The 288,358-nt window shown below is 41.8% G+C and overlaps 8 protein-coding genes and 1 long non-coding RNA gene across 17 annotated transcripts in view; 7 read left to right on the top strand and 2 right to left on the bottom strand.

Moving 5' to 3' along the window:
* The window catches only part of rbbp8nl (RBBP8 N-terminal like), a 24,395-nt gene extending 4,763 nt beyond the window's left edge, over window positions 1-19,632 (top strand). For 2 of the 4 annotated variants that reach the window (XM_088607650.1, XM_088607649.1), the window contains 14 exons: window positions 2,611-2,735; window positions 3,096-3,138; window positions 4,066-4,161; window positions 4,597-4,727; window positions 5,487-5,562; window positions 6,104-6,273; window positions 6,785-6,837; window positions 7,256-7,353; window positions 7,605-8,322; window positions 8,927-9,032; window positions 9,558-9,616; window positions 10,541-10,658; window positions 15,491-15,587; window positions 18,049-19,632. In XM_088607650.1, coding sequence (XP_088463776.1) covers window positions 2,669-2,735; window positions 3,096-3,138; window positions 4,066-4,161; window positions 4,597-4,727; window positions 5,487-5,562; window positions 6,104-6,273; window positions 6,785-6,837; window positions 7,256-7,353; window positions 7,605-8,322; window positions 8,927-9,032; window positions 9,558-9,616; window positions 10,541-10,658; window positions 15,491-15,576 — 1,821 coding nt within the window. In that variant the 5' untranslated portion in view covers window positions 2,611-2,668 and the 3' untranslated portion in view covers window positions 15,577-15,587; window positions 18,049-19,632. Of the gene's footprint in view, window positions 1-2,610; window positions 2,736-3,094; window positions 3,139-4,065; window positions 4,162-4,596; window positions 4,728-5,486; window positions 5,563-6,103; window positions 6,274-6,784; window positions 6,838-7,255; window positions 7,354-7,604; window positions 8,323-8,926; window positions 9,033-9,557; window positions 9,617-10,540; window positions 10,659-15,490; window positions 15,588-18,048 lie in introns of those variants that run through there. The other 2 variants (XM_088607652.1, XM_088607653.1) reach the window with 2 other exon arrangements.
* Window positions 19,633-23,806: 4,174 nt separating this feature from the next.
* On the top strand, window positions 23,807-52,552 carry hck (HCK proto-oncogene, Src family tyrosine kinase). 3 transcript variants are annotated; one of them, XM_088607577.1, is made up of 13 exons: window positions 23,807-23,973; window positions 31,887-31,960; window positions 33,379-33,427; window positions 36,184-36,280; window positions 37,594-37,692; window positions 38,702-38,805; window positions 39,110-39,259; window positions 40,547-40,699; window positions 40,926-41,108; window positions 42,379-42,455; window positions 48,112-48,265; window positions 48,629-48,760; window positions 49,891-52,552. In XM_088607577.1, exons 2-13 carry the CDS (start codon window positions 31,895-31,897, stop codon window positions 50,091-50,093), a joined length of 1,467 nt encoding a protein of 488 aa, XP_088463703.1. In that variant the 5' UTR covers window positions 23,807-23,973; window positions 31,887-31,894; the 3' UTR covers window positions 50,094-52,552. The 3 variants fall into 3 exon arrangements, with proteins under 3 accessions (XP_088463703.1, XP_088463701.1, XP_088463702.1); XM_088607575.1 differs by having other exon boundaries at window positions 31,887-32,017; XM_088607576.1 differs by having other exon boundaries at window positions 31,887-32,017; window positions 38,702-38,809; window positions 39,114-39,259.
* A 1,788-nt stretch (window positions 52,553-54,340) lies between these two features.
* Window positions 54,341-71,278, top strand: tm9sf4 (transmembrane 9 superfamily protein member 4). The gene is made up of 18 exons (XM_088608440.1): window positions 54,341-54,457; window positions 58,876-58,983; window positions 59,175-59,274; window positions 59,884-60,052; window positions 60,411-60,549; window positions 60,972-61,095; window positions 61,781-61,905; window positions 62,498-62,609; window positions 63,475-63,545; window positions 63,744-63,876; window positions 64,118-64,199; window positions 64,355-64,430; window positions 64,659-64,742; window positions 65,280-65,455; window positions 65,719-65,782; window positions 66,316-66,435; window positions 67,044-67,133; window positions 67,785-71,278. Exons 1-18 carry the CDS (start codon window positions 54,425-54,427, stop codon window positions 67,932-67,934), a joined length of 1,956 nt encoding a protein of 651 aa, XP_088464566.1. The 5' UTR covers window positions 54,341-54,424; the 3' UTR covers window positions 67,935-71,278.
* Window positions 71,279-71,541: 263 nt separating this feature from the next.
* On the bottom strand, window positions 71,542-106,537 carry plagl2 (pleiomorphic adenoma gene-like 2). 2 transcript variants are annotated; one of them, XM_088608441.1, is made up of 4 exons: window positions 106,228-106,537; window positions 80,181-80,289; window positions 79,228-79,689; window positions 71,542-78,689 (listed from the first exon to the last, which is right to left on the bottom strand). In XM_088608441.1, exons 3-4 carry the CDS (start codon window positions 79,515-79,517, stop codon window positions 77,414-77,416), a joined length of 1,566 nt encoding a protein of 521 aa, XP_088464567.1. In that variant the 5' UTR covers window positions 79,518-79,689; window positions 80,181-80,289; window positions 106,228-106,537; the 3' UTR covers window positions 71,542-77,413. The 2 variants fall into 2 exon arrangements, with proteins under 2 accessions (XP_088464567.1, XP_088464568.1); XM_088608442.1 differs by lacking the exons at window positions 80,181-80,289; window positions 106,228-106,537 and having other exon boundaries at window positions 79,298-79,380.
* A 12,181-nt stretch (window positions 106,538-118,718) lies between these two features.
* pofut1 (protein O-fucosyltransferase 1) lies at window positions 118,719-125,043 on the top strand. 2 transcript variants are annotated; one of them, XM_088608338.1, is made up of 7 exons: window positions 118,719-118,887; window positions 119,292-119,413; window positions 119,841-120,023; window positions 121,356-121,468; window positions 121,878-122,070; window positions 122,617-122,859; window positions 123,424-125,043. In XM_088608338.1, exons 1-7 carry the CDS (start codon window positions 118,749-118,751, stop codon window positions 123,610-123,612), a joined length of 1,182 nt encoding a protein of 393 aa, XP_088464464.1. In that variant the 5' UTR covers window positions 118,719-118,748; the 3' UTR covers window positions 123,613-125,043. The 2 variants fall into 2 exon arrangements, with proteins under 2 accessions (XP_088464464.1, XP_088464465.1); XM_088608339.1 differs by having other exon boundaries at window positions 118,749-118,887; window positions 119,296-119,413.
* Window positions 125,044-125,350: 307 nt separating this feature from the next.
* Window positions 125,351-137,556, top strand: kif3b (kinesin family member 3B). Its single transcript, XM_088608334.1, has 9 exons — window positions 125,351-125,565; window positions 128,180-129,647; window positions 131,182-131,283; window positions 131,977-132,099; window positions 132,408-132,526; window positions 132,671-132,787; window positions 133,178-133,283; window positions 133,938-134,116; window positions 135,289-137,556. Exons 2-9 carry the CDS (start codon window positions 128,232-128,234, stop codon window positions 135,389-135,391), a joined length of 2,265 nt encoding a protein of 754 aa, XP_088464460.1. The 5' UTR covers window positions 125,351-125,565; window positions 128,180-128,231; the 3' UTR covers window positions 135,392-137,556.
* Window positions 137,557-140,310: 2,754 nt separating this feature from the next.
* On the top strand, window positions 140,311-167,364 carry asxl1 (ASXL transcriptional regulator 1). Its single transcript, XM_088608340.1, has 13 exons — window positions 140,311-140,516; window positions 151,828-151,910; window positions 152,232-152,234; window positions 153,341-153,449; window positions 154,817-154,940; window positions 156,759-156,841; window positions 157,577-157,661; window positions 159,327-159,473; window positions 159,919-160,082; window positions 161,167-161,263; window positions 162,532-162,637; window positions 162,975-163,641; window positions 164,177-167,364. The coding sequence occupies exons 1-13, from the start codon at window positions 140,460-140,462 to the stop codon at window positions 166,880-166,882; spliced, it is 4,431 nt and encodes a 1,476-aa protein (XP_088464466.1). The 5' UTR covers window positions 140,311-140,459; the 3' UTR covers window positions 166,883-167,364.
* Window positions 167,365-172,421: 5,057 nt separating this feature from the next.
* nol4lb (nucleolar protein 4-like b) lies at window positions 172,422-287,932 on the bottom strand. 2 transcript variants are annotated; one of them, XM_088608335.1, is made up of 11 exons: window positions 286,754-287,932; window positions 264,734-264,889; window positions 260,737-260,848; window positions 255,000-255,109; window positions 224,925-225,066; window positions 184,610-184,917; window positions 182,103-182,288; window positions 181,380-181,568; window positions 180,324-180,443; window positions 179,802-180,006; window positions 172,422-179,596 (listed from the first exon to the last, which is right to left on the bottom strand). In XM_088608335.1, the coding sequence occupies exons 1-11, from the start codon at window positions 287,075-287,077 to the stop codon at window positions 179,397-179,399; spliced, it is 2,052 nt and encodes a 683-aa protein (XP_088464461.1). In that variant the 5' UTR covers window positions 287,078-287,932; the 3' UTR covers window positions 172,422-179,396. The 2 variants fall into 2 exon arrangements, with proteins under 2 accessions (XP_088464461.1, XP_088464463.1); XM_088608337.1 differs by lacking the exons at window positions 255,000-255,109; window positions 260,737-260,848; window positions 264,734-264,889; window positions 286,754-287,932 and adding an exon at window positions 248,757-248,960.
* LOC148648290 (uncharacterized) lies at window positions 202,333-206,491 on the top strand. Its single transcript, XR_015926813.1, has 2 exons — window positions 202,333-203,067; window positions 205,258-206,491. It is a non-coding gene; the product is annotated as an uncharacterized LOC148648290 (long non-coding RNA).
* Window positions 287,933-288,358: the final 426 nt, after the last annotated feature.

Below are 288,358 nucleotides of genomic sequence, written 5' to 3'. Positions count from 1 at the left end.
TAAGATTAGGCACTGAATGCCCAGTCACTGCAATGAGGATTCAAATGCTAGTCTCTCGTTACAAGGCTTCAGCTACCAATTTGTAGGAGGGGTTTAACGCCTATAGCTCAGCACTCGGCAGACTACTAATCTAGTAAGAACATGCAGTTTCTTGTTTGGAGCGTTTGATACAGACATTTAACATATCCTAACTTGTTAAAAGCGGCTGACGTTTAAATACAAATCAAGAGGCTCACACCCTCAGAAAGTCTGCTTTATCACATTTGGAAATTTAAAAATGTTAGTGATGTTACAGTGCCCTATGCATCATACACATGGAGTCAGAGGCAAAGACATGCATACTATAGGCAGAAAACATGCTTTTGTATTGGCTGTAGCACCACTATTTTCTGAACAATGCCTGTTTCTTTAGGGGAAACACAGAACACAACTCTCCCCACTTGTAAACTTGTTAACAGTGTCAGGTATCTTATATGACTCAGAAAGTATGATGACAGGAGAAGGAAAGAAACCTCTTTTTGGGATTTCTCAACCAAACTTTTTTTTTCTGATGTTCATCCCAATTTTAACCTTAATAACCTATATTTTATACAGCACTTTTCAGAGTGCATGATCATTGTATGTAATGCTTCCCCTTTTCTTTTCATCCCATCTTTGCTAACAAAGCACTAAGCTTTGAACCAGTTTGGCTAAGGCTCATTTCCTCTAACCAGTGCAAATATAGTGAGGAAGGCAGACTTTCCTCCAGTGTAAGTGTGTATCACGCAAGTAGCCACCCACCGTTTTACATACAAAGAGCTCCAAAAGGATTTATTGAAGAGTTGGTAACAGCTCTAGGTGAACACAGCGTGAGTGCGGCACTGTCATCTGGACAGCTAACTCAGGAACAGCCAGTCCAAGCAGCTTCCTGTCTACATCTTTGACACCCCTTGAGTGAAGGTTTTCACTAAAAGAATAAGCATTGCAGAAATTCATTAAAAACTCAGAAGGACACCATTTAAGGCATAGTATGCTCCAGCCACGCCTGTTGGTAAACCAACACTTTTATACTGTGGTAGGGACACAGTTCAAAGACCTGAAGCACCAAAATAAGGGTAAAGCATGGAGGACTGTGACAAACCGACTGGGAAACCTCTGCAAAGGACATTTCTGCAGTTTAAACATTGCTGTGAAAAACTGCAGAAACCACTGAATAAAAAAACTGCCTTTATTGCTTTGCTTTGTGGTTTCCATCGCCTTCACCACTGTATATAAAAGCTCAAACCGAAGCTGTAGCATGACAGTTCAGCAATTAGGATGTCGCCCATTAAGGTTACCTAGTGATTGACCAAGTCTGTTTTAATTTTTTTTAAATTTTGATGTCTGCATGTAAATTTAATACTAATGAAATGATCCTAAATGTATATTTAAAGCTGTGTATCATCTCTCTGCAGAAAGAAAGACATTTTCTGGGCTGACTCACTTTGGTATACATGATAAAACAACTTACTATTAATGTATAAGAAATACTGTTAACTTGCAAATAATATTGCCGTAAGTGTTTTTTGTTCAAAAACTACAGCAACATGTTTCAGGCAGCTTCCCCTACATAGATAGATCACATACATTCTTCAGAGACACCTCCATATCTCCTCTTTCTACATGTGCTTCTTCAACAGTGCCAGCTGAAAAGAGTCTGGGGATTTTAGTTTTAGATTTTAGATTTACAGTTTGCTTCAAAGTTGATTTTCTTTTTAAATGATCACCTTTCTTTTTACACCTTTAGAAATCAACCATTTGTGTCATGCAGCCTGACTTTCTTCTTGTACTTGAAAAAGGTCCATTTTCCACTTCCGAAAGTAGCTGTGAAAATAAAAACCACTCCTTTCTGCTCCAAAAAAAGTCAGCCTTAGGCACTTTCCCAGAAACTAGAAAGGCTGGTTCAGTTAATTCCAGCCTGATATGGGTTCAGCTTTCTTTGGAGCGGTTATACACTTGCAGGTACAAGTTTTGGACGACAAAACTGCTCTTTAAAAAGACAGGGATGTGCATTCATATTCTAGGGCTAATGAAGAAGGCAGGAGTGGAAACCCATATTAGAATTATTTTCTGGGTGGACAGAGGCTTGGCAATATAAGTGCAAGCTCTAGTTTTATTGCAGGACTTTCCAGGGCTTGAAAACTTAATTCCCTGAATAAATGTAGTAAGAAACAAGTAGTGTTGCACAATTGGCAGAGCAAAATGTCTTCAGGGGCAGTACAGGACTTAGTCAGTCTTGGCAAAACAGCAACTGTTGTGACTTCCCAGGTGCCTGTGGGCTTGCAGTGATGTCAGGGAGAGACATCATCAGGCACTGACTCTCCTATAAGGAGCTGAGGGGCTCATATCAAGCTCAAATGATGAAACCTCTGTGGGTGTGCAGGTTCAAGGAGCGGCTGGCAGGATGAGGAATCATTTGTGTGAGCTGAGATGGAAAGAACATGTTAAAGCAGAAATCAAACCAGTTGTGCAAAAGAAAAGCAAAGTTTTACTAGAAACAACAATAATCTACTGTTTCTCGTAGAGCGAAGCTTCCTTGGATTGTAAACCTTTTCGAATATTGTAAATCGTTTTATTTTTTGTGCGATTTAGGAACCAGCAGGCATCTGCAGAATAAACACTGCTGAGACCCTATAAGTGGTTTTTAGACATGGCAGCAGAGAACTTCGATGATGTGCTGAACAAGCTTCGAGACTTACATGACAAAGAGATAAGAGGTACCCCCTTTGACTCTTTCCTGGTTTCATATCTTTTATAAAGGACCATAGCAATGAAAATATTTTACACATAAAAATCTCCAAGCTTTATTAGAACACTTATGCTAGTGGCTGGCTCGGGTAGTTTGAGACATGGAATTTATAATGTTAAGGACCAGTGTTTGATGTACTTCTGGTACCAATGAGGAGATAGGCATCCCATTTTGCCATTGTCAGTTTCTCAAGAGTGACTCTGGTGACTATCTGCCTTGTATTACTTCTGGGTTTGATGTGATGCTGTTCATGAACCACCTTCTTCTAACTGGTATCTGAAGTGCCATCACTGCATGTCTATACTAACTGTTTTTTATCGTTCACTAGCCTGGCAAGAAAAAGTGACAGAGCTCAATAAGGAAAAATGCTGGTAAGTCCTGAGACCTCTGTGTAATGAAATGAGTTATTCCATATTGTGTGCAAGGATAATGTAAGAGCTGCCTCAATTTACCCTTCATTAAGGTGAGGTGTGCTGGAGGAGTCAGTATACCACACCTTCACCTTAATGCACTCTCTTAAGGGAGCAGCCAAGTTCTTTCAGTTCAGTGTAGGGAGGTACAGCTCCACAGTACCTTGACACTGCATCTAAATACCTCAGCTATGGTTCCAAATCAGCTGGCACAGCTGCATTAGTCCTCCAAGGCAAGAGGGCAGTGTGCAGGGCATGCATCTTCTGAATGGGTAAAATCCATTTCAGTAAAAGAGGCATGGGGTTTTAGAATCAGGTTTGCATAGAGAGGATGGCTGGTACATGGGTTGGACTATTTAAGTCATTTTTTTCTAGACGTTTTTCAAATCAAATACAATCTTGCCTTTAAACAGTTTGTGATTATAGTAACAGTAGAATTTTTCTGTAGTCCTAGAATCTTCACAAAAGCGACAACCTCCCTACAAAATGAAAGTGGTGAACTTTATGTATTTCGGAAGGGCAACACATTCACATTATGGAAACTACCATGTGGTGCATGCCTGGTTGTGCCTTTTTCTTCATCTTTTTGCTTGAGCCCTTGCCCTAATGTTGGCTTAGTTCATTCTGTTAGGTTACACCATATGGTTTCACCTACAGTAATGAATAAAGGGAATTAGGCCTGTTCATCCCATTTGCACAGATCTGGGTTACAAAAACTGTGCCTGTCAAGATACTGGCTTGGGAGCTAAAAGTTATACTATTTATTACAATTCTGAGGAAATTCTTTGCTTCCTTACTTGAAAATACTTTGATTATCAGATGCTGTTTCAGTAGTCATAAACATATCAATAATTTAATAATCTAATAATCTATTTATTGGGTAAGCAGTGATGCACAAAGAATGGATGAATTGTTCACCAAGAACCAGCAGTTACGAGAGCAGCAGAAGATACTCAATGAAAACGTGAAGCTCTTGGAAAATAGGTGAGTCTTCTTATTTCAGTTCTCAATTATTCACACGGTCATAGTTTAAATTGCATTTTTAAGTTCTGTCTTTACCTTTGCCCAAGTTGGTGTTTTGGTATGAATCCTCCACTCTCTTGCAAAATATATCTTGTTAGATGACAAAAGTGTATGGGTATATACTGTGTTCTTGTCAATGAAGGGGACTGGGCTGAGAGAATGTCCTAAGCATATTCTTAACATAAAAGTGCCAAAAATAATTGTTTAAGGTCTATTTTCACCTCTGTCTGGAATTTCATTTGGGTGGAGTGTGATTATAAATAAATGTAGAATGAGAATTGATAGAAGTCCTCACAAAGACACCCATGCAAATGGGTGTGTTTGCCTGCACTTGTGCATTCCACTTCTTTGCTAAAAATGTTCGAGACTGACTCATCTGCCTTGCAACTCTTCCAGGTTACGAGCAGGTCTGTGCGACAGATGTACAGTCACTCAGGATGTTGCCAAAAAGAAGCAGCATGAATATGAAACATCTCAAATGCAGAGTCTGCAGCACATCTCCATTTTAGGTACAGTTGTCATTTCAGGTAGATTCCTGTTCTTTCATGTAGTCCCTAAAGTAACAAGCTGGTAAGGTGGCAGTTTGATGCATTTCAAAGCCATGATTACACATTAGTCTTACAGTATTATTTACAGCACCTAAACTAAACGAACAGAACGTTCTGCTCAGGGATCAGCCAGTAAAGGCACCTGTTCTGAGCACAGGTTGAGCTCTATGATCCAGATGTTGTGAGTTCAAGCTGTGGTCAGTAGCCTACTGTAGCATCTCGAGGCCCAGTTAGATCAGAGCTGGAAGTAGCTGGCCAGGGCTCTCATGGATATGGAAAAGATTGGACAAAGCTGTGACCCCTGTAGTTTCCTGTTCTTGTGCAGGCTTGCCATCAGTGAAGGATGTGTGACTCCACCAGTTGGTACAGGACCACTGAACCTTTAGATTAGTGTGAAACTCCAGATAAATAATTGGCAACTACATATAAAAATAATAACAAGAAAATTATTCCTTTTTCTCTCTCTGTAAGGTAGTTTGTAGTCAAAGAATCCCAGCTTGAAGTATTGGCAAGGCAATAGAATTGCTCTACTAAAAGTGCACTGTTAAAACTTACAAAACACGATAATACAACCATTGCAATCCAACAGCCAGGGGAATGAGATGAACCGTGCTTGGTGACAAACATTCCTTTCCTGGCGCTGTGCCCCGTGCCTGAGTGAAAGGTGTTGCTGTGAGAGAGAAACCCTGTGAAAAGTTGCCTGGCTCACTTTCCAGCACCTGTTGTCCTTGTCCACAGTGAATGAGATGACCATGCTGAAGAAGGAAAACAAGAGGCTCCTGGAAGAGGTCAAGAACCTGCAAAGTATGCTGAAGTAAGTCCCCCCCCTCCCCAACTAAGTGTGCTAGAAAAGGTCTTGCCCCTCCCCCAACAAAGTGTGCTGCAGTAAGTCCCTGCTGGATTTTTACATGACTGTGTCACAGTCACACAGATGGCACACATGCACTTATACATCAGGTGACCCACTTCATCTACCCGCCCGAATAATGTGCAGCAGCAACTCTGCACCAGCAGCCTGACTATTTCAGGTAGAGAAGTGAGAAAAAAAACTGCTTCACCAGCTGAAACAAGATGGAACTTCAGGGAGACCACATCGTCCAAGCCCTGAGTGAAATAAGTCCAGGATAGGTTAAAGGAATTCTTACAGTCCGTGCTACAGGATCTTTGATGGCCAGGTTGCCTGGACCTGAATCTGTATTGTCTGTATGTCTCACAGTGCGCCCAGTCACCATACTGGGACACAGATTGGGAAATTCTGGTCCAGGGGTCCAACCAGGAACACCTGCAGGCCCGGGGCTGCCTGTTAGGTTGTCTGATTTTTTTAGGTCTAGTCGTTATTATCTGTGTCTCAACAGCGAACAGAACGGCAAATGTTCCACCGCGTCCACCCCAGACGCCAACCTGTCACCAGAATCTGCGGCCGTGCTGCCTCCGCTCACCTCTGTGAAGCAGACAACAGAGGGCGCTCTTCCGGGACAGCCCATCTCCAGGAACCCCGAGCAAAGTCGACAATCGGCTGGTGACGGTATGTGTGATCTTTCCATTTTTTTCCGGGCAGGATACCCTAAGGCTTTCGAAAAACAGAAATCTAGATGATCCTTGAGCACTTCCTTCAAGGAACATCCCTTAAAGTGTCTTTAAGGGATGTTCCTTGAAGGAAGTGCTCAAGGATCACCTAGATTGTGTGCTTACACATGAGTTAGCAACGGCATGATTCATTTTTTTAACCACATTAAAACAAGGAAGGAACAAATATTTATCAGGAACTGTTCCGGTATATGACAGAGCTTAATACACAACATGTCAGATCTAAGAAATGATCCCTCTTTTAAATATTTAGAATTATCCACAGGTTTGTAAATTACATAATATTATCACATAACAAGTATTACAAAACAATAAAAGAACATACATTGCTAGCACTGATACAATATTGTTTGTACAGATAATTTAAACAAATCTACAAAGCCCTCTGTTAACATACTCTTTGGACTACGGTTTTCTAAAATCCGTCCATTTTTGTTTCAATTTTGTAGATGGTGCCCATCCTCTCAGAAAGCTGCTTAACTGGAATGGACAAGACACTCATGTAAGTATTTCATGGTTTTCATAGTATTGTTTGTCTTGTTCAGATGTTGTAAAAATGCATCACACATTAGCTGTTATTCTAAGCAGAAAATCAGGTTCATATAAATTCTTCAGAAAAAGATTAGTTATTAAGAATTAGATGGCTGTACTTTCTTTTGTATCCTTTATACAACACTAAATTAAATAAATTCCTTGAAACATATATCTCTGATGGTGTAATCTTTTTTTTCTATTAGATGCATTCAGTTCCAATGTTCAGTTCAGTTAAATGCATTCAGTAGGAACACAAGTGAGGTTTCAGACAAGAAAAGGCCTGTGGGCTCCTTTAGGAACAGTAGGCAAAGCTGCACACAACTCCGTCCTTAACAACCATCTCAGCCTGACTGTCCCTGTTTGTCCTGTCACTGCACCACGCCCAGAGGATGTCCAATACACTGCACAGCACCATAGCTGTGGTGTCTCCGGGTTCGAGAGAGGAGAGGAGTAGTTCCCAGGGCAGTCCAGGGATCGAGAAGAGGTGAGAGAATTGGGAGGGTGCCTTGGCTGTCCATCCGCTGTGTTGATATCGTACAGTGCTCCTGAAAGAGCTACTTTAGCTGGTGGATCTAGACAGGAGGATTCTTGTGCATCTAGATTTCTGTATATAGATAGGATGTGTGTTATTATTTGGTAGGCTGTGACGAAGCAAGGATTTTCAGCGCTTTGAGTCCAATCGAGAATGCTCTGAATGCGACTAAGGAGACGGCATGTGTTTATCGCCCCCTGCAGGGCGAAGAGAGTGGAAGTGCGGGGGAAGTCGCGCTCGCCCCCGGCGGCGACCAGGAGGGCCGCTCCGGGCGCGAAGCCGCTCCACCAGGTTCACGCGCCCGTGCCGTTCCGGCCACACGTCGTGGACAAGGGCCAGCACCTGGCTTACAGCTGGCCCGCGGGGGGCCCGCCGGACTGGTTCCGCGCTCGGGAGGCGCTGGACAGCGGCGTACCGGTGATCGACCTCTTCGGCAACCTGGTGTACATGAAGGACAACCACCTGGACCCCAGCCCCCGGAGCCTGCTGGGGAAGAAGCCCGAGCCGGAGTTCTGCTGGTACGACGGGAAGGCGGCTCTGTACCGGGCCTCGGCCAGCTCTCTGAACAAACTCCCGCCGGCGGAGAGCAGCCCGAGGGAGGGGGGGAAAGCCAGGGCCAGCCTCGATCAGAAACTGGGAAAGCTGGTCAGCCCTTGCCAAAAAACCCTGGACAAGCCTCTGGACCTGTCGGAGCGCGGGAAGTTCCGGCAGCTCAGCAAGACGGCCGAGGAGCCGCCGGAGGAGGTCGACTCCCAGGCGGAGAGCGACGGCCCCTCTGGCGGGAGCCCGAAGGACGCACAGCCCTCTGCGGCAGATCCTCCGCTGCCCACCCACGGCTCCTCCAGCTCAGATCAAGCTCAGTCCCCTGTGGCAGACCACTGCCCCCCACAGGAAGAGCAGGGAAAAACAGCTGAGCAATCAGTGAGTAACCCTGTGAACTCTTAATATAATAATACTGAATCTCACACTTCTATAGCGCTGTTCTGGACACTCCACTCGAAGTGCTTTACAGGTAATGGGGATCCCCTCCACTACCAATGTGCAGAACCACCTGGGTGATGCGACGGCAGCCACAGTGCACACAGTACGCTCCCAACACACCAGCTCTCAGTGGGGAGGAGAACACAGTAATTAAGCCAGGTCATAGATGGGGATTATTAGGAGGCTATGATTGGTAAAGACCAGGGGGGGCATTTGGCCAGGATACGGGGGGAACACCCCTACTCTTTTTGAGAAATGCACAGAGAGGCAGGGCTTTGAATTTATGTCTCATCCAAAGCACGGCGCCCTTTTACAGTATAGTGTCCCTGTCCCTATACTGGGGCATTAGGACCCACACATACTGCAGGGTGAGCTCCTCATTCATGCTCTCTTCTCTTTTCTTCTTCATTTTACGAGTGCAACCACATTACAAAGTGAAGATGTCAAACAGCCCTGGATTCCTTAGGTTTGATCGACACATGATCATGGCAGTGATGGTGTACCTTGTTTTAATTCAGAAATTGATCTGGTAATTTGCTTCCAGGATGAAGCTGAAGAAAAAGAAAAAGAAAAGGAGGAGACAAGTCCCATAATATCCATTAAATTTTCACCAAATGAACAGAAAAGCTTAGGACTTTCACTTTGTCCAGGTACACAATTCTGCATATTGTGCAAATGTTAATGTATCTTTTGCAGTGTTTAAAGCCATAACATGTTGGCCTTCCAAAGATCTTTTTTTAATACGATATTTCTTGCACGCATTCTGTAATCTGTATTTTAAGTTTGCTGTATCTTTGAAACTGGCAGTTCTTTTTTTATTTCAGTTTTTCATATTTGTGGTATTTTGGCACAAATTGCATTTAATTTTTTTTTGTTCTGGCACAGAATACATTTCATTTTATTATTTTTTTACTTCCGTAAGCATTACCTTATGCCTTTGATATTTAGTAAAATTTGTCTTTCATGGTTTCATAATGTTTCAAGTTCTTATAATACAGTTATTAATCCAGGGTCTAAGCAATATGCTACACATCTTGAGAGCTGTCAGTCCACTTGTTCAGTTTTTATTTGATCTCACAGAACATTAAGGTTGCGGCAAGATCAGCTCTATATGCCAATAAGAAAAAACTCCAGTTTACTGATACCTGGTGGTAGTCATGAATCTGTCTTTGCAGTGGTTGTCCTGGAGGCCCTGAAAACAGAATCAGAGGACCACGATTCTTCAGACAGTGAGGTTAGCATCGCAGTAATCTCACTCCAGCCTCGATCACTTAATCATTCCGCAGGCCCGGAGAGATTGTGCGAATGTTAAACATATTCAGAATGACAGTCATGTTTTGAATTTTACATGAGAGCGGCTTGAATTACTGTGGGAAAATCGTAATTACAAGTAACGTCGACTCTGATGACAAGATATCTTTTTTTATAGAGCTGCGTAGGATTTTCAAGCCAGGGTACGTCAGTGGCCAGTGTGTGTAGCCGCTAGTGTGAAGTTGAGATCAGTCTGCCAAGGCTCTCTTGGTTTTCCAGCTTGCAGCCTTGCGGTCTTGTCAGAGAGATGTGCCACTCCCACAGCCAGCTGGCACTCGCTTTGCTGTAGTGCTCTGTGGATCTGCCACCATGGGAAATGACATACAGTATGGCTCTAGAAGTGGGCGTGGCAGATGTATGCATCCACACGTCTCATTCTCTCCAGACCAGGACAGCAGTAAACCTCAGAGAGCAGAGAGTCTTAAAACATTTTTTTTTAAGTATCCATTTTATGTGTGCATATGTGCTGGGGGTGTAACACAACATAGCTTGTAAGCGACCTTTATGACTCATCTTGAGTTAGTTTTGAAATGCTGAAGGGTGGTTGAGAACACGTCTGCTTGAAACAATGTCAGCTTCTCCTAGAATTCTAGTAACTGGAGTATTTTCTAGGAATGGGTCTTTGTAAAGATTTCACAGAACTCCCCTGCACTGTAAGCTGGGCTTGTGAGTCTGCAAACACAACCCTCAAATAATGTTACAAATCATGAACTCAATCACCACTGCCCTTTGCATTCATTCTAATTTCTCAGTGATTGACATAAAAAAGCACGTGGTACCTGCAGCTTCTGCAGATGGAAATGCTGTTCTAAGTGCCTTATCAGCTATATGTGTTGCGTTCATGTAGATGACGATCACGTACGATTCTGAAAGCAACCAGGAAATGCTCTCTGAAGACACTAGCTCTCCAAAGAGAAAAGAGAACATGAGGAAGAGGAAAAGAGGCCCAGCTGAGCTTAAGGAAGGTAAGGGACACACTTTTGCCAATTATCTCCTAGCAAAGGTAGTGGAGTCAGATCTGCGAGAGATGGACCTGCTATGAGGAGTGAAGCATTGGCATCTGGTTTTGGGTCACCAACAGCCACTGTTGGGGGCTCCCATTCATTGTGCACTTCATTCTGATCGTTGTATTCCACATTTCCACATCTTTCCCCTTCTCTTTTAAACTGTGGAATCAGTGATTGTTAATCACAATTCATCAGCCATTGTATATCAAGATTAATCGGTGATCAAGATTAATCATTTTCCTTCCATGCTCTTGAGAATCAGTGCTAGTTAATCGGGATTAATCGGTAATTATTGATCACGATTAATTGTTTATTTTTTATGCTCTCGAGAATTGGTGATTGTTAGTCAGCGTAAATCAGTGATTATTAATCAGGATTAACTGGTTGTTGCTTAACTCCACAAATCCCCTCGGATCACATCAGAGCCACCGCTTCTCAGACTGTAAATCCAGCAGTACACAGAGGGGAGATTTAGCACTGGGGGGAGGTCAGTGCTGCTCTCACTGACACCACTGCATGCTCACAACTGGCCCACCAGACCCAGGGACCAAGTCAAGCCTTTCCTGACCCAGTGCCACTCGGGCAGTCATGTGTGTCACCTACAGGAGTCCTGGGAACAGTCAGCTGGCAGCATAGCTCTGGGCTGTGTCTGGTTTAGAGGCTCAACAAGCAGCCTGAAGAGTGCCTCAACTGGTTAAGCCACTCAGGAGCCCTTTTCCCATTTTTTAATCTGTTTAAACAGTACGAGGGAAACTCTTTTCCCCCGATGGCACAGATTCACTCCACTCCGCAAACGTTAAAGAGGAGCCACGCCTCCCGCCAGCACAAACAGGCAGAAGGGTTGTCCGCCATCACGCGGACTCGCACACGCCTGTCGCCTCGCTTGATTAATGAGAACGCCGAAATATGAGGAAAGATTGCAGGCTCCGCGAAAACAATTTCTGGGGCTCTGTCAAACACCTGGGCTATTTGCTCTCGCTAAGTGGTGTACACACTGCCCAAGTGTTTGCCCAAGGTGATATAACTGCATCATGAGAACTATTGATAAGGCAAGTTAGCTGATCCGAAGAAGACTGAATGCAAGAAGGGGGCAATAACTTGTTCTGTGGTTTGCAAGGGTCGGCTCTGTGCCAGTGAAAGCATTTTCAGACTTATGTTTGCACAAATATGCCTCCACTCCGAGTTCCTGCATGGGTTATCATAATTAGTCTTGATTGACAACTCCCGCCCCGTTCTATACAGCAGATCCCTAGATACGGGGATGTGTTTCATACAGACCTTGTTTAATTTTAAGAGTCTTTCTGTAGACGCGGCTGTTTGTGCAGTCCAAATTGCTGAAGAGGGATTTCCTATAGGTTACCAAATACTGGAAATCGACCCCGATAAGAAGGCTGTTGGAAGTACTTAGTCCACATTTTCTCATGCAGAGATAATATTTGTTCTGTTAAAGGTAAGCTGCTGAAGGACACAGTCTTTTTTTATTCCTTCCAAGGACAATCACATGGTGAATTAACCCTTGTGCTGCCATATCTACAGGTGTCCTAAATAACTCCCAGACAAGCCCTCCACACAGCAGCAGACTTTGCTCTAGTTCAAAATATTGTCATGGAAACCTCGGTGCTTTCCACACCCACAGGTGACTGGAGCTTGTCCTGTTGTGCACAGACCAGTGTCCTTATGTCTGTATAAGCACATGTGCACGGGACCAGAATTTTAAAAATCCCTCCACAGAATAACTTAAATAGCTGGACCACTATGAGAACCATGCCCTTCTTGAACAGGGCGTGACATGTATCCTGCTAGGCCCTGAATTCTTTATTCTTATTTAAATTGTTCTTGCAGCATAGCCTTTGGCTGAGGTGGTGATCAGAGCAATGGTTTGTGGGCTTGAACTACACGTTCCACTGCTTCCACCAGTATTTAGTTTTGAGGTCTGTAGGTTATTCTGTCCCAGGAAGGTTATGTGTCTTAAATTGACATATACATGTTGATATGTCCCTCCTTCCTTCCCTGTTCTGTTTTAATACACAGACGCTTACATGTTCAATAAAACAGGCAGCATGCAAACATACACTCACAATAGCACATTAATAAAAGACACTCTGAACTGTATAAATAATTCAGCATCTATTTACAAAAATAGTAGTTAAAAAATGTAATTTATGCGATACAATTGTTATAGTGGTCTGAATGGATCTAATCCCAGATCCTACGTCAAGTTATAATGAACACTGAACACAGTTATGCTGATGAAACAGTGGAATAGATTAATATTCTTCATTCTGTGGAATTAATGTCTGAGATTTGGTTTCAAGCACAAATCAAATCTGTTTAGGTCGGTCTGAGCCCCCAGAGAAAGCCTCATTTGACATACAGGGGTTTCCAATATTTGGCTAATGTTTACAGGATCGTTCACTTATCCTGACCAGTTTAAAATTTTTTAAAGAAATTCAGCACTTGATGAAGTAAAGTGACCTGCTGTAGAAAACCTGCTGGCCCTCAGTGAATCTGGTCTGTGTATGTATATGTATTGTATTTTTGATATGATATAATTCAAAGATTCCAACAGTGTTTGATTCCTGTAAAAATGTATGCATGATAATTGTTTTCTTAAGTAGAGTATACTTCACTTTTCATAAGCTCTAGGAGTCTTGCGTTCTCAGAAAACCTGGGAGAAATTCCTCTGTATGGCAGCAAATGCAGGAACAGGTTCTCTGTTACTTTGTTATTGTGGTTTCCAAAGCAAGAATGAAGAAGCTCATCTGGCTCTCTGAGTGACAGAGGCCCAGACACACTTGAGGTGAATTCAGTCAGTTGTGCTGCTAGTCACGGCCGTATCTAAGAGCAGCATTTCATCTTAACAGGAAAGGGAAATACTGTATCAGTTAACAGCAGTCACATTATCAGACACTGAGTTCATGATCAAAAAGCTTCACACTAATGGCTATCTAATTGTTTGTTAACCATAACAGCTAATAATGTGGTATCAATTGACTTATGGGGGCCCTCTACATGCTTGACATCTTTCAACACTGACAGTCATTTTAGTGCTGCCTGTATTGTCTCTCTCTTGCTATCAATTCCTCATTTTCAGGGTATGTGCACTGCAGCTGTTTAAATATTCATCAGGCTCTTTTGGTGTAGGCTGACTGTGAAAGGCGAAACTAGGCGGAACTGGTTTTTTCTTTTTATTTCCAATTACCAAACCAAATGTATTCACAGGGGGCGACTTTATACTTCACTGACGGCACAAATTCTCAGTGCTGTTTTGCACATGATTGGTGTGTCGGCTCATAATCCTTCCGGTGATTTGCTTTTTTATTACTATTTTTAAAATAATTCAGCATTTGATCTCACCCGATTTGGCATGCCAATTGTGTGGATCTTAAGGTGCCACAATCCATGCAACTGCACACATTGAGATTGAGGGAGAATGAGGAAATGTGGGCGGGCTCCTCCGACCCACCCACCTGCGAGACAGTCATGATTTAACACGTCACAAGCAATGCAGTCCTGCACTGCCGATTACAGGAGAGGCATGTCCCTCTTCTGGCAGTACTCCATGCCTACAAGTGCCAGGGGTCTCTGTGTTTGCTGAGAGACAAGAGAACGCTGGTCAGTTAATCCAACCCTATCCTCTGTGGTGCACAGTGTGCTCCACTGCTTGGGAATTTCTGTCTCGAACCCGTGATCACAGAGCTCAAACTGTGCAAGAAAACCCTGACCATCTATCAGGTGTCTCGCATCCTCAAGCACCAACAGCTTTTTTCTTCAGCTTTTAGCTCCTCCCCTAACCCTTGTCTCCTCCACCGACAATATTCAGCTCCTCCCCAACAAAGCTCAGTTCCTTCTCCAATACACAGCTCCTACTCCTACCTACAGCTCCACCCCCACCACACAGCTCCTCCCCCAATACTCAGCTTCTCTCCCACTGCTCAGCTCCTCCATCTGGATACATAGCCCCTCCTCCAACCTACAGGTCCTCTCCCTCCACACAGCTCCTCCCCCAACACTCAGCTTCTCTTCCATTGCTCAGCTCCTCCATCTGGATACATAGCCCCTCCTCCAACCCACAGCTCCTCCCCCACCACACAGCTCCTTCCCCAATACTCAGCCTCTCTCCCATTGCTCAGCTCCTCCCTCTGGATACATAGCCCCTCCCCCACCACACAGCTCCTTCCCCAATACTCAGCTACTCCTCCAACACAGAGCTCCTCCCCCATCTCACAGATCCTCCTCCAACAGCAGTGAATTCCACTATACCAAAAGACTGGTGTCCTTCCATGGGAGAATTCAGTTACAGGGGTCCCATGAGGTGCCGAGACTATAACAGTCTGTTTCTATGAAAACTCAACATACACACACAAACAGAATTTGCAGAATTTATGGACAAAATTAACTGTGCATGAACACTGTCACCAGTGTCACATAGGATGAGTGAGTTGTTATAACATATCCAATTGCAGTTTTTATAAAGTATTTTTGGCAAGACCTTAAATTTATGGACAAGCCAACTAACGAATGTGTGTTGCGGTTTATTTGTTATACAAGCAAAGGATTGCAAGGCATTAATTCATAATAACACTCTTGTATCCTCAGGGAAAGGCAACTCTTCTGTTCCATGCCATTACAGGATTTTAAACAGTTCAATAAACTAATTGCTGAACTAATCCTTAATTGATTAATTTACCCAGGTGCTGAGGATCACTATTATAAGGATTAGCTGGAGCAAAGACTGCTCTACACATTGAACATTATTTTGACTGCATGTTGTGATTTTGAATCTACAGTTTCGCACAGCAGGTTTCCAAGAAAGGTGAAAATGAATGCCTCCCTGACGCAGAGCAGATCTCCCAGTGATAATGAACAAGGCTAAACACCGGAGAGGTGAGTGAGAGAGAGCACGGCTGCGCACTCAGATAAGAGAGCTCACTTCTGTTCCACAGCCAGTAGAGGGCGCATTGACTACATCCCAGAAACCGACAGTAAATGCTGCACCACACATGAACGCTGTGGTTTGGCTTTTCTCGTTCAGCTTCAATGACAATATGAATGAGATTTCTTTCTCTTAAGAAAAAACGAAAGAAGAAGTGGGTGTTCAACTGCTTTAGTAATTGAGCAAGGTCCTGCACCTCATTTTCAGTGGCAGCAGTCTATCCATTTCTCCAGGGTCATAGTGCCCTGGAGCCCAGCAGGAAAGCACAGGACACAAGGTTGGACTGCAGCCCACGAGTGGACTCACAGACAGATACAGTTCAGAGACCCCAGTTAATCCAGCTGGCATGTCTCTGGGAGCTGGGAAGACACTGGAGCTCTGGGCAAAAATGACAAGACCATGCAATATCATTTTTATGGATTGTTTTGCTTGTGGGCCCTTTTTAGGGTATGGAAACAGCTGATTCCAATGTTCAGAAGAAAAGAAGTAAATAAATAAAAGAAAGCCACCCAATGACTTTCTATTTAGCATAGGACAGCACAGGACAGTTATCAATGATTTAAACTTACCACAACTTAAAAATTCCATAGTGCGTTTTGTAGCCTATAAAGAGCTTATTTGGAGAAGGTTTGACCCTCTTGTCGTCAAAAATAAGCAATAAGCAAGCATTCTTGTTATATTTGCTATGTTTATCCGTTTAGTCCTGAATATTATTTCAAACCACAGAGATCTTAACATGCCTAGTTTTTTATTTCTAATCACAACCATGCAGTATATGTATCGGGAACAGACTAAGGATGTCTGTAAACCTTTTTACTGACCACAATGTTGAGGGACTGAGAAAAGTCTTGCAAGATGAGTAAAAACGTCTTTAGGTAAATTAAAATTCCCGAACTTTTCGGATTTGAAATTTTTATATAAATGCGGGTTCAGTATGCCGAAAATAGAAAATCATATTCTCCAGTCGAGTTGTCTAGGTGTGCATGTAACATTCAGTATTTGACAAATCATTCTCATTGTCTCTCCGGTATTGCAATGTCAGGCAGGCTAAGAATAGCGCTGAAATATAAACCCTTTTATTGCCATTGGCTGTACCCATTGTTAAGGCCTTCTGTGCTCTGAGCTGGTAATTCTAGTTTTACCTGTTCCAATGTGCTGCACCTACAGTTATAAAATAATGTGCATTTAAGCTTTAATAAGGGCAAGTGTACTATTATGGCAACAAATACAGCCAAGCACTGTTTTCTGTACAAATACAGGTGCTATGTATCTAATGTAACATAACTGATTATGTTTTGTTTTGCAAATAGTGTTTCCCTTGAATTCCAAACCAACCGAAGAATTTCTGATTTTGAAGAATCGAACATGCGTTACCTGGTATAATTTTAGACCCAGGGGGAGCACACTGTTATGTTCTCTTGTTTGCATGTTTCTTTGTAACTTTGTAACTCTGTTGTATTTTGTGCCATGAAATGTAATTTAATTGATAGATATAGGGTAGTTCAGCTATTCCACAGTATCACCGCAGTACCAGGATTTCTGATAAGCTTTCAGCCCCTGAGTGAACATGAGCTGGACTGCAAACTCTACACCTGCACACAGTTCTTTTGCAAATATAAGTCTGCCCTCTAGTGGATCGGAGTCTGGGCCTTTGCCTTTGTTTCAGGTCTAGTTCCCTTTCTTTTTACAGTAGGTAACAACGATGAAGACAACAAAATGATTTATGAGATAGGAAGCATTATGGAAAACTTACTTCTAGCACATCCAGCACTGTAGTTCCTGATACATTACCCATCAGCACTCATCTGCAGGTTGCAAGAGACTCAGCTGCAAGAGCATTCTGCCATACAGCAGCTGGATGTGACACCTTTCCAGTGTGACATTCAACTATTTAGAAATGTCTTTTTAGGGAACACACTGATTGTATCACAAATCATGGACGCAGGCACAAAACACACATTTTCATGGTGCAAACCAAGCCTTCTGGGTGGTTTCTGATGAGAAATCTGAGCACAGATTGAATAGTTTTAAATTTACTTCCAATTGCCTTCAACAGGAGTGACCTTGAAAGAGGCAGAAACTTAATTTATATAAAATATGATCTTATATGAATATAAGATCTATTAAATATATCAATGACTAATTCATAATAATCACATTGTTATAAGATAATATGAGTATATGATATCATAATACATATCTAATAATTAATATGATAATCATATATGTATATTTACATAGAAAAAATGAAATTTAAGCATGAAACTTAGACAGCTGCCTGTCATATTTGGCTCACGAGAGAATCTCAGCACGTCTCGTATATGCAACTGCGTGTGGGGGTGTGTATTGTGTTTGCAACTACATAGCTACCTGCATTGCTCTAAGACAACCTTCAATTGTTTTGTTTTGCAGCCGCAGTCCCAAAAAGTAAACATCTTCTGTGCTTCAGTTTTGAAACAACACAATATTTTGAAGATTACCCTGGGATTTATTTTCTTTAATAAGTCATGATGCCAGAGATCTCATCTGGGACATTTCCTTCTCCGTCTTCTTTGAACTCTGTATCAGGAGTTGCTAAGGTTCGAACAGTGAAGGTGCATGCAGTTCAGAGTTTGAGACGGAATTAACAATTGAATGCTGGATATAGTACTATTTTGCTGTTATATTCTAGTTACTTAAGTTGTACGATACTACTGTATATTTGAAAACTTTGCAAGAAGCACTTTAGGACTTTCTCCATTCAAGAAATGTGCTACTATTTGCATCTGCATGACAATCATCTCGCCAGAATAATGTGCTCTGAAGCAGCAAGAGACAACAGGAGCTGTAAAGATCGTTGCTTTCAGCAGAGCATCCTTGGATGTAGTGCCAGGGTGAAGTTTGGATGTAAACTGTACAATAATTGGTTCACATCTTTTTGGATTTGTAACACAAAGGCATTGAGCTATCATTACTTTCCTCTGGCTCTGCTGAAAAAGGTTACATCCTTGCTTCGCACAGACTAGGGAATAGCTAAAGACGCCAGACTGAGCCCAGCTTGAAACTGAAGTCAGAAGTGAAAACATTTGGTATTTTCCAGTTTCTTTCATTTTTGCTGAAATCAGATTGGTGCAGGGAGATGGGGAATCACCCCAGAACCAGACCTGTGTCCATCACACTGTAAAATCTACATTTTATTTGTCATCAGAAGGCAGGCTGGGTATTTTAAAAACTTAATTTATGTTTTGTTCAAATGTAGGTGTGTTGAATATGTTTGTAATGTCATGACCGTCTGCAAGTCCAATGATAAGCATGTCCTGTTGATGCATTCATGGAGCCTTGGTACCTCGCAATTAGTCTATATTTGCTTAACTCCAAATACTTTACACTGTACAGTTCAGGCACTCTGAATCATGCACCCTAACATGCTTATGGATGTGGTGTTGACATCTAGGTATTAAACTTACATGTTCGAGTAGGGAACTGCATCACTGTGCATTCACTGCAGGGACATTAAGGAACACATTAAGGTTAATTCCACATTGAACACAGAAGAAGCACACGTCACCTTCTCACCTTCTCACCTGATAAAAGCTCTACAGTCAAAATTGGCATTTCTTCTTCCTGTTTTTCAGCAGGAAATTAACCTTTTTGTGTTCCTCAAAACTTACAGAATAACCACAAAGGACCTTTGAGGGCTTGAATAACATTGTAGTGTTAGGATATCTGCCTTTTCAAGTGTTATCAAGTAGTACAGTATGGCCTAAAAGTACGACGAGTACAAATTCATTTTAAAACCGAGTGGTCCAGACAGCTACAACCAGACTTCCTAAAATCACTGACAGAAAGGGATCAGACTCCATGATACAGGTAATGTCTCTTCTTCTGGCACTAAAAGTTGATTTGCTTTGCTACATGGGCACAAGCATTCTTGTGTGTCCAGAAATAATGTCTGTGTTTTTTCTTAATGTGTGCACACTGCAGTATATTAATATATGTTTTTTTTTTCTACCCTAATTTGGCCCTTTGTCTTTCTTTTGGTGAAAGGAGTACATTGATTAGCATGCACTAATTATTTTGCTTCAATGTTAATCTGCAAACATCTGTTAAAACATTGTTACCCACTTACCAAGATCTACTGTTCCACTTAGCAAGATCTACTGTACCAATGTCAATATCACTTTCACAGACCAAAAACTTATATTCTTAAATCTTAAAAGACTATATTCAGTCAGAAACACTCCCACTCTCCAACTCAACATTTACATGTTCCTCCTCATCCCACACTCACTTGTCTTACATGAATACACCAAATTATACAGCATTTGAATTTCCATCTATACATTAGCCTCCTCATATTTTCCTCCGACTTCTTAAAACACTATATAAATTGTACTTCAATCACATACTTTCTTTGCAGGAGTCTAAAGCTCATTACTCTGGTTTCCCCAAACCCTTGGTGCTACCTGTGTCAGTGGCATACGTTGTAATATCCCTTTTATGTATTGTGAAAGTCTGCTTGTGAAAGATGTGCACAACGATCCTTTTAATCAGAAAATATTAGTTTCCCTTTTCCTAGTGCCATTTAATAAGAGTCTGGGTACTGTTCAAAAGTTTGAAAATACCCTGTACATTGACTCAGTATTGGTCTGTCTCCTGTACGGCAATCCATATATTCACTACTGTCTTTGCACAGTGCTGCCTCACTGTGTGGGGTTTGTTAGTTCTCCCTGTGTTTGTGTGGGTTTTCCTCCCACATGCCAAAAACATACTGGTAGGTTAATTGGCCTCTGGGGAAAGTGACCCTAGTGTGAGTGTGTGTGGTTTTTGTCTGTGTTTCTGCACGGCAAAGGACTGGCGTCCCATCTAGGGTGTACCCTTCCTTGTGCCTGTTGCCTGTTAGGATAGACGACCCTGTATTGAGTAAAGTGATTAGGATGTTAGGATGCACAGATCTTTGCATCCTCGAACAGTTCAGTGTCTTGTCCCCTTTTAGAATATGTACCAGTCATTGATGATGAAGTTCTATGAGTACAAACCCCGGATATGTCCTCTTTTTACTAGCAAAGCTGTCCAACAGAGGAGTGTTATCTTCTCATGTATCAGCTTGGAGTACAGGCTTGTTGCTAATTAATGTAAAGATGTGTGAGTGCAGCCTTTACCAAAATCAGAATAAGCACCTCTTCAAATAGGTAACCCAACACGATTTAGCGGACAATATTAATACCCTCCTTAATTGTAAAGGGTGGACACATGAACAAGATAACTTCCTCACAGATGGCTGGACTCTGTCTGCTCAGGGACATTGCTCAGGCAAAAATGATAGTAAACCTCAGGATTGCATTTATCTCTAAGCCTTCCTGTATGTGGTGATTTCATCATTTTAAGAGGGTATACTGTATAGTGCCGGATGTACTGTACATATTGACACCCTGTATCTGTGAGTAGATATTTGCTTGTTTGATGAGCGCTGGGTTGCACAATGGCACAGTGATCAGCATCGCTGCTTTGCAGCTCTGGGGTCCTGTGTTCAGATCCTGAGGTGCCGTCTGTGTGGGGTTTGTCAGGGTTTTCACTGGGTTCCCTGGTTTCAGTGTCAATTATGGTTAGGATTTCCTCTGCACACATAAGATGTCCACGTAATGACAACTGACGCAAAGGTCATTGCACTGACGATGCAAACATTGTGACTTTTCAAACCACACAGCAGGGTGAGTAGTGGTTAGGGCCCCTGGACTCGTGACAGGAAGGTTGTGGCTTCAGATGTTTTGGTGGGACACTGCTATGTGCTCCGAGTTACCTTCTGGGGAAAGATGTGCCTCTTGTTCTTGGTTTGTAATAAACTTCCATGTGGTTTCTATTTTTGCCCTCTGGTTCTTGTTTCCCTGTTCGTTCTGAAATTTGGGGGGGAGGACTTTGTCAGTGTCAGTGAAGATCTGTAATACTTGCTTGTTTCCATTGGGCAAAATCTAGGAACCTGCACTCTTGCAGCCAGCTGCCACCAAACGTCCTGTCTGTACGAGGTGATTGGATGGGGAGGCAGAGCTGGGTGTGAACTGAGTCCGCTTCGGATTTTCCCATTCTGTCACTGGACTAAAGATTGGAGCTGTTTTTATTCCAATTTTAAAACAATAAAATGAGAAATGAAGAAATGATAACCCACAGCACCTGGTACACACACATCATGAAACCTTGGAGTGGTGCTTCCCAGTCCTGGCCCTGAAGCCCCACACACACACCTGCTGCTTTCCAGCAGGGGAGAATTGAAGCCTTACTGGACCTGAATAGTTGTTTCAATTGAATATTGAATATTTCGTTTCTAGTAACGACTTTGGGATTTTATTTCACTTACGAAATACAATGGTTAAAGGTCCAACATGTTTAGAAGAAGAAACGGCTCAAATTCAGCTTATAAGGTTAAGGTTTGATAATAAGGTTATTGTCAAAATAATCACATGGTTATGATGGAGGATTTGATTGTGTAACTCGGGGCTCGGCTGCAATCAGGATCGGGATTGAGAACCACTGCCTCAGGCCACGGAGATAAGCGTACAGCTGACATTGCTGGGATGTGTTGGTCTTTCCCTTTTAAAAGCATCGCTGAGCATAAAAGAACGACGCATTACACGGGGGCATCCAAATACACGTTATCATTTTCACTCGCTGGGCCAGCTCAATTACAAAGAGACACTGGCACGGCAGATCAGTGAAAAAGTGTCTCCAGCTTGCTATCGAAAAAAAACAGCACCGAAGTGGGAAGACTAAAAAAAAATGCACTCTTCCTCTTTTGACTAAAAGAAACACACATTTTGCAAGACAGAAGTTTCCGTGAACCAGCTGTTGCAAAGGGCAGCAAGAAATCTACCAAGACTAGCAGAACTGTGAAAGGAGGTGGATTTTAACGCTGGTCGGCATTGGAGTACTGTACCTCCTGGCTGAGAAATAGCGGCAAATGACATGGGAGAACTTCAACCCCGTGGTCAAGAGAGTGTTGACAACCTACGTTATCTAAAGAAAATCAGGAACGGCTGGGTCTTTCAGAAAGTTAAAAATGAAGGTATAACCTCTTATGACAACCAGGAAACACTTAAGCTAAACATCAGTCGTCAAGCCAAGCAATGCCCCCAATATACATCTGCACTGCAGGCGCTCTGCACACACACGCATGTTAGCAGCTTTTCCGATGTGCATTCACTTTATTTACGGCTTGTGATAGACGCTCTGTATTAAGTTCGCCACAAGAGCTCTGCTCGTTGATAACCAATGTCTTGTGGTATCTTGAATTCTTTCACTCCGCATGCTGATATTATTGACGATAATTTCCTCATCTCCTGTTTGCATATCGTAGGCTTGCCGCCAGGAGATAAAAGTGGAAGAAGAGACTGGTTTGTGCTGCCCTGATACCAGACACTCACACAACACCTTTGCTGTCTAATCCGCGTTACAGTGATTCCATATTTTAATCGGTATTCCCTTTAAAGCAACTCATCTGCAGTACGCAGGGCTTTACTGAAACCCTGGTATGTTTCGTTTTTTGCATTGGATATGATGCTGTTTTTATTTAATCCACAGATTTATTATAGTAGAGACTGGCACGATATTCCGACTTAAAACAATCTACGATCATTAATTGATCCTTCCGCTTTCTTGGTTGGTAAGGTGTATTTCATAACTGGTGGGCCAGGTGTTGAAGTACTGTACACATAAATAGAACCCACAGGAAGTCAAGAAAATAACTTCAGTTAAGTTCTTCATTAATAACTTCCACGATACGTAATGCAAGGGGGAGTCTCAACAGTCCGAAACTGGGGCTCTAATCAAGACCTGGTATTTTTCCTAGCAAGTGAAGCCAGTTTACGGGATTGTTTACACCGGTACTTCTAATTTCGTGCCAAAAACACTGGACACCTAGAGGCGCAAAGACACACCCCCATTGAAGATATTTAGAACTTCCCATACTTGTCAATTCTAAACTTGGCTTAATCTCCACAAAACTCAACTAAAGCCCAAACCTGCCCTCTGGCAAATAAAATCAAGCAACGCGCGTTTGCATTCAGCGTTCAAGAGCTAGTTCTAGCAAGGCATCAAGTGATCTTCCTGCACGGCTCTCACGACTATCTCCATCAGCAGAAATAGAGAAATAGCGTGTGTAGGGCGGGACTTCCCCGTGATACTGCCCAGCCCATTCTGATCTGCGTTAGCAGTGCCGGTCACTTCCTCGTGTGTCTGACATCCCCGCTGAGCTGCGTTTTACACATCAGCGACATGGGAACAGTGATCTTTCACGAATAAAACGCCGTATAACAAATCCGTCTCGGAATTTCGAAATCTTCTGAAGTTTCAGTGCTGTTTAAAAAAGTAAGTGACAGTCTTTGTCTTTTTTTCTATACCGCATTGTTCCTGCACTTTTCTACTGTCCTGTATATTTGGAGCAGTAAGTTGTGTTATACACTTTTTTTTTAATAGAATGGCACCATAAAATAAAAGACGACGGTAGGCGTTGCTAAAAGGCTTTGCGGATAACCCAGGGTTTGTGTTGATAGCCTGGGGTCTAAACTTCTGACCCTTGCTTCTCTTTTCTGACGCCTTCTTCTAAAACCGCTCTTGACGGACTTGAGTGAAACATCACCTTGAAAAACAAATTATTGCTGCTGTGGTGGTTTATCAGAGAATAGGTGTACATTATTTTTTTTTTGCTGCAACAATGTCGTCGAGTCTGAATTGTAGGTCGTGCCTGCCTGTTTTGGAGTACATAGCTCCCCACTAGCTTGTATTGAGAAAGTCAAACCCGACCCAACCACAAGTTTCCTTTTCCAAATCGACCATGCTTCCAAGTTGGAACCATGGATGAACCTAACTAATAACTGCAGAACCACTGCGCACACGTAAGAGAGAACAGTCGCAAAACACCGGAGAACATACAGTATTCAATCCTAACGCGTTATCAATTTGCCATTAATCTTGATTTGGGCTGTTACTCTTGAAGAAACTTGTCGCAGTTCAAGATGACGGCTTGAAGCGGAATGGTAAAACCGGGCCATAGATTGTCGAACAGCAAGAGACCTTTTAAATCGTTGGCTTTGACATTGCTAGCTGAACTTGACTTCGGACTTGGCGTTTTCACCGAGCACTACACCCGTGTTGCAAAGGGAAGTGACGGCTGTTTTACCCCCTTCAGCCTCTGATGCAAAGCAGAATAGCACCTCTTTTAACATAGCATGTTACAAGTAGCGCGTTCAAAAGCGGCGCAGATAGTCTGATGCGGTTTTTTTTAATGGTGCCATATTTGATTACAATGAAGTGAAAGTTATTTTCTTCGTCGTTCCAGCTTTGAGGAAGTTGTCAGTCAACAAGGGACTTTTGCGACTTCCGAGCTCCCTGAGGTGTATTTAATACTTGATAGGGGCGGGGTGTTAATACTTTTAAACCGGAGCTTCGCGGAAGGACATCACGTGTTTAGAAACACTTCTGCCAAAAGCGTTGAAACAGGCTGGAAACGAAGTTCATAACCGAGATACTATTCTGAAAGATGTTTGAGGCAATTTTATTACGGCTACTAAATGTCTTTTGTATAAATAAAATATATCGTGGAGGTAATTCCACTATTTGTTTTGCTAGCCTCATCAATAAAAACGGTCAAGACCAGACATTAATCAGTTACACAGCAAGTGTTTCCAATTTGAGATCGCTTTTACAGAGAACAGGCGTGAATGACAGGGGGCTCGTCGGTTTAGTGCAACTGGCGTCTAGGCTCTGCACCCGTTTATATATTGTTTTTTTATATGTCTTCGCATCCGACCAATAAACTCAAATACTGCAATTAGACATGAAGCTAGGTAAAGCTGTATTAACGGCACACAGCCGTTCATCGTTCCAGGTGCCATGATTAAACAGACATTATCTATCTCATTATTCTTCCGTATGGTCCCGTGCCTTGGCAATCAATACTTCCAGCTAGATAATTTCTTTTTAAATTCATGATTTTTTATACAATCTGTGCTTTTAACAAGTAATCTTCAAACGTGCAGCTGGTCTCACTGTTGCTTCTCAGCTCTGGGGTCCTGGGTTCAAATCTGGCTCTGCCTGTGCGGAATTTGCGTGTTCTCCTCTTTAATTGACTTCTCTAAATGACCACTGGTGTGTGTGTGTGTGCCGTTCATGGACTCTGTGCCTTTCGGGTAAGGCTGTGGCCCACATGACTGTCTAAGGATATTGTAGTTAGTGAGCATCGTGGATGAAGTTATGGGTGTACCCATGTCAACATGAAATGTGGTACAGGTATATCATCTTGAGCAAAACCTAGTGAAATGCAGTGAAGTCAAAGTAAAATATTCTGAATCTATAACGCAATGCTGCAAACCATCTCAAAACAAACGCACAACGTAAATAAAAACTACCAAAACATGTAGAACCACTGCACATATTTAAGAGAAATCAATCACGGAATACCCGTGAAAGTATTCAACCCAAATGTATGATCTATTTGCTGTCAATCCTAGTTAAAGAAGAGTCACGAAACAATAAAATTCACAGATGATAATGGAGTTTAGAATGGGGAATATAACTTTAAGTGCCTTGCTTCACTTCCTTTGTCAATTTAGATCAGCAATCGGAACTTTAAAAGGAAAAATAGCTTGTAAAATCACTATCTAAGCATCCAATGACGTACCAAAACCCAGTCTTGTTATCTTGAAGTTTGAAGTTGGTCTAACAAAATGACTAGCTGAACAGCATTTAGATGAAAGCCAGATTTTTACAGGTTGGACTGGGAAACTTGTTTGCCGGACATTTTGCTTGGTCTTTCATGAGTCGGGCTCTGTCTTGAAAAATCCTGGATAACTTAGCTTGCGGCATTTGCATGTGACTGAAATTTGAATCCCCTTCCATGTCTGAAAAAAAAGACCTGTTGTACTGTGGTGGTCGGCGTTTCCTTTCTGCCTCGGGCAACCAGCAGTATGATTTTGCTTTGCAAGCCTCTGGGGAACGGTTAAAATTATACAATTTTAAAATAGCATGCAAGGAACAGCGGAGGACTTCTTATCTTGAAAGTCGATTTATCTAGATCATTTACATGTTCACCCAGTTCTAGTGTTGGAAAACACTTTTCTTTTCAGTCCACAAATTTTGTGTGCGACGGCAATCTTAAACCAGCATCTTCTGTTTCACGATGATATCGGGGAAGACTCAGCACTTTGCATCATGTAGCTCTGAAGTGCTGGGTGGAAACTGTCCACATTTTCCAACATCTCTTTAACATTAAACTAACATGAGAAGAGGTGGAACAAAGACTCAACAGTCGAGTATTTCAGCTGCACGTATAACCTCGGGCAGCTATGCATGCATGAATGAAGACGCCTCAAAAAATAACTCGGTCTTTCCTTCCATTTAAAATGAGGGTGAGTTATATTAAAGATTAGAAATGCTATTTACATATGTTACCAAAATGACTAAAGATTTAACTGTTTTTCTGTTGCCATAATCATCAGCCTGAAACTGAAGATTCAGGAGAACTGTTAAAGTGAAGTCAATTTCTCTAGTCCAAATCTTTTTCTGCTGGCACATTAGATTAACTGAAAAGCAGATATTCTATTCTACAACTGTTGTGCACAACGTGATGGATAATCTGATTGCAGGTATTTGAGCACAATGGCCTACTAGACTGTATATGGAGAGCAAAGAAATGGGAACGTGTATAATTTCTGGCCATTTTGGTGGTGCTTTACACTGTACAGAGGACAGTGTCCTCTGTAGTCCGTCAGTTAATATGGTTTCAAGGATCAGAGCCATCTTATTCAAAATTTATAAGGCTGCGAACCTTAAAAAATAATTGATATTGGGTTTCTTCTCTCCCTTTCCAGTATATCCCCAAATAGGAAGGAATTTCACAGACTTTCTATCATTGCCTAATAAATAATTGTCAGAATGAAGAAGAAGGTGAAGTCCCGCTATGATTATTTTTATTGCCTATTAACATTCACATGCAGTGGTGCTAGATGCCACTAATGGAGGGTGACTGGTTTATCATTCCTTGGAATCATAGAACAAACTCCCTTGTTAAAGCAGTGCTAAATTATGGAACAGATCAGATTGTTTATCAAAAGGAAATAGTAGCTGAATGATTTCAGAGGCTGGAGTAATGTCTATCAATGTAAATGGACTGAGATCGGAAGGTGAGAAGGTCATTGCTGTAATAATATTCTGCTTTTATTTTTTATATTTTGTATCATCTGTTGTTTTCCTCTAGATTGGATGCTGATTTCCATAGATCTAAAACAGAGAAAATAAATGCATAAAAAGTTATCTAAGTTACAGACATATTAAACTTTTATTTTGTCATTGATGCAGTCCAAATATTACAATATTTTACAGTTTACAGTTCACTGTTGGACAAAAATATATTTTCTTTTATCTTGCTGCCATTTAACCCGGTTAAATTGGACCTGATAGACAACTGTCTTGTAAAAAAATTTTTTAGAAACCTTTCAAAACCTTTGCTCATCATTTAGTCTCTGGTAAGATGAAAATCTTTGATTTCAGAGGCGTAGCCGAGCCTCTGTTACATTTACAGCACTGCTTTCTGGTTGTTCTAATGTAGCTTGTAGCCTCCTGCCCCTGTGGACTGTGGAGGGTGCAGGTCAGAGGGACGATTGCAGCAGTGCTACAGAAGGAAAGCCATGGTCCCAAGACCTCTGCAATCAGAGCTCATCCTCGGCTTTTTAAATTGATCTTTTGGCTCTGGGAAAGTAATTCATTCAGTGTGGCTGCAAGTGGACTTTAACTTCAGGTTTGAACTGGGGCATTGTGAAAAGGTTTGACCATTGCCTTTCCCGAAGGTGTGCTGTGGTGGTAAACCCAGCACACCATCTCTTCTTAAGTGTTGACTCCCTGCTTAAACAGGGTGAACCAATGACTTGGGCTTTTCCTAAGTCCTCCCGGCCCTCCTCTGTGATGGCAGTCCAGGCAAAAGATGAATTGAGCATTTTCGGCGTGGATTCGAGCTCTGCAGCCACTGCACAGCCACCCTCTCGTAACCAGGTGCCACACATTGTCATCATAACTTACACCGCATGGCTGCTCTCACCGTAGGCAGTGTCGTGCAAGTACAAATCTGTGTGGCAGCACACGTAAGAGACTAGATAAGGGAAAGTGGGTTTGCCTCAGCTCTGATTCAACCAGGCTGAGTTTCAGATGAGTTGCTGATAGAGGGTCATGAGTGCCACGCAGCTTGTCCAACATTTGGCGATTGTTGTCAAATTTTTGTTGGGATACAACCAGTTGCATCATGCCAGCATTCAGTTCCAGTTCAGTTTAAGCTGTACTATACCCTGGGGGGAATTTGTTTTATAGCAAAGCACAAGAGTCCAACACAACAAATGAAAACAAGCATCACCAACAAAGAATACAGTAGAGGAGTGTTTCAGGAGATCAGAGTTACTTCTCATTATTTGAAAGTGAGATTGCAGATGGGATTAAATATTTCCGGAGTCTATTATCATTACTCATGGGGACACAAATGCATTTTCCAGAAGGAAGGAGTGTAAATTCACAGGGAAGGGGCTGTGCCAGATACTCCATAATGCTCCTAGCCTTCTGTACTGCCCCCTGTAAGTGGAGGAAGAACGCTACTGACAGATACCTGTGTTATTTGTACACTTGGCTTCAGCAGTTTCCATTGGTTTCAGCTGTCATTTTGTTGCTCATGTGGTGAAAGATATCAAAGATTAATCTTTGTCCCTCTTGTCTCTCTAACGTGCTGTTTACCCTCCCTATGACTGACTGCGCAGCAAAACAGAACAAATACTATAATAATACCGTAAGGGCGATGCAACTGTAGGTGTATCCCCTACCATAATCTTCTTATTTATAAACAAATAATTATTAATTGGTAATTGGTGATTTCATGAAGGTAGTTGGGAATGCTCAATGACTACATTCAGAATTTCTGCTGATGTCCAAATTTTACATGACTCACTTGGTTTACTTTACATCTGTGGATTAAATTCATGACTGATTTTTTTTTGGGGGGGCAATCTTCTGCATGTTAATTGACTGAAATATTACAGGGGTGCTTGGTTTCTTGTTTTCAGTGTCAGTGAGGAAACTTGAACTAGAATCTGATTCATTTCAAGGCGTTTGCTGAAGGTTTCTGTTTAATGTTCATTTACATAAAGAACACCGCAGTCTCTCTTACAAGTCACTTTATTCCGAAAATTGCTTTTTCAGTCTCTGTTGTCACCATTGCTAATTACTACGCCTGCATTTTGGTATATGGAACGACATGGGTCACAGACCTGGAGGCAATCATGTATACAGACTTACCGGTTTTATTTCACTCTTCAGTGGGTTAAAGGAAGTAGGAGGAAGTGTCATAATCACATGTGTGAAGGGTGTAAATCCGGTCTGTGTTGGCTCGCTGAATGAATACAATCAATCCATGAGGCTCAATCAATCCATGGGTAATTGTATCTAGGTAGCCTGTATGGATACTGCATGTGATACTAACCACCAAACATGTTAAATGTGCTGATAGAACTCTTCCCGTTTGTAATTGTAATTGTTATACTTTTACAATTGTCTCCTCCTTAGTGGCTCAACCAGTACAGGGACTCACTCTGAGCTCTGGTTAATTTTTTGTAATCCAGACATCAGTGGTCAACAAATTAGAACTAGGATTCCCCAGGTGTCATTGTGGTTTGAGTGGTCTGGTGTCAGACAGGGTATCCACGTCCTGCCACTAATTTTGACTGGCACCTGCGGGCTTATGACAACATCAGCGAGAGCTGCTTCGCTCCTCCAGTTGGTGCCGATGCTGTTGTGAGCAACATGGGAGCACGTGTTGAAGAAATCGTGCTGTAGTTGTGCTGCTTGTGTTTCTAAAACTGTGTAGGGGGATGTAAAAGGAAGCTGTACTTTAGTTTATGTGGTGCTTTCCTGCATGTTTACTATATGCTGTAGTTTTACAGTGTGTTACCACACTTTACTATGCTCTTACCACAGTAGAGCACAGTAAACATGGGCAGGTCAAATTATCCTGCTACCACTTCCTGAGGACTCGGCTACAAAAGTTAAGGTCTGAATTGATTGTTCTCTTCTAAAACGTGTGTATGGAATTAATGTAACTAGCTAGTAAAAGTGGTTTTACGCCCTACAGTACAAACTTGTTGTAGGGTTGATCAAAAGATGCTGAGCCTTTGTATAAGTATTTTTGGCTGACAGATTACCAACAATATAGGCATTTACTGTAGCATTTTGATTCAAAGCTGTTTCCAACAATGAGGTCCTTAGAAACTAAAAAAACAACAGGTTCTTGGAAAATGCTGATTACATCTCAGTGAGAATATCTGAATAACTTCCCGCAAAAGACAATGGCCATTCACTGCAGGTAGTTCCTCATATTTTACAGAGACCACTGCGAACAGGTAGTCCCATGAACATGACCGTAACTGGCACAGTCCATGAGCAATAGGAATTATACATTAAGAAGCAGAGCAAACATTGAAGCTAAACCATGCCACGCGTAAGGGACACAAGTTCAGCACACAGAGCAGGGAGAGTAATTGAAAGGGATGTTATCAATATTGAGAAAAAAATCCCATGGTAATAACTGATTTTATGTTTGTTTTTGTGTGACGGGGAAGTTTAGCTGCTGTCACAGCCTGGCATTCATCTTGACTCGTCTTAACGTTACAGATATGGCCGTGACTCAACACTGTCAAAGCAGTGGTTCTCAAGTAAAGCCTTTTAAAAATAGCCAGGCCAGTTTTTCTACTGCATTTGTCACTGTCACTTGCCACCCGCCGCATGTTGAAAGTGTTACATTTCGCACAATTTTTTGCACTTTGCGCAGTGCACTACACTCGGTCCTTTCTTGGGTGAGAATTACCATAAGTCTATGTTCAGTTCTCTTTCGAAAGGGCAATGAAAGTCCTGGGCGAGTTGCATGTGTCTCTTTCCCTTTTTGGCCAGCTGGTTGAAGCCCTGCCCTTGAGTCAGTGCCTTATTTAAATTGTTTCAGCTTGAAGGAGTTTTGCCCTGCAATGCCTTCCCCTTTCACAACATCCTGCTGCATCATCTTTTCTCCATGGGCAGGAAGTGGGCAGACTTTGCTGCTCAATCATTCAGGACTCCTGGTCAGCCTGTTAAACACGCATCGATCGCGTGAAACTGTGAATCAGTGAGCAAAAAGCAAAGCAATGTCCCGCTCCTCAATCGCCATCTCTGTGGGATTCTCGCTCATCTTTCCCGCCCTGTGTTTTTTGTTTGGATTTCAGGCAGGACAATGGGGTGTATAAAGTCGAAGGAGGAGCAGCAGGCCAGCAATGACAAGATCGTGAATAATGACTCAGTACGTAAAATCCAACAAGCTCATTATGTGAAAGATCCCACATCTGGTAGTAAGACAGTAAGTAGGAGTCTGTGTACAGATACTACTGGTGGAGGGTGGGCTGGGGAAATGATTGTGATGATGGCGAGGGGTGGGGGGTCAGTGGGTAATGAAGGGAGTGGGTGGGGAATGTGGGGGCTTTATGCTCTCGTTTTTTCTGTTTCAGTCTGTCTTTGGCACTTACCATATGGTAAATAAGTTTCTCTAATTACCAAACAGAAAGAGCTGAAAAATGTAAGATGCACTCAGCACTGTTCCTTGTGGGCACACAATTCTGCATCTGAACTTTCTGCAAAGTTTAAAAAATTAATGTTAGTGTTAACAGCGTTGACAATGTAAAAACAGAGCAGTCTGAACCATGGGCAGCTGTTCCAACTTTAGCCATAAAAATGCCCCTATATATTGGGAAAAGCAAAGCACCCTTTAATGCATTAAGGTATTTAATCACAACACAATTTATACACAATTTTATACAAAATAGAAAGCCAAATCAATCCAACAAAAAGAGCTTTTTTTCTCTGCGTCAGGGCCTGTCATGCCGTTTGGTGATTTTGTACAGATAACAGATGACTGCTGACGGGATGTGTCTTTAAAAGACGGCTAAATAGGAAGTAAAAGACAATGGAAAGATTGTTCTGCCGATTGGTAAACGGCACAATGAATTTCCCAGAATCCTTTAGCTTGAGCTTCACATGTTGAATGGGTTAAAATTAGTTCCCTCTTGTTTATTATGCCATAAGTAGGATTGCCCTTGCTGTGGCGCAACAGCTGATCCTGCAGACATTTCTTAGTTTTATTTCCGAGAAGGTCTTGCAATCGGAGAGAACAAGGAAGTGAGAGAGTCTTAAAGCACTTACATTTTCGGTGAGATGCCACCCTTAATCATGCAGTGCACTGAAATTCGTGCCTAAACGCGTTACTAAAATACACAAATGTTGCTGTCTTTTTACCACACACAGCTGAAATACAAATTCCATGGTACAAATTGGAGCAGTCTTAATGTGGGTTTAGAATTTTCATGATTTCACTTCCTGTACCCTCTGCCTGGGTGAAATCTGAACCAGCCAGTATTGCCAATGGGGCCACATGTGTCTGTAGATGTTTTCCTCCCGTCGGTCTGCTGTCTCACAGCAGATTTTAAAATCTGTAAAGGGCTGAACGTGTTGAGTGAATTGGGGCTCTTGTCCGTTTTAGAAGGCACTCCAGTTGAATCTGCGCTAAAGGCAAATTACCGATGCTTTCTCTTTCTGTGAACCAAAAGAAAAACGAGGAGGAAATGGCCACTTGCGGAAGATCAGATGTAAGGAATGTGGAAGCTGCTGGAAAGAAATGTGCAGATTCTTAAAAACTGCTTGTCCTTTGTCCTTCTTTTCTCATAGACCCAAAACAGCTCTTCAGCTTTGCCACCATCGCCAGGACACACAGATGGTAAGAGATACTGAACTGCAGACCAGCAGAACACTTTTCAAAATGGGAATTGCTATGTTTTTTTAACCTCAGTTAACGACTGATTGTGTTTTATTAATATTAGCCTTGATTGAATGGGTTCAACAGTGTAAACGCTGTGTACGGAGACATCTTGCATTTCCTACCAATCCTTAATGCCTCAATGTGCATCTTACTGTATGTAACACTGTTAAACCTTTTACATTTTACATGATTTACCAATAATTTTAGTAAAAGTATTTGCATGTTAACTAGTGCCAAGAACAGACACGCTGCATGCGGAAAGGAAGGAGATGCCGATACAATCCATTTAAATACCGTAAATGATCAATATGAGTAATGACTTCACTATGCAACGGCCACCTTGAAAATTTTAGTTTGGTGCTCAATTGAGAAATCAATTAAATGGCCATATACCGTTAAAAAAAGGAATAATTCAGCCTTTAGGAGATTGACCTTATGGATTTTTAATTTATTTCAATACCCACATACAGTAGCTAGAGAGCTACTTTTTTACCTCCTGTTCCTATGCACAAATAAATGCACAAGCTGATCATGAACTCTATAGGACTGATAACAATTGAACCTGAAATTCTGTACCTGTTTGCAGGAACTTGCCGAACAGGTTGCCCAGCTAATATAAAAGATTCATTTACCAAGGAATGAACCGTAAAAGAGGAAGCACCCCCTTACAGCAGAAGCTTACAGCTTGTAATGCAATGGGCTTTCCTCTATCGATCCTTTGTTTGTGCAGTACTGGATTTGGTTTTGTGCCCATCCAAGTCCATCATCTAAAATAAATAACTCAGGTCCTGAAAATTGTGCATGTCCAGGTGATCATCGGAAGTTGTTTTCCCTATTGGGATAGGAATGAAATTAGCACATGTTTACAGTGTTTTGGTTTCAATTTTACAGGAGAAAGATATTCTGAGACTTAATTCTCTTAAAAACTGATGCCCTTGGCCTACCTGTAGGTCGGCAATCAGCTACTGAATATTTGCACACGGGATTCAGAGTGATAAACTCCAGACGGGAAGGAACCATTGTACACTACTGATACTGAACAGCCGAGATACAGCACAGCTGTAGTACAAACAAAGATCTCAGCAGCAGACAGGTAAACCACATCAAGTGGGGTTAAATTCAGACTGCACCGTAAAAAGAAAGGAAAAACTCAGTGTTGTGGGTGCTGAGCCCAGCACAGGTTGGGTTTAAAAATACTCACGTCAACCCATGCCAAACGGGCACCCTGGTGATTCACAGCGCTGTTTCACGTAGTAAACTCTCAGAGGTGCTTGTGTAGGGTATGAACGACGAGCAAGCTCAGAATCCGCTTTCTGTCCTTCGATGGATGAGGGCAGGTATACTGGCGATAAACCCATCAAAACACAAGTCCTGATAGTGTTCTGGGGGCTAGTGTGGCTTGGGAAACAGTGAAGCCAAGGAGACCCTACGTCTGCATTATATCCATCCTCTTACTTTAGAACAAATGACAATTTCCAACTACACATACTGTATAAGCAATGTCTTTGTGGTATTATACAGCAGTGGGTGTTTCTTTTGAATCACTTAAGCAAGTACTATGATCAATTAAGTAAATTAAGACTGGAACTGAAAAGAGCAACACCACACACTAAAGCCGATCACTCCTCTTAAATGAAGAAAAGTCTTGTTTGGTTAAGGTCAGGTTCTAGAATCTGCCAGTCGTGGTTCTGCAGGGGCTTGGCTGTCCTATCTTCTGTACCGTTTATTTATGTATTGATTTGCTGAGGATTTACTGAGACTTTTCTTTATTCAGTTTTTTTTTTTACATTTTCCTTGTCTTCTATGCGAGCCCACTAGATGGAAGACTACATGATTGAGATATAAGAGGGCCAGGCCACACCCTGTGAGAGTTTCTAACAACCTTTCAGTCCAAAAATATGGAAGATTATATTCTCAGTTTAACACTTTTTTTGTAAAAGCTACCCCAGCCAGAGTTGTTCATTTGGCTAATGCTTGGTGTTGCAAGCTGCTCTAGAGCAGCTGACCACAGTTTTGGCAGGGCAGGCCTTTGACTAATAACAAATTAATGATACTCGCCAAGCTGCTGTTTGCGAAGTGTCTTTGAATCAGCATGGTGAGGGAGACGGCTTTAGTTTAAATATTGGATTAAAGGAAGATTGGAGAGAAGCGTTGGGGTGAAGTAATGTCTGTCATCAGTGTTTTCACAAATGTTTTTAAAAGTGAAAAGCTGGAAACCTCCTGAGAGTGGTTTACATGTCTGCTGCTGGGTTATTTGTTTGTACTATAGCTGTGCTGTATCTCGGCTGTTCAGTGTCAATAGTGTACAATGGTTCCTTCGCATATGGAGTTTATCACTCTGAATCCCATGTGCAAATATTCAGTAGCTGGTTGCTGACCTACAGGATGGCCAAGGTCATCAGTTTCTAAGAGGTTTTGGTGTCAAACTACTTTTCTCCTGTAAAACTGAAACCAGAACACAGTGTCTGTATATTTTCTTCTCTCTTTTTAACACTGAAGCAACAAGTAACTAGTTTCATTTCCAGTCTGCTAAAAGGTTGTCACTGAAACCTAACGGGGTTGTGGAACTTGCTATACGATGATCAGAGTACCGTGTCATGGTGCTTTCTTGTCTAGAGCCTTACCTGACTGCCCGTTTATTTCAGTTGGAATCCAACTGTCGATTCGAATATGTCCATTCGAACAAATCGATCTGAATATGTCCTGTGCTTCAGGTGCAGAATCGATCGTCATTACGCTGTACGACTATGAAGCAATCCACGATGGCGATCTTGGATTCAAGAAGGGAGAGAAGCTAAAGGTGTTACAAGAGTGAGTGTGTCCAAACACCAGTCTGTCTCTTTTTATATTCCTGGGTACCCTGGAGTGGATACATCTTTTGATTTTTATTTTCAACCCTTTCACTTCTAATATTATCATTACTGGATATATTAATAGGATTATTGTTGGTAGAATTTATTTAGCTGCTAGTCTGGTCTGAGGCAACTCATTCAAGGGTACTGCATTATGGAAAAACAATTCAAATTCATGGAAGCTGTGCAAAGCGCAGTCATTCACATAATGCAAATTAACAGCGCGGAAAATGCAATCAATGGGGCATCCGTCACATTAATTGCAATCAATGTGCAGTGAGACCTGATCACAGCACAGAGCAGGAGCAGCACCACCACTTGTAGGAATGAAGCAGGGCAAGATTGGTCTCCAAACAGGTAGGTTTCGAGCAGGAGCTAGGTGGAAGTCACGGAAGATCGAGTCTAGATTTAGGGAGTGAGTAGATGATCTAGTAGCAAAGCTCTGTGAAAAAATAGGACATTTATGGGTTTTCTAACACTCAACTTTTTGGTGTGGTTTTGTGTGGATATTTGATTGGTAAAATCTTTGCCTTCAGCTTTTAGAGAATCCTTTTACCTAATATGTTTCAAGTTTTCCTTTATTTATTTTGGAGAATTTTAATTCCTCTTTAGAATGTGAATTGTACCACCCTCTTACTGTATCAAAGTAAAGGGTTAACGGAGCTCAGATCAAAACTCAGTGCGTCTGAAACTGTACCAAACATGGCTCCTGGAGAGTAATAATTAGGTGCTGACTTCCTCTTTTCACCCACACTGCTGTTTTTTTCTGACAATTGCGTAAGGGTGATGTGAAGGCGCTTGGCGCTCTTTGATGCTCTGTTGTAAAGCAAGGTCATGGAGCTCCCAGCCACCAGGGGTGTGGATGTAGAAAGGGGAAAATGTGACAAAATACAGCAGGATCAGGATTGATAATCATATAACAATGACCTCTCAATGTCATTTTTATTTTCTGTATGCTGCGTTGTAACATCATTTGATTATTTTAAGTTGAATCAAGGGTGGACATCTTAACAATCTGTCCTAAAAGAACTTCCAGACATGAACAATGAAAAGGGTAAAGTGCCCGCTCTTTTAAGTCTTTAGTCTTTGGAGAGTTTTAAGTCTTTTTAAACAGTCTGGCCATTGCAAGAACCAGGAATGTAACCCAAGACACCATTCAATATTCCAGGGATTAAGGTGAGCAAACTGTGGGCTTTCTCTGTTGGAAGACTGGCTGAGTGGTAGTTGCTTATCCCCTGTCCCACTAGCCTGCCTGTCTGTGATGTATTCCAGGTCAGGTGAGTGGTGGTGTGCCAGGTCGGTCAGCACAGGAAAGGAAGGCTTCATTCCCAGTAATTATGTCGCCAAAGTCAACTCGTTGGAGACGGAGGAGTAAGTACTGTGTCGCCATGCTGGTACCTGTCAGGGACAGCCCCGAGCACAAGACATTTCTGTGATACGCAAGAGTTAGCAGGGGAAGCTGATTTAGAGAACATTACTGCAATCAATACATTTTCAGATTTAGTTCTTAGATGCAATGTGTTTTTTTTCCTTGTTGCCCGAGTGGTCTTATGCCATCAACGTGAATCAAACATCTGAACCAAAAACAACACTTCTGAACAGCCCTGAATAACTTGTAGGTTTTTAAGTGCCTAACAAAGCCATTACTGCTATTTCTAATTCTGTCAGGAGTGATGGCTTTGAAAGATTCTTGTGAGAAAGAAAACGAAAACTGCTTATCTGGGATATTTTTGCGATACTATGTTGATTGTTTTTGTTGGTGCTTTGTTCTGTTACCTAAAAAAAAATTGATGGAGCTGGATACTAAATTTAGATGCTGGCAAGATTCTCACCTTAGGAATTCTTATTGAGTGCGTGGATCCTACTAAGAATGGTACTGTCAAGGAGTGTGAACTTTAATCCATTTTATGTTTTTAGTGACGCGCCGGGAATTAACACACATCCAAATTGTCTGCAGATGGACTTGCTGGAAGATTCTGTGGTTTTATGCATTGTCCATGAGAGAGGTTCCTCACCCTGGTCCTGTGGGACACCCACATGTGCTGGGTTTCAGTTCAGCCAAACTCCTTATGTTCTTTAGTGGAACAAACAAATTGCTCGATTGGAACCTTTGGAAATCTAAGTGGACCAAAAAAAAAGTTGAAGAGCATAAATTACTTTTAAGACAACCTCCAATGATTAGGAACTGTAAACAACTGAAGAGTCTTAATTTTAATCCAACCATCGGGTCAGTTAAGTCTTCAATTGTGTAACGGAGAGCTCAGCTTGAGTGAAAAACAGTAATGGACCAAGGGTTCAGTACCAGGGGTGTTGTATGTATTTAAATAATAAGGTACGTTGTGTAGTGTTGTAAACCACAAGGGTTATTCTTGTTCCTTAGATGGTTCTTCAAAGGCGTCAGCCGCAAAGATGCAGAAAGAACTCTTCTTGCGTCAGGGAATCGAACTGGTTCCTTTATGATACGAGACAGCGAAACAACAAAAGGCAAGTCCTATTGTCATGCCACCAGCATGCCTGTGAACTAACTGTGTTTACAATGGAAATAAGATCTGGGGACTGTTACATGGTGAGATTTGCATCTGCTAGTCTATCTCTGGGAGGAACATGGATTCAAAGAAGGTTAATGGTTGTCATGCTGAATATACAACACTGCCGTTTTACTACGATTCATTATTAACTATCCATTTTTTTTTCTTAGAAAATACTTTTGAAGTACCAAGCAATTTTCAGAAATGTCTTCTTTTATGGGTCTGGTCCTTTCTTACATGCTGTGTTGCTTTACCTACAGGTAGCTATTCTCTGTCGGTCAGAGACTACGATTCGCAGTCCGGGGACACCGTGAAACATTATAAGATCCGGACACTAGATAATGGAGGATTTTACATCTCCCCAAGAATCACTTTCAGCACCTTACAAGACCTCGTCAACCACTACAAGAGTGAGTACTGTCTGACTTCGAACATCTGCTGTGATAACATCGGTGTCTCTGTCCAAGTTCTTATCTTAACAGAAGTGAAGGTTATCTATATTCAGCGGATGGTCTGTTACAAATGTTCCACATTTAGACTGTTTTTAAAAATCAGCCACTTTATCAACAGCTGAAAATTATGAAGTGTAGGATGAGGGTGGAGCCAGAGAGGAAGTTAACTTGATCTTTAAAAAGATTATTTAAGCGTCTTAAAAGTTTAACGGTTTCTGATTGAAACTGACATGTCTCTAGAGCGAAACTAAACCTTCCCACAGTGGATTTTAGTAAGTGCAATGGAAATTCTGATCATCCAGACCCTTCAGAAAAGCATTTAAAAAAGGGTAAATAACATTAGTCAAAAACGTTTTAGAGAACTGTCTTGTCTCCCACCTCTGTCTGTTTAACTGAACCAATCATGAAATCTACTGTGACTTGTGTAACTATAACCTGGACTGTATTGTCCACCCTGGTTGCATATTAACCACAAAGATCAGTCCAGGATCACAGCTTTAAGACCATAGTCCTTCCTTCACGTGTACTTCTGCATTTTAAAGAAACTCCTGTCACTGGTCCATTAATTGTCAGAGTAAATTAACTTTCAAAGCACGTTGACATTACAGAAGCAAACAGTAAGCTGCCATATGCACAGAAATTAAAAAGAAAGTGTTGGTGATTTTGTAGTAAAAGAATGTGTGTTGTAAATTAGAATGTTTGAGTTCTGCACTCCGATTAATCAGCATTTCTTGCTATGTGAACATCCAACAGCAGCACACAATTATCCTTTTGCATACTAGCTCTGAACCGTTTGGAAGAGGGCAGCTTCACCCTGGTAAATTTATGTCTCTAAAAAAAGTTAAAAAAGTGGCATTTATTCCCTTGTGGCATTTCCAAGTTGGTTTGCAGTAAAGAGACTACCTCAAACATAAAATGGAGAACTGCAAACCCAAATCGATGTATTCTGTTTCTTGTAGATCATTGCCCAAGTTCTGTACAGGCTGCAGGAGAAGTAAGCTAATAATATCCAGGAGCAAAAGTCCCTTTCTTGCTAGTATTGAAATGTTTGACACCTGTTATATTACAGTCCCAAAATGGCGCTCATGGGTTTGTACAGGATAGTGTCACATCTGCCTTAGTTTCGTATACTGTACGTCCCCTCATGCTCCAGGAAATCATCACCATCACCGCTACTTAAAGCAAGCAGATCTTTATCATGTCTGTGGGTCTTTAGGTTTTGGCTGATATGAAGTGTCTTGACAGAGCAAGGAGACGGTCTGTGTCAGTCCCTGACGGAGCCCTGCATCAACCCCAAACCACAGAAACCTTGGGAGAAGGATGCCTGGGAGATCCCCCGGGAGTCTCTGAAGCTGGATAAGAAGCTGGGAGCTGGTCAGTTTGGGGAGGTGTGGATGGGTAAGTCGCACATCTCTTTCACGTAGGTGATGCCAATGCCTGGCAGAGAGGAAACCACTGGGCCTCAGACCCCCAGCAGTTTGCTTTTTCCCTGGCAAAGTTTCTGTGTTCCTCTCTTCTGTACCCAATAGTTTACTGCGCCTGCACGTAAAACACCTATTGTGTGTATTCCTCTGGAGCTCTCTGTGAAGATTGTGAAGGCCTTACTGACTCTCTGTGCTTCCAGCCACCTACAACAAGCACACCAAGGTGGCTGTAAAGACCATGAAGCCTGGCAGCATGTCTGTGGAAGCCTTCCTGGCTGAAGCCAACCTCATGAAGACACTGCAACATGACAAACTGGTGAGGCTGAACGCTGTGGTCACCAAGGAGGAGCCCATCTACATCATTACAGAGTTCATGGAGAAAGGTAGGCAACTGTTCTGCTCAACACCAGACACCCCATATGGCAGCTGGCCAGATCATAGGAAATCTTGCTCACTGTGCAGCAATCACAGATTTGCTATTGAGCACTGGAAAGTGTTTTTCGTATTATAGTGCCTTGTGACGGCTATTTTTAGTTTCTTTTGAGATGATTATAAAATACTGTACTGATCCCCGGTGTTGTTTGGTAGTGGTGCCACCATACGTGGCTGGTATCTTTTATTTATTCATTATCTATGGCTTGCAGTATGTAAATAAAATGCCCTGAGGAGGGTGTGTTTTGTTGCACACTTGAAGTGAATTCAGCTATTAAAAAAAAAAACACCAGAAGTTTACTGCAGCATATTCACTCAGCTTTAGTTTACCTGCTTGTAAGATACATCCAGTATTGTGTATTCAATAGCATTTTATTTTCTAAAGAATCTGTTGATCCGTAGTCTTCCTTAACTGTTCTCCCATTCAACCCTATTCTTACTTGCAGAACCTGTGTGCACGATGGGGGCATTTTGTAATGTGGGAAGTGTGGTAGAGGCTCTCTATCACAGTGCAAAGATAGCAGCTCTGAAGCCTAATCAAGGCCTGACAAATCACTACATTTTGCAATGATAACTGCATTGTAGCGGTGCCATTCAGGCTACTGACTTGATCAGTTTGTGGTTTGCAATTACAAAAAATGTCACTCATAAGAGAAATAAGAGATGTACATGGTCAAACTTCTGCTCCTACTTCTGCTCCTTGATCTAAACTTCTAACTACCTTTGAGCAAAAGCTACATTAATAAATTGCATAACAGTTGTGGATAGAGTACCCTATGTAGCATAATTACCTTCTCCATAAAAGACTGTTTTCTGCAAGAAAGATGATTTTTCAACCCCTAAAAATACTTCAGCTCAAATCTGACAAGTGTCTTAATGGGTCTGCAGCTATTTTGTGAGGCCTGTAAATATGTTGTGGACAGTCTCAGATGCCTAATGACCACAGTCTTCCTGGCCTTGTCAGCAGTCTGATGTTTATGAGGGGTTTTTTTTGTGCGTTTGTGGTTGCAGCTTAGAAAATGAAGAGAGGCAGTGAAGCACCATGACAACAAACCAGCAAATTACAGATAAGAATGCGTGAAAGCAGAGATATCACCATGATGGCATTCTTGGCATTCTCCACATTAGTGGTTGTCCTGGAGTTTTTGAATTCCTTTCTTTCTGATGGCTTTCAAAGGCTGTTCTCGGCCTGCTGACTGTGTGTGTTTCCTGACTCTGTAGGCAGCCTACTAGACTTCCTGAAAAGTGACGAAGGCAACAGGTTGCAGCTTCCGAAGCTCATTGACTTCACGGCACAGGTGAGTGCTTCCTCTTCTTCAGTGTGTTCCTGGAAGGGAGCATGGTGGACCAGAATCAAAGCCTTTGACCCTAGTGCCAAAGCTAGGCCCTTTTTTCCTTTCATGCATTTATTTTAGGTGCACTTTTTTTTTTTTGCTAAAGATCTGAATTGTTCACAAGTGTATTGAATTCTCTGCTCTTCTGGAGAGTATGAGCTAAATACTGGTTTAGAGCTCTACACTTTGATCAAGCCAAACATGAATGGTACACCATGCTAGACAATGTCAACAGTATTATTTGTAAAGAATAAGCAAGTGTTTCCTCTATGTGCGCTTACATTTTAATATTCAAATCTCCTTACTTTTATAACAGCCCAGTTGTATTGCATCTGAATAGCCATGCCCCATGCTGCTTCTTCATTCACCCCCCGGCCCCCTGAATGAACCCAGGGTGAATTCTGGTGCACGTGCTTGTTTTGCAATGGTAACTGGCCGATGTAGCATGAAAGTCTGACCGGGGGGCAGAAAGTATTTTTCTTTTTTTTCTAATGAGACGCAATGAGTTAAATCTAGGCTACGAATGGGTTAACATTCTGTTTATCCACACCTTTGAATTAATAACAACATCCTACAGTTTTGGCATTTGTTTTATAATCACCCACAGATCCATCTACAGCATTTGACTATACTGGTGCGTGTGTTTTGCATTGCAATCTGAGGTATGTTTATTTTGTCCGCTGTGATGTACAACTCTGCATTTTTTTCAAATACTCATTTGTATATGAGTTTTACAAACACCAGATCCCATGCATAGGCTTTGTTACAAAAGGGTGCACTCACCTCTTTGGACAGCTTTGTTGGATGATTTGTCAAATTTAGTGGTGTGCCCTGTCTCACCATTTCCTCTTACACAAAGATCCCAAAATCCTTGGACACTGAGAAGCTGCGGTTTGTGGGCTTTGTCTGTGAATACTGGGAACTGGCATCTGAGATGGGTCAAATGTCGTTGAAAAAGGAGAACAAGGATGGAAGCACGTGCTTCTCGCCACAGATTACACGATGCAGACAGGGGTAATAATGCAAAAGGCAAGCCAGGAAGGCAGAAATAAAGTCGGGGGGCGGCTCTAAAAATACTCCGAATTGATCTCTTGCATGATGTTGATCTGTGCTGAGAAAGGAGAAGAGGAAGCTCAAAAAAGGGGAACTTTCATCATTTGCGATCCCTGAGCTGTCTGCAGAGTGACACTGGGAATCGCTAAACCCCAGCAGCTGTGCTCAGCCATTTTCCAGCGAGTGGGATTTCCCGTTTCTAATTTAAGGGCATCTCTTGGCACTTCCTGTTCTTGTGAAAGTGGTTTTGCTGGTTGCTTGAAAAAGTACGCGTTTCATTTTTTTTGGCTCCGGAATAGTTTAGTAGTTGTATTATATCCTAGTGAATGCGAAAGAGGGATGAGTTTACTAGAGGTTGTTGGCAGTAACTCGCTTGGCTGAAAGAAGTGCATCTTGACAGTAAGAATGAGGCTGAGTGAACCTCCCTCTCTCAGTTTCAGAAGGAATGAGCCAGGGAGCTGCTCCAGGGGTGAAGTAGGGGTTGTGGGTGGGGTGCCAGAGAAATGTGCAGAGGGATGTCCAGTAGGCCAGATAGCATATACTGTACGTAGAAGAGTGGGAGTAAGAGGGATTAGGTTCATCCCAAGCATCTGTTATATTCTTCTATTTTCTTTTAAAACTTCACATAGTTTTAAAACTGGTTTACTCTGCTTTGAAGCCCAATGGCCAAATCTGGGTAGTCTATTTCAATATGAAAAATGTGAATTGTGCTCTAGTAGCAGATTTGTGTGCTGGTGCAAGATTTGATGTAAAGTAAGGACGTTGTTCTCCGCAATACAAAACGGCAAAATAACAAAACACCAGAAACAACAAGAGCTAAACAGCAAATAAAAGATGAGAGACTAGACCCATGTGTTTTCAAGATTCACCATCTATATGGTGAAAGCTCTGTTTCTGCTAGTTTGATAGAAAAACCAGTTGGTGACAGAAGATCAGGTACTCAAAGCATTACAGAACTGGATGCATGTTAAATTTCAAATATGTAAATTTGAAGGTTGTTTGTGTGTTTCCAAGTATGGGACAGCAGTAAAACAGAAATACAGAGAACAATTACTGGGTCTGTCTGTGGTCTGGAGTCGCATACCAGCTCATAATTACTTAATTGAAGTAATTATTAGCACTTTTTAAAGGCCTCCAGCTTTTATTGTTTTAACAAGAAGTAAAAAAAACAGTACTGAGGAGTGGAGCTGTGCACCTGTAAAGAAAGTTTTGTGTTTATTTTATATTATATGTTGGATCAATTGTTTGGCGGAGCGGTGGCTCTGTGGCTCAGGAGCTGGGCCTGTGGCTGGAAGGTTGCTGGTTAGTATCCTGCAGCTGGCAGAGGAATCCTACTCCGTTGGACCCCTAAACAAGACCCTTAACCTCAACTGCTCCAGGGGCGCCGTATAAATGGCTGACCCTGTGCTCTGACCCCAAGCTTCTGTCCCTGTCTATGGGTCTCATTGAGAGCAAGTTGGGGTATGCGAAAAGACAAATTCCTAATACAAGAAATTGTATATGGCTAATAAAGTGATCATCTTCTTGTTTCACAATTGTAAGTACAATAGCACTAGATAATAGTGAGAGTCATAATAAATTAAAAAACCATGTTACTTTTTTGAATGATTTATCATTTTAGGAAGGGGAAGTAATGTGTAACTAATGACAAAAATGTGCTTCATGCTTGCTTGTAATACATTTACATTTAATTACAATTGTAAAACCGCTGTAGGCTGAATACAGTGTTGTACTGTATGTTACAGATAACTGCAAATGTTAAAAAGTAATCAACCTACAAGATGCTTATCTGTGCTGATTCCTTTTGCACCAGGTTATTTCCCCACAGAAATGATACCTTAGAGTAGAAATGACTCCGTAGTCCGTTTGTATGGTTAATGCTGAAGGTATTGTTTTGTGCCCAGAAATGAAGATATACACTATGGCTGGAGAATCATGGGTTCAGACCTAGGCTTTGCAACGTGTGATAGCTGATGGCAGAGGAAGAACAAGAGAAGGAGAATGGGTGGGGTTTGGCTCTACTCTCAGCTGGGACACATGTGGCTGGTGTCCCACTGCACAAGGGGTGGAGCTGTACTGTACTGGTAACGTTCTGGATTCACTGTACAAAAAGAAGCAGTTGGTAGGTCCATTGAGTTTGCACTAGATTACAGTGGCGAGATGAGTGGAAGAGCAAGGCAAAGCCCAGCTGGAATGTGCTGTCAAAGGTGTGCACTTCTGACACTGAGAATCACGCTAAAAAGGTGAATTATTTTTGATTGAGAAGTCAAATCGAGTGTGCATACACTCAGTGTAAAAATACATTCAGTGTAAAAATACGTTCAAAGATGGCAAGAGATAGGTGGTTTCAGATACGTGTATTTGCGTAGACGCATTACTTTTTTGGTTGCTTTCGGCTAGAGAAACCACCGTCTAAGAAACTTTAATTTTAAATGCAGGCTCGTGACAGCAGACTGCCTGCGACGATTTTAAGCAATGCCAAAGTCGCATTTTTTTTGCAACCCCCGAATGAGGAAATCGAAGCGGGCCAGCTGGGGATGCTGAGAAACCCAGAGGCCGGGCCTGTCAGCTCTGAGTCGTGCTGACGAGTGAAATATGCCGCGTGGTGTCTGACAGCATTAGTTCGGATGCAAATCATTTGCAACCCAGAGCAGGAGTTTCCACACCCTCTGAATGTGCATGCCTTTTTAAAACCTGTCTAAAATCACATCATCCATCATGACGGCTTTTAGAGGAAAATTACGGGTGTTTTTAAACGTACTTTTCCAAGGTTATGTGATAATCAGTATTATCCTGTGCCATAGGTACTCATTTTATAATAATATGTACGTATTATTTAAAAGAACTACTGTTCTTTTAAATTTTCTCCATTCATTGGAAGTTTCATTTCACACCTCTCTGCACCCATTCTGACTTCACACCTCTTGATTGGCCTCTCTTTCTGTCCCCTGCTCCCGCCTCTCACTCCTCCTCCCTCCCAACCTTTGTTCTCCCACTACTTTACCTTTGCCTACTGCCCTGTCTCTCTCACACCTGAAGAAGGCTCCACGGCCGAAACGTTGTGTTCTCTTTCTTCTTTTTTTCAGCATGGAATAAACCTATTACTTGTTCCTTTGCAGCCCACGCATGCTGACGCAGCTACCCACCTGAACTAATATGTACGTATAGGTTAGAGTGGACATCTGCATCAGCTTGTGAGCTATAAAAGTGTGGAACTTGTTCTTATACGGTATACAGTATGTATTCTGTCTGTTATAAAGGTAACTTTCTAAGTCATGTTCATAACCAGGGGTCTGGAACTGCTAGGGGATCCTCATTAACTGGCTTGGGAGGTCCCCAGAAATGAATCCATCGGTTGGTATAATTGACTCTTTCCCACAGATCTTTCTGCTCTGAGCAGTTAAGGGAACGTCTGTTGATGTACATTTCTACTTGAATATTTTAGAAGAGATGGCGCCATGGTTTATAAGTAGTGTGGATTGGGTGGTTCCATCTGGAGTCTGTATTTAGGGGGATTTCTTTTAAAGGAGAGCACAGGAGGCCAGTCCAGAACATGGTGTCTTCGTAAAGCACACCATGGGCAAATGTACAGCTTGCATCAGATTCTGTACTGATTACTTAAGCCTTCAGACTGGGACTGCAGGTTCGGTTTCATGGCAGAGTATGCTTTGTACTGAGCCCCACCCCACCCCTGCCGTTATCTGTGCTTAATAATTGCTGGGTAATGAGAAACCAGAAATGTCTGGTGAAGTTACTGCAGCACTGGAGCAGAGAGCATAAGGGGGAAGTTGTCTCACTGATAACAGTGTAAACGCTGAAAGATGGCAGCTGGTTTTTTTTTTTGTACTTTCCACTTCTGTACTTGTACTTTTTAACCTCCCTTCCTCACGAAACGTGGTCTTGATGGGGAAGGAAAAATATGTGGCTTTTGACTCTGCCAGATCTAAAACGAAATTTCTTTCAGATTAATTATATCTGATGTGAGAACTCAATTAAGCAGATTGTGAGTTGAAAAAAGCAATGAGGAAGCTGACAAATAAAAGGAACAAGAATTTTAATTAAAAATAAACAGTACCCAGAACAAACGGTGCATATCGATGTATATCATGATCTATCATTATAATGCACTACTTTTTTCCCCACAACCAGCATATATTTTAATTAACCTGATTAAATTAATTGTTCATTGGTTGCCGGTGTTAATGACAGGAATGAGCTACAACAGAAGTTACAATTGGACCAATTCATTTCTGTGGAAGTGTTTTTGACATAGGATTTACTATTTGCTGAGCAGTACCTGGATTGTGAAGACATTCCTCTGTTTTTTATTAGCTTTTTTATTTCTGTGTGCATTCTTTTTATGTGTTTTTTTTGTGGTGTGTTGGTCTGATTTGGATTTTTTTTTGGGGTTGGTCAAAGGTACAGTCAAATCATTGTAAACATGTGGTGAGGGTATGCATATCTCAGGAAAGGAAAGGAAATACATGCTAGAAGCAAGGTGCTTCATGTGCAAAGGACGAAAATACACCACAAATGGGTGACTCATGCTCTTGGTGCTGTTTTCCAGATTGCAGAGGGTATGGCGTACATAGAGCAGAGGAATTACATCCACAGAGATCTCAGAGCAGCCAACATTTTGGTGAATAAAAACCTGGTCTGCAAGATAGCTGACTTTGGTCTGGCTCGCATCATTGAAGACAACGAGTACACCGCAAGAGAGGGTGAGCTAGACTGGCAACTGCTGTAGCATTCATATTCCCTGTAAAATCTGTCATTGGGTCCTTTGTATTATAGTTTTATCTTAAACTTTTTACGGGATTTGCTGTCCCGGTTCATTAAATTTATTGTAGATTTCATGTATTCCTTGCTTGCTCGTGGATAGTAATAACAGTAACAGTAATATTGCAGCAGGCCCAAGAAACAAAAGTGGTCAAAGCTGCCTCTGTAAGTGACAAGCATGATGTGGTTTTCAATTTTTGTGTCCGGGTGCTAAGCCTACTGTGCCACTTGAGAGAAAAGCTGAAGGGTGCAGCTCAACAGGCATTGAAAACATATGAACTGGACTCTTATTTATCTATGCTTAGGTGCAAAGTTTCCAATAAAATGGACAGCTCCTGAAGCCATCAACTATGGTTCCTTCACAATCAAATCAGACGTCTGGTCCTTTGGGATCCTCTTGACAGAAATCATTAGCTACGGAAGGACTCCCTACCCAGGTGGGTGTGGTGCTTGGTTGTATGAGTGTGTGATGTGAGTATTCAGTGCAACTGACGTTCTGAACTGTCCGGAGGGACAGTTCTAAGGAGGGACCTAAGGATCTGCGCCTGTGGCTGGAAGGTTGCCGGTTCAAATCCCGCAGCCGGCAGAGAAATCCTACTCCATTGGGCGCCTGAGCAAGCCCCTTAACCCCAACTGCTCCAGGGGTGCTGTACAATGGCTGACCCTGCGCTCTGACCCCAGGCTCTCTCCCTGTCTGTGTGTCTCATTGAGAGCAAACTGTGGTATGCGAAAAGACTAATTCCTAATGCAAGAAATTGTATAGGGCTAATAAAGTGATGTTATGTTATTTTGTAGCATAGAACACGCAATGTTACTGATGTCAGCTTTCACACCAAATGTACTTTAATTCAGCAGTGGCCAGAGCTCTGGACTTGTAACTGGAAAGTTGTAGGTTCAAATCCCAGGTGGTGCACTGCTGTTGTACCCTTGAGTCAAGTGTTTCACTCATGTTGTCAGTAATTACCCAGCTGTGGTCTGGATAAAAGCAACTGCCAAACAATCACATTCACTTTAATAATAACCTCTATTCTTAGAGGAACTTACAAGCATTCCTCAAGCCAGAGACGCAGAATGCTGCTGAATGCATTCAGCACACTTAAGAGAATGCACTGTAACTGATAGAACAGTTAACTTAAAGAAAATGGCTGGGGCATAAAGATCAGACGGGTCAGAAAGCAGGGTACTGTATTTCTGTTTCTGTTGAGGTCAGCTGTTGGTTTTGATGTGGCAATAAAGGCAAATGTTGCCAGGCAACTAACAGGAAGCAAAAAGAAAAACAGAAACTTTTTTCCTCTTATTTGTTTTTCTTTAAGGACTGCAGAAGCCATTGAAAGGTGACACTTTAAGTGTCCGCGTGTTAATGAAAAGTACATACGATGTAAAACGTTCGGATTTCCTGTGAAATGCACTTGACTCAACAATTTACTCCTGGGCTACTCAGATAGGTTGAGATTTTCTCTTGTCTGAGAGGCGTGTATGCTGCTGTTTTTGTGTTTCCGTCTAGCTGTCAGTATTCGCGAGCCCAAACGCAGTGTCTCCTTTGTCTCCCCTCTACCCCGTCTCGCAGGGATGTCGAACCCCGAGGTGATACGATCCCTGGAGAGGGGGTACCGCATGCCTCGCACGGAGAGCTGTCCCGAGGAGCTCTATGACATCATGATCAAGTGCTGGAAGAACAAACCAGAGGAGAGGCCCACCTTCGAGTACCTGCAGAGTGTCCTGGAGGACTTCTACACAGCCACAGAGAGCCAGTACCAGCGGCAGCCTTGAGGACACAGAACGTGGAGCAGCACTGCGTGAAGAACCACATCTCTGCTCGCTCTTGATTGGGTCCCACAGCGCACTATGAATTTGCCAGCTCCAGGCAAAAACAAAAATGTGATTCAGACTAGTCTTCTATATTTGCTCTCCTGTCCATTGTTTCTGTTTTTATCTTTCTTACCAATCATTCACAACATCTGGAGGAGCCTTCACAGAGAAGAATGCCGCTGAATGGATTTCTGTCCCAAGCCCCTGCAGACTCATCTTGGTCCTGAGACAGCAGTTTTAACATGTGGGATAGTGAACGTGCCTTAATATATCTGTCGTTCTCTCAAAGCGCTCACAGTACTGTTTACTTCCAGATAAGGAATTAAAATTAAGGTAATTTAATGTGCATTACTATATTTAGCTTTAGATACTAAAGGAAACTTTGGTATGTTTGTGTTCATTAACTTTCTCTTTTTTTCCATAAACATATTTAGTTGTAGAACTCATGGTACTTTAAAAAAAGTCCTTATTTTCAAGTGCTTCTAATAGGATTTCAGGTGTACATTTTTTTATGTAGTGTGTGTGAAAAAGACATTGTTAAAATATACATTCCTACTGCATGTGAAAATTTTTAAAAAGCATTTCATGTAAAATGTGGCACTCCCTGTTTACGGAACGTAACCCTCATTTTCATTTTGCAAATCTTTCAGTTGTCTTATTTCACTTGCGTAGTTACATTGTTTGCAGGACCCACTGAAGAGTTGCAGAGAAGAGCACTTCAGAATCATGACTGGATTTCACAATGCATCTGAGACTGCATGACCCTTTTTCACAGTCCAGCTCTGTTCCATGTAGAAATATCAGCCGTGCAAGTTGTCTCACTCATGAGTGCCACAAATTCAGGTCACCGGTATTAAAACATGTATGTTTACTAGACAGTCCAATCAGGTGTAGCTTTGAGGAAATGCTGAGATCTGAGGTTTTATACAGTATATAGCCTATATTAGGCTTTTTATAGGACACAACCCTTCTGTTAAGTTTAGTAACCACACATGCGTCACACTTGGGTTAACAAATCGATACTGTACTGGGTCTCAGTAAAGAGGTAGGCCTTTGAGTTCATTTCCCATTACCAAAAAATTGTGAGTAGTTGTTTTATGAAATAGGAAACCACAAGTTACCAGCAGAGGGCGAACTTCACATCACTCTGCCCCCTGAGACCACTCTACGCTGTAACTTATTCATGTGGCATCCACTGATTTACCAATCGCTCCCTTCGATTCAGGGTTGGGGGGAGCTGGCACCTATCACGTGCCATTTCTTTTGTGATTGTGTTTGTGTGGTCATCATTGTTCTAAAGTTAAAGCACAGACAATATCTTTGAAAGGTTTTTAGCCTTTTAACACTGAACCAAAGCAAAAAGCCTTTTGATTTCAGAATTGTTTTCAAGACGTCTAATTCTCCTATTGCTGGAAGACAATAATAATTTGTATTACCTTGAAGCATCCTGAGTTTATTTCAAACTTTTCCATATTGACAACATTGCCACACAAAATATTTCTGAATTTATGATTCATTAAATGACTCCCTTAAAAAGTGATTGCATGTTTTGCATTTCTTTTAAGCTAGTATTTGTTTCAAATTCAGTCATTTTTCTGTATCCGTCATGAGTAAGCTGGGAGGTGTAAAATATGCAATATATTTGTGTATACCCAAAGTTTTGCATTTTAATTTATTTTGCACGGGTTTTGTTTTCATTTTTTGCTTTCCTGCTGTATGAGAAATGTGTACCGTCGAAGAGAGTGGGGCTTAACAAATAGCCCTAAGGAGGTGTCGTTTGTTATTATAAATACAATTTTAAAATGATGTATTTAAATTTAGTTGTTTGAATTCTTTAAACATAAATCTTGTAATTGCTTCGTTATCATGTAAATGGCTATTTAACGCGTTCTGCTTTTGATAATGTTCACTGTTACTGTTCACACTTAATTTTGCAGATGTCAAATTAAAAAAAACAACGGAAAAACAGTTGTGTTGCTGTGATGTACCATGATGATACAAGTGATTTTGAACTAATCTGGCTTTTACAAGAAAAACACGGGGGTCCGTTTTTCTCTTCACTCTTGACTTCGTTTCAAGCTTCAGAATCAATTGTTTCAACTCAATCAGGTTCCTTCTGAAAAACCAGCCTGGTAGAGTGTTGGCAACATGCTTTGATCAGGAGCAGTAGTGCTCTTTCTGTGCTACTCTTAACTTGGCCAGTTTGGCAGTTCTTGCTAAGCCTCTGAATCAAAAGTAGTCAAAAATCAAATGTTCAGCTAAACTTGAAGACTATTTGTAATCCTAACTCGTACATGGCACAAATCAAGCTTAATTTATATTCCATTTCAGCAGCAGGTTACATAAAGTAAAAATCTGAAAATTTAAAGCAGATTTACAGCAGACACATTTAAAATACTGAATAAAGCTGATAATTTCAATGTTTGTGACTACTGTGGAGTTATTTTGGTACTTTTTGAACACGGTGTTTTAAGGCAAGGTTTTTGATACATGTTCTAAAAGTGCCACCACTCCGCCCCATATATCAGTTTAGCAAATTTAGCTTGTGCCGTAAGATTTTTCATCCATTCGGGTGCGGTGCAGAGGGCAATGTGCATTGTACACTGCTTCCTACTTTCACGTTCTTCTGCATTGTTCTGGTGCTCTCTTTCGTCTGTCTTGTGGTTCCTGTTCCTCTACTGGATGGCACCACTGGCAACGCCTTCTTGGGGCACATGGGCACAGCGCCACGCAGAATCTGGTTCATAAAGACCAAAAAGGCATTTGAAAAGAAAAACATTCAATACTCTGGAAGATTAGTAAAGCACACTGTTGTACCCTCTCAAGCGGATGTTATTGTATTCTATATCGGATTTGGATTGCTCTTCACTTCAATGCAATGTCTTCTTTGGGAAAACTCTTTCCACTAAATTATGGTCCACATTAAAATTTAGAAAATGACAGACTGTACCACCGTTCGACTGTACCACTGCATTATGTATGTTTCAACAAGTAGAAAATAACTCAATATTCAATATCATGTGTGAAGTTATGAGCTTTGGATACCATTGCCTGGGTGGCTATGTGACATGAAAAATGCACTGTTCTGAAATATTCATAATGGTCACAATATATATGATTGCAATTCAATATACACTGAGCACTCTTTTTATGCAAGTGTGGTTTTTAGTATATGGCTGTTGATATTAATGTATATTAAATTGAGTCACACGCCGTTTAACTTGATTAATGTCAAGAGATAAAAATACAGAAAGGAACCAATATATTGTATTAATCAAAATAGCAATGCCCTTATGTCAGGTACATGCTGGTGCAGGTGCATGCTGTTCAGGCAGGCTCATCCTGACACGACAGACAGATGAGAATACAAGAGTTGTGCTAACCATGCCTTGCTTGCCAAACCTGAGCCCACACTGAATGTCTCTGGGATGAGTGGGGATGATGAGGGGCACCTCGGTCTTAGAAACCAGTAAACAGACACAAACTTGTCCAGATTCTACCAGGGGGGGGTGGACGGTACAGATGTCCACAAGACAGAATCTGCAACATGTTGCAAAGCATGCTTGTATGGCTTCTAACGGCCAACTGCTTCAAAACAGACCCTTGAGGATCAATCCGATTAATGACAAATGTTATGTGAATTACTGCAACGAATTTACCAGTGGCACACGTGTTCAATAAAACGTTGGGGGCATCTCTTACAATTATTTTCACCTTTTTCCTGAACACAACTTGGTGAAAAAGCTAGTCAATGCTCAATCTTCAAAAGGATTAATGGGTACGTTACTAGAGCTGGACACATGCAGACTGTGGATTTGCAGTTTGTTAACTACTCTATATTCTTGAACGACAGGAAGCATAACTATTACTGTCCTGTCTCGAGTTGCCGTTAATCATATTGTAGTAATAAAGGCAATTACGTTTCTTTGAGATCGTGTGTGGCTAAAATAGTTTAATTTTAAAGAATGCAAGTGGGTTATCCTCGACAGAAAGCAGTAAACCGATGGAAGACTCCTTGAAATGTTGAGCACTACTCACTAACAGCGCCACTTTCCTAAATAGTGTATTCATGACGTGGAGTTTATCCGCATGTTAATATCTCAGCATTGATTTCATGTTAGAACTCTTGCAACATCAGGTATTGAAAGGTCAACAAAAGCCACTGTTTTGGTTTCAGGCATAAATACTACTGCTTCCCGGTTCGTTGTCTAGAAACCGAGGGAATCTCCAATTACCTCCCTACCGGGTCCGGGCTCGTTCATTGGTAAACCCAGCTTCCGCTGACGTCACGAATGACACGTGTATTCAAGATGGCGGCGGCGATGGTGAGTAGAAACGAAAAATTTTAATTTCTTTTCTTCTTATTCGTCTCTCACGGATCGGTAATTGGCAAGGTCACCTCGTGACAGCATTTAGCCGTAAACCGGGAACACTCGGAGGCACTTGGATTTCTGTTTTAAGACGTTTAAGATCATTGTTTGGATTGGGAGGCCGATTGCTTCCTGTGTGTACTGTGGTCTTCATTGGACCTGGAGTTTTTTTTTAGGACTGGGAAGCCGAAAGATTAATAAATGGTCTAAGGAAATATTGGCAACAGTTGTTTGAGTTTCAGATTCGTCTCCACAGCTAGCTGTATGTATTCTGGTTGTTAGTTTAAACATTCGTCAATTTATTGTATCAAAATGATGTGAGTGTCCATACGGTTTGGATTTTATATTTTATCATTTCGACTTATTCGCCTTAACTGCGGTTTTGGTATTTAAGGTGTTGCTTTGCCTTACAGTAATAATCTGACACGCATGTATCCACATATACAGCCGTGTATTGCAGTGTTTTGTTTCGTAAATGGAAGCTAATGTCGTCCAACTGGATTTCTTCGTTTATGAGGTATAGCTGTAACCACCGCCAGAGATGAATCAGGCTTCTGTTGGGGTTTTATTCTTTAATGTTCTGCTGGTGTGGCAGATGAACAGGTAGTGGATGGAAAAATTACAACACCAGACTTAATAGGACATTTGCCATCACAGGTGTCGGTATGGCCTGTATGTGCCGTGGCATAGAGTCTGCCGGTGTCTGGGATTCTGCGGGGGGGGCATGGCTCCATGGCTCCATGCTTCCACAAGGGTCAGCTGATCCCATCAGTGTTCGCCCGGGTTCAGATGTGGTGATGGAGAAGTCCATATGGATATGGACATATGCATGATATCAGCGTCAGGCTCATCAAACCACTGGGCAAGCACTCTGTGGATGGGGGCTTCGTCATCCTAAAAGACACCCCTTCCCGGCAGGAAGGAGTTTTTACAAATATTTGGTGAAGATGATCCCTCATTAAGTGAGAGTTTAACCTTGACTTCTAAGGGAATGAAACCATTCCAGGAAAAGGCACCCCACAATGTTACAGAACCACCATCTGGCAGAGCAGATCCTCTCCACCATTTGTCAAGAACATAATGAAAGATCATTCATCTGAGCATATCACTTTTCTCCACTGCTCAGTCGTTCATGGCCTGTGCTTTGTTTGCACCACTGGAAGGCGCCAGGATTGATGAGCCATTTGAGCACTGCAGTCGCATCTACAGTACCCTGCTCTGTGGAGTTCTCGACAGACTGTTGTTGATAAAACTGGCCGCTGATGCCCCCAGGGTGAAATTGGCAGAGAGTTGAGCTGCAGCTGCTCGTCTGTTTTGCATTTCCCTTTGAACTAAGCCTCGGATCTCACAGAGTCTGTGTTTCCGCCCACTGATGCCCTTTGCTGCTGATGTCTTCCCCTTGGAGTTCTACACCTTAAGCCACTGCATGTGAAACATCGGCCTCTCCTTTTAAGGCCAAGCCAGCTGTAATTATAGTCAGGCAGGCCTGTCCGGCTTTCTTATACATGACCCTAAGCATGTTTGCTTAATCAACCCATGAGCCACACCTGTGTGGAAGCCTCTTCTTTCAATATACTTAATGTCCTCCATTTACCCAGATCTTTCATGTTTTGTCCACTATCTTAATTTATCCACAGTATAATTTTAAATATAAATAATATGAATGAAACGCCATTGAGTGATCGTTTGTATCATATAGGCATGAAAATGTATTTAGAAACCCTCTGTCTCTTAAGATTCCGAGCTGTTAATGTAGGAGATCCCTGGTCGATGTGTGGATGGGCCCCAAGCTACAGATATTTCTTTGAGATATGCAAAAAGTATATTATGTGGAAAAGAATAACAGCAGTCTGGTTTAGGTATTAACTTGTCACACCACAGTGACGCCTGCTGATCAGCTTGCTAGCCTGAGATAAAACCTGGATTGACAAATAAACTACAGTAGTTGACCTATTTCTAAACATTTTGCAAAGCAGTTATTCTGAGGAGTTTCATATGAAGGTGTGCACAGTACTGATGCTTCCATAGCCCCAGTAAAGTAACTGCAGTGTGTTAAAGAATAGTTCAGTTTTATCTGCACGGTTGCAATCCTTAATTTTAAAAATGTTTAATTTTAAAAATGGGCAATCAAGAAGAAACCACAATTACATGACTTGTGTTACATCAAGGTACAGGGTTGTCTGTCAGTGGGTGTCAAGTAAAAGTTTATATATACCGATATAAAAGTTGAATTTATTGTATCGTTTTGTGTAGATTCAAAAATAAAGTCTAAATGTATACATGTTTGTTTTTTTTACAGTTTGGAAATGAAACTGTAAACCTTTGAAAGCTGCCACAAAATGAATCGTCAAAACACATACAACTTATGCAGAGTCAAAATGTTTAGCATCAGAGTGCATAAATGATACATTTCTGTATATTTTGACTGTTAATTCCCTGCTTAAGAGAAGGCTTAGTTTTATAATGTATATAAAGTTTTATAAAAATAAAGTATGAGGCCTGTGTAAATTATATTCTTTGTACGTGGATTGTACTGAGGGAAAGTTGATGTGGTTATCTTTAATATTGGGTTTGTATTGAGGTCTCAAGCAAGAAATAAGAAATTAAAGAATGGGGTGAATTTCAAGGACTGTGCTTTTCAAAAATTATAAAAGCAGCTTTGTTTGAAGCTTCCCTTCTTCCCTTTAGAAGTTTAATTTGTAACTAGTCAATCAGCCAGTAGTGACCACAGGTTAAACTTGTGTTGAATCAACCAATGAAACAAAAGCATGAGCTCTAGTACTGTAGGAGATGCATGGTGAATTTTTGTTTGGACAAGGCGAAGCAGATGGGGAAAAATGTTTGTTTAGGGGAATGAAGTGTCAGGTAGTCTTTCTTGGCGAAAGAATCTGATTTATGCCAGTCAATGCACTAAGCTTTGCGAATGGTTCTGGCATGTGTTACCCCAGTCAGTGCACTAAGCTTTGCGAATGGTTCTGGCTTGTATTACCCCAGTCAGTGCACTTAGCAGTGATAAGGGTTCAGGCGTGTATTACCCCAGTCAGTGCATTTAGCAGTGATAAGGGTTCAGGCGTGTATTACCCCAGTCAGTGCACTAAGCTATGATTGTTCTGCGAAGGATGAGTGGTGTCCTCTTCTTTCTTAAAATCTCTTAATGAAATGTGGAGGGGGGGGGGTTATTTTTGCCAAGCAGGGCACTTATGGATCATTTTGAATAACTTATATTTCTGTTTATTTAAATCCTATTCCCTCGGCTGTCATTTGGATCACTCACAGAACGAATTAGAGAAAGAACCAAGACAGGCCTCATTCACTTCCTTCAGAGCTACACAGTGTGCATCACAGTGTTTTAGTCAAAACACCAAGGAGAAGAAAGGAGAAAAACGTGCAGAAGCAAATGTAATAATCCCAGCCAAACACAAGAAAAGTAGACTTTGTCCAGCTCCTCAGACTAGTCTTATCTGCTGCAGTTTGCAAAGAAAACCCAGTTGTTGAGAATTCCTAATGTGAACGGAGACAGATCAGTGAGTAACTGCCCTTTTGGGGATAGCAAATAAGGATTTAGGTTCCAACTTCCTGTTGAGTGAGGATGGATAAGCCTATAAAAAAGAAGACAAGGTGGAGCAGCTCTGAAATTTTGTTAAACATGCTCAAACTGTTTTTAAAGATTTCAATGAGATTGTTAAATCTGTGATGTTTATTGAACATTCTTCACCCAAGCAAACACTATTGAAGGTTTTGGGTGTTCAGGCTAAGATGTCAATATGCTGCTTTAATGGAGTTTAGGAATTGATATATATGCCAACATATCTATTAATGTTTTGGTGGGTTTGACCATTTTCAAAAATCCGTTTTTGTTGTACTGAAAATACAGAAACACGTCCTCACCTTGCAAACTTAATTTTGTTTAAGCCAACTTTTATACCTGTTAATTACTGTGTCAGTTTGAGGAGAGCTTGGGGGCGTCGCCAATATAAATGATTTCTGTCATTGATCTGTTTGTGTTTGTGAGCCTGCATGTGTGGATGAGTCATGAAATTAAAGACATTTTGAAGCACTTAATATAGTTAAGGAGGGGGGATATGCCTTTTTATAGCCTTTGGATACAAATAACAGGATGTTTTCTGAAAATAATTTGTAGTACTTAATTGATTGTGGCTGTGTTTTACTTTCAAAAAGTGAAGAGCATATATTAAATTGTTAAGCACTTATCCATAACTGCTTTGCTGAACAGGTTAGTAAATTAGTAGGTTAGATATAGATTAAAAATCTGGTCTTTTGTGGACTGTGTACATATAAAAGGTTTCAGTTTGTCCTGTTCTTCAAGATGACCAGTCAGGCCCCATTACAAAAAGCTGTATCTTCTGTTTCAGGAAACATGGCTGTTCGTGCTGGTGTCCATTCTGCACACTACCAATTCCTTCTATGTGCCTGGAGTTGCGCCAATAAACTTCCACCAGAATGATGTTGTGGAAATCAAGGTAAACTGTTAAACTTTCGAATAAGAAGGCAAAAGGGAATAATCTTCATTTCCGACAGTTTAACCCTGAAGATGGCCTTGGTGTTGTAAAGTTGTCACAGTGAGCGCCGTGTTCCCTCATTCTGTGTGTTTCCTTGGGATTTGGCTGGCGTGTAAACAGGACTCATGGCTCTTTCTTTCCGGTGTCCGCAGGCTGTTAAGCTGACGAGCTCCCATACCCAGCTGCCATACGAGTATTACTCCCTGCCATTCTGCCGGCCGGACAAAGTCGTTTACAAGGCCGAAAATCTGGGTGAGTTCGTTTGTGTGCAGGCACACCCGGGGAGACGCAGCCCATGCCAGGTTGTCCATGGTGATTGCAGCTGTTGCCCTGCAATATACTGGCCCAGGATTGCACTCCATGAGTTATTTTATAGAGATTTCTCCGAACTATCCAAACATCTTTTGAGTACTCTAGCAGAAATCCTGAAAACCTTCTGCAACAGAATTGTTAAGTTAAAAGGGCATGTCAATAACCCTGATCAAGGTAAAAGAGCTGCATTGTGTTTTTGACATGCTGGGTCATTTCTTAAATTACCGTGTTATTATTAGCATGCAGTGAAAGTTCCGTTTCTTGGCACATGGGTATCGGTACTGAGCTCGTGCTGGTTTTCTTTTGCTCTGGCAAGTTTCCGCTTCACACCTTACAATTCCTCTCTTAACTGCTCAGCTGAGTGACTTGTTAATAAAACTAGAAACAGCCAGCTCGCAAGCACCGTGTGGCGGACGGGGCGCCGTGTAAGGCTTTTCACGAGAGGTGAGGAGAGAAGGTGCGTCCCGCACTCTGCAATGTTGTCCTGAGAGCGGGTTGGTTTCAGCGCCAGTCGGGCTCTACGGTGCTAAGGGTGGCTGTTTCACACAGGGGAGGTGCTGAGAGGGGACCGCATTGTCAACACCCCCTTCGAAGTTCGCATGACCAGCGAGAAGAAGTGTGAAGTGCTGTGTGACAGACCCAAAAAGCCTTTGAAGCTTTCCGTAGAGGAAAGCAAGCTGATGGCGGAGCGCATCAAGGAGGAGTACTACGTCCATCTGTAAGTAAGAAAGCTGTGATTGCTACCCTGCTGGCCCTCGATGTCTCACTAGGGAGGAGAAGATAGTTCCACTGTGCCAGCACTTGTAGCAAAACTTCTGTCTTTGGCAGTGGAGGCATTTTAAATTGAGCTCGTCTTTAAAGTGCTGCTGCAGCTTAAGAGAGCACTGACATCTGTCCTTCACTCTGAAGATCATGCCTGTTCAGTGTTGCAGCTTTCAGACATGTTTGTATGAATCAGTGTGTGTGGTTATTTGGGCCCATCGCACAGAACCTGTTGCCTTCATTCCCTCTTACCCCTCTGTCAATGGCATGGTGCTGTTCTCCTTCAGCTGGTTTGCTCTGTTGCGCTGTTCCAGCATCGCAGATAACCTGCCAGTGGCCACACGACTGGAGGCCTTTGCAGAGGGGGAAGGTGATGAAGAGCAGAAGAAGGACACGCAGAAAGATGTGCAGTTCGAGCATGGCTACAGGCTGGGCTTCACACAGAAAGGCAGAGTACGTGTCTGGGGCTGCAAAATGTATCATCTGCGTTAATTGTATTCCCTTGTGTCTGAAAATCATTATTACCTACTCAGAGCTACAGGACATGCATTTAAAACAAATGTACTAAGTGCAAGACTGCAACTTTTAAGCCTGTTTTGATAAGACAGCTGGAAAGTTTACGTTGTGCTCCAGCACAGGCTTTGCATACTTAACTGAACTTCTTTCATTGCCTATCCCTAGTTTAAATTTTTAGAGCCTGTGTTTAAAACACCCACCTTTATTTTTCACTTCATGTTGTGTAAACCCTTTGCTCGGCAGATGCCTAGGTTTGTGAAAGCCCTGCGCAGTCACATGGCACTAGTACAGGAACCCAGAGTGTTAAACTGCAACCACTGCGACAGATTCTTATCTCTGAGCTGTCCACATTCTTTCAGTTCTTCCTGCACAACCACCTGTCCTTCGTCCTCTATTACCACAAAGAGAAGGTGGAGGAGGAAGAGGAGCCCAATTTCAGAGTGGTGCGCTTCGAGGTCATCCCCCAGAGTGTCGCCCTGGAAGGTAGACTCTCCTGCGCAAGTGACTGCTTCTCCTGCTGCTAGCACAAAAGCAAAAGAAATTCTGTCACTTGCCAGTCACGTTTGCGTTTACTGCAAATGTTTTGCAAGGTTTTTTGCTACAAAAATGATAGTAATAGAAATAGACATTAAAAAATAGGTTAAAGTGTAAAATGCATTTAAACTTTGTGTAGAGGTTTTGTTTTTCTGCGCATGATCTATTTCTTCAACTCCTGTTTCTGAAATTCTACCATACAATCTTTCTGTCATCTTCTTTGTGTTCCTCTTGTTTTTACTGCAAGTCCACGCCCTTAACCACATTGCAGGGTCCATATGGCATTGCTGTAATGCCACAGTCCTATGTGTGTGACCACCCTAGTAATAAACTGCACTTGCTGTTGAAAAAAATACAATAAATTGTAAGAGTGTTTCAGCTATGGCCTTTTTAACTATCCACACGATCTGCTGCTGTCGCACAGACACAGCAGTAACAATGACAGCATTAGTTGTGCTGTGGTCCACTGAGCACCTGTTCAGGCTGTTTTAGTAGACTAAAAAACTAAACAGAATTAGTCATTGTACCCGATGCTAGTTCTGCATAGGATAAGCTAGTGCTGTTATTGCTAGGTTTTATACCTGAAGAGTCTCAGAGTAGTAGACATGATTGGACTCCGTCTTGTCCTCTTCAGACCTGAAGACAGATGACAAAGGTACCTGCACTCTGCCTGAAACCAGTGGCAATGGCTTTGCTGCCCAGGTGATAGACCCTGCGAAGGAGAACGAGGTTCTCTTCACTTACTCCGTCCACTGGGAGGTAAGAGCGCCGCCGAAGCACATTGAACACTGATCAAGCTGAGGGAACATGATTCCTTGAAATTCCTTCAAGGAACATGATTCCTTGAAGTCTTTATAATCTCTGTTTTTCTGTCGTGGCACTTCTCTGAACTCATCGACAGGCAGTACTGATCAAATGTTCCAGCTGAGGCAAAAATCACTATTTGCAGCTCAAATGTGACCAATCCTATTAAGTTTGTGAGTTAAAGCTGCATCAGCGGCCTCCTCTGCACACCTCTGGGCAATTTCTCAAACATTATTATATCAGTTTTAAAAAGGTTGAGTTTGCCATGAACTGAGTCTTCCTGCCTTGGGCTGTTCTCAGCAGGGGTTGTGAATCTGTGACCTCAACCTCAAAAGAGGCTGCCTCTGCACAAGATTAGTTGGACTGGAAAATAACTATGAACAGGCATATCATATATATATATATGCTGTCAGTATTAAAATAGCAAAAACGCAGATTTAAACTGCTTTGTAAGAGAAGCGTTTCAGAGACTAAACCGTGATGGTGCGCCTGCTTCTCTTGGTCATGTTACAACACACCAGGTCTTCTTCTGTCTTGTGCTCCACAGGAGAGTTCTGTGAAATGGGCCTCTCGCTGGGACACTTACCTCACCATGAGTGATGTTCAAATTCACTGGTTCTCTATCGTTAACTCTGTTGTCGTCGTCTTCTTCCTGTCAGGTAAAGGGCGGCGTTGCCTGTTACTTTTGCTGTTAAATGGCTGTCCATTGAATATGAAATTTTGTAGAGAAAAAAATTCAGGGTATCATACCCAATATAGTGCTGCACCTTTCTGGTTTTTCTTCCATTATCCCAAGTCTTTCAAACTCATGGCATATTGTACCGTGCACATGTGTACCTTTTTCTCTGATGGGGTGACATCAGTCAATGTAAAATTACCTTCTGCTACACGGATTGCGCCTGTGATTTGCAGCAGTCAGCAGTTCACTTCCCTGTTTTCCAGTGGTCCATACTTTGATTTGGTACAGAGAGGGCTGGAAGTGAATTGGTCAGGCCACTGGTCAGATGGGTTGGCCACTGAACACATTTTGTCACACCTTAAAATCCACTGGCCTGATGCATCTCTCAAGATGTCTTTTAATGTAATAAAATTATACTGTTTCTCACACGAAAGGAAGAGGAAAACGAAAATACTTAAATATCTGAGAATTAATCATCTGCATTTGAGATTCCTAATGACTGCACTAGACTTGGAGTGATAGAAATCCTCCTACCCACAAAAACGCCAGAATGTTGGGTTGTTCCCTTCTCATATTCCAGGGATTACAAAACAACTGCAGTTCTGTAGTCATGTTGCATGATCATTTCATAGTATTATTATTTTATACACTCTGCATCTAATTCGGACTATTTTGCATGCAAGACTATGCGCTACCATTTAGTCAATAATAGCAATGTCAGTGCCTCATTTTGCTAAACTTGTGCAAAGAAATTTATTGTGCAAAGAATTTATTCATATTCGTGCTTCCGATGTCAAAAGGGCTTTGGAAAATAAATTAATGCGATAATAACTTTGTTTTTTCAGGCATTCTGAGCATGATCATCATCCGAACTTTGAGGAAGGACATTGCTAATTACAACAAAGAAGATGACATTGTAAGTAATATCAAGTGTGGGAGACTTTAGTGAAAACCTTTCCTGTCCTTTTGTTTTCGTGTGTTGTGTTTATTAGAGAAAGTGACCCTTGATGAGATTGCACAAGACATAGAGATTATAGCTGTTCCAACAATTTTCTGATCAGTTTAGTGTCATTTCCTTCTTCATGGTAATTTTACTTTTACTTATCCCTCTCAGGAGGACACAATGGAAGAATCAGGCTGGAAGAATGTTCATGGTGACGTGTTCCGCCCACCCCAGTATCCCATGATCCTCAGCTCTATGTTAGGTTCTGGCATTCAGCTCTTCTGTATGGTGCTGATAGTAATCAGTGAGTATTCTGGCACAGTAATGAGATTTAATGGTTGAATTCTTGGCAGCTACTGCTGTTTCTGATTTTCTTTCAAATGGTAGGATCACCATTACACTTTGTAGGCTGGTCTAAAAAGTGCATGGATAGATGCACTTTAAAAACAGTTGCATTAGCATTGACAAAGGCTCCTGGACCTCAAAACGACATAACTTGGTCTAATTGTCATGCAAGAGCTCACTTGGATCTGTTGTTTTTCTAGTTGTTGCCATGTTGGGGATGCTGTCGCCATCGAGCAGAGGAGCCCTGATGACAACAGCCTGCTTCCTGTTCATGTTCATGGGGTAGGCACCTCACTCTTACAGTGACAATCCACGGCCTGCAAGTGCCTCACTGATTCTCAGTTGGTATTGTCTCTACCCTGACTAACCCTGTCAGGCTCTTGTGGACTGTGGCCTTCTGAGTGTGACTTTGATTATGGTTCTGTACCCCCTGGTAGTGTGTTTGGAGGGTATTTCGCTGGCCGGCTGTACCGCACTCTGAAGGGGCACAGGTGGAGGAAAGGAGCTTTCTGCGTGAGTAACAGTCACCATTGAAATGGGGCCTTTATTATTGCTAAAGTATGCCATGTTATGAATTTGGAAATACGTTAATATGAGTCTTTCATGAATACGCTAGTGTCAGCGGCACAGATTCTTGTCCCAGTTGTTCCTCAGACTCCAGTTACGATTATCTCAGGATGATTTAGGTGAGCAAGACTCAGACTATTGCTGAAGCGTGTTTGTTTTTCCTACACCTTTCAGACTGCTACCTTGTACCCTGCTGTCGTGTTTGGGATCTGTTTTATCCTGAACTGTTTCATCTGGGGAGAGCACTCCTCTGGGGCGGTAAGGCCATGTGGAACGACGTCTAGTGTATTTGACTTTTTACATAAGTACATAAGACAGGGCACAAAGGAGAGGGGGCCATATGGCCCATCTAGCCTTTTTGGTAGATAGTACCTAATTGATCCCAGCTTCAACAGCATGACTCCCACCAGCCTTTTTTTTTTCTTTTCATTAGCACATGCCCTTAGGATTTCTACCAAACATTTTACAAATTTACAGATATAGTAGTTCAGGTGGGTAACTGCGTCAGCATGCGTAGGCTGCAAAGGTTTATTTCGTGCTGGAAAAAAAGAAAGAAAACACAACCTCTCACCTCTTTATTATTATTATTATTATTATTATTATTATTATTATTATTATTATTACTGGCTAATTGACATGCTCAAGCCTTGGTGGTGTCCAAGACGCCTCAAGAGTGCCCTTTAGATTTTTCTTTTTTTTTAGTCCAGCCTTTTGTTTTAGAAATCTTTAAGATCTTGTAAGTTGTCTGCTGTGTCCACTGATGTTGCACTGACGGTGCTGTGTGTCTGCTGGAAGGTGCCGTTTGTGACCATGGTGGCCCTGTTGTGCATGTGGTTTGGAATCTCCATGCCGCTGGTCTACCTGGGATACTACTTCGGATTCCGGAAGCAGCCCTACGATAACCCCGTGCGCACCAACCAGATCCCCCGACAGATCCCCGAACAGAGGTGGTACATGAACAAGTTCGTTGGGTAAGGTTAATTTAGTCACCCACCGCATGTTTCAGTCTTCAATTTGTCAGTTTGTTTCGGTGTTTAATTTTCGGCTTTGTTTTTGTTCCAGAAGCTTAGCATCTGTAGTGTTGACGTCATTACTTACTTGGCTTGAATCTGTTAGGGATAGGATCCGTCCAGTTTTGGAAATATGTGAACAGTAACATTTAAACAGGGTCATTGTATTCGATAAGTTTCTTGTCACCTGGTTCCAAAGCTTTGCTTTTTATTGGTTTTTTTAGAATTCTTATGGCTGGGATTCTGCCTTTCGGTGCAATGTTCATAGAGCTCTTCTTCATCTTCAGTGTAAGTCGGCCTGGATTTTACAACGGACTGTTGGAAAGATTCAGCTCCATTTACAACTCATACCTCAAATGGATATTAAAATGAGTCGAAAGCTTTTATAGCTGAGGTCTAACTTGGGGTAGCATGTGATTTGTAGGCAGTGTCATACTGCCTTTGGTGACTTTTTGTCTCATAACACTAATATAATATATCAGTGTCAAAAGAAAGTTGCTCATTAATCATCTCATTATTTGTTATTTTTGTAAATTTATACAGGCATAGTGTGTTTACATTGTTTTGATTCTTTGTATATAACTTTTTATTCATTTTATTTTCATTTGTGAAATTACTGTTTTATTCATTTTAGAAAATGTCTGAAATTTCCTTGGAAATATATAATTGTAAAAAAAAAAGTATTCTGGATCTCTTAGTGTCATCATCGTCATGAGCTGGAGGTCTAACCAGTTTATTCTAGAGAGGGTTGGTTTATAAAATTCTAAAGATTGAAACCTTTTTTGACAAGTTTAACAAGTGTTCCTGTTTCCCTCCTGCAGGCCATATGGGAAAACCAGTTCTATTACCTGTTTGGATTCCTGTTTTTAGTGTTCATCATCCTGGTGGTGTCCTGCTCTCAGATCAGCATCGTGATGGTTTATTTCCAGCTGTGTGCAGAGGTGGGTTACAGTCCTCATTGTTTTCATGTGTGATCCTTAAAACCTTTCAGAATATATAGAGACACACCAGCACATCCGAAAACCCTTTTTTTTAGTTAAGTCAGTTATTAAAGGTTAAATGACCGGCTGGACTGTGTTTGTTTTTAACCTGTTTTAATGTTCTTTATACTTCATGTCCTTGTCAGAAAACATTTCATTCATAATCACAGACCTAAGTAATGTATCAGTACTCCTATATCCACAAATTGCTAGTATTATTTAATTTTGTTTCAATCATACTATGCTTGATACTGATGTCCAAGTATTGAACACTCATCATCATGGTAAGGGGCAATCAGGATTTCAGTGAAATAACTAGGTTAAGGCAAAGAGAGTGAACACATAATTTCTGGAGCTCAAGAGAAAAAGTACATGCACAGTGCCCTGAATCTTAGGTGAGTGATCTTTCTGAGACATTGTGGAATGTTTTCTTCAAGTCATACCAGGAGGTATTTCAGAAATCTAAATCGCTGAATGCTTCCATCTGTTGTATAGGCAAAACGTAACAAACAAAAGTTCTGAGTTGGAGATTCCGAAAGCAAAGTGTAACCACAGTTGTCTGCCTGCAGGATTACAGGTGGTGGTGGCGAACGTTCCTGGTCTCCGGAGGGTCCGCCTTCTATGTTCTCATCTATGCCATCTTTTACTTTGTTAACAAGGTAAGGCTCGTTCTCAGATAGGGTAAGTACAGGCAAGCCGATCATTCATTGAAAAATACACATTTTGAAGCTTTGCTTCTCGGCATCTGTGAAAGTTACTCTGCTGTTCTTTTACTTTTGCTTTAACGGTTTGCAGAAGCACAAATGTGGGATTTGTTGGGGGTGTTTTTCGCACCTCAAATTCTTTTTAACAGAATTTTGGTTGTTTGTGTCATAACAGGCACACTTAATCCACCCCTGTTAAACAGAATGTTTATATAACTGTAAGCTACCCAGGGATGGTCAGTAAGATCCACAGTGTGGCAGGTCTTCCTCTTTCTTCAGTTGTGAAAAAGTTGGTAAAACAAAACACGATTTCCAATTGGCTGGTACAGACTGGGGTTCAGCTTTCTGTTTGATCGCTTAATGTTTCTAATTTGTAGATCCACTGTCCGCCTTTTTTCTCCTCATTTTCACCCCTCCGGAGTTTATGGTAACCAAGAACCCTGCTGCACTGTGAATCTCTAGAAATGGACACGATCCCTGATGCTGTTAGCTGATGTGAAGTTTTTCATTCCCCGCGTTGGTGAAAGACGACCGATTCGGCTTTGACCAAGAGTGGTGCTAAAGTAATCGTTGCCCTACTGATGTGACTTTTTTTTGTGGTTGCAGTTGGATATTGTAGAATTCATCCCGTCGCTCCTTTACTTTGGATACACAACTTTGATGGTCCTCTCCTTCTGGCTTTTAACTGGGACGATCGGATTTTACGCAGCGTACATGTTCATAAGGAAAATCTACGCCGCTGTCAAAATAGACTGATCTGTGCGGCCGGAACGCTGACCAGAGTTTCTGCTTGCATACGGGGGTGGGGAGGGCCTTCGGCCAGAAACGGACAGCCAGACGGAACCAAATTCTCGACTTTAATTTTCCTGTATTTGCACCAGTGTTCGACGGAATCACAGAGCATGGGCAAAAGGTCATACTCAAAAGATCGGGGTGTTTTGAATGGAGAATGAAACAATTTTTAATCCGTTTTGTTATGTCTGAGTTTTAAGTTTAACATTTTTCCTTACGGAGTATAGTTTTTACAGGGTTTTGTAAATTCTCATCGTTTTCTTTTTCTGCAGCTGGGGGAGGGGCAAGGGGTCTTTATAACATAATAATAATAATGATGAAGATCATGAGCGTAACTTGGAAACAGGAAGGCAGTGGTGATATTTTTGTCCTAGAGAGATTACTTCTCATAAAATGTAACCTAGAGTGCCTGTTCACTATGGGGATGTGATCCACTGATGTTGGCAGGTGATCTGTATAGGTGATCACCGTGGCTGTATAGAGACGAGGCAAGAGTGAGGGGTGAATGTGTTTTCTGTTGTTGTGTTTTCGTTCCTCTCCATTTTCATGTCTGCTGTAACGGTGTCAAGCAAATGTGCTGCCAGCGGGTTACATTGGCATCCCATGGATTTGTGCAAGTGTGTGTAAAATACAAATTTTGTGACACTATGGGTCTATCGAATTTGTTTACTTTTTGAAACAGGTGCTCCAGGGGTTAACGTTAAGCAAGTAGGTTTTTTTAAAACATATATAGAACAAAATTTACCATACATTTTAAGATTTTTCTTGTATATATACATTTTTTCAGTTTTATATACTAGATTGCGTAATGAAGATTTCAAGGCTTAATCATTGGTAAATTATTTGCAAATGTCAGACCTCATTTTCATAGGTGGTGATGCTACATGACTTTGTCTCTTCATTGGAGTATTAAAGCAGACCTCGGCTTTCAATTTCAGCTGCTGTAAAACAATCACATTTTGTGGACTGAGAGCTACTCAGTTCAACATTAAAAACTGCTGTCAAGTGCATGAATTTCACTTACAGTTGATGGATTGGGGGTGGGGGCATGTTTAAGAAGACTGATGTAATAAATTATTATAAAACCACTTTCGACCAAACACGCAAAGGAAGCTGTTATGGTATTTTCTCTTTGTATATTTCCCTGGTTTTGTAAAGTGGAATTTCTTCATAAAAAGAGCCCCAGTTGTTCTAATTTACAGCCTGTTCCACTATGGCGGCACTGTTTTTAGCTGAAGTGATTTCCGGGTTGTAGTCCTGCATACATTAACGAGACTTCTGCATGTTTGAGGAAATTAAGTGTTATCCTGCCAGAACCACGTGTTGAAACTATTTTATTTGCATCGTGGCCTTCCAAGTGTTGCCTGTTGGCCATCTGAACCACTTATTTGAATGACGTGCAGATCAGGTTGTTTTGAACAATATTGTAATAATGACAAGAAAAGTTCCTGGCTTGTCATTACATGTTTTCCCCCAGTTATGGAGATTTAGTGACAGTCAACAGCCGGATACGTCCACTACATGGTAAGGGGTTCAGTTTATAATCTCCAGCCATGGTTTAACAATACAAACAGGCCAAGAGACACTAAACAATGTTTTTCTCTTTGATCTGTCAACTAAGTCTTTTATATCATTGCTGTTCCTTGTTTAAGACCTTTCAAGATCTCATCAGCAAGAATGCACAGTGTTACAGGTGTGAATCAGTAAGGTTTTTGCATTGGCACAAGAGATGCCACATGAGTCCCCTAGACTCTCCAGCAGCTGTCAGTTTCTTGCTGGGTGTTCGCCGACTTGTGGCGATGTTGGAGAGACGCTCTCCCCTCCCTCCAGTTGGCGTGGTCGCTCCTGCACAGTGCTGTGGAGCGTAAGGTGCTTTAAAAGACCAATGTCTCTGCAGATGGGCGCGTCTGCACAGAACCTTCTCTCTTGGAAAGGTGCTTGGTAGCGCCGCTTGAGAGATAAGTCATACAGACACTCGGCGATTCCAAATCGGTTGGGTATAAAAACAATTGGCAATTCCAAACAAAGCACATTCACTGTGCCCTTCCCTGTTGACCAAGTGGGAGCATCTGTTAGCAGAACACATCTCTTCTCTTGTTTGCTGTGTGTTGTATGTTTGTGGGCTGTTTCCAAAGAGAGCTGGTGGAAATAAAAAGCAAATGCCGATTTTGAGTTGTAAATGGTTCGATGAGATATTTATGGTACCTTGGTTGTAGATTGCCTTCATCTAGGAGTTGTAGTTGAAAAGGATTGATTGAGCAAAATAAGTTGAAAGCAAATGTGATTGGTTGCTCTGAAAACCTTTACTGCACTGTTAAGTGAAAATGCACAAAAATATTTTTTTGCAACTTGCAGTGTTTCTTTTTCTCCTTAATCAGTTGGCAACTCTTCCTCCTGGTGTATCTGAGAAAATTTTCCTGGTTTGTGATGAACCAAATGACAAGTAAAGACTGTTCTCTTCGATCTGGGTTGCGTTGGCATGATGTTCAGCAACTAGGAACAGTCTCTGTTACTGCTGGCAGGGAGATGCAGGCTATGGAATTTTACAGCTCAGGTGTTTTGAGTGTGAAAGTCAAAGCAAAGACTATATTCCTTTTAAGTAAACATTGTACCAAAGTTATGTGCAGTTGGGTAACTTGATTTCCATCCTCCAGCAGGAAACCCTGACAGTTCAGATTCACACATGTTGATAAAGCAGGATAGTGAGCCATCAAATTAAACACAAAAATGTAATGCATGAGGTGTGAAGTGTCCTCATCGCTATTCTGCTTGTTAACAGACAGTGATCACAGAAGCAAACCAGCTTTATTGATTAAGGTTGAACATGCAGAAATGTAACTGTTTAAAATTAAAATATAGCACCCCCCTCTGCAACCTTACCAGGAAAGACATGCATTACACTTCAGCCCTGGAGTACAGAAATTCAGATGTGTTTTAGTAGGAAGAAAGCAGAAAAGATTATCTTCAGATGCATGTGTTTTGAATCCAAGCAGAGAAGTAGTTCTGATCTCTACAGTGAGTTGAGAGCACTGTAAGTTTTCGATCGTTTTCTTTTTTGCAGCCTCTGAATGATTTTATCAGATCTGTTCTTTGGGACCTGTCACGTCTGAGTACATATATATTTTTAAAGATGTAATATTTGTGTATTTCTGTAAATAAAGGAAGCTTTGCAACATTGTTAGCTGTTCCTAGGCACCATCTGTTTTGATCATGGCATTGTTTTTGAGTCCGCATGTTCCATTTTTTTTAAAAAGAATGTCCAGTTACATAGTGTATAAAAATAAAGTGCCGAAAAATCCAAATTTGAACCTGTGTCGCACTGTGGATTAAATGGAGTTTTGTAAGTGGTGCTCTCTGTAAAGATCGGCCCTGCTACAGAATTCATGGTTCAAAGGTCAAGAGTTGGGTCCTGCAGTTTCACCAGTTAGGGTCTTCAGCATTACAGCAAAATATGCAAGCCTTTTCAGACAACCCTAAATCCAAGCTATCAATTAGACATTGTCAGCCCCTCGTCCCCAATTCAGGAATCTGAAGTGTTTACATGTTTTCTTTTTTAAAAAAGACAAAAGCATTGAACCATGTTTGTATTTTAATCATTTTTACCATAACACATTAAAAGTTAAAAAGTACAACGTTCTGTACAATAAGTAAATATGTTTGCTGTAGCTTTTTTCTTTGGATCAACCAATATAAAAAAAAATCTGTCATTTTACATTGCAGCAACTGATTGTATGTGGAACCTTTTTGAGCACAAAAAAAAGAAGACATCTTTCTTATAAAACGTTCTTCCTCTCTCTGAAGGATTTTTTACAATTTCCCTGTAGTATGTAAATACCATGCTATATAAAAATAGTGTAGGATGAACACAAAACACCTTTTGTTTTCTTTCACTTTTTTCTGAGGTGGCAGTAATAGAGCATACTAAAAACTAGTTACTAAAGATACATAAAGAACTTGGAATGCAAGACTTAACATTAAGCTAAAATATATAAAACTACACATGGATTTTGTCTTTAATAGACAGTACCCAGTTTCTCATAATAAAGCAAAATCAATATCACATATATATATATAGTTGTTTTTAGTTTTTTAAATCTGATTTTCTTCCTGGAATTCACTTTATTCCCTTCAAGATGTGTTCTGTACCTACTAGTACAATATTTTAAGAGTAAGTGCAGTACTAATAAGTACATGGAGGTTATAACTGGCTGAAACAAAACAAGACAGATGTACAGAAAACTGCTCTCACTAATTTAGACCCATGCTAGGAAAGATTTAGTTTTGTGCATGGTAAGAAATCACAGAAAAGGGCTTCATTGAGTCATCATCTCATCAGTAAAGCACTTTTCTGAACCCTATCTCACCCCCTACGAGGACTGATATGCAGCTAAGGCTGTATCATCTCTAGACAATTAAAATTATTGGTATCTGAAGTGACATAGGGGGACACTGAAATAGCCGTCACTTCTCCATCACACAGATTAGTGTATTCTAGCTTTATTTTTGGCATGGTCTCTATCTTCAAACAAGCTTGAATGCAATACTGCAAAGCAAACGCCCACTTGAATTTTAATTTTAGTTTGGTTTATAGAAGTATACCCTAGTTTTCTTGCAAGGAATTTTCATTAGTCTTTTTGCTGTCTTTGTTTTAAACTTGACTAAGGGTTAATTCAAGTTCAGATCTACTCCTTTGTTGCTTTTATTGTTCTTATTCTCTTTCGAGTTCTTTGAGGACTTTAATGGTGTACTACAACGATCAGAGTCTACAATCGTGGGTGCAGTCATGGGGAAGGGGGCAGAGTTCTCTCCCCCTCAGTTTTACTAGGAAGAGCTTTAAAAACCCACAGCCGGTATAGTCCTGCACTGCGCCACAGGTTACAGCAGAGAACTGTAAGATAAAGAAGTAGGGTATACTGAAATTCCCAAAAATATATTTTTTAATTGAGTTCCAGGGCAGAAAAGGCTGCGTTCTTTGCAACTACTTTCTAGGGAGTTTTATGCAGACATTCATGGAATCTTTACAAATCTGAATTACAACATTACAGTGAAACTGAATTTTCATTTTCAACTTGATGCGATAAGACGTTTGAGGAGCCATTTATGTCATAGTTTGTTTTCTCTCAGCCTGCCAACTCTAGAGCAAAAGGCACCCTTATATGCAAGAAGGAAACAGCACCGTTAAAACCTATTTTATGTCCAAGTATTTTTTTTGTAAAAAGGAAAACGCGTGGAATCATAAATCTGTTAATGGCACGTAAATGTACAAGATTAAAAATACCTCTTTTTAAAAGAAATACTCCTTCTGAATTTTGAAAGTGCTAGAGTTCAGACAAGCTCACAGAAACCTTAGGAGGAAAAACAGAATAGCTAATGACCTCACATAGCTAAAGAAGTAGTTCTTGCATGTTTGTGAGACTTAGAAACACCAAACACTTTTTAGATTAAAAATATGACAGCCCTAAATATCCTAGTCTTTAAGTCACGGTCTGTAAAGGCATGGTCTTATAAACCCTCCCTTTTGCTTAGCAATGAATGTGAAGATCCTGCTGCATTTAATCTTTAATATACCTCTAGTTTACTTCTAAAACACTGCAACAGAGTGCGTTGAAACTGTCGACTGACCACACCTGGAAATTCTCAACAAAATTAACATGATAGTAAATCAACACTGTGAGAAATAGAAATCAAGTGGAGATGACAATTCAGAAACACAGGAAGCAGTGTGGACCAGGTCAATAACACAGGACCATCCCTGTCCCTTGGGAACATAAGCTCAAACTGTGGCAGACCCTTGATCTTTTCTGGATTGGATCTGTTCTCTGTGCGTTTTCCCAGACCCACAGATAAGAATCATGGAAATATCAGCCTTGAGAGGGCAGCTGTCTGGAGAGAGGGTTTTTTACTTACTATCGTATCAGTTTTTTGTCTGAGGAGAAAGGGCAGAATCTTCATTCAGTAAAGACAAATGCAGCATGCATCAATTATAAGATACAGTAAATATCTTTCAAGATGCAACTCTATGTTGCTTTTTTAAATCAAGTCCATTATCGGAAAACTATTTTACTCCCGGTGGCCATTGATTACCCATCACAGTTACATAGGATACAAGGCAGAACTACAAACTGGATGTCAGGGTATCACAGTAAGTTTAGGACACACAACAGCCAGCAAATCTTTGGAAGATGGGAGGAAACGTAAGCAAAACCCATCATAACATGGTGGAGAACATGCAAACTCCACACAGGAAGTGTCCCAGTTTGGAATCAAACCCAGGACCCCAGAGCTGTGAGGCAGCAATGCTGAATGCCACATCACCACCCCTCCCTATTCGGTTTTTCCTCCTAGATTGTTAGTAATAAATTCTCATGAGGTGGTGTGTTGTTGTTCTGAGGTCCTGTATAATAAACAGAAGAAAAAGAGAAATCCATATATAAAACTCAACAGTACTGCCTATTAGATTTTTTTGTTTTGTGTTTCTGAGTTATCATTGCGTGATCTTGGTATTGTACAACTTTGTCATTATGCTCTTGAATTAAAGCAGCCATAGAAACAGAATGAAAAGACAATGTACATTAAATAAAATATCTGTTTAAGCATACTTGAAGCAGCAGTAAAGTAATAGTGGGGTTTCAGTTTTTTAAGTGAAGGGCTGTACTCATAAAACCAGTAGTGGTTTCCTAATGGGTTTCCAATGGTACATAAATGTTATATACAATACTTCAGGTTCAGGTTTGTGAGAGCAAATGTGATCCAGTGATGTGAATAACTTGCTGTACGTCGTGGGTACTCAAATAAATATCACAGGAAACCAATTTAGCTTAGCTTTATCGGAAGAAATAAGACTTCTTTAAGACTTTTCTCATTCCTACTTTTCAGAACTTTGATTACCTGTAATCAGCTTTCCTTCATTCTCATGAACAGCAAAAGGCACGTTCTAGATGCCTGAATGCCCTTTTTGTCAATTAATTTAATAATAGTTTCATTTAAAAGGAATATGTCTCTTGTACTAGACCACACTTCATCAATCAAATGGGGTCTTCATTCTGTACTCTGATGGGGCTGGTATTTACATTCCCCATGGGAGGAAAGAAAAATGACTCTCTTAAAGTTAAGCACATTATAGTCCTCGTTATGCAATTGTATACCTGTTAATTCACAAATCACGTTTGCTCTAATTTAGCTCCTATGAATGAAAGGTTAAAGAGAAAAGCCTATCACAGACATCTATTGCTTCATCCATCTTTAGACCAGTACATGTATGACACACGTATGTAAACTTGAATGAACACCAGTATAAAAACACTTTATACAACTAACTATATTCAATTTTACTGAAAAAAGTCATTTAGATATATTTTTGTTCGTACACTGCAAAATGTTCTTAAAATGTTTCTGTTTAACTATTCACATATGTCAGGGTTATTAAAACAAATGCCTAAAACTGCCTAGATTTAAATATATATAATACAAGGCAGAGTGTCAAAAGACACACAGATCTTAAGGATTTTTACTTTTGTAAAAATTAGTGTCAGAATGAAGACAACTAGTTAGGAAAAAACAGCTGGATGTAGATCAATTCTACTCTTGGGAGAAGGACTTTTTGAAACTCTATGCTGTATGTTTATATATGTAAGAAGACCTTGGATTCAAACTGTGAGACACTGAAATACTCTCTCAGTAAGATTGCATTGAATTAAGTCATTAATGTGGAGTTTTGTCTTGTGACACTTTACAATGGTTACTTAAAATATTTCGAAGGAAACATTACAGAAGGCAGTATACAGCAGATGGAATTCTGTCCAATTCACGGGGAAATGCCCAGAAATTCAGCCATCAATACAACATTTGTTTCCAAGCACATAAGAACTACCCTGCATTTGACGTGAATGTTATCTGGAAAGTTTAAGGCTATTTTAAAGCTGCTCTCCAGTTTTCCTTGTCATTATACAGCAAACAGGTTTTGAAGGTTTTGTGAAAAGGCATCATTCTAATTTACAAAACAGGCAGCTTTCCTTCTCTATAAGTCCAGATAAAGTTAGCACCATATTGACTTGTTCACAAATAAAGTAACATGCTGCCCTTGTTACTTGAGATGAAGACCTCAGCATAAGTTTCTAAGTTTACTGACTCTGCAATGCTAATGAAGCTATCATTAACACCACAAAGCAATGCAGACAGGCAGTACATTACGGCCAGGCTTCATCAACAATCCCAACGTGTCAACTAAAAATATCTGGTTTGTCTCCTCGCCCTAACAAGTATGTTACAAGGGCAACACCACCAGAATTAAGACAAAGTCTCCGTTCAACAACACAGCACAGTAATTGAAGCCTGTGCTAATACTGAAGACATTAAAACCTTTAAAGCCAGAGTATTTTTAGTTGCGAATATGCAATTTTAGAATTTGTCATTTCACTAATGTTTTTATCCAAAGCACCTAACGGAGACCCAGGGATTGGAAAGTGTGCTCTTCAGCCATTTTCACTGGTGCCCAGTGCAATGGGCCCTGGCCTTTTGGACTCGTGCAGAGCTCAGTCACAATGACACACAGTGAGTGAGTGAGTGGCAGAGTCAGGGATTGAACCAGGATAGAATGTGAACTCTAACCAGCAAAAGACTGAAAGCAAATGGAGTGTTTTCTCCCCTGGCCTCCAGTAGCTTCGGACTGCATGCCTAGATCACGCTTCTGTTTTGCTTTAACAGAAATTGAAGCTGCCCCTCCTTATTATTCACATAGTACACATACAGCTGTACATGCATACACATACAGTAGTATGATTATTTTTGGGTTGCATTCTTTAAATAAAATGCATGAAGTGCCTCCTTCAGAAAAGTGCTTCTTCTTATTAAGACCAAAACTCCCATTAATTTCTGCAGCTTCTGTTTCCATACTGCCCTCAGAAGAAGAAATATGCATGTCGGAGTGGTGTATTGCTGAGATACAAGATGTACAACATAGTAAGTAAACCGACCACGGATGAAACCTTCCAGAAAATTTGCTTTCGGGCCCTTCACAAATTTCCCCGCTGGCAATGTGAAGGGGAGCCTGTCTGCACCTCAGAATATCAGCTTGCAAAGAAGTGCCTGAGACACAGGAGAGGAAGAGAAACTGCAGGTGGCATATTTCACATTTGAAGAAAAAAAAAACCTCTAAAAAATCAGATCCTTGCTTAACTCACTCCAAACGCGTCATGCTCCCTCGAAAAACCAAAGGATATGACTCTCTCTTAACTTGTCTTTTACCATATTACAGTACCGTACCTCCTTCATCGACATGCCAATGCTGCCATCTAGCTGAAGAGGAAAAGAAAACCCTAATGAAAGCTCCTCGGCGAGAAGGCGTAGCTGTCCTCCCATGCCTCGGAGAAAAGCTTTGGGCGCTTTAATTAAGGCTTCTAAGCGTTTGTCTTTTCAAGGGGAGGTTGCCGTCAGGAGGAGGTGGCCTACTGAAACGCCTGGTGAAAGCGAGGCAGAGTGGTTGTACTGAGGCTGCTGGTGAACACTGGAGGCAGAGGGTGGAGAGGCCCAAGGCTTAAGCTGCTTACAGAGCCTTGAGTCTCTTGAGGTTGAGGTTGCAAAGAGGTTAGAGGCGGCTGGGGATCGCCCTGGGAGGAGTAGCCCATGACCAGCCCGCTGGAGGACATCGGGGGGTTATATGGCGGAAGGTTCAGTGGCAGGAAGCCCAGCAGGTGGGAGAAGTCCATATTAGCAGCGCAGAGAGACTCGGCGATGATGGCCGGGCTCTTGGACAGGAGGTGCTCCCCGGAGAGGTCATCCAGGGATGGCTGGTGTTCCAGCCCATCCTTGGGCGGAGAGGGGTGGGATTCTGCGCACGAGACAGGGAGCCCGCTCTGCAGATCCATGAGGAAGCTTTCCATCTCCACCTTCAGGGGCTTCTCCAGCAGATATGAGGTAGATCCGAGCTGATACTTGGGCGGTGGGGGCTGCTGGGGAGGGGGTGAGTGGTGGTGGATGGGGGAAGGAGACTCCATGGGGCAGCCCATTCCCATGGCAGCAGAGAGAGAGTTGGGCATCAAGCTATGCGTCACCCCCGAGTTGGACATGCTTTGCAGGTGGGGGTTGTACATGCCCATGGGGAAGTTGTTACTGAAGGACTTGCTCATCATAGAGTCTTTGGAAGAAGCCATGCACATCATGGGGCTGAACTCTTCCTTCACAGAGATGGGTGAGCCAGAGTTCAGGAGGCCCAGCATGTCAGGCGGCTCCGACTTGATCTTCAGGAGCTCCTGAGAGTGGCTCTTCTTGACGTGCCGGGTCAGGTGGTCCTTGCGGCCGAAGCGCTGGGCGCAATACTGACACAGGAAGTCCTTGCGCCCCGTGTGGACCACCATGTGGCGCCGCACATCTTTCCGGGTGTAGAAGCGCCGGTCACAGTGGTCGCAGGGGTGCTTTTTCTCCTTGGCACCGCCTGAGGACTTCCCCGAGTGGCTCTTGAGGTGCTCCAGCAGCACGGGCGTGCTCTCGTAGCTCTGCAGGCAGACCTTGCACGTCAGGTCACCACTGGTGGCCGCGTGCATGGCCACGTGCCGCTTGTAGCCCAGCTTGGTATTGTAGTTCTTGCCACACTCCTCACACTTGAAGGCCTCCTTGTTGGGGTCGTGGGTCTGGAGGTGGTTCTTGAGATGGTCTTTCCGGTGGAACATCTTCTCACAGAACGTGCACTGGTGCGTCTTCTGCGGAGAATGTGTGGCCATATGCCTGTAGGAGACGGAAGAGATGAGGTGGGGTTACAGACAATTACAGACGAGAATACTAGGAGGGTTTTCTTCCTCTCTTTAAATGAATTCTATCAAGAGGTTTTGCAGTAAACTGTGTGTTGCATCCTGTAATGCTTTATACCAAGCCACGATGTTTAACTGAATAAAAATGGTTCTCCAATGTTCTACACAGTTCTGTTTCAAAGATCAAGTTGGAGAGCCTACGACCATTCCTCAACGAAGCTCTACAGAGTGGATGAATATTTGGACGTCGCGTAGTGTCGTGTAGTTCAACCCAGAGTTGTGTTGTTGCAATAACAACCCCGCTCGGTACGAGAAGATCCGCAGGTTCTGCTCTTGGCTGAGGAGCCAAAGGTGCGAAGCTGCCACCTGAGGGATTGTGATCGCACGGCTCCAAATCAGACTCCCCACCCACCACCACCACCACCACCAAAAGGTCACCGTCTTGACCACCCATCTTCCATCTTTCAATCCCAGCGCAGCCGAAAGTCCTCTGTTGATCACCCTGCGGTGCTTACCTGAAAAGCTTGTACTTGGAGACAAAGGCCTTGGCACACTGGGGCTGGGAGCAGCGGAAGGGCTTCTCACCAGTGTGGCAGTAGGTGTGGATCCGGAGCTTGTCCTGCGTGCTGAACAGCGCCCCGCACACCTCGCACTCGCAGCTCCTGGGATTGCGGTCGTCCCTCTCGGCTCTCTCCGATCGCGGCGGCTTGCCTCCGAAAAGCTTGGCGGTGGCGGCACACTCGTCCTCGTCCTCCGGCGTTACTGCGGTAATCTGGCCTGGGTCATCGGTGGCAGCTGCTGCCATGGCAGTCTTAAGGGGCCGGGGCCATGAAAAGGCAGATTCTGCTCCCCACGCTTCCAGGCTCCTGTGTGGCGGCTCGACGGCGGGCGGGGGTGGGGGGGGGGAGGGGGTGGAGAGCGCGAGCCGGGTGAGACGAGATGCAGGGGGCGGCTGGCTTCAGGTGCCCAGGTCCGATCTGAAAAACATCAGCCTCTGTATCACTCACCACCCTGTAGTTTTTACACTCATGTCCTGGTCCGAAGCCACACACGTCCTCGATAACCCCGAGTGCCTACGTCCTTCTGTTTTGCCGCCCTGCGAGAAGCTCTTCACCCTGGTACTTCTCAAAGTGCTCGAAGCTTATGAGTGGAGGCCTGTCTGCGCGGGAAAAACTACCCCATGAACTGTCTGCCCTTAAAAATTGTAACAGACTATTTGTGTTCATTTCTGCATTCTGAAAACGTGGACCAAAAAGACAGCTTGCTGTGGCGATGCACGGCTCTTGCACTCCATAGTCTTGGCAGCGTCAATGAAGGTCACAGACCTCGATGATAAGTTGACATCTCAGCGCCCACAATCTGCCCTTTCCTCTATGGCCTCATTTCCTCACGTTTGCACTCGGTAATAAAAATAAAAAATAAAACAGAAGAGACCGAAAGCCCTCGAGATGCAGGGAAGGGTCTTTACCTTTCAGATGCAAGTGAAAAGAGAACCCCACTTCGAAGCTCCTTTTCACCCAGTCCCAACAGTGATGGTTGGGGGTGAGGAAGATGTAGTACAGCACATCCTTAGCACACTGCAGTGAAACACAAACAGGGTTGTTAGCACCACTCTGCTCTCGCCAAACACAAGACAACAGACAACTTCCTCTCCGCAGAGCAGCTTTTCACTTTTGAAGTGGGTGTCTTGCTTCATCGGTGGCCAGCAAAGAAGACAGCACAGTTTCAAAGCACGTTATTCATCGCTCCACACTTTTAAAAGTCTAATTATAAATGTTGGTCGTTTCCACTGCAGTAGACCCAGGAAAGACAGGAAGGGGTGATAACCGCTGCTCTTTCAAGGTGAATTGACAAGACCATAGCCATTCAGTGGAACTGTAAAGGAATTTGATTCAAAGAGCTTTCTGCTACACTGTTAATTTGACAAATCAAGGCAAAACTACTGCATGTCTTTGTCTATATGATGATAATAGATGATAGACTAAAAGCAATGTTATGGTGAATGACCTAATTGCAATGGAGGTTGCAGGAATTATTTTCTGATTGTGAAAAGGACGATAAAGAACTATACCTTTTCCCCAACACTTACTTTATATGATAACCTAGTTTTCTAAAAAAAAAAAATCAGTAATCTCCTATTATCCCCTGGCTGCTAAAAACTAGATTAAAATCTATCCTTCAGACTGCTTTGCTTTATCGATTTCCCATAAGTCGTACACCAGTAATAAAGAAGCATCTTTTCTAAAGCAGACAGGCTTTTGATCACTAAAGATGAATACATGCACTGAATCCAAGCACTGCGAGGCAACTCATAATTGTCCCAGACGGATTCTAAAAAGATGAAGGACAATACAAAGCTATTCTGTGACCCCTGACCCTAAAAGAATGTTTGCATTCTAGAACGGAATGCTTGAGAACCAGTCCTCCTAATTCTTGAGTTGAATCAAGGGTTCAGATAATGGGTGCCCCCCTTCACATTTGCTATCATGCTTCTACATGGTGGTCTAGTAACGTATAAATCTCAATATGAATAATAAGACAGTCTTCTCCATTTTGGGAGATGCAGTCTGTTAAGAGGAGATGACAACTGGAATGCCCCCTACCCGGTATGTGACATGATTACATAGCCATCACACAGCAGGCACAGAGGGAGAAAATGACATCTCTGCCTTTCGCTGGCACTGGGAAGTTCTGCCTATTGTTGTGTTTGGCCCATGCAAACTGAACATGAAGCCTAAGAGCAAAAACTGGGGTGCCTCCAGCCCCTGCTATGTCTATTTATGTCACAGAGAATCTCAACCCCACAACTCACCCCAATTTCCCAAGATGAACCCTTCGGCAAAGCAGAGACCAGTTTAAAAGCAAAAAGTCCCACAGGACATCTTTGAGGGACCATACTTAAATAATTCTTAAAGAGCCCTTGAATAAAAACAGGCTGATAAAACAGATGAACAGAGTGACATCAAGTTCATGTAAAAAGGATGATCAACCACCACCTTGTCCATTTATAAAGTAGAAACCTATTGCTTGATGAGAGTTGATTGAAAGCCTGAAACATTTAGCTGATGAAACGCGGTCATGTATGTATGGGGTTGCATGTCGAGATGACGAGTTTTAATTCAAATCAAGGCCTACAGAACTGCATCACCTTCGACAACAAACTGAGCACGTACTTGCCTGGCTCACCCTCTGCGATTTACTAGATCTCGTTCTGCTGAGACCGATGTGGTTCAACCGGATAGTCCCAATACTGACAGCTCTAGGAGCCTGCAGCCTGGGGGACATATCAAGTGTCACACAGCGGATTTCTCTCCTCAGAGAAAAATCACACACCGGGGGTACTGCTCCTGCTTCCTGCACACCACACCCCTGCAGACTTCAGAAACGATTCCAGGCCAGGAGATGGACACGGCTTAGACCAGTTCATTGACCAAAAGACCGAAGAGATCCATTAAGAGTTCTGGAATCTGAACCTGAAGACTGGCTTCCCAGGAGTCAAAACATCATGTTACTGACGTGACAACTTAAAGCTCATTTACTTACCCCCAAGACATTCCTTCTTTTCGACTGTCACATCATACCTACAAAGGACATGCAACTCAACAGGTGTTTGTACACAGCGTATCATTCGAAGTATCCTGCTTTCTTAAAATACTGTAATATGGTTGCGTGTTGAGATACTGGCTGAAATGGTGCTGTAGTACCTGTAGCTGGAGTGAAGATGGTGCTTCAGCTGAGCGGATCCAGTAGAATGCCCAGCTGGATAAACCACTCCAAATGCAGAATTACTTGCAATAGGAAAATATGCTGAACTTATACAATAACAGAAGGAAATAAAAGGAGACATGTCTTAATAAAAAATAAAGTTACAGCAGTGACATCAGAATTCCGCTAGGTGGCAGCAAGCGTTATTTAATCTCACAGGCTGCCTGAGCCTTTCGAGTTTCAAAAGTTTAACCTCCGATAGCCCTTGACCTCAAGATATTATTCACCAAGCACCTCAAGAGAACTACCTGGAGGAAGGAAATATGGGATACAAAGGGGCAACTAAACTCAGCCCAGCTCAAATAGCAAGAATTCCTCAAAAACTGCAACCTGTCTGGCTTTAGGTACTGACGGCGTGCAGAAAGAGCTACTGTGACCCAGGGAAAGGTGTTGGGTAATGAGTGAATGAAGACTCCTCCTCCCTATAACAGCACAAAGTGGAGGAGAGGGGAGGGAGGGGGGTTAAATACTGGAGCTTGCCTTTAGTGATAGTTCAGTGACTCCAGTGAACAGGATGTCAAGTCATGCTTTAGTGACCACATTGACACAAAGTGACAGCAGAGGAAGGGAAAAGACTGTTAGAGGCAGATCTAAAGAGGGGAGGGGGAGGGGGATGGGGTGGGTACTATCTGTTCTTTTCCACTGAGCACTAACTGCTGGTGGAGCTGGCCATGTGCCCCTCCTTGCTACTGTATGTTCACTACCTTCCATTCCCCAAAAATAACATATAAAACATCTTGGTCCGGCAGCCTCCCAGTGTCTCTAGACCTGAAGACGCAGAGATACTCTGGGTGAAAAGACACCCAAGAGCCCTGGTATTCCTGAAACTAAGGCAAGCTCGTCCTAACTAGGTGAATGCAAAACCAGTTTGCGCAGGTAAATTTCCTCAAAGCAACCAGTCAAGAGCAAAGTTCAAAGGTGCAGTATTGTTGTCATCGTGGGTACTTTACCAATTAGAACAAGGGGACAAAATCATACGTAAACCTATATTTTAAGTCAGTCTGCTTCCTTACTAATGGATTATGAGTTAGGCTTATTGTGTTGCAAATCTTGCAATAGTTCTAGAAAAGGCTCCAAAACATTTGATTTCATCCTAATTTTAGCTCCACTACTAAGGTCATGCAAACTATCTGGCCACAGCTGTGTGTAAGGCTAGTGCCCACACAGCCAGGTGGAATCTCCAACTGTTTCACAGCTTCTTGGCTTACACACGAGGAGGACAACGAGGATGGGCAGACGTACCCACCCGTTACAGTCTGCATTGTAGACCCTTTGAGCTGCACGGTGTGCGCCTCTCTCCCAGCCTGCCGCCACCCGGCGGCTTGCTGGAGTACGGATTTGTCAAGAGCCATGTGCTTCCTGGCCTCCAGCCTGGCCTCAGTGTGGCTCTACCGATTACGCCCAGCCATTTGGGAAAATCCCGGGCACTGTCTAGTGACATGACCCAGGCTCAGACCTGCAACACTGGGGAAGTAGTGACTTGCTGATGAGATTCTCCCTCTCAAAAGAGGTTGATGCATTGTTTCGATCAGAGCTCTGCCTTTGTCTCTTCATCGGTTCCAGTTGGACTCTGGCCCAGAATACACTGAAGTCTTCAGCCGTCTCTTAGTAATTCCAGCAATATATCTAGCTTGCCACTCCACATGGTGCACACAACACAAAGCCCAGTGCATTCTGAACTCCCACTGGCAGCTACCTGTTGCCCTTCCTCTTACACAACACATGTTCTGCCACCTGATGGCATAAATATAGAGGTAAGAGGATGCCAGGACAAATAAAGCACCAACACTGAAGGGACTTGAAGTGTCCATCAGAGGCAACACAAGTTGCAGGACAGCAAACAGTAAAAAAACAAAAGAGACTTTTGAGCCATTCAGTTCACTACGCTACTCGTTGCTAATTAATCCCAGTTGATTGCTCAGGGGGACGTTCAAGCTCAGATGTTACTGCTTCCAGCTACGGGGTGTGAAATTGTCCAACATGCAGATCACAACTGGTCCAGCTCTGTCCAGAGCCTACTGAGCAGCCTGTGAGAACCGCATGGTCTCTCCAGTCCCTGCCAGCTCTCACAATGCCCAGTTCTGACAGGTGGGCGTGTCGCGGCAGTGCATGCACAAGTCTTTGCGTTCCTTGGGCAGTACCAGGGCTGCAGCAGGAGCCAATGAATGACTGGCTGTTGGAAAGGTCTAAGAACATGCATGCTGTTTTTTTAATGGGCCCCTCATTCTAAGGAGGACGACCAGCCCTACAGCAACATGTTTTGCAGTCAGTAACAGGAATGGTTCAGTGTGGGATAATGAGTTAAATAAAAAGTGGCGCAGTGGTATAGAATCATTAAAGAATCGCCACCCCAAATACCAAAGCAGTCACTCACTCAGCATTAAATGCAACCTTCGTTGGAGTAAGAAAATGCCACCCACCGAGCTGGGCTGTCCCAGATGTGCTCTCCTTGAAATCCTTTTATGAATCCTCTTTCGGATTCAACAACTTCAAACCAGAACTACAGTTAATCACTGCAGCCGTAACTCACCCTTCTGCGTCCCTTTTTTTGTTTTCCTTTTCCTCCCACAAACGAGCAGCAACACTATTTTTATCCAATTTCTTCGCACTCCAAACAAAGAGGGCGAAAGCAGATGTTTCTTGCACGCTGCCCGATATAGCACTGCTGGGCAAACGGATCCCTCAGAGGCGAGAGAGAGACCTTCCTCGGGGTGAAGCTGGTAAATCTGCATTATTCGTACACGGAGCTGGACGAGATCCCTTCTTTAAACCTCTGCGAGCGGGATCGCTCACACCATGGCATTCAACAGAGCAGGGCGAGGACTGTATCCAGCACCCCAATAACCTCCATGGCTTTGGGTTTAGGAGCTCTGTGACCTGAAGTCACAAAATCAAGCATTTAAGCTTTAGGCTCTCTTAAATCGGCACCCAATTACTGGTTCCTCCAGTTGTTTCTGAGACACAAACAGGGAATCGGCTCCTAACCTGCAGGCTGTGAATGGGTAATCACCTGGATCACCACGCTTTCTTGGTTATAAGAAGATTAAAGGTGACAAACCCAATCTACATGCTCATTGTACTTTTTTAGCCACTCGAGTTGAAGTTTCACGAGGGAAGAAACCTGGACCTCCTGCCCTCAATGGGTGGCGGGCGTGAGACCGTTTTTTTCATCACTCAGGAACCAGCGTTAGGCTGAGTGCCTCACATTAACGCTGCAGGGCATCGCATACCACCACCCCACGACCCACTGTCCTTGAGGAGCTCGAGACTTGTAGCCAAGAACTACTCCTTTATCTCACTAATTCAACACCTGATGCTAATTTTTTGGGTCGTCCAAAAGGCTGCCAGCAGTAAGGTTTACTCCATGCTGAAAAGAGAAGAAAAGAAAAGAAAAGCAACATTTCAGCTGTAGAGCCTTCTCCGGGTGTGAAGAGAGACCATGCAGTTCTTCACACCCGAGGAAGGCTCTACAGCTGAAATGTTGCTTTTCTTTTCTTCTCTTTTCAGCAGGGAATAAACCTTACTTGTGCCTTTGCAGCCTATGCATGCTGACACCGCTACCTACTTGAACTTCTCTGAATATAGCCCTAAATATGCAACTCCAAATACACAAAAAGTATTGCCTCATGAGTAATGTCTGCAAATATATCTTTTTTTAGATATCAAATCTGGACTGGATGTTAAATTCCGATTTTGAAACTGGAAATCAATCTTTTTCAGCACGCCTGGCAAGCAGAGTCCATCCACTGAACTGGAGAGACCGAAAAGAACATTTCATACATGTCTATAGAAACAGGATGAAAACATGATATGCCATCTATGTTTTTCATGGATCTTTCAACAAAAAGAAAATTAAGTTTTCCAAAGCACAATCATGCGTTTTAGCATCTGCTAGTTCTACTGTTAATAACAGAACAGTCAATAATTTAAACTCCGAATGTTGCTATTAACTCCGTCAGGTTATTGTGCTAGTTTTTTGTTTCATTTAAAGGAGTGGCCGGTTACACACAAGATGGTCTTTTAACTGAAGTGCCCGTGCATCATTTCCTGTAGAGGTTAACAACACAGAAAAATTATACTGACACAAGTTGGAGAGGAAGGAAGAACTGCATCACCAAAAGTTGTCACAGAAGATTTACTGACAACAGGATGATAAAGACAGCCTTAACTGGGGCTTCAAACTAAGCACACAAAGAGGGAGCACTGGCTGTGCAGTAAACCCTGTCAAGGGCATTATCAGTGAGAGGGCTCAGAAATCCATCAACAGATTACACTGGGTTGTCTTAAGGAGTAAGATACAAAGGATCACCGCTGACCAAACTTTGAACAAATCAATACCTACGGAAAGAATTCATGGTCACAAGTCACAGAACCACAATTTCTTTTTCATCAGCAAACTGAAGCAAAGGTTGCACCGCCACCAAAACAGGTCATCGCTGGTGAACGGGACTATACGTCATGCCAGTGTACATCTGTATATTAGACAACTTTATTTTTTTTCCATTATACGTTTAATTAACTGTAAGCCATTGGGATGATATCCTGAAGCTTTCGAATTTTGAGCTCAGAGTAGAAAGACGTGCCCAAGGGTTTGACAACTGCCCTTGGGCCATGCTGGATTTTTTCCATGTTATTCCAGGGGAATGTTTTTCCCCACCGAAACGCAATTTAAGTGCTGCATTTTCTTGAAGTGTAACCAGAAAAGTGAAAATCACTTCCTTGTTGCGTAAAGAAATGTAATTTCACAGATACAAAGAGTGGGTTGTGTGGTTTTTGTATCATATTACCAACACAAGGTAACGTCTTCACATCGGCAGGGACTTGAAAAATGATACAGAGCTCAGCTATTGGGATAGGTCACAAAAAAAACAGGCATCACTGGTCTTGTGTTAGCCATAACTTAGCAGGGCTAGACACAAAATCTCAAGTACAGAAAATGGGTCAAGGGAGTTAAAGCACAAAATCAATTTTGAGAACCAAGAGAATTGGGGTATTAGAATCACGCAACCTTCACCAAACAAAAATCTCTCCTCCAGCCCTTGTCAGTGAGACATCCATTTTGCTCAAGTCTGACACAAGGCAAGTCTCAGAGCACACAACTGTCCCTCACCCCCCTGGGGTGACAGAACGCCAGTCCGTTGCAGGGGCAAACTGGCACGACATCAGGAGGTGGGAAAATACAGAGGAGAACCAAGGCAAATGTGTAAACTCGCGCCCAATGCCAAAACTAAACACGAGACCCTGGAGCACTGACTACCAAGCCACCTGGAATCAAACAGAAAAAACACAGGATAATCCTGTAAACTTAAGGTACATTTGAATGGCATTTACAGAATGTCTGATAATATGATAATATGCACCATGCATCACAATATTGTTTAATATTAAGATTGCAGAGAAAAGATTGCAATATGGGAGAGACAGAACATTAAAATAATTTACAATAGGATTTGATTTATATTATTTTTCGGATATATTCTGAAACACTCGTATTACTAAAGACTTCAATTTAGACATTCTACTTCTCACAAAAACATTTCTCCCCCATCTGTCCGGTAAAATTCTTCTGAAATACTGAAAAGGAACTCTAGCTTATCGGTCATATTAACCCTCATTTGTTTCTGAATAGCTTAAAACTAGTTCAAGTAGGGAGCTGCGTCAGCACACGTAGGCTGCAAAGGAACAAGTAAAAGATTTATTCCCTGTTGGAAAGAGAAGAAAGGAAACAACGTTTCGGCTGTGGAGCCTTCTTCAGGTGTGAACAGCATGGAATACACCTTTACTTGTTCCTAGTTTAGAACTACATTTCCCAACCCCAAAAAGACTTTATGAACTCCATAACGATCCGCATGATCTGCACTGAATGCACGGCTCTGATATGGCAAGTCTGAATGAAATCTTAAACAATTCCGTATTGGGTACAAAAGCCTAAAGCTCATTCGTGAAATATTCTTCAAAACATACCACACATGCCTACATTTATATGCAGGAGCCTCACCTAGAGGAATCTGCTGCACACTTAAAATGTTACAAGTTGTTAATATTTCCCCAAGGCAGCTCTGTCAGTGATCTCAATCTGTAATGTTTCAGGGCCCGTGTTTCTCCAATCAATTCCTTTCTTTTCTTCTTTTTGCAAAGACTACTATTAAAATGACTTCTAACCGAGAATCCAAACCTTAAGAGATCGCTGAGCAGCCCTTTCTGCAAAGCCTGCTAACGTGATTAAAAGTTTGTTTGCATTTAATCTTTGCACCACGAAATCTGCAAAATTCAAAACAGGCAACATTTATTCTCTTTGGTGCCAAAAATAAAGTTGCGTGGGGGATATGTTAAGCACTTGTAATTTATTTTGTGTAATTAAAAGCAGAAATTAATAATCTACAGCTGGGCCAACTGGAGCTCCCTCTCCCTGCCAAGTTCATGTCTCAAACTAAAGATCTTCCAGATTGTTCAGTCAAACCTTGACACCAGGCCAAGGAATGGGTGGAGCCACTCACCTGCCCTCTTATCTGACCTGGGACAGCTAGTTACAGACAAGACCGGCTTCTGATCGGGCTGCATCAGGAGCACAGCGCTGCATCAATAAATGCACTTGCAGTATGAAATGAATAGCAAAGTAGTAGAAGACCAAAAATCGATACTTTGATGGGTTTAAAAATATCATAGCTAGCAGGGTTTGTTTTCTGACACACTAACAATGCTAGACCACATTTCTTTATGGTTACTGACCAAGTCCGAAAGACTGCAGAAACACAGACTCTTCAACCCTTAGTGTCCATCTGGTTGATCAGTTGACCAGTCCTTCTCATATCGTTCTCAAGTCAGCTGCTGTTTCTCCTTAATCAAATGCATGGGCTCATAAAGAAATACGATTGCGGGACCAGAAGAAGTTTGGGAGAAATGAATCAACAAAAATCAAGAATATAAAACAGTAGCTTTTTAAAAGTATTTCTACATACTATATGCATATTTACAGCACATTGTAAGCAAGACGAAGTCACTGGGACCATTTTGCTCACTTAGTTATCAGCAGATAATTGACGTGAGGATCTCATTCAGCTGTTACTTGAAGGATCAAGCAGAACCAGCTTCAACAGCAAGGCTGTGCAGCTTGTTCCACACAACCGCCACGCTTTGTGTACAGAAGTACATGCTTTTCTTTGTAGTAAATAAACAACAAATGCATGTCAATAACACTACACTAATAATGGAAAGACTTTAATTCAATTGTCTGAAAAAAGTGGAAACCATTAGCTTGTCAATAAGAAATGTGTGCGTGACTTCTTGACATTTTTGCATTGAGTAAACAGCTTGCCTTTAAACTCAGGGACAGCAACAGATGACTTAAAATATTTTCTGCCAGGTGTCATGGAGTCAAGGGGCATGAGGTTAAAGAACAGAAGTGCTGAGAGAGATTGGAGGCAACTATGGAAGCTGCTCTCGCCCAGTAGCACACTTTTAGTAGCACACAGCCTCAACACAAAGCATGTCTGTTAAACCACAGAGGCTGTGAAACCACAGTCTTAGTCTCCAGCAAACCTGCGAGTTGCCATCCTTTGTCACCTGACAGATAAAGTGAGGCAGCTTAAAGGCGCTGTATTTGCCTGGTACAACTGTGACGCAAACACTTTTAAAAAAAAAAGTTATGACCTAGTTTCCCCGACATCAAGACATCATGGAGAAAAAGGTCGTTAAAAATGGCGTTAGCTGCTGCGAAACCACAGACAAGACCACCCCCCTCGAAAGACACCATGAAACAGCCTTTGTAAGCAGCTGAGTGTGCTTTGTAAGGAAGATGGACATCCACAGCCGACAAATTGCACTCTACACCCAAAGACGCTTTGAAGTTAACTGATGTATGATAACGAAAAAAATTAATTAAACAGCATAATACAATCTTGGATGTTTACAAGGGTATCCTCTCTCTGGCGCAAAGATGGGTTTCCTTGACCACCACCAGAGCAGAATCTCCTCCCTGCGAGAGATGCTTTGCTACTGATGTCTAACTAGGCACAAAGATAGCAAATCACTCTATAGGGTTGGCATTCAGAACAAAACAGTGGGGAAAATGCCAGCCAACGGCAACAAGAGCTACACAGTGGAGAGCACGCTAATTGTAATTACAGAACAAGAAACAGGCAACCCTTTGCCTGGGACGCCAACCCAAACACCCGAAAATCAGCACACTCGTTCCGATGATTTTTTAATCCCCCTGCGGTCGCTAAAGCAGCCATACCTCAGATGCCCCCTGCCAATCCGCTCTTGTGTTCGAGCAATACCAAAATAAACACGCTAGATTAAAGTGCCCCAGAAGACCGACCATGCAAAAGCAACCACATCTGGCCGCCTCTTCTCCACCTGGTGCCCGGCTGGGTTTTTGCCACCCCTCTGCAATCTCTTCGATTGACTTCGCCTGGTCCTTTCTGCTCTCACTTCGCCCAGCCGTCACCCGTTCACTGTCAGACCACCCTCCGCCCTCCCCCAACACCCTCGTTCTTCACTTGAACTGCTTGTCCCTCTTCACAGCAGACAGCAGGGTTCTCAGCAAACTTAAGAGCACGGCAACAGATGACGACTGGACCGACAGGATACGCAACATTCACCTCTTTTGCCATCCCAGCTAGATCCCAAAGCTAAACAATGTAGGCAGAATAAAAAACTGGTGCAAATCAACAAGGTAGTACGTTATAAATTTACACTAATCTAGCTACGTGCACAGCAATAAGAGCCAACAGAGACGGATTGCAGATTTCAGCAGGTCCTGGCAGGTGGCAAGATATGCTGCAACCAAGATATGCTTAGACATTGTGTAGGTACCCTACACAGAGGTCTTTTCCCCCCAGAAACTGTGATTAACAAACAGAGACTGACCAGAGTGATCACCATATAAATACAGAACCACAGCTCTTAGACACTTTCAGTTAAGACTAAAACTAAAACATTGCAAACCAGCAGACCACTATCTTTGACCCATTTATATCCAATAAATCCCATATATAAGGCATGTTCTCAAAAGATGCAAACTGCTCAGCCCCGAATAAATGGGGCAAGAGCATTCTCAAACACCTGTCTCCTACCATTATTAGTTCACCACACATAATAAACGTTATTACAACCGATTTGTTCATTGTTCCTTGTTACATCCAAGAGTAGGTACACTTGCGTGACAGTTATGGCAAACCTTTTGCCAATACTAATTTACATGTTCTCGATAAGTTCACCTTAGATGTTCACCTCACATGGTTTCAGGATGTGCTTTAGTTTTGAGCTAATAAGAAAAGCAAGAAATGTTCAAAAAGCCATCTTGGTAAACAAGGACCCTAGAGGAATTACAATAATACAGCCATAATCTACACCGGAAAAAAATGTCCATTCTGACATGGGTGGTATGAATTAGTATGGACAAGACATACACTCTTTGTTCAAAATAATTTAGATAACTTTCTCCATGAAGTATGGGTATAAAATACACTACCTGGAAATCTGATTCAGTGATATCTGAGGAAAAGGCAGCATTATTTCATACTTCACACGTATACGTGTAAACAAATATTGTCCTGCAGCGAGTATTGGTGACAGGGTGAAATACCACGCTAAACGAAAGCCCCGTTTTGGGCTACTGATCCAAAACCCAAAACAGACAGCAGCGCGCGAACAATTGCGGTATTTTACCAACACACAAATATTGCTTTCAATATTTTGTCAAGACATCTGTGCTGCAAGCAGTTTTGGATCTAATAAGCAATTAACGTGGTCCAATTAACTCCCATTCCCCCTCTAGTAATCTGCCGAAACAACGGAGAGAGAGGGGCTCTGGCAAGTGTCTCTCGTCCCACTTTCACCCATCGGCCAGGCCTACAGGAACCGCAGAGCCAGTGTTTGCACAAGTAACCGATCTCCTTCCAGGGTTTCAAGAGCTCAGGGGTGGTAAGTGACTTGACAACGCCAATGGCGGCTGTTCCAACGAGCCTGGATAGGATTCTGCATGACAGCTTCTGAAATGTCACCAGGTACTTTGGCAAAATGCAAGACACAGGGGTGAAAGTGAAACGTGTACAGAGAACAGCTCTCAGAAGAGGAGAGACTAGACAAAGAGACAAGACCCTGCCATTATAGGCCAAAGGGTCAAGCTGTAGACTTTACATTCTCAATAACTATCTCAAGGGAAGGCCCTTCCGTTTCACTATAAATGCAGTAATACGGTGCCTCTACCCTTCCTATTTATATTTTTCTTCTACTCCATTCTTGACATAAACTTCAGGCCTCTCGCAGACCAAATAAACATGGAAGCAGCATTATATAAATACACAGAGCGTACTGAAAAGCACATATTCAAGGATGATGTTTTCCGATGTGCTTAGAAAATAGTCTGGTGTCTCAAACAGCGTGATGTGAACTGAGATGCCAGTTTTGAAAATGAGGCAGCGAAAAACCTCCGAGTCCAGCGGGCTTGGAATGATGCCTAAGCAGTAAACCTGTGGTACACAGGTGAGCATCATCCGGCCCTGACCCACCACCTAGGAACCATGAGACCTCAGCTAGAGAGCACGAAGCATCCCCTTCACCGGCGCGCACTGTGGTTGACCTGAACAGCGCCCCAACACCGCGGCCAGCGGCCCTGCCTCTGCTGACCGGGGTTCCGATAATAAGGTGAGGGAAACCCTACACTGGCAGGGAGTCCTGGTCCTGACAGAAACAGCTCTGGAGCAGCGTGCGCTTTGGGCAGCCTGCCAACGGGCAGTCCGCCAGCTCCATCAGCCTCCTTCTGCACTGCGCAAAGAGGGGAAGCCCAGAGAGAGAGAGCGCGCAAACGCGCACACACACACACACATGCTGCCTCGTGCATCTGCTCCATCCCCTACAGCCTCTGGAGCTGCACAAGCATGGGAGCTACTGTCAGCCCACCGCAATGCTGCTGCCATTCTGCTTCCCACCATTAAAAGCTCCTGCTGCACTGTTTTGCGATGCTGCAGTGAGAAACTTGTGTTTGATGGTTCTGCTCTGGTGTTCGTCTCATATGGTTGTTATTAAATGCGTTAAAGTGGTGGGATTCCGTTGTCGGCCTTTGCGCTCTCATAACGATCTCCCTAAATGCAACAACAATCTAGATTTTCTCTGCAGGCACCTTCACCGTGTTGAATGCAGTGATCATATTCTCCGAAATTGGGGTTAAAATAAAAGCACTAACCCAGTTCCCCTTATAAAAAAAGTGCTAATATATTACCTCCTCGTGCGACTCCTAAAGTGTCAGCAGTGCAGAGAAAAAAAAAAGTCCCTTTCCAACACTGATGAGATGCAATGTCTCTTTATGCTGTAAATTCGTTTTAGATGTGGTCAGCAACAAACAATTTTTAAGTCCGGCAAAGTCAGCACTGCTTAAAATAACATGTACTGCGCAGGGTATTGTTTACCCAAATCTACAACAGCTTCAATAGAGAGGTTTCTCTGCTCTGTCAATTAGAGGAGAAACAGTTCTTTTCCCCTTATTATTATTAAATTATTAGATTCAGCAACAAATTTCATTATTTTTATTAATGAAGACACCCTTCAAAAACTAAAAAAAAAAAAGGAAAGCAAAAGAGCTCTATAAATATCAACTGTGCATCAATGCAACTTCACATAGGCCAAATCCAAGCAAGAAGATATTCCACGCATTTCTTTGAAACCTCATTTCAACTTTAGATCAATAATTTCAAAACATTCGTTTCAGAAACAACACCCTCACTCAGAAGTCTGAGGACAGAAGTTAGACCACACACCGATTCAGTTTGAAAGTTTTTTTTTTATTACACATATCAGTCCACAGATATTTAATTGTAATCTAAAACCAAACAACACATTGGATTTTGTTAGCTGTAACCTTTCAAGAGATGGTGTCCACGAAACTAAAATACTCTACGAGTTGTACGGAACTTTAATTAGAAGGGAAAACGCCAGTTACGCTGTAAATATCACTCTCTGAGCCCAAGAAGCTGAACACAAGGAGCACCTTTTCATGGCTTTTTTTAACGTTCCTGACAGCGATTTCCAAAGAGAGCCACGTTTTGAATAGATTCCCCTGTGACAAATGCAACAAACCAACTGCAGCCGGCGCAGTTCAATCGAAAGGCCCCCAACCCCCCCCCGCACACACACACACCTCCCATCGGCTCCAGGCCCCAATAAAAACACTCCAGTCTGCGGAATAATTAACACGTTTGCGAGGCTGTTTTTTGCCTTTTGCCGAAAACGAAAAGGGTAAGGCCGAGAGCCTGCAGGAGGGTGGTCCTTTCTCCCAACACTAGGAGCAGGGGAAACGGGAGTTTTTTTAGTTCGTATGTGTGTGTGTGTGTGCACTTGTACAGACCATACAGTATTCAGCCAGGGGATTAGATTACAGACGCTTAAGCAAAATAGTTAACAGATTGTCCACAGCCACACCATCTTGGATTCAGCTACTGCCTGAGCCCATATGCAGGTCTGCTCAGCCAGAGCCTCCCCTCTTATCACTGCGTCCTGGAGGTGGGGGGGGGGGGGGGGGGGGGGGATCATTTTCACACATCCCTCCGCACATCAAAGTTCTCCCAGCAGCGAAGAGAGGCTTCATTTCTGCATCCCCGGGGTTTCTAAAACCTTCTCCTCTGTGATCCCCGTTTCGCTACTCAATCTTTGCAATGCTGGACAAAGTCCTGAATGATGCCGATTTAAAAAAAATTAAAAGAGCTACGACCTCTGTATTCTCCGTTTAGATAAGGCACAGCTTTTTTGACCAAATGTAATATTCTGATTTGTTGACACATCACACTTTCTCCACCCTTCTCATAGATGCCACCTTCAGTGTATTGGGGTGCAAAGGATAAAAACCAGAGTTGTATTTTACACCCTTAATCAGTCTGCCATGGTTAATCCCATGAGTTCTCTCCACTGATACTAGCAGAAGGCTGCACCCACTGTCTACATCCCAAAACACACAGGGTACCCCACTAAGTAAATGGAAGAACACCTTCTGGTGTGTGTCTTTCGCAATAACCCTGAGCTGTAAGGCTTGTTGAAAAGCTCAGAATGCACACAATTCTGCACTTCTCAGCTGTAGCAATGGGGCATGAATCCATACCAGCTATTTTCAGCTAGTGGTTCTAGCTGTCCACACAGGTAGTGCCAGTGCCAGGGTGGGATACTTAAAGATTAAAGCCTCGTTAGACAATAAACCTCATTAATATTTTGATGACATTCTGCAAAAAACGTGTGCCATCACTCACAGGCTATAAAAAGCAGCAAAGGATATATGTCAATCTTTAAAAACATTCCTTAGAGCCTCCTATGCTTGAGAGTTGAAAGGTACTGAGGATGTATTTGGCCTCCTAAAATAGGCATGGTTTAAATACGTCGCTAAAAAAAATCCTGCAGGATACCACTTACATTTTGTGGTTCAAGCAGCAAGACAAAAACAGGGTTTCAGCAGCCTACACCTGCTCCACTGCCACTTGTGCAGAAACAAAGAAGGAAAATACTGTACAGGCCTGAACAAAAACAGCCCCAACAGCCTAACTAGGAAGAAAATTACAAGGCCAAGGATTATAATTTGCACAGCAGTGCAGAGATAGCTAAAGTCAGTTCCTTAAAAATGAGGCCATTGAAACCACATGGATGGTGGAATGCCCTTTTCCGATTGGCTGAGCAGGAGTCACATGACAGAGTCCAGCAGAGAGGGTAATAATAGACCCCTCTTGGAGTGGAGAGGGGAAGGCTGGACTTGTACCAAAATCCCTCTACCACACACAGGCATCGCATTGTTAACCATTCACCAGGCTCCATCGCGGGGCACTTTATCATTCAATTAGGACAGCTTTCACACCGCACACCACAAAAAAAGGGCCTTCAATCAAACTAAAAACTTCACACTGATGCTGGAGGGGTTGAAAAGGGGCTTGCAGTCGTCATTCCAGGTTCATTTTTTTTGTCCTGGTGTTTGAGGAGAAGAGAGCGCCATTTGTTAATGTTTGGTGTCTTTTCCTTTTTCTTTCCCTCTCTTTTTTTTTTTGTCCGTAAGGGGGACCCTGGCAACTGTGCTCTCCTCGAACCCCGTGGAGCAGCTCGGGGGGTACAGAGGTTCTGTGGTGGAGCGCACAGCAGCAGAGGCGGGTTTAAGTACTCAGGCACGGCAGCGAGCGTTTGGCGTTTCCAGGAGAGGGGTGGGAGAGAGGAGAGGGCGTGGAGGTGAAGGGGGTAGGCCTACGGGCAACCTCAGGATGTCCTCACTTTCCGTCCAGCCTGACTTCTGCTCGGGGACGACGGACTTTAACGCCTCGCCAGCTACTGCCCCTGCTGCTGAGCATGTCAGCGGACTGCCCGGCCCGTGGACGTGGGGCAAGATCTTCAGGAACGCCCGGGCGGAGAAATCTCCGTGAACTCTCGGATGAAACGGAATGTAGGGTAAGGAAACCTGCCGGGAGCAGCATGGGGGGGAAAGCTGTCCTTTACGCACTTGACTTGCTCAACAACGTGCCGTGAGAAGCTCAGGACGTCGCCAAGAAGAAACAAGAGTGCAATTGTAAAAGAACGAACTCAAACAAAGAAGGAAAATGTGCGACTCCAACTCACGGCAAGTCGATACGTTGCATGTTGCAGAAGAAGCAGAAAACCCTCTTTTTCAAGAACAGGTGACTAAATGGTATAATTATAAACGGTATAATTCAGGCTGCTCTTGCATAAGGATGCACAGGAGTCTGGTCTCATGTAAGCTACACACCAGGAATCTAAGGAGTGATTGAGCAGAGTCTGGAGGTGTTTCGTAAAAAACAATGGCAGATTATCCAGTTACCCACAGTAATAACAGATTGTTATGTAGATACAGTTACATCCCAAAAGAGTGTTAGATGTTCTGTAATGCAAAAATCAGATCTAGACATGTGAACTCTCCCAATTTTCCTCAGAAAACTGAGGAAGAGACAAAGGGTGGAGTTTTATTTGGACAAAATAGCTCACAGAATGGTGTGGTCTTCATTGGCTACAACGTGTACATGTACCGTATGTGGGAAACGGCTCACAATCGCCATATGGTAAGCCAGACCGAGAGTGGAACTTAAATGGCATGGAGAAGGATCATCAGGAATGGTAACATTGATACATAAACATCTTCAACAGCAGTTGTGTAATGGAATTAACATCTTATGATTCCATTTGTCAACAACTTGGCATGGCTATGATGCTGACCTTACAAGCTAATGTTTGCTGTCACGATGCTCAGCTGGATGAGGTTTTCCCTGTAGATGAAGTATCCACTGAGCAGACCTAGTATGCAAGATGTCCAGATCTAAACCCCACACACCTAAGATACTCTGCAAAATATTCTGTATTCTAGCAACATGGTCACAGAAAGATTCTACAGATTGTGAATATTCCTAAGGTGCTGAAAAAAAAGATGACAATGAATCCATGCATTATTTCTCGGTGACACGTGTTGAAAAAAGCACAGTTTAAAACAAAGTTTTTGCTAAAACGTCACAAGGTTGAAGAAAATCTCAGTGAACACTAACTCACTGCAGGGCCAAGTGCTCAAGCTGTCAGCGACTATAGCCCCAGAAAAGGTGAATCAGTTACCAAACTATCCACTCAAAACAAATCTCTCGGTTCCCCTCCTCACCCTGATCTGCCACTCTGGTGACATCTGCCGCAAAGCCAACACAGACAAAGTGATCCATGTTCTTTTGCTACAAAAAGCAAGAAAACTTCCTTCACCAAAGCCAATGCATTCATTCAGTGGCAAGTCTAAAATAACCTCCAGTCTGGATAATAGCGATGTTAACAGTTTTACTTAGACATGTTGTTTGCAAAATTCCTATTTTTGGTGGGCCCAACCTGAGTAACACCTTTTAAAGTGAATTATTTTATTTAAGGCAACTGACACAGACCTTGCAGTAAATCTAGAAACAGGAGTTAAGGAGATTAGCCAAATAAATTGACTGCCATTATTCTCTCTCTTAATCCTAGAAAATTAATTGCCTCAACTTTCTTAGTTTTGTAACACAATGTAAGAGATGCAGATTTTTAGCCTCTGAATAAAAAGGGGGCATTTATTTAATTTGCAAGTCTTAATGCATACAATGTATTGAGAGTCTGCTGCTTCCAGTTTTCATTTGCTGTGCATTTCCATCCTCTCAGCATATAATGTTTGTAAGCATCATGTCGTAAGACAGAAACATCTTGGCTACATTGTAACATAACACGATGTATGTCATCTTAACTGATCATTAATCCATCTGAGATCCAGTTTGACAGAGAAGCCTTGTGTGCACATTAAAAGCAAGTGACTGTTCTGGTAAGCAGTGAAGTTGCTTTCTAATGGCAAAGGTATTTGAAGAGGGCTTGGTCTCATTAAGCTTTAAGTCCATGTATAGCTAAGATGTGAGTCACAGCAAATGCATATGCCTTTGAAACAGAGGTGGATGTTGGTCACTGTAATGTAAAGGGGCTCTTCAGGGATACACTACAACCCGTCACTGACAGCCGGCACATTCTGGGGCTGCAGATGCTGAGTCACTTGGCGAGTCATCCCTCGACCTTCCTCTCCCCCATCCACTCGATCGAGAAAGAAAAAACAAACGGATCTCTCGCACTAACCCCTGTGCACGCAAGGACACGGAACTGAAGAAAAACGATTTATTTTTCCCCCTTGACGTCTTGGCGCCCGTAAGAATTTCACAGCTCTGAGATGCAGAGTGGGAAGTCTGAGTGAGGGATTTCACTGAGATCTTTTAGGAAATCCTAGTCTCGAGGAAAGCAAGGCAATGTGATCCAGATGCCCCCCTGGGCTGTAGGAAACTCAGTCCTCCGTCAAATTCTAAAGCAATTCTCCCCCGTTACTACACTAGTCTTAAAGCCAGGACACAGCAAGAAGAGAAGAGTGATCTGAATGCATGGACTGGGCAACACCAGAGTGACCAAGGCTGAAATCCTCCTCTTCCATGATTCACTAGACCTCAGTGTTAACAGAAAACAGCTAAGTGAGCAGAGTGATACTCGCATGCATTTAGTTGATGAGGTTTTAGGAGGTGTACAGTAGCTCTGTGCTGGGCAAATGTTGGGGGATATTGGATAAGTTAACAGTTAATAAGTTAACACAGCTCTTCCTTAGATTGTCATCTGAATTAAATTAATTCACAATCTCATCTCAATGGTCCGAGATGTGCTGTGCCGAGTGTGTGGCTTCCCTGACAGTTGCTCCCAAAGATGAATGATGCTCCCTCTATCCCACAGCCTTCCCTTGAGCATCTTGGGAGCAATTAAGACTTCCCAGACCTCACGTTTGCAGTGGATGTGCTACATCCTGGATTTCCCACCACTGTTCCAGCTCTTCAGGCATGTGGGATCAGTATGTTCATCTGCCTGCCTTGTGAAGAAGGGAGGGAAAAGCTCTTTTGAGACTGGGCATGGCAAGCGCTACGGACTGTTCCAATCAATGTGATCGAGATTTAATGATCCTTTAACCCTTTGCTTGCAATTAACCAATTAACATTCTTCTTACTGATGCTGGGCAGTCCACATTACTCTTTTTGACTTAAGTACAGTGCAAAAGTAGCACATCTTAATAGTAAAGCAATTCTCTTACTCCAAAATAAAACCAGATAAAGCACAAACATAGCGAGCAGGAGTTGAAAGACCGTGATTATTTAATTTGTTTTTATTTTAGTATGAAAGGCTGTCAAAAAAGCAAATTTGCTTTAAATCGATTTTATGGTGTCCATCACAGGGGTGAACAAACTTAATTCAGCTACAAACAATTTAAAGAAAACCTTAGAAATTTAATAAAAGTCTGAAACCGGCATCACTGTGCTTTATTTGCAGGATGTGTATTCGCATGGATCACCAGCTTTAATACACAGAAAAACAACTTAAGATTCTGGACAGTTTCTCCGGGGCAACATTAATATGGTCTAACAGTAAAGATATTAAAAATCTTTATCCCAGATCACAGCCAGCTCCTTCTACCATTACAAACTGGAGCAGGGGCTTTTTTTGCTACAGAAGATTCACCACGAAAATGTCACATCTCTCCAGCATCATGAGGTTCAATGAGGTTTATGAAAAATTACTTAAGAACAGGAAGGAAGGGGGATGTGTCATCAAAATCATAACTATTTTCCACGTGAATCATGGAGTTGTTTATATTTTGGAGAGCACATTTCTCCGCTTTAGTTTAGAGGTTTTATAATTAATTCTTCTCAGTGGTAAGGCATTTAAGTTGTTTGCAGATCAAAAAGTGCGCTGTATCTGTACACGTACTGTAGTATATTCTATAGTTAACTGAGATGGCTGACACTTTTATACAAAATGACGCACATTTGCACCCATTTATACAGTTCGGTACTTTACTGGAGCAATTATGGTGAAGCACCCGAGTACAACAGCAATGTTTCACCTGGGATTACGAGACCAGAACCCTCACCAATGTACCCCCACATCTAAAATAGACGCGAGAGCTATTTCCACATCTTTCTTGTAACATGATGTAACATCTGTGCTACAGAAGAAATAATCACTGCAAAACATCCAATGTCTTTGCTTGACACCTGAAGGTCTATATTTTGCACCAGGTTGAGACTGACTTCCAGGTTTTCAAAGAAAATGATCATGATCATGTGCGATGATGAGGATGACATTGGCCACCATCCCACTGCAAAGCCTCAAGACAAATTTCACATGAGCGTGGCTCAATGAAGACCTTTCCAACAGAAAATCACCCCTGTAACTCCTGTCAGTGTGCTGCACAGGTTTTTCAAGATAAAGGAATGTATATCAAACCAAACCGCTACTAAAAACTCTGATACAATTCACATTTTCTGCTAAACACCAAGAACTTGTTTACTAAACCCTAGTGCATTCTCCACTATGTGCCTAGTCATATTAAGTCTCTTTATCAATCTATTTTGCATTGATTTAATTTATGGATACCAAAACAATGTTTTTTTTTAGTTATCTTTCTTGTGTACATGGAAGAACTGGCATTTTAATTTTAACATTAATGTTAAAAAACAAACAAATATTAAGTAAAACAAACTTCATTTAGATTTTATTCTCAAATCACCTTCTATTTTTTTTTCCAAACAAAGTGATGGGATAATAAAATCAAATGACACAGGCAAAAACTATTACACGGAGTAAATCGGATAAGTTTGTCAATTTCAGCAAATTCAACTCCAGAGTTTTGGGATATTCCAAACAAAGGCACAACACCACTGTTTATGTCTTAGAGTGGAAAAGGAGGATCACAGTTTTGTTTAAAATAAGCAATAGGACGCTTGTACACAACTAATAGTACACTGGTGTTTATTTTTTACCCAGAATTCTTCATATGCTGCCATTACGAAGCAAAAGGAAAATTAAAAAGGATCAAGAGAGGCTGTGGACTGAGCAAATCTGTGGATTTCATTTCCAGATCTGGTTGTGCAGCTACTTTGCAACTCTCCTCTTTACTCAATTATTTACAGAACTTTAACCAAAGCAAACACACGAGCACCAATCGCTTAAGGCTTGTTGCTATACTGTACAGACAACTATGGGCAGAGGTTTACAGCCATTTGACATGCTTCTATTTTGGTATTTATTAGAGCAGCTAAATACACAACAATCAATTTACACTGAGGAGCTGAAACATTGGCCATTTTAGTAAGCAGTAGTACAGTACATCTGACAAGAAATGCAGCAGGATTAAACATATCCTAAAAATCAACTAGGATTTCATAAGGAGAATGTGTTTGCATAACAACTAGTCTCCCATACAGTAGGGCACTTTAGAACATTACTTGTTGGTCTGCAAGTAGGCCCACTTATGTAATTAATTCATCAGGGCTCTATGCAAGTTAGAGCCACTCACATTTGCATAATGGTTTGTTTTTGAGGTTTGGAGAACTACTCTGCAAATACTAGTTGCTTGCAGACAACCCAAACAAAAACAATTGCAATGGTGCAATTACAACTTCTCCCCCCCAAAAAACTGGACCGAAAACATAATTTCACAAAGTTACAAGAATTAAGGATGTTCACAGGAAACATCCAACTCAGAAGGAAAGCCTGTGGTCGGCTTATTCTTTTGTGATTTAAAATTATTTTGTTTTGGCTGGTGTGCTTCACAGATAAACTTCAAAAACGATACTTGCAGAATGTTAAAGACACAATCAAACGTACCAAAAAAAAACAAATATAAAAAGTACTTACACTTGTTAACAAATCGCAAATTCTTACAAATCAGCACTTAAAGGAACATCTTTTTCAAAAATCCAGAGAAAATAAGACGATACATACCTCAGTGGTATGGTTATAAAAATGATACAATCAAGGTCCTTAAAAGTATGCTTCAAATACAAACACCAATCACTGATTATTAAAACTTGGGAGTCTTCCCTTTGGAAGGTTCATGCACACCAACAATGAAGAAAATTTAAGAAGCAAACAAATACAGAATCCGATAATCCCAGATTTAATTACAATGGAGCAGAAGTGTACAATTCAGGAATGTTTAAACTAAATAGTTAGGCACTTCAGTGGAAAGCCTTAGGAATTATCACAATATGGGGATCAAGTATCTCACATCTTCCTACTACTTCAGATGCTGAATACTGCAAGTTGAGTTAGAATGTGGATGGTGTCCTGCACAGTGGGTCTGTTTTTCATCAGCACTCTGTTCAACAGGCTTACTTTTTACTGACTTTTGAAAAACACAATTGTGAAAGAATAGTGGTTTGCATGCCAGGAACACAACTCCAACAAAACATTTCAAAATGTAAAGGAAAGTTCCTTTCATCCGGTAGAGCGCAATGTGGCCGAACACTTTCAGACAACGACAATGAATTTGTACCCTGAAATGCTGGCAAATGCGCGTGCCTAAATTGATTGGGTAATAAGTGGGCATGCCCCAATACTGGAGGATCTTTTTTTGACATGGCAATGTCAATTAATCCTAGAATATTTTGTTAAAGAAGGTTGAAAAAGAAATACCAATCTGGCAGATTGACACAACCTGTAGGTTTTGCATCAGTTGTATACTCTCACATGTTTGCGTGTCAAAGGAGTGCTGGAAGGTAGGGGCCCTTTACTGAATACATCGAAATATAAGACTGCAACAAAATTAAAAGAGAGGTACACCACCAGAGAAATGGTTGTGAAAGAAATGAAGAATAGATCATGGAGTTCCACACCCGCTTCCCCCATCGAATACCATATATAGAGATTAAGATTTGCTTTTAAGGGGCTACTTCACTCTAAGAATACTTCAATCATTTAAATTTAGTTGCCATAACGAATCTGCACTGCCATTTCAATCAACCAGGACAAACACGTCTTTTACTACCTTAACATCCTATTTTATCTTTATCAGGAAGATGTAATGTTATAAATGATCTAAACGTCACTCAGGATGCTCTGCAGAGAGACAAATTAAATAAATGTTGAAAATGATTTACTGCAGAAACATCTATAACAGATTTGAGACCCACAATGTACAGAAAAGCAGATAGCGATTTAGTACTGTAAAGCTCAGTTGTCTTTCCATAGTGGATACTCCCCAGCTTTGTTTTGCATAATGCAGTACTTTTGAAGCAAATTTATTCTCAGAGAATTGCACAGTTAAGTTAAAAGCAGAAACGATTTCAAAGAGGTCTCTTTGAGCTCAAACTACCAGACATTAATCAAATAATGTTCTTGTAACAATAAAAAAAAAAGTATTTTCAAATGCAAACTGGTAACCAGGTCCTGATTTAACTGCACAAAATCCTGCCGAGCTTTTGCGGTTTAAACGAGATCAATAGTTTTGCTATAACAGGTTATTGTTATTTTTTCCAACTTAAGGGGCAACCTGAGAGACACCCAGATAAGGTAATGTGACCCATACATTGGTCAGGTTTATGGCAACAGAAAAAAACAACACGTTAATATCTGCTTTGTCTCGCACTGCAAGATCAATAAGAAAACCATTGTCTCGTGACAATCTCGTTTCCATTTCCTTATTATGTAGCTTTCGGCTATGGAAATAGGTGAGGCTCTAGAATGTCTGTCACTGTTCTACGTAACAAGAGGATCATCTTTAAAAAATGAACTGCTGCAGGACATGGTGTAGAATCTGGGTCTGCAGTAAATTGTTTAATAAACAAAGAAGAAGATAAACTCTAGTTCTCCTTAGTGATCACGGTTTTCGGTCTTGCATGGTCTGAAGTCGTTTTTTTTTTAATCAAATGCATTTTAAAACTTAGACGTAGCTTGAAATTAAATAATCGGTTATGTTAAAAAAAAAGATAACTTTCACAAAGCTCCTCGCTGCATGATGCGAAAACAAGACAGGTGCTTGGACAGACGTTTATTGACAATCACAGCAAAGATGTGCATTTTATTTTCCAAATGAGTATTTTAAACAAAAGCAAAGACGGATTGTTGTTAGAGTAATTATACATTACTCGTTCGCTGTCGGATATCGGTCGTTCAATCTTCAGCCTCTAAAATTGTTTATCACAGTTCAACTTTTAAAAAAAAAATCAGTTCAGGGAAATAAGGATATTCTGCGAGTATGTGCAAATTTAGCTATTCGATATTTTTTCTTCCTTATAGCGAAAGAGAAACTGCTGACGAGCAAATCGTCAAGGAAGAGATACAGCACTTAAAAGAAGGAAATCTATTGTTCCTTAATTCAAGAAGATAAGTGGTTTGCAATGTTTTACTCGTCCCCGCAATGATACACATGAAAGCCGTAAACTACTGGAGTGGAAACAGTACTCATGTTTCTTAAGCAAACCATCATATTCTGATGCACAGTTAGAAAAACGCACAACCAAACTCTTGAAAAAAAAAGAACAAAATCAAACTCGGTATCAGTTCAGCATCGAAAGCTGGCAATAAAATTACTGTGTCTTTCTCGTAGCAGGATGCTCGTATTTTTCCCGGGCAGATTAAGTAAATAAGAAAACTAAGAGCCAGATTGTAAAACGGAAAATAATCTAGGAAAAAACAACTGACGACAACACCAAATACAACATCGCTGGGTTACACACTCGAGATATTCGGGGAGTTGGGGGTGGTTACAAATTTTCAAATTGTTTAAGTTTTTTTTGTTGTTGCTTTGCAGCACTTCTACAAAGTGGAAACAATATTGCGCAAAACAAACAAGCAGAAATCCAAAAGGCTTAACACTTCATAAAATGCCTCAAAAATGAACCATGAACGCTCGCTCGGTCCCTGTGTCTGTGTCCAATGGCACGGTCTCCATTCAGGACAGATAAATACAAATTAAATCCGTAAAAAGTAATTATTCCCGTAAAACTCACCCAGAGCATCAATTAGATAAGTAAAGCCCACCGGGAACGAAATGCATTTTGACCAGAGCACAATTAAATTAAAACCACGCATATTTATCGACAAACTTGCAGCGACCAGGCGATCACGTAATTAAAAATTAAATACCCCGATGCTCATACATGCTCCAACTAAACAAGTAGCATAAAAGTGGTCTTACCACACGAACGGTCACTTTTTAAAAAACGCATTTGGAAACAAAAGTGATAGAAAATCTGAAGTTAGTGCTCTCCAACGGGAAATCGCACGATTACTATAACCTTTACCGTTCAAATCGTATTATAAAAAATCCCATCACAAACTGTAGCCACTTTTAGAAGACTTGCAAAAAAAAAAAAGCACAGCTATAACCACCAAAAACTTTCCAGCACTTCAGTAGTCAATGTCTCAAGCAACCCCGGCAACATTTTATCCCAGACCAGACGCAAACCTACCGTGGGATCTCCCACATCACCTTTCCTGGCCTTTCTCTCCTCGATCAGCGGTTTTATTATTTTTTCCAATTTTTTTATATTTTTTCTTTTTTCAGGGCCTGAACGTTTCTTCTCCCCAGCCTGCGGCACCACAGTTCTGGAGCGGGAGCATTGTGGGAGTGACGTCAGGCACTTTCACAAACTTTTTTACGGGGCTTGGTAAACTACATTTTTTTTCCGTCTTTTGGCAGTGTTGACAGTCCATCAGAATAAAACAATAAATAAACGCATTTCCAGATATAAAAATAAAACGAGAGGAAAGTAGGAGCACAAATAGCTGGTAGGTTTGACGAAATCAATAACAGACTTGCTTTAAAAGATTCCAGAAAGTCGTTGTAACTTAGTGATCGGTTTCTTAAGTAAAGGGCTGTTTTAACAATGAATTAAACGAACAATAGACTGATGGTGTTCCAAGCAGGGTGATGTACTCATGTTGTTATGGACTTCTTAAAAATAACCGCACAACTTCATTGATTAATGATTTGGTACATAAAATATCAATCAAAAGTAACTGTTCAATAAAGGATGTACGAAAACATTTCTCTACAATTATATCGGAATATCAGCCGAAGACACGACTTTTCTGATATAATATTATTGTGTGGTTATCTGGAAAATAAAACATCATTACAAATTTATTTTTATGATAAATCCCTTTTAATGTCTTAAAAGTTTTCTTCTTCCTTAAAATGATGGGGTTTTTTTTTGTTATTTGGTGGTGTTACACCTTGGTGTATTCTCGTGTTGTCTAGATTGTGTTGACCTGTTAAACGTTTGTTCAGTCGAGTACAGAAGAGTTCAAAAGGTATGCACAGGTGTATTTCACACATGGCACACATCAGAATTGACACATTTCTCATGCCTCTGTCTGAGAAACGAGAAATGTATGTTGTAAAAGCCGAAGAAAACGCTTAAATTAAATAATGTTAAGCGCGATTCAGAATTAGAATTAGAATTAGCCCTACAGATACCTTCGCATTGCATTGTGTTTTATTGTAAACATTTCCCCTATCCTATTTTAATAACCAGAATTTCAGATTTCAGTCTTGTGGGGGACTTGTAGAACCGTTGGTCTGCATTATGCAGTTATATTTGCATGATTCATTTACAGCCTTAAACAGCGAAGTTAATTTTGCTTTGAAAACCATTCCACTGCTCAAGGGAACTGTCCACGTTTCCAGTGAGACCACAATGAGGACTAAGTACTGGGCCCACGTGTGGAGCTGCTCTTGAGCCTCTTATTCACCTTGTGTTTGGGGGCTTAGGAATTACTTCCAGGGCACATTTACCCGTTTCCTCACCCAACCCCCCCACCCCCCCCCCCCCCCCGCTCAAGACATTTTCTTCACCGACGGGGGGAAAAAAATCAGCAACTAATATCTGCGCCCAATTTTTGCTGCCTTTTTTCGTTGCTTCAGACAAACGAATAATTATCTTTTTGTTCCTTGGAATGTCTCTTCATAAGCTTAAACACGTGCTCATCGGGTGGTGCATTTTTCTCACAATTTTAAGTAGTAGATTGCAAACTGGTGGGAAAAGGGGAAAAACTCTTCAGTGGGAATGCCAACATAGGGAGACATCAGGTCTTTCCTGGTGAAATTCACATGTTGAAACCGCGAGAATCTTGTTTTCAGTTTTAATTTTAGAGAAATAAAACGTTTTTCCTTTCAAGAAATTGATAGACATAAAAATGTTGTGTTAAAAATTGTATTTCCTATTTTGCCTGGTTTAAAATCTGAACTAACTGTGGTAAACATGGATTATAATATACGTTACCTTTGCATTTACTCCAGTTTGGAAACATTTATCTTAAGACTTATTTGTTATAATTAAATACATAACTTGGTCTTGAGAAGCCAAATAAACAGAAAAAATCCTCTTCAATATTTGAGAGATTGAATTTTGCTCTGTATATTTTTTAAATATTGTTTTTAAGTCTGAAAATAAAAGTAACAAAGTCCACTATTACATATTTAAAGTGAAATGATACAATGTGTAGAAGAGTTTGTTTAATTTTGACAACAGTGTTTCATGGACATTTGTCTTATATTTTGATTGTAAAGTAACAAGAAAGCTTAACATAACATGTATTTTACATTTACAGAGGCAACTAATTTGTAATGTTTGTTAAATAAAACTGAAACAATTGTCATAAAATAATGCTGAATGTTATATCTCAGACATACATGTTTCTTACATTCCAAAAATATACCTAATGAAAGCATCAATTCCACTACAAAACAGAAAATAAAAATGTAAGCTATTTCAAAAACAAAACAAAAAGAGATGATATTTACAATTACACAATGGAAAACGATTTAAAATAATTTACTTTTTATTTATTGTTATGTAATGAAACATAATAATTCAATGTGTTTTTGGAAGTGCTCACATACAACACAAGAGTGCTGATAATATCTTTCTCCGTTCTTTTTCCAACATCTTGATCAATTGCAAAAGCCAAAATAAAGTAACAAAAAAATGAGTTTGCCAAACCAAAAGTTTAAAATTATCTCTTAGTCTGCATTTGATTTATCCCTGATACATTTCTGAAATTTATGTTTTTTTCATCACGAAAGTATCAGTGAGGCAAATCCAGTCAGGGTAGATTTAATTATTTTAAAAGAAAATATCACCGGGACTTTATTTAGAACTTTGTTGTTTTTGTTTCTTTTTAAAGACAGCTATTTTCAAATGCAGGACTTTAGAAACATTTCTGAAAAAAGGGTATAAATATGACATCTTCATTCATAAGTAAATACCACTTACAAAATTCTAAATATAAAATTCTAAACATGTTCAACATAAACTACATGCAGGATAATTAATTCTGGCAATTCACAGAGGATATATTTATGTCTGAGTTGAAAAGTTTGAAATTACTCTGTGAAAATCTGGACTTTGCTATGACAAAAACAGGGAAAAATTAAATAGGTTTAATTATTTTGCATTCTTGCCTTTCTGTGCTGGAAGTCAATGATAGCTACAGTCATGTTGTCATGTTGGTTTGAAATCTCTATTTTTAAATTTACTCTACAAAACAAGCATGACAAAATACAAGCACTAAATCCTTAAAATTATTGTGAACATAATTTCATTGGCATAATAGTTGTGTTAACTGATTGTTTATCTATCACAATTAGACCCCACTCGTTTATTTATACAGAGACTAAAGGGAAAGCAATTGGTCTTCAATTAATTAAATTGGTAAAGTTCGTTTAACTTGGTAGAAATAAAATAATTTATATTGAAATTTGGAATAGGAGTATGTCTACATTGTCAGTTTTGCTAGAAAAACTACAGAAGGCTCAAATCAGATTTGGGTGTTTCTGGAGGTCAATGCTGGACAAACGGGATAAAGTTAACTTGTTCTCGTTTTCTGTGTCTTGGAAATATCTAAAAATTAGGTTCATTGTGTGAAAAACAAAACACATGCAAGGTAAATGAGACTGGACAGCAATGTAGACATGATTTCAAAATATTTTATAAAGCTGTCATACTTACAGATGGAAAAACAAAGGAGTGGAGTTTAACATTTTTAGTTTTCTTAGTTATAAATTGATGCATTTATTTTTGCTTGAAAAAAGAGTCCCCTTTCAATCGAATTACAATTACACATTTAATTAATTCTAAGTGAGAAAACACACATTTCAGCATGGTACTGTATCTAATCCCTTTTTCACACTTAGAATTAACTTTCCGAGAAATTGTTCAGATCTCACCAATGTACTGATGCTGGTCAGTGAATTTACTATTTTTTGTGAATAAGGAGGGAAAAGGTGATATTTGCTAGAAAGTTTAATTTCTACGTAGTTTGCTATGACAAGCTTGATTGCAGTTCTCTGAGTTTATGTCATTCAGGTTGCGCATTGATATTCAAAGTAAATTGAATTTCGTTGTAATGCTTCTTCTGTTTAATGATAATTTCCTCTGGTTTGCTTTTAAAAAGAAGATGTTTAAATGTTAAGTTTACATAGTCTTTCGCCACTGCAAATAGGGCTTGGGAGTTAAAGACCCTTTTAATACGGTTTCCCCCATACTGACAGAAGAGGGAAGTCTTTGAAACATCTGTGTTTGTTTACGGATAAGTAGCAGAGGATTTTAATCCAAACCAGTTTGTGGTGTCATCCCAATTTCACTGTTTTATCCTTGATACCCCCAGACCTAACCCCTGCGTGTCACATGACCTATCTGAAAACATTTCTCTCTGCGCCTTGCTCTCTACAAATATCTAAAAAAAATAAAGCATACAGTAGAGCTTTATAAACATCTGGTCCTTATTTTTCACTATTAGAAAATAACAAACAGGCCACCACCTCTAATCCTTGCACAGAGTAGGTTTATTAATAGATGTCGGTCCAGATCCATAAAGTTTGGTCTAATTTGCTTCAGACCAGACAAATTGTTAAAGTAAAAAGAGCTGATAATAAAGGCATTTGTACATACAGAACTACTAAAATATCCGTATTGCTTGTCAACCATTTCTAGAACTCACAAACATATCAGTTGCTTTCCATCATTTATCTCACAGGTATATCTCTCATGTTCTCTGCAAGTGAATCATAATGTTGCAGATACGAAATTCATTATTTATTAAAAAATTATCCTTCTCTATGTGTTTTTTTATCTTTCCCCTAACCTGAAATCCTTGTTCTGCTGCCTTACTTCACTGCTGTGGAGGAGATGAATACTGTAGGTGCTCACTGTCTTCTACCCTAAAAAGCATCAACAGCCAACACCCTAGTTTCCTCTATGCCTATATTAGTCTCTCTCCGGGTTAGAAAGCTTTTAATGCTCTCTTTACTGTACAAATCAAGTACCCGAAGCAGATGTGATTTTATTTTAATTAGCTGAGTAAGTGTTCTGTTCCTTTATTTACCAACAGGAATGGCAAGCATTTGCCTTTCAAAATGTTTGTATTGCATTTTTTGAGGAAAACATAACCATATACAATTTTGCTGTTTTTTTTTTCAAAAACTGCTCTCCCGTTGAGAAAAAAAAAACAGCTTATGTTGGTGCATTGTAAGTAACAATATCATTCTGAAGTGAAAGAATTATTTTAATGCGGGGTTTAAATTCTTTCTTTGCTCCTGGTCTCAGAACAGTTTGTTGTCACTTCAAACTCCAAACCATTTTATCTCTCAGGACTCTTGATTGTGTCGAACCTGGGATTCCTTCACACGTTTCCCCCCAGCAGTCACGAGTCAGCTCACGGTGGGGTGTGACATCGCCAGCCTCCACCCTTAGCTTCCCCATCTTTTCTTGAGCCCCTTTTCTCCAGCTTCCCGAAGAGGATGGTTTTATTTAACTGGGAGTTTGTACCCCAGGGAGCTTGGTTAGCATTCCAGTGGCACTGGCGACTAGACAGTGGCAGTAATTACACAAGGAACAAAATGCAAAAATGTCCATCGGAGTCCGTAACCCATCATTTGGAACTGAGCAGTATGTACAACTAATTAGGGTAAACATGCTCTGAACAATAATTATACAAATGAACACAAAGGATTATATTTTCATTCTGTTTCCTGGAAGCTGTACCTCCACTCCCATTCCTTCTTAAGTCTCCAACACAGACATTTGCAAGTCTGTAGCTTAGCATGCTTCCCCATTGAGTCTTAAAGTAGCATTCTGAGCTATGAGTTTGTTTTTGGAATATGTACCATTATAGAGCGAGTTAAAAAGAGGTTCAAGAGGGGATCCGTGTCTGTGTGCAAACTGTAAAGGAGCAGGTGGAGGATAAGTACACACAGGAAAGTTCAAAGAACAATATTTCTGCAATGGAGACTTCTTCAAATGATTTATTCTCTCAAAGTAGGTGGCGAAATATTATTTCCCAAAGACTTTACCTCAACAACTCTATCTCAGATAAATGTGTTTTATAAACAGCCTGTCTCAGATATTTTTTTAAATAACAAAGGAAATAACCCAAAAAATGATAACATTTTATGTGCACTTGAAAATGACAGGGTGGGGGGGTTTGTCATTGGTGCTGTATGAGTGAGACCCCTGAAAGTGAAAAACTGAAACCTGAAAGTCCTCAGGCAAAGCTGAAAGCTGAAACAAACCACTCTTGGTCATTTCCTTCTAAAAAAACTGGACAGATCATAAGGTGTACGACAAAGTGTATATTGTTAAGTAACTGTAAATCACTCGTGTTCATCTGTATGTGTCTGCATGTATAAAAGATTTGAAATTAGTTACAGCAACTTTATTATCTTATTTTGTACTCTCACAAACAGAAAAGCAGTTAGGAGAGTTAGCAGATCCAGTTTTCCTGTTCGGGGCTCATCAGTGCAATGTCACAGTACTAATATTTATTTTTATTTTATATAGCGCCTTAAATAATCTCAAAGAAAAATCTTATTCAACATGTCTATGTTTTTGGTGCTCTTTAATTCTTCATTTAAACTAGCAGGTATAGACATTGCTGACAATGAAGATGCCCTAGAAGACTGTAACTGAAACACCAATAGGCGCATTGAAATGCCTTAGTACTTTGCATAAATTCTCTTTCATCTTAACTAACACAATGGCATGCAAACAAGCCAGAAAGTGTTGAAAGCTTCTGTAGTCTTCAGAAGGTTTCTGTGATAATTTGTGACGTTGTTTTTCTCAGCTGTCTCTAAAGGTGTATTTCAGAGGAGCATGGGTAGAAGCACTGAAAATAAAAGCAAAAAAATCATCACAAATATAAGCCCCCCCCCCCCACCAAAAAAAATCCACCTCTTTGGAAGGTTCATTGCAGATAACATCTCTGAAAGGTGTCCTGTTTCTCCTTTCATGCATGGGCAATGGGAGAACGGGAGAGAGCTCAGAGGCAGAGGCAGGGGGATGGAGTCAGTATCTGATCTGAGTTTTCAGTACGGTGAGTCTGCACTCAGCTGATAACACCCTGGGTGGATCACACGTTGTCTCGGAGACCAGAGGGTGTCAAACATTCTAAGCTACTGCTTTTTCTACATCCGTGACTATGACTGTTATTAGTATATAGCTTGTGAATTTTCCTAGTCCTGTGAAAGACGTCTTGTTAAAAAACATACAGTTCTTGTCTTGAGATGTTTTTTTCAAAACCCATCCACTGTATTTGAAGTCCTCACTTCTGATGTACTAGGTTTGCACAAAGTTTACTAGCAAGACCAAAAACATGATCTTCAGTCTCTGGCTTTTGAACACTTTTGTAACAGCGGCGTTGGGTCTTGGACAACTTAGGCAAGCAAGACACAAACAGGCACAAATCAATCAGCTAGCCTTCTGGAGTTTATTTAAACTCTTCAGAAACAGACATGAATTACCTGATTGAATCTGTTCTTGAACTGTTCATGTACCACATTGACTCTCTTGAGGAAAATGATCTGGGAAGACAGGGAGCAGGTAGGGAATAATTGCTGAAGGATCTGGGATTACTTTCTTCAGGTGAGCCCAATTCCATTCCTCAAGAGCCACTGTACTGCAGGTTTCATAAGTCTCTTTACAGCTCCAGCTTCTCAAGAGCATGGAACGGCTTCAACTTGTCCAGTTAAGCAAATAATGAGTTCACTTAAATAATTGATGGGCTCAGGTGGAAAGAAAACCAGATCCATTTTTCCCTTTAGAACTAGAGTTCCACGCTCCTGCCTTATTGAAAGACATCTGAAAAGGGTCTTCCCTGTTCTGAGAACCGGCAGCTTTTGAAGAATTCACTGATTACCTCATAAGCAGTTTCTTTTGCCAGCTCTGCCTATTGTCATGCTGTCAGGCACAGAGATTGTGAGACAGAAGGGGTCTTCCTTTCCTGGCACATGCTGGTTAATGCTGAACCCGCTACGGATATCAATAGAAAGTCAGTCGTGCACTCCCAGCGCTTACTCTGTTGGGCACTTCCTTTGTCATTTTTGTGCAAATAGGGTCTGGTGTCTTTGTGAGTGTGTGGCAGCTGACTGGCATAGTCGACACACACTTGTGCCCCCAGCCCCTTACCCCTAAGGACTCATTCCACTTCATAACCCTGATCTTTCACATTCAGTGTTAAATGCTTCTCAGCTCAGCAACCACTGTTGTCTTCTGCTGAACACTGTTTTTCCTTTATCCATACAAGAGCTTATGTGATATGAAACAATGGAGACCCATGCAGAAAAGCCTGTTGGTGGGGGGGGAGGCTGCCCAGTTCTTTGATTCAGAGAAGCAGAGTCAGCAAATAATAAGATGGCAGCGTGTAACTGTGGTTAGGCTCTGGATGTGTAACTGGAAGGTTAAGAGCTTAGATCTCAAGCAGGGCATTGTTGTTGTACCCTTGGGCAATATACTTCACACTGATTGCTCTGTGCAAAATATATACAAATTCAAATAGCCCCAGATAAAAGTATTATAAGTCACAAACATTAATATCAACGAGTTATCAATAGGAATATCCAGGAGCCCATCTGTCCTAAACCAGGCAAGGTTTGAATCTCAGGTGGGACACTTTCCTTTTGAGCAAAGTACCTTATACCTACATTGCTCCAGCAAAACCTACTGTGCAAACATGTACCAAATGTGTATTAAAATAGGTTTTTGAACCATGTAAGCTGCTTTGGCTATATGCATCACCTAAGTAAACATTTAATAAGAATGAATAATTGTATGTCTTCCTGTGAGCTGCATACTGATTTCTTATGATCCCCTCCATTGCCTTGTGAGCTTTGTAGCGCAGTAATTACCTGAACAGCTTTTGGCACTTTGGCCATTTATTCAACAGTAAACCTGAAGAAGGGGGTGTCTGTGTTCCAGAGCCGGAAAATGAGAGGAGCAAACAAGGCTGCTGATAAAAATAAAACACCGAACCAAATGAGTTGGAGGGGGGAGGGGGAAAGGGAGAGAAAGGTGGCTGCAAATGAATGAGATCCCATTTCCCAAAAAGCTTGTTTCTCTTAGGAATTGCCCAGAACAGGCAGCCAGCTCTGCAACCTGGTAGCAATTGACCAGGGTCCACAAGACATCATTCACAGAAAAATTAACATACTTCATAAAGTATTCCTTGTGCTAAGAGCCTGGTGACTGAGACCGGTCAAGGGGTAACAGGACAGGAAAAAAATAACACCATCAGGGGGATCTATCTGCAAAGTTTTTTAAGTAGATTGTGTAGCATGCATTCCTTGATTGCTTCATTAATTCATGTATTCAGGAGAAAGTTACACAATCAATGAGTTTCCTTCAACTTTACACCCTCCACTCTGCAATCCTTTTAGCATATTCTCTGCTTTATTGAGTTATGGTTAAAGTTGACAGCAATTATACCCACTGTGCATTAATTATAGTAATAAATAGTAATTAAGTAATTAGGGAGCAATTAAGTTTACAAGGTACTGCAGTCAGTTTGAAAGTCAAACACATATGTATCATCTGCAGCAACACACTGCACTTCTAAATCATTCAGTTTTAGCAAGCATGTTTATGTTGCTCAACTTTTTGTGTTAACATATTTAATAAATAATTTTAACTGGAGAGTTGCAATGTTTATGGTTGGGTTACTCTAATAATTTGTGATCCATGTTTGCTTTTTTTTAAATGTTCAAACCTGTTGCATCAATCTGCCTATTCTCTCCACCCTTGGGATCTCCCTGTCTTTATTCTTCTCTAAAATTACATCTGGAGTGTAGAATAAATTGTATAGTATATCTATAATGTCCAGTAAAGATGTTTCACCTCTAGAAATCCAGTGGGCATAGGGGAGAGAGAAATATGTGGAGATATTCTTGTTGCATGAAAGTAATTTTCTTTATATGATAAAAATAACAGATAAAGATACCCAAGCCTGAATATTGGAAGACACAAAATGTTAGAAAACAACAAATCTGGTAGTGCTTCAGAAAGAGTTTTTGTAACAAAGCTATATTCTCAAGGGACCATAAGAGACAAAGGCATGTTTATTTTTTGTGCATCCTTTTAAAAACCGTACTGATAACATGAAGGCATACTGAGCCCGAGAAACATGGAAACTGATGAAGTGATTTTATAAGATTCCCTTGAAATTTTAACAGCACTCCCCACACCTCAGATGAAAACACACTATTGCACTTTGTTGGAATCAGGGTTTAGGCACGAACACAGTTAATCCGGTCTCACGTGCGATTCATTCCAGTTGCAGATCCAGCGCGTTGGTGACTTACACAGTATTATAACTGATTGAATTAATTGACAAGCTAAATTAAAACCATACCATGTGCATTTTTAAAGGGGCAGTTCTATAAGTGCACTTCCACTGTGCTGCCAGTGTTCATCATTTTCCACTTGCCATGAATTTACAGTATGTCATGATGCAGAAGCTCTGATTGCATGCTTTTCATTAGCTAGGCTGTAAATAAAGCAGAGATGCTCTGAGGACGTGTGCTGTGTTGACAGCTGGGATTGAAGTCAGGTTTTAGGCAGCTGTCTACTTATAAATGATAACTGCTCTGGATTAGTATGTGCAATTTCATTTTATTTCTCTTTGTTGAAGATGTAACAGCAATTCTATCAGTCTACGTGAAGCTAAGGGAAACCAGCTACAGAACATTTTCTTTTTTAAGCAGTTTGTTTAATGTGATTTCTGTCTGAAAAAGTCAGACCAAAATAGTCAAATTGCAAACATCTCTTTAATGGTATCAATGCCAATGCAAATTACCTTTTACAATACTGTTTCTTACCACACCCTGTACTCAAAGCTTTTCAAAATCACATTCATATGCAGACTTTAACATGACAATATGAGCAGTGCACTGTAGCAACGAGATCTTTAAATGTGATCAGATAAAAGACAACTATTTGACACTATTCAAGATAAAATAAAAACATAATTTCTCCAGTTTCTGTAAACTTACATCTGAAATAGCTGACACTTTGTACAGAACTCATTTCGTTCTAGTGCTTTAATGAACAACAGAAATATCTCTTTACCACAGCAGCTGGGATTCTGAATACTGATATTTGTGTGATAAATATAGTTGTAGCCTACTAATGATAAGATGCGAGGCAAAATGACATAGGCAGGTAAACAAAACTGTTTAGAGTTTACCGTTTACTGTCTTAAGCTAGAAGCAAAAGTCTCATTGCATTTTTCAAAAAATGTATTTGCATTTTTTAGTGTTTATACATCATATGTATGACACATGGCCAACAGACGCTCTAAAATAAAATGTCTAGATTTATTTACAAAGAGCTAAGGCAATTTGTTTAATAAATACAGGTTATGTACGGGTACCAATGCAAGTTGTTACCAAATCCAATTTAGATACAAAGCATTAAAATAGTTTAATTAAACGACAATGGGGTTTCCTGAAGCCATCTATAAACGATCAGTTGTAAAACTAAATACAATATTTAATCGCGTTCCGTCTGTCGTTTTTTTCGCTCGCAATTTTGTGGTTTTGTTCGAACATGTGAAATCAATTCAGAGCAATTAATACCCCCAAATTAATCTCTTCTGTGCAAATAAAATAAAAACGAATCACAGCATTCCTTGACTTTCAATTAGTATTTCAACAAGATTGATTGCACAATTCTCTGTTACAACAGCAAACAAAGTATTGTTCCCTTAACATCCGCTTACCTTTTCCAGAAAGGAGTTAATACATAAAAACCGAAGGCTGATAATTAAGAATATAAGAAATTATTGCGGTCCTTAGAAGTTAACTTTTAACTTATTTTCCGTCGTTTATTGTTATTATTAACAATAACAACATAACTGAAAGCGAACAAATCAGAAATTAATAACGATTTCATAACGATTGAGAATTATTTAGAATTATTAATTCAGCCTTTACATAAAAGTATGTACACGGCATACCGTAAATGCTTGTTTTAACAAATGCATACTGAGAACGGAGACGTGGACGTAGGTATTTATTAGTCTTCCGTTTTTTTGGAAAAGAAACAAAATCACTTTTTTATGATTCGGCATGGGATAAAAAGTTTTCAAGAGTGTGAAAAGGCGACCGTGAAGCGATTAGACTTGTTCACATTTGTCTCCACCTAAACCACGTACAAAACAACAGGAAACAAAGGGGTGAAAAGAAATTATGGTTACATTCAAACTTTTTTTGATTTATTATTCGAGGGGAAAGTCTTAATAGAAAACAGCTCAGTGAAGAAAGCTGCATTTAGTAAAATATTGCACACACACACAAAGGAAAACGTGAAGAGCTTCAGATGTCCAACTCTTCAGGCGACGGTTGTTAGAAAAAAAAATCAAAGTAAAATATACATTAAAAATATTTTTTAATTATTTATGCAAAGATTGGACGTAGCCACTGAAACATCCAGGTGATTACTTATGTCTGAGTAAGCCGTCTTGTTGACGATAAAAACTACACTTAAATATGAAAACAGTTTATACTGTTCAGAATTGGATTATTTTTCAATCATTACGCATGTTTACACCGATTTCCCTTTGGAATTGTATCGTTTCTTTTAAAACCAAAAGCGAGTCTTTCCTCGCAGCAGTTAACGGGTTAACTACCAGTTGTCGCTGAGCATTGTGGGTAGCGGTAATGGCCGTTGACGCTATGAAACATAAACTTTTTAGTCAGTTTTGTGTTTTTGTATTGGTTTTATCGCCGTTTTATTTTTCTAATGCGGGCGAACTGCAGTGGGACGATAATGGATACATACTGTACTGCCCCTGCATGGGTAAGGGCCTTTCAACAATTTAATTAACAGTTTCTCCTGATCATTGTGTGTGAGCTACAGCGTTGAGCAAGACAACAGGTTCAGTTCGCTGCTAGATACCCTACACTACTTTTGGCAACAAAATATGACTTGTTACGTGACTTGTTCCCGTTTTCATTCGTCAAAAAATGTAGAGATGAAAGTGAAACATTTTTTTGCATTGCCGACTTTAATAATTTAGAGACGGGTAGTTATTGAGAGGCGTGAAACGTACACATCTGTATGATTGTATGTTGTGCGAACGCACGTTTCGGCATGATCTGTTGATTTTTTTTTTTGCTTTTCCAATTACTGATACCTTAGCTACAGTTACCGCCATCTGTTATTCAGATATTTCTAATCATCATTCTCTTTTTCTGTTCCAGGTAGATTTGGGAACCAGGCTGATCATCTCCTGGGTGCCCTGGGGTTTGCACGGATGCTAAATCGTACTTTGGCTGTGCCTCCGTGGATCATCTACAGGCATCACTCGCCGCCCTTCACGAATGTGCGTATCCAGTCATGGTGTTCGTTTACTCCCACTGGCCAAAATATTAGGATACCCCCAGTAAAATAATCCAGGGGTGTTTGTTTTGACCCATGAAGGTAGCGAACAAACGAGGATGTAATTTTGTTAAAGCATACGTATCAAAATGCAAGTTTTGAATGTTTTTTTTTCAGACAAACGCTGTCGTTTTGTGTAGCAGAGTTGTAGACGGGCTAGATGAGGATACTGCTGTGCCGTTGACTAGGAGAGTCTCCATGGGAATGTACTGTTGTAGTCTATAAGTCTAAAAGCAAGCCAGGTGACCGTATTCAGTGCCCAGGCAATGTGTCTCAGAATGATGCCCTTTCCATCTAGCCCTTCATTGTGATTTGCAGAGTAGGGGTGTTCTGTCTCAATGTATTTACCACCCTCTCCCCCCCCCATACAGCTGCATGTTCCTTACAGGGAATTATTCAAGCTGGAGCCTCTGCAGCAGTTTCACAGAGTCGTCAGCCTCGAGGACTTCATGGAGCGGCTGGCCCCCTCTGGCTGGCCCCTGGGCCAGCGAGTGGCTTACTGCTTTGACGCCGCAGCGCAGAGGAGCCCAGACAAAAAGAGCTGTCCCATGAAGGTAGCTGACGCCCGGGGAAGCCCCGAACCTCCCTGAGACAGAGATGTTCGTCGGGAGCGGGGCAGTGGAATGTGATTACTGGTTCAATGCTTTTATGGCAGCACGAGGCTGTCATCTGGGAATTTTCACCCATTTCAGATACGGATCACCTTTTTTATACCTTTTCCATTGTACATTATTTTCATATTACTATCACGCGGTGCTTTTTACTTGAAAGTTTTAAAATACATAATGCATTGATGTTCACTACCAGTTTTACAGCACCCCAGACTTTTATCTTTGTTTGGTACCCAGAAAATGCCCAGGGCCTAAATATCTGCTAACCGTGGTCAATTTAGACCAGTAGTTCTTAACCTTTACTGCTGCCTGCATCCTTTAGGTTCTTCAAATGTTTCTCACACCCCGTATCAAAAATTGTTGAAGTACGTCAGTTCTTTAAACCTGAGATATATTAAGACTAGAATAAAAGAGAGAGAGAATTACTTAGAGTCCCTAGGTTTGTTGAAAAAAAGTAGTTGTACATATGTGCTTGTGCTTGATTAGCGTTTTTGGTGATTTACCTTCTAAACAAATCTGGCCTGACTCACACCCCCAGAAAGAGCATTTTGCACTCCAGGTTAAGAGCCAATGATTTAGACCATGCCAGTAATTGGTTCAGTTAGGTCCTTAGTAACTCGGGTGAAAGTGGAAATTAAAGGTATCGTAGCTCACCAGGAAAAGGAGTCAGTATGACTGCTACATGATTGGGTCAGTATACAACTACTACAATAATAAACATAGACCTTCTGTCCAGCAGCTTTAGACAGTAATTGTCTAATACTGCACAGATTAATTCTAGGAATATTTATCAGTCAAACCTGATAAGTGAGTTGTGGTAAAGTGATACATGCTAGATTTAAACATCAAGCGTTTTGAGATTGAATACTGAGGTGTCCACGATTAAGCTTAAAAGCAAAGCACCTTGTCCTATGGATAGACCTGAAATGCAGGGAACTAAAGATAGCTAACGTAATAGGAAAATACTGCCATCTAGGGGGGTGTTAATAGAATTATTTGTTATTTTTTCAATCAGTTCTGCAATGTCATGTACTGTATAATTTATGGGAGCTGAATATAAGGACTTTAAAATATTACTCTTTTACCCTTTAGTGTTACAGAATATGCTGTGTTAAGATATCTGTAGTGTGTCAACCCTTGCTTTTCTTTTTCTATATAACGTTCACTGTAGGAGGCTAGTGTTGTGCTGTTGTGCTCTTCATGCTGTTGCCAGACATAACTATTTTATGTCTTTGTACTCCTGCTAATAAGAAATGTATATATTTTTCCCTTTAGGATGGGAATCCTTTTGGGCCTTTCTGGGACCAGTTTGGAGTGGAGTTTGATAAGTCTGTCCTCTTTGGAGGCATTTCCTTTAACAGTTACTACAAGCAACACTGGATCAAAAAGCAAGTACTTTCAATGCATATTTTCCCTGTCCGACAGATAGCGTATTACGGTCTTTGATGATCAAGACGACGGTAACACTATTTTTGAGACGCATTGTGTCTTTCTGGCCTTGGTATGTCAAATTGGCCTCAGTCTGCTTACAATTCCTCTGCCTTTTTCTTCCCAGTCTGTATTCAGTGTAGCTTCTGCTGGCTCCTGCGGTTTGAAATGGATGTGTTAAGGCAACTGTCCTTGTGAAGTGTCTGTTGTTCTGTGAAAGCCTAATGTGATTGCTCTACCACTTGCCTCTTTTCAAGATATCTACGGCATAACAGAATTTCCATTCAGCACGTGATCCGGTCCATCTGTGTGAATGCTGTTTGGCTGTGTTGATCTGCTCCTTGTTCATATTTTGGTCTTTGCTGTCAGATTCCCTCCATCAGAGCACCCTGTGGTGGCTTTTCCAGGGGCTCCTGCCCAGTTCCCCGTGCTTGAGGAGCACGTGGGTCTCCAGCGCTATGTGGTTTGGGCTGATCAGATGGCCCAGGAGGGGGAAAGCCACATCAAATCCCTGCTCGTTCGGCCCTATGTAGGGATACACCTGAGGATTGGCTCAGACTGGGTAAGGTTTGTAGATTCTATTGAGCGGGCAGTCATGTAAGCAATACTGACTTGCCTTTTTGGTACAAAGTCCTTGGATATATTTCTGTACATGCTTAGATTGTTTGTAGTGCCTTGTTTTCACTGCCAAGTAAAGACTTGTTATTGCACACTTCTAATAGGAGTATTCTTTACAGAATACCTGGGAGGCAAAAATCTATTCATTTGTGCTGTTAAAAAAAGAACTAATTTAACGCAATCTGTTATATAGTATTTTGTGTTCCAGGACATTGGTGTGGGATGGTGTATGTGTGTTTCTTCTGTTACGGTGCTTACAGTTGAATATGTTTTGTTTGCTTTCATCCATAATTATGAGGAACACACTGACATGTCAAATCCGTATATGAATGTTTTTCTGTTGTGAATAGACGTAGCTCTTCAGATATATGGTATATAAAAGAATGATTTTTCAGTGAAAAGTGTCCATTTCTCTAAGAAGTGAGTATTGAGAGAGGAGCTGAGGGAAGGTGTTTTCCTTGCTGTTGAAGATCTGTTCTGCCTTTGACAGCAAAACGCCTGCAAGCTGTTAAAAGATGGGGAGGCAGGACCACACTTCATGGCCTCCCCGCAGTGCGTGGGGTACAACCGCCAAACTGCTCTGCCACTCACCATGGACATGTGTCTGCCAGACCTGAAGGAGATCAAGCGGGCCCTCAAAGTGTGGGTGAAGAAGACCAATGCCAAGTCCGTCTACATTGCTACTGACTCTGAATCTCACAGCAAAGAGATAGAGAAGCTGTTCAAGGGAAATGTGAGTATGACTTCGTTTCTCCCCATGCTTGCTGAATCTTTAGAATTTCAGTTGTTGCAAACTTAATTGAGAAGGATTAGGGATTCCTTCTGTGCCTTTGCTCATTTATTCTGGTTACACTTCTCTTTGTAGATGATGCCCAATGTCTTTTAACTGAGTGAAAAATTGTTGCAACTGTCATTAATTGTATTTGTCTTGCATATTTAGCCAAAGTAACTTTCATTTGTAGCCATTTGTACAACTGGGTCTCTTACTGGTGCAATCTGAGTGAGGCACCTTGCTTGAGAGTATAACAGCAGTGCCACACCTTGGATTTGAACCACACGTTTATAGTTACAAGTCCTAACCACTATGTACTCCAAAGTGCTGCCTGTCAGGCCTTTTTTGTTTGTATTTATTCCCTAATCTTTTTTTCTAGCTTGGCAGGTTTTGTAAAAGGGAGAGGAACATTTCTAATCTTCAGATAAAAGAAAAAAAAGAAAAAAAAACAGTTCTAGGACCATGCAGAACCATTACTTTTTCCGGCATGTTTTTGATGATTTATCCTCCTCCTTCTTTGAACAGGTTAAGGTTGTAAGTTTGCAGCCTGATGTGGCTCAGATAGACCTGTATATCCTGGGACAGGCAGACCACTTCATTGGGAACTGTGCCTCCTCTTTCTCTGCCTTCGTAAAACGGGAACGCGATGTTCACAACAGACCTTCCTCGTTCTTTGGAATGGACTATCCTGGAAAGAAAAGAGATGAACTGTAAGACCGCAGCAGATGAAGTCATTCACTGTTGGTTGCTGTGCTGGAAATAGCCAGGCTTCTAATAGGTTAGGTAAGGGGGGGGGGAAATGCAAGTTTATTTTTAGTGAGCCTTCACTTGTGCAAAGAAAACTTTACTATATCATGACTGACAGTATACACTGACAGTATACACATTACACATAGTATACTGATCTCATAACAATTAACAGACACTCTTCAGAATTACTTCTCTTCAGTTTTGTCATGTTTTTAAAATCTTAAAAAAAAAAGTAACTGAATTTTGTCTGCAATCCTTAAAAAGGCTGGATTACTACAGTTTAGAAAAACTATTTTCTGGTAAAATTTGGCTTTAAAAGAATATATGGGTAGTATATTCATAAATAGTCACAAGATTTTCGATTACTTTTCTGAGATCTGCGATTTAATGATCATGCATATTTTATTTTGACATTGATTTTAGTACCCATTCCCATTTTTAATGCCTCTTTCTTTCAGTCTCTGCTAGAACACAAGCACAAATTCTGGTAAATTCTGTAATCTGTGGATACAGAAAGCTTCAACACATTACATTTGTTTCAGCAGTTTGATAACAGATGTCTGATTTGTTGTGGGAGATTGATGGACGGGTTTATTAAACTTCCAAGAATGGAACAGAGGAGTTTTAGGAATTATGGTTTTGGTGCTTCCTGATCTTGCTCTCTGTCAGGAAATCTGGGATAATTCAGATATCTCGTGTCCATGGGACTGGACAAAGTGAGCAAGATGTGAGAACTATAGCTGTAGTTCTTTGGAAGTACATAATTGTGTGAAACTTTCTTAAGGCTAAGAAAAATTAAGTGTTTTTTTCTGTTGCTTTTTTCAGTTTTTACTTGCTCAAGTGTATACATGTATATTGGGGTTGAAAGATTAGAGATGGGTTCTTCCCTGGTTTTTGTACAAGCTTGAGAATACCAATTGAAACAATTTTTTTTAGGAACAAAATGATATAGATGTTCAAAAGCTGAAAAAAAAACTAATGTGTATTTTTTATACACTTAAATTGAAGATTCTGAGTACATAGAGTACCTGAGCTCAACTGTATTAATAAAAACCCAGAAGATCATGGACTGTCAGGAAGATTTTAGAGCTTTTTATAGCTTTCACTGTGAATGCCATTAGCACTGTGGATGTTGGGATTCCGTGCTACGTTTAGATGTACTATACTCAGACATGACTAACAAGATAATCAGCTGTGTTTTGATACTGTCATTCATTTTGAATTGTGTATTCTGAAATATCAGAAGTATTTTTTCAAACAAAAAAAACAATTTTACATGTTTGTCAGTTTTGTCAATTTGACATCAATTTCTGTCGGTTTATATTGGATATGTATTTTGTATTAAATAAACTGATTTCACCGGTAATAAACTTTTGAAGCGATTTTCTTACAATACATGATTGTGTAAGCTTTCTTTTTATTCATGCAATAATTTAAGAAGATTAATCCTGGGTTACGTTTCATTACAATATTAATTGCTCTACAACATGTTAATTTTTAATTTTAGGACTGAGTCACTGGAATTATATCGGCTATTAAATTACCAGCACCATCTAATTTCATAATGCGTTTTTTTTTTCTTTTAAAGGGAGAGTCACGTTCAATTAAATTGGCAAATTTAATCTCCTCTGGGTGTCTTTTTAAAAAAAAAACGACTCGGTTTTACAGTGTGGCCGGACTGGAGAACAAATAGGTACGCTACAATATGTAGTGCACGTCTCGAAAGCTGACTTTTAAGCAGTTGTCTGTGCTCAGTAGGATCATCGATAAGGTGCCATCCTGCACCATTTCATTATCATCGCAGTTGCTCTGTGTAGGGAGGTTTACTTCAGCCGGTTTCCAAGGAAGTTCTCTTTCCATCCGGGACAGTGGAGGCTGAACAGTAATGGCTGACGACCGAGAGGGACTGAACTGCAGGTAACCCCGCATTAAGCGCAATTTATCCGTGGTATGGTTTTGCCTGACCTCGTCGAGAATTAAATTAAAACCACTTTAAGAGCTAGCGTGCTTCGACGGACGAGTAACAGGATTAGAGGAGGTTGGGTTTTTTTTGTGCAAATTAATTTGTTTTGCCGTTGCTAGGCCGCTTCACGGGTTGCTGAGGTACCGTAGTGATTCGTTTTTTTTTTTGCTTTCCCAGTCAAGGAGACGTGATTCACATGAATGCTCTTTTAAATATGGGCACAATCTTTGTAGACTTAATTAGCTTCATTACGTTTTAGTTGTGTTTCTAAAGGTTGTTTTGATTGCAGTGCATTTTTTTCAATGGATAACGTACAGAATGTCTGTTAAATGTTGAATATCTGACCAGACATAATATTAGTTTTCAGTCAAAAGTATGCAAGAATAACCGTAATTTTGTAATACTTTGCAGTACATCTTCTCTTGTTTTCTACCGTCTTGTAGAGTAGCTTTGTGTTAATGCGAAGGAGAAATATGCCCATCCCTAGTATGCTGTAGCGCATCCCAACAGCTGAGAAAATCGTGGTTTGAAGAACGCAAAAAATAAAACAAAAGTGCATCTAAAATCTTTAAAAGAGTCCTATTTAGTGTTAAATGGTTTAGTTTCCCGTAACTCTGCTGCATGTCAATAGATAAAATATCGTTTCATATTGGAGATGTCCGTACTGTATGTAGTGGTGGGTGAGGTAACGATTTAAAGGCGTATTCGAGAATTATTGTGAAAAACAAATGCAGCGACAAGTTTTAGAAAGGCGTTCAGGGTAGTCTTCAATACCTTTGGGGCCTCATCGTCCAGTAACTGATTTGGTTTCAGGAAATTCAAAGACGCTATCCGAGGTAAGGTGCTTTTGCTGAGCCAAGTCTGAATAACAGCAATCGAAACTTGCTTACCCTAAATGGGGTACCTAATATAAGTAGTCTTGGATCAGAGATGGAATCTGTGAGACTATTCTGCATATTGTTTGAAATTATTTTGAATATTATGAGAGTGATTTATTTAGCTAGTGATGTGCTCAAAACAATTCTGTCATTAGATCTAACGTGTTTTCTTGTGGTCTGCTGCCCTTAATCTACAAAGCTAAAACCGTAAAATAAAACGGTTTCAGTTACGGTGAACCAACCCTTTCTTTTTGTGTAAGCAACATTAAAAAAAAAAAATTAATGGATTGCAAAAGCATGTTGTAGTATTTTGTGTCTCAGTAGCACTAAAACCTCAGGGATTGGAACAGGCAGAGGTAATTCGTGAATTTGCCACAGCTGAAATGAGGAAAAAGCAGAAAAGAAGCCTCTAAGATAAGTAGCTTGCATACAGAATTCCATCCTGTATAGGCCTGAATTTGACAATCTCTATACTCTAGAGTTTCATGAACACCGAACTCCTCCGTAGTGTTGTTATTAGGATAAAGATGTAGTCTGCAGGAGCTGACAAATCGAGTAATCAGAATGGTCTCTGTTCACATCCTCCCAGTTAGTTATTCATGTATGCAGTGGCTTTTAGAAGATGGGACTCCACAGAGAGAAAGGCTCTCTGAATCTTCCAGTATCTCTGGGAAGCAGTAAATATTCAGTTAGCCCTCCTCTGTTTCTAGCCGGCATAGAAGCAAAGCATTTATTTGGGATGGGTAGTAGATTAGTGTCCCCATGACCTTATTTCTAATTAGTTTTAAACCATTCCCTGAGTATAAAATACTAAGTGATGTCCTGTTAACTAGTCAATTCTCATGAAACCTTCCCATGCAAAATTTGTTGAAAATACTATGAGACTCATATCCTCACTGGTGAAGGTTGGTGCAAGGAAAGTTCTGTAAAATTGATGTTTTCACACTGTATTGTAGGCACTGCTGCCAGCACCAACAGATGGATGAACTGATATCAAGTGCATGACATGTTTTTACCGTATACTGTTACACCAAGGGGTTGTTAGGTTTAATTTGATTATTGATTTTGAAACAAGATCTCTTGGCCCCAAATGTGTTGGGCTATTCTGTCAATATAAACATTGCATTTCAAACAGATGCGCGTTTAATGGTGAACAGTGAATCACTGAGACAAAAGTTTGGTAAAATCTTGCTGGGGTTGCATTATGACATTTAATACATTTACTTGTGGCAGCAGTGTGAAACTGTGGTTAAGGTTCTGAATTTATAACTTCTGGGTTCAAACCCCAGTAAGGTACTTCACCCAAATCACTGCAGTAAAATACCCTCCTGTATAAATAGATACAAAGGTATATAGAAATTTGTGGAAAAAAAGTTATTTGATTAGACAGGTCCCCAGAACTGTGTTGTGAGCCCTAGTGGGGAAGCACATTGAAAATTAGAAGCATTTTCTAATTAAAGAGCCTCTGAAGTAAAAAAAAAAATTATTAATCTTTATCAAGTTACAGCAGATCATAAATTCATTAAACATGATCGAAAACAGCTTTTACGTCAGTAATATTGTCTGATTACATATTAAGAATCACATACAGAATTTTATGACTGATACTAAAGAAAGTTGTTCCTAGACTCAGGCTGCTAACAAAAATGTTCCAGTACGAAAATAAACTAACAATTGTGTGTTTGCTTAGGGTTTGAAACCAGATGACTTTCACTTGATGTCAAGAAACATCGATTTTCACAATGTCTAAAACCAAAAGCTCCGAGTCTGTGAAGGTTGTCGTCAGATGTAGGCCGATGAATGAGAAAGAGGTTGCTGCTAACTTTGAGCGAATGGTGTCTGTGGATGTGAAACTAGGGCAAGTCTCTGTGAAGAATCCCAGGGGAGCACCCAGTGAACTTCCCAAGACATTCACATTTGATTCCGTGTATGACTGGAATTCCAAGCAGGTTGACCTCTATGATGAGACCTTTAGACCCTTGGTGGATTCTGTCCTTCTGGGTTTTAATGGAACCATCTTTGCATATGGCCAGACAGGAACTGGCAAAACCTACACTATGGAAGGAGTGCGTAATGACCCAGAGAGAAGAGGAGTCATCCCTAACTCTTTTGAGCATATATTTACACACATATCTAGGTCCCAGAACCAGCAGTACCTTGTCAGAGCGTCATATTTGGAAATATACCAAGAGGAGATCAGAGACTTATTATCAAAAGACCAGGCCAAAAGACTTGAGCTAAAGGAAAGGCCAGATACAGGTGTTTATGTCAAAGACCTGTCATCTTTTGTCACCAAAAGCGTGAAGGAAATTGAGCATGTCATGAACGTCGGAAATCAGAACCGATCTGTGGGAGCCACCAACATGAACGAGCACAGCTCCAGGTCACATGCCATCTTTGTCATCACCATTGAGTGCAGTGAGTTAGGCTTGGATGGGGAAAATCACATCAGAGTGGGAAAGCTCAACCTGGTGGATCTAGCGGGCAGTGAACGTCAAACTAAAACAGGAGCGCAGGGTGAGAGGTTGAAAGAAGCCACCAAGATCAACCTGTCTCTGTCAGCATTGGGAAATGTAATCTCTGCCCTGGTGGATGGCAAGAGCACCCATATCCCATACCGTGACTCCAAACTTACCCGTTTGCTTCAGGACTCCTTGGGTGGTAACGCCAAGACAGTCATGGTGGCCAACATCGGCCCGGCCTCATACAACGTAGAAGAGACTCTCACAACTCTGCGGTATTCCAACCGGGCAAAGAACATCAAGAACAAGCCACGAGTGAATGAAGACCCGAAGGACGCCCTTTTGCGGGAGTTCCAGGAGGAGATAGCTCGCTTGAAGGCTCAGCTGGAGAAGAGATCGGGCAAGAGGAGGCGGAAGAGACACAGGCGACATGTGGGCGAGGGGGGAGAGGAGCTGGGTGAGGAGGAAGAGGAGGAGGAGGAGGAGGATGGGGAGGAGGGAACGGAAGATGACAAAGATGACACAGATTACTGGCGAGAACAACAGGAGAAGCTGGAGAAGGAGAAGAAGGCCATCATGGAAGACCACAGCTTGATAGCAGAGGAAAAACTGAAGCTGCTCAAGGAGAAGGAGAAGAAGATGGATGACCTGAAAAGGGAAAAGGAAGCGGGTGAGATGCTGGCTGCCAAAGTGAAGGTTGGTGTCAATTATTAACGTTGTTTTCACAATAATGTGAGGTTTCAAGACTGAAGTTTATTTCCATGTTCAGAATTATCTTGATGCCAAATGAAATTGATTCTGAATTTTGTCTGATTTAAGAATATTGTCTTTAAAAACAATATGATGTAGTTTTCAACTAGGCTAATCTTTTAACGGCAACAATGTTTAGCAGCAAAGTGGTCTAAAGCTTTGAAGCTACTTTGGTTAATTGTGTAGCTCTGATAATTAATTTTTTTCCTTTGTATTTGCATTGTGGGTGTCAGTGACATGGTGGTTAGCACTGCTTTCCCGCTGTTTGGTCCTAGGCTTGATTCTGAACTGGGGTGTCTGCTGAGGTGGAGTTATGCACCTTTGCATAGGTTTTGCCAGGTGCTTCGCTTTCCAAAGATTTGTTGGCTAGGTTTATTGACGTCTAAATTGTGCGTCAGACGGGTTCCCAGCGATAAACTGAAATCCAGGGTGTGTTCCTGCCTTGAGCATTATTGTCCTAGGATAGGCACTCAGTTGCCGTAACACTAACAAGGAATAAGTGACTTTCTGGTAATTATAGTGGATATTGTCATGATCACTTTTTAGGATTTCGTATGGATGAAAATATCCTTATAAGTAAATGGTAGAATGTTAGTTTCCAAAGGGACCTCTCTTTTCTCCAGTTACTCTATAGTTTTGTCTCCTGTCATTTTGGGAGTTTTCATTTAACTGCTGCTCTGCACAGTCAGGACAGTATTAGATATCATGGATCAGTGATTTGCACATTAGTCGAGAAGTTCTTTTAAATTAACATCCATTCGTGGTATTGTCAAGTTAAAACTGCAATAATGTGCCTTACTGCCTCAAGAGGTCATCTCTTGATATTGCTTGAGATTTCACTCTGTTCTTAAGTCATGAAGGCAATATCAGCATATTTTAAAGGTACCTTAATTATATTTGATAATCATATAATAGATCTCACAAATACTGCTGAGCATTGCAATTTTGTTCCCTGTGTTTAGGACAGAAATCTATTGAGCTAGTTTTATTAGTGATACAAATCATGTTTTAATTTAAATTGATCATGCAACTTTGTTGTGCTGTAGATCTAAAATAACTTGGAGGTAATCATTGGAAAGATAATACATTCTGGCAGGTGATATTCTCAGTGTGAGGAAATGTCAAATTGGAAGAGCTGTTTGTGGAAAATCTCAGATTAAAATAGGAAATAGTTTGGTTTATTATATTTCAGTAGCAACAAATATAGTAATTCAGTCTTTGCAGAAAAATATATAGATCTTTTGTGAGGTTTTGAAACACTATTATGTACATTATCATAAGGCATATTATGATAATCTTAAATAGCGTTTTGCATATAACATAAACATGTTGTACAAGTATTGACCTTTACTGTAATCGAATATTATATAAATGCATTTTGTACAGCTAATGCTAATGCAAGCAGGCATCATCTTAAAAATGTGGAATGCTGTTGTCACCTTTGAACTTACTGCGGTGTGTTTTTTCTGTACCTTCACAGGCCATGGAGAGTAAACTCCTTGTGGGAGGTAAAAATATTGTTGATCATACAAATGAACAACAGAAAATACTGGAGCTGAAACGACAAGAAATTGCAGAACAGGTGAAACAAAAGCAAAGTCACAGAAATATTAAAAATAATAAAAACTACAGACTCAAAGCTGTTGAAAATAAGAATGGTTTTTAAACCAGAGGATATCATTTGCCCCATTTAGCTGTCTGTATACATTAGTGTAGTATTAATTTTCCAAGAAATTTGTTGGTGGAAGAATTACTATTTCACTATCCTGTTTGGAAAGAACCTGTATTGCAGATAACAAAGTACTTCAGCCACTGCTAATGTATGAGCTACACTCTTCCAGGTTTTGTCTTTAATATTTTAGCAATGCAGTATTTTAATTACTTTTAATGACTGTATTCTGTATTATTTTTGCAATGATTTGTATGGTTTTTAAAAAATGGCTGATAGTAGAGGATCATCTTTTGCTGTTTTCTTCATCTCCCATTTTAGATGTATACATATTTTATTGTCTTAACATCTAACAATCCAGCAAAGCTTATTCAGTGGCTAAAGACTCCCCTTGTGTAAATCATCACAATTTTTAGGTGGATAAAAAAAAAAAATCAACAACATGAATCAACTTTAAATTTCAGTTCACCAATGGTAGTCATAGTAAATCCAGCGTTTTCACGCATTTCTGATGTCGTTATGTTATTTTTTAAATTCTGTTATTTTTTAAAATCGGCTAATAATCTGGTGTTTGTTTCACGTTGACATGTTTTAATTGGGGGTTAGAAACGAAGAGAGCGGGAGATGCAGCAGCAAATGGAATCTCGGGACGAAGAGACTTTGGAGCTGAAGGAAACCTACAGCTCCCTGCAGCAGGAGGTGGACATCAAAACAAAGAAATTGAAAAAGGTGTGATGCCATTTTGTTATTTACTAGAGGTTTTTCTGTAGGTTACCGAATAACAATTATACTTAATTACTGTTGAGCAGGTATAACTGTTATTGATGTATTTGAAAAGTTAAAACATTTAGTGTCATTTTTCAATGCATATTCAGATATCTTAAACATATTTTTTTTACCTTTACGTCATTACTATTAATAATAATTGTTTAGTGAACACTCTTATAGTTACGTGAAATTCTTGAGTTTTTCATTTTTTGTACCAACTGGGCAAACTTTCGCTTGCAGAAAATGATTTCCTGTTTTCCTCTTTATAGCTGTTTGCAAAGCTACAGGCAGTTAAAGCTGAGATCCATGATCTACAGGAAGAGCACATTAAAGAAAGACAAGAACTGGAGCAGACTCAGAATGAGCTGACTAGGGAACTGAAGCTCAAGTATGTAAATGATACATAACTGAACACATAAATGATGCTTCTGCTGAGCAACATGTTTCTAAGGGCATTGTGTTTGCTGTTTTATGAAAAAGTATCAAGCTTTTGACTTGTTTTTTTTCTTACTATTTATTTACCTTGTTTTAGACACCTTATCATTGAGAACTTCATCCCAATGGAAGAAAAGAACAAAATTATGAACAGGGCATTTCTCGATGATGAGGATGATCACTGGAAGTTGCGTCCCATAACTCGGATTGAGGAGTACGGATTTATATGATTTTCTTTTAATTAAATTAGAAAATGAAGTTGGAGTGTTGGGCTTCTGCTTCGTTAAGCTTTCTATAAATGTTCCAACACAGGAATAGCACTAGATTGTTTACCGTGTAAAGTTATCATCCTTCCTGTGCATTCTGGGCATTATGTTTAGAAAGTTAAAGCTACATATTTTTAAAGTGATGTATGCCATTATGACTGTGCACGAATACTGCAAAATATGGTCATATTTTGGATCATACACTTTTCTAGTGTATATTTTTAACATCTCTTTTCAAAAGAGAGCCCGTAGCTTGGACTTTTACCCTATAGGTGTTCCAAGAAACTATGAATTATGAAGCCCTTTATCTTTCTGTCCTGCTGGATCATTCCTTGCAGTAATCAACAGATGATGATCAGGCCCATCTCTGCTGTGGGCTACAAGCGGCCCCTGAGTCAGCATGCAAGAATGTCGATGATGATGAGACCTGAAGCTAGATACAGGGTGAGCACTTTTCAGTTCAGTTCCCTTTCACATAAGAGGTGAGTTAAATCTTGGGTCAGCTGAAATCAGATCTATAGGTTGGTTTATTGAATACCAAACCAAACTTCAGTCCTCTCAAGAGGGTTTGGGCATTTCTTCAAAGATGGACCAGTTTGATTTGCAGATATCTCGCACCAAGGCTTTATTTAACACATGTGGCAACTTTTAGATCCTCTACATTAATACTTTCTAGGCTGTTGTTTTAGAGTTAAATGCAGTCTTATGACCCATATGCTACAAGGAGGTTAACTAAGTAGACAGAGGTGAATTAAGTTTTTTTTTTCTGTAATTATTTTTGTCAATTCTTACCTCCAGAACTGTACAACACAGACTTGTGTTATTATTCAGAAAACATTAACAAAGATAAAAGCGATAAAAAAGCCATTTTGTTTTCAGACATTTTTACAATGGCAATAAAAACATTTTGCAATATTTGTGTTGTTCTTACAGTGCTGATATCTGTGCCTGGAATGAGCCTGGTTTTGTAATACAACAATGGCTGTAGCTGAAACCACTTTAAATGGGATGCCCCTCATATTATAAAGAAAAAGGGCTCCAAGCAGCCTCCTGCTGGTTAATAATGGGCATTAATCTTTTGGCATCATACCCTGACAGGCAGAGAATATCCTCCTGCTGGAGCTGGATCTGCCCAGTCGCACCACAAGAGACTACGAGGAGCCGGCCATCGCCCCCAAAGTGGCGGCGGCGCTGGAAGCTGCGCTGCAGGACGAGGCTGAGATTCAGGTGGATGCGTCGACTTTCGAAAGCTTTGGCAACAGGAAATTAAAGTCCAGGTGAGATGCTGCATGTAGTGTAAAAAGAGGCCTCCCTGCTCAGCCGTTAACCATTTATTCAGACCCTTTCTATGATGTCCCATCTTGTGTAACTACAATATGCTACATGTTTTAACTTAGAATTAATTTACTTAATATTTTATTAAAAACCTGGATGTTCAAAATGAAGAGTTTTAGGTCTGGAGCAGGTTTTCCTCCATAATATGTCAGTACTTTCCTCAATCTATGTCAGTTTTTATAAGCTTGCCAGTCCCTGCTGACTATAAAATAATGCTGTCACCACCACGCTTGGCAGTCTGGATAGTGTTGGCTGAATGATGCATTATGCTGGGCTTGCATCTGATGTAACAATTAGCATTTAGGCCAAAAGGTCTGACTGCAAAATGTTTTCCACATGTTTGCAGTATTACTTAGGTACCTTGTTGCATACACGGTGCAGAATTTGAGATGTTCTTTTTTTTTCAGTTCTCCTTATGCCCTCTTTATGAAGTGACTGGGATATTGTTGACCCATGGACATTTTTCCCCATCTCTGTCACTTAACTAACTCTTTCAAAGTTTTCTTTAGGCTTATGGTAGCATCCCTAACCAGTTTCCTCCTTAGCCAGCAGCTCAGTTTGAAGGGACAAACCTGATCTAGGTACTATCCGGGTACTTCCCACTTACATCTTAAAGATTGAATTTACTATGCTCAGAGGTTTTGGATCTCTGGATGTTTTTTCCTGTGCTCTTGATCTGTACAGCTTAATCCTGAGTTGTTTTGAAAGCTTGTTCTTCATGGTTGAATCTTTGCTTGAAATTCACTATCTGCTGTAACTGATGGACCTTACAGAGATAGGTGTATTTATTCTGAAATCATGTGAACCATTTTTATTGTACATGGACAGTGGCCACTCAACTAATTGTGTGGCTTGTAAAAATACTTCTGTAAATGTAAATTTAGGTTTCCTGCAGAAAAGAGTTTGACTTATGTGTAAACATGCAATTTGTCTTTCATATTTACTTATTGCTTTTTTATACTTTTAATGTATGGATTAGGTTATGTATATAATAAATATTAAATTGTCAGGACAACAAACTTTAAAGCACCAAAACTGCACAGTGAAATCTATGCAAGGTACTGAAATCTTTTGTTATAGACTATATGTAAAACTTTTTTTTTTCTGGAAATAGACTGAAAACAGGAAAGAAGGCCAGCACCCCGACCTCATCGTCTTCCCCTGGGAGCGCCGGAAGTCCCTTGTACCCCCAGTCCCGCGGGCTTGTCCCCAAATGAACCTGTCACCTTTCTTTATAAGGCCCTGTATTAAACTGTAAAGGGCAGACAGGGAAGCACTGGTTTGACTTAATTTTTTTAACTGATGCAACTGAAATCTACTATTTTATTTACCTTCTGCATTTTCACTTTAAAGGGTTTTTGTAGGATCCCGGGAAGAAAATTGACTCTCGAATTTACTGTAACACACTGCAAATATAAAAAAAACATACCTGCCATTAACGGGAGGGATAAAAACTGGTGACAGTTTGCGGACTTTTTTTAATATTGTAATGCAGGCACTCACATCAAAATAACAATGCACTGAAGTCAGTTTTTGCATTCCTTTCAAATGCAATATAATTTTTGCAAGAGTTAGAAGAAAAACAATTGCGTAGTTTAAACGTTGTTTTGGTATGTCCCTAGAACTGTATCCTTTTTGAAAAAGGATTATCCTTTTTAAAAATATGAGGCAGTATTCAGAGGAGCTGTTGACACTGTCAGCTGGGCTAGACAGGAAGAATCAACTTAGTCTGTATCAGCCTTTTCAGATAAAAGAAATATGAATTTGTTCAGCAGTCTTAAACTTTCCATCTGTGAAGTACTACAAGCACTCTCATGGTCTTTCATTACTTTAATCACAACAATGCAGACCAGATCGGAGTATCCTATTTCTTTATTTTAGTATATCACAAATGCTTCTGAAAATAGCAGTAAATAATTAAGAAATGCGTTCTGGTAGGATCGGGATAAGGATATATTCATTGCATTGTAGTTCTCATTTGAGACAAACTGGCTTGGGATAACTTTGGTACCTTAAAGACCTATTTTAAAAATACCTAATTTAAAAATCTAAATATAAAGGACTTTGTGGTGCCTTATAAATGGGTAGGACCTTTAGATTGTTGGATATCATGAGACAGCATGAAGTATTTGTCTTGAAGGCAAGTGGACTGTGGAACATAGGCCCTGATGTTGTTCCCTCTTGGGAATTCAGTGTTCTGTGCCCCCAGTTAAAGAACCCTGTCATGTAATGCATCCACAATAAGACCTCTGCAACTTTGGAGTAACCCCTGTGCCCTCTGGATAGTGCCACTGCTTGCTGCTATTATGATACATTTCTTCCTGTATAACTTGCATACACTCGATGTATATAAAGGAATGGATACTTTGCATAGAATGTTGAGGTGTAAAAAAAAAGAAAAAAACTAAAATTTTGCAGATTGCTACACTCTAATTTATGTTTGTTTCTGATTTATGAATACAAATGTAGATAAACTTTGTTTTTTCAAATCTTTATTTTCTGAACAAGCATAATTTTTATTTGGGATTGTATAATTTAAAGTTATGTATAAAAACTTATTTTTGTGTATCTTTTAGGCTGAGTGAAATGTGAATTTCTTTTCTTCTTATGTTACATACAAGAATATGCTTGGAAGTGCTCCTTTTTTGGAATAGCTTTGTATTTTTACTTGCATTGTACAAACCTGTTGTAGGAAAAGAATTACAGAGGCCTGAATGAACAATATTTCAGATTTAAAACATTTATGGATTGGTGTATTAGATATAATTTTCATTCACAATCTAGTTGTATTGTTCTACAGCGATGAGACATTTAAAACCACAACATTACAGAGGTCTTGTATCTGATCCTAGAAAGCAGTGCTATGAGCTCAGTCCCTCTTTTTCTGTTTGCAGATGTGATCAAAAATACCTTGCCCCATTATAGTTTGACATGTAAGGATTTTAAATTTAGTATAATAATGATAATTAATGAAAGAAGAAGGGCAACTAAAATGACTAACTCTTCCCATTTACTGGAAATATAAAATTCTAATTAGTGTTTTGTACAGCATGTATTGACAGATGTTTAGGATGTATTTTAAAGAGTAACAAATAAAATAGTAATAAAATGTGAAGTATACATTTTAAGTTTCAGAAGCTTATGTGACACTTTTATTTCAGCTAGTCATTTACACTGAACCTAGAGTCCATAACTGATTAGACAAAAGGAACTTAATAATTGGTTTGGCTTTATCTTAGACAAACCAAAGTTATGTTTTTGGTCCACCAATGTCATTGTTCTATGTCCAGCTGTTTCATGGTTTGTGATGAAATGTTAAACTCATTTTGTCTGTTTGCTACCTTTAGTTCAATTCATTAAAGAAAGAATGTCTGTTCTTTGATTGGTTTGGTTTTCCTGCATGAAACAAATGCATTTTTAATGTTTTCTTTTTACATGGTAAAAATGGTACATGTTACATGGTTGGTGAGAAAAGAGCGCTTTTAAGATTTCAATTTTAGTTTGAGTTATTGTTGGTTTTATCTCCTAAAGCACAGCCTTTAACATACCTGCTTAAAGGTATTCACTAATAAAACTGGTTTTCTTTTTAGTCTCTTCAAAGTTTGGATTAATTTTGAACTGCAAATTCCTTCAATCTTATTCATCAAGTGCAAAGTGTCGATTTATTTTTAAATTTCTGAAAGTAACATCTACGTTTTGAACAGTAAGTACAGTTAATCAAAGTCCAAGAACATTTTTCATCATTACTTTCTCTGGGAATTGTGGTGAGTATGCTGTGTTTTAAACTGAACATGAAAGGCTTTCCTATTTTTACCTCCAGAAAGAAAAAGAAAATGCATGATATAAAATAGATTGAAGGTTACATAGAGACTGAGCTGTGCTGCTGGTAAATGAAAGTGAACATTAATGGTACCTTGTTGTAGAAAGGAGAAAATCACACTGTAGTGCCTAAAAAAGAAACTTTAGAAAATAATTATAGAAAACAAAAAATGAATATTTGTGTGCCCATGGGGGAGAGGTGATGGTTTGAATACTTATTATGAATGAATCTGTTAGTGGGCAGGGCAGGGTCAGGTGTTTTACAAGGTTAGTCCAGAAGCCTTTTAATGCTAGCGAATGCAGTGTCTTGAGTTCAAACAGGTTGCAAATGCAACATTAGGTTCTTGGATTAGCTGGATGTTGGCTGACGACATTCTGCATTGCAAAATGAACTTGGCTGTAAGTCAAACTGTTTTGATTTAGCAGGTGGCCAAACCAGCATTGGAAGATGAAGAGCAATGTGATTAATCTTGAACCCTTGATGCCTTTACACCCAACCCCAACCTTGTGCCTTTAACATGTCTAGTTAGAGGTTTTTCCTTGTAAAACATTTTACAGTCTTCTGAAAGATTCATTGACATAGTGCCACACAAATTACTTCTCTCTAAGACCTGCAGGATTCATTAAAACTCTGAAGTGCAACTCTTGGAAGTTGCTATTTCTGCTACAAATAGAGACCTTAAAGACTAGAAATTACAACTAAATTAACAGGAGATTAAAATGTGTATTTTCAAGGCCTGTGATAAAAGCAGATGCCGGATAGTGCGCATATTAAAGCTGCAATCTAATTTGTCCATTAGCAACATACACTTTCACATCAGAGTCAATTTCTGTGATCTGAGTGCTGTGTAAAATGTTTTTTTAAACTTTTCTCTTGCCTGTGAAACACATTCAGCTATTAAACGGTAGGTGGAGTTGGAGCGCAAATTTCAGTATTTGTGTAGTGCGACGCAACTACATCACATGTACTAGTAATGCTTTTGAAAATTCAGTACAAGAATAACAAACTTGTTTTCGGAGAAGTACTAGAAATGGGTGTGCATTTCGTTTGGGAGAAACGCAAACAGATTTTACGGAATGTGCAGCTATACTACGATTAGTACTAGCAAGTGTGAAGCATTCTTACGGGAGGCGTTAAAATTGGTTATTGGTGAAGTGCAATAATAAGAAAAAAACGTTAAATTATTATACAGTTTTCATTTTTTTCAAACCTTCGTATGTTTTAAGGAAGGGTGCAAAATTAAAACATTAGTATTCCGTATATACAATTGTCTTAAAGTGCCACAACCGAAAGTAAACAGGAGACAATAATGTATTCAATTATTTTACAAAAACGCAATACACATCAGCTTTCTCACTGGACATTTTTGGGAAAACAAAGTGAGACGATGACAACGACGCCATTGTGGCTCCATTTCATGTCTACTCGTGGCGATAGCGGGGCCGGGACGACCAGAGCCAAAATGGCGAACTCCGCCGTGCATTATCAAAAGTCCTCCCTTTTTTTTTCTATTTCCAATTACCACCTATAATTCACAATAAACATATAGCATCCGAGACAGGGATAGCGCTGATCGTGGGGTTCATGTGCACTCATAGATATAAGCACCGTATGTGTATATATAAGCAATATTTACGAGCATGTAACGTTGGGTAACTGCACACGTGTTTAGCTCTATTAACCCATATTAAAAATAAAAATAACCTATAATAACACAGACATCTTTAACTACACCTTTATAAAATCCCACATTTTAAAGATGTATATATATATCAAGAAATTCGGGGAACGCATATATGCGGATATCTGATTTTAGAAAAAAAAAACACGTTCATTGCCGGTTTAATTTAAAGAATGCATTGGGTTTTTTACGAATATTTTCCGAAATCACAAAAGCCAAATAATGCTCCGGTGCTCTCTGATAATGGGGGGGGGGGGGGGACGGGGACGTTGTTTAGTGTTGCATTCCTGCAGTGTGTGCACTTTGACCCTGTAGTTACCCCCACCCCCACCCCCCCGCATTCCTGAGTGAGAGGATTTCCTGCAGCAGAGTGCAGTGTGAGACTCGTCTTCTCTCTGTTTACAAAGAAGAGCGGACAGCGCCGTTCAAAACCCGCTGCCGAGGCTCACGGAGGAGAAGAAGAAGAAGAAGAAAAGAAGCAGGAAGCGACGCGGGGGGAGAAAAAAAGGGACGCATTTTATTCGGAGGGGGTCTTGGGAAAACCATCCTCATCCTCCCCAGCAACATCAACATCAACAACAACGTCGAGAACTTCGAGAAACCCTGCCCTCCTCTCCCACAGCCCCCTCACCTCTCTTCCAACAACAACAACAACCACCACCACCACCACAACACCACCGCCACGAAAAACAGCAAAGCAGGTTTTTGTTGTGTGCGTGTGTGTGTTATTGTTGTAAATTGCAGTCCAGCACGGTTGGCGAGGAAGACGCAGCGGCCGCAGGAAATGAAGGACAAGCAGAAGAGAAAGAAGGAGCGCACGTGGGCCGAGGCTGCCCGCATGGTAATGCCACTGTGAAATCATCATCATCATCATCATCATAACCGTAATGAGGAGAAGAAGCGCAGTTGCATTAACCCTTGCATGAAATGGGAAATCGCCGTCCTCGTCGAACAAAAGGACGCGTCTAGTTATCGGAGTAGTTGTGCTGTGCTTGGAGGAGGAGGAGGAGGTGTGGGGGGGTGCTCATTGCATTGCATTGCCTGTGTGTAGCAGGGCGGGATTTTAAAAAGGGGAAATGCATCTCAGGGCGTTTTGGAAAAAAAAAAAGCTGCCGTCTTTGAGATGGAAAATGTACGTTTGGCCGTGGTTGTTTTCAACATGATTTTCCTTCCTATTAATCGTATAGGAATGACCTGGAGGTTAGGTCTAACCCCCTCATGCAGATAAAGGCTCCCCACTCACCATTTCTATCCTGTTGGCAGTGTGTTTACTGCAGATCCGGTAGCCTGTGCTTTTTTTTCTTTCCAGTCTTCCACCGTGTTTTGCGAGATCTAGCTTTCTCTTTGGTGGTGAAATGCGTGTTTTTTTTTTTTAATACAGCAGAAACGTAGCATGTTGGTGCGCATGTACGTTTCTGTATCGTCACAAAAGCCCACACGAGTGATGGTTTTCTAAGTAGGGTAAGGGTGTTTTTTGGTTCAACACGTCTTATGTAAAAGCAGGGCGGGTCGAGCTCAGATCACGGTTTAGGAACAGTCTACACGCCTTTTTTTTTAAGCTGGAGGAAACGTCGAGTTCCCCCCCCAACAAGACACATGACATTGCCAAAAGTAGTAAAAACAATATTTGTCGACATTGTTTTAGCCTGCGTTTTGTGCTTCCACGTTTCATGAAATCCACTAGCTCCATGCTGCAAAATGTTTTTTAGAATTTAAAGGTCACTTTGTACGTTTTTAAGTCGCATACGTAGTAGTACTCTGATACCTCTGAGCAGTTAGTAAGTTTTTGACTGGGGGGTTTATCTGCATGGGACTGATTATGCAGCGACTGTTTTATATGTTAGGGTTTTGTGATTCGAGATATTTCTAAAAGTTGTTGAGGACTCAGTCGTCGTCATCAGTTGTGATCCCAGCAATTTTGGGATCTGAACCTGCATGTTCTTATCTGTGGTTGCATAGTTTGAACCATGGGGCTTCCACTATTCATAAAGCATCTGAAAGGCTAGATTCAACTGTTCCAAACCTATGAGCATGCCAAATAAATGTCCCATGCGTTTATTCCTGGGTACCTTAATAATGTTATATTTATTTTCTTTTTTTTGCCTTAGTTCCATGTGAAAAGAATGTGTGACATTACTGATCATGTTGTCATTATTATTGCGATTGGCTTTTGAAATAAGTATTTTTTTCTGAGCCGCGCTGAGACGGTTTGCTTCTGAAATGACACTTGTCATCAAGGTCCAAGGTGTGTTCACGTAGTTTCCGCAAAGACACCGGGCATGTTTTCCTTAAAATGTCTTGTATAAATTAGTGGAACCTGGCTAGTAGCTTAGTGATTTTCTTTTTTTGTGTTATGTCAACTTGGGATTAGGACTTATGCTATTATTTTTTCCCAACCTAGGTGGAAAATTCCAAACTGTGGGGAAAAATTGGTCAGTGGGAATACAGATGGCACCATGCAGTGTGTAGGATATATTTTGAGGTTTTTTTGAACACACAGCGTTCAGAGATTGGTTACCCAAGGACTGTAATTGATCCTGTGATTTACTGCCTTATGTTATGTGGAGTAGCCAGTACTGTCCCTAGGCCCTGACAGCTTGTAGGCCGGGACAGTTTGCTTTGAAGAGGTCAGCGCAGAGAACAGGCGTGCGTTTCGTCTTGCATTTTGGCTATGAGTTTCTGAGCAAAGTCACGGAAGAGAACATTTCTTTGCATACAGGGTTCTTCTGTTAGGTTCATTCTTGCAAGATGTTGAATTGCTGGTGCAAACGACAGGATCCTCATCCATGTGAATCCCTTGCTAGACATTTCTCTTCTTTTCTTTCCTCATGTGATATTGAATGAGATGGTAAGATGCCAAATGTTTATGTTTATGGCAGGGTTGAGTAATGGCTGGTCTGGTAAAAAGTTTACTTGAAATGAAGAAAATATTTATAACAATTATTAATGACTTAAATGTTTATGTAACTTCACACCCATAAAGCAGTCAAAAGTACATGTACACTATTTTTTCAATTCAAAATTGGTAAAATCCTTTTTCTGATGTGATCTATTTGATGTCTTTACTAGTTTCTTTTGGCTGCTGCTTTTTAACAGTACAAATCACTTTTTATGTAGGCCCTCATTTATGCAGCTGGATATTTTACTGGAGCAGTTCAGGTGAAGCACCTTGATCAGGACTACAATAGAAGTGTCTCGCCTGGGATTTGAACCCACAACCTCCCAGTTGTGAGTTCAGAACCCTGTCCGCTGTGCCACCACTCTGTTGATTTATATACTGGCTTTAAACCGCTGCTTCCTATCCTAGTTTTGATTTTGTACTATGAGGCACTTAACTTAACAATTCTGCAGTTTCTCTACTTTAAATAGCATTACACACGCACGAGAGCTGAGGTTCTTGAAATTGGCTGTGCCATATTGTGAAGGCTCATGAGTGACTGATTACCACAACTCAACTGAAGTTTTTAAAATGTTCTTCAGTTGGGAAAACTGTGATTGTGGTGATAGAATCTGGCAAGTATAGCGAGGTCTGACATGTTTAGCAAGCATGCTGGTACTTATTTGTACATGAGCTGTTTCTCTGTCCAATATCAATTTTGACATTGCTTAAAATAAAATGCATGGTATCAGTGTTGTGAAATCTGAGCACGGATATTAAACGTCCGTAGTCTTTTCACGGAACAATCTTTTTTTAAGAACATGAGCTACAAGTTAGAAGAGGGTCTTCCAGATTATCTAGCTCGTGATAGCCGTCGTTGCTGGACGAGATTTGTGGATCGATGTTTTGAAAGATGTCAGGGTGTCGGCTTCAATAGCACGACTGGGCGGTTTGTTCCACAGCTCCACTGTTTTTGTAAAAGTCCCTCCTTTCTTGGTTACAAATGCATTATGTCGTCATCATCATTGATCATGAAGACATCTCCTGGGTTGACTAAAGCTAATGTTTCTGAAATATGTGAATACTTTTGAAGAATGTTTGTCTCGGGGCCCCTTATAAAACCCTATTCAGAACTAACAGGGATCAGTACCTTCAGTGTGTTGGTGTAGAACATTCTCCGTAGTCCTGGAATGCCTCTGGCTGCCCCCTCTACACTGGGTCAGAGCAGCAGTGTTGTTGGGGCAGTGTGATGACCAGTCATGTTCTCAATATTCTATACAAGGACTTGAATGTGTTTTACAATTTGAACATGGCAAGGTGGTGCAGTGGTGGGCATGGCTGTGTCGCAGAACTGGGGCCATGGGTTCAGTTTTGGACCTGGGGTGCTGTCTGCGTGGATTTTGAATGTTCTCTTCATGTCCGCATAGGTTTTGTTTTTGGACTGTGGGACATGCTGGTAGGTTAGTTGGCCCTAGCTGTGGGCGTGCGCTTGTGTCTCTGTGCGCCCTGCGGTAGGCTGGCACCCTGTCTAGGGTCCTGCCTTGTGCCCGTTGCTTGTTGGGGAAGGCTCCAGCTCCCTCAAGGCCCTGAATTAGATGGAGCAGTTAGAAAATGGATGGATGGAACATGGTGTGGATTTATAGTAAAAGTATGCTTTGAACAGTGTGTCCTAACATCTTGTTGGCCGTTTTATTGCTTCCCCACATTGTCTCATACAGTCATTCGCGGTCTTGGGTCTGGTGTACCCCTGTATCTCTTCTTGGCTCCAGCCAGGCCCTTAATCCCCAGTGCTGTTTGCTGCTTGTTGCCAGGAATTGAGCTTTAGGGTTTTTTTTTTTACGCTCGGGCCTTGATATAAATCATAACCTAGTACAGTGTCTCTGAGTCCCACTGCTGGGTAAACCCCATCTCTTCTGACACTTGTTCTCACTGAGTTGTTAAACACAGGCTAGGTTATTTCAGTTTTCTTTCTGAGGCCTTTTGTATTTGATTTCAGTTCTTAAAAAGCCAAATGGGAATTGTAATTGGTATAAACCCTTTGCTAATTAGTGAGTTTCAGAACTGCCCTCGTTAAGACATTCTAGCTGAAATGTAGCCAGTTGAATATGAGCAGGGGAAAAAAAACATAGTGGGCACATCTGTCTGTCTGTCCTCAGTTGATTACCAATGAAGAGCTGTTTAGTCAGAAATAAGGCAGCAAATTCTTAATTAACCAGTTAAGAAAAGACTGTAGAGTTCTGTGTGCCAAACTTGTAGCAGTGCTGACCACAAGTCCAAAAAATGTCAGGCATATCAATTAAGGTTCCCCATTGACTCTGCTGATTAAGGGCCCGTTTGAAAAAAACAGCAGACAGAGGACCCGGATTAAGACACTGATATAGAAGATGCAAGTGAAGAGACAACATCAACATGTCGGCCTAAGTCGATGTCATCAGCACGATCTTCAAATTCAGTGTTTACACACAAATTTTCTTTTGCTGCTTATGGAGTTCTTGCTAATGTTACCAATTTGGTATTGACTAACAGAGTCTACTAATTTACAAAGTATGCCAGCATCTATATCATTGATATCGATAAAATAGTGGTTTGGGTACAGAGCCATCTCTGGGCATTCACCCGTTATTGGTATGTTGTCTTTTGTTCATTTCCTTGAAATCCTAGCACTTGCCTCTGGGGAATCCTTTGTGCCTAACTTCATTGAAAGGTTTCTGAAAATCTAAATACACTGTATCAAATGCTCTGAGTGTCCATGACCTTTGCAGTTTCTTTAAAGAACTTTTAACAGTTTGCTTGAGCGGGATCTACGGGTTGTAAATCCTTGTTGATTATTTTGCCACATGGAGAAGATTTGCCATGGACAGGTGCATAAATCATTTAAAAATATTTTGCGGCCTTCTGTCCTAGGTGTCAAGTCTGCATATCAGGTTTTGGTTTTCAATGAAATGAAAGCCATTTTTCTGCATGTCAAAACACTTGCATGCATGCAGTTTGCCGTAAATGTTTTATAAAAAATGTTGTCCTTTGTGTTGTGCCATACAAAGGCAGATTTGTGCGGAATCTGGCACTAGATTAAAAAAACAGTGGCCTTATGAAGAGGTTACAGTGAGGAACTGACTGCGTAAATGTGTGGGCTGCAAAAGGAAAAGAACTTGAGCTTATTGCCACCCTAAAAGAACGTGAAATACAGAAAGACGTGGCAGTAGAGCAGTATACAGTTGTGTTATGTTTTGCACTACAGCCAATTCAAAGACTCTAAACCCAAGCTGATGCCATTACTAGAGGGACTGTCCTTGGGCAACTGGGTAGGATGTGCTGACTCAGTGAGAGGGGGCTGCTGCTCGAATGATAAAGTGATCAGTTTAGGGAGCATTGGCGCAAATGCGATCTACAAGCCTGACTCCAGATCTGACTTTTCAAGGCAGTCCTCTGTAATTTCAGTCTGGTTTGTGAAAGAGCGCTTTTCTGAAAACTATAAAAGACAGTCCTCACTCTTTGATCAGTCATGCACTGCTGGTATTCTGTAATATATATATCTATCTCCAAGTGGGCTGTTTTGCGGTGGGAGCCTGGTGGTCAAGTCTCAGATGTGACTGTAGGGTTTCAAGCAGATATAGAGCAGACTAACTTATTTCCTGTATCCCTATAGTGCTATAGCTGGTGCGTTTATGGCTTCTTTATCCAATACAGGGCTGCAGGTGAGCCCTAGCCTGTCCTGGCAGGTAACAGGCGCAAGGCAGGATATAGCCAGCCCATCAGCTTTGATCGTTTTTCTTTACCTGTATAAACCCCCTATTTAAGGAAATGTCTTTGTTCAGTCTGGGATTTTCGCTGAGCAGAGGTCTGAAAGGTGTATTTGCACACAGTTGTGTGTCTGTATCGGACATGTATCGGGGCAGTTGCTCCCAGGAGAGACGCAGACCTGCTGTGTGCATTGCGTTCGCAGTGCGGCAGTGTGGATTAGCGGCCAGTGCTCTGGATTTTGAAACGGAGTGCCCTGGGTTCGAGTCTCGGGGCTGATGCCTCTGTTTTGCTCTTGAGCAGGGTTTTTCAAGGGGCTACTCCAGTTAAGTGACCTGCTGTCTAAACGGGCCCCCCCCAGCTTGTTCTTGTCCGTGAGAATTCTCGCTCGGTAGTGGAGATGTTTGGTTTATTTAACCTGTGGGTGGAAGCACCCGGAGTGGTCTTGAAACTCGTTAACGATTCTGAAAAATTTGCACTGCTCTTGAAATAGTGGAAAATTCACAGAAGGTAATTTGGCGGTCTCAACGGTTGTGTCTTGAACTGTATTGCATGAAGTTTCTATTATTGTAACTGGGCAGGAAGTCGATATTATATGTATGCTGCCCTTCTGACTTCGCTTAGCCAGCACCAGGGAAATTCCCCCCCTGCTGCTGAAATGTGTTCTCAAAAAAATCCCTGTTAAGTCACAAACAAAAATTCCCCCCTTAGAATGTTTTTTTTAAACGATTTTAAAGTTTTGTTTGAATGTCACGCTAGGGCAAACCCTGCAACGAAATAGAAAAGCAAATGAAAAAATGATGAACTGATATGGAAAGTTTCACACGTGAACAGGGTGCCATGGAGATACGTGCTGCTGCCTCCTCACTTTTGGTTTTGTGGCTTCAGTTGTGACAGAGTACCTTGTGTGTGGAGTTTGCTTGGTCTTCCTAAAACTCATAGGTTTTCTCTCGGTGCTCCAGTTTTCTCCTGCAGTCCAGAGACATAAGTTGACTGACATCTCTAAATCATCTAAAACGTCCTGCCCGGGGTGTATCCTGCCTTCTTAGTTTGCCAGGCTAGGTTCTGGCTCACTGTGACCTTATATTGGACCAATCGATCATTTTCTTTTGTACTGCACCCTTTATAACACCTCGCCATAAAGCTTTTCACATATTTCACAGTCAAGAATGTGGTTATTGACATTGGATGGATGCTCTGATCTGAAGGTGTTTAAGGGGCTTATTTTCCACTGAAAATAGTTTTATACAGCACAGAGGTACTGTATAGTCATGCTTGCAACAAATGCATGTATATCTGTCCTCTGTTTTTGATTTCTTGCTCGATTATTCTGACCTTCTCTGCAGTTTTTTCCACATTATCCTTGACCTCTGCATATTACCCATCAACAAAGTCTATCAATGATTGTAGGTCGTTTAACAGCCCGACCTTTCAGAGGTGTCGATGGGTAATTACCCCGTGCAACCCTAGAGTATGCAATATTTTACAGGGTTTATTAAAAATGTCATTGCTATCTAAATGGGGCATAGTACTTTATAGTGATTACTAGATCAGAGCAGAAATACAGCACTTTCACAAGTGTACACTTGTGAAATATTTTTTTTTTAAGCTAAAATACAAGGATCTCACAAGTGCAGATGTTGTGGTCAGATCCTCCGATTCTGGCTTGCAGAGGTTGCTTGAGAGAGTGCAACGTCAACAACTTTGTTTGGTTTTGACTGGTGTATTAGTTCCCAAGGGGAGAGATTCTCGTTAGACAGGTTATGCACTAACTGTTTGCCCATTGCAGACCACTTGAGAAGAGGAGTGAAATTTCAGTAGCTTTTATTGTTAGATGTAAACCAGGATGCCTCCCATAAAAGAATTTCCACACGGCATCAAGTTCCGGCAGTGTGATTGTTTTCTGATTCTGTGGGCTATTTTAATTTAAAAATAGATATTTCCCACAATTTTGTAGTATACCAGGGTAATGTAGTGATTCTCCTCCTCTTGCATGTAATTTGTCGGTCTTGAGGGGAGATCCTTATTTTAATTTATCCGATGTCCACAGCCACACTTTTCCTTCACATGAATTCTATCTAGAAACATGGACGGGATTGGTGGCATTGTGGTTGAGCACTGCTGCCTCGCATCTCGCAAGTTCTGGTTTTGATTCTCAACTGGGGTGTCTTTCGTGTGGAGTTTGCATGGGTGTCTTCACATCGTTCCTGTGTGCTTATGCACGTGCAAGAGACAGACGTCCTGTGCAGGGTTCAGTCTCGCATTTGTCCTGTGATTTCAGAATAGACTCTGGGTTGCCATTACGCTTATCAGGCATGTAGCTCAGTGGTAGAGTGCCCGCTTCGCATGTGTGAGGTCCCGGGTTCAATACCTGGCATCTCCACTCGGATTTCTGCAATTTCCCTCGCGTGATCAATAAAATATCTATCATAAGCCGCTTTCTGATAATGAGCAGTTGGATGTACCAAACGAGTCTGGAAAGAGCATTTGCGTTGTCTCAGCTCACAGCCACAACTGGATACTCACAAGCGGAAAAAGGGGAGTTGCAGACAGACTCCTCCAGTCCTCACTAGAGCCCCCTGTCATCTTTTTGGTTGATCTGCAGTAACAGTAGGTTGTGTGAGAAGTGGAGACGCTTGGGCAGATAGGAAGTTGCGGGGGTCACCATGCAATCACCGTCACTTTGTGTGTCAGTGCCACTTGGTGGGGAAAAGGATGCTGGACACAGCACCTGACCCAGACGTGGGCCTGAGATGCTCAGAGTTGGCACCTTCACCAGTTTTAGCCTCTCAAGAATTGCAGAAATGTCTTTCAGATCTGAAATCCCTGCCACCTGACCCTGATAATATAAAAGGTTAGACTGTCTCTTTTTGAGATTGGTTGCTTACTGCTTCACTTCATCATTGTCTCTTACAATGCTGCACATATACAGGGTCTAAGAAAATAAAAAGAAATATGAATAAACAAACAGAAATAAAATCTTCTCTTGAAGGCATTGTACATAAAATGATGTATTTAAACACAGCAGTGAGCAACCAGGCCTCCTTTTTTAAAATTCTGGGATACTTTGATGTCGAGAGGCAGGCTTGTCTTGGCATTTGCATGATAAAAGGCCTGCCTGATCTCTCAGTCTGTGCATGCACATTGCAGCTCTCCCTCTCTGAGAGCTGGAATACAAAAACACAAGGCCTGATCAGTGCTTGGCCCCACCACCGTCTTGTAACCTTAAGACACGACCAGTCCTGGCAGTAGCTTCCTTGCAAATTTGGTTTGTGATTATCATTGGCTGTGCCTTAGTTAGTTGAGAAGCATGGTTCTTAATCCTACCTGCTTAGATCATATTAACAGAAGCTGATTTAATTTTCGGGGTTTCTGGATGGGAACCTTTGTTCTAAAGGCACCTTGTTCATGGTGCCTTTGCCTTATATGTTGTTAGGCTTTCATATTATTGTTCCAATTTTCTGGCTCGCCAACTGATGTTGCATTGTTTCCAAAAAAAAATAACTTTAAGCTGTAGGTACCTTCTTGAGTGTTTTACTACATTAAGCTAATCCTCCGATCATCCACCTGGTGCTTGTCGCCCGATTTAGCTTGCTGTGGGATGCCTTATTTGTCTTATTCCTCTCAGCTGGAAAGTCTGTTCTTCAGAAATGTCACAGGGTACGAGACTGAAGATCTCGGGGATTGTGGAGTCCGTGCTTGCTTGGAGGACAGTAGCCTGCTGTGTTAGTGTGTTCCCGTTAAGATGAGTGTTTTATTCATGCTTTACAATTGACCGACCTCAGTGCAGCTGAATTATATTTTACTCTGTAGGTGTTGTCTCTCCCTGCGTGTTGTGATACAGCTTGTTCTGTGGGTCACCAGCAGTGACCATCCTGGCCACCTTCTGAATAACAATGCAGTGAGCTATTAGTTTTCCTCTGCCAGGTCATGTTTTATTCAATTTCCAGGTTTTGTTGGTCCAGGAAATAAAGATTCTGTCCAGCATCCCTCTCCAGTAGGCGATTCAGGCCTTTGAAAACGAGCCTGTAGACTAGAGTGTGAGGTTATTACACATCAGTCTTAGGTGTTGATGAAATTACATTTAAGAACAGATCAGCCATGTGAGTGACTAAGGTTTTTTTTTCTTAGTTTGTCCCTTTAGTTCACAATCTATTTGAGTTTGCCTTCTGACATTTAAGTGATTTCAGTTTTGCTCATTTCGGTTGCACTTACAGTACAGTCATTGCAGGAGCACAGCACACTTGAGTGTGGGTTTGTCTTTCCTTTTAAGAGTTTCATTCTTGATGTTTTGGAAACGCTTTGCCTTTTGTTGGCTTCATTCAGCATGCTATCCAAATCCAGACAGTGAATTATTTTAAATGTGGTCTAGTTAAAACCTTATGTGTTATTTAAAAGTGTAGTTTTAATGACATCGGTGATGTATCCTTTAGCTGACTACCCTGAAGGTTTGAAATGCAATAAATGAAAATGTTTTTGTGTAACCTCTGTGGGTTTTTATTGGCCTGTGTAGGAGGGTAATGGAAATAATTATTAATAGATTCTTCTGTTTTTTGCGGTGGTAGGACTTCTCTTCAGGACACTCTGACACTGCTTGTGTTGGGGGGGAAGAGACCAGCTGTCCAGCTCTTTGAAGTAGATAAAGGAAATTTGATTTGTACTGACTTTCAATGGGTAAAACAGAATATAATTTTAAAAAGTTGAAGAGATTATAGAAAAGACATTGTGTATTTAGGGTGATGGTTGATCATAGTTTAGGATTTTCCTCTCTGGCTCTTTCACCAGTTCCACCCTCCTTCCAGTGCTGAGTGCATTTCATAAGGAAACGGTCTCACGTGAGAAAGTGTCTATTTGTGGTGTTACCAGGAAGTAGCCTAAACACATGGGGGGGATAATGCCTATTTTGTTGAGAAGCAGACATTCCCAGGAGCATTTCTACTGTATAAGAAAAAAAACCTATACAGCTCGATCACCTCTGTACTACCATCCACTGCTGCAGCACCTGGGCTGTCAGCATTTGTCCATGCAGTCATAGGCAAGACTTCAGCATGTCAAAGCCTGCATTGAAATGTTGCAGCTCCTACATTTTAAACGAGTACTTAGTTTTTTTGTGTGGATGAATTAAAGCCATATGTTTGGCTTTGGAAAGAGCCAGGAAGTTGGTGGCTGTTGAAGCCTGGCATTTAGCAGTTTCTGAAAGGCATGCAGCTGGGGATGCTCTATATTGGTAGGCATCCTTATTTAGCACGTTTTGAATAAATCAAGAAGATTTCATGCGGAGATGATTAAAGCCGTTTGTGTGAATCGGCACGAAAAGTATTTTTCAAGTCGCTACTGAAAAGCAAGCGCATGATAGCAGTAAGATGGGACTTTTCAGCATGACTGCGGTTTTGTCTGAAGAGTATCAAACTGGGAAGGATTGGAATTGAGTGCGGTATGGTTATGATCTGAGGAGGTGGCTGAGTGTGAAGAGGTGGCTGTTACTTTGTTTTCCTTCCCTAGGAATAATGATGCTTTTTTTCTCACCTCTCTGTAGGTTTTGGAGAACTTTTCAGATGCTCCCATGACTCCAAAACAGATTCTGCATGTCATTGAGACTAAAGGACTCAAAGAGATGAGGTCAGTTGTTCACTTTTGTTTTCCCTGACTAAATTAGGGTAAAAGTACGCTAAGCAGTATACGTGAAAAAAAGTCATTAAAATAACAATTTTCTTTTTTGGACATTTTCCTGAATTTAGCCACAAAAACATTTTGCTGTAGTTCCAGGGATTAAATAAGATGGCATATTTTTTATTGACCACAACTGTGCATGAAGACTGTTTGTTTTCTGTGTAGTTAAACCACAATCCAATCTGAAAGTATTTATGTATGTGTTTTTAAATTATTTTTCTTTTTTTCCCCTCCCCATTCTTGTTGTTCTGCAACTCTTCCTGGAAATAGAAGGTAAGACATCCCTAACCATGTTAGTCGACTTCCTCCCTAAGTCTGTGTATTTGAATGTTGTTTCTCTCTCTTCTGGTTATGTATATTGTCAGTCACAGTGTTTATCCCACTCTTTTTAGTATGTCTCTTGTTTCTCTGAATGTTCCTTCATTTTAAAGTAGCAGCACAAATAAGTAATGATGAGGCATGAAACTCTGACTGAAATTTTAACCTTATAACAGCTACAGAAAAATCTAATTTTAGGGAGTAGTAATGATAAGGCTTACCAGTTCTGCTAGCACTTAGCAGTGATAAGTGGGGCTTCTCGATAGACTGTGGCCTGTGTTTTCCAGAAGTTAGTCAGACATTTACATCTGCTGCAGCTGCTTTAGTTCGAATGTCCTGGGAGTCATGATTCCACCGTGTCTACAAAGCCTGTGAGCTTGCACAGGGGAGTCGGAGGACGTGCAGGCACACTGCTCTGATCCGATCGCAGTCCCTTCCTCCCCAGCACTGTGAACTGGGGGCACCAGGGGGGTTTCTGTGCCCCTGAAAGAACCCTGGCTGGCTCTTCCCACTCTGGGAAAATTACACCCTTCCCTGCAGGGAACGCCAGTTCCGGTCTGCTAGGGTCTCCTGCCTCACCTGGGTTGTAGAGTTTGACCCAGCCCTCGGCCAACGGAGCTGCTCGGGAGCCGCTGAACGTGTGATGTCGTTGCTTGACAACCCCTCACTGACCGAATAATTTCACTGTCATCAGGCGTGCCAGGGTGCAGCTGTGCTCCGTGGGTGTTCCACTTTGATGAGCACAAGAGCATGTGAAAAACAAAAGCTAGGAATGTTAGAATGTGTTTTGCAGTGAAAGATTACGGTGATGCTGTGTTCTCTTTATTGGTTGGAGTGCCGTGGAGAGAATGGGGTGCGTTGTTGTACCAGCGTGTTGAGTTTTGGGATTTCAGCTTTCGGCTGAATTGAGAACCAACTAGACGTCCGACAGAGCTGTTACAGTGCCAGTCTGTCGGCTGTTTGCCTCCATAAGGCGGAGACTGTGACGCGCGTCGATAGCCTTGTAGCCTACGGTCCTGAAGCCTGTCCTTGTTGACGCCGTGTGGTTTCCTCCTCCGCAGTGGCACGTCCCCCCTGGCCTGTCTCAACACCATGCTCCATTCCCAGTGCCGTGGAGAGGACGGGATGTTTTTCAAGCTGCCCGGCCGCCTGAGTCTCTTCACTTTGAAGGTATCGGCAGGCCCGCTGTGTGCTTTGGGACCCGTCGTTTGCTACTTCCTGTTGTGCTGGCCATAACGGAGCTCGTCCTTATCCTTTACATTTTTGTTATTGTTTCCACTGTGTAGCTGTAGCGTAAACCTGAGGAATTTTCTTCCTTAGCGCTTTCTGCTGAGATGGCGGCTACTGAAACGCCAAATAAGACTCAGGTGAAGTGTTGGAGGGAGTTCGTGTGTCTCGGTAAATTAAACTCCTGGAAATTGTCACTGAACACCTTACATCCTCTTACAATTTTAGAAGAAGTGAGTTCATTAAGTGTATAATAACCGTTTACATGCAAGTTCATTGTAAAATATGCATAAATGCGTAAAATACATCCTTTTTTTTTACTAACTAGATAAAGTTCATGAAGGTCATTAATTCCTACGTTTGTTTCACAATGTCTTGCAATGCTGGTGGCCTGACTAGCCACTGTTAATCATGGCCAGTGTCTCTGTGTGCAGGTCAATTCTAATACAGCCATGAATTTTAAGTTTTTTTTTCCCCCCAATAGCCCCTACCATTTTTTTCTGGCTGTTACAGAAGAAAATCTTGATGGAATGCTGAAGCTTTTAGCACAGTTGTTAGCTTTAATTAGAACATATATAATTAGGTTTCTCAGAACGACAGCGTGATTATCCGCGATGCATCATGAAAAAGGGTGACTGTAAAAGGGTTATTCCATCCTGGAATGGAAGAAAATGTTTTGAGTGTGACACTTTCTAAAAAACGGAATTTTTAAAGACATTGGTGCTTTTGTTTTACAAAGCCTTTATTTCCCAAATAATTGGCTCTAACTGGAGCCATCAATTCAGAATGTGAAGCCAGAGCTTATGATAAATGAAAATGTCAAACATCATTCTGGGTCTGAAAAAATCTTCCAGTATGTAAAATGACCTATTTAAGATGCCTAAACATGTTTTGTTCTATTACTAACTGGTACTGAGCCTTCTTTGTTAAAATTGTGAATAAGAAGAGAATCTTGATGACCTAGTTAAGAGGGTGAATCCTGCTCATAGTGTGAAGGTTTTTTTTTTTAGATTTTTCTGTTTATGATGGATATTTTTTAAAACAGCCACTGTATATTATTCATGTTCTAATGGCAGGAGAAATGTAATTAGTGCAACAGCCCGATTTGGGGAAGTGCAGGTATCTCAGGTGTGTGTAGTTCTTCTATTGCTTTTTTCTAAAAAGCCAAAAATGTGATTTATAAACATTTCAAAATCACGTTCTAATGCATTTTCACGACATTGCCTTGCTTATAATGTAAGGGGTAGAAATGTGGAAGGCCTAAGCTCCAGTTTACCAGACCTGAAAAAGACGCTTCTTTTTGAATGCAGAAGGACGCTCTGCAGTGGTCCAAGAATCTGACCGTGCAAGAAGGAGAGGAGACGGAAGACCGGACTGAAGTGGAGAGCTGCGACTCCACCGAAACCACCACCACCGCCAGCGCGGAGAATGACGGTACACTGCGTCAAAGACCCTGCTCCTTAGTTCAGCCTTGTTAGCCCTGTCTAGATTTTACTTTTCTAGATGGAGTGGTACAGAGTTTTTTTTTTTTTTTTTTTTTTACATTTGCTTAAGCATTTTCTTAGTCCCTCTTTGCTGGTCCTAGAGTTTCAAATGTAAATCTGATTTGTTCTCCAGATGTTGGTGTTTTATGGAAGCAGTGACGAAAAGGCTTTTGTGACACCAGTTTTTACCGAAGTAATAGGAAGTTGTCATCTTGTTATGTTTTTCTCCGGTGACAGAAAGGGAAGAAATGATTCTCTGGATGAGAAAAATCGTAAAACACTGTTCAATTCAGCATCTTGTTCCAATAATTTGTTTAGCACTGATTTTGTTTCATAATCTTGGTTTGCGTAATTCGCAGCCCTTCCGTTGTCAGTGTTGATGGGTTTTGAGACTGGAAACTCCAGCCCTCTACTGCAGGAAGTGCTGGTTGCCGTGGCAACCATATTTGTGTTGCTGCTTGCACTTTCTAAAATTCCTGCAGGCTTTTAGCGTCTAAAACCACAGCTAGCTGTGCGTTTCTAATGGGCATGTCGGAGAGATGCAGAGGAGGAATGCTCTTAGTGCTGCGGAGAGAAATACTGCTTCGTTTGATTTCTGCGAACGTGGCCTCGCATTAACACACTGGGCGTGACCTCAGAAAATGTGGACGTGTTGAAATGAGGGAAATGTGTCCGTACACAAATGCAGCTTGTCCACACCTTTCTTTCAGGAAGTTAAATGGGTGATGTATTTAATTTTTCTGCTAAAATGGTGGGGGGAAAAAACTAGCCTTAAGTTTTCTGCTCAATGTATTGATAAGTGCTTTCATTTTTTTTACATATTGATTACGTAACCTTTTAGAAAATTGCAATAGTAGTATTTTGTAGTATTTTTTTTTGTACTTTGAAAGGTGAGATTTGTAGTTCCTGTGTGAATGTTCCCAGGGGTGCGTAGATGTGTTTTGGCACTCAGTATGCCCTTCTCTTACCAGTTGGCTGTGATAATTAATTTGAGCTGGGGTTAATTTTATTCCCAAAATGATTTTCCAGATAATGAGACTTCATTATGTAACATGTATGCAACGTGCCGTATTGTTCTCCTGATAAGTGGCCCTTTTTTTCTGACCCGTTGCCGGGGATTTGTGAGAATTTAAAAGGCGGGAGTCTTTGAGATGTGTAGAGTGGTGGGAGTGATTTCTCCGTGCCCTTTGGCTCCTGCTGTGAGCTGTCCCGGGTGTGCTGTTCTCTGCCCATCAGCCAGCCAGTCTCCTGGGGGGGGTGTTATGGAAAGGATTTTCATGCTGGGTTGGGAGAGGTCAAAACTGCCGCGGTTTTAAAAGGTCAAAGTCTGCTTGATTTAAGCAATTCTGGTTAGTTTTTTATTTTTATTTTAATAGTCTCCCTAATGTCGTGAAATGCTGTCAGGATTCACAGAAATACAAGAAGCCTAAAGCTGTGCAGTGCAGGTTGGCTCACATAATCTGTAGGTTCCATCACAAATAAGTGGGATCTTGAGAGAGACTCGGGAAAGAGCAGTGGCTTATTTAGTATTTATCATTATTTCCCAACTTATTTTTACTTTTTCCCCCGAACAGAACTAAGAGTAGCTCGTTTTTATGTTTTAAAAGCATTTAAAAATAGCTTTGCACATAGTTGGGGAAAGGGAGGAACACTGAAATGCCCATGATGACACAGTTTAGGAAGGCTTGTGAGTCCACGGCGTGGGGGGGGCTTTTCAAGTTGTATGTGATTGGGGGTTTTGATGGCCTGTCTGTGCTTTTTACTGCAGTGTCTCTGGATGAGACCTCCTCCAGTGCCTCCTGCTCCACAGAGCCTCAGAACAAACTGAGCAGAGCCGCTCAGCATCCGCAGGTGAGTCACCCGGAGGTGGGGGGGGTGGGCAGAGCCGCTGCCGCTGGAGTCCGCTGAGGGTCCTTTCACCCTTCCTCAATGAGCTGGCAAGGGGGCCTTCCTGCGCGGATTGGCAACACGATAGCTGAGCTGGATGTTTTCTGGGGTGCGTCCCCTCAAAAGCAGTGGTCTGCCGCAGCCCAGTTTGTTTGCTAGAGTAAAAACCCGCTCGGGATATATCCCGAAGCGACGGGAGAAAATTCCCAGCGGCCCCCGCCAGCGCTCGCTGCCATCGTCTCCCTGACGGCATGCATGCCGCCCAGCGTCGGGCTTCCTGATTGTAAAGTGCGTGCTCTTCGTCTTTTAAACCCGTGAGGAATGTGTGCTCCCCACCCCTTCGTTTACACGCACATGTCTGTGAAAAACACTCCAGGATCGTGGCGGAGGAATTCCGTCCTGAGACAGTAAAGGCAATAAACCTCAAACCTCCCGACTCTGAAGAGGGTTAATTTTCACGTGCCGTGACTTGTGGGCCTGTTAATGATTTGAAGACCTGTGGGCCTTTAGCCTCCTTTTTCTGAAGGCTTGCTTACATTCTTAAATTTCTAAATGAAGATGCTGCTGTTCCTCAGTAACCTTTCGCAGTAGGCAGGGTGGAAAAATGTTAATTCGAGATCCGTGGCGTTTGCCGCGGTGTGCCTTTTGTTCCTGGGTGTTGGCTAACCCTGTGAAAACGGCTTCCTTTGTCTCCCGCAGACAGGAAGACAGAGGAAGAAGGGAGTCCTGATGCCGCGTGTCGTGCTGACTCCCCTGAAAGTGAACGGCGAGCACGTCCCCTCAGGTGAAGTGTGTTCGTGTTTGTTTTTCCACCGGGCGAGTCGCCGAGGATGGCTTCCCAGACCATGGGGGCCGCGTCTCGCCCGTTGGCGGGGTGCCGCGTGTTTGGAAGTGGTCGGCGGGGGTGTACCGAACGAGGGTGGGCCTACGGCCGCCACTTCCCGTGTTTTGCGGCCTTAAGGGTGGCCTGAAGCATGTCCTCTGCTGGTTGGCCATGAGGTAGGAGGGAAGAGAAATCTGAAAGCTGAAGAGAAAATAAAGGTGGTGTTCTCAGAGTGCCAACGAGTCAAGGTGGTCTTCAGTAACATAAGACGTATAATTCATTTTTATTACTTTATATAGGCAAATTAACATCTTACATCTTAGTTCAAGTAGGGAGCTGCATCAGCATGCGTAGGCTGCAAAGGAAGAGGCTGGCCATTTCTTTTCTTTTCTTCTCTTTTCAGCGTAGAATAAACCTTTACTTGTTCTTTTCCATCTTATATCGTATTTTACATGCAATGTTATTTTCTTAGTTTATATTAATTAATTATGGTTCATTGTGGTCTGCAAATAAGACCCCCTCCCCCCCCAATACCTATTTGTTCCCATTAACCCTTCTGTGTGCACGTTGTGTTCTTGCAGGATTTGGTTACCAAGAATGTAACCCTCACGTAGGCAAGGTTTTGCTTTATTACTATTTTGCAAAGCATCACGCGCACGAAAGCCATGACCGAGCTTAAACGCCTTTAAAGGAACTTTGCTGTAATGGACTTTTCAAACCGGTTTTGGAATAACCACAGCATGACCTTCCCCAGTCACTGCAAGTGAGTCTCTAAAGTGTTGACGGTCTATCCGTATCCATGCTCTCCAAGAGGATCCAAGATCCCCCCCTTTCCTTATTCAATTCAATTCAATTCAACTTTATTGTCATTAAACTTAAACAGGTGCATAGTATAATGAAAAGTGTTTCTCATTAGTCACTCAGGTGCAGTATATAAATAGGACAGAAGATAAGACAATAGACAGTTACACAATAGCAATAACAGTAACATGTAATAACATAACATAAATAACATGTAATTGAAACTGTGCAAAATTCCGCAGACAGAGAAAATATAACAGGACAAAAACAGTGCAAGGTAATTCTTGAAACAGTGCAAAAAATAGTATGGTTAAAGTAGTATGGTTAATTAATAAGTATGAAATATTGTTATGCCTGTTACAGTTTTACTGGGCTATCGAGGGGACAGTACAATTTCGGCTTACGTGTGTGTGTGGTGGTGGAGGAGTACAGTGGTTGTGGGTACAGGAGGACGTTAGGAGAGATCATAATAAGGTGGAAGGGAGTGGGGGGCGTCACCAACTTGACAGCTCTGGGGAAGAAGCTATTTTGGAGTCTAGTTGTGTGCGACTGGAGTCTAGTTATGTCTCTCTGAACAGCCTTAACGTTGGTGCGGGAAGAATTAAAATGTCATATTTTCTTCTCTTGGTGGGAAGGCCTGCCTCTGCCTGCCAGCTGCTGGATTGTCTTACTTTGTCTAGACTTGCTTATCTCATCTGGAGTTCTTCTGGGCGACTTTGAGTTACCCAACACGTTCCTGCTCCGATTTGCCAAGCTTGGTTCGTTTTCAAGGTTTGAGTTGTTGTTGTTTTTTTTTTCCTCTCCCCGTGTTCGCCTGTGGTGCAGGTTTCCCTGGAAAACGCAGGGAAGCGGAGTCGAGCAGCTCCTGCAGCAGTAACTCTCCCGTGGCCTGCAGCACCTCCCTGCACGGCAGGGCGGACCTGAGCCGGAAGCACGGCCAGCACTTCAAAGCCATGCGCAAGGCTCACCCAGGTAGGCGTGGGGCCGCTGCCACTGGGGGCGGCGTTTTCCCCGGGGCGGTGGGTTCTCTTCTAGCTGCGGACCTGCCTGGAATACAAAGGAGCTGGGTGCTGTAGCATTGTAGGAGGGCAGCTGTCTGGTGAGGTACAGCCAAGCGTAGTGGCCAGACAGCTTCCAGAGAGGGGCTGACAATAGGTTTAATGTTGTACACACAAGGGGGGTTTAATATTTAGTTTTTCCTTTGTAATATTGAAAAATGTTATTACGCATTTGTGTGCATTGAAAAATTACTTACAGGTCTGGTGCTATTGACTCTATATAGTTTGAGATTTCATAATGCTGGTTATCTGGTGTGATCCTATCGGAGCACTCGAGACCAAGGAGGTATTGCCAAGCTGTTGTTTCTTTAGGATGGGGAATGTATTTCATTTTTTCTGATGGTTTCTAAATGCCACAGGCTCCATGAAGAGGACCCGGGGGGTGGAGGTTGATTTCGAGACGCCGGGCTCTATTCTGGTCAACACGAATATCCGCGCGCTCATCAACACGCGGACCTTTGCGGCCTTCCCCCCCCACTGCCAGCAGCAGCTGCTCTTGCTGCTGCCCGAGGTGGACAGGCAGGTGGGTGTGAGCGTCGCCCCGGCGGGCCTTGGAAACAGCCTCGCCGGCAGGCCCAGCAGCCCTGCACAGGCCGTCTCCGCCCTCGTGTCCTTCAATTAGTTGTGTCATCGTTTCGTTTGTATCTCTGGTATGATTGGTTTTAGTTGAGGGTACTCGATTTAAGAAATTGCTCGGAAAGCGGGCTGGTTTCCCCCTTCTCAGTTGTTCTCTCCTCTTGGAAACGTCTGGTCCTGGAAAACCCCCATTAAATTCTAAAGACTTGCTATTTTTTTTTGCTTTGAATGAAGTCATTTAGACATCCTTCGGTGCTTGAAGGAATGCCCTAAAGGCTGAACGAACTGAAGCTTTTGGAGTGCAACAGAAGAGTGCGAACAGACCTGTTACAGTTATTCAGAGAGGCCAAAGACTTTGACAATGCCAACACAGCGGGTTTCTTCAGACTGAGCTCTGAAATGTGAACCAGGGGAGAGGAGTTTGCATAGAAACACAAGTGAGACGGGGAGGGGAAATTGAGGCTCAATTAAAATGCTCAAATGCAGATTAGTTTAGTGAGGTGATCACCTATGTATAGAGAGGTGGCTGGTAAGGAAGCCTTATAGAGGAAACAGGCACAGGACCAAAGGCAAAACAACATGTCTTGCATTACAGAGTTTGTAATTCGTATGCCTGTGGATGTTGTACATGTGTTAACAAGCTTATGGACTTCAAGCAACAAAATAATCTCTTTACTTCTGATGTGGGCAGAATCTGTTTGGATTAAATCAATGCAGACAGTGTGAAAAGAGTTCTGTGTCTTTGCAGCACTTCCCTGCTGTTTTCATATCTCCACTCTTAAACACTCGGGCTTCAAAGGCTTTGAGGCTTAACTGTGCAGGTAGTGCTTTGGTCAGGGTTGCTTGGCCCTGGCATGCAAGGTACAATGCTGGTCTTATCCAGCAAGAAATGAATATGGGAAACCTTGCAGGCTGCAGTGACATTGATGGCTTTATGACCTCCCCTGCAGAGCTTGGTACACCTCATTGTTCCGCTCTGCAGCAGTTTCTAGTGACATCGATGCCTTTAAAACGATACTTTGTTTTTCCAGGTTGGGCCTGATGGGCTGGCACGCCTCAGTAGCTCTGCACTTAATAATGAATTCTTTGCACATGCTTCTCAATGCTGGAAGGAGAGACTTGGTGAGGGTGAGTGTTGGTAATGAACTGGAGGGAGCTCTCTAGTGGCTCAAACAGTAAAGGCACTGGTGTGGAGCGCGATTTGGACTTCACTGTCCAGACATCCGTGATTCGAATCTAAGATGTGTCTCAGTGGACTTGCAAACAAGAATATTTCAAGTGCATTGCAGATGCTGGGGTGGAAATAAATGCTATTGCACAGATTGTTTAGACTGGAAGTCATATCTAGGATGCACATTCCTGTAGCTCACCCTTTTTGCTTTGAAACTCAGAGAAATTGTGGTATTGTGCAGTACAATATACTTTGTCACTGAGTATTGTTGCAAATTTCTACAGTAATTGTGGCCATACAGGACATGGTCTTATGTGCTGCAACCAATTGTAGATTTAATAAATTCTGCTTATCTGATGGAGTCTAAGAAGCACGGGTTGCTGTCACTTACCTAATTTGCTAAAAAAGCAAATAGTGTTTTTACCGTTAAGTGATACATTTTAAGTGGATATCGGTGCTTGATAAAGCACAATATGGCTGAAATGCAGAATTGCTGACGAGAGGAATACTGGTTCATACACTTGCCAGCTTTGCTTTAAATGTGATGATAAAGATCAGGGAAGATTTGTTCATGAGAAGAATACAATACTTTTAAGAAGAAGGTTTTGTAAAGTGTGCCACATCTCCAAATAATTTCAAGTCTTTGAAGTGGGGAAATGTAGCTAGGATGGGTTTGTTACCGAGATCAAAATGTACTGTTGCAGCTGTGTTTATAATTTCCTAAACGTTTGGATCGGTAAAGCACACATCTATTTTTCATCCTTTTTTTGTATGTGCAGTTACATACAGCATGTGCAATCACTATGATGTGAAACAACTGTAAAATAGTGGTATGACAGTTTTTAAAACATTTTTAGTGTACATATGGTGTCTGTGTGTACATTTTGAAATATACAATACAAATACATCTATAATATAGCTATACAATGCTTCTTTGATATTTAAGTAAAATGCTTTAGTGTAGATGGAAATAAAAGCTTTCCATCTTTGCAATTGGCTGAGCTGAGTGGACTTCAGTGAGACCGTGTCCTCACGATCTTGCCTGAAGTCTGAGCTGGGAGTGTCACGTTGCTGAGGGTTGCGTCTGTCCTCCCTCTGATGCCCAAGAGCTCCTGTTGGCAGTTTGGGCTCACAGTGGGAGTAAAGTTAACAGGCTGATGCGCACTTATTGGGAGGACAACTTTTGCTCACAACTTAGCAGGTTTTCTTGGTTTCTTGGTTCCAGGTGAATTCACTCATGAGATGCAGGTGCGATTCCGTCAGGAGATGGAGAAGGAGAAGAAGGTGGAGCCGTGGAAGGAGAAATTCTTTGAAGATTATTATGGTCAGAGGTGAGCACAGTCTATCCATCCAGTGAGAGCTAGAGTTAAATAGGAGCTCTGAGCAGTGCGAGTCAGACCCTTGCCTTTTATCCATTTTCTGATCACATAATTAAAAGGAATTTATCGTGACCATAACATTAAAATATGAAATAATATTTATTATGTTGCATATAGGAAGAATTATATGTTGTGGTGTTCTTTTTGCTAAATGTCCTCGGCGAATTAAAGGTGTGAATTAAGTCGCGTTCTTTCCTGAAAAGGTGTCCGCTTGATAAAGCCCTTCAAAGCATCCCTTCCTTCCCCATCCCAATGGATTTACTTCTTCTCCCCCCTGCTCGCCGTGCAGGTCCGGATTGACCAAGGAGGAGTCCCTGAGGCTCACGACGGGAGAGGAGAACTCGGAGAACCAGGCCGGCACGTCCCCCCCGGTCGCCCCCCCGAAGCGCCGCGCCACGGGCCGCAGGCGCAAGGACGGCCGGGTGAGGCGGCGCTCCAGGCCGGACCTGCGGCGGCGAGCCCGGCGGACTCTCTGCAAGCAGCCCAAGGCGCAGGAGGAGAAGGGGAAGCCTTTCCCGGCCGCGGCCTCCTCCGCCCCGGGCGTCGAAGCTTCCTCTCAGGTAGAGCTGCAAACGGACCCGAACGGCCCCCCCTCCGAAGCCCCGGCGGAGACGGACACGCCTGTCCCTGCCGCGCCGCTCTCGGACGCGGAGCTCTCTCCGCGCCTGCCTCCTGACAGTGCCTCCTGCTCTCTCGAAGGGCAAGAAGCCAGCCCTGCTGTCACTGCTGATGCCCTGGACCACAGGGCCATCCTTGCTGCTGCTGCTTCTGCCCGCAGCCTGGACAGCGGCGCCGAGGTGAAGGACCAGAAGAGGAAGTCCGACGAGCCCGCGGCCTCCACCTCCTTCCCCGAGAAGAAGCCCCGCCTTGATCAGTCCTTTCGTAACACAATTGACTGTGTTCACTCAGAAAAACCACAGCCCACCAAAGAAGAGCCCAAAGTCCCTCCTATCCGGGTATGATGCCAAACAGTGACAGCTATGTACAACCAAAGTCTGGTCCTAACATCCCACACCGGCCATTGTATTCTAGATACTCTAGATTACCCAGTTGATCTCGTGACATGGCTCGGGTGTTCTGTGTTAATTTCTTTTCTAAACCGCTCTTTAATAGACACATGAAACTTGACTTGGGATTCTCAAGAACGAAAACGTTCATTGTAATTTTTCGTTAACTCGAAAAGAACTGATAAAAATTGCAGGAAATACTGCTGTTAAAGCATTGTTTACTCAAATGAGATCATGCAAATTGAGAAAATATATAGTGCAGTATAGTGCACTTTCACGATTTGTTTTTAAGTTTAAAATGGATTTTGATTTTTTTTTTTAAATGGGGGGGGGAGTGGGTACACTTAAGAGCAAAGTTCAGTCCTTTCTAGCCTGTTGTGTTTTTAGAGTGAACCCGTTATTGTTGATAGACCTTCCAGTTTTTAACACGTCTAAAAGGCTCACGGCGTCTGAACATGTCTCGTTTCCTTTCCCCCCACTTCAGATTCAACTCTCCAGGATCAAACCTCCCTGGGTGGTTAAAGGCCCACCAACCTACCAGATATGTCCCCGCATTATCCCTAACAGCGAGGCTCCCAGCCGGGGCCGGACTGGGGCCAGGACTCTGGCTGACATCAAAGCCCGTGCCCAGCAGGCCCGGGCCCAGCGAGAGGCCGCTGCTGCTGTTGCAGCCACTGGTGAAGGCGCAGGGCCCGGGGGAGGCCCAGGAGGAGGGGGTGGCAGAGAGCACCCGGAGCCTTTTGAGCCAGGAGGCGGCCAGGGAACACTTGCAGAGTCTTCGTCACAACATCACTCAGGAGCACAACTACTGCAGGCCCCCGCTGAGGTGACAGTGAACGAGCCCCCAGCAGTGGAGCGTTTAGAAACCTGCGAGATTGCTCAGTGGGGAACAATGCCCAGAAACGAAGTGGAGGCTCCAGTTCCCTCTCCGATTGGCAGTCCCACTTCTCCTCCAGGTGTCCTAGCGCACCTGCACGCAGAACCTGCTGAGATAACGCCCTCGGCCGCTGCTGATCCGGGCTGCTGTGGAGCTGACCTCTGCAGAGAAGAGGCGATGCCAGCTTGTCATGGCGGTGAGCCCGAGGAGCCTGCAGACACTGAAAACCAGGTGGTGGACATGGAGACCGAGTCCGAGTCTTGCGTGGAAGAGCCACGTGATTCAGAGGAAGCCGAGTGCCGAGATAGTGAAGCTGGGAGTATTTCTGTGATGGAAAAGTGTGCCGAAATGACTGTGCTGGCACCCACATCTATACCAGACACACTTCCAAGGTTTGGAGCCCGAGGAATTGATGCCATAAGAACTTTAACTTCGTTTCACCCCTTAGAGGGTGGTCAGACCTCTAAAGAATTAAACGTAGATAAATGCAAGAACAGTGGCAAGAATGGTTTCAAAGTTGCTTCCCAAGAGCCATCTTTTCACACTAGTATTATGTCGGGAGCGATGGGTTTCAGTGATGCATCACGTCACACGAGTGGGGCATCCCATGTCGAACTGGAGAGGGCAGATGGCTCCCTTGAAACGTCAGCTTGTGTTCCAGAGGACTCTGGTTTGCACAGCGACTCCACTGAAACTGCTTCTGACTTTGAAGATGAGTTGAGTGAGGATCAGAACACCTATGCTGAAGCAGACTTGGACAGTGGGCGCATGCCTGATTCACAGTATCAAGCTGTCCACTTGCGGCCAGAGAACGACCAGAAACCGATCGGCACGTTGTCCAGAGAGTCTCCGGCAAGACCCCGTGAACAGTCTCGCAATACGAAGGAAAAGGCAGAAAATGGCCAGATGGGAACAGCCAGTAAAGCCCAGGTTGTTCATTTAACAGGTCAGAGAGGTTTCGAGACTCCAAAAAGGACTCTCAGCTCTGGTCGACAAGTGTCCTCCGTGGAAGCGAACAACCCCCTTGTCACGCAGTTGCTTCAAGGCAGCCTTCCACTCGAAAAAGTGTTGCCACTGCCTCATTCCGTGAGCAAGCTAGAAATCAGTCGAGTGCCCTTACCTCCTCATGCGTCACGTGAAAGTTGCCCTCAAAAGACGGAGGCTCCCTGTTTTAGAGGCAGGCGTTTAGGTCACTCACGGGTCACAGGAACTGGGGGCGTAGGTGAGAGCCACAAGGCTTGCGCGTCGTACAGTGACCCCTTGGTGCCGTCACACGTTACCTCAAATGGAAGTTCCCCTTTTGGGGGCCAGACCCTTTGCTCTCTCGGTCAGGTGCCTGCTGCTGCGATTCCCAAATGGCAAGATGATGCACCAGCTGAGGAGGGGAGGTCCGCATGTTTGTTTGAGGAAACCGGCGAAGTAGCGGCATCTCGGGCTGCTCCACAGCCGTTCGTTTTGCTGGAGAATCCGGCCGTGGGGGGAGGCCTTCCTTTAAATCCACCAGCGTCCTCCAAGACCCATCCGGGCTCCGCCGCTAAACAAAGCGCCGCCCTTGAAACTGCTGAAAATAAGGAACGCTCTGGAGTTCAAGCCCAGAGAGCTACTTCTGAGGAATACAGCGCAGAAATGGCTCCGCAGCCGAATGCAGGCAAAGCCTATTGCAGCAATACGAGGGCCGAGGGAGCGTCTCCTCCACAAAATGGCTTGTGTTCAGCGGACGTTGTGCCCACTGTTAAAATAAACTGGCTGCCAAAGCAATCCGTTGTTAAAGGCGAGAACCACCCTTCTTGTCAAACTCTTCCCAAAAATTCCACCAGGAGCACAAAAGAGGCGCTGAGTTCCGCGCAGCCCAAGGACCAGTTCCCGGCAGGGATGCTGAATATGGAAATGGCTCTGATTCGGTTGGCGAAGGAGCCCGGAAAGCCCTCCCCGTGCCCTCTGGAGGCTTCCTCCATCCCCTTCCAGCTGAGCATCCAGCAGCAGTTCTACGGGAAGCTGCCCAGGCTGCAGTACGGCCCCGGCTCGGGCTTCAGCTACACCGCCAACATGTCCGTCGTGGACACGGCGCTCAGCGGCCTCTCCAAGAACATCGCCAACAGCGTGATGCAGCTGCGCCAGAGGAGCGGCTTCGCCGGGGGGCCGCACGCGGCGCTGAGCATCCAGGCCTTCGCGGAGAGCAGCATGGAGGAAGTGGCACTCAAGTGCTCCTGCCGGCTGAAAGCCATGATCATGTGTAAGGGCTGTGGCGCCTTCTGCCATGATGACTGTATAGGGCCTTCGAAGCTATGTGTATCCTGCCTTGTTGTTAGATAGTTAACAGTGGGCACTGGGGAACTGGGCCGGGTCGGGCAGGGGCTGTTATATTCCAAGATGGTCTGTATTTTTACTGTGGCATATATTTTCTAATGCTGTTGTTAAGTGAATGCTGGGCACAGTTCCTTTTGTGTATTTTTTTTTTTGTTCAAACTTTACGGACCATAACCCTTTACCTCTCGTCTCCTTAGACATTATTACTCTGTACATTGGCAACTTGTGTCTCTCCAGCCTGATTGCACTTTGGAGAATAGAGATCTGTTCTTTGTGTCTTGTCAGTCTTTCAAAGAGATATTTTTTTAATAATTAAATGAATAAATTGCCTTTGTTTTCCAAGTACTTTTTTTTTATCTGTATTCAGCAGTTAAGCACAGTATTATAATAAACCTGGCATTGAGCTGATCTGTTGTTCTGTAAATCCAATACTTAAGATGTCAATGTGTGGTGGACTTCACTAGAGCTCTATTAAAGATCGTCTGCTACTTGCTGAGTAATCGTGAATGTTAAGTGTCTGATGTTGCAGAGATGTCTGTGGTGCTGTTGGGTTTGAGAGGGTCTGGTTTATTTGTAACCAGCACATGTTTTAAAGTGCAGCTGAAATGAAATGGAAATATTACCCAAGGTACTTCTCAAATAATACCCTGAGTTCTCAGCGTCGTGCACTGATCTTTCAATTTTAAATGGGATAGTAGTCCAGTAAGAGTTCTTATTGCATGCTGCGGGTACTTTAATGAATAAGATTTAGTAACTGTATCTCCTGATATTTTTTAAAACAATCTTAAGTCGGTGGACACATTAGCTCCAGTTGTTTAAGAGCCGGATACCACCTGCAGTGTTGAATCTGATGATCTGGAAGGTGCACAATTTCTAACCGGTAATTTGTCTTTTCTCCGCTAAGAAGAAATTCCCTCCTGCTGTTGACTAGTGCAGGACATGATAAAGGAAGTTACTTCCTCAGTCATTCTTGCGCATTGTTTTTTTGTTTTTTTTTAAGGAAGATCCTTTCTTTTTAACCACTGAGATGAAAAATGTAAGTTTTCAGTCTGGGTGACATTAATGTCAGTGGTCTACAAAATTAACTTGCTCCTAATTTGAGCAGTTCTAAGAAGGATTTTTATTCTTGGTTTCAGTTATGTTTAGCGGTTTAAAGAAAGAAGGTGCATTGCGGGGTCATCTTATTCAGACGCTGGTGGAGCTGAGGATTTCATGGATGCTTAGGTCTGTAGTCACTTAACCCTTAAATCTGCTTCAGCTTGTAACGTATAGGACAATCATCCCTCCATCCATTTTTGAGGTTGCTTTATCCAGTACAGGGTCACTGTGGCCTGGAGCCTGTCCCAGCAAGCAGTGAGCGCAAGCAGGGCTTGCCCTTGATGGGAGGCCAGTCCACCAGAGGACACAAACACTCACACCAGGGCCAGTTTTCCCAGGAGCCGTTTAACCCACCATCATGTCTTTGGCCTGTGGGAGGAAACCGGAGCGCCCAGCGAAAACCCACACAAGCTCGGGGAGCACAAAGACAAACTCCACACAGACAGCCCCCCAGGAACCGAGCTCAGGGCCCCAGCGCTGTGAGGTAGCAGTGCTGACCATTGTGCCACTCTTGCAGGGTCATTAAACTGTTATATAGTGCCTATAAAACTATTTCCTCTCAAAGTGCTTCATTTTGATGACAAAAATGTCCTGAATCGTTTTTTTGGGCCGAGCTGCTTCGCGATCATCCCAGTTCCTGTCCTGGGAAGCAGATCTGTAAACAAATGGAGCTGCATTTGTATGCAGGGCAGAGAGAGGAATCTGCTTACCTGAGACCGATTAAGTAACCTTCTGTTCCCCAGTGAGGCCCATTAGCATTTCAAACCCAGCAAAACCTCCTTCATTTGCATAAGCACCACACAACCTGCCTGAAACATCCCTCGCCTAAACTGGCCTAATTTTTTCGAGTGGCACTTTCAAGTTGGTGTGCGTTAAATAAGTCTCGACATGAGCACGGGCTGATGAGTTAAAAAAAGAAGCCTTTTCACTCCCATGAGAATCAAATGTTTATTACAAATGCTTTCCAAATGAAGGTATTGCCTTTATGGGCAGTTGGTTTAAATGTGTAATCGGAGTCTTCTAGACACCTGGTACAGAATGCATCTGTCTGACAGGAAAATGCGCATCTACAAGCCATCAATTTTTTGATGCTTTTGTATCTACAACATTTACCTGGTCCTTGAGCTTTACAGCTCAGCGGCAGTCTGTGCTTTCAGGGAGAAATGATACATGCAATAAGTTGGAATTTCTTTTAGTAGAATCTTTGTAATGCTGCTTTGTACGTGAAAAAAGAAAATAAAGCAATAAAATTGGTGTGTGTGGTTTAAAGGGTAGAGAGACATGCTTGCTTCTCTCTGTTCATCGGCTTTCATTATCTCTGGAGTGGTTCCCTCTTTCTCACCCTCCATCCCTGGTGTGAGTGTATAATTCGCTGATCAGGGATGCACTAGTCTTATCACACCCATGTGCAGTTGAAGGCATTTTCTCAAACTGCTCATTTTGACACTTTTTCTACAGTGTCGTGTGTGTCTGGGGAAATGCTCAAGACTGGCCTTTTTAGTAAGATGTGGGCACAAGCTTTGGGATATTTATAGAAATATTTAATGGTTTTAAATAGACTGCTAACAGAACACTTGTAAATGTCTTAATGATTTCTGATCTACACTTAGTGTACTGTGCTTTTTTACATGCACAGGAGAACTGTTTTTATCTGTATGTAGTTTATTGATGGATAGTTCAGTTAAATCGGTCCAAATGGCAATTGGTTATCAACCTAAAATGTAAGCGAAGCAGTGATTGTACACTTCCTACAATGCATTGACCTAAAACAATTATGCTGGCATTGCTTCCCTTAACTGGCAAAGATGTTGAACTAATTAACTGTGCTCAGTCAGTGTGTCTCCGTTTCTTTCTTAGTCTGTGGATCTTAATGTACGTTCTTTAGAACCTGCTGGGGAAAATTAGGAAATCATTCTGAACTGATGCTAACCGCTTTTCACCAGTAAGTATTAAACTTAAGCAAATCTTTTTCCTGTTACATTGTAAAACTGATGGGCATCTGAAAGTTTAAATTTAATAAATTGTGCATACTTGTGCGTTCTGTACTTGATGGAAGATAATTTACCTCTTCAAGTCAAGATCTAGCAGAACTTTATGTGGATGTGAACGGGACCTTGGTGATGGGTGAAGTGGAAATCTCGCATAGCTGCTGCTTTTTATTCTAGAATGGAATGAGTGGAGCTCTTCAACTTACACCTGTAATAGGGTGTTGGTTTCAGTTAAGGCAATTGCATTTTTAATCACTGTAATGGAAAAAGGTTTAAGAGACTGAAGTTGAGGAAGAATAAACCTTTTTGGGTGTGCTTTTTGTTCACTCCAAGTACATATAAATCTACATTCTAAAGTGTTATGGTTCTGAAAGCTATTAGTTTTGTGGAATGGCAAAACATAGTGGGGTGGTGGAGGTCAGGGCTCTGGACAATTTGTCATAGAAAATGAGAATTTCTTCCTAATTTACCTGGTTAATTAAAAGAAATCAAGACGCCTGATTCAGAATACTGAGCCCTGCTGGTGAGGTTTTATGAGGGGGTGTGCCGTGGTCTAATTTGTTTTTGCTTCATCTGTGCTGGTTTGTGTCATTGAAAGTAGCGTCTGAGGCACATCTGTTCTCAAGATATAGCACCTTCTTTTTGGGGGGAGTCATAACTTTGGTCGCCATTGAAGGGTGGCTGAGTGACATCACACCACAAAGAAATAAGGCTCTATATCTGGGGAATGAAAGCAGTACAAACTACTGTCAGTGGCACAAACCAGCATAGACGAATGTGGTGGGTTCTGTTGTTGGTGCTGTTTGTAAGGGGACCAGCTTCACCTGTTCACTGCTTTAAGGTTCTGGGTTTGATTCTAAACTTGGCCACCTGTGTCTCTGGTGTTCATAATGCTGTTGTGCAGTGGTGTTTTTTCGCTGGGTGTTGCAGTTTCACTCAGACCCGTGCAGGATATGGCTGACTGGTAACTGAACTGTATTGGTCCGTGTTGTGGGGGGGGAGTTCAGAGGGATTTCATACTTGGCTGGGTTTTTTCCCCTCCATGACCACAGCATGCTACAACACTACAAATGCAACTCGCTGAGCTCAGTTTTTCGACACATGACCTCTCAGGTTTGTCCCTTTTTCGTGTGGAGATGTATGACACTTTTATTTTGGAGCATTTTTCAAGAAACAGTGTGCCATGCAGTAGTATACACAACACGCAGCAGATCAAAAATAAAAAGTACAGAAGATCAATTTCAAGAAAATGTGCAAAAGGTATTCATGTGATCTTGGTTAGTAAGTTATGAACATGAGCACTGAGCTCTCCATGTATGATGGTGACCCCAAGAAGGTTCACCCAGTTGGTGCAGCCTGGTGTCTGACAGTTTCAGAAGGCCAAAAGCAGCTGATCTGTAAGAAGCACTGTGGGTACCTGTGTAATGGACTCAGGGCAGGCGTTGTCTCCTGACTTTTCTGAGTTAGTGTGCAAGGCACAGAACTCAATACCAGCTGATGCGAATGTTCTTTTCATGGAATGACTGGAAGTCCTAATCATCCAATATCACAACTTCGGCATGAAGCAGGGCCCGGATCTTAAGGAGTATTAACCAAGTGGACAAAAGATGCCCTTCTGCCATTTACTTCCGATGAAAGACCAGAGTCAGAAGATACTTCCATTAAAGGCAGCAGCACTGAAACTGCCAACTGTCTCTGTATCTGAAGCTGGGAACCTGTGAGCAGAACCTCAGGCTTGTGGAACAGTTTATAAGTGCTGTTGCACCCGTCTCTTGGGATGTGACAGATGCCAGTATGAGCTGTACTACAAAGAAGCTCTCTGCCTCTGTTAAATGTGACATGCATTTCTAAGGTTGAGCCCATGGAATAGTATTGCGTGAGGGAAACAAGTATAATGACATGGCTTCCCTGGGAAGTCCGGTTTTCCGAAGAGATATCTAATGCAATTTTAACTTTTACTATACTGGAAAAGAGCTTAGTATGTATGCAAATTCAGTAACTGAACTTGAAAGAGGACACTGAACGTTCGTTAAGCTGTGCATGACAGGCCATGCTTACTATCAAGGTTACATGAGGCAATGGAGCGCCCTCTGGTGGCTACTGGCATTTTGAATGGCAATGCTTTTTATCACTGTCCCGTTTGAATGTGCTTTTGATGCTTTCTAGTGCACAGGCCATATGTACACTTAAAAAGTTAGTTGACTTCTGGGAAAAACCGACTCTGGTGTGAGTGTGTGCGAGTTTGTGTTTGTGTCTGTCTGCCCTGTGATGGACTGGTGTCCTGTGCACGGTGGACCCTGCCTTGTGCCTGTTGCTTGTCCTGATAGGCTCCAGCTCCCCTGTGACTCTGAATTAGATACAGCCTTTAGAAAATGGATAGACGGATATATCACACAAAATATGTAGCATGGCTGAGATCTGCTGTTCCGCTGTGACAAATGACAGCTCATTTCATGTCATTCTGTTTGAGATATAGCATACTGTTTTTATTAGTATAATCAGCATTGTGATATACAGCTCAGGAGAAATAGTTCCACAATGTTGTGTTCAGAAACCAGTGTGTACCTAGTGGTAACATCACGCTGAGGAAAAGCTTAATTTAAACTCATTGGTATTTCATTAACAAAAGTGATATGTAAGGTAAAGGAGAACTGCCCATGCTATTTTGCATTGAACAAACAGAAATAGATTTTTTCATCTTTTAGTTGCTTCACATATATATTTATCAACACTTTCTAAAGAATTAAAATATTTAGCCACATGTACTGGAAAAAAAATATCCACTGTTATATAACACAATAAATATAAAAAAACAGAATTTGATATAACTTTATATAGTAGCAAAGAGGGAAATCGACCATTTTAAATAAGACGTTTTTCAAAAGGACTCATGGGTCCCTCTTCTTCCTGAGGATTTTTTTACAGTGTTAGAACTATCCTGCTAGTGAATCCCAGTTTTATATTGGGATTGCAATGGCTTATAATTAAAAATTACATCTGTACATAGGTTTACCTGGGGTGTTACATTAAGACTCAACTTTCTTAACACAAACTGCAACAAAATATTGTCGATATCAGAGTAACAAGAGTTTGCTCAGTACAAAGAGCAGAGTATAGTAAGTACAAAATAAACTGTAAGTGTTGCTTGAGCCTTCATGTAAATCCCATGGGATGTGTCTCCCCAGGTAACAGCTGAGGAGCGGAAACGCCCAGGAAAAAAATTCCCACTTAAATATTTTTTTTAAACTTTGCGTTATGGTCGAGTTTTCCCTCCAAGTACAGGGGAATGGGAGAAAATTAAAACATGGGGAAGGGGGGAGAAATCGCAAAATCTGTACATGTAAACATCACACTTTCACTGAGTCCAAAATTAGGAGGAAAAATACAAAGTTTCACATTGGTATTAGGTACAAATAGAAAAGGAACTGAGCCCATCAGCTCCCAGGACATGAGAACAAACAAGGAAAAACTAAAAAATAAATCTAAAGCACCACCAAATTATAAAAAAGACTATGGTCAGAACCATATTGATTAGACTGTAGCTGTACACTACCCCTTTAGAAAAATAAAAAACAGAGGTAATATTTTGTCATTCTGAAATATACATCTGACCAAAGCAGATGCAATGTATAAGTTAGCAAAAAACCTTACAAGCAAAACCCAGAGTCTCCATTTGGATGTTCAGACATCAGTGTTAATTGTATTAATGTTCGTAAGTATTAAATACTTGGAATTTACAAATTCAGTTGCTGTAATTCCCCAGGCTCTACAGATCCAGCTTACAGTCCCATGTCCTGGGGTTGCCCATACCTTACTGATTTTCATTCTGCCTATCCTCTGAATCAAATCAATTTGAAACCTTTTAAACTTTTTCAGTTTAAAAAAATGCAGAACTTGAAAGGAACGTTTGTTCACTTGTGGATTCAGTTCAGCTCAGTGCTCGGCTGGAACAAAAACCCTGCAAAAGTGTGTGTGTGTGTGTGTGTGTAGATAGATAGATTAGGGTCCCCAATCTGTCCCAATCAAGCTCACACACTAGCGGGCTTTTATTCCAGCTGATCTTAATTCCCTAATTGAAGCCTTACTTAAACTAATAAGTTGTTTAATGGGAATATTTGCCATTTTGTTTCTACTCAAAAGTTTACAATTTTACTTGGGGAACAAAATTGTCAAAAAGGCAACATTCTATATAAGCCAAAAGAGCTGATAACAAAAAGTTCAGAATTTATCTTACTATTATTATTAATTAAGGGTTCAGGTTTGTAAGCGAGACTCAGCCAGAACGGAAACCAGCAAGTGACCAGGACTGGGAACTCCTGCTCTAGACGACTGCTCAAGCATGCCACTTTGGAGACAAAGTTCGTAGCATTTCACATGCATGAGGCTTTAGAAGTAGCACTTTTAGAATCTCCCACCGTCAACAACTGACATCAGAGACTATTCACTGAAATTTAAATTTGCTATGAACAAGCATTAAAAAACAAACCATTAAGCCTCAAAACTGACAACTGCGATACTCAGTTCTTGTCAGTGCATTAGTATTAAAGGAAAATGAATTTAAGGCGTTAATTTCTACCCTTAGGTTGTGCAGTAATTGATGCTGGTAAGGTTGATTGCTAATTGTTCTGTCTTGTTTGGAATGTTTACACTCTCAGAAAAATGTCTTTTGTGACTTTTCATCATTGTAGAAACTTTAAAAAGACCACTTGCACCAAAAAAAGAAAAGCCCATCAACAGCAAGCTAGCTGTGTTTCACTGCCTGTTCACGTAGTACAGTAAGAATGCTTCAGTTATGGCTAAAAATACTTTTGTGGTCTCCAAGACTCACTGTATACAATAGCTGCACACACAAAAAAAAAGGAATGGAAATCAAACAATGAACAAGAAACACCTTTCCAAAGAAGGGGATAAGATTGTCTTTTGCCTAATTTTTTTCTTTTTAAAGTTTCTTTTAAAATTGCTATTAAGGGAAACATAAGAAGCAAACACTAGGGGGAGTTATTTTGCAACAGCCTGTACACCATATAATCTTCATAGTCCTTCCACAGAAACCTGATGGTCTATATTACATATGCATATCTCTATCTAGCCTACATATTAAAAAAAGCAAGTCATTTTGCCAGAGAAGACATATTTTCTTTCTCCCCGGGAGGTGACATGGATTCAGGATTGAGGTTAAAATTCAGCAGCGCTCATTAAAGAATTTCCAACTGATAGATGCAGCGTTTTCCACATGGAGACAAGCTGGTGCAGCAGGACACTGAGAGGCAGGCTGGTCGCTGTCTTGATTTTTTTTGGACCCTTGTAGAACCTGTTTTGGCACGTGGCTTGAGACTGAGCTAACAAAAAGAAGACAAGCCAGTTGTTGGCATGTGGCTGTTATGAGATGGCATGTGTACGTTTTTCATCCTACCATCCTATGGTTTTCCAGCAAGGAAAGGCCGATCTCAATTCATTTCAGATTGCTGCTTTGTCGGATGAGCACTTACGCTACATCTGACCAACCGAGTCGAAAGGGAAAGGCACAAGCCAGTTAAGAAGGTGATGTGCAGACGGGAAATGTAAGTGGTCCTAATGGCACGGGCGATTCTGACATGAAAGTGCTCTAGACAGATCAGGCTGACTAGATAAAGGTTTGAACTTTAATAGTCAGTTCAGTATGATATGGTTAATGATGCCCCCATTAGCACTGCCCTGTGCTATACTGTTAATAAATTTTGCTTGCTTGTTGTTCAGATGGTGACAGCACTTGCTGGTTTGTACTATTAGCACATGGACTGATAATCTACATAATTCATACAGAATATGAAACCTATATCCATTTTGTTTCATTGCATTGACTGTCTCATGCTGTTTGAATACATCAGGTGGAAAAGCATTAAATGCAAAATAAATTATTGCTTAATCAGGAGGTTAATAGTACGTAGTACACAAGTTGATGAAAACTTAATTTCATATGGGATTTTCTTGGACTAGCCACTTAAGAGGATTTTAAATGAGTTTAGTTTTGTCAGGGCCAGTTTGAACATGCCAGACATGCAGTCCTCTCTTTCAGCTGTGTGTCTGTGGGTTGTGGCAATGAGCTTAGCTAGCTGTTCCTTCTGCCCAGGAGACAACTCTGAATGCAGATCTACAGAGCCACATCACTGGAGAACAGCACCGGCACAAAGGTAACACGCATCTAGAAACTCCTTTCCCAAATCAAGGATAGCTTTAGTAAATATGAGTCTTGTCAAATGCAAAACAAATTAAGTGAAGTCAAAATCAGTAATGACCACTCATGATGTTGTCTCATCACCTTTCAGTTTTGGCTTGAAAGCAGGTCTCTTACAAACATCCTTCCAGGAACCCTCACAAGCCTAATAAATACAGGAAATCCCTGGCCTTGTCCAAGAACAACACTTGGTTCTCCTCACCCAGCACTGAACTAGACATACTGTTATTTTCTTGAAGGGCCCATTCTTATTTTGTTTTTCACATTAAACTAGAAAATATGGCAAAGATTGAGAAACTGAAAATATCAGTTATCAGTTATCAGTTTAAAATGAGGCAAATACGTGAGGGATGATTTTTCTACTGTGGGGGTACATGTCTAACCATGACCTTTGCACAATGAATCTGTTTTTCTCTTGCTGTAGCAAGTACACCTGCATTGCCAATAAAGAAACCACGCCCATTTCCAAGTCATTTGATCCAGTAAAATACAGAGACTCACACAGCAGTGCAATTCCCACACAGAACACTTTTTTTCTGGCTGTGATTGAGCCTGGGCGCTTCCATAGCATGACAGTTAAAATCAACTTAAACACCTGCTCCTCTCTCCTGAGCTCAGCTCTAGTACTGAGCATCTTTCCTTCTTCAACGGCAACTTCCACAAATGGCTTTTGAGTCAAAGACTTTTCCCCAACGAAAGCTTCTGCGATATTTATAGGCAGCCTCACGCTATTTAACACTACAGTCTCCCATTCTGTAAGCAATCGGATATAGTTTGATTATCATCTGCATTATCTCAATACAATAACTTTCACCAGTGCAAAAATCAGCCTTGAAGCAGGCTCTGGTACTGAGAACAGGTTTTATACATAAAATCTTCAACAACAGCACAGGCTTGCTTTGTCAAATGTGCAAAAGGGAATATAATACAGTGACATAAAAGAGCACAGATGTGTTGCCTTTTGTTGCGACCCCTGTTTTTTTGTCTTCAGTGGCACTAGTTTACACCCACTGATTCGTGCCGAGGTCCGGTTTCACACGGGGGGAGCTGTACTGCGCCGGGAGGGGAAGCAGCCGGAGACTGTAGCCGTGCCGGGGAAAACAACACGAGCCGGCGCGGGGCAGCGAGCAGAGAGCAGCCCGTAACCCAGTATGGCACGGTCCAGTAGTGCACCTACACAAAGTGAACGGATCGAAGGTGTTTAACGATGGCAAACGGTTTGGGTGTTGCAGCTGTTAAAGGAGTCCCGAGAGCAGCCCTGAGTCCCCGGATGCCCATCGGCACTCTGTCGCTGAGAGTCTCTAGGCTCTTGGTCCCTGTGCATTCAGATGCTTGACATTCGGCTGCAAGTTCCCCCCAAAAAAATCACGAATCTCAAAAACAAACAAACAAACAAACAAACAAACAAACAAACAAACAAAAGGAGCGATAACCACAGTGCAGAGCAGTGAAAGATGTCAGGAGGGATTTTGTTTTTGCGAAGACAGAAGAGCATTGTTGCTGAGGTCCTCTCGTTGTGCAGGAGGCTGTAGTCTTGGGTTGAGGTTACAGGTCTGTGGCAAACATCAGGTCCATAGCAGCAAAATGGATTAATGGCCATCTTAGAACAAGACAAGAAATTCTTCCCCAAATGTCCAGAATATAACCCATCTTGTGCAACAACAAGATGGGCGTTCGGGATGAAACTGCAGCCCCTCGAAGTTGCACATATGTGTTTGTGTGTCTGTGTGTCTATATTGTCTTCCAAACACTCTACAGGTGGCAGTGCGAGTCGTGAGCCACTCAGGGGTGAGATCGCCCTTTGCACAGAGTTTAGAAGACCAGGGTTCAGCTGTACCAGTCAGACTGGTTTGAAATGGGAAACCAAGCTGTCAGGCAGGAGATACCACAAATATACCTCAGTCACCTGCTGAAACTTCCATCCTGAGCAGGTACATAGTTTTAGATCAATTCCTAAATCATAATGTTCTGTTTTAGAACCTGTTCCATCCAGTCCTTTTGTTTAATCTTAATGGAAATTAAAGGATGTGTAATTGCAGAGAATACATGTACAAAAGAAATTTCCTTTTTTTTCTCAAATTTGCCGAAAGCAGTGAATACATACACAGTGACGATATGTAAAACTGCTTTGGTAAAATCCCAATTTTTAAGATCTATTGTACTGATTATCAAATCAAACAGTTTGGTGTTACTGGAACCCTTAAGAAGGTGGGCTGTTTATTCTTTTGTTTTTCTGTTCTGAGTCAACAGAAAACTGGTATATGAGCGAATATATATCTGAGGTATTTCCATGTGATAAAATGGTGTTCCATATGCATAAGTTTTGTTACTCCTTAAATGAAGTCTTTATTACTTGGTGGGGAATGTGAGGTCTGAGTAAGGGGAAAGTGCTTAAAAATACACAGAGCGCATATTTACAGCTTGTTGCAAGTTTTTTTTCTCTCTTTGTCCTTTCTTTTTGCCTCTATCCAAAGTTTCTTAAACGTTTAGTGCTATCTTTAAGATAGGTCACACCTTTCATAGCTTAGGGAAAAACTGCTAAACTGGCATTGAAAATGTTTTTTTTTTCTTGAAATAAAGTTTCGTTGATGTTAGAAAGGTCTGTCTTTGGGGTATTTGGTTAAACTTCAAAAGGGTTTATTCAATCTCGCTTCCAGTGGGGTAACACACTGTGGTCTCTGTAGCACCAAAAGACCCCCAAAGACACCAAAAAGAAGCTAACGATTGCTGAGAAGTGCCCCTTCTGGTAAATAATGAGCCATCAGGCAAAAAATACCAGCATCCGTTTCAAATGAAAGTGAACCAGTCAGCAAGCACAGCTACTGTCCCTCAGAGAGCTTGTGTTTAGAAATGCTCCATAGGTAGATATATCTCAGCTCGTGGGAGAGAAATGGGAAGAAAGGATCCATCCTCTCGCAGACAGGGCAACTTCCTCTTTCAGAGGGCTGCGAGTGGCCCTGGAGGTGATTTCAGCCATGGTGCTCTCTTTCTCTCTCCGCTGGAGCCTCCCTGGACAGGCAGGGAGGGGTCCCACACCTGGGCCACAGAAAGAAAGAGGAGGCACATCGACCAGAGGAGTTTTGGGGGGGTCTGGGATGGGGGCTCGGGGAGAGCTGTGTGTTTGTGTGTGTATGTGTGTGTGTGTGGGGGGGGGGGGGCTAGGTCCAGTATAAACTCAATCCTGGGCCTTTCCCTCAGGGAGAGATGGGGCCGGAGAGGTTCAATTCTGCTGTAAAATGAGGTTTTCCAGTTCGTCGGCAGAGCGCAGCAGGAAGGCGGCAGATTCCCGGTACCCCGCGATCAGCTGCCGCACTGCGTTGATCTCCGTGGGGCTGAGCTGGGCCGAGGGGACGCCCCGACTGTTTGTGCTGGACGAGGATGAGTTTGACGCCAAGGACTTCATGCTGAGGTCAGTGGGACCTAGACAATGGGGAAAAAACCACCGCGTCAGCACACTGTAACGGGGAGCCCAGTGGAAGAATGCAACTTCTGCAGACAACAGGACGAGGGGGCAGTTATTTCCAGTTCTGTAAAGTAGATAGACAAGAGACTAGCCTGGCAGAAGCCGGGTGAAAGCTGTGTAAGTGGTATCTGATCAAGATTAAAATAAGGTAGGGGCCCTTACCGTTGCTCTGAGGAGTGCCCGTTGTTAGGGAGACTGGGTGTTGCAGGCTGGCTCCCAGACCCCCGTAACCACGGTAACTGTAGTTGAGGCCGCCGTTGATGTAGATCTGGTCCTGCGAGTAGGCTGAGGCAGCCAGCGAGTAGGCGGAGGGCGCAAGCGTGGCGGGCTCCCGGGCGCTCTGCTTTTCTAGTGCAATCTGTTCATCCTGCAGAGAGGGACAGGGTTACCATCAAGCGCCCCCCCGCAGCCCTGACAGCTAACTGTCTTCACAGCACATAGCTCCACAGATCAGCGGGAACACGCCTCTTCAGATGTTACATTTACATGGCAGGGGCCTCCAAATGGTCCTCGTGCACCTGTTCTAGAAGGTGCACGCACGTATGACCGTACAAGGAAGCGGAGCACCAACACCGCACCGATAAAAGGAACAGGAGCCTGCGCGTCAAAAGAAAAAAAGCCTCCGGGTTTCGGGGTTCCTGCGCTCGAGAGCGCCTCGTGACCCGCCCGTGTTTCTGCACTCACGTGTGCCTGGTACACATCCAACCGCATCCTCTTGGCAGCCTTGCGGGTCTCGCTCTCGCAGGCCGCAGCCAGGATGTTCTCGGCCATCGCTGAGGTCAGGTGTGGGGGGGTGGGCCGCGTCTGGAACGGGACCGAAGATCTGTGGTTAGCCAGTTTCTCACATGAGGGCCGTCCGGCACCTCTCTCTGCCACGGGACCTCAACCACGCGGGGCCCCCGGCGCACCGTCTAATAACTTTTCCTCTCCAACTTTTATTTAACGGTTCAGAGAAATTGAGTGAGAAATGAGTTACGGGCATCTAGACTTCTTTTTGACCCTAAAGGCCCAGAGAGAGACAAATTTCAAATGAACAGTTCTGGCATGCTGGTTTTACATCTTCAAGGCCCTTTAAGTTTAATGGTACTGGTAGTACTGGCTATATAAACGGAAACTGAAAAGGTAAAATGCACCTTTAAAGTAAAAACATGTGGTGGTAAAGATACCACCGTATAGGAATTACACAATAATCTGTCCTCTGGCTTCATTTCCACATTCCACTTCAGTCTCCCATCTGTTCCAGGAGGGGGAAAAACGAGTCACCAGCTCACCCCCTTTGTCAAAAGGGCTATTATTGAGGCCTGCTCCTTAAAATGAAATTGACCACGATCCAGCTACACCCCACAAGAAATATTAGAACTTGAAATTATTAAATGTTAAATTTGAGCGCGAAACGATGCAGGTTTAACATAGTAACAATTATCCGCAATTAGTTCAGAAAATGACATTTTTATTTAGGCATGGATGAAAAGTGCTTTCTAAATGTGAGGAATTATTATCAATTAAAAATGTTATTATAGAGCCGTTAGCATATTTAGAACTAATTCTTTATAAAATTTCCTCATTTTAGGAGCTAATGCTCATGACATTTTGCTTTAATTGAACAGATAAATAAGATAACAGCCAGGAACACTGCAGCTGAAACTTTTTTTACATAGACCATCTTTTCACATTTTCAGGGTGTCCTCAGGGCACTGTGCTGCAGGGCTGGTGTAAGAGGAAGAGACCGTCACGCCTTACCTCCATGCCATTCTTCTTCATCCTCCGACACGACTTGAGGTATGTGCGGATGCGTTTGCGGGCGCGCTCCTGGAATTCGGGGAACTGCCGGCTGCAGGACTCGATGATGGCCTGGATCTTCTCTTTCGGCTGCTTGGAGATGGGCACCATCCGGTCCAGGTTTTCATCCACAAAGAGACGCACAAACATCTGAGAGCATGGGACAAGCAGAGCTGCCGTTACTGAGTGAGCGCCCAGCAGCAGAGAGAGGCAGTGGCGGACAGAGACGCAGGTCACGTGCCGCCACAGGAGGGCACAATGAGCAGACATCTTAACAGCATTGTAGAGACAGGCTTGGGCTGAGCTAATGATGTATGCATGGGACTTTATTTCCACAGTAATGGAGTGATGTACCGCAGCTATTAAACTATGTCAAGTGCAAGGTCTAATGTTAAAAGACAATTACATCTTATGCCTGTTAAAGACAAAGCAAGGACAGTAGCAAAGGGAAAGTGCTGTCAACACACACCTCTTAAAGACAGCTTTTGGGGAGCAGAATGACTCAGAACAGGAGAAAATATGAAACTGCTCCACTCCAGCGCACACCAAGGTTAGTTCCTTAAACCCAAACAATTCGCAACAGGAGCCTGCATGATCCTCACGGTATTCCGATTGGCCTGTGCCCGACTTCCAAGGCAATGCCGGGGCGCAGCCCGTGGGGGACGAGGCCGCGAGGGGTCTTACGTTGAAAGCCTTTAGCCGCTCGGGGTCCATCCCCTCCGAGTCGTTGATCTTGTCGCTGTCCTCGTGGTCGTCATGATCGTCGTCGTCGTCGTCCGCGGTGTGTGCTCGGCTCATCGACAGGTCCTCCGGACACACGCTCACCTCCGTCTTCCCCGAGTCGTAACTCCCTGAGCTGTACTGAGGAGACTGCCCACGGGGAGCGAGACAGTGAGAGACAGCTTTCTCCACAACGGCAAAAGAAGTCATTTAAATTGTACAGCCAGGTTTCCATGGAGCCCCCGATAGGCTGTAGAGGAGGCAAGAGATTTCCAAGGACATGACTTATTGTCGGTGGCTTGTTCAATATCCACAAATTGAAAGGCGACTTTTTTGTATCAAAATGCTCTTACTATTCTTACCTTCCTTTTAAAAACTCGTATAGAGCTATAACATTTCCAATCCATCATGAAATACGGGGAGCAGCTCAGCCACAAGGACAGAATATTCTTTTGAAAGCCAGCTCCTTTTTGTTTCAGTGTAAATCAAGAGTGACAGATCTTTCATCTTTTGAAACCCCTCAGATATTTTTTTTTTCATGGTTTTCTGCGTGGACACGAGAGTCCGTAATTGGATTTAGTGGAAACACGTAAGTCTAGACAACTTGTTTCCTATAGAAATAATCCAGAAAAACACACTTTTGTCTGCTATTTCTGGATGAAAATTTAAAAATAAAATGTTGAATAATGTTGACCAGCATATAGTTAGCAGTAATGCCTCGAGTAACCAATTCAAGAGATATCTTTAGTATTCTGATGGCCGGTAACGCAAAGAAAAATATTATTAAACCAAATCTTTCACACAGTTAATTAAATGAAAACCTGTAATTAAAATAATGACAGAAAATCTGTTTCAGTATTTTACTGAAAGAGGTAGGAGCACCTTGTACCATAACATGAAAGAGGCACGACTTTTTGTCAGAAGCATTTTATACCCTGGAAAATCAGCAGGGGGAGACAGGGTGGGCAGCAGCAGCTCTCCTTGAAATTTTGTGCAGTGAGCAATTTAAAAAAGGCCCTTGTTTACTGAAGGTGGATCTCTCTGGCTCGCCACTGTAGAAAGCAGAGGAACAGACATGCCTCCCAGCTGTGCTCCAACACAATGTTCTGGTGCATTGTGGGGGTTTTCTTTTTGTCAGTTTGATACATATTGATACATATTGTGGTGACAAAGGGGCAACAAATATAAAGGGGAATGAGCTGTCAAACCCATAATATACTTCATTGTTAAATAGAAAATAACCCTTTTTTTCTTTACTCATCCAATAATACCAAGGTTGCGTGAAATGCATTCCTTCTCATTTAATCAGCTATTTTCTGTTTGCTAGGCATTTCACAATAGTGCCATGGACACACAAAAAATTCCCTGTTGCTGGAGATTATACAGAGAAAACGTTTGTTTCAAACCCCTCTTAAATGTGCCTCATTTGAAAGATTTTTCGCAGCACCAAAAACAGACCTGAGGAGAAGAGATGAGCCAGGGTAAAGTTTTAAGCAACAAAAAAAACCATGCTGGGCAAGAATTAGGCTGCATCTCCATCCCGCACGACTGTGGATTGACTATGTGCCTCTCACAGGCCTTTTCAGTCTCTCACAATTCAGTGGTTACATGATGGCCTGTCAGCAAATCCCTGATCGAGACATTTAAGACCGGGAGGAATTACTACCAATAAAGTGGTCGTACATTATGCTGTACCTTCCACACTAAAAAGGAGGACCTGACCTCTGTGATCGCGGTCTCTGAGCGTACTCCCGGTGCTGGGGCGGTCTCCAGGCGGCTGTGCCTCTCTCACGCTGGCACTGCTTTGACCTTCGCAGTCAAACATTAACTTCCCTGAGATGTGGTTTTTCCACACCCCAGCTCCGAGCCTGGACCTGGGAAATGTTGACATTTCCCACTTCAGCACGAGAGGAAACCAAGCAGGGGCTGTGTGGCTTTCAGCAAAGGTTTGTCACAAGGGACACTCAGGTTTACATCCAAAGAAACACCATCATGTTCTATTATTTCGCTTTGTTTCGCAAAATGGCTGTTGGATATGCCGATTGGTTAGCACACGCTGTGTGAGTCCGATCTCGATTTGACCAAGAGCATCACCAACTGAAAGGTACTGCGTGTGTTGCAGTTTCCTCTTGTACTATGGAGACCAGTGAAGGGAGAGCACTAGGACCCAGTTAGATCCTATAAAGACAGCAGGCTGTTAGTTTGGCAAGGTAGGGAAGAGATTTCTGTGTCTTAATTAGCCGTGCTAATTGTCTTCAGAAAAGGTCCTGTGCAACCATGCTAATGAGTTAAACCATAAATGAGTAAAATAAAACACGCAACCTGCTGTCTCTGCTGTGCAAGACCTCACGGGGAATTTCTGTGCTCCGTTCAGACAAACGCATTGCGACTGGAGGCGCACAACCAAGGGAAAAGTCAACCCCGGGATAAAGGCAGGGCTGCTGCACGGCGTTGGGGCTGTTTGTGTCTACCTTGTTGCCGTAGTCCAGCCGGAGCTCTGCGGGCGCGGCTTTGCCGGCGTACTTGCTGCGGCCCCGCAAGCCGTCGGGCGCGTCCGGCTGGAAGGGACAGAGGAGCGGTCCCGGCGGGAGCCGTTCGCTCAGGTTGACGGGCTGGTCCTCGGAGGAGGAGGAGGAGGAGGTGGTGCTGAAGTCCAGCGGCGCCGGCGCGCCGTTGCCGTTCACCTCGTTGTAAGAGGCGCTGTCGGCGGCGCTGCCCGGGACCGGCGGGTTGAGGGTCGGTAGGCCGTTCCCACTGCCGCTCTCAGAGGAGGAGTCGTCTGAAACACACCGGGCACCACGGTCAACGGGACACGCAGAACAGGACGGGCATCCGGAATAGGACCATAAAAAAAGATGCCAAGTACAAATAAAAACCGATCCCTTGCAACTTTTCAATATGCAACATGCATACAGTAACAGAAGGTCAAGACCGTACAATAATCGTGCCTGACATTTAACAGATGGCTCACAGTGTTGCAATAAAGAGTCGGGGGGTGGTGGTGGTGGGGTTTGCTTAAAAGACATGAGGCTACTTCTGAGCAGGCCACTCTCAGAATTCAGGGATTCCCAATGTATGTCAAAGGCTCCTCCACTTTCATCCAATCTGATTATAAAATCGCTGCCCTCCCCCCCACCGACACCTCCGTCTTGCAAACACGCACAGTTTGCTCAGTCGTGCCTGTGGGAGTGCAGGTGCTCCTTTTGTTAGCCTGGTTTTCTTCTGTTGTGTGGGAGCAGAAAGGTGACTGAGATGCATTAGTTATGAGCCTGCAGGGAAAAGAAGCCAGTTTTCCTTCCACCAGGGATCGCTAAAAGCCCTGCCCCTTAGTCCTCTCAACATTGGCATAAGCTATGGAAAAAGAAGTAATACTTTATGGCATACCATAATACCAGGCCTGAATACTTTAAAAAAAAAATCATATGATTTTGTTTTTAGACCAAATCAGCGCACAAAGTAAGGCATAGGAAGAGCTTGTTGGGCTGAGGGAGATTCACAGAGAAAGTCATGCAGAAGAGCATGAGTACAGTACAAACTGTAAGATGCCGGATACAATGGGCAGACTGGGAGGGAGAAGACACGCCATTATGTAGCAAAAGGCCAGGATGTCTGTGAGGTGCAGTCAAAAATCCAAAAATCTGACATCATGCTTGCACAACATTGTACCTGACCAAACGAGCCAAACTAGAAACATTGTGAATGGCAACAAAGAAAATCTGTGCTTTTTTGCACTTGACAAAAGACCTGGGTATCAACCTTAGACAGGCAGATTAGACTGAAACAACAGTGCAGAATCAAGTGCTTCTGAGTGGTCTGTCACCAATAGGTTGTTCCCTATTGCTGATATGCAATGCTTTGTTCTCAGGCAGGGGTGTAAAAACCTTCACGTATACGTCTGTAAATCAGTTATGGATGCAGCTAGCCTGTATAGCCATAAAAAAAGCTTGTTTCAGAGGCAAGAAAAAAGGTTAAAAAAAAAGAAAATGTTTGCAAGAAAGTATGCTGGTTTAGCAGATGGACTTACGTGTGGAAATAAAATAACATTTGTTTTGAGATGCTTATGAAAACGGCTTTAAAATATTTCAATATTGTTCTTGCTTTCCTGCTGTGCCTCAGGGTGCTGTATGTTTTACTTTCAGAGTAAATAAATCTGTACAATGGGGAAAAGGATGACAAAAATGAGACTCCAATCATCAGACAGCAAAAGCTAAACTACTTCAAAGAGTTCACTGAACTGTTAAAAGATTTACGCTGTGAGAGCTGGCCTTCTGCAGGAGCTGTTGCTCTGCATAAGTTTATTAAGTGGATACATTTTGGAGGAAATCCAGCTGTCAGTAATGGGATGTGGTGCCTGCTGTACTGATTATCCAAGTGAGAGACCAGGTAAATACCTGCTCTCAATCGTACACAGCTTCACGAAATAAGCCTCAGGAAATAAGTAAAACAAAAGAGAAATAAGTGTTCAACCTGTCAAGGATGAGAAATTACATAACACTTATAATTGTCTAGATCTTATCTAAAAGATGCAAAGTATAACTTAGTCACAAATTTTAAGGACCTGTTTTACAATCTGTGGATTTCACAATGCTTAAATACCATATTGCAAGGACTGGCCCTGGGAGACCAGTGTCCCTTCTAGTTTTTCTTCCAGTCAGGTTCTTAATCACAGGCTAATTGGTTTTAATTTTCTATTTGGGGCAGATTAGTCAATTTAAATCATAAATTAAAATCTCAGTGACTTAAAGCTCTTAAATCACTGAATGGGAGTTGTAATTGCTATCAATTCTATACCAGGTTCCTGAGTTTCAAACTCCCCTCATTCAGAGTTTTACCTTAAATAGAATAAAATGGATTTCTGAACACATTTCAAAGACATGATGGGAGTGACTGACAGACGGTCTTTCCCAAGGGTAAGTTCATCAGAACATGATCACTGAATCAAACCAGCATACACCCCAGAGGCAGGACTGGGATCCAGTGCTACACTGTAGAGTTTTAGAAAAACACTGATGGTGGCCCCGAAGGGTCTAGGAAATGCCAGTGCTCCTTAGAATGAATCATCCTTCACCGTGGAGCTTGCAGGCTCACACATTCGCCTCCATGCATTACGTTTTCTCGTCAAGGAGCTCAAGCCTTTTCAGAGTAGTCTTGACAAAGCTGAGCTCAGAGAAAAGCCAGCTAGGCAAATTTTTACCACCACCACTCCTCCCTCGATCTCACCTAGAGACTAATGGATCTGCTCTCTTCACCATCCATCAATATGTGGCGCGTACCTCAACTTAAAGAGAGGCAGCTACTAAATAAGTGATCACTTACTCCATTGCTTTGCCGTATACAGCTGTTGATGGATGATAGTGTTCTTCTTCCTTGGTCTGTCCCTCCCCCCAGCTCCCCCCTCGCCACACATGGACCAGTGAATAGTGAACAGAACTCAATGTGTATGTTGTACTTTCAGCTCAGTGGCTGCTTGTCACTTGGTAGAGAGCTGCGAGAACACGTTTTCAATTATCTTGCTTTCTTTATACTGTACATGGGCTGTAACCGGACGACAGAATCACTGATTTTATTTATAAGGGTAAGTGCCAACTGTGCACACTTACATCCTTTTCCTGGCTTCATAACAATAAGAGAATTCCTGAAATATGAAGACAATGGGGACTCTTGCATGTGGTCTTTAAGCATGCAGTGTATTAGTACATAATATCAAAGGCACAACTCTGTGTTTTCAAGGCATTTTGTCTTGCTGATTCTAGTCTGTTCTGACTAAAGATGTCTTATTAGGAGCAACAATGCGATAATTTAATATTTTCTTTTCCTTCTGCTTACTTTCAAATTAATTGCAGGTTCCTCTGTAAAAAATCTATGCACAAAAGCTGCCATGGTTCTTGAAGAAAATACAAAAAAGCAACTTAATTGAGACACCTAGGTGGAGTTAACAACATTCCTACTTAATTAGACATTCTACTAAAGCACAGTGAAGTTAACACAAAAAATTAATTACCACAGCAAATAAAGTGCACAGAAACACACAGCAACAAGTATTTGATGCCAAAAAACGTAATTAAGCCCTACTTTATTGCTATAATTCTGTTTACTGAACATACAGAACAGCTGAAATATTTAAATTAAAGTCTAAAGCTGTTTATTCTGAACACAATAATCATAAAGGGGATTGCGAGTTGAAATAAAAAAACTATTACTGATCCTTCTGGAAGTTTGCAATTGCTCTCTTTCATCTGCTGTCTCTCCACACACATGATGTGAGGTTCTGTATTTCTTTACGCTCTCTGCAAGTGATGTTTGACATATTTTCTACTCGACATGCAGCCCTCTAAAAATTTTAATCCAGCTGCTATTCAGTTTTTCAGCATACAAGCAAGTAAAACAAGCCCACTGATATTTACCTATCAAACTTTGGGTTTCTATCAAACCTACTACAAACTGAAGCTCGTGCATTTTTAATAAAGCAAAACTGGTCTCAGCCAAAGCATTGTCTTAAAACGGTCATTAGATTAGATTAGGCAAATCCCATTTAGCTAGCAACTCTATCATTCTCTGAAACCATGGTCTCATTCATGTACTGTAGCTTCATTTTACCAGTTATCTGATTAAAACAGGAACTAAGAGAATTATTCTCTTGCCCTTAGCAGAGCCAAACTGGGGAGAATCGGATCACTAAAAATCTTTGATCCGATTTCCCCCTGTGAAAGGCAGTCACAGTTTTGGCACCAGAAAAGAACTGGGAATGCAATGTGCGAAAGAGTTGGTGAATTCAGGGACCGTTCAATCTTTCCTTTGTAATGGGTTTATTATACGTGCAGCTGTTGATGTGTTTTTAAAGATTACTCTTAAAATCACAGGACCAGCTCAACACCCGATTAAAATACATCCACAGTGGACAGAACCAGCTTAAACCCTGTCCAGACCAGATGACATTATCATATTGCTCTAGCGCAGAATCTGTTTTGTATAAATATGAATTTACACACAAATATTATCTAAATTGTACCTCTCTGTCTAAATGTGTAAAATGTAATATTTAAAACAAATATTTAATATAGGATTTTGTAATCTAGTATCAAACATATGAACATTTAAACTCTCCAGGAAAAAACATCCTGCCAGCCAGGGTTGGATAGCATAGTCAAAGGGTTAATCTAGAGGGATTCGAAAACATGAGGGCCGTGGGGGCAGTCCTGGAAAGAGTCAGGAACTGCACCAGCACACAGGACGCAGGATCACTCTGTTTGCCAGGGAGCCAGCCGCGTCTCCCATGCCTGGACTGCTGCAGCAGAGGAAGCTCGTCTTCGTGCCAGTGAGGAAGCCAGGCAGAGCGTGGGTCACAGAGCCAGCCGCCCATCCGAGGGCAGCGGCGTATTTATTAGAGTATAAAAAGTATTCATGCGCACACAGTAAAGCCAGCCTAATTCCTGCCAGCTTCTACACTAATCCCCCTCAGGAAGCCCACACTGGTCTACAGGGGATCAGCGGCTAACCCCACCAGAATTCCTTAAAGGTGCAGCAGCCAGTTTTTCCCACATGATCAGTAGCCCCTGTGGAACACACCACATTAGCAGCGCTCTTAACAGCATCATCGTTCTAAAACAAATAATGCCAGACGTTGGAAGACAAGGATCAGCACTAGGATCCAAAGACCTGGAGATTAACTGGTTTGATCTCCAGTCATGTAGGGTGTAACATCCTCTATATAAATTCTTAACTAGGAATTCAGTGAGAATATAGTTCAACTGTATCTTAGCAACACAATTTTTCTTTTCATAAAATGCATTAACACGCAAAGTAAATTGAATCAAAATGTTATCGAAAGATACTTTCAAGTCATTCACAATTGTGGCGCTTGTTTTCTGTGGGTCACTCCTCTTGTTTTCCACCACAGATCAGCAGAGTTTCAGTAGGAGATGAACCATTTGTAGGGTTGCTTTCTCCAGGTCTAAATCCAATAAGCGCATCCTGGGAAATCAACACCTCTTTTATAGAAGACCAGTGTCTCTTCCACTTGCAAGAGTAGTCTGTTTTAATAAGATAATTATAAAAGATCACATTGAGTTTCTCAGCCTAAAGCAGTGCTCCTTCATGTGTCTTCTATATATGAATTAGCCCACATATTTTAGAACGGATTACTCAAGTAATAAACATTGAGATTCTCTATTGTTACATGTTTGCTGCACTGCGTAAATACTGCACATTTAAATCACCTACATAGAGCTACATTGATGGTGACAAAGGCAAGGGAATGTTGCCAGCCCTGTGGGGACAGTGTCGTTGCAATAGAGTTATGTCACTTCACTATAAAATACATCCAGCTGCTTGTAGCATTCCTGACGTACCCTATAAAAACACAGGTTCCAATACCGTATCAGCATTTTAAACCCCACAGGGGAGAGCAGCTCCTCCTCTAACAGATCTAATAGTTTCAAAATGACTTCCATTTCTATGGGGCCACATAGAAATAAACAATTAAATACTACACAAGAAGGCTAAACTCAGTCTCTGGTCATTCCTTCTTTTCCCTGTTGGGAGACTCCAAACCTCTGTGAGGGCAACGATGACACACAAAGGGAGTCTTCTGTGAGACAGTTCACATCTCTAGACTACAGTGAGGGAGAGCTACTGTATATTACACACTCGACTGGCTAAGACTTTGCACATCGGTAATTCACTTTGAACTTTATGGGAAAAAAAGAAAGCCCTGGGCAGGACACTGACCCTTTGCAGGTTAAACACCCCCGAAACCTTCCGGCAATGCCAGCAATTAGTGAAAAGTGTTTCAATAAACAGCAGTATTAGTACATTTCTAATGGGGAATTTTACCCACAATACTGAGGATATCAGACTCCTAATGTACCTTTTCTACACTTCAATATAATTTATTAACACTGGCTAAAATATTATTATTAAAGACAATATATAACTATACACATGTATCAAAAACCAAATACAGTACCTCTCATGCTCTTCAGAAACAAATGCACATACACACACATCGGCAAGCAGTGGACAAATGCCTTAATTTGAATGGATCCATGCCCAGCTGCTTTAAAAACATTTTTTTCCTTCGTTTTTTAGCAGCTATTTCCTATTCAGCTGGGCAAAGTATCATACGCCCAGTTCTATAGTGTTCCTGAAAGACAAGCTCCACCGCCTGCCCCTGGGTCAGTGCTGGTGCGATAGAGCAGGCTTTTGATGGGAGCGTGTTTGGCTGCAGTCGTTGTTATCGTTTCTCACAGTTCGTGAGCACCAAGTAAAAACAAACCGCGCTGGCAGGCCAGATCCATGCGGGTGCTAGGCCCTCCGTGTGTATCGCTTTCACACAGCAGTGCCCTTGAAATTGCCTAGAAACCCCGGGAAATAAACACCAGTGGAGCAGAGGGATTGGCACCGGCTGTATCTGGGCAGAGGGAACAAAGGAGATAGTATCCTCAGATCTGTCCAGCCATTGGACACCAGCATAAACAACAGGCCCTTCAGCACCAAGGTTAAAGCACCACTTCTGTGTAAAAATAAACAATGATTGCATTTCCTTGAAAGTTTGGGTCAAGGGCCAAATGTGTCATGTTCCTGGACAAACTACACTAAACCTCCTAATTCGAAAAGATTAAAGCCACCTCCAACCATTAAACCTTGGAGTCCCTTAACTGCCGCTTCTCCAGTTGTGGCTGTCTGAGCTGAGGTGGGTTGAGGTGTGTTTATTTGTGAGCTCAGACAGGACAAAAGAACTTTCTTCAAAAGCCCACAATCTAAAAGGCTTTCTTACAGAGCAGGGGTCGCCTGTCAAAACAGGCTCAACCACTTAGATTTCTTTTACAATCTACTATAATTTGAAGATATCCGCTCCTTCTAGAGAGACATACTATACGATGGTTACATTAATCAGAATTCATTAAAAAATATTTTTAGTTGGCAATCCAATTGGTGAATACAAGAACTACCGGCACCTCTCAACTGAGTTTTCCAGACATACAGTATAAGTATTTTTTAAGTAAATCGAAACAGAGTCAGCAGCTCTCAGCATGGGGATTTATTTGACTGTGGTACAGGTAAACCAGCACATCGTGCAGCAAGTAATGTGTGTAATTGTCCTGTTGCTGTAATCTTGGATGTCACATTGTATTTTGCAAAAAGCTTTTACAATACTTTTTAATAATTTATGTAGGTTTCACAATTTAGGTAATTTTCAATTTGCCCTGGGGAGGTAATGAATTATCCTTTCATATGGTAGTTGATATTTCCAACAGTCTTGAGCAGTGCCAAGGAGAGCAGCACTGGAGTAATTTGTATACGGTGGCTGCGCTCTGTTGTAATAAATGTCCATTTTATTTCCACTGCAATTTTGAATCTCCCACCCCTGTTGTTGCTTAAGGAGTGCTGAGCACAGAAACACAAGGCGGCAGAAAAGGGAGCTGCCAATGGGATGAACGAGGTAGTATTTTTAAAGCGAATATGGATTTTACCATACCAGAAAAGAAAGGTGAAATAGTACATTTCATAATGATGTACACTACAGGCAGACAGAAACACTCGATATAAATTTCCTGACCGAGGTTTCTGGTCCTTCTATATGATCATGCATCGGGCAAACGTGTCTTTGTCAGTGTAAGAGCACGTAGCAGCAGTTCTGCGTGTGTGTGTCATGGCTGGCAGACTCTACCAGGCTGCTGTGAGAGGACGCACAAGTGGCATGTTTCTTTTGTTGTGCACGTGCAGGGGTACTGCAGCCTGGTCTTCACCACCTGGTCTGTCTGCCCTTGTCGCTCAGTCACTCCCAACAGCACTCAAGGGTTTCACTGCTCTCCTGAGAGAGGCCCTGTTAACACACCATTACCATTAGGAGAGCTGCTGTTTATTGCAATAACCAAATTTCCTACGGAGAGATGTGTAATTGGCTGATTTTTAATTCATGACAGTGACCTCAAATTAACCAGCTCCCCCATCGGGGAATGGCTGATTTTCTCACTCATTTGCAGCAGCAGCTGCTGTTGGCTCTGCATTCCTCTTCCATTTCTGCTCCCTTTCCTGCAGCCGCCTCCTTCCCTAAAAAAAGAATTGTCAGGTCTTCCTCCCCATCACCAGACCCACCCTCCTCCCTCCCCGAACCCCAGAGCTGACAGTGCGAGCTGGGCTCCGCTGGAATTTAAATGTCACTTTGATGTATGAGAGTATTTAGCAGGCTGGGAGCGTCTAAGAAAGGACTTGTCTGCATTCAAGTGAAGCAGGGGCTGGGTTCACTTCCTCACTGCAAATCACAGCGGCGAAGCAGCAGGACTGAAAGAGACAATCTGTCACATCCTAAAAACGCCTAATACCACACGCCACCACCCGAGCAGAGAGCAGAGGCTCACGGGACCCAGCCAGGGGATGATCCAGTAAATCAATATTTTACCCAGCTTTCTTCTGGGATCTCAACGATAGCATTAAAGAGGCGGAGGAGGATATTTCTCGGAAACTGCTGTGCAGTTCATCCCTATTTGTTGACCCTGCTGACACGGACTAACAACACCTCTCAGTTTTTAGTGCTCTTTAACACGGATCAGAGACTAGGGCATTGGGCAAAAGAATCAGTTGAAAGAAAATATTTACCAAGATTGGTCACTCTGCTTCCCCGGTCTAAAAAAAATCAGTTTTTGAAAGAATCCTCTTTTTGCATGTACAGACAGACATGCAAATTTGCAGGCACAAACAGACAAACACATATGTATACATACCGATCCCCAAACATTTACGTATGTGTATGAAACATAACATCTGTACCAGCAGCCCACCTGTTATAATGTGTGACCTCAAGGAAACTGCTCACAGAAGCAAGTAGCTGCCTAACATTTCTCTAGATGACCTTGAGAATACAGTGAAAAATCCCTAGATACAGAAGAATATTGTTATTTCTTGTAACTTCTGCTTTGCAATAGAATTGAAACAAAGGTGTTACCATCCAAATGGTTTACCCTACAGAATGTGCTATAAACATGTGTAACAAACACACTTACACAGTGGATGTTATAAGGAAAAGGAACTGTTTACAGCATTTGAATGCGTAAGGCCTAATCACTTTTTAAAAAAACAGGACAGGTGCATTAATTTAAGTTGATTAAAACAAGGCAGGTGACTTTAATTGAGTTATGTTAATTTAATATAATTTGACTGGGTCTAATCAAACATAATATAGTCAACACTGCATTCATAAATAAAGAATTTTATATAATTTGCTAAATCAATTTCAAAATGGCAGATGATAAATTCACTTACTGAAAATCCTGCTGGATACTCATACTCAAGAGGCTACTTTATTTGTTTTCCAAAAAACATTTTAAATCAATATTAACTGAGCCATAACAGAAAAACTACATTGTAAAGAAATAAGGAGATGGGTAGGATCAATTATTCAACTGTCACCAGACTAGCATTAATTAAAATGAATAGTGAAAATTAAAGCTCTATCGTTAATTAAAATAAGGAGATATGCCAATAAATTAAATACTATTTTCCTTGTAATAAAATAGCTTGAAAAATGTCAATGTATTGTGCACACTTATCACTGCTTCATGACTACACAAACTTACTGCTGATAGTTTTCAACCCCAGGTTTTTTTTCTGCATAATTAAATATTAGCATATAAGCTTATATAGAGAATGATGATTATATACAATATTGTTTAATCAATTGTTAAAACAACAATACATTCATTTTCTATAATCTGCAGTGGTAATTTCTCTCTCTTTTACAGTAGTTATCAAGCAGACTGAAAAGACAACACATTTCTTTGCTGACTGTATGTCAGCCCAGTCATGGACATCTCTGACATACACCATTTAAATATAGCGATTTCAGCAGATTGGTAATTAAATTAAAAAAGCCCTTCAATTATTCTTTATTCTCTTTTATATCTGATGAGAAAAAAACACCTTGAAAAAAAAAATCAAGTAATAAAGTTACAGTATTGTACTTACAGATTTGATCAAATTATCAGATTTTATCGTAATTATGCATTAAGATCTCGCAGGGAATCACTATACATGCGTCTTTTCATTACGGCAGGTCTACAGCAGAAATACTGATAGTGGGCTTTAAGGATTGGGGCTCTATAAATAATAGCCTACCTGCAGTAAGTCCTGGAGGGATGGCATGTTTCTGCCACACCTGTTATGGGTTGTTAGCGCCTCCAGCAGCTGACAATGATGTGGTCACTCCAAATCCTCCACTGGCTGGGCTCAGTTACCGGCCCCAGATTATTTGATTAGCAATCTCGTTCAGTTCAGAAACAAAGTGTCCAGAAGTGGTGTGGCATGGCAGTGCGTCTGTGCCTATCCCTAGGGGCTCCCAGTCGTGCTCCCAGCTGGATCTCGCATGGCCAGGCCAAACTGAGGGCTTCCTGACCTCCTAACCTCAATTACAGTAGCGCTAGAAGACCAGAAAGAGCACCATCATCATCACTCAACAGATAAGGGAATATAAGTGTCTAATATCGCTACAGTCCCTGGTCACACAGCGCTCATGCTGTGCAAGGTGCTTCAGCTTGTCCTGCCTGCTCTCACAAACAGCCATCAGCTTCAGTCCTCAGTACTTCAGGACCTCTCTAGATTCTATACTTCTTTTAGACTAGAAGCTGGAATCCCCATATTCTTGTGCAATTATTCAATATAACTTTATTTTTAAGATAATGTCTTGTATATTTCTTTTATCTGGAAGTGAACTGTTGGCTATATCCTATACATTACCAGTTCATAACCAGTGTTTATGAATGAAAAGCAAAAAGCGTTCTTTCTTGATAAATAAAAACAAAGCCTTTCTGCATTTTTCAACCTACATCACATTCAGATGTGTTCCAAAAGCAGGCAGTATGTTCAATTTGTCTCTTGATCTATATCACTGGAAACTTTTGAGAAGCTTTCTGATAAAAGAGACCCTCCGTTTCAGTCATGCTGAACAATAGAAAGAAAATGAATGACTACTAAAATCCAATTCTGCCCACAAATAGCCTCTCTCTCAAAGACTGGCCCCACGCTTTTAATAAGTTTTGCTATAATAAAAGTAGATCACATTTTTCTACATTGTATTTATAATACTGAAAGGGTGGTAATTGGAATACAATAAGTGATTTATTAAGCAGTTTAATACTCATATACGGTCAGTGTATCAATAGCAAAATGTACATTATCAATCAACAAATGCTAATTCGAAGCTAATCTCTGGTATTAAGTGAGTATAATATTTTCTAGGATCCCTATTACATCTGGAAGTGCAAATTGCTTTTCACAGCGCACAATGAGAAGTGGAGTGGTGGCGAAATTCTTCAGCTCCATCGTTCTTCACTGTAGCTCAGGCACGCTGACAGCTTGAAGTGATTTTCCCCGGGCCTGACCTGCGCGATAGCAGGAACAGATGCTAATTCCTTTACTCCGACTTCCAGAATCTCCCCTGAGGTGGGTGGGTGGGTTAGGGGGGAGAGCTGGTCTGCCTTGTTTTTTCCTGCGCTGACTCCCCTCCGCGGGATTACAATGGATTATCCTGCTAAGAATCGGCACGAGCTGCTCCCCATGCTTGCACTAGGCCTGGCATCCCCATAGCAACAAGCCGCCTCTTCCCCCCTCCTCCACGGCTCAGCCAATCCCAGCCCCCTGTAAAGTGGACCAATGACAGATGCCCCTGGCTGACAGTGAGCAGCCAGGGCTCAGGACTTGCCTCACTGTTGGTTTGGGGGAGAGGAACTGTGTATTTGTCCTCCATAGTTCTCCACCCCTCCTCCCTCACTCCCTTTCACTTCTTTTGCCCTTTGGACTTCCTGCTGTCAAAGACGTTCACAGCTCTCAGGGGAATGGCACACCCCAGAGAGAAGCACCCAGCCAAGGGGATGAACTTCACCAAATCCAACTTGAACGCTCCATATTATCAATGTACAGGGCACTTACCTGTTTCTCGGAAAAATGCATGATGCGAACCGAGACGCTTCAAGACATGTGAGAATTTTTTCTCCAGAAAGGTTTGTAATTATGTGAATACAAGGGTATTCAACCAACCAACCACAAAAGCTAAAACAGACAAAATGTTCTTTTAAGCCAGCACATCTTCCTGATTTGCAAAACACTCGCACTGTAAAAATATTTATATGCAGAGGCTTTTGAATTAACAAGGGAAAGTTTGATGAACACCTGTGCTTCTTGTATTCAGCAACCAGATATTTAATAATTAAACAAAAATGAAGACGTTTGTCTAGCAGAAGCAAAACTCTTGGCAGCATTCCACCAAACTACAGCCTGTTATTTGGACTTAGAACACTTCCACGCATACAAATATCATTATTCAGCAAGTCCAAATCCTAAAACATTTTCTGTAGTACTCACATGGCTAGTACAAACTTCTGTAGTCACACAAGAGCTCATATTTACATTTTAGAATTAACTAAAATGGCATCAAAGTTAAAAATTCTCATTTTAATGCATATTTACTATAATTGATATTAACATGTACTGTATTTCCGAAATCTTCAATCGTTTCCTAGAATTGTTGTATCTTGTTTTGATTGCTGGTTAACATACCACATCGTTACACCTAAGAATATCTTCTTACAACACTACAGTTTCATACTATGTATACATTTACATCTTGCATGTGTGTTCTGGGTAAGGGTGTTGATAGAATGAACAAACGAAATGGATGAGACCTTCTTCGTGAAACCTACAGGCAGGAATGCTGCAGAAACACAGAATTTAAACATTTCATTAATGTAAGCAGCTATATATAGGAGAGCTTAATCACACCTCTAAGACAGCTTCATGGCAATATTTCTAACAGCAGCTCAAAGTTATTTGAACTCCCCTAAACTAATAAGTTAATATGCCACTTCATCACAGGCCCTGTAGTGAATTCAATTTAAAATGTATGTTCTCCTGTTTGGAGAAAAGTTCAAAGGAAGAGAAATAATTAGAAGAGAGAAATCTCCCTGCGAGAGTTTTAATAAAGAAAAAATGTCTAATTTATTAATACATCTTCTCCTGTATTTCTCCGAAACCAATATTCCTCATAAGACCTCTTTGAAAGCTGCTATTACAGAAAGTCTCAGCATGGGCTAAAGAGGCTCCATTCCCCAGTGCTACCTCCCTAATTGGCCACTGCTTACACACTCTGTGGGCATCTTCACCTGTCCTGTGAGCCCCAGCAGTGCTAAATAACTAGCCACATCAATTCACTGTGCTGTTCCTATCCTTTCAGCCCTGGGAAAATGGTTCACGGCCTCATTTACAAGGGATACTCCTTGATGTCACATACGTGCACAGATGTGCTTTCATGAACAGTTGTCAAGGCAGGCCAGTTTCACAATGTGAACAAACTCTCACCACGACAGCCCCAAATTCGGGAAGCTACAGCGCAGGCAAGTTTTTAAGACTAGAGCGCCAATTTTTTTTTTCTGCTTGTAAATTCACCTCGGCCTATACTTAAAATGTAGAAATTAGTTGGATGTGTAATAGTTTCTCTTTGCGATATTTTCTCTGTTCTTAGTTTGGCCTGTTAATAGAACAAAACACAAAAGGGCGATACCAAGTGGCCCAATTAGTGTCAACGTGTCGTGCTTTTCTCACCTGCCGTGACTCTCCTGTCAGGCACTATGGAGCTCACAATAGCTCTGCAGGTCTACGTGTCTCATTCTCTCCCGAATGGGTAAGAAGTCTGCCAGAAAAAAAGTCTTAAGAGAAACTCAGTTTCCAAATACAGTATGTTGATATTGATACGAGGATCAGAAAAGAAATGGTGACATTTTAGACAATTGCATAAGAACTTAAGTAAGAATTGCAATCTGACTGAGTTATAATTACCTTAACAGTTGTAACAATACAATAGTCCTGGCAGGACACTTATGGCATTTTCATAAACCAGTTTTCAACGCAATGGAGTATTGATTTACCCTACTACCATAAAGACAAATGTAAGATTCTGGTATGCTGAGGATGAAAGCAACTAGGTGTTGCTGTACCGTGGTCAGTATGATGAATTTATTGCCTTGTCAGTTGTGAAGCCCCTTCTTCGAGCACTGTCAGGCAGACTATGTCCAGTGGATGTACAGGGCGGTCCAGAGGAATGTGTATCGTCCCTCCAGGAGCTGACAGGTGAAGAGAGGTCCCACAAGGCAGCCACACTTGCCATTAACCCTAGAGCCAGACACCTGTCACATCACTCCCCTGGTTTGTTGTGTCACTGTATTTCTGGCACATAATTAAACGCAGATGTGAATAAGCTTAGTAATCAAAGGAAACATATCTGAAACAGCACTGTACATTCTAGCTTGCAAAATGCCATAAACGCACAAACTGGGCACTTATTCAACTGGAAATGGGATATTATTGCAGGCAATGAGTAGTAAACAATCATGTTTGCAGGCTAAATACCACAGAAAAATTGCAAAGCATGTATCTTAAGCAGCTTTCAATTTCATTCCAGGCTTTTTTCCTCCACAGTGTGTCCAGCTGTGAATCCCGTCACCCACGCGGGACAGCGGAGACAAGGGTTTACAGCCCACACTGATGCTGAAAGAGCCAAGTCAGAAGTTCAGCCTGTTTAAAAATCAGCAGAGGGCTGGGGGCAGACTCAAATTTTCCCAAATGAATAGACATTATTGTCCTTTAAAAAGAAAAGACAAAAAGCCCATTTAATGGTCTGGTCAAAAGACACGGCTGTGGCTGAGCAGAAGAAAATCAGTAATCTGAGGGACGTATGACAAATCACAAGCTCTGAAGCCACATGGCAAAAGCTCTATACTTCATTCACTGCGACTTGATTCAGCTGAGAAAATATCAAAAGGGTGACCCTGTCTTGCAGTTCACACAGTATCTTTAAGAATACACAGATGACCATTCTTGACGTGGCCATCTTAGAACACAAGACAAAACACTAAACTGTCTAAATCTGTCTTCTAAATCTCTTACACTTATGAGTGTAAAATGGCCAAGGCATTGCTTCTGTGCATCAGATCTTCAGTTTAAGGAGTACATTTGCGTTCCTTGAAAAAACGGTACGCTTACATTACAAAACGGAATTCCTCTTAAAAACTTAAATGCAGGAGTGGGTGTGTTTACTCTTGCACTCATCCACACAGAATACACGGTAATTTGAGAATGGTCAAGACACATGTTTATTCCAATATAAAAGGAAAGTTCTGCTTTGAATTAAAGTGTGTTGCATCAGTACAAATTACAGTACTGAACTTTTTTTTCTTTTCTAATTTGCAGCAGAATCTGAAAATAGATTACAAGACTTTAAATGCCTGAAAGACAGAGCTGACAGACTTCATGCAGACTTAACAATGCTAATTATATCACATTCTACAGTTTGTGATTTCCACCATACCAAGATTCTGATGCTGAAGTGCTGCTGAACATAGACACGACCATGAGTGGCACACATTAGAGACAAAATTCCACTTGGAAATACCCACTCCTGCACAGAACAGCAAAATAATTCAACTTCTCGATATCTCAGAAATGTTCCTCAAAGAATAATAACATTTGATTAAGGTTAAGCCAAAAAACCACTTGTCAAACATTTCATCACATATTTACAAATCTATGCATCTTTACAGTGAAGTTTTAAATGCTCACTGTGTTAAAACAAGCGGTGCAGTATAAAAAAAGTAAAAACAGTCCAAATCAAATCGTCAGCACCACTGAAATCCTTTCTCATTGCTGTCATATTGACTGGTGTTTCTCTATTGACAAACAAAAGGTTACACCTGAACAAGAGGTGATGTCAATTATCCAACGCTATCCTGTTCCATAAACCTAGAGTTGTCCATTCCTGGACAAACTCTTAAGACCGACACTTTCATTTCTTCCTTTTTCAATGGAGCTATCAACTCTAGCCTCTGAGTGTCAAATAAAAAAGGAATTATTGGGGTGTCTGTGTATCCTGTGACACACCCGCATCTTTCCCAGGGTGTGATCTGTGCTTCCAAGATAAGACTCCGTGTTCCCACAACCCTTTCCAGGAAAAAGAGGCATTTTCGTGCTGGATTTGTTTTATTTGGGAAAGAAATCTACATGTTTAAGCACTCTTTAGTCTGTGATTAACAGTATTTGCTTCAAAGTCAAGGATCCAGTTGTAACGGTTACATGCACAAAACCACGGGCCTTCATAACATGACCCGCCACACCTCCCGAAGCACTTGAGAAATCACTCACGAGGACCTGCTCCTTGTTCTTACAATCGCCCTTTACTGGCTATTTCCATCATTTCATTAGTCTGAAATGGCTTTCTGCAGGAAGAGGTGAGTGGGGGACGGTTATTAAGAGATCCGTTCATTTTCCCCAGCCATGCAACCAGGCTTAAACAATAAAAATGGATTAAAAAGGCCACCTTTGTCCCTACAAAGATGCCTGGCATGACAGCTTCTCAGCGCACACCAAGAGTCTTCACCAGTAAATCTCTCCAAAAGAGCTGCACCGAGTGGCACAGTCGCCACGCGGAATCACGCTGGCTTCTAACAATGAGCTACTCCTCTCGGCGGTGGGGGAAGGGTCTGTACGTGCACGTGCTGCATGAAAAGGGCCCATCTTCCCCTCCATTAGAGAGGGAGGGAGAAAGGACAAAGCACAGCAGAACGCGCACGGAGGGAATTTGGGGTACGCTCTCTCCTCTGACAGAGGAAGTCGAAATATTTCACAGCTTAAAAGCTTATTTGAGCACTGGAGAGCCGACTCTCATGGTGGTGTTCAGAATTCCTCGTTCTCATGCAGATAAGAATAATTAGCCATGTGTTTAGAATGCCTAGTTAGCCCCATGTGCAGCAGTGACAGAGTTGAGACAGTGAACTGTTATCCCCTTTGAGTAACATTGTCCTTAAGAACATTACATTTTCTTAGGAATTTAAATAAGTTTGGAGCTCACCGATATCCATATGCCAGACCTGATATTTATCCCGTGAAAGACTTCTTGCTTCCAAACGTAAAGCAAAGCTCGGGGTCTCATTTCACTGCAGGGACTATGGGAACACAGTAATCTGTCTGATTTAGAATGCATTCCCGTCTGCTCCACACAGCTCCTGCACTTCGTAATGTTTGCTGAAGTTTTAATTAAATTATAAAAGGAGCATAACTACATGCAATATTCATGAATTCTTCCATTTAACGGGAACGATCGCATGCTGCATGAAATTGTTTCCTGGAAAAAAAATATCAAGACTTAATTTTTTTTCTCAAAAGCACTTTTAATCCACAAAACTGGCCTTGTATCAGGACTGAATTGGTTATGTGTGGGAACACAAAACACACAAAGAATGGGCAGTAAATGCAGGGAAACCAGAACCCGAGTGTCAGAGCTCTGCATTATCAGTTCTCCAGTTTTTGGACCTTCATTCCACTTCTCTGTCAGCACCTCTGAAAAACTTGGACAAACTCTGCAAGAGGCCGAGGAGCATAAGAAAATCTGATCTGCATTTTTACTGTACGTATTTAAGGAGATGGTGAAAAGTAAGTGAGAATAGGACACAGCTGACAAAAAAACAGAGATGTCCATAGATGACCAGAAATTGGACATGGCCCTCAAAATATTGTCCAAAGAAAAATTAGGCAAGTAAACGGTTAAGAAACAGTCCAGCAGCCTCACAGAATGACTCAGCTGAGCACTATTTTAAGATTTACAGAATAACCATCTTCCCCTTCTGATCCATTCCTTTCGCAATTAAAGCAGCAATGTGACTCTTTCAGCGTGCCTCTTATCACAAGGGAGACTTGGGAGTTGCCGTTGGGGATGAGCGAAACTGCAGAACCCACAGTGGAACAGGAGTCAGGGCCTACTGCCTCCACCGAGCAAAATTGAACATGCTCAGCCCATGGTCCTGCTCTGTCACTTCTAATTACATGCTGAGCTTCCCTGTTAAGATCTTTCCCATGCCCCCCCTCCCTCCAGAGGGAAAGCTCACTTCCTGGGGTAAGTAAAATGAATACATTACTCACGATTACCTTCTCATTCCTGCCTTCCTCTTATTTTTAGACCTGTAATTTTACCTTTGTCAAATTTGCATCCAGCCACTCAGCTGAAGGAACTTGCGGAAGACACTTAACGGCAAAGATCACTGTGCAAAGACGTTTGAACGGCTGAACCTCCCACAGCTCCTTGTTTTGGGTCCGGGTTTAAGTCAAACATTCGACTCGGACATTGTAGCTTTCCACTCTGGAACGTGACGGTGGGCTTCTGACTGGAGCCTCACACAAAAAACGCCACAAGCACATCCTTGGTTTGTTTGCCCGATCTGTGACTGGGTGGGAAATTCTGATTTTATCTGGACCTTATTTCAAAACTATATACAGCATTTTCAGTTTGCCAACTTAACAATGACTTTTTCCTGTTTTTAATTCTTTTTGGTGACAAGGTGCAGTATTGCCCTATCCTATTATAGGAACACATCATTACTATTGTCTTTCCTTACTGAATTCCTCCACATCTGCCTCCACAGCAGCCATATCACCCTGCAACTCACAACTGGCAACCCACTGAAGCTAAGCAGGTGTGAGCCTGGTCAGTACCTGGATGGGAGACCTCCTGGGAAAAACTAAGGTTGCTGCTGGAAGAGGTGTTAGTGGGGCCAGCAGGGGGCACTCACCCTGTGGTCCATGTGGGTCCTAATACCCCAGTATAGTGATGGGGACACTATACTGTAAACAGGCGCCGTCCTTCGGATGAGACGTAAAACCGAGGTCCTGACTCTCTGTGGTCATTAAAAATCCCAGGGCGCTTCTCGAAAAGAGTAGGGGTGTAACCCCGGTGTCCTGGCCAAATTTCCAATTGGCCCTTACCAATCATGGCCTCCTAATAATCCCCTTCTATGAATTGGCTACATTACTCTGCTCTCCTCCCCACTGATAGCTGATGTGTGGTGAGCGTTCTGGCGCACTATGGCTGCCGTCGCATCATCCAGGTGGATGCTGCACATTGGTGGTGGTGGAGGGGAGTCCCCATTACCTGTAAAGCGCTTTGAGTGGAGTGTCCAGAAAAGCGCTATATAAGTGTAATTATTATTATTAATTATTATTATTATTATTAATCTGAGCTATGAAAAACTCTTCTCCATGAGACCAGGAATTGTGTGTCTGTGTGTTTTCACATACAGAAAACAGATTACACATTACATGTTACATTATGTGTTACAAATGACATTGCTAGAGATTTCATGGTATTGATTGTAATGTGATGTATTTTGTTTATATTTATTTTTCTTTTTTATTGTATAACACTTTGAGTTAATATTTTATACAAAGACACCAAATTAATCCAATTAAAGTATTATTATTATTGTCTGGTTTTAAAGGCAGATGTGGAGCAGATTTGGGATTTGGTTTAAATTTCTGTACTTAATCAGAATGAAGTCAACCTTCTGCTGCAAAGAATCAGCTTTAGTGTGCAGATCTATTTAGTACTTGTTAACAGAAAGCGCTTTGATATTACTGTGGGTCAATTTCAAATGGTTCGTGTCATGCTTTCTGCGCCACACAGCACAAGGCTGAGAAAACCTGTGACGAGATGATAAACTGGAAAAAAACAACAGAAACCCGGAGCCTGTCCTGTTATATCTGTTAAAAGATATAATGTGCTTTGGACAGAACACACTTCACCAGTCCAATACCCAGTGTGAATCCCTGACCTGCAGTTTCTCCAGTGTTGGAGAGATCTCTTTGGCTATTGATCTCTTCCCATGATAAACCCAATAGCAAACTAAAAAATGATTTATCAATCATTCTGCATTACTTAACACGTAACAATATTGCACATTGAGAATAAAAGATAAAAAAATGATATGCCTTTATACTGTAAGTAATAATACATTTTGAAGGGATCTCCCAGAGACATGCAATCTAGGTTAATTAATGTCCCAAAAGAGTCTCTCTGAATATCCTTCAATTGCATGGTGTCCTATCCAGGCTGCAACTGTCCCAAGCTTAAAAAGTCAAAAAACACGGTAACAGAACAAGCCGAGCTCTACAAAACCTACAGAGACGGCACAGAGTCACAGGTTACAGGAAAATGCCCCCTAGTGAAAGGACATTTTGTCTCAGTCACGATACTGCTACATGGCCCACTTCAGATTATTTGCATATTTAATTTGTCATCTCTTTCTGCCAGAGAAAAATGCTACCAGGCACCTTCACTAAACGCGCTCAAGGTATCCTTATGATGGGCCCACGCCGTTCAGAGAGGAGAGAAGCATGAAAAGAGGAAAAGGCTGCTTTGAAGGAACACTGTGGCTCAGGAGACAGGGCCGGAGTGCCCAATGCCATACTGAAGGGTGGACTCCTTTTACATGAAAAAATCCTTTCATCGACGAGCTTGTACAGATGTAAAAAAGCAAAACAGGGATAATGTATTATGCACTTCAACAGATTAAAGAAACATGACAATGTCTGAGCTCGCACACAATACGTAACACTGAAACTGTGCCGATCGTGACAATCCAGCAATTAAAACGAACCCTAAACCCTTCTCATTATAAAGCTCTGAATATTTTGTTAATGTACAATAAAGGTTCCAGAAAGCCTATTGTCAGTGTACCCAGAATTACATCACATCCCCACTAGTGTTTATTAGAACTAGAGGAGCTCATCTGAAGTGGGTAAACAATACAGATATTCAGAAAATAATGTATTTCAGTTCTCTGCAGTTTTTCAAAGCAGCTCTGTGGAAACACCATGAATCCTCATTCCTTTTAATAGGTCAATGCTTCCAGTCATTACTTCAGGATCAGCTCGGCTCATCAGAGGGATTCTAAACGAAATAGATTCCTAGATATCAAACTGTGCAAGTAATGTTTTTATCTGTGGCTTTTTACACAGTTCTGCTACTATATATTTCTTAGAGAGTCAAAGCAGCGCAAACAAGGTTTTCCAAATTGACTACCAGTTTTTAGTGCTGTGCTCCCATGTTCAGGCAACTCGTTTATAAATAGTGACAAGGTAATCAGCTTCTTATACTTAAAAAAGGATATACTGCCAAAATTGTCTATCCCATTTGTGTAAGCTCTTGCAAGAAGGTGACTTTTATTTTGTTATTCTCACAAGGAGGGGGCATTGTAGACTCACCAGCGCTGATGAATGAGGAGTATTGTTTCTATTTCCTTGGTCTTTATTGTTTTTATGATCTCGGTCTTGGAGTAATTCTACAGAAAGTATTCGAAACCTGTGGTGGTACACGATCAAGCAAACAAATTATAATTCAAGTTATTATGTAAACACATAACACTAGAAGTTTAAGAATAACAACTGTATTCCATGTTTTCAGTGTTTATTTTGTAGCTTGGTATTTTTTCATAGTTGCATTTGGCCAAAAGAAACTCAATAAAAACCTGATAATTACAAAATAAGGTGTGATGCTTTTCACTTCACAGCTCAGCCACTGAGAGTCTGGCATCATCAGTCCCTCAAGTACAATTTAAAGGGATTGAACTCCCAATCCAGTCCTGCCTTTTCCCAACTGAAAATCTTTATATAGCTCCACAATCATTTTATCTGGTTATTAAACAAGATTTTGAAGGCTCTTCTTACAATTGTATTTATGTTGCAAAAATAATAAAGTGTCCTTAAGCATTAGGTTTACGGGAAAATTACTTTCAGAAATTAGGTTGGATTGACTATTAAACACACCACACATGTGTCTGCTGCACAGATATAGCTAAGTTCTAGATGCTGAACCAGTCCTTTAAAACACCTAATTGGTGACAAAGGCAAAATTTAACATTCAGCAGGACAACATGGAAGTCTAACAAGATGAAGACGTACAAACTAACTATACAGGAAGGTATCACGAGAAGTCCCACGCCATGCAAGTACAGAAGCAAACATCACATTGTAATCCGGACATCAGAGAGGTCTCTATACAGAGCTGCTTCCTGGCATGGAAATGTTTCAGGAATGGCTGATGGAATGGGTACCCGCAGTAGCCTTTGGTTAAATGCAGTCTGCAAATGCTTTTGATGCTCCCCAGCAGAAGTGTGGTAAGAAACGGAATCGAACACGAGTGATCTTCTCCTTAGCAGTGGTTAATCGTCTTGCCCGCAATATATAACATTAATAAGAACTGAAAGCAAATTGTGTTTGCTAAGCAACTTCATTCCATTTTAATCACTTATTGTAAAATGCATTTGGTGCAATTCTAACTCCCCACCAAGGGACGTAGGATAGGTGAAGCTCAGTGTGGGGCCTCCGGGAGTTTCTTCAAATGAACACTTGGTGGATCATTAGGAATGGTGTTGCCTAAACTAACCAATGAACACAAGAAAAATTAAATAGTAATGGAAGAGCCAAGAGCATGTTGTTTTGTATTGATCCTTTGTGAAAGCCTAGCTAACACATAAGTGACCTGCAGACAGAGACAGGCTGCAGTTTTCGAACTATTGTAGAAATTATGCTTTTCATAATTTGCCTCTGTTAAATTAAAATTTTGAATCACGTATCACCCCTGATGGTATGAATGCAGGTAGATACAGTTTTATGTGCTATTTTACAATTCTTTAACAACGTTCCTCATGGCTCAAGGCTGCTTTAGGTCATTATAATAGCAGTCGGTATGGTATACAGGTTTTAAATTGAAATACTGTGGAATTTGTTTAAATGTGAAGCTCCACAAGTCTTTATTTACCAAATGGTCCAGGTGCACCTAATGGCCCTTTCTCATTTGCAGCCTTTCTTACGCTCTTATTTGACCACTGGGGTCATTTGGACAGTGTACAGCTTGTTACTGAGAATGGAAAAACAGTAAAGGTTGTGTCACAGTGTCCTTGGTTACTGAGTACTGGAAAAGAAAAAGCAGTAACTCACAATAGTCTTTGATGTTGATGCATAAGTAGAAAATGATTGTGCAAAACTCAACTTTTGGGAAATAAGTGTTTTTTCCATGCAAAGAAATAAAGGTTGGTTTCTTTGCCCACCTCACACCCCTTGCCCCTCCTCATTCTCTCCACCTAGTTCAGCTCTTGGCTACAGTAAATTAAATTTGCTCCAATTTTTGTTCCCTATAAAAGATTCAGCAGGAAGGCGCTCCAATCTCAATCTAGGTCACTGACATTTTGCGTCTGCACTCCTCCAAGGAATGTCATTAGGATTTTATCATGTTTAATATTCAGCCTCTCTCTCTCATGCTGCTCTATGGGTTTGTGGATAGTGTGCCTGAAGTGTGATTTAGTTGTAATTCTCTTTATTAAGCTTCTCTCCACATTCTTCACTGCCTAATTTTAGAATTCTGCTTAAAGGTACAGGTCTCCCCTTTTACATGATTTTCGCTTGAAGAAAAAAACACCTTAAATTCACCTCAAGACAAAGTTTCTCAAGGCAGTAGAGAGCAAGCAATGCTTTTTTTTTAAAGAATCTTTCAATGGAGAAACTTTTTTTTTCCCCTTTTCAAAATCTGAAGGTTGTGAATCCAAATTCTATATTACTATAAAATGTTGGCAGTTTTAACTTGGTACTTCCACCAGCCTTTTCTTTTTAAAGTGGGATGCTATATATATATTTAGCTTAAACACCCTTGAAAGCATAGCTAAAAACAGAAAGCAGTAATGTCTTCAGCACTGACTCCTTTCCAAAACAGGAGTGATAAGAGGCTGTTTCGCAGTTATGAACCCTGTGACCATACACAGGGATGAATAAGGCGCCTCCAGCTCTCCCACCTGAGATCCAATCATCTTTCCACACATCACCGGACACACTGCCCCCTGCTGGAGGTTCAGCACTGACTGGAGAAGGGGCGCGGCCCTCCCCGCGAGCACCACCCTCCTGCCAGCGCCCAGGGGATCGGAAGAGCTCAGAAAGCCCTGGCCGACTAACACCATCCCACCCCTGGCGAATCCCAGTCACAGTCGCCTAGTGAGATGACCCTGGCTCGAACCCGGGATCCCAGAGTTCAACCCAGACTTGGGCCACCTGTTGATCCACTTCAAACAAGTGAAACAAACACTAATTTTCTAAAAAGCAGCAGACTGTGCTCCTTCTCAAAATTAAAACTTTTAACCTCATGATGAAACATATTTGGAATATTTAAATCTGTTTTAAATACGGTCAGAGTAAGGTGTACTTGCTACAAGCTACTCAGTTTTGTGGCTCAACAGAATTAGCTTTCCAGTTTCGCTCTTCACACGTTTTCACATCTCACTAATATAAAATGGCATCACTGAGTCATTTGCTTTGTAACCATTTCATCAGAGCACCTCAGACATGAGCGCAACCCCAGAGCAGCAACTTCAATCACTTCAAAAGGAGAGCTGAGGTTCACAGCTGCAATACATACGACTAAATGTTCTACTCAGTGTGCCAGCGCACTTATTACATTTAAAGCCAAAAGCATAACTTGTCAAAGTTCTAATTTCAGTTTACTGGTGTTTATTTCATTTAATTATCCAGTATTTGTGTTAACATAATGTAATATAAATATTAAATATTTAACTATAAACTCATAGACTTGCGTGCATGTTTAAAATTGTAATATATGTAACTATCCGATTTATCAAATGTTTAAAATTTGATTCAGATGACATTTATGTCATATTTTTACTACCTCTGGGAGTGATATATGCACTACTCAGTTTTGGAAATGGCTCCAGACAATTAGCTACTAGCAACCAAAAGACCTTGACAGGCCTCCTCTCATTTGTAACGTATGTTCTTATGATCTACTAGTAATAGAAACAATGAGGACATGTTGCACAACTCAACATTCTTTCAAGAAAACATCCCTCAATTATCTTCAGAAAACAGCAGCTTTCTGTACAAAGCCTACTGGTTCAAGTCTACTACATAACTGACTTTAAAAGAGAATTCAGCAAACACATACCTGTACTTTGAACATACAAACTTCTCAGACAAGCTCTGTGCAAGTATAGTACAAGGTCTATTGACACCTTGATGGCTACATGTATCTGAAAAGAAACACAAAACACGAACTAAAAATGAATACTTAGATAAATACCTCCCTTTTCTTCAGAAACTCCAAGGTCCTGGAAGCTGGTCAAATTGAATGTGGCCCAGTCTCTAAGTCAGCAGCCTGTGTTCAGAGTGTCACCTGATTTACACATCAGAGCCCAAGCAAGGTTTGTCGTTCTGGCCTTGCGCAGTGAATGAACGGAGCTTCGCAAGGGCTGCCCTTTCAGCCATTTTAACGAACCATTGGTTGTCAGTGCTCACAGTAGCCACAGCCTTCCCCAATAAAGAACAGGTCTCCCAGCAAAATGGGTTATTGACGAAGTTTTCTTTCAGCTCAAGAGGTTACCTATTACAGCACTGCTAAAGCTTCTAAACCAGATATTAAGAAAAAAGAGGAAAAGCTCAATCTCTGCACATTTCGACTTAACCACCTCCTACAAAACACGGAGAAGGAAGGAGGCAATGGCCCCAGCGACTGAGGAAGGACTTGTTCAGTCTAAAACTCTGTCTTCACAAGCTGGAAACTGTATCCTCATTTCTTCTCAAGATAATTTATGACGAGGCATGCACTAATTTAGGGTTCAGACCCAGTGTGAGAGAATACCTGCCTCAGGAATAGGACTGCCAAGGCTCAAGCAGCTGAAGTTAAGTGCTGGTCTTTCAAAGGCAGAAGCAGGTACTGCAGTGCAACAAGCTGTGATTCACTATCTCGTTGGCACTTACTCAGAGTTCACTGACTGCTCTGCTGTTTTGGAGAGAGAACAATCTAATAACTTCACAACCCTACCACTTCCCTTTGGGCTTGCTATTTACCCGGCTGGATTGTGAAAGGAAACATCTGGCTCGTTAATTCATTATGGTGATCACACTTTATTGAATGTCACAATAGGCACCAGCATGTCACACTAGCACAGCTCTATTATTGTTAATATATTGCAACTGCTGCTTAATAATACATGGTTTTCTCCTGTCTAAACAAGGCACTGACAACGCAGGGCCAGAGATTTTCAAGCAACAGCTGAAGGAGGTGAGGTGGAGGTGGTGGAGAGAGTGCTATTTATTCCCTGTTAATGTTAAAATGTCAAATTCTACAGGAAAACCCAGGTAAAAGTTGCAAAAATTGTAAAGTCTATTCAACCCCGAACAATGCAAAAAGCAGGTAAGCAGGCGACTGGGAGCAGGAAGTCGAGTGTTTATTACAGAATATCCTGGTAAATTACTGGTAGGTCAAAGAGGACAGTTAGTGTTTGCAGATAATGGGTGCAGTATTAGTGCAGCTAACAGTTCCCAAAAACACCATTCAGTGCAGCACCCCGGCAGTTAGCAGTCTCTCTAGATGAGGAAAATGCTGAGGGGCTGCATGGCCAGCGACAACACAGTATGGTTACAGGAACGAGACAACAGACAAACGAATTAAAAATTTGCACATTTCGAAAGTTGCGCAAATAAAATTACAAGGGAACATGAACAGGGTACAAAATTTATGACAATTTATAAAGAGGGGACTGGGAGGTGAAATGAAGGGCATTTCGTTGCTAAGGTCCAGGTTTCTTTTCATATTCACTGCCTGTGTGCCTTCACTTCTGGAGCCCATACAGGGCCTCTCCGTGCCTGTTTTGGCTCCACGAAAAAGCCATTATTTTTTCCTTCGCAAGCCTTTCTAATTTGACTTTAAAGGTTATTTTAGAGACGGCAGATGGCACACGATCATGTTTTGATTCGATCTGCCCTCATCAAACCGCAAGCGTGCTTGATGTGGGTGTTTTTTTGTCCTCATGCACACAGCCCTGACTCGGGGTGAACCACCCACCCCCCCGGATTCCGAAACGTGGGCCTTGTTCCGTCCCTGTCCTCCCGAACAGGCAGAAACCGTCAACAGGAGACAACACAGGGAACAACAGCCAAAGGGAGAAAAATACAGTACACAGACGTTGTGGCTAATGTGGATTTCTGTATTTATTCGGCTGATGCGTTTGTGCAAAGTGGCTCACAGAGGTTGCAATGATGACTGATTTTCCCCATACAAGGTTTGGCACCAGCTTACAGTCTGTACGTGGAATTACTGGCACAATGTCAGCCAAAACACCTTCCTCAAGAATACAGCAGTGCTATCCCCTCCTTGGATTCACAACAGAGTCCTCCAGCTAGAATCCCACAACCTTAACTGCTACCCAGCTCCGTATATACTGGACAGTTTGGTTTCCGTGCCATGCCTTTGTGGATTGTAGACTGATTTAAGCGAATAAGGAATCTACAGTTCCAGCATCACCAGGCCTTAAGGCAAGACTTCAGGACAAGTGACACATGGGAAAAGGTGACTCAGGTTCATCAGCTTTTGTCCAGAGTACACGGCAGTGCTGTGTGCGCTCTGAACAGGCACTAGGGATGGGGGAGGGGTGGTTATCAATACTGGTGCAGAAGGAGGAGTCTGAAGTGGACTATATTCGGCCTCAGCCTGCACATTAGGTTTTATACTTAATGGCTGATGGGATCTGTACTGTAATGGATTACAAGGGTGTTTAACATAGAAGGACCCCACATCGTCAGAGCCTGGCTGAAGCGTTCTTTCCATACAAGTGAAAGATTATTCTCAGATCCTTTCTGAGCTATGCAACTTAAACCATAATATTCATAACATTCTTTCAAAACTGTCTGTTCTGTTACATGCAGAGTTGCCTCTACTTTTCTGCCCAATCTACTGCAACTTTTCGACCTCAAGTAGCATTTTCCCTAAGAGCTCCTTCTGTACAAACAACTCAAAATAGTGCCCTGTTTCCGTTTTCAAAAGGGAAAAACTCTGACCTCTTCACCAAAACTTTTAGCACTTGGCTATTGGCTCACATGTCAAAGCAGCAAAAAGTCTTAAATACCTGTATGTGTATCTCAGAGAGCTGACTCAGTGTGCTGTTTTTTTCCTGACAAGCACAAAGGCTTACACTTGACAGAAGCCCTTAATTGTGTTTGCTATGCCACATAGAACACCATGTAGTTTGCAGTGATCTGAAAAATACACGTTTCTTTTCTGAATCTATCTTATTTCATTTGATGGACTCTAATGAATTACAGCAAGGGGACAGAGTTTCGCCTAATTTAATTAAAGGGTGAGGAGGTGTTCCTCTTCTTCTAACGGAAGAAGACAGATTCAGAGGTGGTCATTTTTAAGATGTCACATGGGAAAGCAAAACATTGTTAGTGTGAATTTGTGGCACAGGGAAGTGCTGCAGAGGTACAATCCATTATTTTTGTTCTCCTTGCCTCATTAACGGGACGAGGTGGATAACGATCTGTACAACTGCAGTAAAGGGGAGTTAGAAAGCTTTTATTACCCCCCTGTATACACATGACAGATGCCTCATATCAAATGCATTAGGGGAAAATTAATTCAAACGTCTGCCCCAAACTTTGGTACACTCCCAACATTTGATTTCTGTGCCAAATGATGGAGTAGAATTTTGTGGTTTGCATCTCAGCCTTGTAATGGTATTACAGTTATTGCTACTGGTCAGCCACTAATAAATCTAGTCTCCACGAACTGTCCTAGAAAATACTGGGATTCTTGGAAACCTCTACATTTCTGTGATTTCCCCATATTGCTATCAGCACCTAAATCCAAGTACGGGTAAGACACCTCTTCCTGCCACTCTCCCGAACGGCGGGGGTGTGCAGTACCACGGGAATGTGGCCAAGAAAAGCACCAGCACACTTGCCGACAGTATCAGGTAGCAGGTAAATGACATTCTCCAGTGCCTTACCAGGAACTCAGTTGCAACGGATGGCTTTTCGACAGAGAAATGAATTAACTCTTTTGTGTCCTTACTTTCATATTTTCCTTGAGTAAAACATCTAATCGTAAGCCAGGCCTGTACATAAATCTGAAATTGCAGAAATCCTAAAGATTTTAAGGTGTAACCTCCATCATTTATTACAACTTACAAAGATAAAGAAAAACAACCCCCAGGGACTCTTATTTCCTCATCCTGCACTTTTTGTTTCCACTGTATTTAATGTATTTAACTGTATTTAATGTGTGAAGATTCCTCTTGGGCCTCGTATTCAGACACCAGATTGTGTTTGAGTGCTGTTACCTGAAGCCCAAAATAACAGATATGGTATGAATAGAAACTGTATCCTGTGACCTCCGTTAATCACATTACATACATGTCAAAATGTAACAACCCTGGAACTACACTATGTAGCTCTCCTGTTGTGTATTTAATTTCTAAATTCCACACCCAGACATCTTTGATAAAAAAGGCAGGTTTAAACCGACCTTGCAGGTTAATGGAAATACTGTCATTGACAAGTGAATTTGTGTGGCTTCACGGAAAAAAAGCCCAAGGATTAGAAAGCCAAGAGAGTGTGGCACTTATTTCTCAAGCTGTCTCAAGAAGGTCGGAGTGAAAAACACACCCTGTGAGAGCTCGTGACCTTTGTTCCCTTTTATTAATTCTGTTGCACAAGAATTTTCTGTTCCAAAAAAAAATCAGAGCTGGACTCCACCGCAGAGTAAGAGCTCAACTTTGTTCAAATGCCCTGTTCCAAGGTTGCTGCTCCTTGTATCTTTGTTATTCACAAACACAGTGATGACTTCTCATAAAACATTCCAGCAGCACCCCCTTCTCCCCCTCCTCTTCTCTGTCCTAAGCTACAGACAAGCACTCTTATTCCACTCTCAGGTTCAGGGGCACCTACATTTCAGTGATTGCTTTCTTTTTCAGCACAATAAAACAGCTTTTCAAACCACATTGTGCCACATTCCAGAAGGCAACAGCATGAACTGGGGGGCAAGGGCTGCATGGTTTTCAAACTGTAACAGTGCAATTTAGCCTTCATCCTCTGCAATATTTCAGAAGGCTTCTCCTTTGTTTGTATACACTGGAGCATGGGACTTACACTGGAGAGAGAATGTCACTCTGCTTGAAAATCACCCCCTACAGAAATCTTCTGAATGCCTTTCCCCTTTATTTCAATACACTCAATTTTCTTTAAGCTGCATATACAGCGGAGAACATTTGGAACGTTCAGGACATCTTAATTTAATTTTTTTTTAAAGGTTAATTAGTTTTGGATCTGACCACTATTAGAATCTGGTTATGAACTGCATACTGCTGTTGCTGTTAACACAGTACATTTCACCAGATGAGCTTTGATACTCAGTGTTAAAGCCTATTAATGGGTGAAGACGCAATTCTATGATTAGTATTTTTATTTACCCCTTAAAATTTGTTTTTGCCATACAATATATAGTTCCAGGAAACTGTATAATATATACAAGGCTATGACATTCCCAACAGTAAAATACTCATATTCCACTGACCACAAAGTCTACAGGAAGACTTTGATGTAACACTTTTCCTATTTCCCCTGGTCTGCCGTTCAGAAACCAGATAGCCATTTGCAGCCCATTAGGTTTCACATACCTACCCCTGAGAGCGACCAATTACTAGAGGAATAACATTGGCTGTTTTGCACTTCAATAGAAATGAACCCTAATATCTTTAGTGCTGCTACATCTGTGAAAATGTTATGATCTAGGATTCCTAAGATTCACTTTTACATCCAAAGGCATCAAAACCTTTTCTGACTGCTCCACTAAGACACCTCAATTCCTGAGGAGGTGAAACATTAATGTTGAGTGTGGAGCTGCTACTACTTCTCTGCCACATAGGGGAAAAGGCAACAGTTTTGAATTGCAAAACCAAATTCTTATATCTGTAAATAAGTCTTCAAAATTAGCGTTACTGTAAGTGACACTATCTACCTCTATTCTAGGAGGCAAAGACAGCTAAATGAAGGGTCTTTCAGGAAGCATACCAGTACCCACATGAACTGATACTCTGATACATACTACTCAGGGGAGGAATCAACTCTGAATTGTCAATAGCCACATGGGGTGACCATGGCAAAAAGGTATGGATCCAAAGGCATATCCTCTTCTACGTAGAGGCGCAAACTTCACAATGGTATTCTAATAAACATTTTCTCCACTGTTCTTTTCTTATCCATATGCTGTTATTTCTTCAAGGCTTGAATCAGAAGCCAAATAAAATGAAGTTGCACTTTACTTTGTAAAAATAAAATAAAACGGATTTTGTATAATTCAGTTTGCAAACCAAATTCATTCCGTAAACATGATCAAACATTCATAATTTCCCTGGTCATGTCCTCACAACACATCCAAAATGGAAGAAAGATTTTTTTTTTAGCTCAATCAGCGATTTTGATGTCATTAGGTTGAAACTAAAATACATGTACTGTAGCATGAGCACTGTAACAATGGTTGCGTGGTACAAACTGTACCCTAAAGCCCATATAACCTACAGTAACGTATAGGTTAACATGTAAAAACCTATAGATGTTGAGTTGTACTTGCATATACAATAATGTGTTACAAAATGCATGAGATTTTACTAGCAATGGCCAAATACCCACAAAAACTGATGCTTGAGCTTTGTTTTTGTTTTGAAGAAAGGAAAGCATAGCCTACAAAAGCAGTTGGCTATTACAATTTCAAAGAACACAGACTCTACTGGTCAGCCTGTAGTGTGAAGTGTTTAAGATTCATCTGCCTTCCTGTCCATCTTCAGATGTTTGATCAGGTAGGTCTGGGAAGGCCCCCAGTGGCTTGGGTAGCAGTGCATGCTGGTACATCGAAATGCATTAAACATCAAAAGAAACTAAGTTGAATTGTTCATAAAAAAAAATAATGTTCACTTTACACAAATTTTCCCCAACATCAACAGGATACAGAGGCTGTGTGATCCAGATATTGTGATCCTTGAGTAAAAAAATGGGCTGTGCAGGCATCTCATTATAGGTTCCTGATTACAAACCCAGACCTGTGTGAGTGTATGACTGTATACCTTCCTAAGGTCAATAGCTCAGGCCGGTGACCCCAGCACAAGAACACCCACAAGGTTTATACAGTGTTTACATTTGCACTCATCTGCCAGGAAACAGAGCTGTATGTAGTCAGAGTCTGTGTGTGGATCCCCAGTATGTTTTCGACACATCTTTCAAGAAGCTGGACTCCCTCACTATTATGAGTCAGAACAAATCTGGTTTGCATCTTCTTGTAAGACCTGCATGTTAAATAATAGCCTTATGGTTCATAAATGGCAATATGGTCAAGGTAAACAATTTTGTTATTGCATTGTAGCATGTAGGTTTTAATTTCAAGTATAAGACAGTATTGTCCCAGAGAAAACTAGCACAGGCCGGAGACACATTAGTTCTGATAGATTAAATATGAAATGTAATTCAAACCATGACTTATTCACTGGCTATTCGTTTGAAATCCCCTAATCCCCATAAATTAAATATGAAAATATGAAGTGTTACACACAATCCTTCAAATGCAAAAAAAAAATCAATTTTGATTTCTGACATGAAACACAAAAAAGTCACAAAGAGAATGCACAAAATGGGTTTGGGTTATTCATGCAAGAGTGAATGGGGAAGGAAACAACGAATCAATTTCTGCTCATAAAGATACCAGTAGAATCTTGGATGGCGAAATGATACAATCAATTACTGAAAATTGTTACAATTTCCTGTAGGTCCACATCTTCATTTGAATTGTAGTATACAAGAATGCCATAAGTGTAGCAGCAGTGTTGACCAGTACTATAAGCCAAGGAGCAATGCCTTGTGTCTGCAGATACACTATTGCATTTCAATTTCTCAGCAAAAAAATCTAATCTCACAGGACTGGGCTCTGGGGGGAATATTTCTCTAATAAAACAAACCAAAGTTGGACAGATTTACAAACCAGAAACTATTTTTTGATAATTTCCTAGAGGATAAAACCAGCATATGGATGTTTGGTATGTAATCTGTGAACATACTGAAGAGATGGATTTCATGTAGCTTTTTTACTTTATTATTTGTGTACTGCCTGCATCACAGAATGCTGCACAAGTGTATGTGCTTTGAATTCAGAGGATTGCCAGTCAATATCCTTGATCCTCAGTTCTACAACACACTACAGGAGTCAGTCAAGGAGGAGCAGGGCTGCCTAAATGAATATTTCAGAGAAAAAAAAAGCCTATGGGCAGGTACTGTATGCAGTGGCTTTGCAATCCAATGTCAGGTCCAACAGATGGATTCATTTCTTCCCTCCTTTAAATAGCTTCCTTTATATTATTGATAAATTATTAACATTTTAGTGCTACAGTACCTCTCTACATTAAGGTACATCCACCTATTGGGGAAAAATACCAAATGACTCTTGAGTATTTCAGAGCTCAGTGTCGCCTTGGTCATTGCTGTTCTCAAATCATTTTTTCTGCCTCTCAGTAATAATAGGGCTCAGACTTTCATATTAGCACAAATCACATGACATATTGGATTAAGGCCCTGGGAACAATATATGATTCAATGGCAGTCTTTTTATAGGGCAGGAGTGAAAAGCCCACTATGCTAATTACTCTAATTAAGTCTCTAATAAAGATGGTTCTCTGCTGGGGCTCATCTTTAAGCTGTTCTGGGGCAGGCTGGTGTAGAATGGAAGTCGTGTTTGACTACAGAGTTAACAGTGACTGAAATCCCTGCTGTTGCTTTCCTTACAACATCTCTGTAAAATGGTCTTTTGAGCTCCAAGACAGCGATGAAAGATGCTCTGCAATGGAAAGTTCCATTAAGAACCACCTGAAACTGAAATAAGGGAACTGTGGTTACAAACTCAAACCGAGTATCAAGACATGCCCTTTTATAATATCTTATCTTATCATGTCCCTCCTATTCTGCTAAAATGACACTTGTAAAAAGGGCAAAGAGGAGTAGTACATCCTGGTATCAGTACAGGTTTCAGGGTTGTTTTGAGATTTATGGAGCAACCTTTAAACGAACAATCTAAAAACATTGTCATAAAACACCTAAGAAAGGAGAGAGGCAGAGGTCCGATGGGTTGGCGGATCAATTTAAAATGGTCTCCTGACAGGGGTGCGCTTATCGTCAAATCTGAGGAATGAAACAAGCTCCAAACAGCCAAACTAAAACTCTCCTTTACACCTTCAAGCCACAGCCATCGACAAAGACAGCATCTGAAGCTCCGACAGCAAGACGGCCATTTGACATGGAAGGATACAGATTTTTATTCTTTCATTTGATAAAGCCTCTAATTTTGGCCATTTTCAATATTCTTCAAATGACCATTTTTAAGACTTTGAGTTCCATAATACTGAAAAGCAGCACCAGACATTTTCTGGAGTGAAGAGGTGGCTAGCATGAATACAGTAAGCACACAGGCATGAGCAGAAAGGTCCTGAGGTCACTGCTACATGGCAAGAACTGGAGACCCCAGATGACTCAAGCCCAGCTTCGGAACATAACTTGGGAAACGTCAGTCACTTTCAGTCACTGCTAGTCAGCGTCATGGCACAAACTTAAATCGGTGATGTCCGCACCATGCAGCAGAAAAATGGTATGATCAATTTTCATAAATGTTAATAACATTTCATTTAAGAATGGTAGAATCCACAAATGAATAAAAAGGTTAAATTTGGTTTATGGAATTTGAAATTGTTTCGCATTTCCGAAGTTCTACATCAATAATCCATCAGGTTCATAATGCATTCCAAAATTATTTTAATTAATGCAAATTCTTTAAAGACATGACCACGCCCCACTTAAGTAATGAACCTGGACACAAATGGCATGACTGAAAATGGGCTGTCTGTGAGAGAAGCTGCCAAGAGAATGAGATATTCCATCATCACTCAGGAGTCGAGTCCAGAGAAACTAGGACACCGTCATTGTGATGGACAGAGCACATCTTGCACTGAGGGTTCACCACACCACCCAGAGATATCCAAATTCTTCTGCGTAATCTCCTGCTGATTGCATTGGCTACTGGAGAAATTTCAGGAAGTATTGACCTGCACACCAGCAGAATAACTGTAGCCCAACACATGTCTTAAGGAACATGAACATGTTGACAGCTCAAAGACAGAACTGTTCAGAATGGACAGAAAACAACTGATGTGGTGGCAGAAAAGTGGTTAATTGTGTTAATCACCAAAGGATGTCATTCTGCGCTGACAGTACTGACGGAACAAAATGTACACAGATATTGTGGTCTGCTAACTGTTGCATTGCATGTCAACCAGTGTAGGCAATGGAAGTGTGATGACATGGGAAGGAATCTCATTCAACACAAGAACTCCTTCAGTGCATATCCAAGCGACCTGACTTTGTGAAACAGTTTTTGTGTTTCTGCAAGCCAATCCTGATGTGTTGCTTTTTTGAGCGGGACAATGCAAAGCACTACAGCTTCTGCTTCACATAATGAAGTCAGAGAATCCCTCCCTTGGGCAGTTCAGCAATAATACCTGTAGATCTCATATTAAAGACAGAATGTCTTATGAATGGCAGTGCTAACAAGATGGTCCTAGGTCATTAGGAAAAATGCTGCACACTACTGTTGGATCCTAAAGGTAGACCACTGACCACATTGACACATTGGTCATACATTTAATGAAATATGCAGAATGCAGAACTCAAGGTCTGCTTCTGTGGAAACAAAGGGATTGAGAAAAACAGATTGTCAAGACCTCAACCCCATGTTTTTGCATGTGATTATTAATTACTTGAACCCTTGGAAAATGCCAGTTAATAATTATAGGTGATTGGCCATACTCAGTGGAAAGTCTCAATTACGGGCACATATTAGGTGTGTGCCGAGTACACAACTCAAGATAAATACCCCCCTTCTCTCAAAGATGTGTATGGAGGAAAGGGCAGGATTTTCCCTAGAAAGATGTTAAAGAAGAAAATAAATAAGGCAAAACAGATGGTTAGTTGTATATATTTAAAAAGCACTACAAAATTGTAAGGTGTCTCCACTCTCTGTCAGTATGTATTCTTCTGAAGCAGTTAGACCCCAGTCCCTGAAATTAACTTTGCAAACATACCAATAATGGAACGCAACACACAGTGTGAAATGTCATATGTTAATGGTCCTGAATTTTTAATAGTATTTCCATTAGGTTATCACATGATAATCATTATATTTTTTTCCAACTGCCTAATCCCAGCTGTGAATAATTTCACCCCTATAAAAATGTCAGACAATCACAGTATGATGCCACAAACACAGTGAAAGCAATTTAACCACTTTTCCATCCTCTGTTTACCTATTAATATCACTTCGCCATTCTTAAGGGAAAAGAGAGCTTTGGTAAGCTGAAACTGAAATTAAAGATACATGTAAAATAAGAGGAGATGAGATTAATGCTTAATGCATTGATTGGAACCGTTCAAAAGCATGTCAAGAAAACAGTTATTTAAAGTGTCACTATCTTTAATCACACTTTGTTCCTCCCCTCCTGCTTTGGTTTTTCAATGGCTTCCCAAAAGACTTTTCGATTTTCCTATTAAACTAATTAAACGTGCTGCTCTTAGTGACTAGACAGACTACAGACTACAGACTAGTATCATAATGGAAAATTAGTTTTTAACATTTAGTTTTTAGATATCTCTACTTACAGCTTACAGCAAAACAAGTAATATCCTGGTCATTGGAGACTGGCCACTGGTCACCACAGCATGCATAATCAATGCAGGCAGCCTTGTCCCATCATATTCCATACAGACCACTAGCAAAACCACAAACTCACATGTTATAATCAAGGGCTTTTCTTTACAGACACAGCTAACGCAATGACAGAACCATTAACGTCATGCTGGTTATAGTGCATATTCAGTAAGGGAACTACTGTTGTTCATATTTTTACTTGGCATGGACACAAGAGTCTGTTGCTAAGTTTATTATGAGAAGAGTTGTGCCAAATACAAGCACACCTATTCTCAGTCTGCACAGTGCACAGCTGAGAGCCATCCAGCAGGATCTGGGAACACATGAGTATGCTGTACTGCACTTCTGATTTTCTAAACCTCAAACAATCGCCCCCCCACCCAACTTGCGCACAGTCTGCCGAGACCCTGAATTCCTCAGTACTTTCTCAGATCAAGACTGATCAGCTGTTTAACCTGAAGGCATGTCCGTTTTGTGCAGAGCCCAAGGCACTCATCATATGGAAGAGGTGACTCACAGGCCATGTGAGCAAAGACCATCAAAGCATCACTTCCCAGCTATGAGAATATGTCAATGTCACTCAATCAATATGTCCACTGTTTTGCTTCTAGATATCCTGTACCACTCTCACATCAAATACGATCAAAGCATAAACAAGATTTTTATGGAAAGCCACAAACCTAGTGACCAGATCCTATTGCCATGAAACATAGCTGCAGCTAAATTACCTCACTAGTAAGCAAAAGCATTCCAAAATTGCACTGTCCCTGTGTCTGAAATGCTGGATGAAGGGTACCTCTAGACCAAGGCCTTGACCACAGGGGATCTCAGGATGCCCGAGGATGCTGACAGAATTCAATCACAGCCGAATAAGGTCCCTTTTCTCTACAGAAAAAAACCCAAATCCTATTCCAAAACATAATTCAATGAAGTTTGTTTTCTACACCCATCAGGATTCAGCTTTCTAAAGTTACAGCCTCTTAAAAATAAACTCCAGCTGACACTGCAAGACACGTGAGCAGTTGGTAAATCATTAGTGCACATCAGAAATCAGTGCCTTACATGCAACGCAACACAAAATTTGATATTTAATCACACCACCGTAAAATAGTGACAGGAAATTTGCTACATTGCTGACATGTTGCAGGTATTCTTGGAGAAAAGAATATTCCGTAGAGGAAGAGGCCTACACCAAAAGACTGCGTGCTGTTAGCGATGACAGTGATTTAGCCACGGGGCTGATAAATGCTGGCCTCTTTTGTCAAAAGCACCCAACCTTGGTGCAGTCTTGAGTTAAAACCTTGACTGTAAGGCACGCAACACCGGCGGTATTGAGTCGTTTGACAAACTCAACCTTCAGCTACCCTTTAGATTGATGGCTGTAGAGCATGGCCTGTATTCCTCTCCTCCTCTCCGCCCCACTCTGCCAGGCAGTGGGAAGGAGCAGAGAACAGATGAAAGGACACAGAGGCGACGCTTGTTAAAAGGCTGATATACAGCATCGGCAGGGATCAAGTCTTCTGAGGTCTGTAATGAGGGCTCTGAGTGCCAGTTTTACTGCCCATTAGTACCGTCATCATGCTACGCTGCTCGAAAGCATCATAAAATAAAAACAGTTTCCACCAGGGTCCTCTTTTGATTTAACTATGAAATGAAGAGAAAATGTCTTTGCCAAGTAGCACAGTTATTTGGTGAAGCTCCTCTAACAAGTGAAATATTTCAGTGAAATATTTCAGGGCCATCACCTCAAATACCACAGCTAAAAAATTAAAGGCAAGTGTCTGAGTCATTATCTGATCCCTTGATTATGATATATCTTGTTGGGAAAAATTACAGCTTCCTCAATCAGTGAGAGTGCCTGATTGTTAGCAGAAAGACAAAAAAAAACTCTAAGTCAAGTGTACAGTAATCAACCTCGATAGCATTCCTGATTACTGCGCAGAACTTGTTCCATTTTTTTCCTTCTCCATCTCTTACAAAAAACCCGCTGGAAACATAGATTTTCTCACATAGACAATGGCCTTCCAGTCACTAAAAGAATCAGGTTTTTAGATTGGGTTATCTAAACAGAAAATTCTGTGTTCAACAGAATAGGGATGGCTGTAGAGTCAAATCTGAGTGATCCATCCTTAGATATCAATTCCTTGGTTTACAAACAGGATGCTCACCTACAGACTCCAGACAAGACATTCTGCCTTTATGATCTGCAGTTATTATCACAACACAATAAATATCATTTCCACAAGACACCCCGTTTTGCATTTTACTCTTGTCTGTAGTTCAGACACTACTCACAGTGCAAAATTTGGAGGGCTACATTAAACATTTATGTGCTAATCAGAAGAAGCCACGTGGTCCCTAACGATTAAATCCCCAGATTCAGATTAGCAGTCTGGGTTGTAATACATCCTTAAACACGGATCTGCTGACGTGAGAGCAAGGATCAAGTCTGATTGTTTCTGTTTCGTCGCACTCGGTCTACCCCTAGTGCAAAGACCAGTGCCTCTCCAACACTGCACTGCAAAAGCGTTTTCTGAGAATAGCATGGAATTCCTTATCAACATATTTATATCCGAAACAGACTCCATTTTTCTAAAAAAAACCATCCGTGTTTAAGAGAAAACAAAATGAGACAGCAGGAAAAACAAAACAAATTTGTACTGTAGAAAGATACAGGTGCACAAAATGTGCTTTGGGGATTATTTTTATCATTAGTTCCTTTCAAAGAGCCAAATAATAGAACAACCTACAATACACATTCATTCAGTAGGTTCATATTTTCCTCTACTTTATTTTTTTAGAACCTGCCTTTAGATTTAAGTGGTAAATAAAATGCCGAAGGTCCAGAAGTCACTACTTATGTCACACAAAAATAAAAGTTTAAGGATTCGGGTAAAGGAGTTGATCCTCGAGATCCAAAACAGAAACACAACCACAAACAATGTTTGCCAGTAAAAATAAATCATGGCATTATTCCAGTAGCTAAACAACACAACAATGGGGAGCAAGTCTCCCAGCACAACAATACCCTACTGGGTATTACGGCAAATAATTTATTGACTTTTCAAAGTTTTAAAATGAATCAAGCATGTCAGGGAAGTCCCAAAGCCTGAAAAAAGCTTCTGTTTTAACATCATTCTTCTTATACCTTCCTTAAATTCTTTTCTTATTTTGTACTGTTCATTAAGGCACAGAATTGACATTGAGCATGAAGACGCTTCAGAAGTACAGCACAACAGCTCTGGATCAGAACTTGAAGATGCGTTTTTAAAGTGTAAACCCCATCCAGCACATCCTCTCTCACATGTGCAGTGCCACAGAGTATTCTGGGAGAGAAATGTCCTTACCGTCCTCCTCTTTGTGGGCGTTCTGGGGGCTGTGCATTCTCTCTCCTCGGCAGGGGCTTAGGTCGGATGTGGTACCGTGATCAGCTGATATCCATGTAGGGTCGGTCATATCAAAATCCTCACTGCTCACTGAACTTTCATCCTAGCCAGATGAAAAAAACAAGGTCATGTCAGTCTTTCAGTGGTGAAAGGACTGCTTCTGAAATGGGTGAGGAATATATACAGTACCAAAATCACCTTGCATTACTAATACAATGTGAACAGATTTTGTGCAGGGCTGCTTTGCTTTGCTATTCTTCATTGATAAATCAAGTCATCACAGCATGAAGGGTCCACAGTAAAGTCTTCACAATATAAAAGGGTCATCACACTCTTTACAAACATTTTAAAGCCTGCTTATAAGTAACTTATAACTAACTTTTCCCTTTAAAAGTATTAGCCCTTTATCTTGTCAGAGGCCATGATTGTATTTTAATGACGTAACCAGGAGTTGTTATCCTAGAGGCCCTCAAAAAAGTGTCCTGCAGATCCCTAGAAACAAAAAACAACAGTTCACCTCCAGATCTAACATCAGAACTCCCACGCAGTTCTGACAGTGCTTAAAATATATGCTTTCAAATTAAACTTAATAAAATTAAATAAAATTCAATTTTTAATATTTTATGTAAAAAAACATGTTTTTGAAAGGAGTTGCCCAAGCCAGAAAAGAACCACTGCTATAAGGTAATATCAAATGCTTTATACAGCAGCTACAGCATATGAAGGGATATACTGTATGATCTAAACCCAAGCAGAGATTCACTTAGCAGGGAAAGGCCTCCCTGTGGTCTCCTCCTAAGCTGTTACATCCACCAAGCAATATCCCACAGCTTAAACTCTTTTACAGCAGCTGGTCAGCACAGCCAGGGCAAAAATTGGACTGAAAAACTCATCTCTCAACCTCTGAGTAACAATCCCCAGGAAATCTGGAGCAAAATTCTATTCCGGCTTTTAATGAAACCATGGAGGAATCAGGGAAATACAGGCAGTGTTTTTCTCCTTCTCTAATACTGTCCCTGGCCTGGTTGTTATTCTGCGCTTCCTTTATCAGAACGTTTCTTTAGCTCAGCGCTTTTTCGCTCGGAGGGACCCCTCCACGTGCCAGCTGCCCCCAGCAAGGAGACGCCTTCACTCGGCTGTACCCTTCGTGGCAATTTCCAAACATCTGTCTGAGTACGACAGAATAATCACTTCTTTCCCCCTGGGCAATTTCTTTAGGTAAATAAAGTGATAAAACCAGAGAAGCATAAAAAATACCAGAAAAGGGACAGAACACAAAATAAATAAGCATGCTGGTAACGAACTACATGACATCCTGTGTGTATATATGTATGTGTGTGTGTATATTCATATTTTCCTGTTTTTAATAAAATATGAGTCATATTTTTTCACCTTTTGTTTTCTTGCAGTTTTATTCAATTAATAGTATTTGTCCCTTCGACTTAAACCTCTGATGAAGACAGTGAGTTTATTGGAAAACCCAGGCTTTGCTATAGCTGTCTGTATCTGGGATCAACATTATAAGGAACACTGAAAGAAAAAGGATTCAGACACTTTAACGTACTATGTGCAATGTGTATTTTTTTTACCAAAAACCCAACACATCCATTTGATCTAGCAACAGGTAATCATTGCCATCCTGTGGACTTTGGTGAAGGAATTGCTATAAAACATTCCTGACTTCGGCAACAGACACCATTTTCCTGCAAAGACTTTCAAATAATCTGTGCATGATTTTGATGTTTCCATTTATATGCCTGCCTTTATTTTAACTCTTCTGCTGCCTCAGATCCTATAAGTAAGACATTTTCTTGCTTCTTTGGAGGTGATTACAGGAATAAGCAAAGTTTTACTGTTTTTTTTAGCATGGACTGTAGCAAGAATAGCACCCCAGCTAGCTCTGCTGGTAGAGCATGAGACTCATACTCTCAGGGTAGTGGGTTCGTGTCCTATGTTGGGCGCCAGGTCCTCCATGTTGGAGGTTGGGCACAAGGCTAACAACCCTGTCCTGTAAAACACTAATGTTACGGTAACAGCAACAAGATGTTTCTGCCCCTACACGCCACAAGGCATTACAGGCAAACATCCACGTAGCAAGAATGCTCACTATTTTCTAAAATGCATATGTGTTCTACTATATTAATATGACATGCATCAGATGTTTGAATTTGTTTTATTTTAGTGATTCAAATGCCACCTTATAGACTTCCAATAAACTTCAGTAAAGTTTCTAACATAGAACAACTTCTACAGGTTTAACAAAAACAAGTGATCAACCACTGGTTTTAGTAATGGCTTAGCACAGAGACAGAGTTAAAGAGTCTCAACTTTCACGTGATTCCATTCCACAAAAAGGTACATTCAGCCTTAAAACTAAAAGAAATGAATAACCCTTCTAGATCCATGTTTGGGCCTAAGTGTTACGGTTGAAGGAAATGTCAATCGGGAGCACAGACAATTTCGGATCTTGGCGTCGTCTCTGTACGTGCTCTGGGCTTTAGGGAAACCCAGCACCCCCTGGAAAAAGACAGCAGTTCTTCAGCACCCCCTGGATTAAGTGTAGATTTCAACTAAAGTATTGCATAAGCACATGCAATTCATTCCGAGTTTTAGACTTGAAGTCGGCATTGGTATTCCAGCATCCCAGTGCTCCCAATCATATACTGAAACCAGCAGCAAAGACACAAATATAATATACAGTGGAAACACAACCTAGCTAAAACTAAACAACAGAGCCATCACCTATAACATGACAGGTATCCCATTAAATACCCTAGCCACCCCATTGCCCATTAATACATGCTCAAAGACTTGGAGCATCAGACTAAACCAAGAGGGAGAGAAAGACAGCATTGTGGGGCCCCCTGCCTGAGCTGTGTTGCTGGCCAAACAAAATAAAAGCCACATATATGCAGTAATAATTTAATCAGGTGCAGCTGATTTATGACTTCAGTGGAATTAAAAGCTACTTAGGGACCACATGCTAGACAGTGAGAAACCTCCAGCCCCATACCTTGCTAAGTGGCGTCTTACCAATAGGATGTCGGGTAATGGCACAGGGGGGCCGGCATGGCAGCAGCTCACAGTCCATCAGGCTCACGAGCTGTCAGTCACCCGAGGCCCAGTGCTGGCAGCCCAGCATGCCATCGACTTGGTTAACATGTTTAACTTGCAAATTGGCCACTGCATTATTAATGTGGCCTGGTGCATTCTGAGAGACAGCTCCCGGTATGCTGGAACAAAGCCTTGAAAAGTGACTGGAAGAAGCCCCATTGCATATCTGGGAGTCGAACCAGTAGAAAAATGCACTTAAGCTGCACCAACATTATTATGCATAAAATACTTGAGAGTGAAATGAAATTTGACTAGAGTGGAATCAAAATAAGCTTTGTATACAGCCAATATGGACTGAGATTCACAGAGACCTTGATATCACAGGCGCTGAGGGAGACTGGAGCTGGATTTGAGAATGTGAGATTTGCTCGAATAGGAACAACAGCAATCACAATGAGTTTTTACCTACAGATAAGTGCACACAAACCTACCAGTGAAACATACAAAAGGATCATAAAGCACCTGCCTCAGAGATGTACTGCAGCCAGGGCACAGGTGCACCGGTTCAGGTTTCATAACTAAAGCTGCCTAGCTGAGTAGTAATATGCCATGTTAATGAGTACTGTTGCCCTTGAGTAACTCTCCTTTTCCTGCAAGGTCTGGAACAATAGCCATTAGGTACATAAAGCATAGCTGGAGCACAGACAGCTGGCACCACCATAACACAATGAACCCTGTTACTATGGTTCTGGTCAATTGATCCCGGAAAATGGCTGTTCCAAATCAGACTGACGGAGTTTATTGCATTCAGGCCTTGCAGCTGCCCAGGACTCTGCAGAACACAGTCCAAAGCTCAATCTGCTGATCTTCTCCCTCAGAGGGTCTGGCCAGCAGCTCTAGTAAGGCTGGTTTCCACACAGCAATCTGCAAGAACCTGGACGTGTCAACCTCTACCCACTTGGCATATGATCTAATACCCACAAACAAATGCATTTCTTTCTTGTCCGTGTCCTTTCCAGGCTCGAGACAAGAGCTCTCCCTTTTTATTTGTGGTCAGATTGTCTCAATGCCACCTGCTGAAGGTGGAGAGGGGACTGGCATATTGGAATGGAAGTCCAGGTGTGTCTAAACATCAACTATGTTGCAGAACCCTAAACAGAAAAGGCAGACGTACTTAGCAACAGGAATGTGGAGAGAAGAGAAACTGACCAGCAGCGCTCAAAGAGGTGATCAGTAGGACCATCAGCAAGACTCAGAGGCACAATGCATTCAGGGTCTGTCCCTCATAAACAGATCTGCAGCACAGTTTACACCATGACAGCACTGGCCCGGGTCAGCTGTGGACTTCAGAAAGACAGACCAAATCCTAACATTTTTATCTACCCTCTATTGTCACAGTGTGAACGCCATAAACACTACAAAAATGAAGAAAACGTTTCAAGAGCAAAACATACATTTCTGACATACAACAATAGAGAGGCAGCTTTTTAATTCTGTGTTTGAATCTCTATACAACACAGCCCTTTAACCCCAGTTACTGGTATAATTCATTCATAGCGACATTAGGACATGATCAGGGGGAATTCACAGACCCTTCTCCTTTAGGCAACCTAATGGGCAATGTTAAAGTGACAACTATCATAAATGAGCTGTCATGTTTCTTTATTTAAAGAATCACCACACTGTCAGAAACAGACAATTATTAAGGGAAAAATAAATATACAGTGCCTTGCGAAAGTATTCGGCCCCCTTGAACTTTTCAACCTTTTGCCACATTTCAGGCTTCAAACATAAAGATATAATTTTTTTATTTTATGTGAAGAATCACCAACAAGTGGGACACAATTGTGAAGTGGAACGAAATCTATTGGATTTTTGAAACTTTTTTAACTAATAAAAAAATGAAAAGTGGGGCGTGCAAAATTATTCGGCCCCCTTGCGTTAATACTTTGTAGAGCCACCTTTTGCTGCGATTACAGCTGCAAGTCGCTTGGGGTATGTCTCTATCAGTTTTGCACATCGAGAGACTGAAATTCTTGCCCATTCTTCCTTGCAAAACAGCTCGAGCTCAGTGAGGTTGGATGGAGAGCGTTTGTGAACAGCAGTTTTCAGCTCTTTCAGCTCAGCTCTGGACTTTGACTTGGCCATTCAAACACCTGGATACGTTTATTTGTGAACCATTCCTTTGTAGATTTTGCTGTATGTTTGGGATCATTGTCTTGTTGGAAGATAAATCTCCGTCCCAGTTTCAGGTCTTTTGCAGACTCCAACAGGTTTTCATCCAGAATGGTCCTGTATTTGGCTGCATCCATCTTCCCCTCAATTTTAACCATCTTCCCTGTCCCTGCTGAAGAAAAGCAGGCCCAAACCATGATGCTGCCACCACCATGTTTGACAGTGGGGATGGTGTGTTGAGGGTGATGAGCTGTGTTGCTTTTACGCCAAACATATCGTTTTGCATTGTGGCCAAAAAGTTCGATTTTGGTTTCATCTGACCAGAGCACCTTCTTCCACATGTTTGGGGTGTCTCCCAGGTGGCTTGTGGCAAACTTTAGACGAGACTTTTTATGGATATCTTTGAGAAATGGCTTTCTTCTTGCCACTCTTCCATAAAGGCCAGATTTGTGCAGTGTAAGACTGATTGTTGTCCTATGGACAGACTCTCCCACCTCAGCTGTAGTTCTCTGCAGTTCATCCAGAGTGATCATGGGCCTCTTGGCTGCATCTCTGATCAGTCTTCTCCTTGTCTGAGCTGAAAGTTTAGAGGGACGGCCAGGTCTTGGTAGATTTGCAGTGGTCTGATACTCCTTCCATTTCAAGATGATCGCTTGCACAGTGCTCCTTGGGATGTTTGAAGCTTGGGAAATCTTTTTGTATCCAAATCCGGCTTTAAACTTCTCCACAACAGTATTACGGACCTGCCTGGTGTGTTCCTTGGTCTTCATGATGCTCTCTGCGCTTTCAACAGAACCTTGAGACTATCACAGAGCAGGTGCATTTATACAGAGACTTGATTACACACAGGTGGATTCTATTTATCACCATCAGTCATTTAGGACAACATTGGATCATTCAGAGATCCTCGCTGAACTTCTGGAGTGAGTTTGCTGCACTGAAAGTAAAGGGGCCGAATAATTTTGCACGCCCCACTTTTCATTTTTTTATTAGTTAAAAAAGTTTCAAAAATCCAATAGATTTCGTTCCACTTCACAATTGTGTCCCACTTGTTGGTGATTCTTCACATAAAATAAAAAATTTATATCTTTATGTTTGAAGCCTGAAATGTGGCAAAAGGTTGAAAAGTTCAAGGGGGCCGAATACTTTCGCAAGGCACTGTATATGCAATACACTCACAAAACATCTAACCACATTAATCACTTGAAAATGTTTGATCCCAAGGAACATTATTTAATCTGGTGTTATATTCCTTTTTAATTAGAATTCAATAATGTTTCACTTAGCTGGTTAAAATTCTAAATCTCACAAATAATCCCAATTTGGAAAAATACAAGGTATCAATTCTATCTTTCTATCGCTATACACTGAGCCCCTAAGGCTCAATCCTGGTAGCCTTTATTATTTTTTATTGTTTATTAATGATCTCCCTAATGTATTCTCCTCATCTATATGCAGATGATACTGTTATCCTCTCTTGATAAATTGTTGCCTCTGCTAAATGAGAAAGCATGGCTGGAGTTTCATAATGGGCTTCTTTGGCTGTAAAATAAAATACTTCTTTTTTTTTGTATTAAGAAATTTAAAGCCAAATGAAATTTAGGATGAACTGATCAAGACAATCTGTAGCAAATTCACGAGCCTTTTTATCTCTGTCTGCCTTAGTAACAAAACTCATCAGGTAAGCGAAGCTTATAAAGATATCATTGGGTTCCAAGAAATGAATCATGGAGCAAGGCTGGGAAGCTGCACACCAGGAATTAGGAATTAAGGAAGGAAAAGGCACAAACACAGAGCTCTCAGTCATTCGTGCCACTGTCAACGGTAAGCAGCACCTGCTAAAATCACATCTGGATCATGTCCTGCACTATTGGCGGTCATACCATAAAAGATATGTAACAGACTGAATAAAAAATAAAGGGGAATGTAAAAGGTCAGAAATGTAAAGTCCTTTTTTTAATTCAAATTTAGACCTAACACAAATACCAAAACAGAAATTTGTAAAGTGAACACACACAATTCCAAGCTGAACGCAAAAGAGGCAAAACTAAAACACCCTGAACAGGTGATACTATCTGGAATAGTCAGTGCTCTCCGGGGACAAGCGGGTCACGTTTCCCTCTTGTCTGTCTGAAACGCCTCAACCTTCCCAGTTCGGCAGCTCTCCGTTTTCATCGGCAGCTCTGTGTGTCGTCAGGTTATCAACCAGATTTTATGTGATTTCAAAGTAAAAGCTACAAGTGTCTGCGAGCTCTGAAATATTATTTTCAACATTGACAGACCATAAAATGTAATGACTCTGCATAATCCTTTACATGAATCGTATTGCAGTGTCTTTTTAAATTAATCTTGCTGGGACTGCTTTTCACTCGGGCTTCAGGGGTAAGGCGTGTGTTTGAGTGGCGAGAAAAGTTTTTCTGGACAGGAATGTGATCTGGAGGAGCAAGAGCTTCAGGGGTTTCAGTCATTTTAACATGTTCATTCTTTGACAACAATGAACAATGACAATGAAAATAAAAGGACACTACTGAATTCACCCAATTACGAATTACGTCATTCATAAATCCATGCAACAAAACAATAACAAAACAAAGTTTTCAAAGTTATCCCTTTAACAAAAGAACATTTGAGTGTCTTTCCTCAGATTACAGTAGTGGATGTGGCTCTACAATGTCAGCACTAGCATACATGTACCATAGTGAGAATGGTTTGCAGCCTAGAGATAAGCTCTGTCCTTAAACTAATGCACTTACATGACCTTATCCACAGTGTCTACTTTTGGTCTTCTAAATCCAGTAATCAAACGAAGGATTCAGCTTCTGTCAGAGAAACAGGCTGGCAGCAGGTGTTTTGCAAGACAACCAAAGGAGAAAAAAAGATGCTGTATGTGATTTGTGCGAGCCGTCCTCATGCACAATTTTGATCCTGGAAAGATAAATCAATGGGCTGCTTGTAGCAGTGTGATGAAATTGAGAAGAGTCTATAAATTATAATTAACTTGGAGTGTTTCTTTTTTAGGTTACACCTTTCAAAACAGCATCTAAACATTCATTGTTCCTTAGACCGCATGCACCACAAAATAGCACAAACTTTTGAGTCTCTACAAGATCTTCCACTTCTCTACTCTTCTACGAAGCTCTTACAAACATGGAACAATTGCATTAAATGTACTGTTTTTTAAAAGGACTGCAGGCAATGTGCAGACTTTATCAATATTTTATAAAAAGAGATAAGCACAGGATATCGCAAACACAATCTTATAACATGCATTGTGATTGTTGCTTAAATAAGGGAAAAAATATTCTGGATTCTCCGAATATAGTTGGGTTGTGAAGATCATAAGCTAGATAAACAATTCCTGTGCTTATTAAAAAAGTGTGATTAGATCAATCAGAATACCTAGTTTACTAAGCACTGTTATCTTATCAAGGCCTCAAGAACCAATATTTTAACAGATTTATTGTAGCTGAAGATTTTTATTGATCTGCACTATGCAGTTCAAAATCCTTGAAACTCCAGTGTCTGAATTACATGCATTCAGCAACAAAACACACCTTACGTTATCTCAAACACAGGCATGGCAGCTTGTTTAAAAAGGGGTTCGTTGGTAACTCTGCCACTGCAGCAGAAAAACAGGATAGTCAAAATGGCTGTTTATTTTTTTAAAAGAATATCTGCATTTGTAAGGTTTTAATGGAACACATTTTCTTCTCAATTATGTTTTATATCGAATGTGTGATATTTTAGACCTGCTCTTTAATACAAAATAAACCAGGAAACGAAACAAGGTCAAACATGTTCCAGTTTATGGTCAGTGTTTTTCCATGTTGAGGTGAAAGGGTGACACTGTGGCATAGTTAGTATTGCTGCCGCCTCTCAGCGTTGGGGCCTAAGGTCCAATTCCTGGGGTGCTATCTGCATGGACTTTATACAGTATGTTCACCCTGTGTGCTGGTAGGTTAACCGCCTTGTGTGGGCTGGTTCTGGAGTGAGTGTGTATACAGTATATGTGTGCCCTGCGATGGACTGGTGTCCTGTCAGGGTGTATCCCACCTTGTGCCCAGGGCTTCATGGGATAGGCTCTAGGCCACGGTGACCCTGAGCGGGATAAGGGCAAACCTAAAGTGATTTGATCATGCTGATGATGTACAGATGAATAAATCTATCTATTTGATCAGTTCTGATCTGTCTGCTTCCCTGCCTTGAGGTTTTAAGGAATTGGAACTGAGCAGAAATGTTGTTTTGCTGACTATTTCTTTGGCCACTTGAATTGCATCTGTCTGGCAATGTACAAACTGCACACAGAACAGTCTAATTGACAGCGAAAGAGTGTTCCTAATGACTTTAATGAAAGGATGGAATTTCTAAATGCCTTCCTGCTGCTCCAGTGAACCCAGCACCCTGTATCTAGCCCTCATCTAATGGAAGACCACAAATGCACCATGGATACAAGCAGAGTTTACATATTAAATCTTATATTCTGTAGTACCTGGAATGCAAGTATGTTTACTAGTTGCTATGGAAACTGAAGAGGAACAGTATGTTCAAAAGCACACACGTTATGTTCATATACTGAATAAACCTTCTGAACTCCTGAAAGGCTGCAATGTATTTTTGAGGAATACTTTTCCTGTGTCCTTTTCCTGAACCAGTACATGTGAAATGCAAACCTCCAGGTGGGAAATCTGACCACTTTGAAGGCTGTACCACAAAATAAGCAGAAACATCTACACACCTGCTCAGGTTAGATAGTAACAGGTGCAGCACCAGAATAAAAGTACTCTCTGCTTTGCAAGCCACTTTATTAATGTGGCTACTGCACTGACAAAGGCTGGGAGACTGACGCTGTAACTCACAGAATAATTTGTGCAGTGGAGCTTTTATTTTTATTGCTAATGTTGTACCAAAATTCAAACATCTAGTACCACAGTTTACAAAACAGTTAGGCAATAGTGCTGCAGCAGTAGTGCATTTTAAACCAATGTTTTGGACTGAAAGGTTGTGCAAAAGTACATGCATAAAATGTTTCACAAAATCTGAAAGCTAACATGAACATATCTCTCGGGACATTGCTAATTTTAATAGAAAATTACAGCCAAGTGGATTTCCCTTTATTTTTTGGCACAGACATGTAACTCTAAACCCAGAAGAGAGAGATCAGAGTGTACAAGAAAATAAAAAAAAGAAAAGTTGTCATAGCCCTGTGTTTTAAGGTGTAGAAGAAAAGACTAGAATACACTAACCAGGTAATTACTGCAATACCAGATTGGAAATAGTTATTTATGGGAACACTAACACAAATTTAACTTAAACTAATTTACACCCATGCAGAATTAAAGATGCCCTAGGGTGACAGCTATTTTTTTTTAATCGAAGAAAGCTTTGAAAAGTGCCCAATAGAGCAGATTATTTCTTTTCAGTGAAGTGAAGTATTGATAAGAAAGCCATTTGTTAGCTGAAGCACAATCTAAATATACACCCCCTGTCCCTTGGAGGATTAACACAGTTCTGACACAAGCACAGCGCGGATTATTAACTGCAAAGCATGTCAGTTCTGAAAACAGAGAAAAACTAACTCACATGTATGCAATACATACGATTGTGATCACTGGCCAAAAAAAATGATGATCAATACAACAACAGCAAAAACAGGATGGAACATATTCCATAGGATAAATCCATTCCATATTTCCTGCAAGATCGGCTTTGGTTGAGATTGTGATGGAGGTAACGGTGTGTGGGAGTGATAGACACATACCATGAGTTCCATAAATTTTCAACAGCATGGAGATCTGGGGATTGCTCTGGCCAGGAAAGGGGGTGAAAGTCCATTTCTTGCTACCAGTGCCACTCTGAGAGTTTCATTCATCTGAGGGCTCTCACACTTTGATCAGTGAGTGTATTTAGACTTACTACATACAATTACAATGTACTTAATTTCAAATAGATATTCTACTGAACCATTACACCAGTCTGGTGTTTTCCTAACTTTCATGTTAGGTAAAAAACAACACATGTTTTGGTCATATCAAAACAAAGCTTCACCTCTGAGGGGTAAAATAGTTCATTTTTGGTTAATTCTACAGTAATAGTGAGGGGAAAGTCTAAAATCATCTGGAAAAGAAGGCCTTTTCTGATTTGAATATGGATTATGATCACGCTTCTCTACTGTGGTCATACTGTATAACCAATGCTAAAATGTAATCGAAAGGCTTATTTTAAAAAAAGAAATGTTCCTGAACATTGTTTCAGTGCTTTTCTTGTTGCTTTATATTTTTTGCTCTAAGTCTTCAAAAGTTAAAGACTGTATTTAAAAAATATTCTCATTTTCTGACTGTGAATAAAAAAAACATAAGATAGAGAGAAACAAGAGGATGAGATGTCTAAATGATCTCATGAGCGTATCCCAACAAGCATTCAAGCCCCGAATCAGCCACTCTTTAGGGTGTAAATTATTCAGAACAGGCCTGCTTCTTAATGGCATTGTGTACTCAGTTAACAGCATTCAGCATGGTTATTCTATGATTCGTACAGGCAGCAGATTTAGATATCAGAAATATGAAAAAAATCCATATTGTACATGCCCACTGGGCCTATTAATTACATCACTGAATACCGAGCTATCTGGCTACACTAAATAAACACAGAAAAGGAAGAAGATCAGACCTTTACTCTAGCATAGGCCCTGACTTAAGCATCTCTTAACTTTAATTTTTGTAAAGATAAAGTATATATTTCATCCCCATGGAGGGTTTTCAGCTTTTAGATCCCTAGTAATTCTCAGACGTTGTTTCAAGGTCCATATCTAGGGCATAAAATTCATTCTCTACAAAGCATGTTTTTGGTTTGTGAACAGTGTCTATGGATGTTTCTCACATAAAATGGACAGGCAAGACCAGCAGATGTTCTGGTACTTTTTTGGATGTTTGGAGAATCAAATTCCTAGAGTCCAGCCCTTGTAGATGCTACAACCTGACTGTACATCCTGGAGCGCACATCAGTAAAGAAGAGATTTTGCTTGCTCAGGACTGTAAGTGTAGCTAAAACCTTCACATGACTCAGCTTTTTTTTCCCCTCTCTCCTGGTCAACAGAAAATACACAACACATTCCCTCTGCAACAACAAGTGAAACAAATAGGATCAGTCTCTGAAAAATGTCAGAAGTTAATTTTCTACAAGAGATTGGTAAGAAAATTAAAGTGGGGGTTGTGTGATTTATCGGTAACATTGATTTGCTACCATTTCTTTAAAGCAGGAATTCTAAGGAAAAGAAACATTAGCAGGCGACTAAGGAATGTTGCATAAATCAAGACCTAAGAGAACTGAAATACATACCCACCTTACCTACTTTGCATGAATTATTAAAGCCGACAATAACCTCGTGTGAATTTTTCTACCTGAATGCACCAGAGGACTCAGAACAGGTTATTGGGTTGGCAGGGCATTGTGTTAAGAGTTCACACAGAATTCTTTCTACAGCTAAAGAAAATTCGGAAAGCAATCAAAACCACCTTAAAGCACTATATTTAGTATAGATATATCATTATAAAATAATTCCTTGTAAATTCTTAAGAATTAAATAATCACTTCTAACACTATTTTTGTCGTTTTACAGTTTTGTAATTGACAGATCTTTCTTTTTATACCATCCCAATTCAATGTTGGCCATTATAAACCAATTCAAGTCCTGGATAATACTCTTGACCAAGCCTCAGTGATGCACTGAAGAGCCTTCTTACACAGTCCACAGTGCCTTCTCGAGAGATTGTATCGACTGGACAAGTGGCGAGGCTTTCACTGACATCACAGGAAACTTACAGTTGCCCTGCAGCAGGCTGGAGACTGACCACAGCTGATTCAAGACCACGAGACCCTTTGGTTACAACACAACTTGGAAACCCTGGTCTCTGTGGCAAACAGGACAGCAGGACTCAACCTGTGCTCTGAACGTACGCCTCCATGGCTTGGGCCACTCGAAGATCCCTTCAATGGTAAGCCATCTTCTTACCAGGCACCAGCCTCAGTGGAAAAGTAATTAAAATGCAGTCTGTTTCTTTTTGGAATCATTCCTATTCCTATGTATGATAAGGGCCTCCAAACGTACAACAATGCCAACAGAAACAACAGATTCGCTAATAGAAAACAATTTAAAATTGAAAAAAGACAAGCTGTGATTTAAGGCAAGCAGTCTGTACAATAATGGGGATGAAACACATTACAAAGCTGCATTTTCACGTAAATGTATACAAAGTACATACTACATAGCACATACTATACCTGTCATACTGTATAAATTACGCATATTATCCACGGCAGTATTCACCAAAGAACTGGATAGACCATTGACTGTTCCTATAGTGTATAAATGACAAATAGCTCCTGTCTTTCTGAGCTTAAAGAGCTTCTATCTATGGAAAACTCGTATGTAATTCTCACTCACTGGTGACTGTGTCTTGATGAGCTGACAGCCACAAATCAATCCTTCATCAGAAAACCCTGAAGCATGTTTCTAAGATGCAGAAATCATTGATTCCAGACAAAACTGGACAGGGCTCACAGGAGTCTGTACTGTACTGTTTCTTTCTCAGTGGCCTTTCCTATGATACAATTAGTACAATATTCTTGATTGTAAAAAGATAGAGGAGATGTGGGGGGGGGGGAAAGTATTCAAAATGGAATCAATGAGCATAGGAAACAATACATGTTCTTCTATTTTTAATTCCTCAGCATATATTGATTCAGGAAATATTTACAATGATATTACAGAGTAGGAAGTATATATAATGAAATATTGAACCACAAAAGTGTGAATAAATTGTTTTTGAACATGTGCATAATGTCAAACTGCAACAAAGTCGGGCAATGGAAAATGAATAATAATGACAATTCTTATCCACCTGAAAAATAAACCATCGTATGAAATGCGACCTCTACATTTCAACCACATTATCCTCCACTTTGCAAAGATTAGCAGTCGACACTGGGAAAAATCCCACTCCTCAAATCGCCACTTCTTAACTTGGCTCACTGCAGCACCCCAATGCTCTCCTCCGGCGGAGCCTGCTCTCGTCAGACCATCGGCCTCTGATTCCCCCTGCAAGCCCACGGCATCAATCAAGGGGTCGCGCGCAGGAGAGTGAGGCCAGACGCAGCTCTTGCCAGTAACACTTCAGAAACGCAGGTACCAGACTAGCTGTAGTAATCACTACTGGGTTGCAATGTGTTTGTCCATTTGTCCATTATATAAAAGCTGATCAAAATTATAATAAGAATTCCTTACACTTAAAAGCACTTTTATTCCCTTGGATCCCAAAGCCCTTTATATATATATAAGGGGATCCACTTCCCCAGCACCCTCCTGGGTAACACGTGGCAGCCATGTGCGAGTAGCAGCCAATCAAGTTCAGAAGTGCGAACTTATTTCATCAATTGAATTAAGCAGGAACCTTTAGGGAGGCCAGATTGTGCAAACCCACACTGGATTCTTGCACGCCGACTCTTTCTAAGTTTGCTTTGGGAAAAAAAAATTGTGCAATGGGACAAGCAGACAGGACCCGAGTTTAACATCTCACCCAAAGGATGGTACCTCTTAAACCAGAGTGTCCTCAGTCACCATACTGGGGAACTAGTTTGGAAATTCCCTGTACTCATCCCAAAAGCCAGTTCAGCGATAGAACTGCCACATCTGAACTGGCCCCAGGAAAAAATAAATATTTTTAAAGAAGATTTTGGAAACATTAAGAATGCTAAACATTGTTCTGCACCTGCAATGCCAACATAAAATAGTTCTATAGTTCGTAGATACACAACAGCTATAAATGAATCAGCTGAATCAGTGACAAACCTTCACTCTCAAACACTACTGTAGCACACTCATTATTCAGACAGAAGCACCTGAAACAGTCCTTTCCATTTCTGCATAGTGACTGAAGGTCCCAGGTTAAACTGATTAAGCTTCAGACCTCGAGACTTTTACTTATTTCACTAAAAAAACAAGCCTCCAGTGAACATTCTTCAAGCATTGTGTGCACCTGCTCGAGCCCCTGCTTGTTCTTCTTTAGAACGATCCTGAAGACCCTTCAAATGCATGTGCGAGCTCTGGGATTCTGTCTGTAGCCCCCCGTGCACTTACATCTTAAGTAATGACATTTCTCACAGACAAAAGGGAGCTGTTGTTGCAAGAATGGGCATTCTGATCGCCGATTATCACAATTTTAAAACCAAGAAGGACAAAAATGTGAATGTTTGGGAAAGGGAACTTCAAACATTTCAAAATGAAACTGGGAAACAAGAATCACAAAAATTGTGATTGTGAAAAAAAGTGTCCTGGCATACTGGTTGTTTCTATAAGCAATTCTGTTAAGACTGCCTCAAACTACTTTCCCTGAGATGGTAAATTAAAATACAAGTGATAAACAGAAACATTGCAGAACGAATATTTCTCCAGTGAAACAGAATTTAAAGTGAAAACCAGCTGCATCGCTGAGACCTGTGATGTAGATTCCTGAGACAAACAATGAGGTTAAGGAGCAGAAAGTCCAAATATCTCTGGATCCTTTCTGAAGAGGCCATGTAGATGTCAGATCAGGGCTGGCTGGTGAGTATCTGTGATCAAGGCTGACAGTTACAGGAGCAGTATGCAGCTGTTGCTGAGATACTGATGGTGTGATTGTGTACTGTACAAAAAGGGGCCAGTCAATCACCTTGAGCAACTGTCAGCCTGTCAAAAGGCAGATCAATAAGGCTGTCCTTACATTCACAAACACAAAAAGCTTTGAGAAGTTACATTGTTCAAATTGCAGGATAAACTGGTATTTGATTCTGAAATAGTGTTTTTGTGGATGACTAGGTGGAAACCATCGCACAGAACGAAAAGCCAAAAGATTTTGCATAATTGTGTTTCCAAAAAGTGGACCTACAGTAGCACCAGACTGGCAGCAACTCTTAGTGGCATTTAATTGCTTGAAGAGAATACAGAAGCCAAGTACTACCAGGTATTGTGGTCAGACAGTGGTTCTCACTCCTCAGAGCTTTATTTCAATAAAAGCCACAATCAGACCCTGAGCATGGTTCTTTGTGCAAATGACGAAAGATAAAGAAAACCCCTGACTGCACATTAAGAGCATCTCACTGTCTTGAAAGAGTAATCGTGCAACTGACAAGCATTTCTCTCTTCAAGGAAGGAGTAATAGGCTTCAAATACGATGTGTGCATTTTAAAGATGCAATACATATTCAAGTTGAGTAGTTTCTCAAATGATCTGCGACTTCATAACAGTAACGGGGGACGCTTTGATCTTCTTTACAGTACTGAGCTACTGAATCTGGGATTTCATGCAGTTTCAATTTTCCCACTTCCAGCTTTCCTGAGGCAATCATACAAAAGGCCAACAAAATGCTACAAAGATAAACCAGCCATTACTGCACAGGTGTCTCTGCCCTGCTAACAGCAGGAAATAAAACTGATACATTTCTTGAACACCTCTTGCTGGCCAACATCACGTGGATGTGTCTGTTTTACATCTTAAACACTAGAATCACGCAGGCGCAAATCAGACAATTTGGTTACTCTACCAATTTTTAAAAGCTGGCTGTCATCTCACAAATTGCTACAGAAATGATGTCAAATCTGATTTGTCAGCGTATTCTGCTCAGACTCTCCCTGTGAAAGAACTAGGCAGTGTCGAGCCATGAGTGCCATTCAGACATCTCTGTTTGTGCAGCCTGGACACTCCACGTGCCTGAATGCAGGCTTGTCTGCTCTGTCCCAGGCATCCCCTGGCACAGGCCGGTCTCACTGGGAGCATCTCTATACCTGTCAATCACTAATGTTTGCTGACTTGGAGCTCCAAGCAAAAAGCAGAAGGCATCAGCAAAATGGCATGCTACAATTGGGATCTTACAAAGTTAGTTGCTTACATGACCATCTGTGTTACAAAAACTGTGCTCTGTGTGGAGTTCACATAGATTGCACTACATACTGTAGGTTTGCCACGATTACCATCTGTATCCGCGAGTCGCATGTGTGGATGTATTTTGCACAAAACTGCAAGAGGTTGTTCAGCATCCACTGTCCATAGAAATGTGTTCAGAATGGACCCTTCTGTACTCACCAAAATTCACGGCTCTACGGCTAAGGCTGCACTTTTTATCACCTAGCGCTTTACATGATCATTTTATACATATCATTAAATTAAAATCAGACTAAAAAAATCCATCTCTATTAATATGCATATCTCATGGTGTTTGTTTCAAGTCTCTACATTTAAAGGATGCATTTTATTTCTTGTTTTGCAGACAATGATCTCTTGTAACATTTTGGAGGAACTGCTTTAAGGACTTGTCTTCTGAGCTGCCATTAGTATTCCACAAGTGATTTGGCTGAAGGTTTAAAAATAAGCCCATCAAACTTTTAAGCAGAATATCACTGCTGGTTAACATCTACCTGCTGGTTTAAAAAGCTTTACGCCAGAAGAATGCATCTCAACCAGTTCATTTTAAATCTATTTATCTTTATTCACATTGATCATAAATCTCATATTTAGTTAACCATCTTCAGCCTGTGTCACAAAGCGTAAAAAAGGATTAACAACACTCCATAGATCAACACAATGGAGCAAGAGATTAGAGCCTGAACCATAATGATAGGCAACTACAGTGAAATCTGCGTTTTCCTGTAGAAATATTCTCACTGTATGCTAAAACTAATTTAGAATAGAATTTAAATAGTAAGGAGATTTTGAAAAATGATGCAATTATATGCAATTAACACTCCATGGCTCCGTGTGAAAAAGGGAAAATGTGCTGATAACTTTTGGGTCTTGCAATATTTAAGACATCTCATCAGTTCATTGTTTACAAAAGAATTGGATTACTACACAGTGCGGTACTTCACCACACAGTGGTCTGTATTTTAATCCCGACAACGATGACATAAATCTACTGTGTTCGGGATTCAACCTTTCCTTCCTGGAATTAAGGAGGAAAATATGTTATTATAGATTAAAAGGGAACCTTGAACATACATATCACAGGCTCTATGGCAAGCTGAATAACACAAATTCAGTACAGAATATAGAGTTGTTTTCTCTTAACTGGTAACCTAGTTGAATTCAATGTGTTAAGATGCTTTAAAATGACCACATGTGGGGGTGATCTGTTGCTGGCAAGATTAACCACAGGGTGGTGACGGATCACATTTCCCCAGTGAGAGAAACAAGCTGTAGAAAAAGACAGCACTTCTACACTACTTTCTTGGCTATATTGGCTTTGCCACAATACACATAAAATCAATTACAGATATCACAGTGACAGCTGCAGCATGCTCTGTGTATGGTGAATAAGGAATCACGGGCAGACAATCATTCACAACAGAATCACGCCCTGTTGGGTGGCCTATGTGTAACTTTGTTCAACTAAAGGACCACTTTAGTGGACAGCTAAGAGGAAATATTACTTGAGATCTTTTGACTGTCCATAGAATTGCATCACAAACATGACTGAAACACCCTTTCCAGTTGTGAAACAATGGACCAGTAATTCTGCAAAATGCCAGAAAATCACAAGGTTCTGAGCTTTTCTTTTTCCAAAAATCTTTTAGGGATTCCCCTGGTTTATCTTGAATAAGGTTCAATATTGCCTTTTTGTAAACAGACTTGTTTCTATACAAAATTAAATTAAATAAACAGGACTTTACCTTAGTGCAGAAGCTTTGCTCCATAGGTATGTGACTGAAGCCCATAATTTCTGCATTTGTTTAAGTCTTCCTCAGAGGAAAGGATGAACAAGGAAATCAGACACTAGGTCACATCAGATTTCAGCAGCTACTGCTGGAAACTAAAGCATCAATCAGGACACATTTTAAACAGACAAAACCTGTTTATATGCTGTAATGCAAGGATAGAGCAGCTCAGGAAAACTATAGCATGTCTCCCTTCGTTAGCCCTAAAGAGATAACTGGTTTGTCATTACAACCATTGAATTTCCCCCATCATCATTGCATTAAATAATTTAACCCTCATACTGTATCCCATTTAAGGAAAGCATTGTAACTTAAAAATTAAACAGTATGCTACTATTTCTAGGTGCTTTTGCATTAAGGTGATGCTTTACAACTGCTAGCCTGCTTTCATCACGATTTCTTTACAGAGCCAGGTGTCTGAAAAGCTCTTTAGAGGTGAACTCATGCTTTATCATCAAACAACAAAGTCTGATGATAAAGTAATAGTTTAAAATAACCTGAATGAAAATGAAAACAGTAAGATTAATTGCACCAACGTGGACAAGAGAAAACATTGAAAAAATACTGTTCTGTATCAATTTGTGTTGCTGTAGTACAAGGGGCAAAACCCAAATGAAAGCTTTTATAGGATCCTGATAATTGCAGTAATTTATTGAGTCTCAGCACTCACCCATTTCCTCTGTTACTGCCATCCCAGTATTCAGGGATGCACAGAGAGACTGCCTCTCAGGGTCCGTCTCCCTCTGGGATGTGTTCAAGGGTCAAGGGCACACTGACGGCTCTATTAGGTATCAACGGATGTGTCTTAAAAAATAGTTTAAAAATAATGCCACAAAACACTGGAACAATCTCAGAACTAACTGTGCTGACGTCTCATTCATGCCAGGCGTCAGCCACGTAGGAAGCAGAAAGTGTTTTGTGTGTGTGTGTGTGTGAAGGGGGCTTAGAGAGGGTTATCTTGGCAAATGGCAGAAGGCAGTACATGATTAGAAGAGGGATTTTGAAAGCTATTAACCCCCTTCAAACTGCTCCGGTCTCTGGTCTGCGATTTCCCTACAAAGACACCGGACATACTGTATGGAGGAAAACAGTGGTAAAAAGCATCATTCTGTCTGTGTTACCCCATATACAGTGCTGTGCACATGATGTACAGTACTCATGGTCAGATAATGAAGTGAGCTCACCAACTGCCTTGCTAACGGTGTAAGAACATGAGGGTGCAATAAATATAAGTCAGTCATCTTAAGAAGCATCTCCTTAGGAGGTAAGAAGAACCCAACGCACCTTGGGAAAACCCACACGGACACAGGGAGAACATGCAAACTCCCCTCAGACAGACCCCGTGACCTGGATTGAACCCACGTTCCTGAAGCTGTGAGGCAGCCCTGCTAACCCTTCCATCACTCACTCACAGCAGCGTTAAAATATTGTAATTTGTCAGCTGGGTGGTTTTATTGCATTAGTTTAAAATACAAAGGCTGTAGTGCCCAAGGAAACAGGGAACAAATGGATAATCATTTGCTAATTACTTTCACTCCTATTGTTGTGAATGCTCTATAAATACCAATAATTAACCTTACACATCATAACTGGGAATAGCTACCATTAAAAATCATATGAAATCCTCAATAAATGCTTGTACAGGAGATCAAAGCAGCAGTCTCTACACATAATGGGAATCAGTGACTTAATTCCAGCTGAAGCACGTTAAAGGGGTCAGGCTCCGTGTTGAGTAAGTGTTCAAAAAATATTAGCGCAAAAATATTAATGCAATACTGGGTGATACTATGAGCCCTGCCAAGACACAATAGATTTTAATCTTTGCTTTATGCAAGCAGGAAGAATTTGCTCTGTACTATGAATCACCTACACATAAGAATCACCTCACCTCCAGTCTGTTATGGCAAACACAAAGATATGTGAGAACAGTTAGGTTTGTGTTGATAATACATATTGTGTATTTTTGTTTGTGAGAGAGAGCCAGGATGGGGGTACAACTATTTTCTTCTAAGTTATCAGTTCATCGTATTCTTGTTTTCAATTTATACTACAATAAACTGTCCACGAAAGGTCCTAAAAAGGATATTGCTTCAGACACAATAAATAATTTCCTGTGAGAGCTTCCTTCTTAAAATTATAAGCTGACAGCCAGCTCACAACTTGTCTTGATTTCAGGGTAGTTATCAAATGGTTCTTTCGCTACTCCACACCAAGAAATAGGCCTGTCTCAAAACAGGTGGCCTACTCAATTTTTCTCCACCTGTTTAATAATGAATTCTTCAATGAGTATTTTTCCTTTCTTCTAGCCAAAGCATCTTATTGCCAATAGATGATTTTTCTGCTGGCTAAAACTCTGAAAATATATTTTTAGGGCTGGTAAAATGCAGGGGAACTAGCTATCTAACATAAAAAGTTATGACCCTAAAAAGTATTTACTAACCAAACTGCATATGTAGCACAGCCCAAATCATTTTTATTTAAAAAAAACGTGTTTATTGCAAGTCAAACATGGAAGTGTGGTCAGTATACACTGTTCCTGTCATCCCACCTGGTGACTTTCCTTACTTTGGAGGATTTAGTGGCAACACTCACACACTGAGAGACCAGGCTCATTTCAGACAGTCTGTCTGGTCTAAGACACCTATTCCGTAGTAATCAGGAACAATGTACTGTAGGCCGACAGACAAAAATGCTTTATACTCCACTACTGTCGATTCAAACAAAACTTAGAACTTCTGACTGGATTAACACAAACTTTCAGTAACAACCAAAGAAAATAGTGTGCAAAACTATCAAGTTATTTTTGTCAAAATTAACGAACCTCGTAATATCCACGGCTTAATAACCATTCTTTGCTGTTTTTTGTGCTTCCAAAATATCACCAACAGAACCAACACTATGTGGAGGTGTTTCTAAAAAAAACTGAGAATAACCTAATTTCTGAGGAGGCAGGACACATTATTCTTCCTGTTTCAAAAGCAAGAAAGAAGACCTTAAAAAGGGTTTACAGCAACACCTGTCGTAACTGCTTTACGGTTTCATGTATTGGGGGGAAAAGCTACACGACGATCTTAAAAGACATCGTTGCACCGAAAGTAATTTCTGTTTCCGCAAACGGCCAAAGACTAGCTTAGTCTCGCCTGTGAAAGTACTGTATACAAACGCGGTTCTTCACTGTGAACTTGAACATTGTATTAAACCGCTTAAGGTTGTTTAATAGTGCAAGCAATTACCGTATTCTTTAAAATCAGACTCAAGCACTGAATATTCACAGTGGTCACGGTTCTGGACTTGTAACTGGACCGAGGGTTCAAGTCCCAGGTGAGACGCTGCTGTTATACCCTTGAGCAAAGTACTGTACTTAGCTCCAGCAAAATTCCCAAATGCCAATGTTCAGTCACTCTGGATACAATTTACAATAACAGTAACTGGTAAAATAAGGGCAAACGTCTTGCACGTTTGGCATAGGCAAGGAACCGAATCACAGGTTTTTATTTTTTTTTTAAAAAACCAACCACACAATAACACAGGGGTGAAGAAACAGGATTAGTGTCGCGGCGTCGCTGCCCAACCTCAACAAAAGAGCGGAGAGACAAGATCTACGCGAAAACAAAAGAGTTGCGCAGTAAGACCCGGGTTCCTGGCGCAAATCGTTTTTCAGCTCCCTGTGCGTATCATCCCGATCCATATTCATCGCATTTAATGGAATGTCAGGATCTGACAAACCCAACGATATTGGAATTCTGCGCTGCTGGAAATTTGAAAAAGTGATTTAAAATTTTTAAACTATTTTTTTTCTGGATCAAGGGGGCAGGATAAAGACGTCTTGTAAGGAATTCAATTATAAACAAAGTAATAATAACTGGTAAGCGGGTTAATTAGAAAACGTTGTGTTTATCTCGGATTTTTATACAGTTTAATGCATTGACCGTGTTATATAGTCACCAAATAACATCTTGGCACAATTATCTTTTTTTTCTTAAATACAAAAAAAAAACAGGACTGACTTTTCATTATTGACTGTAACAGCAAAAACAGTAAATAGTATTTACTGTTGTTCCGGTGATCTCTCTCTACATCCCACAAAGAGAGAAAAAGACAGTTGTTGATTTAAAAAAAAAAGAAAAATCAGATGTCTTAAAAAAACACGTTTTGAGGAGACGTAATACGTGCATCAAGAAAACGGTATATTCAAAGCACATGTACTTGAGCCAAAATAAAGCCCCAGCATGTTTTAAAGGCACGATGAAAACAGAAAAAAAAGTTTAAAACGTGACACGGCATGAATAATACGTCTTCCGTTACAAGACAGCGGTTGCGACCTCTGAGATGACTTTCTCACGTTTGTTATCTGACAATTTACAGAAAACATCTTAATATTGACCTAGGGACTGCACCATCACCGCTGCCTGGGATTATTATACAGGCTACAATGTACTCTTCCCGAAAAAGAGATCAAAAAGAAAGACACACACACACTCACAAATGAGCAGGAAGAGTTTGCGTTGCGCCTTGCCGGGATTTCTGATTTTCTGAATATCATCAAAACACGACCTGTCTGCCTTTTCCAACACCGACTGCAATTTTCCTAAACTGCACAGAGCGAAACAACCATTTAAAAAAAACAGACCCCCGGCTCGGAGCAGAGGGAAGGAAGAGGAGAGGATAGAGGAACGGGGGACAGGGAGAGAGAGGGAGGGAGGGTGCAACATTATTTTTCCATAAGGGAAAGGGGGAAAAAAAAACAGGAGCTGGGATTAAAAAAAAAAAAAGAAAACCCTACACCGAGAAACCACCACAAACACTAACAACGCAGTTGCCTACCTTTGCCAGAGCCTGGCCGTGTGGACGTGTCAGGCAGCCACCGCCACGAATTCTTCCGTTTTTTTTTTCCTCTCCCTCTCTCTCGCAAATTTGGCCTTTAATATTTAAACAATATCCTGCTAATCTCAAAGACAGGATAGCATACTGAGACTAAAACTGACATCCAGCCCAGAAGATGGAGGCGGGGCATTGCGCCGCTGGCGCTGACGTCACGCCCCTTGCAAACAGCCACACTGTAGTACAGTAGTGGGAATTACTTGCCCCTTTAAATTTTGATTGGCGGTACTGGCCAACACTATCCTCTCTATTGTTTAGTCTTGGCGTTCATGTTACTTGCACCCCCCATTTTTCTCACTGTCTCACTGTCCTTGTTTGGTTTTCATTAAGACTTAAGTATAGCTACAGGCTTTTAATCCCTTAAAAACTGCTCCGCAGAGCTTATTCCTCCTATGTACCCACACAGAAACACACGTGCATTTTACGATACCTACAGTAAAAAGTCAGAAAGCTGTATACGCTCTTCATCACACATTGTCTTCTTGCGCACGGACACAGGCGACTGTGTAATAATCGGGAAGCTGTATGATTTAATAAGAAGAACTGGATATCACAAAGTCCGGTTGCTTTAGACCGTGTTAGGAAATTGGAAACAATTTAACGAACAAAAACAGTTTTCGCTTTTTCTAGAACATCTTTGTGACTCCCTTTTAACCAATGAACTTAATTAGCAGCGCACAAAAGCCTTTATGAATTGACCGCGCCACAATGCAAACTACATTTGTATAGTCAAAATCCAGATGTAGGAAAAGAAACATTCACTACAGAAAATGTATCCCCGGGTAATATCCTCTTTGTAAACCTATTAAAGATCGATATGTAAAGCAGGTGGTGTGTGTGTATGGTGGTAGTGGCAGTAGTCACAAAGGAAAAAATATCAATTATGTTCTACCTAATTAACAGGAGGAGTCCCTTCTTCATCATATTTAAACAGGGAAATAAAAGAAGAACTACCTATTCAAACTTCGTTATTTGATGATGACAACACCCAAACATAAAATCAGGCCAAAATCGGCAGTAGCTATAGATACATTTCACAAGTTCCTGCAAGGCACGGTGGTTCGCATTTCTGTCACCGTTCAACTCAATTCAAGGTTCAATTCCCCAGGTGCCGTCTGCGTGGAGATTGTATGTTCTCCCGGTGTTTGCGTGGGTTTTACTCTTACAGTCCAAAGACATGGGGAGATTCACAGGCTTTAGGGCAAGTTGGTCCTGGTGTGTGTGCGTGTCGGTGTGTCTGCCCTGTGACAAAGACATGGGGAGATTCACAGGCTTTAGGGCAAGTTGGTCCTGGTGTCAGTGTGTGCGTGTCGGTGTGTCTGCCCTGTGATGGACTGGCATCCTGTCTAGGGTGTACCCCACCTCGCCCCCAAAGCTTCCCAGGATAGGTGGCAAGGGAGCTGGAGCCCTGAATTGGATAAGCGGATATTGAATGCAAATGTGATGTGAAATTCCACCGAAATGGTCCTTTGCCCAAGAGCGAGCCAAGTCCCTCCTAAACAGCAGTTATCCAACTTACACAAGCTCAGCGACCCAGCCTCGGAACCACAGCTATGCACACCCCTCCCAGTCGTCATCCTGCTGTCGCACAGCACATGAGCACGATATTCAGGAACCTAAGGAAACTCCCCCGACTTTTAGAAGTTACAGAGCAGAGAAGAACAGAGAAGTACTGTAGCAGAGGCAGAGAAATGAGCAGTTGAAAAGTGTGTCAGAGTGTTCCTCTGACAGAAGAGGCTCCGCGAGCAAGCAGTTCTCCCATTCGCATGCTGTGACAGGACAGGACATCACTGGGGACTGGATACTTTACAGGGAGCTACCTTGTCTCAACATCCACAGTGCCGATCACATCCTCATCTGACCTCTGCACTCTTCATCTCAATGGCATCCTCGGATGACAGCCATTAACAGGAAAATGCCCCTTTTTTCCCCCACTCTTTTCGGAACCACTCAGTCTGACAAAAAGCCTGTAGGTAAGGAAGAGGGACGATCTCTTGCGGACATTGTGCCGGCTGAAAGCAGCTCCCCGCAGCCCCTCTCCAGTAAAATATGCACCTACCAGGCACCTTGCAGGACGCCAAGCCCCCTTGGGCTCAGAGGGTGTCCCGGCTGAAAACGGAGTGGCACAAAACATGCTTCAGGGCCAACCAGCCAGCCACGCAAACTATTTCTGAATTGGGCATGATGGGCAGGCATGGGGCACGGAGACGTGGAACACTTAATCAGACACAAGGGAGCTCCCCAGCAGCTTGGAAAACGATTGAAAAGAGCTACGCACGTTATAGGGACTCGCAATCAAAACCGCGTGATGTACTCTTCTTTTGCGATTCGTTACTCCCCGCCCAACTCCACTTTTTCTCCTCAGCAGGCTTCCACTTGTACTGAGCAAACACCGGGGAGATGACCAGCAGCAGCAGCAGCTACAGTACGACCCACCTCTTAATGCACAGACCAGGATACGCAACAAATGCTCTGCCGCCCAAGCTCAGTCCTGTAATGCGTTTGACTCCTTTCAGGGTGATAAGATAGGGTCAAGAAAGTCAGATTGGCTGCTGTCGTGATCAGTAGGACAATCGTAAGCCACAGCTTTTCGTGATGAAGAAGAAATCTGTATGATTCTCTTTGTAACCACTGCTGCAGTATTTCAATTTTGTCCCAATCCTGACCACAAAGTTGTAGTTTAATAAGCAATGAATATTTTACATTAATATTGTGCATATTTGTAATCTAAATTATAGAGAGGCTTCCAGGTATACATCAATAGCTGGAAGATGAAGAAAAAAAACAGTCACACCAATTAGATGCAAACCCCATTTTCCTAAAACTACTCCGTCGTCGTTCTTGCAACAGCCTGCTTCCAGGGAGAGATTTGTTGTGAAACATTGCTACCTAGGGGTACAGAAGAGGTATAGCAGGTCATGGCCTAAGTGTGTCACAGACTGAATTACATACATGAAAAGGCACACGGGTCCCTTACTTGCAAATATCTAGAGCGTATCTGATCCTTCTCTAAAGACATTAACGGTTTTACCAGATAACATTCACTTAATTAAAAAATGATAATGTGGGAGCTGACATCTGGATTATCTGGCAAACATGTGCACTACCATCCAGAAGTGGAGAGTTCAAACCTGGGTCATGGATCTAGGAAGTGACTGGGGTGCCCCATGTGAAGGCACATACAGTAATTGGCACAGTGCTGCTGGAGATGGGGTTGGAATTAGCGGGATGGCTCTCTCTCAGCTCCTAATCCAACACCGAGTCCTTAAAGGTCCTGGACACCAGCTGGCAGTGACATCACAGAGAGACACACGTCTGCTCCAATCAGTGTGGACCCTCCTGCTCATCGCTGTAGAGCATACAGTGTGTCAGCAGATGAAAAGCCTTTAATGGGAGGGCAGGTCTGAGAGCTCTTCACTCCCTGTGAAACCCCTGTACCCCTCAACATGAAGACGTTATTGCCAGTTCCAGAGTGTGTGCATTAAAAATAACTGGCAATTCCAACATTTAGAAAGAAAATGGCATTTAAAAAGGGACATGTTCTCAGGACCTCCTGCATTCAACCTGTTTTTGAAATGGTGGTGAAGGGAAGTTTTAGTCAGCACTAAAAGAAGTAAAGCTCACATTCTCTGTGCATCTGACTTGCACAGCACCTTGAAGGTTCATACGAATCGTGCACCTAATGCAGATATTAATACTAATGCACAGAGGAGCAGTTGGTGTTATTTTTAACCACTTTCATTCAAGTGATCAATGCCGCTGTGGATGACTGTGAAAAGGCCAGCCTATCTTGGTATTCAATGCTATCTAATGCAGGAAGAGAAATGTAGGGGGGTGCAATTTAAATTTCTCATCTTAATGGCAAAATGATTTACCATTTTATAGCTTATATCTAGTATTGCCCCTTCTCAAAGTTACAGAATTCAACACTCTTACAAGGAGACATCTATCAGAAGTGTGCAACCAAGAATTTTCATTGCAACAAGATTCAACAATCATTTTGTTTCAAATGAAATTTCATTTCAGCTTTAGGCTGGTGACTAATCTTCACTGGCAGCTCAAAAACACAAGGCCATATGAACTAACCACAGTCAGCAGGAAGGACATCTGTAATTTCCTCTATTATTAAATTGAATCCAATGCATCGTGTTGTGGAACAGAGAAGGTTAAATTGACTGTCTACCCCTTTTTTAATTTAAAGACTGAATTTTGCTGGGATACAAATATACTGAAGCTAACCCTATTTATTTGTCACTTTTTCTCCTTGGAGACATAAAGACACATGCCTCTATTTTATTGCACTAGATAGCTGTTTGGCCTGTACCCTGTACCTTCTCTTTCCATTGCCTTTCAGCAATGTTATTGTCTCCCATTTCCTGACTGGATTGTGTTGAATTTGGCTCCTTGCTCTGATAAAGGATTACGGAACACTCAAGTCATGAAAATAAACTGCAGCAGAGTAGTGCTGGTGTATCCAGAAGCATTCTGTTCACTCTCTACTTGTACAGTAAATTTCTTTCCCTGAAAAAATACAGATGAGCACTGATATTGAATCAAAAGCAGGAACCCAGTAAAACCTAATTGTACATCTCGACCCTTTAGTGTCGAATAATTTAATTTAATAATGCAATTGTATGTGGTAATATTCTTTAATGTAGACTCACCTTTAGTGTTCTGTGAGTCAGTCATTCTATATTTTGTGGACAGAGGTGGAAATTTAATTATTCACACCAACCACTGCATACGTTTTAGGAATTTTCATGAGCAGCCATGATGAAACAAGTTTTATAGCTTCCATAACCAAGCACCTTTGAGTGTGGTGTCCAGGCAAACTTGTGATATTTCTCAGTGAGGCTTTGAGATAACCTGGATTATTCACAATCAGTTTAGTCTGTCAACCTCTGTTATTTCAGTTGGTGCCCTCAAAATCTGAAGCTGAAGAGAGACAACTGTAAAAGCATTTTGACAACTGGATCCTAATTTTTCACCTGGTATTTCCACATTGTTGTCAAGAACACTTTATTCATGGATTGCAATATTTAAAAAAGTATAGATAGCACCCTTTCACTTCAATGCAGATCCACAAATATAGCACACACGCCTACTGAGAGATACTCACACCCATGAATTTGTACTTCTTCCAGTGACTGCTCAGCTGTATGGGAGGAAAGGTAATTAAAACCACAAAAAGTATTTCCTTCATATTACAGTTATATCACCAGCAAAACAAGGTGCGCGAATACTGGGGGATGTCGCACATGAGATCTTGTTAACAAAGTAACAAAACTAACAAACAGAAAGAGACAACACCTTCAGCTACCCTGTTTTGGTCATTTAAGGGGACAGCTTGGTTAAACTTTGCATGGTTCACAATAAAATCTTTACTGACACCTATCCCTCTGTGCAATAAGTTTCAGCTCCTTTCTCTGTCCCCAGAGAAAAACCTCTTTTCGCCTTTGATAGGAAAAAATGTTTTTTGGCAATTGCATTTGCTCTTTTTCAAAGCAGAGCTCATACAGGGGCAATTAAAAGGATTCAATGTGAGAAATAGATGTAATTGCTCTTTGCTGTTTCCTGCAATGCTGTAATGTTTCTCAAGTGCCTATCTGAAGTGACTTGCTCACTCAGGAGTGCTACACTGGAGTCGAAGCCCAGTTCTTGGGAAAGAGATTATATAATTGGAGTACAACTCTGGATATCACTTATGAGCTCACCGTCTTTCGATCGATTCTTCTTACATATCTTTGCTTAAAGATTCATGAAAAGGAAAAGAATTAAGGCTCAATGAAACCCAACCATGTTTTTTTTCAGGGTGATCTGATCTATACAGGGTGTGCTGTTGGTTCTATTCAGAACTTTACAGGCGAAACAAGTTCTGTTGCACCAATTAGAAGGGGTTGGCGAAAGATTTACCCAAAAAAATCCTAAATGTGAAAATCAGGACTTTGTATCTGATGAATAATAATAATGTATAAGAAATGCACTCTACATATTTGCTTTCTAGGTCCATGTTTACTGCTTTCATTACAGTTTGTCCTATTTTTTCTTATACAGAACCAGGAAGGCCAGGAGAAGGGAGATCCAATCTAGAGGTTTTGTTCCCAAAAGCAGACATCTGTGATTCTCAACATCCTTCCTCAATGACAGAACACAGAGTGTCTTCAGATCAGAGTAAAATGCACCTACCTGCTCATTAGTGCTCATACACTGCAGCTTCATCTGCTTCAGATAGGTAGCGGTGATTGGCATGTTATAGTCAATTAATCCTGGAGCCAAGGAGGAGGGGCGGTCATTCTCTGGAAAAAGAAAGGCATATCAGCAAACGTTTTTTCTATATCGCGTAACATGTTTCCATTCCAAACTGGTAAGAGAGTTTCTGGGGTTATTGTTAGAATCGTCCAGATTCCCACATACTAAATGGTTTTTTTTTAATTAAAAAATCTGAGCACACAGTAACGTGCTCATAACATAAAGAATATAAAAATGCACTTACAGTATGCATATGTTTTGACAATGCCTTAAGAGAAAGTGTTTTTGGTTTTATGTAACAAGTCTATTATCCTGTCTAATTGGTGTTTTCAGATTGTCGTAAAAAATTCCACACAATATCCTTTCAGTTGCTGGTCTCTCTGCAGAATAGCAGGGATGGATGGAGACAATTTTCACCTGTTGAACAGCACTGTAAAACTGTCTTGGCATTTTTTTTGTATTTACAAAACATATCATCTCTTTTCTGCTATGATGTTCTAAAACATTTAAAAACGTTTGCTCAAAAATTATGCAAGCATTCTTGCTACAGGAGCTACGCTTTCACTACAAACTCAAAAGACTTTAGGATGGTTATTTTTATTTAGTTGGAGGAGGCATAATGTAATAATGCAAATGTAGGGAATTCAGATGATTAAAAAAAACTGTTACAAATGCAATCAGGATTATTAAACATGTCTTGGAGCAGCACACGAAATGAAATTAAAATGCTCTAAATAAAAATAAGCAGGCATAATGTAGAAGTATAAATGTCACACTTGTTCTAAGCTGAACCCTTTCACGGTCATTCCAATTACTGGAGGCAATTCAAAGGGAGATAAAAGAGAAGCAGCTCTCTGCGGTTATATGTGGCCAGTTCAGCCAGCATCAAAGCTTAAAAGAACTAAATGCTGACAAATTAATTAATATATTACATCTTATCTTTCAAAGGAGCCTGCTTGCGAAGTTTGCTCACACCTTTAACTGAAGGAGATTCAGGCTACCTGTAAATATGGAAATACTGCCACGCTCACAGTCTGCAATGCACTGAGACGGTCATCAGACAATAGGACCTAGGAAAGCAATGAGGAGCAATACAACCAAATTTAAAAATTAAATCCGCAGTAGAGGAAATCATCTGCTGCAAACTCCGTTATCATGCGGCAGGTCCATTTATTTATTTTCTCAATAACCAAACTCAGATCTCCATGCCGAGCTGAAAGGTAGGGGAATTGCCACTCAAAAGCAGCGTGGCTCTGGTACGGCCTTTGCAAGGGAGAACAGCTCAGCACATGAACAAGGAGCTGGAAAACAAGTTTGCCCGCATAGGCTGTGAAACCAGTCTTCGCCAGTTCCTCTTTCTCATTTTTCCTTTTTTTTCATCCGCCCCCCAGTGCAGAATTGCCAACTGGCAGCTCAGCACGACTCACTGCTGCATCCCTCATGCCAGCACAGGAGGGAAGAAGATGACATGCATGCCTTCCTCCGACACGAGCACCATGTTTCCACAAACAAGATAATAATTACTCAAACCAGTACGCCGGCGCTTTATGCCCCTTACCACATTGGCTCACACAGTATATCTCCGTTGCCAGAATCCCTGTTACTGCAAAATGGATCTCGAGAGCTAAACTAAAGCATGAACAGAGCCAGCCTCTCCCATATTCCCAAAGGAGTAATTTTGAAATCAAAGCACAGCCTCAACTGCTCAGCTCTCTTGAAAGTAGAGGCTGCAATATAGATATGCAGGAAGAGCCAGTGTATCGTTATGTGTCAAAGCGTAAAGACAAATCTGTATTCACCAGCTCAATGCTGCACTGTGTCTCTGTCCACTAGACTAGAGGGACACACCTGTGTCAACTCACTGCTGCACTGTGTCTCTGTCCACTAGACTAGAGGGACACACCTGTGTCAACTCACTGCTGCACTGTGTCTCTGTCCACTAGACTACAGGGACACACCTGTGTCAACTCACTGCTGCACTGTGTCTCTGTCCGCTAGAGAGATTAACCTGTGCTAACTCACTTCTGCACTGTGTCTCTGTCCACTAGACTAGAGGGACACACCTGTGTCAACTCGCTGCTGCACTGTGTCTCTGTCCACTAGGCTATAGGGACACACCTGTGTCAACTCACTGCTGCACTGTGTCTCTGTCCACTAGACTAGAGGGACACACCTGTGTCAACTCACTGCTGCACTGTGTCTCTGTCCACTAGACTAGAGGGACACACCTGTGTCAACTCACTGCTGCACTGTGTCTCTGTCCACTAGACTAGAGGGACACACCTGCACTAACTCAGTGCTGCATTATGTCTCTGTCCAGTAGAGAGACGCACTGTGCCAAACGAGCAGCTTGGAGTTAGAACTGGAGCTCCAACCTGTCTTCTGTTATTCAGTATCTTTTTGAGCTTCTCACTCTGGTTTTCCTTTATATACAGACCTTTTTATAAAACAGAGCTTTATATAGAGAGAGCAACACCAATGCCCTATCATTGGTGTTGTATAATTTCTTATGCCACAAATTTCCCATTCTATCATTAATACTGGAAATCATCAATCCAGATACGAAGGAATGAAATAAAGAGCACCATTTTAACAGGAGCACTAGTACTCAGATTAAATATCTTGCACTTCCAAGATGGCCAAGTGACTTTGAGGGCCTGCAGTTTGCAGTTTGCCTCAGAGAGTTGTGCTTCTCTTCTACCAGGCCTTTGGAAACACTGTCAATATCGTAAATTGTGTACCAGTGGATTGTTTCATTGTGGAGGTGCAAAACGAAAAACAAATCACAAGATGCTCTACCCAGTCACATGTTTATGCTTGCAAACTGCTACAAACGTGAAATTATACAATTAGGCATATCACAGCTTTCAGTATTTATAAATAGGATAACGTTTATTTTTAGACAGTCCAACCCTCTGAAAAGCAGACAAGTAGATTTTTCCCTTTGTTCCAGGCAACAAGAGGAAGAAAAAAGCAGAATTGAAGAAAAAGAGGCACTGTATCATGAAATACTAGCTGTAAATAATTTGAACCTTAGAAGAACAATCTCACTTGCTTTTAGACAGCATTTGGCTTTCTCCCAGTGAACAAAATCACTACAACACTCCTTTTCTATAACTTATTACAAGCAGATTTTAAGTTTGGTAATTCGATAATAGTAGGTAGTAATAAAGGCGATATAACTATTGTTTTTACTTCTGCTTTTAGAGTACTGTGCATTCTGTTGAAATAAAAGCACCCCCCTCAACACATCCATGGGGCAATCAGCAGTTCCACTGAAGTCCTAAATTGTGCAAAACTGGGGTGTTTTAAGCCAATCCAGTCCAGATCAATTGAAATAATCAAACAATCCATTAGGCTAGCACTGGGATCAAGGAACAATGTTCCACACCCAAGCTGAGCTGATCGATACTCAGGGCTTTGCTCAAGATTCTCAGAAATCCTAAATGTATGATGGGCTGTAGGCTAGATTTAAAGTTTTTACTGAGAAGATTATATATATACACATCTTCAAATTATGCCGATTACAAGTCAGCATTGTTTAAGTCAAAGTTAATGTGCAGAAAAGTGCACAAATGCATTCTGACTTTCTCTCCTTGAGCCGAGACAACACAGTGGCACAATTGTGCAATCTGTGTTAGAACCCCAAATCAATGGTTATATAGGACAATGTCAGCAAACAAAATCACCTCCAGTCTGAAAAACTCTGTGTTTAAAGCACCCTGATTACATGCATCTAATTAAATGGCACCATGCACAGTAATTAATTCTATTCAATAATTAATTTTTGAACCTTGAATACAAAGTGCTGAGGCAGAGGGGATAAAAGACCCATAGGGAAGATCAGCAATTAGCTTAGTTACTTATTTCCTTGCACAGCTTGTTCCGTATCAAAACACTGTTTTAACAAATGCACTCTGATTCAAGCCTCAGGTCTGTCTTTTGCACTGTTTATAAAATACTTGCTAACCCTCTTCGCTCCTTTAAATCAATAGACTTCCTGCTTCACTTGGCTGGATTTAGAATGTGCAGGAGCCTGCAAAAAATGATTGCCTGAGAGAGGCAAGGGTGCTATTTTTAAGACTGTGTGCCGCTCTTTATTACTACAATGGCCTGGCTCGTGTGTGCCGGTGTAGTGTTGCTTCCAAAGAGACAGACTGCATTAATAATTCTCCACCAGGCCTGGGGGGTAGGCAGAAGCACCCTTTAGGGGACTGTGGGAAATGTGTGCGCCTTAGACACCGGTCACCTTAGTCACTTTATATTCTTCAAATATAGTGTCAAGGGAATTCAGATTAAGTGAATGTATTTCTATCAGTTAGCAACAAAAAACTGCTGAAAGTAGATGCTTTATCTCTAGTAGTTAGAATTGAACAGTACAACAAACATTCCCAATTTCACAACAAAATCTGTAACAATAGTGCAAGGGGCAGCCGATAGTCTTGCTTGATAGATTCTCTCCGCCACCCTGACTCAGACTCCCCAAATTTCCCCAGTAGCGTTCTCCCAGCCTCCACCCTGACTTTCGAATCAATCAGATGTCAGTGCGGGCTGTTTAAATGTACAGTACCTTGATGTGTTTTGTGAACTGATGCTGTTTATTAGCTTTTTCAAACACAATAAATCACACCATTACACCCCCCTACACATACCCTGTTGGGGTTTCCACTCTCCAGGTCCATAGCAGGGGACCCATAAAACAATGGTCAGTGTTTCTACAAGCCCTGACCAATAAGGATTTGACCATCTTGGCCCAACCAACTGGCACCGTGGACTCGAGCAGTAGAGAGGACCAGTTTCAAGACAGGCCAGGATCTAGGGATGATGGAGGAAGGGGTCCTTGCCCAGCGCCAACATCTTCTTACCTGCAGTGAGACCAGACCGCTGCTGAGACAGACCGTGACTGGAGTCATCACTTGGCAAAAGCAATAAATATCCTTACTCAGAATACACAAAAAAGAAGAGAAAACCTGTTTCCCTATCTGGATTTTGCCCAAAACATGTGCAAAATAGGACCCACAGTGCCACAAGGAGAGAGTGCACACTAGGGACTAGGGACAAGCAGTGTATGATACTCCATGAAGGGTCAGGTACACGATAAGGACAGTTTAAGTGAGTTTAAAGAAGCCAAGTTTAAGTTACAGCAGGATATTTCCCCATCTGCAACATCCAAATCCCTCTTTCAAAGAGAAAGGCTGTTAAATTGTATTTGCATGAAACCTCTAACAGATAAACATAAACAACCTGTGCCTTGCACCTATAATCCATTCGATCCTTTAAGGCACATTACATAATGCAGACTGAAGGTAGAAAAGACGGAATAGACTGAATTAAATTGTGACGTCTGTATGGATAGATTCTCTATTCACACCAGTGGATCCTCTGACAAACACCAGAGGATGATGCCGATCAGCACGATGAGGATGGAGGCACCCAGCTGCCATTGATCCGAGTCATCACTCGGGAGTAATCCCTGGCACTGGTGGCAAACTCCACCACCCAGTCCTCCAACTCTTGATGTAAAATATCAGTTGGTCAGTTCCTGCTCTGAACCTTAAATTTCAGCTCCAGCGCCGAACTGGGACTGACCGACCAGTTACAATTCCGAGGGGAACCGCTCCCCCAGCCCCTGTTTCATCCAAAGCCGCTGACTGATAAAGTCCATCTTCCGTACCTTTGGATTCCACTCCACAGGGGTTGACGTGCATCCTCTTCTGACACTCGTGGCAGCTCATCAGGAAGCGAGTGACCGCCTCCCTCGGGAGAAACGCGTACGTCTCCGCAATCTGCCCCGGGGGGAAAAAAATCAGCTGTTTCAGTGTTTGATTTTTTTTTTTTCCCCAATCTTCACAAAATCAGGATAACACATTTCACAATGCATGGATGTGCAATTAGAATTTGTCGATCTATTTCTCAGATCTACATAAAAGAACATACATAGTCTTGTAAAGCTCAGGAAAATACTCCTGAAACGCAATAATAATAATTGCTTACACTTAATGCCATGTTAGCCTACGCTATGTAGTTGGAATGCAGTTTAATTTTGACTTGTTGTTGCAGAAATATTTCATCTGCGTGATAAGGGCCATCAGATATTGTGCTCATGTGAATCCACTATCCTCCACTGGACGTGGTCTAGTAATGACATTTTTTTGTATGCAACTCAGGCTCAAGGCTAGAACTAGCATTCGTGGCTCAAGGCCTCAGAAGAATGAAAGAATATGAAGCATAGAGAAAAGAAAAGCACACTTTTTAGTGGTCTTATATTGACGCATTCAGAAAAAAAAAAGCTGCTATATCTTTTTATTTCCGCTTTGTTATTTATGCTTTGCCAGATTTCCTGTTGCCAAGGCAGGTAATTTGCTAGAGCAAGCCTTGTGTATGCACAGGCTCCCCAATTAGTTCTCTCTCACCCGTGACTGTGGCTTTCCCTCCAAGCAGAGAAGGAAAACTACCTAAAAAACCCGCGGACTGTGTAATCTGCCTCTGCTGAGGTCATGTCATTCCTGCTCTGTCACCCTAAGTCTGCGAAAAAGTCATGTGGGTCTGCTAGGCTGACTGTGCTGTGCTCTTCTTGAAGTCCCAGCCACCCTTGCACTTTCTAAGACCTCTCACTTTCCCCCACGAAACGCGTCTCCATTTGACTTTAATGCCCTGCAGAGTGGACAGGCCCCGGTTATGAGCCACAGGATTCCAAAGCGGCTTTTCCTTCCGTTACTGCCCTCCAAAGCTCGGAGAGAAATGTCAACCACTGCCTCAGGGGAGAGATCTGCTGTCAGTCCGTGTTTCTCAGAGCAGAGGGAGCTGGTGCCTTGTCGCCTTTAAAACATAAAGAGCCCCGGAACCCTGATCCTAGAAATGATGGGCTTTGTATGGGATGCTTTCCAAGACATTTCATGCAAGCCTGCTTACTGATGCAGAGAAGGAATTTTACACCCCATGTAGGAGTGTCTACACAGAAAATGTACTGTTCCCTCAGCCCACAGAGGAGGATACCTTATCTAAAAGTGGCTTTCTACTGAAAACAAAAGAGACACATTCTTAAATGTGTTTAATTTGTCAATTCTCTGGTTCTGTGAGGCAGTTCAGCCAGAATTTGAACACTAATTTGAAAAGCTGCAGCGCACAATTTTCAAAAGCTGCGCAGGCTCGTTAAAAACAATTAAATAACCCGGGTCCCCTGCCAGCTGGCCATCAGGTGCCAGGGGCGTCGCGTGATGGGGATGCCATCACCGCCACAGGGCGGACGAGAACCGAGCGCCGTTCCACAGGAATGCTCCCCTCCCGCCCCCATCCGGAGAGCAGGAGGTCTCTCTTCACAGGAGCGCGGCGCCCTTCCTCCCACTCCCCGTGCCAGCGCCAGTGCCAGCTCCCTCCCGCTCCCCCGCTGGCATTCCCGGGTGACCTTGGATCGACCCTGCGCCGCGGGACCCCTGGCGGTTTTTGTTGCGGCTCTCAATAACGCCTGCCGCCAGACGTGTTCAGTCAGGACGCCTCCAGGAGCACAGGGCCAAGTCCGGCTGCCTGGAAACTCACCTCCTCGGCTACACAAGGCCCTTCATTCTCCCGATAAGATTCATTTTATTTAGCGTTTCTTTCCAGCTTTCCAGTAACGTCTATAACTGGATTCCCTGGAGCCTCCTTGCGATTAGCCTCTGCCTCCCAATGTCTGACAGTATTAGCACCAGCTGTGTTTTCAAGGACTACTCTACACTTTTCATGTCATCCCCACATTTTAATTCCTTTCTTCAGGCCCCATTGCAGAGGTTGCAGTGAGCGACACACAGGGTTTATATAGGCATGTCTAGACCGGCAGTCACTACTTTTGTGAAAGATTAATTTTGACAATTTGCAAGGTAATCTTGATTTTTTTCATGTGTTTTTACTTTATATTTCACATTAATTTATATGTCCTCCTATGGACTTTATGCATTCACTGTGCTTTGCTACACCAGGCTAAGATAACATGTTACATATTAGGTTTCTGAGAACAGAAAACAGGAATGAAAAAGGCACAGAAATCTAGTGATATTTTTTCAAAGGCTGCAGTATTTGCTTTGGCCAGAAGAGGGGGAAAATCCTTCCACTAAGGGATAAAACTACCTGACAAAGCATCTCAGATCAGTACTTAAAATTTAACCTGCCCCAGTGGAAATTCTGGTATCCGAACAGGATGATTGTTTTACAGTTGGACTCTGACTGCAGTATACACTATACAAAAGATACACTTCACTGTCATAATGTTGTGGCTAATTAACTTAAAAAGATGCACACCTTTGTACTGTAATATACAGTAACAAGTGTTCTCTGATAATCTGTCAAAAGAGTAAATGAAGACTATTTCTGTACTCATGAAATGATGCACTTAATCTAAATGATCCCATAACCTCTGTGCATCAAGCACCCATTCAGGAGAGAGAAAAAAACAGCATTTTGTACAAAAAATCATAAGGCTAGCCCTGTCCCCTGAAAAAAGAAAGCAAGACACTTGCAATCCAAATCAAAATATCCCTCCTGATTTATGTTTAACATTTCTAAAATATGAAACAAAAAAAGTCACACCTTTCTCTTTTTTTCAAAAAATATCTCATTTTCATGGATCTGCGTCACTGCCTTTCTTAATAGGAATAAATGAGCAAATGGAGGTGCAGACACTGTCAATATCCTGCGGGCTCTGGAATTCATCCCATTCCTTGTAACTGATAAACTGGTTTGATCATCGTATTAGCTCAGCATGAGTCTCACTTCTCAGTTTTAACAGATATCTAACATTTTCATTATTTTAAATGCGTCTCTTAGGCATCCTTGAAAACGTGCACAGAAACACTCCAATGGGTCAATTCGTGCACGGGGTATTTGCACGACTATACAGTACATTTCACGCATAGATTAGAATATGTAAATCTTTGTGGTCTAGCTGAGAATACCCCTCCACTGACAGACTGTGCTCTGTCCCATAAACGAACACCAGCCTAGGACTCTGTCACGGTAAAGATGAATGTCATATACAATGCTGAAACAGCAGGGTCCCATTGACACATTGTATTCTAATATTTGTCATTCTGAAAGAAAACACTGGTTTTATTGACACTTGTCTTGAGTTTAAATAAGGTATCATAAGAATTTAAAAATAAATGAATGGCTTCAGAAAGAAGCAGGAGACAAAAATATTCTAGAACATCATCTGCAAGACTACACTTCTTATTTAGAGGGTCTCATCTGGGGCGAGCAAAGTATAACATCCAACACGTTGTAAAAAATTAAAATAAAATCTGTATTCAAAACACACAACATACTGGCTTTGGCAAACAAATTTAAAGAAAATATTTTTTTGTGAGAAGTCAGAGTTTCTACCTTGCTTAGTTTGAACTGTTTATCCCTCCAGCCTGTATTTTAACTTCCGTTCAGACTGTACCCAAATTTGATTTCTGCCTCAATCTGCCACTAGAGAGACTCTGTTTTTGCAGCCACTCCACAATTAAGCACTGTGCAGATCACACGCCTTGCTAACGACCTACAAACTCTACAAGTGCAGATCTATGTTCCTGTAATTGCTATTTGCTGATGCATGTCTCTAAGAGGCACTGGAAAACAGCGGTGGAGAATCTTAAAGGAGAGTCAGAGGTGAAAAGTCCGAATGGCTGGGGAAGGGGCTGACGGGCTTATCTTACTGCTTTGTAGGTCTTCTTCTGGCCAGCGTGCTTGGGGGCCTTGTTGGGGTCGGTGCCAATTTCCACGTGCATGGCGTAGATGATGTCGAAGAAGTCCTCCACCACTGCCACGCGCTTCAGGGAGGAGGTGTCCTGGCCTGGCACCCCCTCCACACACTGCCACAGAGAGGAACATGCGTAAGCTCATGTTGACCTGCTAATCGCCAGAGCAAAGAGTGATCAGCAGCAATATATAATAACTTATAAAAGAATACGTGAATAACAGACCAAAAAAATGATTGTTCCTGTTTCACTATCACACTATCTATAGCCACAGTACAGTTATAGCTTACATAATACACACTTTTTATCTGGATTGGGATCAACCCATACCGTACAGCTTTCCACCACTGGGACAGCCAAGTCAGGCTGCCATCCAGATTAGCACGTTCTATGAACACCAAGGAGAAGGCAAATATTTAGTTGACGGAACAACCAAAAAAATATTGTGGCAAGAATAATCTTTTTCTGCAAACAACTGAAAGTTACCTTGGCATTTTTGCTTTGGAGGTTAGATCGGAACCACGCTGAAAACGTGTTTCAGCAGCCCACACTCAAGGGACTTGAGTGGCCGGTATGGTATGAAGCAAAAAGAAAGAGGTCGTGCTATGAATCAACTTTTTATTTGCAAGCAGACTCTGAAAAGTATGAGTACAGATACATTAAGAGAAATAAAAACCTAAACTTCCTCTGCATCGAGCCCTCTGTCGGGAGTTCAGATGACTCATGGGTAAAGTTTTCTACTTTCTGACAGGCTTATCGACCTCAAACGCTCGGAGCACAGAGCCACAGTCGTGCCAGAGATGTGGCAGCTGCAACGGACAAGCTTAAAAAAAGAAGAAATGTAACCACAACAGGCGCTGTCCCAGTGGACGTTTTTTTTTTCTAAACAGCATTTTTGTTTTAAACAAAGTAAAGTCACAGAAGCAAGTTCTAACCTAGAAAATACAAGTTTTGGTCACAAAAGGTCTACAGCTGAGCATCATCATTCATTTGTCAGCATGATTTTATTATCTAAAAGACTCATTCTTCAGCTCAGTAATATTCTAAGCAGCCTTTCTAATAAGCATCATTCTAATATTACGATTAGATCTGTGACTAATACACATTTTCTATTGCGCTTAGGACAGGGTTTAAAAAAGGTCATTCTACTGGCTATTTAAAGAATGGATCTTTTTAAGGCGCACACCTTTATGAATAGTTTTCTGTCAACTGTACATTAAGTGATACCACACAGCCGACTGTTTACACCTCAAGCTGCATGGAAACCCACAACTTAATTAAAAAGTATTGACCAGTGTCGCTCTGCATGGGCTCTGGCTAGGAGGATGCTTGAAGGCTGGGACTCAGCTGAGCAGCTATAGGGCCTGCTGCCCTGCCAGACGCCTGTCATTAATCACCCCTAATGCATGAGGGAAAGTTTTTTTATTATTAATGCTGCCGCCCTTTAGATGAAACATCAGATTTTTCATTGCTCCGTGGTCCTCATGTTCTAGACTACCCTCAACCCCCCTCCCATAAATAACCCTGCCTCTCACTCTAGTCTACAAGAACTGTGTGACATCCTGCTGTGGTGAAAAACAGTGATACTATTAGCTGGAGGGTGAGGTGTCACTCAAGAAGATGCAGATCAAATCAGTATGAAACGCAGTACTCTTGAACGCTATGCTGAAGCAGCTGGTCTTTAGCACTGTTGCTACAGTTCTATGAGCTTCTTCTACCAACAAAAACAGCCACTTTATTTATTTCAACACAGCAATGCAGTGCCCAGCCACCACAACCATCCTGTACTTAAATATTAAAGCCTCATTAAGAATGATCAGGGAAAGAACAGTAATGCTTCATTATTTCTGCCAGTGCTAGCGAAGAATCATAAAACAGGAACTCGTGATCTCTGGTGGAAGGCTCTGTGGGTTAAAACCATGAAAGATACATTTGGAGCATGATGCTGACCTTAAAGAATGAACAACATTCTGACAATCACAGGCCCTGCTAGAATGTTAGCTGATTTCGGAACACGTCAAAACAACCGGATACAAAATCGGCCTGCCTAACATACAGTATACTAGAGCATATTTTCATGGTTCACAGAAGAACGAATTTGAAGAAGCAAGCGAGTGATCAGGAAAACAGGGCTCATTCGCACAGCATTTGAGATCTCAAGCAGAAGAGTCACAATTATTTTCAAAGACTATACTAACTGGTCATGTATATTTTCGTCTCCCTCTAGTCCCACACTTGGAACTAGTTACGAAGATTAGCGATTAGACTGCCTGTGCAATTCAGTCAATGCTCTGTTAAAACCCAGAGAGATGCACTCCGGTTACCTAAAGGCTAACCTTGTTTCCATAGAAACCAGAGCTGACCTCTGAGGGCAGGTGCACTCTGCCGCAGGCAGGATGACAGATCGTTACACCCGGCCGAACTACAGCCGCGGTACGAAAGGTTAACTTTCTCTAGCGTGCCTCACCATCTGAGGGGCGGCAACCCAGACTTTTCCCCCCACCTTTCGGCGGCGATTATTTCGAGCCACGGTCGCCTTTTTCATTTTTTTCTTTGAGGGGATCCTGCTGATTTTTTTTTTCTCAACGCAGAACCCTTTATCGAATCTCGGGGGCTGAAGGACTCCGCATCGCGCCACCCCCCCCCCCCGACGGATTCTTCCCTATAAAGGCCACGGGAACAATAAAAAATAAACAAAACAAAAAAACGAAAACAGGCAACAGCTGACTCATCCCGGCACTCCTCGGAGTAGGTGTCTCCTACGCGGATCTTGAAAACGGGACCTGGAGCTGGCCCTGTGTTTTCTTCTTGCCTTGGGATTGCAGTTAGTGTTTACCACACCAAACCACCAGTAATTAGCAACTGTGCTGTAGTCTATTGTCTGGGGATCGAGAACCCAGGCCGGGGATGGGGGGGGGGGGGTATTAGAGGTTGCAGGGAAGAGGCCCTTCCGTCTCCCCTGAGCTGCCCTGAGTGGGGCCTGTTGAAAGAGCTGCTAGTCCAACCAGCCTGCTCACTCTCCCCCAAGCCAGGTAATGAGTGTTTCCATGGCGACACAGCAGAGTGTGCAGGACAGGCAGACTTCTGGCAGGGAAGAGCTAATCCAGCCTCCTACAGCTGGGGCACCTTCACTTGCTAGGGGTCAGCTGATTCTTCCTCTTTTTTATATCGAGGGCTGCGTTTCCCTCAGGGGGAGGGGACGGAGGGGGAGAGGCACAACACACTCTGTTCCGAAGGCAGGTACTGTGCATCCTTCACATGACACCTTTCACAGTTCACATACGCCCTGTGCGAGTACACATGTTAAAATTCACGTGGACGCTGCTGAAGACACAAGCGCGGCTCTTCAGCCCTGGGGGAAAATGTCTGTTTATATCGTAAATGTGCGGAAATCCCTCAACAGGCAGTCATTGCAAAATACAAACACCCAGAAGGAAAAGCTCAAAAGCCTTTGTTTCTCAAAGAAACAGGAAATCATAACAGGTCCTGGGTCTTCCTGCACTCTTTGTCCATCGACCCTGATTTCTTAATTGTTTAGGGTTGGTTTTTTTTTTTAAGGAACAGGACTGTAGGTACTTATTATTTCCCCACATATAAAAACGGCTGCGGGTCTTCTAAAAAGAACTCCGGGGAAGAGACACGTCGGCCCGTGTTGAAACGCAAGGGTGTTAAGCGCTCCCAGCTGGTGGGCACATCAGCAGGCTGTGTAAGGAGTGTTTGTGACAGAAGATGCCCGTTATTGAGAAATGGGGAGGGGAGGGGGCGGTCAAAACTCCTTAGTTTGATATTGAAGGCAAGAGATAACAGGTCAAAGTCAAAGCTCTGAACAATAAACCGGCCCTGTAAAACATTAACAGGCAAGTACTTCACAAGAAGTGACTACGCTGGAAGAAGGCCGCATCTTACAGGACAGGGGTTTCACCTGTACAATCAGCATCGGCTAGCACGCTTCATACCAATGAGACCTCTTTGTCCAATGTCTATTTTAATAGGGTAATTAAAAGTGTCATTAAGTTCATTAACAGTACAGAACAACTAGTACTGAAATGTACCATTTTCAGAAATACTGAATTTGAAGAATACTTTGTAGTTTTTGGAAATACAAACATTTCATGAACGGACCCCCAAGAGAGGGACAGTATGTGTCACAACACTGAATTTTCTGCATGTCACAAATTACCCAGCCGATCATCATTAATATAAGATCCTGTTTTTACGTTTTCCTGCCAATGAGATGTAGCTGCTTTCCAGTCTGTCAAACCCAATGACCCCGATCTTGTCATACGAAAATGTCACAAAAGCAGGACAATTTCCTTCGGACAGCCGAAGCCACTGTGCAGCCCTGCATCTTAACCACTTGTGTCTGAGATCGTCTGCCTGCAGCAGTGATCAGAGGTGTGTAATAAACCAGTTAGTGCTGACTGAATTTATCAAAATGTCAAATATTGAAAAAGTCCCACTATAATTGAGAACTCGTAATGAAATTAACATTTTCTTTGGCTTCGTGTTATTTCTGGTGTATTGTGTACTGGGTAGGAACTGCTCTTTATCTGGTTGGTGCTCCCTGGGTTCCACTCTCAAAGGACCAAACAAAAGGAGGCTTGTGCACCATATTGTCAATTGCTTCCACGTAATTAAAGTCTCCCTTCCTTTCTCCTTCGTACCTCCGAATGGGTTTTCAGAGCACGTTTCTAAATTTACACCAAACCCTGTGGTCATCGCGGAACATTAGGCCTACCATCTGTCTCGGGATTAAGAATGAAGAAATGAGAAATAACAGAAAATAATAAAAACTCCCTTTAGAAATCTGAACGGTAAACTGAAAACCATTGTATTTCCGTGCAAGCTCGACACTTGTAAGAAACAAGTCTCCCTATAAGAATTCCTACAAAAAAATTCCAAAGGGGTTTTACGTCTCTGGTATCCATTGTTTTAAAAACCAACATACACAGGATCTAAACCATTGGTGTTTTCCTTCTTTTTGTGCAAAGGCCACGCAATGCCCATCATGCTGCCTTCCTTCCGCCTTCCAGAGGACAGTTCTGCGACCGGAGCTGGGCTGCAGATCCACGGTTTCACATGGACCCCATGGTCTGGCGCTGCCTCTCTCCTCTCCCAGCCCGAGGCCCCCTGCCTCTCTCCCAGTGCGTTATCGCAGAGCCTTCCTCGTCCCAGAGCAAACAGCTCAAAGGTGCAGCCCTGTTGCTAGGATACCAGAGGGTTCATTTGGTAAACGGCTGCATGACCCCCCGTCATGGAAGTAGCTCCTCTGGAGATGCAAAGTGTGCTGTATACAGTACCAGGCTTGGAGGGGAGCAGAACGACGCCATTCAAATGCCCTAAACCACATCTCAATGAAGCGCGCTGCTGCTTAAAATATCCAGGCCGAGTGAACAACAGGAGAGCAACAGGCGTTTATAGAGCATTGCAAGGGTAACGCTGTAATTGTGTTTGTTTGTTTGTTTGTTTGTTTGTTTGTTTGTTTGTTTCTGGGGGTGGGGTCTTTGAAAAAGGCCTTCTATGAAGCTGCACATAATTCTGTTACGAGTGATAATTCATAAAGAGGTTTCCGGAAACTAAAAAGAAAAAAAACCTCGAGGCCGGGGGGTGTTTCTGTGTTGGAGACAAAGACAATTGCCCACTGTGACTCTGGATATTGCCCCCTTCCAGACATCTGTCGTGTGTAATTACTCAACATTTTGCCTTTGCGGGACCCACCCAGAAATCACAGGGATTCCGATCTGAAAGACCAGGTACCCAAGACCAACTGTAACCAAGGTTTCCTGTGAAATGATCTGAAATCTCTCCATCTTTGATATTCCTTACTATAGCTGGCACAGGTGGAGAAGAAAAAACTCCAATCATACCCTGTTCCAGTGACGGCAATCCCACATGATTGTTAGATAAACTCTATGGATGTGATCAAATAAAATGATCACTTCTTTCTTAAAGATGCTGCCCCTTACAGTAAAATAATTGGTAAATGAAGTGGCGTCTAGCTTTGTGAAGCTACAATCTATAGTAAAACATGCGTCTGTCACATCACCACAGGAAATGAAGAGAGGGTTGGTGGCCTGTCACACTGATGACATGGAAGAGCAGCGGATTAAAGGGTAATTTGAGGGAGATACGACAGTCATCTCTGCAAATGGGTACTTTTCTTGCAGCTCTTTTGGGTTTTTCTGTTCAAAAAGTTCGTCTTTGACGTAATCAAAATGCAGATTAGTACACTGCTTCTTTAACAGACCCTAGAGTGCAAACCAAATAAATGCATAAGAAACTACCAGCTGCATTGCTGATCGTAATGACAACAAGAGCAGCTGCATTGCTGATCTCCTCACGGTTTCTTCAAAAAGAGCCTCTTTATGTGATCATGACATGATTGGACACGAACGTTTACTGTTATTTGGGAAATAACAGAGGATGGATTTATTTCTTACACATGTTGGACTCTTCATTTCACAGTCAATCACCTGTTATAATATGCCATTATAGGATCGCTATCTTTACAGTGCAGAGTAGCTTGTTGTTCCCTGATGGAAAAACATGGCCATGCTTTGCCCAAGAGCAGCCAAACCCTGCGCAGACGGACAGAGATCACTCAAGTGAGAAACACACAGGGGCCCTCGAGGTATCATCGGATCAGCAGATTGTTAATGTAATAGTAGGTCACATTTACAAGTCAACCTTCTGTGGCAAACAAGCCCAGGCTCTCCCTGTCCCTGTCCCTGTCCTTCTCCCTAAAGATCATGGCAAAACCCTTGTGTGTTCCTCTGCTTATTCCAGTGGTCCAGCTCGGCCCATTCCCAACGCGCTCATCAGTCTGGAAAGCCCAGCACATTCATCGTGCTTAAACTTCACTGATCACATCTACTGCTCAGTCTTCATGTCGGCACAGGAGACTGAAGACAGATGAATGCCTACATGACTAATTGCTGAATGTGTCACAGTCTCTCTTTCTTTCACATATAATCTCCTGGGGTAATAAGTTTCCTTTCGCTTCTCCCGTCATTATATCTACACGTCCTCTGGCTTCACAGCCTTTTACCCTTCCCAAAGCCTGATTAAACGCAAATACACATGACAGTCCTTGATCCTGAGCGGCATAGCATAGGCACGACGCTTACACCATACTACAGCAGCTCTACTGATGACTTTCTACTCTTTTCCAGATGCAGTAATTGGTCGACTTTTTGGTCAACGGCATCACCACGCAGAGCATAAAAACAAAAGGCTTTTTCCATGGTCCCCCTTTTTGTAAAGAAGAAATCTTTCACGACTCCGAGGGGTTGGTCCGCAAATCTAATTATACTGAGTTATGAACTGACTGCTGAAAGCTCTCTACATCACACTGTAATTAGACCAAAGAGACAGCACTAATAGGACGCTAGGATGCTAATTACCAACTGGAGTTGGCAGCTTGAGCCAAGATGAGCTAAAGGGGGCACAGCCTTCGGGTGGGGGTAGGGGACTAGAGCTTTCTCTTCCCTTCGGAGCAGACTGCTATTGTCCCAGCTCTCCTCTGGAAAAGGGAAAGTGAATTGCGCTGGGAAGCATTGATTTCAAAACGTGTACAGTATATGCATATGCCTTCCGATAGACTGTGTCACTGATAAATTGCTAGCAGGAGCAAGCTAAATGTTGTGGAAGTGCAGCAGATGTGCAATGCTATTTGCAAGAACACAACTGCGCTCATGAAAAGTGGCATTTTCAAGCACTGCCGCGGAACCTTGTAGGAAAGACTGTGAGACTCAACACACAAGCAAAAATTAAAGCTGTTCCATCATCGCTGTGCACCTTTTTAAAAGCTTATCAGCGATCATGACTTAGGTTGTAAATTGCACACTTGCTATCTGATCCTGAGGGAAAAGCAGACTTTCTTTGTCAGTTTGCAGAGCGAGAGCCAAGAGCTGTTTCTACAAGCCTGGCTTGTTCTAACTCAGCGCTAAGTTTAAACTCATATTATCCTTACATAACCATGCACTTTGCCCAATTTTGACACCAATTTTATATTCAAAAACCTAATGTAAGCAAATACTCATTATAAACAAAGTGTCTCCCAAAAGCTTTTCTTACAAAGGTCTTAGAAGTCTTACAATCTAAAGTCAGAGGCCTGTGAAGCTGCACAAACCATTTGATTGGCATTTTTCTCTGCACACTGGCAGCTGATAAGCAGGGCCACGGTTCCCACAGCTTTCTCAGATGTATTTTTGAGGGCAGTCCCCCTGCTCAAAATAGCAGTGTAGGATTCATTCATACTGATTAAAGGAAATAAGAACATCAAGTTAGCAAATGGGACCATTTCTCACTTCTAGTAGCTAACTGGTGCTGGGATGTCATTCAGAGGTTTCTCGAAAGCAGCAAAAGTACTGGCTTCAACCACACAGATGTGCAGCCTGGCTTGCTTCAGACTTCCACAACCCTTTGTGTAAAGACAGTCTTAGTTAAAACAAAGGATGTCTCTTTTGGATGCTTCGTGTCTTAAGGGCACATTTTGACACCATATTTACATGAGGTCACCAACACGTCTCTAACACTGTACGTAATGTGGTTTAAAGGTCAACACCGCAGGTATCCACATCTCTGTATCAAACTGTTGCTGTTGATTGATTTCATATTCTCTTTCAATCCTGTTTGCAATTGCTCAGTTTCTCAATGGCTCCCAGTGTGTTGAAACAGTTTCCCTAGCCCACTGCCTCTCAAGCCCAGAAGACAATGAGAACCTAACAGGTCTCACCAGTCATGGCAGAGTACAGATACAGCTTCCCCAAACCACCTCTGCTGTGCAAACCAGACTTTCACTACAGTCCCCTGCCACTGCGCAACAGTGAAAACAGTGACAGATGCAATATGCAAGGATTGTGGAATCTGAGATCCTGCTAGAGGAACCTTACAATAAGCCATGTCAGCATTGTGGGAAAGTGGGAGTCGTTTAGAAAATCAACTATGGAAGTTAATAACTCGTGGGCGAAGAAAGAATTGCCTGTTACATTTAATACACCTGGGTTTTTCTGTGAAAAGAACTTGTAGGGATTTTCGGGAACACATCCGTTGTCACCAGTGTCAATAAGAAAGGTTACTTCTGCTAGAGACCTGGAAACATCGCTGTGGCCCGCCCGCCCCTCCCTCCCTGCCTCGGCTCCTCCTCCTCCTCCTCCTCCTCCTCGCGGGGGCTCTAGGCTGGGACACACCAGCGGCCCGCCCCAAGCCCGCTGTCGCCGGCGCTGCGGTCCCGCTGCAGAGTGGGGGTCAAACTGCGCGCCGGCAGGGCCTCTCGACGAGGACGAGCAACAGCAGCACGCTCCAAACAGGAGGGGAGGCTCTTTGTGTCTTTCAGATTCTCTTCAGAGCTCCAGAAGCCAAACATGCAATGACATGCATCCTCTCGCCAGCGTGGTTTCGGTTTGTGCCCCCTTTAAAGTCATACATCTTTTCACCTTCCTGTGTGATCCCTAGTCGATGACTCAAGCACTGTGCGTGCATTCACAACCTACTGGGGGCCGAGGCTGGCCTTCTGAAAATCCATGCTGCTAATTTCATGCTTGTAAAGTTTGCATTTAGATAAGAACAGTTACAAAAGAGAGGAGCCCATCTAGCCCTTTTGGTAGCTCGTAATCGATCCAAGAATCTCATCCAGATGGCTCCTGAAAGAAACCAAGGTTTACTCGACAATATAGCTATACAGCGATGGTGAGCAGAGTCTGAAATCACCTGCATCTCCTTTTTGGAGTGTGGCGTCAGAGTTCTCTACCGCTGGAAATTAAAAACCCATCTGACAGGGTTATTTAGGGAGGAGAGGGAGTGAGCCTGTTCTCATGTTCCTTTCGTTTCAACTCTTAAGTTCCCACGTAATTAGCGCTTCATTTCTGGGGCGGTGGTACCAGAGAGCTACAGATTGAATCAGGAGGTGTGATAACATTGCTGCTAAGCCTGGCGGAGAGCAGGGGGCACGTGGGGTGAAAATGGGGGTATCTCTAACCGATTTTCATTTTTAAAACAGAACTTCCCCACCCTAGACAATAGCGAGGACGACAAGAAGTCAGAGCGTTCCTCAGCTGCTTGCCGGGCCATCCAATAAGTAGTCTAGTCATTCGTCATTGAACAACTTCAAATTTTGCAGATGCACAGTAAGATCGGTATGAATACCAGCCTTTCCACTGGCGCTTTTTTAATTTGAAGGCAGCATGCTCTCCATGAGACTCCAGTGATGCAATTGTAAGCAAGGCAGCCCCCACTGCAATCCAAATGCTTCGTGGGCAACACACACTCCGGTCTCCCACATCACGATAAAAAAAAGAGAACTGAAGCCTTTAAACTGAATGGTTAGTAAGAATACATAGAGTAAGTTTGCCAGCCTACTGGGACTTAAAATAATCACTGGTCTAAGCATGTTGGTGACCTTTGCTTTGCAGGGAAAACAAACATACAAAAAAAGCTATACATCCTTGCCAATGGCCTTAGATTTCCACCACCAGCAGTGGCGGCTGGAAGGACGACAGCTCTGTCTGGGCCTCTGCTGAGTGGTGATGGTACAAGGCTGGACAAAGGAAGTCAGGAGCGATTTATTGTTCCTCCCCCTCGTGCGCTGGCACCATTCTAGAAGAGCAGGGGGCCCCTCGGAGACATGGTTGCACCCTCTGCACGCCACTTCCTCGAGGCCCAGCACAAGCAGCTGCGCTAGCTCTCGGAAAGGACCAGCGCGCTCTTTCATCTGGTCAACTGGGTCTGCCTTCTGACACTGCATGGGTGCTTACTGAGACCCTCTGATGTTACAAACATTTCAGAATAGATTTGTAGGCAGCCTGCAATCACAGTAAACTTGCACCAGAGCAGCTCTTAAAATTTGTTATTGCTCTGATGATAAGCTATAAGGACAAAGCGGTTTAAAAAACACAATTGACGTCTGTAATTTATAACGTTACCCTTATGAATGTATGCCGACTGCTTGTTCAAATTTGATGAAGGAAGCACAGAAATGGGACAGAACAAAATTTAGAATGGCTTTCATGTAGATATTGCTATTATAATGCAAATCTAGGCAATAAATTGTTGAATATAGAATCACGGGGTCCAAAAAAACATAATTTATTATATCTCATCTATGTATTTCAAAACAAGTCCTTGGGTGATTCCATGTGGTGCCAGCCTACAGCTCTTCCAAGGCAACTATGCCAGCATTCCTCCAGACCACTGTCACACCCCGCACCCCCACTGGGACACCGAGATCCGAGTCATCAGGCTGATTGGCAAGGCCGCTACTGAGCGGCCGCACGTCCCAGGAGCGACCGTTCTCGGCACTGCCCCCCAGTGGTGGAACGACATACCTGTCACAGTGAGAACTGCGGACTTGCTTGCCATCTGCCAGAACAGACTGACAACTCATATACCTGATCCCAGAGGTCGGTGCCTGGCCCTGACATAGTGACTGCGCTTTGTTAGTGCATCCTGTCTGTCCGTCAAGCAGCACTGAAACCGCTTAGCACTGTGCAACATCCTAGCACTTAACGCTGTGCATACGTTTTTTTATAGTTTTATGCATACTTTGCATCCTAACTGCATGTGATAGCAACTTGCTTTATATAAAAGCATTAGCCAAATGCAATATAAATCCAATGTGTATGGCAACTGTACAGTAAACATACACTGGACACACTGGACAGCTACAAGGGATGGATGGGTAACATCAGGCAGGCTTCAGCACCTCAAAGCTAACTGGCTCAGCATTTCCCTGCCAATAGGGCAGACAGCTCAGAGCTCACCGGGACAATGAGCCCTGTTAACACAAAATCTCCCCATCCGGCTTCTTCACGACCTTATATTCTATTCCCAACCCCTTCCCCTGCCCAACTCCCACCTCCAGCTACACAGGATGGGACTTGGTATGATCTTTGTTGTGTGGCGCCTTGTCAGCAAATTTTCCAGCACTTACAAGTTAAAGATTCTGCACCCACAACATGCCTACTGAAACTGGCTCACAGGCCACTTACTTCCCCAAGCAGACACCAAACCCTTAACCCCCCCCCCCTCAACTGCTGAACTAAAGGATATGGCGCCGTTTACTTGCCTCTGGAAATTACTGAGCCTGGGTTCATTTCCCCAGTGAAATCGAGTTAAAAATGGGGAGGCCTGGCAGTTGAAACTAGTGCATGCCAGGAGCAGCTGCAGAGGGCTAAACCACAGGCAAGCACTTGAATCTGCTCGCACATCTACACATCGGCAGATATCATCCAATTCGGAGCTGCCCGACACCAACAAAACTTCAGATGTGGTTACAGCCCTTGTCCTGAGCTAATGAAACCAGAGAGATAAAATTCGTCCCATGCAAATGAGACTGTAAACTTTTCCTGTCAGGGTTCAATGCTTTCAGAACACAATTTTGCTCTGGCTATTTTCAAGAAGACCAGTTAGCAAACAGGCTACTGTATATGGACCAAAGGACCTCCACTCATTAGTGATCCTTCTCATGTTCTAAAATTCTATTAAACTAGCAAGTCAATCATTTGGTTGGTTGGTTTATTACCAAAATAACGCAAAGGCGTTTTGACGATGAAAAAGGAAAAGTCGAGAAACAATTTGAAAACTCATCTACACTACAATGCAATACAATTTTGCTGGACACTAGCACGACTTTCTTAAGCACGACTGTCCAGATACTGGCAAAATGTTCACCCAGAAAATTACTACATTTAAATCTTGCATTTTAAATGTCTTCAGGATGTTATTCTTGTGTCTGAGCGTACACATGTGAAAAAAATAGGAATTCGTGTATTACATCTGGGATTGTACCAACAGAAGTAGTGTCTTGTACAGATCTCTAATTTCTGGCTGGGAGTCAATGTGTCCTCTGCCTTTTGAAAGAGGAAAAAATGTCTGTTTTTTTTCACTGAAAGGTATACTTACACCAGGTTATCCCACTTAAATGAGACGGAGTTAGCATGGCTCAGGTAGACCGGTGTAAAAGGAGAAGGCTTCAGTGAGTATCTGATCTCTACTCCCACAAAGAAATCGGAGATAAAATTCCCAAATCTCATGAGGGCCTTCTGGGAAATACCTTGACCTCAAGGGTGAAAATCAGTCAGAATCTTCCCCAGACAGCAAGTATTCCCCCACTCACAGTGTGCTGGTTTTACGGGCAGCAGAACTGGCCTTGAACTAGGAAAATTTTTATGTGTAACAACAACTATTCTCTGGAAGAGTTTCCTCCTACCTCATGCTGGCTGTGTAAATTGGCGCCTCGGACTTTCGCGTGAGCCTGAGTGAATGTGTGTGCTCTGTGCGCCCTGCAATGGGCTCTGCTGTGCTGCGCAGGGCCTCGAGCCGGACACACCCAGACTCTGGGCTGCTGTGGTCTTGACAGAAGCAAGCGGCTTTCTCACAACACTCCCATGCCTTACCCTCTGTCGCCATTCTGGTGAGTCAGATTTTATTACAGATGCAAATAGGAGTGCTTAACCGAGGTTTCTTCTAGTTTCAGATCCTTTTCTGGCTTGGCAATGCCGAGTACCCCGTCAACCCAACATACCATTCGATCATCTCGAATTGTCACCCCACCTTGAAGGAACAGAGACTTTCTGACACCTTCTACCAAGCCAGATTCGACAAGCACCAGACATCTCAGATGCACCAGCCTTTTCCTACTGGTAATGTGGCCCCTTGCAATTTGGATTTATTTGTGTGTGCTGTGGGGACGTCACTCCCCAGGGGAAAGGCAGGGAAATTCCCAGAGTTGATTGGCTCGTCTTTTGGAGTAACAGGCCTGCGTGCTGTGGGGCTCTGGCCTAGGAGATGCCAGAAAGGCAACGATCAGGTCCTGGCTGGGAATGAGTCACACACACGCCATGCTCATTGTTCGGCTTCAGTCAGACCTACCAGCCCAACCCTGTTAGGGGAATGGGCAAACAAAGCCACACACGTTCACACAAACACTGCAGTTTCCGTGGTGTGGTGAAGAGGGCACTCCACACACCAGGACACCACTGCTGCCTTGCCAGACTTCAAAACACAGGCTTCCGGATGTCCTATCAGTCTGGGGAGCCAGGCTGGTCCTCCAGCAGGAAAAGATAAGTCTTTAACATAACGAAGGTATTTATTTGCACCACCTTCACACCACCTGAGTGCCGATACTCCTTCTCCCCTGCTCCCGCCCCCTCTCAACGCCAGTCTTTAGTTCTCTCAGGTTCTATCAGCTGCCGGTTTTCCTCTCTCCCTCCCGCCTGAAGACGGCACCGCAGCCGGAACGTCGGGTCTCTTTTCCTTTCAGCAAGGAATAAACCGTTACCCGTTCTTTTTATTTACAAAACCTAGCTCCCAAAAACAAACAAACGCCTGGCAGTGCCTCGCAGTGCTAGCTCACTCCTCCCTGCCCCTCTCCCTCTCTCTCCCAAGCAGCCAGGCAGGCTTTCTGCTTCCGCTGCACCAGACAAAATCAGACGCGCTTCTCACTCGTGTTCTACAACAAAACAGACTTTTAATCTTTGCCGCCGGCTGTTCTTTCTCTCTAAACTCAAGTTTGCTTTCTCCTTCTGTCGATTTCTGACAGCGCACACCTGCCTTCCCTCTGGCCCTTCCACCCATCCTCCAAGTTCTGAGTGCACCTGTCATGGCCTCCCTGTAACAATAGAACAACAAAGGGTCACAGACCCATTCCCACTTAATACTGAAGGACTAACATCCCACCTTTGTTTCCTGGCCAGCTGGCCACTGACCAGCTGGATTCTGGGAGCTGTAGTTTTCCCCCAGAATCTGCTGCTCCTCCTCCTTTTTTTAGAGACCTCTGCCCTTCCTGGTGTCACAATATCTATGATCATCATCAGCCCTTGTCCACTGCTAGAGGAAGGCCTGTCAGTCTTTCCTTGAGCATCTCCCTAGCGATCCTCAGCCCGCTCGCTCCAGTCAATATCTTTATTTTAAAGGTTCCTTTCTCATCTTATCATGTTCCATTTCATTTTGAGGGTTTCTCTTCATTTTGTTTTCCCATGCATACATCTTTCTGTGTCTCTTACAGGTTTGCAATAGTAGTGTTTCTGTATCATTCTTGTATTTAGGGTCCATGTTTTGCATTCATATGTTAATATAGGCAGCACGCATTGACTAAAAGCCTCTTTCTAGGCACTAAGACACTTTCCCCATTAGACACGCGTCATCTTCAGAAGCATTCTCGCTAATGTTTGCTCTTCTGTTTTCAGTAGCCTGACTTGCAGTTCATTCCAGCAGTTACCACCTTGTACCCTGATCTCATCAGCTCTCATACGTTAAGCATAGCTGGTTCTGGTCGGTACTGGGATGGAGACCCAAGGAAAATCAGTGGTACAGTATGTATGGGCATAAGGTGGACCAGAATTTCTACACCCCAATGTCCCAATATGATGACGGGGATACTGTGATGTTTTAGCCTCAGCTTGAACTTGCCTTTGTCTTTAAAGTATGTTGAAAAGGTTACATTTTTTGCTTTTCCAAATTTCAGTCTAGCATACCTAAATCCCCCCTTCACCAATTCCCCACATTGATCGTCTGGTGCAGAACGGCTGCTGTGCACCCCCCAGGTGGGTGCTGCACTGTAGGGATGAATTAAGTGGTTCTCCTCCTATATGAAGTGCTCTGGGATGAAAAGAGCTAATCAGATACAGGGAATTGGCCTGAAAACCTGCACAGTTGTTCTAGTTCAGTTGTTCAAAGTCACTTAAAATTCCATTGGAAAAAAAATAATTGATAAATAGATTAGGTTGCTCTCAGTATCAATTTAAGATTTACAATGATCTTAGCATTATGTAACAACTTGTGCACATGTTTAAACACTTAAAAGAACATTTTGTTTTGATTTTGTGTCAGGCACGAGGTTTAAATGATTATTTTGTGTTTCAGGCAAAGATCCTTCAGCTGGACAGAAAGAAAAGTAACAATAAAAGAACCACGATGGAAGACTGTTGTCTAAAAGAAGTAAAAACAAATGATTTTTCTATCATTTAATCCATGTGTAGAATTAAAAACTTCCTTTTTGTTTGTAGTCATAATATTATTAATACTGCAGTTCAACCTATTATATAATGATAGTTCCTACAGAGGTATCCAGAATCCTAGATGATTCCCACCGATTTTCATGTTAAAACTAGAAATTAGAAACCCTTACCGCACAGCAAAAAAAAAGGAAAGAAATAGAAACATTATGCACTCTTAATAATCTCTCATTCTCAAATGCGTGCACACGTTTCTGAGGCTCAGTTTATACCTTGGCATGAGACACAAACACACTGCAGCCAAACTGTGGATGCTAAGTCCTTTAAGACCCAGGATGCAAAATGTAGACATGCTTTCTTCCATTTCTTTAGCTCTGTTATCATTTTTTTTTATGTTCGGGAAAAAATAAACGATGCCAAATTTCTCAACATCTAACAAAGTGGCTCACAAAATCCCCACAGCGTTTTCGGTTTTCTGTCTGCCACAGTCAGACGTTCTTTGGCCTTTGCTCTACATCTTTGTTCCCAGTTCCCCTTCGACTGAAAGATGAAAAGTCCTTCTAAATGCACTCATCAACAATGTGACCCCCTACCCACCCACTGGATGGAACTGACCAAAATCCAATTTACATGCCTAGGGCATTAGAAATAACATAAACCAGGCCTTTAGGGCACTCCTATTAAACAGCTCTCCCTGAGGTCTGAATGATATGTATTTAGTTACGAGAAAAGAAAAATGAGACGGGATCCCAGAGACCACAGTGTGCCTGTGGCCAGTGTGCTCCCAACTCTCTCCCTGACCCCCCTCCATGGGCAGGACATCCTAATATAATTAAAGTCACACTCTGATTTACAGTTGGCTACACTGCAGCTGTTTTTGAATGGGACAGTGTTTGCCCAGACTGAGGATCTCTTTCAGAGCTTTCGGGTGCCTTGACATAATGCACCTCATATTTTCTGGAGAGTGACTGCAAATCATTCACCCCACACGTCTGTCCTAGGCCAGGTGACACATTTGAATGGGATAAAGAACAGGGGGAGAAAAAAAGTAAATTCACTCGTTCTTCATTTCAGACCGAGCCATGCAACTTTTTATGGCTATTGATTCTCACGGCAAGATCAGAGATCTGTTCGGCACTGCATGAGATAAATAAAAGCCTGCAAAACGACAGCTGCTGTTTCTATAGCCAAACAAGAGCTAAATTGAATTGAGCAGGTAGATAAGCTCCCCAAACTCACCCCTTCCCCCCCCCCTCCCCTGTAACTACACTTCCCCCACTCACCCCTGGGAGAGAACGCTAGCATCTGTATCCTGTCCTGTGACAGATGACACTGTTATTGAAAGCAACAATGCAGAGAGGTCAGACGTAGCGTCTTTTAGCTCGAACTGTCGGGTGTAGGACAGGCCTGGCTGCTGGCTACGCAATCCAGAAAATACCGGGTTCTGGATAGCTTCAATTGCAAAAACAAGGGACTCAGTCAGTAAGAAAAAAAAAATGTATGATTTCCAAACTGGACACACGCTGGCTGAAGAAACAGAGCTCTGCTGTGGCAGTTCTGCTTTGTCTGTCAGGAGGTGACAGCATGAGACAGCATGAGTTTGTTTTTAGTCTTCTACAGGCAAAGTTCTTTAACTGATTCAGGACACAAAATGGGAAGGAAAAATAGGACTATGTAAAGATGTCAAAAGGTCCAGCATTGTGCGTGGACCTTTTGCGGGCTCCCCTGTACACACCGCCTTCTGGGGTGTTGAGTTATGAAACAAAAGTAGTTTTTAATGATGCTCTAGTGGGAGTCCCAGAGAGAGCCTCCTCCTCACTCTTGTACTGTAACACACAGGCACTCCTCCTGTATCTCTCCTGCCAGCTCACTTGTGCAAACATGGCTACTAACCGGGAGGCAGCTACTGCACACTCATCACTGGAAGCCAGGTGCTCCCCTGTCCCCTGCCCCCCACACACACCCACTGCGTGTGAACAGAAGGGGTAAGAAAAAAACAGATCACTTTATCTTCAATGTCATGTATTTATTTCACCAGGATAAGAGCCCCATTGAGACCACAGATTTCTGGGAAGATAGCAGCGCTCACAATTAGGTTACCTGGGCTCACACATTTATTGAAAGTCTTCAACACCTCAGTGCAGCTGACAAAAAGAAAGGAGAGGAAAATGGACGAAAACAAAGCTTCGTCCTGGTCATCCCATGCTTGTGCACCAATCTAGACATTTCAGGTTCTGTACCCATAAGTGTAAATGCACAGCGACTGCTCCTGATTTTCTTACAAAAAGAAATGAAGCCTCCTGTCTTCTTTGAAGAGAGGAACTCTTCGACCAAACAGGGTTGTGTAACAGGTGTTTAACGTACAGTATAGTGATGGACACCTCATTCTCAAGGGTGGCAGGGTCATTTAGATTATGCTCTGCTGTTAACTTAATTGAACCACTTATATGCTAAATTTAACACATTATGCACAGTTGCTGGCTTGAGGATAGGTGGTGCAGCTCTAGAGAACTACAGCTGCCCACCTCCAATGCAGCTTGTGACAGTGAGACCCTGGGCACCCTTCCTTTTTAATTCCTTTCATCCTGTTCACAGACCATTTTTTCTTTTTTTAATTAGGACAACAAATCTTGAATTATTTGGGATTGCCAATTAATTGTTCATGAGTCATCTAAACAGTCACCACCCTTGTACCACAAATGGGGAGAATGAGGACATGCATGCATACTCCTCCAGCTCAGGCAGCGTTCAGAGCCACGTGTCATTTCACATGATGGCTCACCGTAGATTGGAGGGGCACATCTTTCAAAGATGTAAGTGCAAATTTGCATGTGCTTCACAAAGCATAGGAGATGTCACCTCACTAAATTAGACAATAAAACCACTCTCACTGGCACTGAACCAATTGTGTACTGCTGTTTGAGAACTCTTGGCTGTGTTCTTTTATTTAGGAAATTTTGGCCTTGGTCTCCATGTTATTTTGGTATTTGAAAGCTGCTTTTGTGCAAGGGACTGAACTCCCATCCAGAGGGAGACAGGTTGTGTGCTCTCTTGAAGAGGGCTATATGTAAAACATGCTCCTGCATCCCACTATTTTTCTTTCAATGTTCAATACTTAGATTTAAAAACAATACAACTAACCTAAGAGAAAAGTGCAGCAGTTTATGACATTGCCTTTAATCCCCAACGCCGAGTTAAAAGGTGGTCTTAAATAAAAACATCTCAAAGCATGTGATGTCTTGAATCAACTACATATACAGTACCAGCAGTAAGAAGAGCAGCCGGAATTACTGAATTATAAAAGCCTTCAAGACTTTGAACTTTCTTCAAATTCAAGGTCTACGATTGCCAGAAATCTTTCTTTCTTCTTGAATTTAAACCAGGACCACCACATTCAGTGATTTTTAAACAGCAGACCAACTTTGGGGGCAAAACCTCTGTTGTTTGCATGAGAGAAGAAAACATTCATTAATTGCCTGGTTTTAAGAAACGTCCTGTTAGAGGACACATTGATAGGAATAGTACAAATCTTGACAGGAACTAAAAAAAAAAAATCCCATCTGACCTATTTCTTCAGGAAATTGTGCTGCATGAGACAAACCCAGCGGCCACAGACATGACACTGAGACTACTTAAAAGTGAGAGCATGATTTATCCATTCAAGAGTGATGACTAAATGAAAGTAGGAAACACAGGGTTGATAATGATCGAGGGATCTTGACTTTACAAGCTGCCATTAACACTTCACAGTCCCCGAGTAAGCGCAGAAGCGGTGCTGTCAGAGGTCTTAATTCATTGCAGCAGATGTTTCTCCTTTACCAAAGTAAGAACATAAGGAGAAATGCTGCAAAGAAGAGTTTTCAATAAAAGTAGTGATAAGACCTTCTTTGTCCTTTCCAATAGGACATACCAAATCATAACCTTTTTCTAACAGGCATGCCTTGTAAATTAGTATATAAGGGATATGAATTATACTATAGCATAGAAATCAGAATAGCTTTTCACAAAGGCTTAACACTATATCTGCACTATCCACAGATGTTAGCAGAAGGTCTGTTTTGCTTTTCATAGAATTCAGAACCTATCTTCCAGTGAAACCCCCACAGCCTCGAATCTAAATCTCCTTCTTGTTTTTAAGTTCTCATTCTCTCCCCAACAGAGGAGAAAATACAGAAGTTGTTCACACTGAAACCTGGCTCAGAAAACAGGGGAGATTGCCAATTCCTTCTCATTTAGCCAAAATCTGGGCAATTGTCCAACTTTCCAGTGCCGTTCACTCACAATACAGGTAACGATTTGTAGTTTTTGCACTTTTATGCTTATTTACAATGCGGTTACAAAGAATATGCTGGATTGCAAACCCTAGAAGAAAACAAAGGGTGCACAAAACAAATCTGAATGGAATCCATCTACATAATTTCATGCAAACTGTTACATAACTCACAGGTGAAACTAAAAATAACTTAAGTCTGTTAGGAGGGCTTTATAAGTTGTCACACCTCCTGACAAACCCTTATAACAAAACAAACAAATTACAAGCAAGACTAACACCAGCACACTCACGCCAAGAGAACAGTGTACAGTCGCTTTCTGCTCATGTAATCATCTGAAAAATAAACCCAACTCTTATTGATGGATCTTTCTCTAGTATGCAGTCAAAACAATAGAGCGCCTACTGTCATTTTAGATCGAGGTCTATAAAAACCCTCTTCAGAAAGTTATGGGAGAGATCTACAGTATATCAGATGGGTATTTTTTCAAAAATTAGGTCTTCCATCCCAAACCAAAAACAGTCTTTCATGTGTCAGACTTTTCAATAACAGCCTTCACCTGTTATTTAAAGTCACAAGATTGCTGTAACAAAGCAGTAGTCTTAAAGCGTATGCAGATGTGGTAGCCCTGCTAAAGCATTTTTGAGAATACTTAAAAAACGTGCCGTTAGGTGGAATAGATTAATGAGACAATTAACACCAGACTTTAATGGTATACATTACTTCTCCCACCACTCCTGAAGGAGCAGAACACAAAATCAGACCCAGCACTCCTGCAGGCCAGCAGACTACATTGGACAAGTGGCAGATGAATTCAGTGAAAGCAGTACTTGCTTTCAGATTAAGCCATTTTAAATGTTGCAGCAGGCACACGAAAATAGATTAACAAAGTGTTCTATCAGATTGAGGGGAACAGGTACTGGGTATCATAAAGACGAATGTACCAAGCGGGCACCCAGCTTGTGGGATATGCAAGACAAGGCACTGGTCACTAATATACAGGCACCGCTGAGCCGTAGGCACGAATGCGGACATCAAACTTACTGGCGTGCTATATTATTAAAAGGCGATATTAAATTATGCATATTTAATACGAACGTGGATATTTCACATTTCCACCTTCCTTAATGCATGAAATTGACCCGCATAAGTGGAATAGTATGTGTTTTTTTTATTCCTGTACTATCTGTAATTTTCATATGCGGTAATTAAGAAAACGTCTGCATTTTATTTTTTAATACCACTTTTATAATCCCCTGTGCTTCCTTGCTTGCGCAAGGAGTCAGCGTATCGGTCGAGGCTTATCGCCTGACAGGACAGGGCATCGTGACCATAACGCGCGCACACACCCACATACACACAATTTCCACGTCGCCCGCACACCTATTGATAATCTGCTAATAGACTATCACGGGACACATCGGACCTAATGGGAACCTGTCCATCTTGAGTTTAATGAACGGCTAGAGCGGACCCCCCTTTAATAATAATAAAACAAACAGATGCTCTCTCTCTCTCTCCATAAAAACCCCAGAGTTGTTAGGACACAAAAGCAAGCTCACGACATTGCTTGGCTCCCACAGCCCGTACCCATCTCATGGGTGACGGTGCTGGGACGTGTCCTTTACATTCCCGGTTCTCGGAGCCGAAAGGAAAGGGAAGAAAAGTTAGAAATGGAAAGAGGAGAGAGGGGATCCCGAATTCTAGTTAGGCAGCAGGGCAAGGGTATGTAACACAGAGAAAGATAGACTAACCGTTGTCTTTACGGGGACGTAGAGTACAGGCTTCCCCGCTGCGCCTTTCTTCTGCTCGCTGTGACCGCTCCCGACCTGAAACCCTTTAGATTTCACCCAGAATTTAAATTTGGCGTTGATGTGGTTGTTCTCGATATAGACGCCGTCCGACTCGTCGCTCTGGAGCAGCGTTTGCAGAATCTTGTTATATTTTCTCCGGGTGACGGTCTTTGTTTTACCCGAGTCCCCGTAAGTCCGGAGGCACCAGTCCTGAAATTCGCTGAACATCTCTCCCTCCGACACGGGGCTTCTCCTTATTAAATCCACAGCTGAATTTTTAGACATCGCTCGGCCTCTCTTTTTTTTATGTCCTTTCAGCACACAAAAAAAGCCAAAAAGAAAAAGGGGTGCTCTAGTCCGAGAGGATGAGCACCATGCGCGTCTGGCGTGTAACCCCGACCCCCTGGAAACCGGCTCTCCGTGTGCTATCACACCTGTTTGCAATAGCGATTCCCCTCCTGTCCCAAAACGCAACGACAAATGCCCGCCGCACACATCCTCCGTTACAGCAGAGAAAGGGGGCTGTCCTACAGGAGAGGGTATCTCCCACCTGTATGTTAAGAGGTCTCTGAAATGTTCACGCTGTTATTTGAAGGAAAAAAAACCCGAATAAGCCAAACTGACGCGGAAAAGCCGCAGTAACACGCTGGCGAGTACTGAGCGGTTTTGGGAACAGCCGAAATGGGCTGCACCTCCCCCAGACGCCGGGCTAGGAGCGATTTGACAGATAATACATGTTCATATGGTAATACTAGCAGGACCCCTCTGCACACTCCACCCACTCCACCTGTTTGAATCAGACCCTATTCGATGTTGTACAGTAACGAAACGCTGGTCTTCGCAAAAATACTCAATCGCAGCACTGAAGGGGCTGAGGGAAAGCGTCGCCTATATCTGTGCTACCCGCTCCAAAGCATTAAGGACCAGAATCACCACGAAATTCAACAGGAAGTGCGAAACCCAAATTCCCAGATCGACACAAAGCGAGGTGCCCGTCCCACGAAAGGAACAGCACGGCGACGCGCATACAGCGGAGATGAATTACAACGCGCGGCTCAAACCGTGTTTTTATTTTCTTTTTTTTTAAAAGCGCATATTTTAGAGGGGGTAGTGAAATGGGATGGTGAAGACGGTTGTGCGTGGGTAAGCGGGGTCTCTCACACGAGATCGCTTTAATGATCCGGTGATGTCATAGGGGTGATACGTTTTTTTTTAAAATTCCGGTTTGGGACGACCGGGGAAAACCAGTGTTCATTTTAACATTATTTCCTTTCAGCCGCAGAGCGCGTTCCCCTACCACGAATAGCACTACTAGCTAATTAAAGCATACAAAAATAAATATCTTGTAAATAAAATGTACACATTGGTAAGTGCGATTTCGAACGGTGTTAATCAACAAGATATATCTTGAAATAAATAAGTGGATTTATTCTACTCAGTAGCTTTCTTTCCGAATAAAAATACTTCATACTATATATAGTTTTAAAAAAAATGTAAAAATCCGGGGGGTATCGTCAAGAAAACAACATTAATTGGAAAACAAGTGGCCCTGGACGGATATTTTTG

The sequence above is a fragment of the Lepisosteus platostomus genome, chromosome 15 (genome assembly GCF_059453375.1).
Source record: "Lepisosteus platostomus isolate fLepPlt1 chromosome 15, fLepPlt1.hap1, whole genome shotgun sequence".
Classification (NCBI taxonomy): Eukaryota; Metazoa; Chordata; class Actinopteri; order Semionotiformes; family Lepisosteidae; genus Lepisosteus; species Lepisosteus platostomus.
The sequence above is the reverse complement of the archived record's forward strand: the minus strand, read 5'-3'. Positions and strand labels throughout refer to the sequence as shown.

What these genes read in the sequence shown, in the direction of transcription:
- plagl2 (XM_088608441.1), bottom strand. Translation starts at nt 79,517, where the DNA reads ATGGCAGCAGCTGCCACCGATGACCCAGGCCAGATTACCGCAGTAACG. An exon ending in TCCAAGTACAAGCTTTTCAG is followed by an intron (nt 78,690 to 79,227) that starts GTAAGCACCGCA and finishes CGTCTCCTACAG; the next exon opens with GCATATGGCCACACATTCTC.
- tm9sf4 (XM_088608440.1), top strand. Translation starts at nt 54,425, where the DNA reads ATGACACGTGTATTCAAGATGGCGGCGGCGATG. An exon ending in GCTTCACACAGAAAGGCAGA is followed by an intron (nt 60,550 to 60,971) that starts GTACGTGTCTGG and finishes ACATTCTTTCAG; the next exon opens with TTCTTCCTGCACAACCACCT. An exon ending in CTTACTCCGTCCACTGGGAG is followed by an intron (nt 61,906 to 62,497) that starts GTAAGAGCGCCG and finishes TGTGCTCCACAG; the next exon opens with GAGAGTTCTGTGAAATGGGC.
- hck (XM_088607575.1), top strand. Translation starts at nt 31,895, where the DNA reads ATGGGGTGTATAAAGTCGAAGGAGGAGCAGCAGGCCAGCAATGACAAG. An exon ending in AACTCGTTGGAGACGGAGGA is followed by an intron (nt 37,693 to 38,701) that starts GTAAGTACTGTG and finishes CTTGTTCCTTAG; the next exon opens with ATGGTTCTTCAAAGGCGTCA. An exon ending in TACAGAGTTCATGGAGAAAG is followed by an intron (nt 41,109 to 42,378) that starts GTAGGCAACTGT and finishes CTGACTCTGTAG; the next exon opens with GCAGCCTACTAGACTTCCTG.
- nol4lb (XM_088608335.1), bottom strand. Translation starts at nt 287,077, where the DNA reads ATGTCTAAAAATTCAGCTGTGGATTTAATAAGGAGAAGCCCCGTGTCG. An exon ending in CTGTGGAGTGGAATCCAAAG is followed by an intron (nt 255,110 to 260,736) that starts GTACGGAAGATG and finishes TTCTTTTTCCAG; the next exon opens with AGAATGACCGCCCCTCCTCC. An exon ending in AGCGGCTAAAGGCTTTCAAC is followed by an intron (nt 181,569 to 182,102) that starts GTAAGACCCCTC and finishes CCATGCTCTCAG; the next exon opens with ATGTTTGTGCGTCTCTTTGT.
- kif3b (XM_088608334.1), top strand. Translation starts at nt 128,232, where the DNA reads ATGTCTAAAACCAAAAGCTCCGAGTCTGTGAAGGTTGTCGTCAGATGT. An exon ending in GACCTGAAGCTAGATACAGG is followed by an intron (nt 133,284 to 133,937) that starts GTGAGCACTTTT and finishes ATACCCTGACAG; the next exon opens with GCAGAGAATATCCTCCTGCT. An exon ending in AACAGGAAATTAAAGTCCAG is followed by an intron (nt 134,117 to 135,288) that starts GTGAGATGCTGC and finishes TTCTGGAAATAG; the next exon opens with ACTGAAAACAGGAAAGAAGG.
- asxl1 (XM_088608340.1), top strand. Translation starts at nt 140,460, where the DNA reads ATGAAGGACAAGCAGAAGAGAAAGAAGGAGCGCACGTGGGCCGAGGCT. An exon ending in CATGCGCAAGGCTCACCCAG is followed by an intron (nt 159,474 to 159,918) that starts GTAGGCGTGGGG and finishes TAAATGCCACAG; the next exon opens with GCTCCATGAAGAGGACCCGG. An exon ending in GAAGGAGAGACTTGGTGAGG is followed by an intron (nt 161,264 to 162,531) that starts GTGAGTGTTGGT and finishes TCTTGGTTCCAG; the next exon opens with GTGAATTCACTCATGAGATG.
- pofut1 (XM_088608338.1), top strand. Translation starts at nt 118,749, where the DNA reads ATGGCCGTTGACGCTATGAAACATAAACTTTTTAGTCAGTTTTGTGTT. An exon ending in AAAAGAGCTGTCCCATGAAG is followed by an intron (nt 120,024 to 121,355) that starts GTAGCTGACGCC and finishes TTTTCCCTTTAG; the next exon opens with GATGGGAATCCTTTTGGGCC. An exon ending in AAGCAACACTGGATCAAAAA is followed by an intron (nt 121,469 to 121,877) that starts GCAAGTACTTTC and finishes CTTTGCTGTCAG; the next exon opens with ATTCCCTCCATCAGAGCACC.